The sequence below is a fragment of the Equus przewalskii genome, chromosome 11 (genome assembly GCF_037783145.1).
Source record: "Equus przewalskii isolate Varuska chromosome 11, EquPr2, whole genome shotgun sequence".
In the NCBI taxonomy this organism is placed as follows: domain Eukaryota; kingdom Metazoa; phylum Chordata; class Mammalia; order Perissodactyla; family Equidae; genus Equus; species Equus przewalskii.
The window spans coordinates 24,192,876-24,435,997 of NC_091841.1; the positions used below are offsets into that span (position 1 = coordinate 24,192,876).

Sequence of the window (243,122 nt, forward strand, 5' to 3'; positions counted from 1 at the left end):
AGATACTCCTCAGTTGACATTCTGTAAGTAAAATCAATACCTCCAAATGGTGAAGAATGTAAACAAGACAGAAAGGCAGAAAAATAAACAGTAAACACCTCCTCCCCTGCCTCGTCCCTCTCCCCAAAGATACCTCCAACAGTTTACCAAAGGATTTTCAACTGTATAAAATGAATCATTTGGTTCCTTGAAAGTGCAGGTTTCCCCAGTGCATATTAAAATGGGAGTTGATTTACATCTAGGTTCTCAGAAAAAGCTATGATGTGACACAAGCCGCAAGACATAAGGTTTCTGCAAACCGAGCTATGGGAGTTTGGAGGGAGGAGCTGGGGCAGGAAAAAAGAGCATGGAGGGTGTGGATGTTGTGTCCTCACCTCAGCGTGGGCTCCGTCAGCCCCCCAGAAAGAGCAGAGGCTAGTGGCCTGGGCTCAGAGCCAACTTATCTGCTGCTTTTGTTTGTTCTGGCCAACCTCTTGGTCAACAGGGAAGAAGGCGGGAGAGGCTGGGTTTGGGAGCAGCCAAAGAGCAGGGATTACTGCCAGGTCCTTCATTCAGGGGTAGGAGAGTCAAGATACCTGGTAGGGGCCATCCTGGGGACCGGCTTCTGCCCCATTCCAGGCTAGGAGGGTAGAGAAGGGGTAAGCTGACACTGCCTCCTAAAAAACCATGATCGTACCTGCTGGAACCAAAGCCTAGGTCAGCCTCCTCAGCCCAGGGGAAGGGAATGTTTTCAGGGTGTCATTGGAGACACACACTTTTAGAAATTTCCGTCAACCTTTCTCCTTCTGTCTGCTGCCATGGGCCCCCCACCCCTCACCCGCCAAAGCTCCCTTAATGGTGATGGTGTCTGACACCGCAGCAGGCTCTTTCATGGGTTAGCTCCTTTAATCTTCACGTGCTCTGGGAGGAAATGGTCTCAGAGAGGGTTCGTGATTTACCTAAAGTCACACAACCCTCGGAAGCAGAAGTCAAAGCTCCCACTAGCATCGAAGCTCCATGAGAGCAGGGATTTTTTGTTCTCTGCTCAATGCCTAGTGCCTAGAGAAGGGGCTGGCACATAGCATCACTCAAGAACATTTTGTGGAATGAATGAATGAATGAACTACAGGTATAACTGGCCCCAACGCCCTTGTTCTTTTCACAACAGCATCCTGTACCCTACTCTTCCCATGGGGGGATGTCAGAGCTTCCCCTGGCTCTCAGCCCCCAGGGAGCAATGCCCCCATTGGAGGTCTCTCATGCAGCTGCACCAGCATTCAGTGTGTGTCTGACACTAGGCTGGGGGCTTATGGTGGTGGTGGTGGTGCAGGTAATAGAGAACTCGACAAGATGGAGTCCCCGCCCTCAAGGAGCTCAGTCCAGAAGGAAATGTACTTTGATCTCCCCTTACCTTGTACTCTGAGTTCCTTGCATGTCCTATGCTTTGGGAAAATTGGACATTATCTTTTCTACCAGGTGTTGCACACAGCTCCTTCACCCCCCCACCCCCGACACACACGGACACACACTATTTTGGGGTTATAAAGAGTCCCCTCCATGCCAATGTTGCTAAGAAAACCTCTGTCTTCTTCAAGATTTCAGAGTCCTCTGTCAAAACATGAGGGCTACCAGGGATCAGGGAGGACTTCAGCTCTCCCGCTGGCACTGCACACCCTTCGGAGGCATCCCACACCACAGTGCTCCAGGCTCACTGGCAGAGGGAGGTGAGCTCTAGGACTCGTCATCACTGGGATACCCCAGCTTCCCCAGAAGTGACGCTCCCTCCCTGGGGGTTCCCTGATCTGTACCCTGTTGTAATGTGTGTTTGATGAACCTTGGGCTCTTCTGTTGCCAAGCAACATGCCTCTGTTTTGTTTCTATTATGCCTGTTTCCATAGTAACCACAAAGGGGAGCTCTGTGGGCAGGCCCCTTGCCAGGGGATTCCCCTTCCCCTCCCTTCTCTGAAATCAGTGTATTACAGGGAAGAAAAGACGCACGGACTGCTCAAAGAATAATCATGACTTTTAAACCCCCATCCCAGAAGGGAAGTGAAGTGTGCAGTGAAGTGTTGGCAGTCTCTTCGAAAGCAGATTTTTCCCCCATCGAGGGCCTGTTGGCACATCGGCCTTAGAAGCAGAAAAACGACTGCTATCCCTTCTTTGGGCCATCTGGGACCTCCCAGACCCCACCTCCAGCCCATACACACATCAGCCCAGGCATTAGCATCCCTGCCAAACAGCAGGCCCTTCTCCATTCACTTTCATTGCTTCCTAATCTGTCCTCTTCCCCAGGGGAAGAGCAAACCTAAAGGGTGATTCCGGGATCCAAACATTATTTCCTCAGCAATTCTCAAACCTCAAAGTCCTAACCCAAACTTAAAATATGAAGCTGAGTAAAATCATCCACTTCCAGCTCAATTCAAATCCCAGCCTGTATTTAAACCTCACGCTTCGCATGAGTTCCTGAATTACTCAGATCAGACGGCCGTGGTACCGGAAACCCTCCCATTACACTCAGTCCTAATTGAAATCTTCAGGCCCAAGCAGAACCCAAGGTAAAGCTGATTAGAGAACAAGAGACGAGACGCAGGGCTCTGAGTACAGACCCTGGGAGGAAAGAAGGCAAAAAAGGACTGGCCAGGCAAGAGGAAGGGAACGGAGGTGGGCAGGCAGAGGGGGGCAAGTGGACATACTGGGCACGGGTGGATCCCGAGAGCCGTGGTGAGAGATGGCTTAGAGGCCAGTGAGTTGGGGGCTTGGGGATGCTGCGGGAGCAGGAGGATAATAGGAAATGTGGTCTCGAGACTAAGGAAAAGAAGTGGCAAAACACAACTGAATGAGGCTGTGAAGGAAGGAGGGAGGGAGGAAGAGAGAAAAGAAGAGCTCAGAACTGAGCTGTGGACTGGGCGGGCTGAGTTGTAAACAGGAGCCGAGGGAGGGAGCTGGAATGAACGGAGCAGCCAACGCCCCAGCCAGCTCCCCTCCCCAGCAGGGAGTGGGGAGCAGGGAGGGAGGGGCCGGGGAGAGGGGAGCAACAGCCTCCTCTCCCCTTGTTTGGAATCTGCCTTTCTCCCATCCTTTCCAACTTCCTCCGCCTTTACCTCAGCTCTCAGGGAAAAGGGAACTGAGCCCGGGTTTCCCTCCCTCCTCAGCTTACATTTCCCAAGTCCAGTTTAAGGAGATCAGGCTGAGCTGGGAAGGAAGGGCCTATGCTGCCCAGAGCCTGAGTCACCACATAGTTGAGGTTCCTGTCACTTGAAGTCCCGCCTCTGCTACACCCTGTGCCCTCTGCCCGCCCCAGGACTTGGATCGCTAGGGCTGACCCTGCCCCAGGACTTGCTCCATTTCTCTGCTTCTTACCCTAGTCAGGGCTGCCATACTCTGGCTGCCACAGCCTTAGATACCACCCTCTCCCGCCTCCAAAACCTAGTGTGCTTTGTCCACCGTACTTATCCCTCAACTTTTGAGGGACGTGCCCTCCTGCTCCTCTTAGGAGCAAAAGTGACTGAGTGGCTGCAAGAACTGTGGACAAACTAGCATGCACCCTCGATAAGTCACTTCCCCTCTCTGGACTCCCACTTCCTTATGGGTAAAATAAAGGGACTGCTTGATGTGGTCACCCCCGGCAATCCCCCCACAGGAGGCACATCCTGTGAGTCTGAGTCAAAGAGATGGACAGTTGCTACTGAGGAGAGTGGGATAAAAGCGGTGTTCACTGACCCATGTCCTAACAGGAGTGGGTGAGGTAGGGCACAGGCACTGCCACCATAGGGCAGCCAAGACCCTGGGCAACTCGGTGAGTCAGGTCCCACAGAAAGGCAGACTGGCAGGAAAGCACCCCGTGGCTTCCCTGTGAGTCAGGGGAAATGCGGATCTCCCTGAAGAACGACTGGCCAGGGTCCCGCTATAACCAACTCTCGCTTGCGCCTAGAAAGCTTCCAGTCCTAGTGCAGCCCCCACTTCCTTTGATGGGCGCCCTAACCTCATCATACTGCCTCCCTGGCCTGCTCAGCTGCTTCCGCCCCTCCTACCAGGCCTTGGCAAGCCCTCTTGTCTCAGCCCTCAACACCATAGCCCTTGCCACCTTCCAACCACTCCCCCTGCCCTGGGTGTCCCCTCGTTTACCCCTTGGCTCTGCCCATCCTCACTATCCACCCCCATCCTGGCAGAGCCAGCCAGATGATTGCAAAAGGGCTGAGCCAGCGGGAGAGGCCCTCACATGACAGCTGTTCCTGCTGCGGAGGGGAGGGGGCAGCTGGAAGTAGAGGGAGGCACATTCCACGGGAGATCCGATCAGAAATAGCCCCAAACCCTGACTAACCATCCAGTCCCTGCTCTGCCCATTGTGTAAACAAGGTAAGGTTAACAGGCTCCCTTTGGAATCCTGAGGAAATCAGGAAAACAAAGAGGGGTGGGGGCTACAAGAATGAAAAGAGCCTAGGCACGTCTAGAGGTCCAGGGTCACCAGGGCATCTTTGCCATTGAGCCAGCCCCACCTGCCCAAGAAATTCTCCCTCTTAGAAGAGGTTCAAGTGACTGAAGAGCTACTTTCCAGCAAGCACCATGATCTTCCATTCCACCCATCCCTTGGGTGCTGAAACACCGGGACACCTCAGTAATTCCCCTGGAGTAAAACACAGCCTCCCCCAGGAGCCGTGCCAGCCTGACCAGAGCAAACAGACAGGAGCAGGTGGCATAGTTTCTCTAACCTTTCAGGAGCGCCAGTATTTTAGCTCCACAGCATTTGGGGAAGAGGAGAGATGAGGGTGGGTACCCTAGAATTACATTCAAACCCAGAGAGCACCAAAGCAAGTGGGGAAGCGACACTGCCCTATAGGGACCGCTGGCGGGGTGGGCCAAGGAAGCCACAGCCACCCAGGAAAACCCATCTGATGTGCGGAGGGAAAGTTCTGGGTTCCAAGGACAAAGAGTGCTGGTTGCCATGAAAACCACAGTATTAATTTCAGAAATGACTGGGCGGAGCCTCCGAAGCACTTCATTCCTCTCCTTCAACATTCTAGACCCTTCCCCCACCTTTCAAAAGGGGAAGTGGCACATTTGGGGCATGTGGGCAGCTGGTGGGATGGGTCTGACCTGGTGTGAGCTGCAGCTGTCCGGCTCCAGCTCAAAGCAGGACGTGAAAAAACAGAAGACAATCTAGGTCCTTCTCAGAAGAACTTTAACGCTTTTGACTTTTTAATAAGTGACTTAAGCAGAAGCGCCAACAAAGCTAAAACAAACAGCAGTTTATAACCACTATCTCCTGGTTTATCTACAAGCTAAACGAAGTCTTACCCCTTCCCATTCACACTGCAGTCTCTGTAAAGATTTTATCTGTAGTCAAATACATCTCTGAACCCCGACCCCCTCTCCAGTTTCTCAACCTCCCTTTCTAGAGGCTCTGAGATTTTGTCCACTAAGTGGATAAAACAGCTTCCTCCTTGCCCTATCCTCCTACCTGTTCTCAGGCCCCAACCCACGCACAGCATCCTCCCTTCCCTTTCCGCCCTGAGACCCCAGCCCCAGCCCTGCCCTGCCCTGCCATGCATGCATGTGCTGCATGGTCTTCAGGGGATGCCAGCTCTAGGTGGCGTGCAGGTGGCAAGAGCCTCCCTCACATCAGGGAACCGGCCCAGCAACTGGAGATGTCCCCCAGGAGCAGGCTCTCACTGGCTCTCTTACTGGCTTCCCATGGCAAGCCGGACTGGGCCAGGAGCAACCCCGCCCAGGACCGGGAGAAGTGGGGAAAGGCTGGGCTCTGCAAGCCACGCGGGGCCCCAGCAGGGATCAGGGAGGGCGCAAGTCCCCAGCCTGCAGAGGTGGGGTGACTCAGGCCTCCCCAGGGCTGGGCGGGGAACCAACTCCAGATGTACTTCTCCTCTTTCCCTCCCCACATCTGCCGCTAGAAACTCCCTCTGTGAACTTTTCTTGGGCACCGCAGCAGGGAAGAGGCGCCCCCATCCCACCCCACTTTGGAGGCCAACAGGAGCCTTCCTGAGGCCACAATCCCTCCCCTCAGGCCTCCCACCCCACCTCCAGCTTGTGGGTACTGGCCCTCCCCCAAGTGCAGGCCTGGCCTCATCCAACAACCTGGCCACCCTCCTCTGTATCAAACCGCCAGAGCTAGAGGCACAGGACGCAGGACGTGTGGATGAGTCACTCTTCCTGCAGTCTCAGAGGGAGGTGAGGAGGCGGGGTTCCGCCCCCCACCCCAGGCCAGACCCGCCCAGTCCATATGGGCTGCCAGGCCTGCTGCTGCCCAAGCTCTGGCCCACCTAGCAGGAGCCCCACCTATTTCACAGTTGGGCCCCACTCCTGAGCCTCTCAGGCCTGCCTCCTCAAACCTACTTGCACAACATGGTCTCTCCTGCCTAAATCCTGAGCCACGGGGAAGGTTACGGGTACCAGGGAGGTAGTGAAGATTACACAAGCAAAGGAGCAGGTGGTGTGCTGGGAGACAGAATTTGGGAGGGGAGTCTGACAGGTTTGGTGAGGCCCCAGCAACCCGCTCAGGGCACACCCCAGCCAGCACCTAGCACTTTTAGATCCTATCCAAGAAGGGCCCAGACTGCTCAGAAGCAAGACAGGTAGCAAGTTTGGATCCAACTCAAGACGAGCTGCCAGGGGGCAGACTCTGAGCAAGAACCAACCCATCAATGCTCAGCTGGATTCCAAACCACAACTCTCCTCTGCCCATTCGTCCACAGAACCCCAACTGCAGCTGCAGGGACCCAGCTAACTTACGGCCCTAGTGCCCCTCACAAGCTACCAGCCCCGTCTGTATCCGGGAAAAGCACCTTCCTACCCTCCCAAGCCAAAAGCCTCCCTCTGTGCATAGACTAAGAGGGTGGGAGAAAGGAACCACACATAAAACCATAACCTGGAGACCAAAGGCAGAGTCAGGACTGTTTCTGCATGTGTCTCAAAAAGTGAATCAAATTAGAGGTTTCCAGTTTCACCTGAGCCCTTAAATTTACAGGGAGATCTTTAATGGTCTTCAGAAAAGACAGAGCAGAGGCAAGAATCTGTGAAAAGGGTATCATAAAAAGTAAACTCAAAAGAAAAAAGAGTAATCACTGGTCTGAGCAAGCTTATTAGATCATATTCAGGACTGAGCTACAATTCAGGAAGTAATAGGCTTCAGGGACACCCACGGGGTTCAAAGTCCTGCCTCTAGCACTTACGATGTGTGATCACGGGCAAGTTACTTTTATCTCTGAACCCTACTTCCTTGTTAACAAGTAGGGCTATCCCAGAGGATCCACAGCCAGGTTAGGGCCAACGGGCCAGCGTCTGTTCCGAGTAGCCTGTGCCTGGCCTTCCTGCTTGTTGTAAGTATTTAAACTATGACCCTTGGATACCACCGCCTTCCTCCCTCACAGGGCAGTTGTGGGAAACCGTAAAGTTCCTCTGCTTGCTGTGCCCATCGTATGGTAGCTCTGACATCATTAACTGGTGTTCTCTCCCTTCACTGGGGAAGGTCTGGAATCTGATCCTTAGGAATTAGGTCATTACAAAGCCCCATGTCACCACCCACCCTAACAGCATCCAAAATCTCCCAGATAGAAGACAGTCCCATCACAGTAGGAGGCAGGGTCATAAAAATCAAAACTGAGGCGAGGCCTCTCTCCCTGCTCTTCTGAAGATTTCTCTCCTGCCAAGGGAGGTACACCAGGCATAGAAAACACCCTGCTTCCATACAGCTACTCCCTCTTGAAGCCATCACTCACAAAGAAGGCAGGACAGGAAAGGGTTCAATGTTCAGTTTCCTTTAATGACCCCCGTCTCCCTGAAGGGCAGGTGCAGGCAGCTGGGCGGTGGCAAGAGATGTTCACTTGAAGATCTTGCCCTGATTGAAGGCTTTGCCCACATGCTGGAAGGCCCCCTCCCAGGAAAAGTACTCTCGAACCAGCGTCTGGGCCTCCTCGCTGCCAGGATCCAGTTTCCGCCATGTATATGACTCGTAGTCCACCTGCCAATCTGGACTCAGCTGGAGAGAAAAAGCCAGGTAAGAAGGATGTGGTCAGGTTATCCGATACTGTCTCACACCTGTTACTTCCAGCTCAGACAGATGTCATCAGAGCCGAGGATTCGTGTGAACATGAACTCCTTTCTGTACACATCCCTTGGACTCTCCTGAATGCTCGTCAGTCCAGGAATAAAGGAGTGTGCTTCTCGTAGCCTTGTCCCACCCTCAAGACACACACTCATACCCTACACCTTCCTCACCGGAAAGGCGAGCTCCTGGCCTCGGAAGACCCAGACTCCAGAAATGGAGCTGCTATTGTTGGTTCCAAAGAGGATGACGCTGGCAAAGGCATTCTTCCTCAGCTTGTCCAATCGCTGGAACATTCCTGAAGGGACAAGGGAGAACATTCAGCCTTGGGAATCACATCACCCACTACCTTGCCCTCTCTCCCTCTTCCCAGACCCACCCACTTCTCACCAGTGATGAGGTTGCAACTCATGAAGGTCTGGGTGAGCTCTTCAGGGAAGCGGTACTCAGAGTACCACAGGGACCAGCCATCCTTGTCAAAGTGCTCCCAAAAATACGGCAGCGCCACAGAGAGTGTGTCCTCATTGGAGTACTTGCGCTTAAATTCATCCAACACAAAGGTACTGAATGGAGGAAAAAACCAAGGAGGTCAATGTGGAAAAGGTCCTACACTAAGGCAACAAAGGGTTGCCATGCCAAAAGAACCTAAGGGCCTTTTCGCTTAAAACGTACTGGTTTAAAGGAAGAGTCTGGCAGATGTGTATAACCTAATGAGGCCTGTGAGCTGAAGGGCATGAACAGGGGCCTAAGGTACTCCCTCGCTCCCTACCCCCAGACTGAGTATGCTAGACACTTAGAGGTGGGGCTCAAAGGAGACCTGCCCCAGGAAAGGCACGGCGAACTGCTGCCCCCTGGTGGAGACGCAGGGTGAGGAGGCCTCCTCTTTTTTTCCTGGGCAGCCCCTCCCCGGGCTCTTTTCCATGAGTCACATTCAGTTACTGACTCACCCAAGTCTCTTTCCCCCACCACAGGCCTCTTCGGGTTACACACACTATGATATGACAGCAATGTAAGCAGTGAACATTTTCAAAGGGCCTCCACCCCAAATCTTACACCCATATCCTTTAGTCATTTTGCCCAGAAACAAGTTCAGATGCTGAATAACCCTTGGGTTTCAGTATCTTTGAAGCAATCTGACACGATGAGCCAAGAATGCCAGCAACAATATAGGAGAGGTCCTTCCCCTCATGGTAGGCGTTCTATTTCTTCCTTTCCAATTATAAAAATACATGCTAACTGAAGAAAATCACCTGCAATGCCAGCAAACAAGATAATTTATTTCTCACTGGTGAGTTTGCAAAGATAACGTAGTTTTGTGCCTTACACAATTTGTTCATTTAATACCATGTCATGCTATTGAGAATTCTTTGCAAATGTCCCATACACCTATTAACCCCCCTTACTGAACGTTTAATTGGCTCAATTATTCATTAGCATAAATAATACCAACAAATCCTAGAGTTAGAGACAGTTACCTCCCCTCCCTTTACAGGCAGGTTAAGTGGTGTGGCTTGCCCACAATCACAATGTAGCAGAGAATCTGCCCTTCAAATCTAGGTCCTAGGTTCCTTCCCTAATGCACAGCAGAGACCCCATCTGAGGAGCTTTAATACCTCGACCACCCAAAAAGGACTACGGATTTTTTATTCACACCCTCCGAAACTGTTCCAACTTTATTATTCATGATCGTGGATCCATTTTTTTTAAGTAACCATAAGCTCTGAATAGCTCCTGAAACAAGTTTAGCTAAAAGGCCTTAAAAGGACTAGAATTAACTCTGGACAAATCACAGCCTTGGTCTTTGAAGGCATGACCTTCGTGACATTAAAAATCCCAGGGAAAATCATCTTGCAGGCCAGCAGAGCACCATGGTGATGCACTACCAATAGGTATTAATAAACATTCCCCAGGGGCCAGGCAGGTGGCAGAGTGGTTAAGATCGTGCACTCCGCTTTGGTGGCCCAGGGTTTCACCAGTTCGGATCCTGGGTGCGAACATGGCACCGCTTGTGGGGGCATGCTGAGGCAACGTCCCACGTGCCACAACTGGAAGGACCCACAACTAAAAATAGACAACTGTGTACCAGGGGCACTTTGGGGAGAAAAAGGAAAAATAAAATCTTAAAAAAAAATCCACAAAGGATATAAGAAATGCAAAGTTTATTTAAGATTTTTTTACTGCCTGATTTATTTTCTGCCCAGAGTATAGAGACCTAATAAATGTGAAAATCTCTAGCTAATAATTAACAATACCCATGTTACAACAGCATATGTAATTTGGGTTAGTTATCACAGCTTATTTACACACACCAAAAATTCTGCTCCCTCTTGACCTGCCCCTGTGCTAGGCTCAAAGTAAATCACTTTAGCTCAAAACGAAATATATCTAAGCAGCTGCGTCCAGAGCCGTCTTGGTCTTGTACGAAGTGCCCAGAAGTAACAGCTCTCAGCTACACTCCAAGTTGCTCCCCAGAAGGGGAAGTAGCAGTTCCTAAAGGTGACTGTCCAGCACTGTGATTTTTTGCGTGTTTTTGTTTTAAAGATTGGCACCTGAGCTAACACCTGTTGCCAATCTTTTCTCTTTTTTTGCCTTCTCCTCCTCAAAGCCCCAGTACATAGTTGTATATTCTAGTTGTAGGTGCTTCTGGTTGTGCTGTGGGACGCCAACTCAGCATGGCTTGATGAGCAGTGCTGGGTCGGCACCCAGGATCGAACCTGGTGAAACCCTGGGCCACCGAAGCAGAGCGCACAAACTTAACCACTAGGCCACAGGGCCAGCCCCACTATGATGTTTTTAAGTTACAATCTTAAGCACAGCTATTATGCCCACCACCAGTGTGAGCTCCTTCACACTGGTTTATCCCATATCACGAACATTACAAAACGAGGGAGGTGAAACCCTGTTGAACCCTAACAGACCAAACTAGTGAAAGGCCGGATGGCTTTGGAAAGGTAGAATGAGAGGGTGAGCAAAGTAGAGAGAAAAAAGAACAAAGTGACCACAGAAAAGACATTCTTCATATTTCCTGAAATTCTCAGGACTTGGGGCAGTGACTGAAGAAAGATTTGATGGAAGAGAACTGGGCAAGGACTGGGTGTCGCACCTTTGTCAGACCAAAAATCTCCCTTATACTGTATTCTTTCTTCCAAGGACCCCTACATTTACTGAAAAGAGGATACAGACGACCACCCCATCTAGCTCCTTCTCCTTGAGGGGTTTAATGCCCCCAGTTTTGCAAACAATGAACCAGACAGGCACTGTGTAGACATGGCCATCGTCCTTTCTGTTAGTAAGCAATTTTTATACAACCTGGTTCATCAAAACAGCAAAAACATAAGCAAACCATTCTGACGTGGTGTCACTGCTGCTTCAGCAAAGCCAGCCCAGCAGAGCTGACACAAGGCTCCCTGCACCTTCTTGCAGCTCTCACTCTGTTAATTCAGAGGGATTTCAAATCTTAGCGAGCAGGAAAAGACCAATTTAATTCCACATCGATTTCTGTACCTGCCTACTTTCTCTGCTAGAAAGGAAGTTCCAATCTTTCCAAATACTAAATGTGTTTGGAACTTGCTTTTTACTTTTGAAATTTACCCAATTCTTGATGATAAATTCAGGAAGTTGCTGTTTTTGCAACTAAAACACGCCTTTCAATTTTGTATACACAACCTAAAATTCTGGGCCGTAGCTGTGTGTGAGGGGGACACACACACAGGCGAAAACAGGCCTTCTTGGGTCCATGTCCCCTCCAATACCCTTACCTCTTGGGCAGGTGAGCAAAGGGGTCCTTGGCTTTTGGCTCAGCAGCCAGCGCCTGCTCACATTCATCCATCTCCTCCTCAGGAGCAGGAGCAGCCGCCTTTTTCTCCTCTTTCCGCTCAGCCTGTGGCTTCTGCTTCTCCTCCCGAGAACCCTTCTCTTTCCTTGGGGTGTCCTTTTTAGGCTGGCTCTCTGCAAATTTTTTAGCTGGTGCAGAGGAAAGCAGAAGTGTCAGTGTCCTGCCTCTTTCCACATCCCTCCAAAACCAGGCAGCAAACAGGATAATGGAGGAAAGCTGGGCGAATTAAGGGATCTAGGCTCTCAGCACCCTGCCACCAGCTCACTGGACATCTCCGAGAAAGAACACAACTCTCAGCAACAAATATGCGTGCGTCGTAATTACATATAACACAAATTAACACAAATGAGAGCACATGTGCGTATAAAACAAGTTTCACAAACTAGTTACTGCATGTGATACCCTACATTCCGTGGGTCCATATGACCCAAAGGCTGGAAAGGAAATCCAAGGGTTGAGACCGAGCAAACCAGCCCAACCCTGGCAGCACAAACCAGCCCAACCCTGGCCGTACGCTCCTCAACCTCCTCAGACTTACCATCAAACTGGGCCATCTTCTCACAGAGCTTCACCTCCCCCAAGACAGCCCGGAACTGGGGCTGGTTAATGCAGGTGAGGAACCAGCGGTTGGTATTGGGGAAGGCCTGGCGGAAAGAAGGCTCCAGGACCTGCCAGGATGAAGGGTGGAAACAGAGTCAGTGAGGGAAACGTCCTGAAGAGTTTCAAGCCAGAGGCCGAGAGACCCTTGTTTTTTCCTACACCAAAGCACCACCTTCCTCTCAACCTCCCAGACAGCAGCTCCCCAGAACACCATCTTACCTTGGAGGGCTACTTCCCATTTACCTCCTCATCTCTTTTTGCCAGTCCAGTCCCATTTAATGGATGCTTGATCCCACCCTCCATTTAGTAGGAATCTACTTGGTAGCAATAATATTTATATGGTGCCTTGCTCCTTCTACAAATCTATTTCACACTTGGTTTCCAATCTTTTGAACTTCACACGTCAATAAAATTTTTTTTAAAAAAAGGTTGGGACCAACAGAGGGCTATCAATTACTCATTTTACCAAATAATAAAAACTATCTACATTAACTACACAACATATATATATACACCTACACACACACACATTACCATCAACCTTCAGAAAACCAAGAACATTCAACAGCAAAAAGCCTAACTATTATTCCAGAACGAACAGTCCTTCAAATTAAACTCAGCTTCATGAAAAACTCATTTACCTTTTTCTAGTTTGCCAAGATCAGAGGAAAAATAACGTTGTCGTGGAGACAGAACATCGCAGTCATCTCTGCTGGTTCTGCAGTACTTGGGTTCAAACTCTACTCCACCACTTACTAGCTACATGCCCTTGGGCAGGCTCCATTTTTCCTCGCCCACACACAGGCAGACTCACTGAGATGATCCCAGTAAGGCCCCTGGCACAGGGTCTGGCACGAAGTAGGTGCTTTTCTCTTTGCTATCACCTTACTATTCTGGACCTGAACCAGTCCAAGAGCTGCTATTTAGGAACCAGCAACATGTCATCTTTTTTGACCCAATAACCTCTACAACTGATTATTACTACCCTGGTTTTATAGTTTACAGATGACAAAAACAGGACTTAAGGAACTCACACACACACAGACATACACAGCCTTCTACCTCCAACTAGTAAGTTATGAAGCCAAGAAGAGAATCTAGTTCTGCCTCCAAAAGCTCCTGATGCTGAAGCTGCCATCCCTACCTCTGTCTTCACAGTTCAGCACAACTGGGCTTTCCAAGAAATATGGGAGCAAACCAAGCACCTTAGTTGCCAAACAAAAACTAAGGGCAAGAGAACGTTCCCAAACTTCTCAGGAGGAGGAGGAGGAGAAGCCATAGTGCTCAATCTTGGGATTCCCAGACACGAGCTGTCATCTCAGACTCCCTCCCGTCCAAGTCCTCAGCAGGACACACAGTAACCTGAGAGACTTGTCACTTGGTTTTTAACCCCCACCTACCCTCTGCCAACCTGATTCTTTATAAACTTCACCTGTTTGTAGAGCCACAACAGGGTGCAGACAACTGTGATGTCAGCCAGCGTAACTCGTTCGCCCACCAGAAAAGTCCTCGTCTTCAAGTGAGCATCCAGCAGCCCCAGAATTCGCCTCACCTCCTCCTTTGCGTTCTCTGTGGCCTAGTGATTTAATATGATCCAACTTATCACTCAGAAACTAAAGAACATTCAAGAGCAAGAGTGTCACAATTTCAGAATGGACAGTCCTTTAAATTAAACTCAGCTTCATGAAAAACTCGTTTACTGTTTTTTAGTGTGCCAAGATCAGAGGGAAAATAATCCCCTTCCCTCCCCTTCTCCCCCTAATAACACAACTAAGGTAGCTTTCCAGTTACTGAGTCCCAGCTCATCCCCCTGGTTTCACTGGAGTCAGATCCTACAATCACTGCAAATGTATCACGAAGGAAGCTCTCTCAGCACTAAATTTCTTCATGGTGCAGTCTGGCTTCATTCCCATTGCAACAATCATAGTCCTCTATCTTCAGATCCTAGACGGAATCGTATAGGTCATCGGCTCTAACCACTCGCCCACCATTTGGCCGGTATAACCTTCCTACAGCAGAAATCTCTCCTCTGACAGTGCATGATGTAGACACCACGTCCACAGAGTCTGACAAGGAACCCAGATGCTATCAGGAGCGCAGTGCTCCCAAATTTCACCCCGAAGATTAGGTCTTCTCATTACACACACATTCTTGGCATCTTTCTCAACCTATTTTCTTATTCCCCGACACTCAGGAGTGGATGTAATCCCTGCCCTTGACTTCTCCCCACATTCCAAGGCTCACCTGCTTGTTGTGGTGCATGATGCCCAAGGTGGGGAACACCCAGGTACTGGCTGGGGGCACTATGTCACTATCAGCAAAGCTCACCCACTGGACCACCTGGGCTGCTGCCTCTGGAGTACTTCCCCGCAGTTCTTCATTGCTCACTGCAGAGGCAGAACAAAAGGTCAGAACGTTGGAGTCATGCCAACACCAATCCAGGTCCCTGAAAAGTCCTCTCCCTGTTCACTGCGGCTCCCCCTCACCCGCGCATAGACCCCTCACCTCCAGACCCTCCCATTTCCACATTCGCTGCAAATTACCATAGTAAGCAATGGCATTGCTCTCAAACACACAGAACCCATCATCACCCTCAAATGCTGGAACCTGGGGACAAAGCAGACAAAACATAAGTAAAATACATAGTCATCTCTCACTAACCAATCCTGGGAACTGCATTGTTTTGGATACAAATTTTTATATAAGGCTGACAACTCTTGCTAACCAAACTCTTGATACTGTCTGGAACTCAGGAACCAAAAATACTTGAATAACTTGGTACCCCTTACAATCTGAATTCACATAAGAAACCCAAAAGACTTACCTATTATCAGATATTTGTATAAAACTCCTCAATCAAATAAGCAAACGGCCAGAAGCCTAGTCTTCTATCGCTATCTACAATATTCAAAGCATTACAGCATTCCTCACACTATACTTGATCTCTTCTACTCTTAGCATGGTGACCTATCTCTGTAAGCCTCTTGGGACAAGAATTCTGCTCATAGTAGGTACTTGATTTACTTGCACTGAAACAGCCAAAACTCATTCTCTCACGTAAATACAAAGTAAAAGTCTGTGAATTTTATAAAAAGTCACTGAATAGCTCTCTATTATTTCTAACTACATCTGAATCTACAATTACCTCAAAATAAAGGTTTTTTTAAAAAAAATCACTGAAACGTGGAAAAGAAAACATGGAAAGCTCCCTTTTAAAGATGGAGGCCATCTTCAGGGTGACAGACCCTTAACAACTCCTCGGGTTCTCAGGACCAAAGGCCCCTCTCCACTTCCTACTTACCTTGCCGGCAGGAAATTTACGGAGAAACTCAGGGGTGCGGTTGGTTTGGCCAAAGTGGAAGTGGGGTGGTGCGGAGAGCACGCGGACCTGAGCCCCGCTGTACTGGGCGGCGATGAGAGCCTTGAAGGCCCTCCAGTTTTCAGGATATGTGTACAGGGTCTGTGCCAGAAAGAGGAGAGGAAAAAAAAATTAGCATGAGTTGAAGAGTCCCAGTCCTAAATGTCACCTCCCAGAAGGACTTCCCTGAGTGACCCCAATCTGTTCAACTCACTCCTTTACTCCCCCTGGTGAACCACATTCCTTAGTACCTGTCATGTGTAATCAGAGTCCTCCAAAATACCAGAGGACAGAACAACACACCAACTGCTAAATAAAGCTTGTTGACAGATCTGACCTTCCATAAGGACATCTCGAGAAGCATGCTCTTCTCCTCGAATCTATCTCTAAGAAATCCAGAACTCCTAGGTCCCTCGGACTCCATCTGCCGCCAAGCATCCGCCCCTCCCTTCCCTGAGCCAGGGTTTCATTCATTGATGGTTACCGGGTGCCTGCTACTCCACTGCTGAGCCGCTCACTCCTTCCCGAGCATCTCTCTCGTCTCTAAGACACAAACCCCGACCAAGACATTCCCAGGTTCCCCTCAAAATAGCCACCGAGATCTAGAACGGCATCTCCTCTTCCTAAATCAACTCGGTCTCCCTAAAAAGCCTTTCCTGTCACGCGCAGCATCCTCCGATCCCGTCCCGCAGTGAGTTCCCTGATGTTGCCTTCACTTCTCCTATTAACCTGACCAGGGGGGTCCGACTGGTCTGACTCCACCGTCCGGAGGTTCCTCTCGCTCCCGAACTCCCCTGATGGATGACCCTCAGCCGAGGCCAGCCGTCCTTGCCCACAAAGACCCTCCTCTTCACCCTGTCCCTACTGTTGTCCCACAAAACGGTCGCAAAAGTTCTGTCAACCTGCCCAGATCCCACGTCTCGAGGCGGCAATGAACCCGAACCCCTTTCCCCGGCCCCAGACAGTCAGGACCCGGCATCTTTTTTCTCCTCTGCCCCAGACCCTTCCACCTCTTTGGCCTCCGAGAGCCCCAGCCTCAGTTCCCCTCCGGGGCCTGGAAGCCCTGCTCTCCAACAGTACGGTCTCTAGATCCTAGGTCAGCTCCCCATTCGGCTCCAGAACTCCTCTGACGCCAGCTCACCCAACTCGGGCAGAGGATGGCGTCGGATAGGGTGACCTGGCTCGCCAGAGCCGGCAAACTTACCCCAGCCGCCATGGTGATTCCGCAGAGAAAGGGGGTGGGGCTCTCGGCGCTGCCGCAAAGTAAGCCGTCAGGGAGGGAAGGGAGGGGGGAAGGGAGAGACGTGGAGAGACAGCAGCCGGAAAGCGAGGACGGCACAGACGGCATACGCACGACAGTTCGGTGTCCCGCGGCGACAGAATTGGAAAGGGAAGGGGGTGGGGTCTGCTGGCCTACGCGGAAAAGGATCGCGCCTGCGCAATGGGGCTCCGGACTAGCCCTCCCCTCAGGTACCACCAATCGGAGTCCCGAGGTGGAGATACTGGGCGCGGAGGGAGGGGAAACTGTGAGAACTAGCTGGAAAGTCGCCCCTTGGCGGCTACGTGGCACAGCTGCCAACCCGGTGCGGCGCCGCGTCCCCGAGTCGGCATTCCCCTGCGGCTTGCGGGGCCCACAGTGTAAGTGAGGCCCAGGGACGAGTGACTTGATGGGAGGTCCTGCCAAGCCCCTAACACCGTGATTGTGACGCTCAGGAGCGGAAACAACTCCTGCGGAGGTGGCGACTTGCCAAATTCCTTTTGTTCCCGCTCTGGCTTTCTAGAGCAGAGCACGTGTATCTAACCGGAGCCCAGGTCTGAAACCCTCTAAAAGTGGGATTTCCTCCCATAAACCGCCTTGCAGCCCTGGGATGCTGTTCCTACTGCGAAAAGAAAGGGGACTTAGTCCTGGAGCCTGCGACAGGGGAGGAGCCTAAGGGAGAACCCAGCCATACCCCTTCCACCTCCCGTCACTCAAGGGGGCTCACAGTTTCAGACAAATTCTGATGGGTTGCCCTTTGCCCGTGTTCAGGTCTGAAAATCTCTTACCCAATTTACCAGAGAACAGGATGAATTCCCCTAAGTGAGAGAATGAAGACCCCTGAACCCAAATTTCAGGCCCTGTCACCATTCATAAATCTGGGCAGCAAGGTCAATGTGGAGGCTAACTTGCTTCCTCTCACAGATCCTGCTCAACCCACCCACCCAGCATGTCATCGTTCAAGAACTGAGTGGGCTCCAGGGGCCAGACCAACACGTCCTGGGCACTCCCTGCAGCTGCGATAAACGGTAGGAAGGAACGAAACAGGCTGCTGCGGTGGAGGAACAGGGAGACCTCGAAGTGGCCAAAAAAGCCCTCTGAGAAGGCTGCATTATGGTCTGGGGAGAGGAAGTACTGGGTAGGGGCAGGATTATTACCAAGTGGAAATCAGAGGAAAACTGTAGTGTTTGTTAAACTAGCAGCTTTATTGCCCTTTAGGGCCCTGTCTTCACTTGAGGAGATTTCGAAGTGCTTGAGGGAGGAAAACCTGTAAGAAATGATAGAGATCAGGGAACAGGCCTTGAGCATCCTGGAGTGGGGTCACAGTGAGAGTGTGGTCAGCCTGGGAGGCAGCCGCCACAAACGTCAGAAGTGGCTCAGCCTCTGGCCTCTGTTCAGCACTGCTCAGTCCTCTCAGCTCCTGGGTCACCCGAGCCTCAGTCGCCAGCCACTCTGCTCCTGTGCCAGCACCACCTCCACCTCCTTGCTTGGTTTGATGCTGCAGGCGTCGCCGTGCACGCCTCCGCCCCTGCCACACTCGGTGCCACAAGGCACAGCGCCAGCTCACTGAGGAGAGCAACGCTCCCTTCCCTGTCTCACTCTGGGACCCTTCTCTGGCTGCCTCACGTCCTTTGGGCCCCTGTTCTGCCAGCGCTGCATGGCTTGACGGCCCTTCTTCTCCAGCAACTACATGCTTTCTGGTCATCAGGGGCGGCTCCCCTGGCTGCACAGGGCTCCACATGGCCCAGTCCTGCCCTGTCTCTCCAACCTCTATAACCATTTCTTCTACACCATCTTCGCCGTGGTCCCCTGCACATCCCTGCTGCTCCTCCTTCCCCTCCTCACAGCTTTTGTTCTGTCCATCTAGTTTCAATCTTTTGCTTGTCCCCCCCTGGGGAGACTCCCCAGTTCCACCTCCCTCTGACCGTAATCTCTTGGTGCCCTGTTCTATATGACACCCCAATGCTTCCCTTAACACCTGGACCAGGGCAGCAGTGAGCTGGGTGAAGGGAGCAGGGGGTAAGGGGATGGGTGTTGCAGACAGCAGGGAGCTAGGGGAACTGGGCTGCAGGAGGGGGAGCAGCCCCCAGTCCCGACCCCGGGAGGAACGACGCTGGTACTGGAGGCTTCGGCAGTAATTGGCTGCCGCTCGACAGCAGTTCTGTAGCCGCCCGGCCACCCGGCTGGTCACATTGGCTGCCACATTGTGACTCAGGTCAAAAGGATCCTGGAGATTCATAGGGCCGAGGCGCAGACCCTCCCAGAGATTAGAGGGCAGGCCCCCTGCCACAGGCAGTGCCTGACCCTCTCGCAGGGACAGCAGTGAGCCACGAAGATCCCAGCAAGAGACACAGGAGAAGAACTGGGCTAGCAGGGAACCTGGAGCAAGAGGAAGACCAGGGAAAAGGGGTTACCTGAAGGCCAGAGCTGAGACAAGCCCTGCACCCGGGCCATTCCCTCTGGAAGACTTTCCTTTTCCTTTCCAAGGGGTTCAGAGGAGTACCCAGAAGCCAGGCTCCTCTGATCCCTATACACAAGAAGTCAAACCTCTCTCCCCATGCCCCCAGCAGTGTCCTGCCCCAGATGCTGCTCCTTCCCCTTGCTAACAGTGTAACCTTGGGCAAGCCACTTAATTACTCCAAGCCGTGGTTTCTTCATCCGTAAAATGGCAGTAACAATATTAGCTATTGCATGAGGTTGCTGTGAGAACCATGCCTGGCACACAGTGACTGTGTGAGGTATGTTTCCTACTATTGTGATTAACATCATTTATTAGTCCTCTACCGGGCTCCCCAGACTCACTCAGGGGCTCCTTATTGGTGCTGGGCTCCAGTCTCGAGGCATCCCTGGGGAAGCTACAGTCCCAGCCATCAACCTCCACCTGTTCACCCTCACCTGTGAAAGTAAAAAAGGTGAGGGTCAGCCTGAAAGCAGGAATACGGGGGTGGAAATAGGGGTGACGACAGAGAGATCTGATTCCCAGGGTAGCTAGTGTGTCTAAGTGAGATGAAGAAGAGAGATGAAGCTAACAAGATTGAACGGGTGGACGCTGGGCTGCCGTACCTGCCTTCTGGGTGAGCTGGGCCACAGTGGGCAACACAGGAGGGTCCCTGGTCTGAAGGAAATAGATCACGAGCAAGGTCAGGGCGTAGTTATTGAGAAGGGGGCCACTCCCTGGGTAAATAATCAATAATGCCAATTAGAACAGAGGTGCCTCCAATCCCCTCCTTGGTGGTTTTCTCAACCCTGGTTCCTGTACCTGCCCATCCTTCTCTCCCTGAATCCCTGCCTTTGCCTCAACACCAACCCAGCCCCAAGTGTGTCCTGATTCATTCTCACCTGACAGCCCTCGACCCTGAGCCCAGCAGCGGAGGGTGTACACAAGGGGCCGTACTCGTCCATCCAGCTCAGAGCAGAGACTCAGGAAGCGGGAGTTATGCAGGGCCAGCCTGGGACAAAGGGAGACGGGTGTCAGGGCTTGGGAACCCTCTGAACCTATCACCCCCAGCTCTCATTCCAGACTGGCGTGCTGGGGACCAGCTGGAATAAGGCCAAAAGAGGGTTTCCAAAGTGTGTGCTGACACATTGGTCTTATGAGAGGGTGTACAAACCATCAAACATGTTTGGGAAACACTACATTCTAAAAATGTCTTGGACATTCACAGAGCATGGTATTATAAGGCTACTCAGAGCCTTTAGTGTGCAAAGAAACAGACAGAAAGGGACGGAGACAGGGAAGACAGGAGAAAGAGAGGGAAGGTGGCAGTGGAGGAGAGGCAGGGAAGGGAGAAACCTGTGTGTTTAATTTAGCATTTCCCAAACATATTCAACCATGTAACTCTTTTCTAAATCTCTTAAAAATAATATTCCGAGAAACACACTTTACGAACACTGACATGGAAGCCAGACAGGAGGTGAGTGGCAGAAAGAGGGACGGGACCAAACAAGGATACCCTCGAGGCCCAGCAGGTGTGGGACGGTTCCACACCAGGGCTCCCTCCTCAGCCACCTCTGAATGCTCAGCTGGCCTTCCCCGACCACCCCGCTAAACAAAGGTACCGGTTACTGAGGGAGACGTCACCATGGAGACCTGAAGGCCGATGGCAGAACTTGACTACAGGACGTCGGGCAGAGGGCACAGTTTGGACTCGGTACACTCCAGGGACACAGCCCCGAAGAATGGATCCTACCAGCTCCAGCATGGCTACACCCTCTGTCTTCTCCCCATTCGGGGCCTCTGCTAGTTCCAGAGACTTCCCTGGGTCCCCCTCGCCCCGGTCCTCCTGCAGTGGTGAGGCTGGAGGCAGGGACTGGGGAGAGGCGAGGGTCTCAGAGGCCAAAGCAGAGTCCGGAGTCCGGGGTGCCAGGGAGGAGGATGGGATTTCAAAGTCCAGGGCTTCCGAGTCTTGAGGAGAAGCTGGAGGCTGCGAGTCTGGAGGGGAGGCTGGGGTGCCAGCCAGGGCTTGAGGATCCAGTGGGGATGCAAGGGCCGAGTCCAAGGACGGAGACTCAGGAGCCTTTGGGGCTGGCTGGGGATAGAAATGAGCTGAGTGAGTGCCTCCCCTGCTGTCCCCCAACCCAGGAACATTCCCATCCCCAAGAGATATCTGTTACTTACTGCTTATGTGCCAGGCCCTATTCTTAGGGCTTTATATATATTAACTCATTTAATCCTCACAGTTTTTTTAAATTAAAAATAACCTTTTAATGCCATAAAATCAATGGTCTGTATTCTGCAAAAATGCCATTGTCACCAAGGAGAAAAAAGGTAGAGGAACTGTTCCAGATTAAAGAAGACTAAAGAGACAACACAACAGTTCATTGGCAGGGTAGCTGACCCGGTTGGAGAACGCATTGTAGATTAAAGTCTGGTAAAGCTGTACACTTGTACCAGTGGAGCACTTCCTCAACTTGACAATCATGCTGTGGTTGTACACTAGAACACCTTGGTTCTTAGGTGCTACACACTGCAATAGAAAGGCGTAAAGAAGCATGATGGATGCAACCTACTCTCGATGATTCAGAAAATATAAATGGTGTGTAGACAGAATGATAAAAGAAATTTTATTTTAAACATAACCCCTTTTGTGGGGCAGAAAGTATCAGGAACTCTACTTTCTGCTCAATTTTGCTGTGAAACTAAAACTGTTCTAAAAAATAAAGGCTTTTAAAAAAATAATAACCCTTTCCCATTCCACAAACAGAATCTGTACATTAAATGTTAGAAAATACAGAGAAGCAAAAACTTAACCCGAAAATTGCCTTACTGTATGTCCTTTTATATATATTTTTTCCAAAATAAGATAAGATACACACCATTTTGAAATCTGGTGTTTTCCTGTTATAAATGCCATCTATCCCATGTCAATTCATTTTTATCCTATTGAATACCCAGCCACATTCACAATTCTCTAATTACAATAACCCTTTCAGGTGGGTCCCCTTGTCCCTATTTTACAGATAAGGAACTGAGGCCTGAGAGGTAACTGTTTGCCCAGAGTCACATGACCATTCCCACTGACTCTTCCCAACTGCCTCCCTGGTCACTCACCTGGGGCTCTTCCAAGTCACCCAGATCCAGGAAGAGGTCAAGATCACAGCCATGGACATCAAAGCTGTTTATGGAAGAGCCAAAAGGATGGACCACACAGCCTGTGTGCCGAGCAGAGAATAAAGGTCAACAGACATTAGGGAAAAGTAGAGGGCAGAAGAACATAATGGGGCGTGAAGGTGGAGGAGCAACCGAACAAACACCACTAGCTGAGGGGGGACTGGGGTGCAGACACTGGGGAGGGAAGGACAGGAAGGGCACAGATACAGCTGAGGGAGGCGACTCACCAGGGAAGAACTCTGTGAAGACCTCCTGCATCAGGGCCACCACCAGGCTCCGAAGCTGCCGCTCAGCCTCGGACAACTCCCTCAGCCCCACGAGCTTTACCATTTGTGCCCCAACGTCTGGGGCCTCAGCGAGTGCTTTGGCCAGCTGGTGACTGTCAGGGGCCGCCCCTTTGGGGGATTTGGAGGCAGGGCTCTGGAACTCTTTCTGCTCCCGTGGCCGGACCCGCAGGCGATGTCCTCCCAGGCTGTGCTGGGGCTGTGACAGGACAGCTTCCCGGGCACCCACGTCCCCCATCTCCACGATGGCAAACACTCCCTGGCAAACCACAACAGGGGCAGGGATGATGGTTTTAGAACCAAGAATCCAAACACACAGTCTCACAGTGGGTGAGAATCTTTGAAGTGGGGACCACCCTATAAATTGAGAATATTTGCTTAATGTTTCTCTAACAGGGAGCATATTTAGAAAAGCAATTCTCTCCCTCACTTCTATCCCACACATTTTACTCTCACCCCAGCCTGCCTCTGAAAATCTCATTTGACCTGTTTCACTGTCCCCTCCTCTTCCCAGTGATGTGATTTCACTGTTAGACCATGACTCATAAACCCCCAACTTTTCCTGCTTTAATTAGACTCTTTTGTTTTTTAAAGACTTTTTTTAAACGATTTTATTTTTCCTTTTTCTCCCAAAGCCCCCCGGTACATAGTTGTGTATTTTTAGTTGTGGATCCTTCTAGTTGTGGCACGTGGGATGCTGCCTCAGCATGGCCCGAAGAGCGGTGTCATGTCCGCACCCAGGATTCAAACTGGCAGGACCCTGGGCCACCGAGGAAGAGTGCAAGAACCCAACCACTTGGCCATGGGGCCGGCCCATAGACTCTTAACATTAAGAATCCATGTAATGAGCACTGTGCCAGACATAAATATAAACACATAAACCCTATCTTTGACAAATTTACCATCTAGGAATAACAGCGATATGACAGCATGCTGCTATGATTTGGCTGAGTTCACTTATTTACTGTTTTTTGGGGTTTTTTGTGGGTTTTTTTTAAGGAAGATTGGCCCTGAGCTAACATCTGCTGCCAATCCTCCTCTTTTTGCTGAGGAAGATTGGCCCTGAGCTAACATCCGTGCCCATATCCCTCTATTTTATATGTGGAACGCCTGCCACAGTGTGGCTTGATGAGTGGTGCATAGGTCCGAGCCAGGGATCTGAACTGGTGAACGCCTAACCGCCGAAGCAGAGTGAGCGAACTTAACCACTATGCCACCAGGCCGGCCCCTGATTTGGCTGAGTTCAATGAAATTCTTTAGGCCATTTTTTTTTAAAAGGTAAAATGTTAGCAGGAGCAGGAAAAAATATGACTGCTTTGTGGCAAAAGTTCACTATTCTTTTATATTCTCTTCAGTGGTAAAGCTCGAGCCTCATCCTGCTTATAAAAAGGTACCCTCAGGGCTGGCCCCATGACTGAGTGGTTAAGTTCATGTGCTCCACTTCAGTGGCCCAGGGTTTCACCAGTTTGGATCCTGGGCACGAACATGGCACCACTCATCAGGCCATGCTGAGGTGGCGTCCCACATAGCACAACCAGAAGGACCCACAACTAGAAGATACAGCTGTGTACTTGGGGGCTTTGGGGAGAAGAAGAAAAAAGAAAGAAAGAAGACTGGCATCAGATGTTAGCTCAGGTGCCAATCTTTAAAAAGAAAAGATACCCTCTACAGTAATCAAGACATTGTAGTACTGGCAATAAGACAGGCATTCCAATGAAGGGAATGTTGTTGAGGCTCCAGAAATAAACCCGTATATCTATCATCAACTGTTTTCAACAAAGGTGCCAAGACCATTCAATGGCAAAAGAATAGTCTTCTCAACACATGGTGCTGGGACACTGGATAGCCAGATGCAAAAGAATAATGTTAGACCCCTACATCACACCATATAAAAAATTAACTGGCGGGGGGGCGGCGGCCAGCCACATGGCTGAGTGGTTAAGTTTGCGCACTCCACTTCAGCGGCCCAGGGTTTCGCCAGTTTGAATCCTGGGTGCAGACATGGAACCGCTCAAGCCATGCTGAGGCAGAATCACACATGTCACAACTAGAAGGACCTACAACTAAAAATACACAACTATGTACCAGGGGAGCTTTGGGAGAAAAAGGAAAAAAAATAAAATCTTAAAAAAAAAATTAACTGGGGGGACGGCTTCCCCAGCACACAGGCCTGAATTATGGATGGGGAAAGAGTGATAATGAGTATGCAGTTTCTTTTTGGGGTGATGAAACATTCTGGAATTATACAGTAGTGATCGTTGCAGAACTTTGTAAATATACTCACAACCACTGAAATGTATACTTTAAAAGGATGAATTTTATGCTGTGTGATATCACACATGTGCCCTTCCTACCCTCACTTCTACTTTTATGCCAAAGAGAGCAAAGAACCAAAGTGAAACCAAGGAGAAAGGCAACCACTTGGACCTGCCCAGGCCAATCTTCTGACTCCGAGGAATCACGCGGCTCACCAGGCTGCAGTTCAACTCCAAGTGTGCAACCAAAGCCCCAGCTAGAAATTAGGTGTCTCTATGCCTGGCCTTGTCTCTGTGTACATATTCCTCTCAGGAAGCACACGGAAGGCATTAGGGAGGGAGGGATTAGCAGATTCAGAAGCCTGTATCCTGGACATTCATCTCGTCTCAATAGCAGCATCCCCAGCTAGTCACCATTTAATGAGGGCTTATTATAAACCAAGCTGTTCGTAGAAGCTATTTCTAAGTCTCATAAGACCCCTAAAAAGTATGTATTATTATTCCCATTTTAAAAATTAAGAAAATAAAACTCAGAGAGCTTAAGTAACTTGTAACTGCCTCCCAAGTAGGGGCTCAAACCCCCAAATCTCCAACTTTCCAGCGATGATCTCCCTCAAGGAAATGTCGTGGAGATTAAATGAGATATTGTATATAAAGTACTTAGCACTAATTTGTACATAGTAATTGCTCAATAAAAATTTTAATCATTATTGTTATAATAATTAAAAGCCTCAGAAACTTTAAGTTCAGGAAAAGACCATTCTTTACAACTGAAATAAATATGACCAAAAATGGGGACATGGAGCTTTCTGAAGAAGTAACCTGAGGCAGACACTGCCAACTGCCCACCAATACACATTCTCCCTTTCTTCCTTACTAACAGAACCCCAATTTTTGTTCAGAAGGGAAAAGTGCCCAGCTAAAAAAAAGCTACATTTCCCAGGCTTGCCTGTAGCTAGGGGTAACTATGCAATAGAGTTCTGACCAATGAGATATAAGCAGAAGTCTACTGAAGAGGCCTCTGGAAAAGGTATCCTTCCGGGAAATAAAGAAAAGGGAGGAGGGTTCAGCTCAGCTGACCATACCTTTTATACTCTGCCCTTCAACTTATCCCTTCTTCTTGCCATAGGATGTGGAAGCAGCATTATTACAATTCTGAAGTGAGAGCCACGTACCAATAATGACAGAGCAGGAAAACAGGAAAACCCTGCACAGCTCAGGTCTGGACTTCTTGTTCCAAGAGAACAATTAAACCCCTTTTATTGAAGCCATTGTGGGTCAGCTGCTGACTGCAATCTCTTAAGAAAAACAGACCCCACTCTATCCTAAGAGAAGACCTGGGCTGCTAAGGAGATTTGGGATCACCTGAGCCACCCCTTCAGAACTAGAGGGCAGTCTCAGAATACAGTATAACCACAGAACACAGCACCACAACAGTGAACTTTTTCCAAGAGACTACAGAGAAACTGACAAAAGGTCTGCATGGAAGCAAGACAAAAAGGACCACCAAGAACAAGCTTGTTTGTCTAGCACTGTCCAGAGGACAGGGTGTTCTGACCAGATAATCAGTACCTCTCAGTATAAGTTACTAAACTGCTAACTGGGCTATCAACCAGTCTCTTGGAGGGTTAGGAGACAACTCCCAAAGTTGTGGTCACTGTAATTACTCACTGAATGTCTACTTTCTCCACTAAACTGTAAGCTCTGTGCAAGGAGGGGGCGCATATATCCTATCACTACTCAGAATGCAGCTCTAGGGGCCGGCCTGGTGGTGTAGTGGTTAAGTTCGCACGCTCCACTTCAGCAGCCTGGGGTTTGTGAGTTTGGATCCTTGGCACGGACCTATACACCACTTGTCAAGCCATGCTGTGGTGGTGTCCCACATACAAAATAGAGGAAGACTGGCAAAGAGGTTAGCTCAGGGCCAATCTTCCTCACAAAAAATAAAATAAGAATGCAGCTCTAAGCACAGTGCCTGTTACAAAGTTAGCAGTTAGTAAATATTTCGCAAATAAAAGACTGATGGAAGAAATAAATGATGAACAAGTCCCCCAATGACTAAATCTGGTGAACTGATAAAATCCAAGCAGGGGCTGGGTTGGGGAGGGGCTCACAACGCTGGATTAGCCCAAGTACTGAAGAAGAGTCCACCGAGAAGCCACACTAGACACCAGCTCAAACAGGCTGCTGGCTTCTCTCTCTTGTTTCTTTCGATATGCAGCACACCTGACTCATTCTTTACACGGAGAGCCATTCACTCTACCTTGTCCTTGTCCATGACAACACTGGCCACAGATCCAAATGCTTGGAAGTACTCAGAGAGCTGAGCAGAATCCACATCCCGGGGAAAGCCACTGACAAACACACTTCGAAGTCCCTGGGCCTTTCGGGCAGCTCTTAGTTCTACCAGGTGCCGGTGCTTCCGGCCTCCCAGGTGGGCATGTAGGCTGGGTCCTGCAAAGACAAATGTGAGACAAAAACATCTGAATTACTCTTCAGTGTACCTACTCCCTGACTCTTCTCTGCGTGCCTAAATCCTACTGATCCTTCAAAGCCAGAGAAAGTGTGACCTTTGAATACACAAAGTTCTGACTCCTCTCACCTTCCTCTCTTGTCCATTTGTCTTTATAGGGTATTCCCTCTAAGTAGTTCCCAGGAGAAATGGCTACACTACAAGAATTTCTTAAACCATCTGTAAGTGCTAGGTAGAGGAGTATCTGCAAATTGTAAAGAAATGAACAGGTAACTTATCCAGGTCATACAAAGAACTAAATAAATCAGGACCCTAGACTATTCCCCATGGATCATCTCTGGGTATGGTGTAGAGATTCCAAGTGCAGGATCTGAAGTCACATTGCCCAAGTTCAAACCCCAGCTTTGTCAAACTGTGTGAGATCTTGGGGAAGTTACTTAACCTCTCTCTGCATCAGTTTCCTCAGATACAAAAGGGAGATAATAGGGTCCGGCCCTGCGGCACAGTGGTTAAGTGCGCATGTTCCGATTTGGCGGCCCGGGGTTCACTCGTTTGGATCCCGGGTGGGGGACACGGCACCGCTTGGCACACCATGCTGTGGCAGGCGTCCCACGTATAAAGTAGAGGAAGATGGGCATGGATGTTAGCTCAGGGCCAGTCTTCCTCAGGAAAAAGAGGATTGGCAGTAATTAGCTCAGGGCTAATCTTCCTCAAAAAGGAAAAAAAGGGAGATAATAATCGTACCTACTACATATGTATTATTCACATATAGCACATGGCAGAGAGTCTGGTACATGGTGAATGTGGGAAAAACTTGCTGCTATTATGATTTTTATTATATTTTGAGTCAGCTGCTTGATGTCACCAATGTAGATGTGGGGCCAAGGAAGACTATCTTGGAGTTCTGGCTTGCCCTTCAGGACAAATAGTGCCATTTACAAAGAAAAAGAACAGAAGATCCTGTTTATGGAAGATCAGGATTTCAAACTTCAAAAGTGGAATCTGAGGTTTCATTGAGCCCCTTGCGCAGTCACACAAGGACTTCGTTTACTTTTCCAAACCCACCGTTCAGGCGTGCAAGCCATGCTACTTCACCCATCTCTGCCTTTGGGTAGCTCCTCTGTAGGGCCTCCCTGACTTACTACCTTCTCTGTGATGCCACAGCTCTCCAAACATATCTGTAGAGCACTGAAATTGTCTCCATCTCTAGATGGAGAGCTCCTTCATCTCTGAATACCCTCTCCCCACCCTAGAGCCTGGCAGGCACAAAGGGAATGTTCAATAGATGACGGTTAAAGCGGGAATAAAATAACGAGGCTTTCGTCGTGGAGATTTCGGACACCGGGAAGGAGCGGAGTAAGGTGGTGGGACTTTGCTCACTCTCTAATCCCTTCGGACGGGCGGAGTGAAAACGGAGGTGAGTGACCCTACCAACTGACTTGACAAGAACTATGATCTATAACCGTAACTTTCGCTAAGACCCAGAGACGAAGCCCACAGCCACCCCCCTCTCTAGCCACCGCTTACGGTTGGCTGTAGTCACGTGGCAGAGGCAGCAGCGGAAACCCCCACGCGGCAGCGATTCGACATCCGAATCCACCGCTGCCATCGCGACTCTCCGGTACCAACAAAATGCAACCACTCCTGCCACCACAGGAATCGACTCCTACAAACCGTAACGCGCTCGGAAGCAACTTCCGCCAGTTCAATAGGAAGTGACGTAGCACCGGCCAATCGCGCGGGCACACTCCTCCGGAAACCAAGCTTCTTCGACTCAGGGTTCCGTTTCCAGACTGTGTTAACCTAACTGGCTTTAGGAAAAGCGGCCCATCTACGATGCTTATCTGCATGCGGTAAGCCGATTGGTGTGCTCTGGACTGTTCAGGCGTTGATTGGCCGAAAGAATCGTGAATATTCATAACAGAAGCCACAAAGGCAGGCGCCGGTTTGCGGTCGGGGCCAGCTTCTTGACAGCCGGCCGCTTCCTCGCTGGGTGGTCGTGGCCAGGCTGTGCCCTCCTTCAGGCGACAGGAGAGCCCTGCGCGGCTGTATCCTCAACCCTATATTACCTAGCGAATAAAGGCGGAGGATGAGCAGCCTCTACGAAGCCCAGGGCTGCCCCTGGATTCTCGAACTCCTCAGGGCGTTACTCTTTCCCTCTGCCCTCGATCCTCCCCCGAAACGGGTGTTCTGCGACCCCTTCCTAGCCTTGGTTGGGGAGCTAGACCCCCACCGGGCATCTTGCGGACTCCATCTTGGGGGGCCACAGCCAGATCGCTGCAGTCCTGGTGAGCCGGGCTTTCCTTCCGCAATAGTGGGTTGCACGGAGGGTCCTCAGGAGGCGCCAGAGCCACGGGCCCACTTCGAGGCATGCGATGGAACCTACTACGGTGGCCACCATATAAGTGAAGACATTGGACGATGCTGCTTTGCCCCACACTGGGATAGTGGTCAGCTTCTCCCGACATCACTGAGGTGTTGGCTCAGGACGGGGAGAGAGTAAGGGAACTGGGGAGGCCCTAGGGACAGAGACCATGAGATGGAGGAGACTATCTGATGGGCTAAGCAGCTCTTGCTGTTGATCAGCCCACAACTTTGGACTGTGGAAAGAGGAGTGGACCTGAGGCAGTCATCTCAAGGTCTGTAACCTTGAGCAAGTCACAACTGCAAGGTTGTTCCCCATCTCCAAAGAGCATGTAGTAGGCTTAACTTCTTGTTCTCTCTCCTAAGGTGCTCCTCCTGTTGGGCCCAGCTCAGTCATATGTTTCCCAAACCTAAAAAGGCAGGAAACAGCACTAGCATGGGCCCTGACATCAAGACAGTTGCTGAGGCTGGCCTTGGGGATCCTTGAAGCAGTATTCTGTGCAAATACAACACGGAGCCAGGTGTTGTATCCTAGAGATCCTGGAGTATCCCACAAGGTGGACTACATCCTGCCCTGGCCTCTAGCAATTCCCAGAATTCCCTCAGTAAAAGGGAGAGGGAAGTTAAGAGTTGGGAAAACACAGCAAGAAGAACCTTCACACACCCACCCCCAAGGGATGCCACCAGCTTTGCAGAGAACCACCTCATCCCAACTGCTTTGAATGAATCTGGGCCAAGATGGTGCTTGGGGTCCAGCACCACAAGGAGCCGGGAGCAGTTTGGGTCCCACAAGAGAGAGCGCTACAGCAAGCTGCCTGTCAAGGCTGCAAATGTCATAGAGCTGTTCCCAGGGCAAGCCCCATCTGTACCTCTCTTATAGTCCTTTGTCCTTTCTTTTCCCAAAGACACACACCGCCAACACACACACACATACATGGCAGAGAACAGCTGAGCCAGGAAGAGCTGAAGAAAACAGCTTTTTATTTGTTACTATAAGAACCAATTACAGAATCCAAGGTTAAAAAAACGGACAAAAGATCTTTATTTCTGAGAATTGGCGTACAAAAGGCGGAGGGGACGAGGGGAGGGAAGGAAAGAGCGAGCATGGGCTGGGGTTGATGCCAGCTTAGGGGCCTCAAACTCCAATTAGGAAAGTCCAGACACCGGACAGGAAGAGAAACTCCCAATTAGAAAAAAAAAAAAAACAGACAGACATGGCAGTAATGGCAGTGCACGTCCCCCTCCCCAAACCAGGTACAACCACCTGATATCTGTTTACTCTTCCCCTCCTCCATCCCCTTTCACAAGGGGAGGCAAAATTTTTCAAAAATTAAAAAACCCTCCCCCCAAAACTGTCCAAGACAACTGTGGGTCCTACCCCCCAAAATAGGCTAGGTTCCCACAATGGGCCAAGTTCCTGCAGTCTGCCCTCCATCACCAGGCATGGAGAAGCACTGGAGGGGACAAGCCTCGTAGTAGTAACACCAGAGGGCGCCCAATCCCTCCAAGGACACACACTCACTTGCTCCCTCCCTCCCTCCCTCCTCACTCCCTTCGATACTAGAGGGAAGGGAGGTTAGGTGCCCTGGGCACCCACTCTCTAGCTTTCAGCCCACCTCCCTTCCCCACAGATGCTCAATCCTCCAGGACAATGGGCTCATTGGTGCTGGCAGGATGCGAGGGTGCAGGCAGAGGAACTGGGGGCCGCACTGCAATCAGTGGTGGCTTCACCTTCAGGGGCAAGTTGGGCCTACGCGCAGCTCGCCGCATTTCCAGGTGGGTCAGAGCCTTCCGCAGGGCCCTGGCCAAAAAGAGAAGAGAGGAGTCAGGAAGGCTAAGACCCTCAAGGTGAAACCCCACATTCTGCACTGCAGTTCTTTCAGGTAATTCTTTTCTGGCATCCCTACCCTGCACCCACAGTCTTCCTGGAGCTGGTCTTGCTCAGATATTCCTATTTCCCATACCCACCAAGGTAGGTTGTCAACCTCTCAGCCCCTCCCAAGGTGGGCTCCCTACCTGGTATCTTTTGTGGCCACAAACACCACAGGATTGGGGGCATCAGCTGGGTTTAGTTTCTGACGCTTGGCTGCTGGCTGTGAGCTTGAGCGAATCCCTGAGGCCAGAGGCCTTCCATTGGCAGAGAAGGGGACCCCTGCCCCCGCCATCTGGAAAAGGGTGGGGCAGCACAATGAGAGGGGACTCTCTCAGACTCCTATCAAAAATAAAAGCCCACTCAACTCAGCTTGGCCCATTCCAACCTGTCAACTCACAGTCTCATAGGGCCGCTTCACCATAATGCCCCCTAGTCCCCGGTTCTGGGTCAGCTGGTTTCTGTTGATGGGTGTCTTGGTACCCCGAGGTGTTTTTGGTTTCAGAGGTGCCTGGGCCACTGCCAGGAAAAAAAACAAAAGAAAACTTAGAGAGAACTTTCATCCTTTCTCTTCTCTCTGCAGTTTCCCTGGGCATCCCCAAAAGTAGTGATGGGGAGGGGTCTGGCAAACAATTACCAGTATTTCAAAAATCACATGTGAGTGTGACCTTGTCAAATCAGTAGAGTAATACTGGATAGCTTAGGAAAACACATTACTAACCTACAAAAGTACAGTTTGTTAGACTAAATCTCTTAGGATTCAACGGGAAAGAACAAAGCAGGGAGAGAGAAGGTTCTTGATAGGAAAAGGACTGAGAGCTTAACACCACCCTAACTGGTTCCCTGTCCGACACCCGCCCTGTATCCACAGTCTGGCTCCCCATCCCATACCCAGATCTTTGACGATAGTTGCCAGGGGCAGTCGCACCAGAGGGTGAATCTTCAATGGAGTCTTGGCGGCCTTAGGAAGTCGAATGGAGCCTGGAGAGAAAAGAGGAAAGCTTTTTGAAAAGGCTTCACGATTCAGGCCCTCTTCTAGGGAGGAGCCACATCTAATCTCCTAACAAACCCTTGCAGCCTACTATACCTACTGTCACTAGACATCCAGAGAAACACCCAGTCTCTGGCCAGGGCGACCCTGAACCCACCAGGAGCCCCACCACTCCTGCCCTTACACTCAGCCTTGATGGCATTGGCATTGATAGGGGCGTAGGGTCGTCGGGCAGCCCTCCTTGGCTGTAACAAGTCCCTGCACATGCGTCTGGCAAGACGGGTCAGCTTCGTGGTTTGGAGCAGGAATGTTTGCCTGTTCTTCGCCAGCAGCTTGGCCCGGTTGGCGCTGGTCGTATATGGGGAAAGACTTTGGGCTTCAGGTCTGGACAAATGACTCCGCGAATGTGGCTCCTAGAAGGAGAACACAGGAAAAAGGAAGGACACAGAAGGACACTGAGGCTCCCTTCTTCCTTCCATTCTCTGCAGAGAGCACTTTATTCCTGCCTGATCTCTTTACCGTGATCCAGACCTCCCTGGCTCCCCAACCACTATCAAGCACCCACACACACATCAAACCATCACCACATAAGGAGTTCGGTGTTCTGGCCTTTGCCTAAAGCTCTCATCAATATGCTTACTCCTCTCCCCTGCCTGTCCCCCATGAGTCCTTACTGTGGTGCCCCGAGCAGCCCCCTCAAGCTGGGTTGGGGTCTTCAGTCCCCCGTACTTCTTCCAGTAGATCCAACAGGAAGCACAGAGGCGGCACTGCATGTTGGGTGGGCCCCAGGCGTACCACTGGGCAGACTGTGTGGCTGTAGGAGCCCAGAAAGAAGAAGGAGGTCAGAGGGGAAACATGCCACTGAGCCCTTCAGGTTCACGGGCCAGAGCAGACTTCCTGCCCAGCCCCAGCATCCCTGCCCCTCCCTGGAACTCACTGTGGCAGCTCTCGCAGGTCAAGCCCTTCTGGAATCCAGCCCCATTCATGCCAGGTTTTGAGCCCACAGAGACAATCTGGTTAGGATTTGGCTTCGTGCTAATGGGGGCAGCAGGGGAGAAACCACGAACTGGTCAAGGAAAAGAATCCATTTCTTACTTACAACAAGAATATACAACTATGTACTGGGGCTTTGGGAGTAGGACAAAAAAAAAAGAGACAATGGAAGATTGGCAACAGATGTTAGCTCAGGACGAATCTTTTCTGGGGGGGGGGATTAAAAAAAAAAAGGAATCTATTTCCACCTTGTCTCTATATTCGGTTTGTTTGGTTTGGTTTGTTTTTTTGTGAGGAAGGTTGGCCCTTAGCTAACATCTATTGCCAATCTTCCTCTTTTTGCTTGAGGATGATTGTCACTGAACTAACATCTGTGCCAGTCTTCCTCTATTTTATGTGGGATGCTGCCACAGCGTGGCCTGACGAGCAGTGTTAGGTCTGCGCCCAGGATCTGAACCTGCGAACCCTGGGCCACCAAAGCGGAGCAGGCAAACTCACCCACTATGCCACCGGGCCGGCCCCTCTATAATATTTGACCCTGCCTCCTGCCCACCTCCAAATCACTGAGGAAAGCACATGTTAGGGGCAGAGAAGGAAAATATGCCCATCTCCCCACCCGTCACACTTACTAAGTGGGGATGTACACCTGTTTCAGTTTGCTGTCTGCTTCAGCAGCTTTCAATCTTTTCTGCGGGAAGGGAAAAAGAAAGAAAGAGAAGGATGAGAGCATCTCAGCAGGAGGATGTCATAACTTCAAAGGCAGGGGTGAGCAGGAGGCCTCTGGTCCAACTTCCCTAGCCCAGACCATACCTGCTGAATATAGCGGTCTGTGGTTTTCCACATGTAATAAAACTGGACTATGCTGGCAAGTGACTTCCAGGGTAGCTAAGGAGGGCAGAGGGAAGAAGGATGAGCTGGCTCTGGCCCGGGCCTGGTCCTCTCACTTGTCGCCTCTTCCACCTCTCCTCCCAGCCCCTTCCACTTACAAAGTCCTGGCGGATATCGTTGAAGTCCTTCCCGTACTTCTCCAAGGCCTCCTCAAACAGCATGGCCTCTGAGGCAGACCATTCCTCCATCTCATCTCTACACAACACGGGGCCCCCCTGGGGCACCAGGGTCGACATGGCCTTAGCCAGGTCGTAGCCGTTCCGTTGCAACGTATCCATTGCATGAAACTACAGGGAAGGCAGGGAACAGTACTGATGACCTGAAACCCTCAGCACCACTCCTCTGCTGCCCTTTAATCCCCCCCACTCCCTCAGAGACATGCTCCTTTCCTGTCCTCAGGCTCTACAGGTCCCCACAAAGCCCAGCCTGCCCAACTACCCACCAACGTCTGCTCACCAGGGTGATATCTCGGGAGGCAGCGGCTGCACTCATGTGCAGGCTTGGCTGCCGAATGGAGCTGCTGCAATCTAGGGCTCTCGCGAAGGTCCCCACAGCTCTAAGGGAGAGATTGAGAAGTCAGGAGAGAAAGAGGAAAGCATGAGTGGGCTGAGGAACTAAGGCAGATCAGAAAAAAGGAAAGCACCCATGCCAAATAAATAAATAAAGTCCATCTCTAAGAATGGGACACAGCACTATGTCCACCTCTCCCCCAGCCCATCTTCCCCATCCACCCACCCCTCACCGGGCCACCACGAGAAATTGATCAATCTGCCGGTCTGTGAGAGGGTTGTCTGGGTCCCACACCTTCATCTCCATCTTCTGCTGGTTCCGATTATCAGATTCTCCTGGGGAACAGAGAAATGGCATCATCAGGGAAAGGAAGGGAGAATAATCCATGTCTTGACACTCACAACAGCACCTCGTTCCTCCTTGTCTCCTGCCTGGATTCTATCAGCCACCTCAACCCTCAGACTTTTCTGCCCAACTGTGCCCACTTGCCCCTGGCAGGTTCCTAAGGTCCCAATCTGTCAGGGTCACAGCACAAGAGCCATGCAGACTATGCACTGTACAACTCCAGGGCACACCATTCACAGAGACTGTGATGTTAAATAACCCAGTGGCCAGATGATCTGTCCTGTTGCATACCCTCTGCCAGGCGATCTGGGATCTCAGCTTGGTATTTGCAACCAACTCGGATCTCCCCCTGATCAGCCAGAAGTGTCTTCTGCACAGGGTCAAACACCAGTGAGTAAAAAAAGCAGTCCTGGAGATGGGAAGAGAGAAGGTTAGCAGGGCAGCAGTCCTCACAGGCAGGGGGCTGTTTCCAGAATTCCCAAGACAGGTAGTCTGTCAACCTGTACCTCATCAGTACTACTTTCCTCTTGCCTTTTAGGGCAAAACCCACTCCCCTCCCTCTTCTCCCAATACCTCTTTCTCACCTCCTTTTCCAGGTACTGGCTCAAGATATCTGTCTCATTCAAGAGGGTCACACTGCATTTCCCCCTACAGGAAAGAGGTGAGCAAGCCCCAGGTGAGCTCCTCATTCCCTTTCCACACCATCTCCAATCCACCACCCCCTCCTCTCCACCTTCTAAATAAGTGCATGAGGCCACAGTGGCCCTGACGGTCCTATACCGTATGTGGGTGGCTGGTAACGATTCAAATTGCCGAGAAAGAAAAAGCTCCCGGTGCTTCAGTTGATGTCGCTGCTGCTCTGACACCCCTGGCTGCTTCGATTCCTCCTCAAACTCCCCTGGGAGATCAAGGAAGAAGAAACCAAGTCAGAAACTAATCCAGAAAGAAGCCACCTTGGAAACTCTAGCCCAGGGAAGACATTTCCTGTCTCAGCTGTTTTTCTTATATTCCCCGGGGTACCTATCTTCCACACCCTTAGGCCACCAGCTTTTCCTCTTAACCCTCTCTCCCATTACAAATGCTCCCAACTCTCCATCACCAATGCTCTTAGGCAAGAGGTGCTGAGAGTACAAAGAAGGCCACAGAAATACATCCCAAACCCAGGTGCCAAAGCTCAGACACCACTCATAAAGCACAAATCAGCCCACACCAGGCCCAGCAAGAATATCACACTTGTCTCTTTCTTGCTAAACCAGCCTGAGGTCCAGAAACTCAATAAGATGAAAAAACATCACACAAGATTGTGTTTACCAGTTCTTCTTTTCAGATTTCAGAAGGCTCTTTGATCTTAAACATCACATGCAATCCTAACTATCCCTCACTTTCTACTTGGCTAATAATAGTTTATTTGTGGGGCTTTCAAGGACAGTATCTCTCAAGCCAGTGCCAACACCTTCCTACCCAAGGAGCTGCAGCTTGCCCTGAAACCTCAGTGAAAAGGGTTAACCTGGCTGGGCGCCAACCAAAGCGGGAGGGGGCAGAAGAACCACAGGCCCAGGCTCATTGGTGCATTGTTCCCAACCTCAGGGAGAAGGGGGGTGTGCGGCAGGCTCCGCCCCTCACTGTATGCTCCGGAAACCCTGTGCTAAGGCACGGGGGACCACACCCCCCACACCCCTTCTGATTGGACAAGGCCAAGGTCAGCCCTTGCCAGATGGGGATGGAAACCCCAGAGGGCCAGAGAACTTGGTAGGCCCAGCTCCTCATTAACCCCTTCATGCCCAAAGCAGCCTGAAATAAGGAAAATAATTTAGGAAGGCGAAACAAGAGAAAGGGGAAAGAAAAAGCTAAGGGAAACTGAAGGAGAAAAAATTTTTAACAGAAGATGAAAGCATAATGAGAAGAAAGCACAAAAGGAAAATAGAAAGAGGTAAAATGGAGTGGAAGGGAACAGGAGAGATGAGAAAGAGGGAAAAGTGCAAGAAAACTTTCCTAGCTTCCTCTTCTCTCCCTTCAATGCATTCTCACCATCTCCTGATCACAAAATAAGCCTGCTTCCCTGTTATTCAGGCTTCTAAGTACAATCTCTTCCTCTTCACCTTGACCTCCACAGCCACCACCCACTGTTCCAACATACCCAAAACTTTCCTCCAAGGGTCCTGCTTCTCCAAAGCTCTTCCTCAGCCCCTATTTAAATACTATCATCCCTTTTACTCACACCATTCACATATACAAACTCACACACAAGCCATATTCTGGCTTTCCTTATCATGGTCTCTCCACCCTGCTTCCAACACCAACATGTAAAAACAGGCCTCTCTCCAAAGACCAGGCATTTCCCACCCCCAAACTCACGCCCCTGCCTTGGGCATGTTAACCAGGGGAAACACCTGCAGCAACATGCCCTGGCCTCAGATCATGGGGAGGGGGAGAAAGGGGAGCCAGGGGTGGGGTGGGGGTACCAAGACACTCACTGGCATTACTATCAGCCAGGCTGTTGAGGCTACTAGAAATGTCCCTTCGCCGGAAAAGGCACACAACCTTTGCCTCCACATTTCCATTTGCAGTCTAAGGGGGGAAAAAAATGGCAGTGAAAACTGGTCATTTGACAACGAAAATGCATAAAGAAGAGACTAACAACAACGAATAAGTTTCTAAGGGATATACGTAGAAAAACCCAAGAAATTATGAATAAAGAAACTTACATTTAAGATGAGACTTCCAAATCCCTTTCCTTAGGCCCCAAGAAATAGAATAGTAAAGTTCCCACTAAGCTCTCAATAGCCTTTCCTGAATACATCGAATGAATGAATGAATGAATATGAATGAGTACTTAGGATAGGGGCCTCTCTCTCTCTCTCTCTCTCTTTCTCTTCCACTTGCAGTTAGAGACCTCAGAAGAAAGAGACCACTTGCGGGGCAGGACGGGACTCTGCTCCACTCACCTTGTTGAGCTCCTCAATCCGTCTAACCAGGTAAGGATTGCTGGAGGAGTTCTCAAAATAGACGTAATCTGTAGGAGGGGGTGGGGAAGAACCGGGAAGATCAGAGGTGGAGATGGAAGAGCCAGAGCACCGGAGAAGGGGCGGAGAAAGTAGATCTGAGTGGACCAAAAGACGATAAGGGTCCACGTAGAGAGGACGCTGAAATGTGGAAGCGGAGAGACTAAAAGAAAATAAGCCATGTCCCACCCCACCCCCCACCCCGACTACCTAGTTCTAAAATCAGATCCTTCACTCAAAAGTGAGCCTTAAGGAACAGACAGGAAGCAGGGGGTTCCCCTGCAGTCCCCAAAACCCGGCTATGGAGCTGCACCCCAGTCTCGGCGAAACGAGCAATTGTTCCCTCTCTTGCAGGGCCCCCACCTTTGCGACCGAGGCGCACAATAACGCCTGGGGAGAGGAAACCTCCCGGCGGCTCCCCCGCAGGTGGCAAAGCGGTCGCCCGGCCCTTCGCGCCCCTCGCCCGCCCTGTCAGCTCCTTCGGAACCACCTTCCCAGCCCCATGCCCCGACCCCGCGGCCCCAGGCGCGGCCCCGAGAGTGCCGTCGGGGCGGCCCCAGTCTCTCCGCGAGTCTCGGCGCCCGGCCGCGACGCCGTCCCCGCACCCCGGCTCCCCGCGCTCCCGGTTCCGGTTCCGGTCGGCGCTCGGGACCACGCCGCCGGGTGCCGAGCCTCTCCTGTGCTGCCCCCCAATCTCTCCCGCCCCGGTCCCGCAGCCCCTGCTCCCGGTACTCACCCCCCACCCGGTACATGTTGGCCGCCATGGCCGTTCCCGCCGCCGCCTCCGGCCGCACAAAGGGGTCCAGGCGGCTCGCGGGGACAGGGTTCGGCTCGAGGCGAAGCCCCGAGATCGGGGCTGGCGCTTCGCGGAAGTCTCGGTCGGACCCGCGCAGCCGGCACCTCCGCCGCCTCAGCCGTCGCGGTTCATCCCGGCCCGCGCTGTCGCCGCCGCCGCTACCGCCTCACGCCCCGGACGCCGAGGCCGGCGCCGGTCCGCTCGGCTTCTTCCGGAACGAGCTCGGCTCCCGCCGGACCGGAGCCAGGCCTCCGATCCCCCCGCCCTCGCCGAGCCCCACCAGACGTTGGGCTCTGCCGGCCGCGGGGAAGGCTTGCCCTGCCCGCCTCGGGGTTCGCCTCCTTCCGGAACACTTTCGGCCGAGCCGGAGAACAAGGCTGGGCGCTCGGCTCAGGTCGGAGAGCGAGACCCTACAGATCGGCTACTTCCGGAAGAGGTTCGGCTCCGTCCGGCGAACCGCGGCCCGGCGCTCGGTTATTTCCGTTGCGGCTGGGCCCCTCCTCCGAGGGCGGGAGAGGAGTTGGGCTTAACTCTATGGTCGCTGGAGCCCTGCTGCTCCGCCCGCGACCCGAAAGACTCGCGCGCCTTTGCGCTTCGCCGGGCTATTTGCAAGCACCTTTGCTTGTTATTTGCATGAACGGTCTACGCTCCCTTACCCTTTCCGCACTCCCCTTTTTCTTCACCCCCACCCCCTTGAGGCCCCAGAGGCGCCCAGCCGCGCCCCACAAAAGGACTGGGAGGTGACTTTGCTTTTGGTTTATTGCCCCTCAGCAGGCGGCGGGAGCCAGGGCCCTGGCTGGGGCTGCCTGGCTCAGCCAGCGCGTCTATACAGTGTGTGCAGGGGTGCCGTTCGCCCCCTCCGGGGAAATGCGCAGTCGGGAATGTCTCGAAGTCGAGGAAAGGGTCGGCTCCTGGTCCTGGGGTATTCGGGTGGAGTGGGGCCGCACCGCAGGGCCAGTGGGTCCCGTCGCGCAGCGGTCACACGTCGAGAGAGGAGGCGGGGGACAAGGATGGGGTTCGAGAGGGCGTGGCGGGCGCCGGCCCTGCGCCCCCGGCGCCCAGCACCCGCCACTGGAAGATGCTCGCGTCCTTGCCGCCCAGGGAGACGAGGTGCGAGTCGTCGTGCGTGAACCGGACACTGGTCACGTGGCTGCCGTGCCCGCCGTACACGAGGCTGGGCGCCTGGGCAGGAAGGAAAGTCGAGTTGCGGCGGCCGCGGAGCCCCGGGCCCGCCTGCCCGGCCCGGAGGCCCCGGGAGGCCTCACCTTGGCGCGTGCGCACGGGTACTGGAAGAGGTGTACTTTGCAGAAGTCGTCGGCCACGGCCACCACGCGCTCGTTGTGGGAGCGGCACAGGGAGTTGATGTCGGTGCCATCCGAGCCGTCCGGCCACACGCCTAGCACAGCGGCCGGCCTCAGCCCGGCCTCCTCCCCGCCGCCACCCACGGCCCAGAGCTGCACCGTTTCCGGAGCTCAGGCAGCCGCGAGGCCACCCACCGGCCGCGTTCCAGGCAATCCTTCCTGGTCCCTAGGGCCGAGGCCGGAGGGGCCTCCTGGGCTGGCTCTGCCGGTTTCTCGACGCCCACCCCTCGACACACGCCCAGCATTCCGAGCCTGGGGCGGGCTGCACCTTGTCCCCACGCCCCTCTCACAGGGTTCCGCGCCTTTGCACCCCTGCTCACCGTAGACATGGAAGCCCAGCACGCAGGTGTAAGTGGCCCACTCCCGGTCTCGGCTCTCATAGCGATTCCTCAGCAGCTTGCAGCCTCCAGCCACGTCCCCTGGGGAGAAGGAGCCCACCCAGCTCAGCTCTAACCCTGCCTCCAGTCGCGAAGATGCCCAGAAGGGAAGACTGGCTTGAGACGCTGGCATGTGATCTGGTCACCATGGTAGCCCCCAGCCCAGGGCAAACCCAGTGCTGTCTGAGTGCTTCCTGAATTCTCCTAACAGCTTCTCATCAGTTCCTCCTCCCCAGATAAGACAATCCCTCCACACCTGCCCTGAGAAACTTTTCCAAAACAATCTTTGCTTAGTGCATTTTTCAACTCCCTCAAGTCCTTGTGGGAACAAGACAGGGTATAAAACTGTATGTGTGGCTTTTTCTCCAAATCACAAAATTTCTCCTATGTGTATAATTCCAACTCCCCTTCCACCCCATCTTCACCTCCCTATCTGACAGACCCTCCACCTGGGGCTCCCCACATATTCTCCTTCATTCCTCCCAACCAGGAGCCCCTACAAACACAAATAAAACCCACCCTAATTACCCTCTCCCCCTGCCCTCCCCTACTGCCACTCACAGTAAAGGATCTCATAGTCCCCAGAATTGGACATGATGAAATTCCCATCCTTGGACCAGTCAAGGTGAGTGATGAAGCTGGAGTGACCCTGGGAGCAAGGGTCAAGAGTCTAAAAATGTAGCCACCATTTCCCATCCCTTGGCCCCCCTTGATACATTCGACCCCTTGGAGGAGTTGACCTGCTATGGTAATGCCCCACCCTCCACCCCAGCTTCCTCACCACACAGCGGCCAAAGCGGCTGGACTTGGCACCATCACTGGAAACACTATAGATGTAGATCATGTTGTCATGGGAACCGATGGCCAGGTACAACCCATCTACAAAGACAGTCACTCAGAGAGGGAAAGGCCAAGGACGGGTCTGGATCCAGGGTGGGGGTGGCTCCCACCTGGGCTGTACCGGACCACTGAGAGCTGCTCATTGCCATCAGTGACATCGGACACGATCTCTCTGGTCTCTGTGTCCAAAACCAGCCACCTGGTAGGGAGGGGGGCAGAAAGCAGGTGTGAGGATACCTGTCCCGGGTAGGGTGGGGGTTGGCAAGTTGGAAAGCCTCAGGGACACCCACCGAAAGGCTGTGATATTGACAGAGAGCTCACCACTGAATTCTTATGCTGGGAAATAGGATGGGGCTAAGGGCAGATAAAAGGTGAGGGGCTTCTCATACGTCAGTCTGGGAAAGGAGTACAGGAGCGCCAACAACAAGGGCCTTATGGAGTCTACAAGCCTGTCACTTCCCTGTAAGCCTGTTTAGTCTCCCCTGTGCTCCTCCCATCCCTGCTGCTTCTCTATCCTGAGCTGCCACCTCCTCCACTCACAGGCTTGGAGGGGAGAGTGGCTGGGGGAGGGTGTGATGACAGTTGCCACAGGAGAGCAGGGGAGGCCCAGGCTGCAGGGAGAAGCACTGAGGAGCAGGAAGGTGCAGCTGGGGCACCTGAGCAGGCAGCAGTCACATTCCTCTACCCCACCATTACCAGAAACCCTTCCCATACCTCCTGCTTTCCCCTCCCAGGGGTCCTGGCTCCCTCTCACCTCCCCGTGTTCAGTCCTACGGCCACAACTGCCCCACTGGGATGGAAGTCAGCACAGAGACCAGTCTCCTGGGAAGGGGGGAGAAGGTGAATTCAAGAAGGTGCCTCTCTAGTGAGGAAACCAAGGTGGACACCTTGTCATCTTGGTAATGTGAAAGCCTCCTCCTCCCAAGGAGGAGACGGGAGGAGAGTGACAGCAGACCTGGGGTGGAGGAAGGCTGTCACTGGAGCCTAAACAGGGGGTGATACTCAAAATATTTAACAATCAGAACTGAGGCCCCCCCAGCTGTGCCGCATGTTACCCATTTGTTGCTGGATCAAAGGGAGGCCTGGAGGGTTGGAGGTGGGGGCAGTGCTCAGGGGGCACGGGAGGAATACAGCACGGAAGAGTGAATATTTTAGCCAGTACAGCCATACCAGTACAAACTGGATGCCTCTTGGGAGCAGAAGGTAAGGGGATGCAGGGAAGGAGTGCTGGCCACAGGAGTCAGGGTGGATGTGGCACTGGGGATCCAGGGAAACAGGGCTCTACCTTGAGGTCGATGCTCCAGGCCAGCGCATGGCCCTCACCATCCCATAAGCAGAGCTGCCGGTCATGGCCGCAGGTGAGGAAACGGTTCTGGAAGGGATGTGTGCAGAGCCCCCAGAGCTCATCCGTGTGACCCTGTAGCAGAGCATGGGCTGTCACCTCTGGCCGTCTCCACCAGCTCTTCCATCCCTCCTCTCCCACGCCCTTGGCCCCCCAACCTGGATTACAGGGGAGAAACCCTGGGCCAGATCTCCCCTCAGCAACGCATTCTTCGTGGTTCCCACTAGCAGCTCAGAGCCCAGCCCCTCAGCAATGGCCCGCACGGCTCCAAAGTGTTCAGGAATCTGCAGAGCAGTGGCAGAAATTCAGGCCCACTGGCCATTCCTCCTCCCCCTCCCTCCCTTGAACCCAGCCTAGCCCTCACCTCAGCCTCCTGGAGGGCCACCAACCCGGGCCCCCACTGTACCAGCCGGCGGTCCCGCCCGCCACCACTTAGCACCGTCCCGTCCCGCCGGAGACACAGGGCGAAGATGGAACCTTCGTGAGCGTGGGCCTGGGCCACAATCCCATACGTCTCTGTTGGCAAAGTCCTGGGTGGGTCATGCTCTTAGGGTGCAGGGAAATGGGGAACAGGAGCAGCCTAGGCTGTCACAATAGAGTAATAACTCCCAGCTGTTGAGTGCCTACTAAATACTGTCTCTGATCCTCAGCTTTTATTCTCCCATTAACAGACTGAACAAGCAAAGTTCAAACAAGTGAGATAACTTCCTAAAGGCCAGACAACCACTGGCAAAACTGGGATTTGAACCCAGGATCTGGCAGACTCCAAAGCCACAGCTCTTTCCCCTTTGCCATGCTGCCCCCTACCCTTCTCGAACGGCCCCCCAAAGGGCCCACACTGGGACCTACCGACAACTGTCAACTCTCTCGGTACCAAGATGGGAAGTCCTCTCCTCTGTTCCCACAGACCCTCTGAGGTGCTAGACTTCCCAGATGCCACCCTTCACCACATACCTTTGGCCCCGCCCCTGCCTGGGGTCCTGGAATCCGAGAGGCTCCGGCCCCAGGTGAGAATGTTCCCCTCTGAGTCCCCAGTGAGAATGTCTCCATCCGGGAGGAAGACAAAGCAAGGGATAAACTTGGGTTTCTTGTATTTCTAGGGGAGAGGCGAGCGGGGGGCAGAGGTCAAAGGGAAGGGTAAGGACTAAAAGTTACGGCACAGCTGGGAGTTGGGTAGTATTAGGGTCTACAGTCCTCAGACCAATACTTCCATCTGCATTCTGCCTCTCCCACCCCCCTGCACCCATCCACGCCTCACCCCAAAGACACCCTGTTTCCGAGTGAGGGTCCCATTCCCGGGAACCCCTACTCCACCACTCCAGTTCCAGAAGTGGACGTGGGACTTCCCGCTGGTGACAATGCAGCTGCTGTCACGAGGGCTGAAGCCAACGGCCAGGACTGAGTCATTTGTACTCTGAAGGGAAGATAAGAGATTCAGCCTCCCCGAGCCCTGAGCACCCTCATTCTACTTGACTCTCTTCAATTTGTATTCTAACAGGTGGTCTGCAGAAGCTGAGAATCCCCAGGACAGCGCATCCTTCCAGACCTTGGTCCCCTAAGAGCACTACTGTCGGTCATGACGATTAGTCACCCTATGTTAATGCCTAACACATCGTCCCTCATGAGGGGAGAACTTCTGCAGTCCCCATTTCACAGCCTCAGAGAGGCTAGGCAGCTTGCCCCAGGTGACCCAGCCGGAAAGGCAGTAAATGTATGCGTAAGTGTGGAGCTCTCTGCACTCCACCACCCCTACCTCCCCAACCTCAGGGTTCCTCCAGGCCACCTGGACTCCTCACCTTGATCTCAGCCAGCTTTGTGCCCCGGCTGCAGTCCCACACTGACAGCATGTGCTCATTGGAATCATCCACCACACACAAAAAAGCACCCTGATCCTGAGAATGGAGGACACATCGAAGGGGCTGAGTGAGGCTCAGAGGTCTAGGGTTCACGGTTATTAGGCAAGGGGGTCCCATCACAGGTTAAAAGGGCAGGAGAAATGGACTTATGTCTCCTTCTCAGGAGAAGCAGCCAGGTGGGGTTCAGGAAGGCCAAAACTTCTGAGGCTTCCCGGTAAAGTGCAAGAAGGGGGTTCCCAGACAAGGAAGATAGGGGTCTAGAGGCTTTGGGGCCAGCTCACCGCAACTGAAAAGGCCAGGGCCCCCACACCCCTCTCGAAGGCCCCCAGTCCAATCTCCTGCAGCTTCAGCAGCGTCTCTGAGTCCCAGACGTGAACCACAGGCTGCAGGGGCTGGTGGAGGAGGAGGGGTCAGGGGTGTGAAGGAAAGCTGGGCTGGAATCTCATCCTGTCTGCCTGGTGTCTCTTTGACCTTACCTTTCCATCCTTATCCACTCCAGCTGTCTGTCCTGAGGCTACACGGACACCATCAGGGTGAACAGCCAGGCTAAGTAGGGGAGGAGACACTCTAGGGAAGGGGGTCGGTCTCTCAAGACCACCCAGGACACCTTCTCTGTGCTCACGGAGCAGCAAAGCAACCCTTCTCTCCTGCTCCTCTACACCCGCCCAACCACTCTTCCTGCCAAGCCCACCACCCCTGTGCCCACCCCCAGGTCCCGGGACCCTCACCATCGAACGCAGTCCGTGTGCCCCCGGTAATGTCTCTGGCCGCCACCTCCAGGACCCCCTGGGCCTCCCCCAGGCCGGTACAGCACCACCACACAGGCAATAAAGTAAACCACCTCCCCAGAACGCAGCACAAACAGATTAGAGCGGGAGTCACGACCCCGGTACCCATAACTGGAGTGGAGGTCATGGTCAAGGAAAGGGTCAGATCAAGGGCAGGACGAGGAAGCGGGGAGAAGGACAAAGCTTCTGGCTGGCAGCATTGGCAGACGATGGTACGGGAGGATTCAGAGGGCTCCCTGACCCTGCAGACCCAGCAGGAAATCATAAAAAAGGGGCTGGGGGGGGGGGTCCCAAGATGGGAAAAGTGGTTCCCATGGGACTGGAGGGGGCAGGATACACCCAGTCAAGGCTGAGGGTCTCCGGGGGTGGGCCGCTGGGCAGCTCCTCAAGGCTGCGGATGCCAGATGGGATGTACATGGTAATGGGGCGGCCACGAAGGAACATCTTCACTGAGATGCCTTCTACAGAGAAAACAGGGGCGGGGGGAGGTTCGTGTCAACCAGCACCCTGCAGCCTCCCTTCCAGGAAAGCCAGAAGAGAACTCCACCCACCACACCTCACCAGTCCCCCAAAACAGCTCTTGGGGCTATAGCCCAAACCCTAACTCTGTCATCCAAGTTCTTCTAGAGCCCTCTCTACATACCCAAATTGTAATTGCTCCTCCGAGATCCAGGACCCCCAGGGCTGGAGAGGGGGTCTTTCCCTCCGCGGCTGTTGGGAAGAGAGAAAAGCATAGATTGGAGTCAGGTCCCAAGACCTAAGTGGGGAGGGAGAGGACACAAGACAGGAGGTTACTCCAGAGACCACATCACCTCTGCGGCTTTTAGTTTGCATTCTGAGTGTTCAGGGCCCGAGAGTAGATGGGGACTTTCGGCTCCATTTAAGAGATGAGAAGTTTGAGGCTAAAGGGGCTGAGCACACAGCACAAGGCCACAAAGCTTGTAAGAGGCAATGCTGGGTGACAGAGAGAAGAAGCCAGAAGCCCTTTCCTCCAGCCCGCCAGGCCTCTGGCTGTTGATTTCCCCATCTGTCAAGTGGGACAAAAGTAAACCCAGAATGTACAGGGATCTGGGAGGTAAGCCAGAAAGTCCTCCTCTCGCAAGAGGAAAGTGACAGGTGAATTCCAGAGATCACTGTCACAGATGATAATAAGGTAACACCTCTTCAGAGAATAAAGGAGAGACCAAAGATAGGGCAGAATGAACACTCAGGTGTCCTGGGACCTGTACAGACTCAGAGACAACTGTGCTCAGCCACGAGGATCTCTCCTTGGACTCTAGAAGCAAAGCCTAGCAGATTGGGGTGAGGAAGGTGGGCTGAAACTCTGAAAACAGTATTCCATGCAAATCATGGGAGCTTTTGGAAAAGCCTCTTGGAATCTTGGAAGGTATGCCATGATAAGGTGGAAAGGGCAGGGGAAGTGGAGTCTGGAAGAAGTGGGGTTGAATCCTGACTCTAGCTGTGTGACCCCAGGCAAATGACTTACCCTCTCTGAGCCTGCTTCCTCACCTGGACAATGAACAGCATGTGACCACCTACCCCCCAAGGATGTCGTGGGGACTGAATGAGATGGAGAAGGTCGAGGGTTTGGCACAGCGCCGGGTACACAGCAGGCGCCCCAGGAGTGCTTGTTCCTTTCTTCCTGTTGGGCAATGAGGTCCCCCCACCCCACCCAGGGAAGTGAGGTGAGGGATGTGGAAAGTCAAGAGCCTGAGCGTGGGGCGGGCAGGTTGGGGGGGAGCCTCGCCCACCTCTCTGTGCTCCCTGAACGCAATAACAGGTTGGCCGAGGAAGCTGCCTTCCGGGAGAGTTTCTGTCGAGGCCGCTCTGAAGGGGATGAGGAGGAGGAAGAATTTCTCCGTGGCCTGGCAAGAGCACAGTGAGCAGGTGAAGGTCAGTCCCTCTAATCAAGCTCGCCAACCCTCCCACCCTTCCCAGCCTCTGCCACAAGACACTTACGTATCAGCACGCTGTGGGGGCTGCACAAGCCTGAGGATCCCCGGGGGGCCAGGGGAGCCAGTGCCGCTGCTGCTACTGCCCCCTCCTTCAGACTGTGTCCCACTAGGCTCTTCACTGCCCCCCTGAGGGGCTGGGGGCCCGTTGCTCAGGCCAGGGGGTCCAGGGGATGGCTCCATCTGCACCTCCGTCTGGGTGCCTCGGCTCACCAAGGAGGGGCTGCATGTGGGTGGTAGTCCTGGGGGCGCTGCAGGGCTGCTGGGGAGACAATGAATCAAACCCGATGCCCCTACAGGCCCCAGGAAGAAGGAGGAAGAGGGTGTGGCGATATGCATACCTGTCCCTTGTAGGAGCTGGTATGCCAGCGTCCTGCAGGGAGGTGGGGGGGGCCTGCAGCCGCAGCAGGCGAAGGGCTTCCGCCAGGGCCGCCTTTACCAGCTCCATCTCCTTCTCCTGCACCTGAAGCCGCTGGCTCAAGGACCGCAGGACCTCCTGAGCAGGGCCCTCACCTGGGGAAGGGGCAAGAAGCACTCAGAATGTGCCCACCACCAGAGGAAAGGGCTGAGGACTTCTCTCCCCTCAACTTTGCATTTGTCCAATAGGACTGCCCCCTTCAAGCAGCCCCAGGCTTGGGGCTCGCCCAGAGGGGAGGAGATGGGTGGTAGAGGATCAAGAGCCTCCTTGTGGCAAGGCAGGCAAGGAACCTGGCAAAGCTCCCTTCCTGCTGCCATTCCAGCCTCCGCAAAGACAGGGAGTACCATGGAGTACCGGAGGAAATATGGAGTACTGCCGAAGAACGTGGGAACCACAGAGGGAGGTGCAGTCCTGGTGAGGGACGACAGGCCCAACCCAGAGCAAGCTCGGGTCTCCAGGGGAGGCAGAGAAACTGAGCAGGGGGCACGGGAGAGAACGGGGGACCCAAGAGTACAGTCGTCCTGAGGACTCAGTGGGCCAGGAGAGAACTAGAATGACAGGTATCAGTGGAGACAGAGTCACAGTGAAGGGCCCAAGGTGACAGAGGGAGTCAGAAGTAAAAAGACCCGAAATACCAGGAGAAAAGGCCCAGAAGAACATAGGAGGCAGGGAAACATCGAGGGGCAGGATGACGTTGGGGAAGTCCGAAGTGACGGTAGGGGAACCCAAGTAAGTAGGGGAAGCGACCTGAGAACAGTGGAGGATGCTCAGAGCCCCTGGGGCCGAGAGCACGCGGGGACGCCAGCAGACAGCCGTCGGGCACTGGCGGCGCCCGACCGGCCGGGCGCTCCGGGAAGGAGCACGCCGCCCGCCCCGCCCCGTACTCACCGGGCCCCCCGGCCCCGTCCATCCGGCCCCCCGGCTTGCTCCGAGCGGCGGCGGCGGAGGAGGCGTCTAAGCCGCTGGGGCCATGGCCAGGGAGAGGGGAAGGGGAAGCACCCCGGGGCGCGCGCGCAAGGGCGCCGTGCCACCCCCCGGGGGCGCTGTCGGGCGCGGGGAAAGGGCCTGGAGGGGGCGCTGTGGGGCGGGGGCCGCCGACTCCGGGGCCCACCGGGGCCTCGGACTCTCCCGGGGCCGCTCTCGGCTCCCGGGGGTGGGGTGACGGGGCCGTCCCGGGCCCCAGCGCCGCAGCACAAACAGGCGCCGGACGCGGAGCCGCCAGGAAGCGCAGGAGGGGGGGCGGGTCGGGGTGGGGGGGGCCGGGCCGCCTGGTAACCCCTCCCTGTCCGGGCCTCCCGGCTTAGCACGCGGGCGGGGCCAACCCGCTGACCCCCAGGCCGTCTCCAGGCCTCCGCCCTCCAGGCCCTTCCGGATCCCCGCCCCCGGATTCCCTGGGGACCTGGGAGACAGCGCGGTCCCGAGGTCTCCGCCCCCCAGCCCCTAGCCCCTAGGGCAGAGCCGACCAGCCCTCCCTCCCCACTTCCGCGAGGGGGCAGAGGCGGGGTCACGAAATAGGCCCTCTGCCTGGGGGAGGGACTTTTCCTAAGGGGCAAGGCCAAGGCATCCCGAATTGCGGCTGGCAGGGGACAAGGCGGCGAGTTATTAAGGCTGGGGATGGGAGGCTGCCCAGGGTATTGGGGTCAGGGTGGCATTAGCCCAGCTCAAGCCGAGCTGGGCTGACTCAGCATCCTGCCCCGGCCAATCCCCAGCCCTGACAGCTCTGCTCTCCCTTGGGTAGAGATGGGAGATGGCGCCGGTGTTGCCCCTGGTGCTGCCCCTCCAGCCCCGCATCCGTCTGGCACAGGGGCTCTGGCTCCTCTCCTGGCTTCTGGCGCTGGCTGGTGGCCTCACCCTCCTCTGTAGCGGGCATCTCCTGGTCCAGCTGTGGCACCTTGGCACCTTCCTGGCTCCCTCCTGCCCATTTGCTGCCCTGCCTCAGGTTGCCCTGGCAGCCGGTGCAGTGGCTCTGGGCACAGGACTGGTGGGTGCAGGAGCCAGCAGGGCCAGTCTGGATGCAGCTCAATACCCTCCCTGGCGAGGGGTCCTGGGCCCACTGCTGGTGGCTAGCACTGCTGGGGGCGGGGGGCTCCTGGTCCTTGCCCTGGGGCTAGCCCTGGCTCTACCTGGGAGTCTGGACATAGGGCTGGAGGAGGGCCTGGCGACTGCCTTGGCTCACTACAAGGACACAGAGGTGCCTGGACACTGTCATGCCAAACGGCTGTTGGATGAGCTGCAGCTCAGGTACCACTGCTGCGGACGCCATGGGTACAAGGATTGGTTTGGGATCCAGTGGGTCAGCAGCCGTTACCTGGATCCCAATGACCAGGACGTGGTTGAGTGAGTGATTTGCTTCTTCCCTCCTCCTCCTCCTCCCTTGAAACCCCTCACCTGGACAGGCCATAAATAGAGCATAGTGGTTGGGAGAATGGGTTACAGCTCTGTCATGTATTAGCTGTGTGACCCAGGGCATGTTACCAAACTGCTCTGGCTCCATTTCCTCACCTGTGAAATGGAGATGGTAATAGTACTTATCATAGGGAGTTTTGTGAAGATAAATGAATTATGCATGCCTAGCACCCAGTAAAGCAGTCAGTAAACATCTTACTTTTTTCCCTTCTCAACTCCTGTGCCCTGCAGCATCTCCCCAGGCCTCTTATCTCCAGACATCCTAACACCCTGGCCCTCCCTTTGCAGCCGGATCCAGAGCAATGTGGAAGGCCTATATCTGATTGACGGGGTCCCTTTCTCTTGCTGCAACCCCCACTCACCCAGGCCTTGCCTGCAAAGCCAGCTCTCAGACCCACATGCTCACCCCCTCTTCGATCCCCGACAACCCAACCTAAATCTCTGGGACCAAGGATGCCATGGTGTGCTGCTGGGGCAGCTGCAAGGGTTGGCAAGCACACTGGGCAGCATGCTGGCTGTCACCTTTGTGCTGCAGGTGAGTCAGCAACGTGTCTGAGGCCTCCCTCCATCTGGGCCTCCTCACTGCCTCACTGGGGCCCCTGGAACGGCCAACCCTCACTGACCTCTTTCCCTTGCTTTCCCCACAGACTCTGGTGCTCCTGGGCCTGCGGTACTTGCAAACAGCACTGGAGGGGCTTGGAGGAGTCATCAATGGGGAGGGAGAAACACAGGGCTATCTCTTTCCTAGTGGGCTGAAAGGCATGCTGAAAACAGCATGGCTAAAGGGAGGGGTTGCCCACAGGCCAGCACCTGAGGAGGCCCCATCACTAGAGGCCCCTCCTAAGGAGGGTCTACCTGAGGCCTAGTGGCCTAGAGCTTGGGGTGGGCATTGGGAGGGGGGGAAGGGGAGGGATGGACAAGACAGGAAACCTCACAACTCCTTACCAAGGCTCTCGGGGAGGGGGGGCCCTGGGATTAGAGGGGTTAAAGATAGTCAGTGAGCTGGACGGGGGTAGGAGAGAAAACCTGGTATCCTAGAGCCCAGCCCCTGTGGCCGAACCACCAGGGAACAGAGGAAAACAGGGCGATGACAAGGACTGGAGATTGCTTCTGGTGCACAGACTCAATAAAGCTTTTGGACTGAAGCCACCGATCTCTCTCTTCATCTGGGTTGGGGTCCCTGAGAGAACTGATTTCTGTCTGATAGAGAAGCCAGGATGACAAAGTTTGGACCGTGGTAAGGATCAGAGTGCAAGAACCAGACGTGGGAAGCGAAGGAAAACAGTGACCCCTCCAGGTTGAGATTTTTTATTCTGGAGGTAGGAAGGGGGTCAGCATGCTCAGGTGGGGAGGGTCCAGCCCAGCTCCTCCAGCCCCCCAGTGCATGCCCAGCCTCAATAAGTTACCCAGTTACTCAGGCGCCCTCCCTCCTGAGTCTTTCTGTCCTTTTGCTCCGCCCCAGACAGGGCCAATCTGGCTCAATACAAGGGCCGCTTGTCCCCAGCCTGTGGGCAGTGCCACATGGCAGGCTGGGGGAGGGGAGAAGCAGCTGGGCTACGCCCTGGGGCTGAAGGGGCAGAGGGGCCGCCCCTGGCTCTGAGGGGTCAGGACTTGGAAAACCACATCCTGGGCAGGCCAGAGGCTCAGTCCCCCAGCTCTGTGCCTGATGAGGTGGGGGGCGGGATGGGGCCGCCATCACACCTCAACGGCTGGATCTGAGCCTCGGCCCTGCCGCTGTAGCTGCTCCTCTTGCTTCATCTTGGGCTTCTCTGTCCGCGTATGCCACACCAGAACCTGTCCCGGGAGGGTTTCGGTTAGAGCCAGGCCTGGCTGGAGCCAGGCCTCTGGGGCCCTCAGTGTAGAACAGATTCTCCAGCCCCTTTACAAACCAAGTGTTGGCTGCAAAGTGTGAAAGGGCAGGGTAGGGGGAGGCTTTAGTATTCCTTAAATGGGGCCTTACCCCTTCCCCTCTCTGCGCCACATGGGTACCCAGGACTTGGGGAGACACAGTGGCAGGAGACCACTTTCCTTCCTGGCTCCCAGCTTCCCCTTCAGTAGAGTAAGCAAGGTTGAATCTGGGCTCTGGAAGATCCCTCCTGGTTCAAACAGCCATCTTTTCGTCCTTCTCCCCAGGGCCTCACTCCCACTCTTCCCATCCCCCATCCATCCCAGAGCCAGGTTTCTGTGCCCACCTCCAGCCCCTTACCCGAGTGCAGTTGGCAGCCCGTGGCTCTAGGTCCTTGGGATCCACGAGGTGGCTCAGGAGACTGCTCTCCAGGTGGCCCCGGGGAGCAGCAGCATCAAACTGGGCATTGGGCTTAGCCAATAGCAAGGGCAGGGCAACAGCGAATCCCGCCATATCCAATGGGAAGGGCCTGTTGGGCTCCCATGCCGTGTGGAAGCCCACGACCCGACCATCTTGTACCCGAGGGCCCTCAAATCGCAGGCCGCCCACAAGCCCAACTGGCCACACTGAGACACCACGGGTCCAGCGCATCTAACAGAGGTCAGGAGAGAAGAAACGGGGTAACCCAGGGGATAGCGAGCATCAGGAAGGACCACTTGGGTCACTCTGCCCCATTGTTCCCCCCTCCTCATCCAGTAGCCTGGACCAACAGTGGTAACCAAGGCAACAGATGAAGCTGGCCCCACTTGGCCTCTTTCCCCATCCTTATCCCAGTGCTCACCTCCTCAAAGAGTTCCCGGCTGTAGGTGTTGTCATCGTCAGCAAAGTAAACAACTCCTCGGGTCCCCGGCGGGGGTGGGTCCTTCTCTCCCCCTACGGCACCCCCTCCACCTCGGAGCCAGTCCAGGGCCCTGTTCCGCTGCTCGACACCACGGGGCCGAACCCAGCCTGGCTCGCCCTCCCGGAGCCGCTGGGCCTTGGGGGTGAGAACAGCCAGGTGTGTGAAGAGGAGGCCAGAGGCAGCCAGCAGCCCAGAGACCAATGGGGTGGGGCTCTCAGCGTCCTCTACCAGTAGCCAATGCAGCCGGGGCACCAGGCTCAGTGTCTGGGACAGCCGCACCAGCTCCGCCTTCTGCACCAGCCTGCAAGGGGAGAGATGCAGCAGAAGGGAGAGGGGTAGGCACCATTTGCCCACTCCAGCCAGTATACATAGCTTCTCCTGGGCCACTTCTAGCATCCCACATGACCTTTCCCCGACCAATACCCAAATTCCCTTTCTTGCCTGTCAATGCTGACAACTGCCCTGTTTTTCCAGTCCATGTCTGTCACCCACCTCAACCCCAGGGCTCTGACTGTGGGGGGCTGTAAGTTAAGGACATAGGCTTTGGGGTCAGATCTGGGTTTGAATGCCAGCTTTGTAACTTATTAGGTGAGACATCCGGGGAAAATGGCTCAATCTCCCCAAGCCTCAGTTTCCTTGGCTATAAAATAAGAATAAAAGTACTTCATAACAATTTTGTTTTAAAGATTAAATAATGGCTTTCTAAGACGCCAGTAGGATGAGGTTCTCTTCCTCCTGTGTTTGGGTTTCCAGGTAGAAGAATTTAGAGGAGCCTCTTGGCTTATCCCTCTCTAGGAGAAGATGATTTATCTGAGTTTAGACAAGGAAGTGGGAAGGTCTGGCCCAGTCTCTTCTAGGCTTCTTCGTCCTCCAGATGGGCCTGCCTGCCCAGGGTTGATGGTGGGTGTGTACATGTGCAGGAGGAAAGGGTCTAAGAGCTGCCTCTGCCTAAATGGGTCAACATTTGATTCCAGGGTGCTGTTACGAGGCCCTTTGGCTACAGATCCAAAACCATATTCCCCAGTTGGTCCATATCAGTAACAAAGCTACATTTTAATTAAAAAAAAAAAAAAAGAGGAAAGCACTTATCACAGCGCCTAGCAGAGAATAAACACACTGCAATAACTGGCGTAACTATTTCTAGACCCTGGTATGACTGTAGGGCCAAGCGCTTTTCTACTTGAATTTAGTAAGGGGTTCTCAAACTTTCTCACCAAAGGATCCCTAAGGAGAGAGAGTGAACTCAGTGGCAAGCTCAAAATTTCTTTGCAACTTTATTATTCTATCTTAAAATTTCGCAGGAATTTTGTATTCTGCTTCACAGTACACCCCTGTCCATTTTAAGAGAACCACCACCATTTTCCCACAAGTCTTTGAGTAAAGATGTATTTCATTTATCATGTTGTTTGGCATGCCCTAGTTTGAGGAATATCCCCTGGCCTAGGGCTTCCTCAAACGCCTTATCATCCACCCCAGCTTCTTGGTCCATGCAGGCCTCTTGAGCGCACCAGAGCCCATACCTGGCATAGGTGGGGGTAACAACATAGATAGTAGGCAGGGCCTCAGGTTCAGGGGGCTGGGCAGGGGCAGGGGGTGGGCGACGGAGATCGGCTTGCAGCTGGGAAATCCTCAGATCCTTCTGCCGAAGCTGCTCTGCTGCGGCCCGCAGGGGAGGGAGGCAGTCACATGGCTGGCCTGGTCCCAGGAAGCAGGGTTGGAGGCAGAGAACCACAGCATGTTCAGCATCCCAAAGGGCCATACCTTCTCCTTCAACTCCTAACCAATGCAGGAATCTCCTCACAACTTTGATAACAGCATTTTCTACACCTCTGGTGGTGGGGAACTCACTGCCTCAGTTAGCAGCCCCTCTCAAACTTTAATAAATTCCATCCGTTACAATTTTCATTTGGACACTGAGCTGATTATCTGCCTCCATCCTTTCTACCCGCTGTTCCTAATTTTGCTTTCCGGAGCCATAAAGAACAAGTTGATCTCCTAAAACAGGACAGTCTTTCAAATACCTGAGGATCACGCAGTGGCTCTGTCTCTAAATCCCTGCATAAGAGGCAGGGTTGAATCTGTTCCCTCAGCTGTGTGACCAAGGACTCATTAAATTAATTGATTCCATCATTGGATAAATATTTATTGAATGCTCCTCCCGGGAGGCACTGCCTTAGGTGCTGGGGATGCAGCAGGGAACAAAACAGACACGGTTCCCTGCCCTCATGGAGCGTTGAGTTGAGTGAAGGAGGCAGACACTGAGCAAAGAAATTAATAAAACCATTACAAACTGTGCTAAGGGCCATGAAGGAAACAAATAGGATAGAGAAGACAATCCAGAAAAAGAAGAGTTATTTTTGCTAAAGTGGTCAGGGAAGGCCTCTCTGAGGCGGTGACATTTGAGCTGAGACCTGAAGGATGAGAAAGAGGCAGCTGGGAGAAAAGCATCGCAAGCAGAGGGAACAGGTTAAGAGCTGGAGAGAGCAATGAGCGAGGGTTTTCGAGAAACTGTCATGAAGCCGGTGTGGTTGGAGCAGAGAGAGAGAGACGGGGGAAGGAAATGGGGTTGGAGAGGCAGACGGCGGCAGGATCATGCGGGGCCTTGCAGGCTCTGGGAAGGAGTCTGGATTTCATCCGAGGTGCGGCGGGAGCCACGGCGCGTTCTAGAGGGGCGCGCGTCCGGCGGCCGCAGACGGCTGTCGGAGGGCCGAGCGGATGAATGGTGTCTGCACGGGGGTTCATCCCCAGGGCGGGATGCACGGCGGCGGGCGCCCTCCGGCCAGCCCGCCGCACCCCCGCCCCGCCCCGCTCACCGAGCTGCACCAGCGCGTAGAGGAGGCCGGCGATCGACACCAGGAAGTAGGCGAGAAACACGTTCTTCAGCTTCAGCTTCATGGCCGTGCCGCCGCCGGCGCCGGGGCAGGCGGGGTCCGGCAGGGAGGAGGGGTCCCCGCCCCCCTCCCGCCAGCCTGCAGACCCCGCCCCTGCAGCGGCCCCGCCTCGTGCCCCGCCTTCCTCGCGCTCTTCTCTACTGGCTCCCGGGACCGGGGCTGGCGGAGCCGTGGCCCACTTCCGGTCACCCTGCACACCCCCAGGTTAACTTCCGGTCCCACAGCTTGGTTCTGGGAACCACGGGAGTGGGTGACGTCACATCCGGCGTGCCAAGCGCGCGAGGCCGGCGGTCAGAAGCCCGGTGAGAGCACGTGGGAAAGACTGAGACCTTCCACTTGACCTCCAGGCCCTGTCAGTTTTCTCCTTATATTCATTCATTCACCCGTCAGTCACAGTACGGAGTAACAGTAGCTCAATAAATACTTGTTACACTAATGAATGAAGTCTAGGGCCTATCACGTGCCAGGGTGCTGGGTGTCATAATCCTCACCATAAACTTTTGATGGATGGTACTGTCCCAATTTTAAAGATGAAGGTTGATAAAAAAAAAAAAAAAAAAACTATGTAATTGCCATTGTGCAATTTTCTCCTGTGTCCTTTCTACATACCTAACTCTGGGATCTGTACTGTTTCCTCTAGCCCACATTTCTTCAACAGACAACAAAGGGGCAGGGGCAGGGATGGGGTGCCAAGGCAGGAGGCTATCTCCCCAGGAAAGCGACTGGAAATATTTCTTGGACTGAGGAATTCCATGAACACATCCCCTACCTCCTCACAGGCACAAGTCATCCTGAGCAGTCATTTTTCCTAAAACAAACTTGTTTCTTATAACATAGTCACTAAGACTTGTGGTCAGTCTACAAAATGAAGAAAACTATTTCCCGTCACTAAAAGAATGGGAAATTTTTTTTTTCTTGAGGAAGATTAGCCCTGAGCTAATGTCTGCTGCCAATCCTCCTCTTTTTGCTGAGGAAGACTGGCCCTGAGCTAACATCCATACCCATCTTCCTCTACTTTATATGTGGAACGCCTTCCACAAGCATGGCTTGTCAAGCAGAGCATAGGTCTGCACCCGGGGTTCTGAACGCGTGAACCCCAGGCTGCCGGAGCAGAACATGCAAACTTAACTGATGTGCCACCGGGCCAGCCCCAACAATGGGAAATTTTTTAAGTGCTGTTAGCTAAAAGGAAGCAACTTTTAGTGTGAGAACATCTGACCATATAGCTATTTCTACTTAAGAGGGACCCCATCAGCTCTGGTCACCACCATTAACTAGGCCTACTAAAATCTGATAACCTTGAGGCCAACCCCATGGCCAAGTGGTTGAGTTCACGGGCGTTCCACTTCAGCAGCCTGGGGTTTCCCCGGTTTGGATCCTGGGCGCAGACCTATGCATCACTCATCAGGCCATGCTCAGGTGGCATCCCGCTTGACACAGCTAGAGGGACCTACAATTAGAATATACAACTATGTACTGGGGGACTTTGGGGAGAAGGAAGAAAAATAAAATCTTTAAAAAAAAAATCTGGGGCTGGCCTGGTGGCACAGTGGTTAAGTTCACACGTTTCACTTCGGCCGCCTGAGGTCCGCTGGTTCGGATCCCAGGTGTGGACATGGCACCACTCATCAAGCCATGATATGGCAGGCATGCCACATATAAACTGGAGGAAGACGGGCATAGACGTTAGCTCAGGACCAGTCTTCCTCAGCAAAAAGAGGAGGATTGGCAGCAGATGTTAGCTCAGGGCTGATCTTCCTCAATAAATGAATGAATGCATAAATAAATAATCTGATAACCTTGCTGGGCTCCTCTATTCCATATTGGCATGTAGCAAGCTGAGGAAAGCTTGCACTCACTTTGCTGAACTGATGAGGCTTATGCTGAAGGTACATGAAAATGTCAGGCCCATAGGCTTCTAGGGTCTGTGACTCAGGACAGAACCAGAATCCAGACACTGACAGTTATTTATTTATCTTTATTGTTTCTCCTTTTATCAAAACCTTTCACAGCTGGGGGCCAAGAGGAAGTAAAAAAATTCCCAGGAATATTCCCCCTGGTTGCCAGTTAATCTCCCCCCCACCCCCCGCCCCCCACCCAGGGCTTCAAGCCAACCCTGGGCACACATGATCATCTCCCCCACCCTCAGCCTTCTCCCAGCAATAAATACAGGTGACCGTGATTCGATGAAACCACAACTGATTTCTCCATCTTGAATGCCCCTCAAGGGGACAAAAAGGGGGCAAAAGAAGTTTAATGCCTATCCCCTCTTAAGGAGGAATGGAAACTTCTTTCCCCCAAGGGACACGGGAGGTAGAAGTGCCCCTGTCAGAACTGCAGCAGCTCTAGAAGGAAGTGAGGAGAGGAAAGGTTGGGACAAGAGGGAAGAGGCTGTTCTCCAGCAACCTCCATGGATAAGGGATCCATTCATCCCTTATCAGGTAAGGGGTGGTCCCAGTGTATCAGTGGGGTGTAAAAAGGGGAGGGTTGACAGAGAAGAGCCAGGAGGAAGAAATGAAAGAGCAGTTTGGTGGGGAGGGAAGGGCAAGAGAAAAAAGAGCCCTAAAGCTCACTGCCCTCATCTTCTTCCAAGAAATGACATCAGCATACAAGAGGCATTAAGTGGAAAAGATCTGGAGGAGACTCAGGGCCCCTAAAAGAAGGGAGAAGGGAAAGCAAGGGCCCTGTGGTCTGCAGGTCTTCACAGGCGGATGTGCTCCAGTTAGAGCAACAGTGTTGGTGGATGAACGGAGACTTGGTGTCAAAGGGGTGGGAGAGGTCAGGAGATCACGGAGGAATTCAGAGCTCAGGGACAGCCCTCTCATCCTGCCCAGATGTTGACAGAATCTGAGTCTTGGGATGGGAAAGGTGAAGTCTCGGGGGGTCAAACTCCAAGGCAGAAGGAAGAGTAACTCTCATCATCACCATAGCACCTCCCACCCCCACAACATCCCTTGGGTTATTGCAGGTGAATACTCCAGTCGGATGCTACGTTGACACCAGGCTTGCGCAGGATCAACACAGAGGTCTCAGGGTCATGCTGGAAGGACAGCCGGGTTTCAGGAGATCCTGGTGGAAGAAGAAGAAAGAGTGCAAGTCATAGCAACATGCTATCTAGCATAACAACTACTTTCCTACAGGCAAGGTATCCCCAGCTCTGCCCCAGGGTGGGGGCCAGATCACTCACTCACCTTTTGTCTGGAGTACCACGGCTGCTGGCTTTCCAGCCCCTATTATCACCACCCGCTCAATCCAGATTGGTGTCTCAAAGTGGCCTTTGGGGTCTGCTGAGCTGGAAGAAGCAAAAATTGATGCCCATCAGGGAGAAAGATGTCAGAGCAGAGGGAAGGAGACCCAGAGCAAGGTACTGATTCAAGAAAAGAGAACAGTGAGCTATGAGCATCCCGGAGGCCAAGGCTCCTCCAGAGGCTGCCAAGGAAGAATGGGCACCTCATTACCTGGAGACAAGGGTGTTGCCAGAGAATGAGAATCGACGCAGCAGGAACTCATTGTGAGTCTGATAGCTGAACGTGTGCCCATCATCTAGAAAGAGCTCTCCTTGGGCCGTACCCTGAGTAGGAAGTGAGATAGGTGAGAGCCTGAGCCCAAGAGGGAGTGAGGGGCACATCCCCAAGGGACAGAACCCTAGGAAAGTAGGCAGATGGTTGAGGAGGCTTCCTACCTATGCACTCACCTGTGGGCTGAGTGCAACAAAAAGAGTGATGGGGTCATCCTTCATACATTCTGAAGAACGCCGTACTCGCATCCATCGAGGCACAATTGTCCCTCCACGCTGGAACACGGGGATCTGGGGCAAGAGCAGTGCTGGGATGAAGTTGCCCCACTATCCAACCTTGGGTCCTGCAGCATCTTTCACTCTTGCCCATCTGTGCCCACTTAGGTACTGGACCCCAAATCACACTCTCCCTCCCCTTCTGGAAACCTACAGGCAGATGAAGTTGGCAGCTGGGCCAGGCATACTCACAGTGCTTAGAGTTACAGGCAGGTATAGGGTCTGGGGACCATGATGCTTCTGGTAGCTCTCAATGTCATACCACACCTGTGAGTGGTAGGAGATATACTCATTCACTACACAGGGCCCCAATTCCATTTCTCTTCTTTGGCCTCCACCATCTTTCCCCACCATGCCCTTCCTTAACTCACCTCCCCTTCGCCAGGCAAATAGACCTGAACACCACGAGCCCCAGCGTCTGATACAGGGTGAACCAGCAACGCATCCCCTGAAACACACCAGAATCAACTCTGAACTGAGGAGATCAGTTTCCAGACAGGGAGCACCAGAGCACCCACTCCCCTTGTACTGCCAGCCTCACTCACTCCTCCCACAAGTGCTTACTTCTTCTCAGCCCTATCCCAACCCGCCACCAACTGTCCTCCCCATTTCTCACCAAGCAGAAACTGATCATCTATACTGAAGGTGGTCACATCCTGAGGAAAATTCACCCACAAGGGCCTAGGAAGGAAGCAAGACAAGAAAAGACGACACTTGCTGTATTGGCAAAAGTCAAAGATGCTAACCCCAGGAACTGGCAATAAGAATAACACAGGGGTAGAACCCAGGAGCTTACAGCCCAGTGGGGGCGGGCTTCAGGCCTCGGCTATGCAACCTAAACTTGGTCTAGTCGTTTAACTTCGTAACCCAACTTCCTGCCTCGTCCTCCCGTGCCCCTCTTGAAACTTTTCCTGCACAGCAGCCTTCCAGTGGCCACTTCAGTACCCTGGCCTGAAAGGCCCTCCAGGATCAGGTGGTATTTTCCTCTCCCACCTCATCTCCTACCTCTCCCTCTGGTTCCTTACCCCAAAGACACACTGTTTTTTTCTATTCCTGGAACACGACAAACTCATTTCCACTTTTGAATTTTTGTACTTGCAGTCTCCTCTGCTTCGAACATTCTTCCGCTAGATCACAAGTCTCTCTTACTTATCAGTCAGCCTCATCTCACATGGCCTTCTTCTCAAAAAGGCTGCTCGTGGAACCTAATTCTATGACCCTCTTCTGTTTTTTTCAAGGAGCTTGTCAATGTTATCAATTTTCTTATTTATATATTTGTTTACATGTCCGACTTCCTCCTAAGAATGTAAGTTCCACAAGGGTAAGACATTTGTCTGCCTTGTTTGAGGCTCTGGGGACAGTGATGAACAATGCCTGGCATGTCATAAGGCCTCGATCGTGTTTACTCTTATTCATTTCCATTAGTCTCTTCTTACTTTGACCTTGAAATCAGATTTCCCTCCTTTACAAGGCTCTGTTGAGTGAAAAAGAGGCCCAGAGATAGAGCCCATTCCCTTCTGTCCCTCAGCCACCTCAGCCCACTCTAATGATAGGAATCTATCATTAGAATGCCTCACCTCATGACAGGAATCCCTTCACGATGGGCCTGATAGAAGAGAGTGTACCAGAAGGGCAGCAAGGAATACCGCTGGTTCAAGGCATCTCGGACCATGTCATGGTACTGAGAGGGTAAAAGCCATGGCTCTCGCCGCCCAGTGTCCAAGTGGGCATGTGCCCGGTAGAATGGCTGGTAGGCACCCATCTGGTACCAGCGCACAAGCAACTCTGGCTCTGGATTTTTGAAGAAGCCACCCACATCCGCTGGGAGAGGAGAAGGAGGAAACAGGTTGGAAAAGAGAGTGAAGGAGGGCAGCTGCCTAAGGAGCTCCCCAAGGCCCCACCCTGGACTCTCAGCTCTTTTTCTTCATGCCCACGTCCTGTGCCCTCTACCTTGCCCCCTCTCACCAAACCAAGATTCCTCCCCCTCTCACCCCCACAGAAGGAAAGTCCCACCAGCCCCAAGCTGAGACACATAGGGATAGAGATCTTCAAATGGTCCCATTCAGCAGTGTTGTCCCCGGTCCACACGGCTCCTGAGGAAGACAAGAGGGGAGGAGCTTGCAAACAGTAAAAGGGCTCAGCCTTTTACATAACTGACCTCTCTGACCTGCCACATCTGCTCTGGGGCCCCCAAGGTGCTGCCAAAGATGAGAGAGTTCATAAGAGCACTTGAAGAGACCTCCCACTCCCTGGCTCCCCTTAGAGTGCACAGCTGGGAGGATGCAGCTGTGGCTCTAAGAGGATGGCTGTGTGAAGAGAATTTTCCAAGAACCAGGCCCAGGTCCACGGCTCATCTGATCTGGCCTTCACACCCTCTGCCACAGCTCTATTCTCCAAATCTTACCAAAGCGCTGGGAACCAGCGAAGAAAGCCCTGCTCAGGACAAAGGGGCGTTCTATGCCCCCGGAGCGCTGCACCAGCCCATCAGCAGTCGCCATGTGCTGGGTGGGGAGAGGAGAGAAGAGGGGTAGTGAGGAGCAAAAGCCAGCCATCATCTGGTAAAAGATCCCCAGCCCTCAGTCTCTCCTCTCTCAGCCCCTTACCACATAGAAGCCATAGATGTTATGCACGTCCCGGTGTTCCCAGCCCCCGTAATGCTGGGCATCTTTGAGCATGGTGACCTCAGGACCATTGAACACAGACGGTTCATTCATGTCATTCCAGACATAAAGGTTGGGAGCTGAGCCCTGAGAACACAAGGCAGAAAATGCAGACAGAAGACAGAGGGGAGGAACACAACAAATGCAGACAAAGGACAGAAGAAAGGAAGAAAGCAAACAGTGTCAGAGCAGAGAGCTCCTAGCAATCCAGAAAAACAAATTTCTCAAGGCCTTCCCAGAATTATCAAGGCATCAAGGCCCCGTGATACATTACAGGCAACCAACCATGGCAGGGTTGGCAGGCAGAGAATGATTGAATCAAGGAGCAGGGTGGGAAAAGATAGATATGGGTTGGGGGAGGGGCTGCAATACCTCATAATTCTCAAAGCTGAACATGTTAGCCCACCAGGCCCTCATGGTGGGATCGGTGAAGTCAGGGTAACCGGCTGCGCCTAGGAGAAGTTACGGGTGGCTTTCAACCCCCAATGGGCAAAACAGCCACCATTCTACCTCCCTGGTCTCTGAATAGCCTCTCCCTCAATTCTGGGCCAACCTACCTGGCCAGCACCAGCCCTCGTAGTCAGAGCCATCCCGGGTTTTAACGTATAGACCCTGGTTCTGCAACTCTTCATGTACGCGGTAGCCAGAGACCACCTTGATGTGGGGGTCCACAATTGCCACCAGCTGGGGGCAAGAAATACGGGTGGTCAGAGGTCTCCAGGGCTAGGACGCCCGAGAAGACTAATGATGGCTGCAGTCCTCTTACCTTCCGCCTCTTGGAGGCCAAGTGCTCAAGCATGGTGAGGGGCTGGGGGAAACGGCTGGGGTCCCACGTGAAGTAGCGCTTGCCATCCGCGTGCTCGATGTCTAGCCAGATGACATCGCAGGGCATGTTGTGATCGTCGAAGCCCTGATCGACTTCCAGCACATCGGCCTCATCTCGGTAGTTCCAGCGGCTCTGGTGGTAGCCGAGGGAGAAGAGCGGGGGCAATGCCTGGGTCCCTGTAGGTGCAGTGACGGACGGGGGTCACAATGGGGTGAGGCCCAACCTGAGGCAAATGAGGATGCCCAGAAATCAAGGGAGGCTTATAAACTAGAGGGAGGCTGAAGGGTACACGGCTAGAGAACAGGCCGAGGCCCAGACTTCTGAAAATGCAGTCACCCCTCTCTCAAGACAAGGGCCAGAAAAGGAGGCTGCTGGCCGACAGAGTCGGGACGCCATGTACCTGTGAGACTTGCATACTGCCGGAAGACATCAAAGACGGAGGGCCCAAGCAACAGGAAGACATCAATGATGCCACTCTCCGACATCCAGCGAACATCTGTCTGTGGGGTCTCCCCAGAGCCCTGCAGGTAGTCTAGCATCTTCCCAAACAGGGTCTGGAGAGAAAACCGGACAGAGGTCTGACGGCCACCCTCTCATTCTCCAATCCAAATACAAAGCAGCAGTGTTCTCCTCAGAGTCCTCAGACAGCTGGCTCCCAATGAATCACTCTCGGCTGAGACTAAATGTCACCTCTTCAGTGAGGCTTTCCCAGCCCCCACATCAGAAGCAACACTGCCTCCATCCCCACTGTGTGACCGTGGCACTTCTTTCTTAGCCCTTATCACGGAACTCATCTTGCCTACCTATTTAACGTCTGTCTTCCTCCCTGAGAATGAAGACCTTTCCTACTCAATGAGCAATATATCCCCAGCACCTAGAAAAAGCATCTAGCATATAATGCATACTCAATAACAAATATAATGATAATGCAGAAAGGGCTATACCTTCCCCATGAGTTTGTCTTCTGAGAGTGACTGGGGAACTCAAATGCTGCTCACAAGGCCCAGGGCCCCTTCTCTCATGTCGTCCCTAAACAGGTTATCCAAATAGGCTACCCCAGCAGCCTGAATTTTCAAGGCTAAGGTCCCTAGCACACCCATTTGTCTCCAGGCCTGACGACTCACTCCCTTATTGCTCCATGCCTATGCTCTCACCTTCCCCGCAGTGTTGGAGGATATGTCAACCCAGGTCTCTGCGACGTTGAGCCAGAAGATGCCCAGGTCCCGATGAGGGCTGTGTGCCAGGAGCACAGGCACAGACCCGTACAGGGCCATAGGGTTGTACAGCTCGTACTGGAACACATCCAAATTGTAGAGGCGATACGGCTCCCCACCCCTGCAGGCAGACAGACAAACTGGCCCCAGGCTGTGGCACACACAACCTCCATCCCACAGACACAGGTAAGGGAGAAGAATGGACCCCTCTGCCCTTTTTCAAAGAAGAATTTTCCAATCACCAACAGTGACCTGAGCACAGAAAGTAATCCATGCACATCTCCCCACAGCCCTGGCTTCCGACCCCTTTCCCCCTATATCCTGATGTCACCATGGGACTCACTCAGTGACCTTCAGCCTCAGGCTGTCTGCATGCTCAGGGATCCCATACACATGCTCCATGCCAGGCAGAGAGAAGTCCAAACCCACAGACATGGGGCCTGGAAGGAAAGCAAAAGATGAGCTCCAGAGTTTCTGCTTGGCCAGCACTCCTGCGCCCCTGCCCAAGGCTCGCTCGTCACTCACCATATGGCTTGCTATCAGAGTGAGTTTTGAATGTCTCTTCCCAGGCTCCTGGCTCATCTTTGTCTGCCCTTCCCTGGGTCTCCTCTGGCTGCAAGGAGGAATGCAGACCAGTACCCAATCACACACCAGTTCTCCCTCTTCCCCAGCCCCTTTTCTAAATCCCATCCCTGATGGCGAGACTAAGCTCAAGTTTCTTGTGGGCCTTTCCCCTCCAACCTCCCAGGCAGCTCTGTGCTCCACCACCCAGCCCCACCAACTTGCCTTGTCACCATCCCCAGGTGTTTCCTCGGGCTGGGCCCCATCGCCCTCAGCTGGGTCTTTTGATCCTTGCCTGGAAGGTAGGAGAGCTGTCTGCTCCAATCCAGAGGGGGCAGGGACGAGGGGCTAGTGGAAGGAGGGGTGAGGGAATAGAGAGCCAAGGGTCCAAAGGAACGAAGGCATTGGAGGAAGGGACTGAATGTTAAAGCTTGGAGAGTGACCCCAGTGAGCAGATAAGTGTGCAAAGGATGGGGAGAGAAATGAGAAAGGGAAATGAGCAATAAATGCCACCAGGAGGTGCCTTCCATACACAGGCCCAAATCACCAGCCTCTGCCAGCATTCCAGAAGAGACAGGCAGGTTCAAGGGCCTAGGTTCAGAATGTCACGCCTGGCTCTCTGCGGCCTCCACCAAGAGACTCTGGCCCCAACTGCCCTCACTGGGCCTCAGCCTCTTGGCCTGACACAGGGTTTTGCAAAGGCAAGTGGGTCATAGCACGGTCAAGCTTCTACAGATATGCGAGGACTCAAACAAGAGGTTCTGCCAAAGAATGCTTTCAAGAGCAGCTGGCAAACAGCTCTGCCCAAAGCCTCAGTGCACCCCAGCTGAGAGCCAAGAACCCCGGCAATAGGCAGCATCTCTCCACCCCTTGGCAAAGCAAGAAGCTCCCTACATTCCTTAAGGACTTCCAACATTTCATCTTCCTTCTCCCAGGGGTCTCCCAGCCAAAGGAACAAGGAACAGGGACCAGATACCACGTAGCTGGGGAAAGAGTGGTGAGTGAAGCACGGGGCCTGGAAGGGTCTGGGGCATCTTCCCCTGGGGGCCAGAATGAAGGGGGGCAAAGGAACAGATACAGTACCAGTGGCCATGGATTTACCTAGAGAAAAGGTTCTTGATCTTATCCCATATGCTACCGAGCGTGAGACTAACTTTATCCGAGAAACTGGGGCAGGAGGAGATGGGTAGGGAAGGGGAAAAGGAGGCACAAAACCAACACAAAAACAGAAACATAAAAGTGAGTTTCAGTCGACAAACTTCCAGAGATGGGGGAGAAAAGAAATTTAAAAAAAAAAAGGAAGAAAATAAATCTGGGAAATGTGATGGTATGAGAACGGGAAGAGGGAAAGGCAGACCCAGGCAGGCCTCCCCGAGGAGGTGCCCAGGGTACAGCTCAGGGACAAAAGTAACTGCCTCCTGGTCTGTACAGGAAATGGAGAAAACTGCAACCTGGGTCTGCTTCCTACCCTCTCTGATAAACAGCTTCTCCCAGCCCCTAGCCCCTAGCTGGCTGTCCTGCCTCCCTGTCTCCTCCCAGGAACCCAGTGCCAGACCCAACACCCATAGGCTCTTTCACACTAGGTTCCCTTCAGTCCTGACCCCAGTACTCACGAGACCCTGGGGGCCCTCTGGTGCTCAAAATGTAAGAGTCCTCGGGCATTGACACTGAGGAGAAGGCTGCGGTCCTCTAACAGGTCAAGGCGGAATGGCCGCGCCGTCAAGATGATTTTATAGGGTCCCTCAGCCACAGTTAGCTCCACACTGTTGTCGTCACGGCCAGAGATGGAAAGCCTGGGAAAGAGATCGAAAGGGATATAAGGAAGAGCAAAGAACCAAAAGCAGTCACGACACTTCAGAAGAAAAGGGGACCTGCTTAGAACTACACGTAGTGTGCTAATAGTGCAGGGACAGAGAAACTGACCAAAGGAACCAAATAAAGAGCCTGGAGACAGAGCCAAGCACACTTAGAAATTTGCAATGTAACAGAGGTGGCACAGCAGTTCAGTGAGGTCAAGAAGACCATTCGTTCATGGAGAGGAAAAACAGAGTTTTAGGAAAATAATAGTATCATATTCCTTCCTCATATCAGATACAAATGTCAACTCCAGACAGATTATGCCTTAAAATTTAAAAGTAAAATCTTTAGAGGACAATACAAACAACTGTTTTTCTGACCTTGAGGTAGAGAAGGATTATCTAAACACAACTTAGAAAATGCTAGGGGGCTGGCCAGGTGGCACAGTGGTTAAGTGCGCACGTTCTGTTTCGGCAGCCTGGGGTTCGCTGGTTCAGATGCCATGTGTGGACATGGCACTGCTTGGCAAGCCATACTGTGGTAGGCGTCCCACATATAAAGTAGAGGAAGATGGGCATGGATGTTAGCTCAGGGCCAGTCTTCCTCAGCAAAAAGAGGAGGATTGGCAGCAGATGCTAGCTCAGGGCTAATCTTCCTCAAAAAAAAAAAAAGAAAAGAAAAGAAAACGCTAACACCAGAAAGTAAAAAACTGATACATTGGAAAACATGAAAATTCAGAATTTCTATTTATTGAAAGACATCTTTAGGGTCATCAAAAACAGGAAAAGTCCAAGAAACTGTCCCAGTCTAGAGGAGCCTAAGGAGACAAGACAACTAAACATAATATGGTGTCCTGGATGGGATCTTGGACAGAAAAAGAACATTAGGTAAAAACTAAGGCAATCTGAATAACGCATGGACTCCAGTTAATAATAACGGTATCAACTCATCAGGTATGACAAACGTACCACAGTCATGTTAACAACAGGGGAAAACAGGAGTGCAGGGTATACAAGAATTCTCATAATATTCTTGCAACTTTCCTGTAAGACTAAAACTATTCTAAAGCAAAAAGTTTTTTTCTTTATTTTTTTGAGGAAGATTAGCTTTGAGCTAATATCTGCCAATCCTCCTCTTTTTGCTTAGGAAGACTGGCCCTGAGCTAACATCCGTAACCATCTTCCTCTACTTCATATGTGGGACGCCTACCACAGCATGGCTTGCTAAGCGATGCCATGTCCGCACCCGGGATCTGAACCAGCGAACCCCATGCTGCCAAAACGGAACGTGCGAACTTAACCACTGCACCACCAGGCTGGCCCCCAAAAAGTCTTTTTTTCAAGGCATCTTTTGAAAATAAAGAGATAAGCTACAACCTGTGAAAAGATAACTGCAATACCTACACATGATAAAGGATTAGTATCAAGACTAATGAATTTCTACAAACCAATAAGGACAAACAACATAAAAGGAAAAAGGAAAACGAGCATAGCTGTGAACTACCATTTCACAGAAGAGTAAGCCAGAATGACAATAACCCTATGAAGAGATGCTCAATCTCATTAATAACTGGGGAAAGGCAGCCAAGCCAAGACTACCACATGGTATCATTCTACACCCATCCTACTGACAAAAATTAGGTCCAAGAGTACTGAGAATTGGGGAGGATGTGGATCAATGAGGCCTCTTATACACTGCTGGTGGAGCGTTAACTGGTAAAACACTTTGGCTTTATCCTGGGACATTGATAATTCCCACATTCTACAACTCTGCAGTTCCTCTCCCAGGTAGATCCCAAAGATGAACTCCTGCACATGGACACAGGAGCCAGGGACAAGAATGTTGATGTCAATAGTTTGAACAGAAAAACACTGGAAACAACACAAATGCTAATCAACACACAAATGAATAAGTTGGGATATATTCATACAGCATTATATACCAACAAAAATGAATTACTAGAGTTACATGTGACAGTTAAACTGATGGGAAAAAAGGAAATCCCAGAAGACATCCACTGAGATACTTTCCCTATAAAGCTCAAAAACAAATAAAACCACATAATTTACTGCTTAGGCACGTATGTATGTGTTTATATACATATACACACGATACAACTATAAGAACAAAAACCCAAGGGAATGACAAACTTTAAAATAACAACCATTTCTGGGGGAGTCAGTGGTACAGGACAGTGAGAAGTATATGGTTGGGGTGAGTGGAAGGTTTATGTTTTTTCTAAATTAAGTACTTAATACAGAGCCATGCATGGAAGAAGGATGACAGTGTGTCATAACCTAAGAATTTGAATAATCCCACCCTGAATATCTGAGGAAAAAGAAAAGGAAGGAAGGAAGGCAGAAAAAAATAAAAGTCAAGGGGAAGGGAGGGAGGAAGGAACCAACCACAGAGACACTATATTCCTGGAGGGCAAGGTCTGTGCCTTGTTTATGTCCTCTTGTATTGCTAGCACCCAGACCAGGCCTGGCACAGAAGAGAAAGCAGTATCTGCTGAATGAATGAAAATAAAGGGGGAAAGAGAAAATAAGTGAAACAGAGGAAGAGATGGGAAGAGGTTGAAGAGAGTGGCGAGGTGCTAGTCAGCCATTATTCTAATGTGGGAAAGAAAGGCAGCTGCCAAATAAAGGCTTTTCAGGAAGGAGAAAAGGGCCATAGAGATGGATACGTTTCTCAGGAAAAATTTACCGAGCTGTGGGGGGATCAGCCACCAACACGTCTGGCACACGGTATCGGGGCCGCCGGGGCTCCAGTTCATCAATCCTGATCCGAGTCATGTTCTTTTGAAGCCCCTGAAGCTCCAGCACCAGCAATACCTGTGAGGGCAGAGGTTTGGATCTGGAGAAAGCAGAGGGCTACACCATGGAATGCCCTCAGAACCCATTCCCTCCTGAAGTGTCTACTCCTTCTAGCCCTTTGCCTAAGGGGCCTGATATCTGAATTCCTCACAAATTAAAAGTCCTCAGATTAGGCTAGGACACGCTGCCCGTTCCCCCTTCGCAATTATCCCTTAGCCATGTCCCCACCCCCACCAGATTCTTCCTTTTCTCCCCTGACCTTGGTGACCTCGTTCATCAGATGGACTGTAAGGGCATCAGGACCAAGCTGCAGAGAGTCCAGCAAAGCTCGATATGGTGAGAGGCCTGGTCGTACGCTTCGCTGTCGCCTGCCAAATGAAATGGTTATGAAGGGTCCCTAGGTCCCATCAGCTTCAGTGTTCCGGGCCAGCCCAGCCGCCACAGACACCTCCCCCATTACCCTATTTTCCATCCTACTCTCTTAGAAATATCATACTTGCAAAAGGAACTCTCTTCACAGGTCTTAAAGTTGCTTCTATCCACAGCAAGGCTAATTCCCAGGAGAACCCCTAAACAAGCCAGTACCAAACCTGTCCAAGACCTAAGGAGAAAAAGGACAAAGAAGGAACAATCAGCACTTGGGGCTAGAAAGGGCCCCCCTTCTGAGGTAAAGGCCTCTTCCTGCCATAACCCTAAATGACAGCTCAGGAAAGAGGGGAGAAAGATGGAGTTCCATTAAATTTAAAAAAGACAGAGTGGACATGGAGTGAAATGTCAGGTCTGAGGAGTTGGCTCATTCACACTTTCCCTTCAAAAGGCAGAGGAAATGGACAAAGGATCTTTCGCCTTCAGAGGCCCTGGTATTGACTCTGGTTACATCAGCCTCTCAGAGGAAAGGAGCAGTAACAGCTAGTCCCAGGAGAAGTAGTGGTACCGTGTGTGGAACAGAGAAACAAAGTAAGCCATGCGTTTCCAGGGGCAAGGCACTGGGTGGAGCTACAGCGAAAAAGTTCAAGAGGTACCCTCACAGCCAGTCTACGCGTCACAGTTCCTCAGGTCCTAACATCTCTAGCACCATAGACACCCTGCTCCTCTGATGTCCACTCCTGTATCTCCAAAATAAGTCACCACTATCACCACCTAAGCCTGAAAACAATAACAATAGCTAACATTTATTGAGTCCTAATGAACCCCCGGGGCCTGGCTAACTGTTTTAGATCCCTGGTTTTCAAGTCTGCCTGCAATTTTCTAAAGTGTCAATGCCCAGGTCTCACCTTCAGATTCTGATCTAATTGGGCTAAAGCGCAGCCTGTGCATCAGAGTTTTTTCAAAAGCTCCCTAAAAAACTCTAATGGGCAACGATGATTCAGAGCCATTTCTTTATACTCACTACCTCTTTTCCCTGTCTTTCATTGTTTTCTGGGTGAATGTAGGGTTGGCGTTTTCCCCAGATGGGAAAATTGACACAGAAAAGGTTCAATAATTCATCCAAGACTGAACAGCTGGTAAGGGGGGAAACTGGGATTGAACTCAGCTCTGCCCGTGTACTTCATGATGCACAATACAGCACACTACCACCAGCAGGGCCTGCCTCACTGAGGACCATCACCTCAAAGTTACCACAAACTGTAACTGCCCCAAAGTGCTATCAAATGACAGACAAGGGGCTAACAGGCTTATTTCAACAATTAGTTTAAAGGACGTATTCATCCATTCTGAGTAAACCCTAAACAGCGGTTTTCAATCTCTAGTGTCTGTTAAGAATCACCTGCGGTGCTTATTAAATGAAGATTCCTGAGCTTCAGGAAATCTGCATTTTAAACATGCTCTCCCACTGACTGACATAGGTGGTCCAGACCCACACTGAGAAAGTGTTCCAAATAGCAGAGAAAAAAAACAAAAACACAAGATTCTTCTAAGCAGTAAAACTTAGCAAACTGCTAATACAGTGACTAAACAATAGGGCCTACTATACACATTATATCCAACATTAGCCTCAGTATCTGCATGAAAGCTAAAGGTAAAGAAAGTCACCGGAAAGATGAGAGAACACAGTTAAGCCCTCCAGTTCCAGAAAAATGTGCAAAGCAAGCCAGGCCAGACAGGAAGGCTAGGAAAACACCAGGCATCGTGGTTTAATACGCCAAGCAGAAATAAGCAGCAACAGAACAAGCAGCAGAAATGCTATTAGAAAACTCAGCACCAAGTTATGTAGCCCAGGTCCTGAGGAGTGACTGCAGAAGGCACCCTGAACCACTGACCCCATATCCACCTGCCCAAAGCAGTAGTAAACAGTGAGTTAAATACCCTACGGAGTCCTATTTGCACAATCTATAAAATGGGTTTGGAGAGATGCCAATGGGGGATAGAATTTCTAAAAGATCTTTCAGATGTGACCTGTCGAAAGGTCCTAGGAACCCAGGGATGCCTTGAACGCCCCTGAGCAAGAAGTGGTCATAAACCAAAATCGAGAATGAGCCGCAGAGCAAGTTGTACCCATTTATTGTTTCAGATCACAGGCTTCCAGAGTTGAGTTTACGATCCACGCCTTTTTCACTGCTGCTGACTGTACATGCCTCTCCCACCCCAGTACATCCGTTAGGTCCCGGTACTAAACGCATTGTGGCGCCAGAGATTGTTTCGAAGCGTTTTTTCGGTAATATAAACTCGAGAGCGCAGACCAAACCATTCGACTACATGTGGTGTTTCAGCAACATCATCAAGGCAGGCTGTGAACTTACTGGATCCTGCCCCAGCCGTGCCCGGCGACCGTGAACACCGAACAAGCCCGGGCCGGTGTCCACGTGAAGACAAGGGCAGGGCAGGGCAGGGTCCGGGACTCTCGGGGGAAGACAAGAAGGGCAGTGCAGGCGGGACTGCGGGCCGTGGAGCTTCCAGCCCGGCCGAGGGGCCGCAGGGCAGGAGGCTCGTGGAGGCCGGGCCGCCTCTCGTCCCCCACCCCGACGGCCCCGCGCACTGCAGGAAGGAGGCGGCAGCGTTAACAGCCGCGAGCCGCCAGGGGAGGGCGGCGGCTGAGCGGCCAAGGCCAACAAGAGCGCACCGCTGCGGCCTTCTTGAGCCACCGGGCCGCAGCGGGAAACCCCAGAGGCAAGGTCCCCCAACGCCGCGCGGATGTATCGCGAGGAGGCTGTGGGCGCCTGAGGCCGCCTCCAGAGACACAAAGGGTTCTCACGAGGCCGCGGGTGGCAGAGTCTCGGGAGGACATACAAGGATGAGCGATATGGGGTTTGGGGGCTCTGGGGGCGTCCCGGGAGCGACCCCGGGTTCCGGGCTCCTCACCGCCTCCTACGCGCCGCCACTGCCGCTACCGCCGCCATCTTGTGCCGGGTTTGCTCCTTGACCCCGAGCCTCCCCTCCCCCCGCGCGCGTTGAGCCACGTATCTTAGCGCCCGCCCCTTCCGGCCTTCTGATTGGCCTGGGCCGGGAGCGGCCGGACGGCAGCCCCATTGGCTGAGCGCGCGCTCTAAATACTTGCAGGGGGCGGGCCCGGGGCCGGAGGCGGGGCCTGAAGCCGGGGTTGGGCTTGGCCAGAGCCAGGCGCTGTCCGATTTTGCCGGCTCTAAGCATCAGACGGAGGCACTGTACTCTGTTTTTCTCAACTCGGCAAATTTTATTTAGAAAAAAAGGTGGAGGAGGAAGAAAGTGACAGCGCTCTTTAGGCCAAGGTCTTAGAAGAGAAACCTCCACCTTTCTGCAACACCTTAGCCCCCTATTCACTGGGAGCCGCCAGGGCTCTCTCGCGGCTCAACCTCCATCGGCTTCTGGAGCATGCAAAAGGCTATGTCCCCTGCCGGAGGAGAGTGGACGGTGAAGGTGCCTGGAAACGGCCAGAGAAAAGGCCCAGGCGGTCAATGTTGCGGTGGAGGACGCTGTGCAGCACAGCCAGATGGGGTCCACCCTCACCCCCACCCTCCCTGGAGAAGTCCCGGATGAAGCGGCCGCGCTCTGACTGGAAGATGAACTTCTGGGGCAAGGGCCCGTGCTCCCGGAGAAAACCCCAGACACTGAGCAGCAGCAGACGCACTTCAAAAGGTGCCAGTTGGCTAAATACCTCGTGCATATTACCCAAGGCTGGTGGCAGGAGGCTTCCCTCAGCCATGACAGCCACCAGAGTGCAGGATGCCTCCAGGTGCCAGGGGGAGTGGGCCGTGTCAGGGTGGCGAGAGGCTTCCCAATGGCCCAAGAGGGCGGCCAGCAGCCCCCGGAGCAGCACAGAGCAGTAGCACAGGGCTGGGGGAGCAGCTGCTACCAGCTTTAACAGCTCAAAAAGCAGGGGCTGTTCCCGGAAGCGCCGGCCAATGCGGAGATCCCGCTCCACGGTGGCCCGGGCGTGCTCCTCAGGGGGCCACGCTAGCTCAGCCCCAGCTGCATCAGGACACACACTCTCCACCAAGGTCACTGCCACTGCTTTAGCTGCCTCTGGGCTCAGGGTGGGAGCCCCCCAGCTTCCCCCACATTCAGTGCCCCCAAGGGCACTGCAGCAGTGCACCAGGAGGCTGAGGAGGCTCTGGGTGTTATAGATTACTTCCTGCTGATTGCGTGACTGGACAAACTTGGGTGGCTTTAGGCCACGGCCGATGACTCCAGCGTGGAAAACAGACCAAATCCCTCCAGGACCTGGGACAGCTGCAGTGTGCCGCCGGTTTGTGTCCAACAGGGAAGCCGAGGCAAAAGGAGCAGAGACAACTGAAAGAGTTTCGTTGTCCCCATCCACTTCCCCTCCAAACAGTTCTGTGTTGCCCCGATGTAAGGCTCCCTCTACTAGCAGCTGCAGGACAGCCTTGAGCCCAGCTGGGGAGGTCTGAGAGAGGCGAGTAAGAAGCTGGGAGGCCGAAGCCACACCTGGGGGGCCATGCAGCCTCAGAGAGGCAAAGAAGCGATGCACTCCAGCTCTCACCAGTCCCAGGAGTTGGGAGGGGGACAGGGCTTCTGGAGGAAAGGGACAAATGGCCAGGAGGGAGGCAGCAGCTTCGGCTACTTCCTCCTCAGGATGTAGCAGGAGAGGAGCCAAGTCAGACAGATGAGCTGAGGCAGACTCCCCAAACCGGGCCCCTAGGGCTGCAGGGCCCTCACCACCCTGCTGTTCCCACCCCACTAGCAGTGTCAAGTTGCGCAGGAACCGGGCTGTGAAGGGAGGCTGCAAAGTCCCTGCATGCACCCGAGCCAGGCAGCTTCGGAAGGCCAAGGGCAGGAGGCCAGAGAGACTGACCACCAGCCCTGCATACAATTGGGTGGCCAGACTCAACTCTTCAGGGCTTCGGGCCCGGCTCAGGAGATGGCCCAAGGCCTCAGGTCCACAGCTAGGCCGGGTATAGACAGAGAGCAGGCCCAGGAGCTGATGTTGCCAGAGGAAGCGCTTCCGTTCCAATCGTAATGTCTCTCCACACAGCTCTCCAACATGGTTTCTTAGCGCATCTAGAAAGGGCACAGGGCGAGGGGGTGGGGGTGGGCCCAGGACCCCTTCCCCAGGAGACCCTCCGCGGTGATGAACCAGTTTTTGCAGGTGCAGCAGCAGCAGCTGGATCAGCCGGTCACAGGCCTCACGCACAGTGTCTGGCACAGCCAGGCCCTGGGTGGTAATGACTGAGGCAGGCATGGCTGTGTCCACCAGGAACTGCAACAGGCGGTAGGCACCTGCCCCGGAGGCCTGGCTCACCAGATGCACAGCCAGGTTCAGCATGTTGTCCAGCTCCTCTCGGGGGAATCCCTGAAGGTGTTGCTGCAGCTGGCTCAGCACAGCTGGGGGCTTAAGGCAGTCCACCAGCTCCCCAGAGACTGTGCCCAGCAAAGCCGGTGACATGACCGCCAACTGCAGCAGGAAGGGCACTGTGGCCTGAAGGGAGGGATCCCCACTCCGGCCCCCAGTGCCACCTGCTAGGCTATCATGGAACATTCGCAGGAGCTCCCGTCGGATGCTGTCTCCATGGCGGGAGGCCAGGTGTCCTAGGATGCCTACAACTGAGGCAATCTTGGGCACCCGTTTCTCCCCAGGGATAGCAGGAGATCCAGGGAAGGGGTCTGTAGAGGAGGTTTGAGAAGAGCTTCCACCACTGCCACCAGCTCCACCTCCAGCCCCACCATGGACACAGAAGTCCTTAAGGCCACAGGAGAGAACTCGGGAGATGATGGTGCCAGGAAAAGAGGAGCCAATATGGGCCACAACCCAGTCGAAGTGTGGGGAATGCTGCACAGAGGTATCCAGCAAGGCATCCACGCAGGCATCTGGGCAACTACCAATGAGAGCTGAGAGGCACTGAACGTAGATGTCCATTAACGTGCGTGTGGCCCGACAGCCCATCCACAGCTGCAGCAATTCATTGAGAGAGCCAGTGGCATGGGGCACACGCTGGTGCTGGCCTGAGTATGTGCTGCTCAGTTGACCCATGAGGTCTATGGACCATGCACTAATCACAGGAGCCCAGGCCTTCGGGTTGGCCCGGATGAACTCAGACAGCACCTGCTGCACTTCCTGCACCACATCCTCTAGACCAGGTCCCCCAGCAGGGACATGGGAGGGTGGGGGTGGGCGGAGGTGAGGTGGACCAGCCACAGGGCTTTCATCCAAGGCAGCCAGGTGGGCCCGGACACTCTCATCAAAGACGCCTCGCAAGTGGTCAAGCACAGCAGCGCGAGCAGGTGGCAGAGAGCGGAGCAGGAGAAGACCACAGCGAGCATGTTCCCGGGCTGAGAGCTGGTGGCCCAGAATAGGGTCTACGCCAGTCAGAAAAGCCTTGATTTCCTGGGACAGCTCCTGAGCACTGTAAGGAAGCAAGAAAAGCAGACTTAGAGTGTTGGGAGATGTTGGGCAAGCCATATTCCCTCTTTGAGCTTCAGTTTCTTTTTAAGTAAAATAGGAATGACTGTACCTGCCTCATAAGAATGTTCATAAAGCATTCAAGCACCATATCTAGTTCATACTAATCACTCAATAAATGCTATTTTCAACAATAACAATAATATCTATATTAGATAACTCTTAGAACATGTCAGGTACTCTTTTAAGTACTTTACGTGTAATATTTCAATCCAGACAACAGTTCAATAAGGTAGATACTATTATGATCTCAATGTACAGATAAGGAAACCAAGGTTAAGTAATCCAACTATAAGCTCCAAGAAGGTAGTAAACATTTCTGTGCTCTTTAAAACTGAATCCCTTCTATTGAGGTGCCTAGTATATGGGAAACACTCAATAAATATTTGCTCAATAAGTATACTTTTGTTCTTATAACATCTGCTTTAAAAATACCATTCCAGCTTTACTGCATCCCTCCTGCCCCCAACACAGGCACCCTGGGATTTTACTCCTAATGGAAAGAAGATCCTAAGTGCAAACTCACCCTTACTAAGGACTCTTCCTCCAAATACCTGTTTCTTCCCATATTTTGCAAGCATCCTAACCACCCACCACTTGTACTCCACCACATCAACAACCACCACCTTCCCAGCACCCTCAGTGTGCCTAGGAATCAGGGTGTCCCAGGGCACAGACAAGGGAATGCCTTTCAACCCCTCCCCTCCCGAAACATATGGGTCCAGTCTTAAGAGGTTCAGAAGCCAGTGTTATGGGAAAAGGCAAAATCCTCTTCCTCTGATTGCCTTTTCTGCCAAAGACAGCATCCTCTAGGGGCTGACAGGGCTCTGACTGTGCCATTCCTCTCGGGTTCCTCCAAAGAAAAGCAAACTATCCTAAGGTGAGGGGAGTGTCTCCGTTGGAGGGCAAGGGAAAGGCTGGAAGGAAGCAATCTGTGGGTTTCTGGGCCTGGGTTCCCAGGGAGTTTCCATGATGTCGGGGGACCCTGGGCGCCCTCGGGTCTAAAAGGGGCAGGGCAGCTGGGTTCCCAAGAATTCTGATATCCCCAACTCTTGGGAGAGCAAGGCTGGGATCTGGGGTAACTAGGCATTGGGGTTTAGAGGGAGGCAGTCCCAAGACCTTGGGAGTGTGGGCACTGGAGCCCAGAGTTTTGGTGAGGTCCCTGAGTTCTGGGAAGACCCGACCAGGAACCTCTGAGAACCCTGACGCGAGTTCTCGAGGTAGGATCCGGGTTTCTGCCGAGAAGGCTGGGGATCGGCGCGGGGCCGGGCGGTGGGGGAAGATGCCAGGGGCTCTGACTACCTGAGCGGCGCGGGACCGTGGGTGGCCGGGGCAGGCCCGGGAGGCCCTGGGGCCCCGGGAGGGTCGCACAACGCGGACATCCCGGAGCCCGAGCCGGAGCCCGAGGCGGGAGCAGCGGAGTGCAGGCAGCGCATGCGCGCTGACGGGAAACCCGAAAGGAACCAGCAACAAGGCCTCACAGGAAAACCAGTCCGGCAACGTCTGCCACCCTCATACATAGGTTCCGCCCCGTGTCGCGGGGGGCGGGGGGTGTTGGAGGTCCCCAAGCAGGACTGCGACGATGACAGCGGAAAGTCGACCCGCCCTCAACGCAACCATTTTTTTCCCCAAAGGACCGTTAACACGGAGCTAGCTGCGGTCACTGACAGTTGGATTTATTTTTCCTGCAGCCAAAACTACAGAATGTTCAGTTCACGAGGTTTTAAAAAATGAATCACTAGGAAACATTTCAATCAAGAAAGTGATAATGTAAAAAGCAGTTAAAGGAGAGAAAGGAAGGGAGAAAATGAAAAAGAGACAGAAAGAAAGGAGAGAAAATTCGTAAGAGCAGATGAAGAGGAGAAAAGGAAAGAGAGGAAGGGACAGGAAGCCCGAAATAAATTGGGGTGGCTGGGCTGAAGGTGTCCTTCCACTCGTATGTTGGCACTATCATCCTTCTATCAGTCTCCATGGTTTAGGCTTTGCTCTCTCCCCAACCTCCCGGCGCAGGGACCTTGGTCTACCTCACGTCCCCACACCTGCAGGAAGGGAGCTTGGTAACTATGTGCGAAGCTAGTACACCTGTTCAGGACCCTCCTCTCCAGCCAGTCTATCTAGATCGAGTTCCAGCTATTCTCTTTACTGGCTGTGTACTTCCCTGAACCTCTCTATGCCTGTTTCCTCTGCTGGAAATGAGGACGGTCATAGTACAACTACCTCAAAGGATTGTTGTGAAAACCAACACCAGATAATCTGTTCACTGTACAGCACTTAGTGCCTGCAATGGTAAGTGAGCACTATATAAGCATTAGCTATTTTTATTGTATTTGCTCAATGAACTCCAGAAAATAAACTCTTTGACAAGAGTAGCAGGTTCTTAGTAAAAAGTTGGTTGAATGAATGAAAAGGAAAGTAGGTTCTGAGGCCTGTGTTAACCAGAGGGTGTACTGCTCTCAATGAAAGTGTGGGTCAAAATAACACCACACAGTAGGTCCTAAAGATACTTTTGAAGTGATTGTGTTTTAAAAGCTAAATGACTATAGTTATTTGTTTTTAAATTTTAGAAGTTCAATCACTTATAAAGTGTATATACTACCTACTAGCAAAACTGTTCTAGGACAGTAAATGTGAAACAATTTCTGCTCCTAGCTCTGCCTCAGTCTTGGATCCAACACTTCCCTTCTCTGGACTTCAACTTTTGATCTGTAAAAGGAGGCTTTTGAACCAGATAAGTTCTTCTAGCTATGAGACTATTATGTGGTCCTTGCCCTTAAGGGTTGCACAATCTAAGGGTGCTCGTTTTGGATTTGGACAGATATGGATTCACTGCTGCTATTTATTAGCAATGTAACCCTGAGCAAGTGACCCAACAGTTTGGAGCTCATTTCCTTATCTATAAAATGGGCATGATGCCTCCTATCTCAGACTTTTGGCAAAGATGTTTATGTAAAGGACTTAGCATAATACTAGATATGGAAACTCTTCTTTTTGGAACACAACAAGCTCCTTGCCACCTTAGGCACAGAGTGGTAGGGGGAGGAGGGTTCAGAACAAAATTATGAAGGATGGGTGTACGAAAATGTTGAAAATGTCTTTCCTTCTCCCTGCTATCACCTCCTCTCCTCTGCTTACTGCATCTGCATACAATTCAGTTTCAAACAAATACTTTCCTTTCCTGTGTTCAAAACTGGACACAATGCTGTTTCCCTGGAAAAAATGGCTGATTCCAAGTTTTAGGCCAGGGAAAGTAGCAGGTGAGCCTGGAACGTATCATTGTGCCAGAAAGCAAAAAAATGCTCAAATACTGATGGTGTTGTGTCAAAAGGACACAGGGACCACCTTGAAAAGGCTCCTGCTAGCCAAATTTGGTATGATTTTGAGCATGAAAAAGTGATAGTAATGGATTATGACACATTGAGAAACAATCTAAATCCATGGTGATATTAAAAAGGAGGGAGTTTACAGAATATGTCAAACAAGTATGAATGAACGAATGATAGAATTAGAAAATCACTATTTTGCTGCAGTAACTAATTCTGGTAAAGATCATCATGGTTGCTAAAACCACTGGATGTAAGGTCATTGGAGGATAGGATATTCATACCATCTTAAAGTATCACTCCATAGATTACTCACTAATTACAAAGGGTGGAGAAATCTGACAGGCACCCACTTAACCAACTTTTTACACGTAGAATCACCAATAATGAGACAAACTGATATTATACTTCCTGATGTAAGCAATGGGAAGTACACAATATCATCTATGTAGAATTTTTCCCCAAAATGCTTAACCTAAATCCACTTATGAGAAAACGTACAGAAACACTCTGACAAACCAGGCTGTGGGATAGTCTTAAATAAATAAACAAATAAAAATAAATAAAATTAGGCTGGACTCTTCAAAAATGTCAAATTATCTAAGACACGGTAGGGATACCGTTCTGGATTGAAAGAGGCTAAAGAGGGGACCAGCCTGGTGGAGCAGTGGTTAAGTGTGCACATTCTGCTTCGGTGGCCCAGGGTTCACCGGTTCAGATGCCAGGTGCGGACATGGCACCGTTTGGCAAGCCATGCTGTGGTAGGCGTCCCACATATAAAGTAGAGGAAGATGGGCATAGATGTTAGCTCAGGGCCAGTCTTCCTCAGCAAAAAGAGGAAGATTGGCAGTAGTTAGCTCAGGGCTAATCTTCCTCAAAAAAAAAAAGAAAAAGGCTAAAGAGACGTGACAATTAAATACAACATGTGATCCTTGACTGGCTCCCAGATTGAGGTGGGGAAAAAGAGCTATGAAAGATATTAATGGAACAACTAAGGAAATTTGAATGTGAAAAACTGAATGTTCGCTATTTTACCAATGTTAAATGTCTTAAGTGTTATAATAGTATTTTGGCTATAGAAGAATGTCCTTGGGGATAAAATCTCATCTGCAATTGACTTTCAAATAAGTCTGCAAAGATATATACTCACACACATACATATTTGCAAGTGTGTGGAAAGAGATAAAACAAGTGTAGAAAAATGTTAGAATTGATAAATCTAGGTAGAGTGCATATAGAAGGGTTCACTATACTAATCTCTTAATGTTACTGAAGGCTTGAAATTGTTCAAAATATAAAGTTGGGGAGAGGGGTGCAACACCAGGCCCAAAGCCTCCCTCTTCCAGGAAGCCTGTCCTGATTAAATAGAGCAGGCAGAATATGCTTTTTCCCCTGTTGAACACACCTCCACACTGGCAGCTATTTTTTTTTTTTAAAGATTGGCACCTGAGCTAACAACTGTTGCCAATCTTCCTTTTTTTTTCCCCTCCTTTATCTTCCCAAACCACCCCCGTACATAGCTGTATATCTTAGTTGCAGGTCCTTCTAGTTGTGGGATGTGGGACGGCGCCTCAACGTGGCCTGACGAGCAGTGCCATGTCCGCGCCCAGGATCCGAACCCTGGGCCGCTACAGCAGAGCACGCAAACTTAACCACTCAGCCACGGAGCCGGCCCCATCAGCTTTTCACTTTAATTAAACGCCCCAGCCCTGGCTTCCAACAAGCAGAATTTCTGAACATTAGAAAGGAAAAATAATGTTTCATCTTCACTTTATTAAAAATATAACCCAGCAAAGGAAGCAGAGATAAATATGAGGTATAGTGACCAGCCCACCCCGGTCACACAGAGGCAGTGGCAGGACTGGTATCAGGACCTTTACCTCCGCTGCTATTTCCAAAATAATCTAGATTTTTGTCAGAAATGGAAAGCTGGAGTGTCACTCACTAGGGAGAGAGGGTCCTCACAGAGGCTGGTTTCTTGTTGCCTTTGCTCAAGTAAGCTCTGTGGGCCCTGTTTCCCAATTGTCTTGTTTCCACACTCACAGACCCCTTTTCACGGCCCATCCCCATTTCCTATGTTTAATCACACACATCTCAGTGAGAACTCTAGGGCTTTATTATGAGTGGAGTTGACTGTTAAGGAGCCCCCTCTCCAAACTGTTTGCCCCACCCTCTTCCTCTCAACACATCCCTCCAGGGCAAGCCACTGGGTCATTATGCAAGAGGAATCTGGAAGAGTCTAAAGGAGCAATGCTTTCTCTGCAGTCCTCTGAAACAACCACTGAGTCCTCCTGGCTCCCGTTGACAATCTTCTGGCAGAAGAGGCGAGAGATTTAGCTCTTATCTTCAAGGTCCTCCATGTCTACATCCTGGGGGGCTTTTGTCTTCTTTTTTGATTTAGGCTGTGCTTCATTAGTCCTGGCTGGCTTTTGGGGGGCTTCCACTGAGCAAAGGAAAAGAGGAAGCATTAAAGAACCTAAATGAATTCTGGTTGCCCTCTCACCCCACCTTTGTGCCCCAGCCTCACCTTCCATGGCTGCTTTCTCTTTCTGGGCAAGCCGGATCTGCTGGAGGAGTTTTCGGCGCTTCTTCCCAGACAGAGTAATGTTGGCACGTGCACTGGACCTGAAGGGTTGGTAAGAGCACAGATATCCAGGTTAACCTGAACCAACGTAGGCCACACAAGTGGTTCTGGCTATTGAAAAGGTCTTCAAATCCAAGGCAAAGAATGTTTGAAAATCTGGGCTCTAAGGTAGTGAGTTAAATCTCTCCAGCACTTAGACATTAACATACTTTGCATAATACTTATCTCAATGCGTACCTAAAGTACTTAACATTAAATGTTAAAATTTAATATATAGTAGAAACTTGTAAGGGCAAACTCTATTTTTTTCCTCTATTCTCGATATTTCTGACACCAGATGTGTGGAGGTTATTCCCACATGAAGCAATTCTCCAATTCTCAGTGGGCATTAACTGAGTGTCCTACGATTTTCACTCAATTCTGACAACATCTACCTGGAGACAGCATCAGATACCATAGGTAAGGGCTCAGTCCCACAAGACTTCCCCCACTTCAGACGTCAATCACGTGTCCAGATTGTCACCTGTACTCCTGATTGACCAGCTATAAATCGGGGTCCTCATGATACCCTTCTGAGACTTGATAATTTGCTAGAACAGCTCATAGAACTTAGAAAGATTTACTTGTATTTACTGATGTATTATAAAAGGATACAAGTCAGGAACAGCCAGATGGAAGAGACCAGGAGTTCCCATGCCCTTCCCAGGTGCGCCAACCTTCCAGCACCTCCACCTGTTCACCAACCAGGAAGCTCACCAAATCTCCCTTGAACAACAGTTTTCAAAGAGCCTAATCTCCAGCCCTCCCAGCCTTCCCAGAGGTCGGTGGGTTGGGCTTAAATTTCCAATCCTCTAATCCCTTGATCTTTCTGGTGAGCAGTCCAACCCTAAGTCACCCATTAGCACAAACTTTGGTGTGCTCGAGAGGGATTCCTTATGAAATAAAAGACACTCCTGTCACTCAGGAAATTTCCAAGGGTTTTAGGAGCTGTGTGCCAGGAACCAGGGATAAAAACCAAATACATTTCTTTTTTTTTTTCCTCCCCAAATCCCCCCAGTACATAGTTGTATATTTTAGTTGTGGGTCCTACCAAATACATTTCTTATACCATAAAACTCTGTAAACATTTACAGTGAAGAAGTCAATTAAAAGGTGGGATGGGAACGCTTCCCCCAAGACTCAGGGGGCCTTGAAACTTACATACAAAATCCCACATGTGCCTTGTGAAAATTCATCGAGTTATTCGCACGCTTACGTGTGCGCTTTTAAATTTACTTATAAAAATCTATGTGAATGTATGATGTTACTTGGGGAGGTGGGGGATTCGATAGCTCTCCTTAGATTCTCAATGGGGTCGAAGACCCAAAGAAAGGTTGTTACCTAGCGGTGTCGTGAGAGGGTAGCAGAGTTTAGACACAAAACACAACCAACAAACGTTCCTTGCATAAACGTGAGTGCAAAAGGAAAGCAGAGAGGTGTTAGCTTCTCCGGAGCTCAGCAGGGAAGGAAGGAGACTCGGTGGGGAGCATCGAGGGGAAGAGGGTTTGGCACTCACGCCCGCTTCTTGAGGTGGTGCCGCGTGATCAGCCCTTCGTCTATGACAGCCCCAACCACCCGGTGCTTCAGTCGCCGCTGCCGGTTCAATACCCGCCGTCGCTTGAACAGCTTCTTCTTCAGCTCCTGCGAGGGAGGAAGATGCTAATCAGACGGAGGCCACGCACCGCGAACCAGGATCCCCGCACCGGGAGACTGGCCCACCGAGCTCATCTCGGGCGAGATGACAGGGGCTCTGGGGCGCTTGGGCAGTCAGGGCTCCCACACAGTCACCGTTCGGGGCCGGTTGATCTTTCCCCCAGGAGCTCCCATGGCCGCGCTGCGATCCCGGCTCCGGGTCGACGTTTCCGCCTAACGCAGGGTCCGGGTGAGCCCCGCCCCTCAGCACTCCGCAAGCCAATGGCAGCGCGGGGGCGGGGCCTGGGCTATATAAAGGATCTTGGCCAGGCTTCGGGCCTTTCCCGCCGCGGAGACGGAACTACTGGAGGTGTGCGTGGAGGCCGGGTGGGGGTTTTGGGTGGGGCCTACGGACCCTCCTTTTCTTGGCGGGGATCAGGCGTGCGGTCCCGGTCCCCGTAATGTACGGAGGAAGAGGGAAAGGGCTGCAGCCCTCTCGGCGTCATGTCTTCGGTGCCGGTGGCTTCCAGTCCGCCGGTTCTATCCTCAAGCGCCGGGACACGGAGCTCCAAGGAGGAGGGCAGCACCGAGGTGCAGCGGGCTCTTCTTCCCTGGGATGCTCACGCCTTCTTCGATTTCAGGTCTGTGGAGACGCCCCAGGAGCCGGACCTGCCGTATCGCCTCGTCTCCACTTGCCGTTGCAACCAATAAAGGCCTTTCGCACCGTGGTAGGTGTGTGTCCGCGTTCTTTTCCCGGAGGCTGCAGAGTTAGGCTACACGCGTGATTCCGCAAAGCGGATTTTTCAGGTATCTGGCCTGCCTTGTCATCACCTCCAGATGGTCGCGCTGCGCCGAACCTTCCACGTGGTGACCCTGGCGGCGGGGGCGCGCCGTGCGTTGACGGGTAGGGAAGGTGGACAGAGTGGGCGGGCAAGGTGGGTTCTCGGTGAGTCGGGAATCTAGTCCCTGCAAATGTGGCCCTTAAAACCCCAGGGTACATTGCACCATTTTTGTAGCCGTCTGATAGTACTCAGGCGCCGGGTGACACGTGTCCTCCACTCGTGTCCACAGGCTCCCTGGCTGGTAGCTGCCTGGCAGACCGCTGCCTCTGGGATAAGCTCCATGCCCAGCCCCGTCTGGGCAGCGACCCCACCTTCGACTGGTTCTTTGGATACGAGGAAGCCCAGGGGCTCCTACTGCCGCTGCTGCAGGAGGCACGGGCTGCCTGTCCACTTCGGGTGTTGGATGTGGGCTGTGGGACCTCAAGCCTGTGTACAGGCCTCTACACCAAGTGCCCGCACCCCGTGGATGTGCTTGGGGTGGACTTCTCTCCTGTGGCTGTGGCCCACATGAACAGCCTCCTGGAATGTGGCCAAGGCCAAACACCCCTGTGCCCTGGGCACCCTGCCTCCCGCCTCCACTTCATGCAGGCTGACGCCCAGAACCTAGAGCCAGTGGCTTCCTCAGGCTCCTTCCAGCTAGTGCTAGACAAGGGCACCTGGGATGCTGTTGCCCGGGGTGGTCTGCCTGGAGCTTACCAGCTGTTGTCAGAATGCCTGAGGATCCTGAGCCCCCAGGGGACTCTGATTCAGTTCTCAGATGAGGACCCTGAGGTGCGGCTGCCCTGCCTGGAGCAACGGTCCCAAGGCCGGACTGTGACTGTGCAGGAGCTAGGCCCTTTCAGGGGCATCACCTACTTTGCTTACTTGGTTCAAGCCTCTGATTAAAGACTTTAGTCCTGACCTTAGTGCTTCTGTTGGAGAAAGAGAGAGGGTTGGAGAGAGCTTTGTCCTTGCAAGATGGCTGGAAGATGAGGATTTGAGTCCTGGCTTCCACACTTACTACCTGGGTGCACATAGTATTGAATGTTTCTGTGCCCCAGTTTACTCATCTGCAAGGTGGGAAAAATACCTGGAGTTCTGGGGATTACACACAAGGACAGGAGGAACATTCAGCAGTGCCAGGCACAAGACGAGTGCTAGAGAAGGTACAAGTGGATGGTTCCCCACCCCCAACGAACTGGAACTCCTAAAAGCACAGATGGGAATTCTCGATCCAAATCCCAGCATTGACGAACTTGTGTGACCCAGTTGCCTAACCTCTGTGTCATTTTTCTCACCTGTAAAAGGGAAAGACTGTTAAAGGATAGGTAGAAGGGTTTCATAAACAAACCTGGGTGAAATGTTCGAGGGAGAGATACTCACCCTCAAAGCTCCTGGGAGGCAAGAGATGGGAATATTCCACAAAGCGGCTTCTATAGGCACGGGAGCCTGTGGCTGGGTCCCAGAGAGGACAGGGACTGGAGGCTTCCTGACACTCTGTGTCCTCAGGACTCCAGGAGGCATCTTGTTCTACCTGTTCCTGCCCCCAGCTGAGTTCTGGGTTAAAGCTTCTTAAGGGAGATCTGGGGTCCAGTGGGCTCCAAGTCCAGCCTAGGGGGGAGGCAAGTTAAAGAGCTGATTAACGGCCAGCCTGTGGCTGAGTGGTTAAGTTCGAGCGCTCTGCTTCGGCGGCCCAGGGTTTCGCCGGTTCGAATCCTGGGCGCAGACATGGCACTGTTCATCAAGCTGTGCTGAGGTGGCGTCCCACATGCCACAACTAGAAGGACCTACAACTAAAACTATACAACTATGTACCGGGGGGCTTTGGGGAGAAAAAGGAAAAATAAAATCTTTAAGGAAAAGAAAAGAGCTCATTAACAATGAAAAATATTTCAGATATATTGTGGAATTTTTTAGAGATAAAATGAATTTGTGCAATTTTTTTCCTTATAAAAAGGTAATACAGTGGGCTGGCCCGGTGGTGCAGTGGTTAAGTTTGCACGTTCTGCTTCGGTGGCCCAGAGTTTGCCAGTTCGGATCCTGGGTAAGGACATGGCACCGCTGGGCAAGCCATGCTGTGGTAGGCGTCCCGCATATAAAGTAGAGGAAGATGGGCATGGATGTTAGCTTAGGGCCAGTCTTCCTCAGCAAAAAGAGGAGGAGTGGCAGATGTTAGCTCAGGGCTAATCTTCCTCAAAAATAAATAAATAAAAATAAGAAGGTAATACAGCAATTATAATGAAGAGCCTAACTTCACAGCCTCAATTTCCTCATGAGGGGGAAAATATCTCCCTCATTTCATTCTGAAAATTATGAGGTAAAAGTGTTTAGCACAGTACCTGGGACATAGTAAAAACTCAAAAAAAAAAAAAGCTATAACAATAAACAGACATGGGGAAAAGTCTGGAAGAGAAGACATCTGAAATGTTAACTGTCACTGGGTAGTCAGATTTGAGGTAATTTTATTATCTCCCCCCCACAATAATGTAAATATTTTAAAATATTAAAAATACATATTAAAAGCTGTCACCCATCCGACATCAGAACTGCTCTGAATTTTATCAACTTTGCCAAGCCCCTTAACCTTTCTCTCCCACCCGTACATTTTTCTTCATTATGTTTCCTGAGCACCTGCTGTGAGCCCGATACTGCTTAATGCAGGGGACACAGCTGAGTTTTCCATCTTGGTCGTGGCCAGAACATCCAGCTCACAATGGCCCCACTGAACTAGCCACCTCCCTCACCTGGCTCTTCACTTTGGTCCTGGAAGAAGACCTCCGCCTCCTCTTCCTCATCATCGGTGAGCAGCAGCAGCTTCTCATGAGGCCACCGGAGCTCCCCACTCTCTTCACTCACCTCACAGGCTTCCACCACAATGGAGGGCCGGCGGGTCTTTTGAGAGACAACCTGAATGGGGACAGCAGGGAGCTTGGGCCAAATCGGAGGACGAGCCAGCAGGAGGACACAGGGTGGAGAAATACTAACCTGAACATGCTCGTGACCTTCAACCCTGCCAATTTCTCCTCTGTCGTTCCAGAGAGGGTTGGTCAGCCTAGGACTTTCTGGATGCTGGGAGGAGCCTGGGCTGTCTCTAGGCCAACGCCCATCCTCACTGCTCCCTGGCACAAGGGCCATAGGTGCTGATTCTTAAGCGTGCAGGGTGGTTGAGCTCAGAGTGGAGTACCCCTGCCGAGTGTACCCCACAGACTGCTCCTTTAATCTTCTTTGGAGCCTGGCCCCGTAATCACTTCTGAAGAGAGGAGGATGACGTGCTAGGAGATTATGGGCCTTCCAGGGGAGGGGAAAATCCCAAGAGGTAGGATAGGAGCTTTATTTCTACTCGCTCCCTGGTGACACTGGGAAAGGCAGGAGGAGTAAGAGTCAACAAGGGCACCTGGATTAAAGCCCTGTGAGTGAAGAGATTTGATAACAAACTTGCAATTTCCCGGGGCCGGCCCGGTGGGCCAGGTGGCGCAGCCATTAAGTGTGCATGGTCCACTTCGGCGGCCCGGGGTTCACGGGTTCGGATCCCCGGTGCGGACATGGCACGGGCTTGGCAAAAGCCATGCTGTGCTAGGCATCCCACGTATAAAATAGAGGAAGATGGGCACAGATGTTGGCTCAGGGCCAGTCTTCCTCAGCAAAAAGAGGAGGAGTGGCAGTAGTTAGCTCAGGGCTAATCTTCCTCAAAAAAAGAAAAAAAACCTTGGGATTTCCTGATTCCTTTGCTTCCTCCGTCTCCCTAGTTGAAACGTTTCTTTGTATCTTATTTAATGAATATTTATATGGTGTTTACTATTTGCCAGGAACTATTTTAAATGCTTTACATACAAACTTTTAATTATCCTAAAACGATGAGATAGATACTATTATTTAGCCTCATTTTCCCATGCAGAAACTAGGGCACAAAGAACTTAAATGACCAGCCCAGAGTCACACTTCCCCAAGCTACAATTCGGTATGTTACACAAAAACCAGAGTCTTCACGGCAGAAAAAAAAAAAAAAAAAAAAGCGAAGGGTATATACCATTACGAGAAAAGTAACGTTTACTTTTAGCAAGTTTATTTAACAAGTAAAATAAAGAAAAAGTATATAAATACACCCTTTTCCCCACCAAGTACACTTGGCTTTGAGTTTCTGTTCAGGAGTTGAAGGGATTGAAGGGGGTCGATAGGCTGATGTGTATAAATATCTGGATGTCCACTATGTGCTGTATTGAAGGAGCACAAATTGTCGTAGGAAACCACATGGCAAAGTCCTAGCCCTCTATTGATCAGGAAATTTCCGAACCTGGCAATTGTAAAACCCACAACAACCATGAAGACACACACTCTCCCCTTAGCAATGCCACTCCAGTTTTCACAATGGGCACCGCTATCGGCCCTCAGTGTCAACACTTCTTGACAGGCTCAACCTTCTCACCTTAAAACTAGTCTTAAAAGAGGCCGGCCCCGCAAGACCGAGTGGTTAAATTTGCGTGCTCCGCTTCCGCCGCCCAGGGCTTCGTCAGTTTGGATCCTGGGCACGGACATGGCACCGCTCATCAGGTCACGTTGAGGGGGCGTTCTACACAGCATAACCAGAGGCGCTCACAACTAGAATATACAACTGTGGAGGGTGGGGCTCTGGGGAGAAGGAGATGGGCAACAGATGGTAGCGCAGGTGCCAATCTTTAAACAACAACTAGTCTTAAAACCCAGCAGCTCCAGAGTCTAAAACGTTTCGCAGGTGAGGCCCTCTCTAGCCCGGCCCCTTCTCTATGGTTTTCTCTGTGGGTCGCTCTAGCCCGCGCACGGGGCAGCGAGACGGCTGGGCTACCTTTCTAGGCTGCGGAGGACTCCGGAGGGCGCCTCGCTGGTGGCGGGGTCGGTCATGGGGACCGTGCGCAAAGCGCTGATCGTGGGCGCAGTGCTGGGCGCTGGGGCTGGTGTGGGCTCCGCGCTCTTTGTCCTCGTGACCCCGGGAGAGCAGCAGAAGCAGGCGATGCTGAAGGTGGGAGCAATTGGGAGTGCGAGGTGGGGTGGGCGGACGGAGAGCTCCGGGCTGGGGGCCTGGACTATGAACCTCCCTCATTGCCCGCAGGAGATGCCGGAGCAGGACCCTCGGCGCAGGGATGAGGCGGCCAGGACCAAACAGTTAGTGTTCGCCACTCTGCAGGAGGCAGCGACCACGCAGGAGAACGTGGCCTGGAGAAAGAACTGGAATGACGGCGGCGGCGGGAGGTCAGGGTGACCCGGAACTTGCCCCCGTGGGCGCTGGGACCCCCTCTCCGGCGCAGGAGTCCGAGGCGGTCCTTCACTTCCGTGGGCCTGGCGGGGAGTCCGGACCCGGGATGCCACGCGGGGTCGGGGTGCTGCCGCCGGGTGAGCACTTCCCCCCGGCAACCTTGCACTGACTGCGCTTTAACGCCCACATCGCGGGCCGGGGCGTCGGATGTGGCGAACTGAAGGAACCAATAAATCACGTTCTTCTGTCAAGTCAGCCCCGCGGTCGGACGCCTATAAATGCCTAGAGTTTTCTGGGGGTCGGTGCTGCGGGCGGGGATTACCGTGGCTCCCACCTGTCCGGCCTCGGAAGCTGAAGCCCAATAGGCATAGCGACCACGTTTTCAAAACACAGGTCACGTGGTCTGTTTGAAGGTACTTCAGGGGATAACCAAGCGACATTCTTGAAATCGAAACTATCCTGGAAAGTCTTGTAGCAATAGATGCCCTTAGAGAACACTTCTGGTTCCCGTCTTCGACTGAGGTTAGAGAGGGGCTTCTAGCACTTAACATGTGCCACTATGCCTCCTGGGGCCGTTATTCAACCTTTGGAAGCCCACTTGCTAGGAGTAGTAATGAAAGGAACGTGCTTTGCGTCAGACAGATCTTGATTCAACTCCTGCATGTTACAAAACCTCTCTGAGCCTCAGTCCTGTTCTACAAAAGGTGATAATTATCTTGATGGTTGTTGTAAAAAGATTAATTTAGAAATGTCAAGTGCAGTGCCTGGGACAGAGCAACCTGGCAGTAAATATAGTGGAGTTTTTCCTCAACGTTTGGTCTGCAGTCTTTTCAATCTCTGAATCCAGTCAGAGGATCTACTGGAGATGCACTGAAGGGATGAGAAAAAGCTGTCACTGGGGTCACAGACCCACAACCAGGTCAACCAATTCACTTCCCTTTTGTCTATTTTATATCCTGTGGTTCCAAGCAAGATTGTAATGGGAAAAAAAAAAAGGCTGTTTTTATTAAAGCCAGAACACTAAATAAAGCTGGTAACACTGAGGTGTATACTCAGATATGAGCATTGGTGCCGCTTTCAGCTGCTGAATGGTGAAGTCATAAGCTGAATACATGTGTCAAGTGTGAGCTTTACACTTTCACTGTGGCTTTTCCTAGCCAGGGAATGAGAGGAAGGTCATCAACTCTTCCAGGGAGCACTAGGGAGAGTGATCAGCAGCGGGGAGAGGGGCTACCATGAAGGAACTGGGTGGTTCAGAGTCTGACCCCTAGAGTTGGGCTCCCCAGGTGTGTGTCCAGGTTCTACTACTTACTGCCTGTGTGGGTTTGGGTAAGTCATGTATTTCAGTGTCCCCATCACTAAAATGGGATAATTGTACCTATCCCTAGATAATGCCTTCATATCTCAGTTAATATTCTTAGCACAGAAAGTCACTGTAATGCTGTCAATGTTTGTGAATGGCCACGTATAAATATAACCCTTTTAGTAGCTGATACTTATTGGGAACTTACTAGGCGCCAGGCACTGTGCTAAAGCACCTTGTATCAGCATTATGTAATCCCCACAACAACCCCAATTAACAGGAATTATCATCTCTATTTTACTAAAGAAGAAATGAGGCTTAAGCTAAGGCACATAGCTAGTGAGGATTTCAGGCTTATGCAACACCTTCCATAGGAGGAAAAGGTGCATAAGTACCCCCGCACCTTTCCCCCTTCAACCTCTCAAGCAACTAATCAGACCTAGAGATCAGAAAAAAGTCTCTTGTTGGAAACTTAAGATGAAGAATAGGGTCTACTCTAAAAGCTTTCCCTGAGGCCCGGCCCTGTGGCCAGGTGGTTAAGTTCGCATGCTCTGCTTTGGTGGCCTGGGGTTTGCCGGTTCAGATCCTGGGTGCAGATCTGTACATGGCTCAAGCCATGCTGTGGTGGCATCTCACACAGAAGAACTAGAATAACCTGCAACTAGGATATACAACTATGTACTGGGGCTTTGGGAAGGGGGGTTGTGGGGAAGAGGAAGATTGGCAACAGATGTTAGCTCGGGGCCAATCTTCCTCACCAAAAAAAAAAAAAAAAAAAGCCTACTTAAAAAAATTTAAATAAATAAAAAGCCTTCCCTTTAGCTTCTTCCTCTGCCTCAGTTTTGACCCTCCCAGCCATGCAGGAAGGAGTCAGGGACATACAGAACTCAGAAGGTCTATTTATTAGGAAGGAGATGTCAGTGCTTTATCAAAGATGACGAGGTCAGAGAGGGACGGTGAGATGAAGGCCTCTCAGCTGGGACATTTCTTGGCCACAATGAGGACAGCAGAAGGCACAAGTCCTGAAGATGGAAGAAAACAGGTTTGAACCACCACAATACTTGCTTTTTGCTCCCCAAATTCCTGGCCTCACACTATCTCCACAAAGTCCCTTCTCTTTGCATCCCTTCCTTTCTCAGGCATGCCTCCTATCCCCCACTAAGTCCTCTTTCAGGTCCCACATGTCGTACCCAGCTCCTGCAAAGGTCTTTCCATGTCAGCCTCTGAGAAGGCCCGTCGGGGGAAACCACTGAGCAACTGGACTGGGTCCTGGCCCCCTCCAGGCTCCTCCCCACGGTGGAGCTCCACATAGAGCCTCACGGCTGCCAGCTGTTCCCGTGCCCGGAAGGTCTGGGTCAGCGAGGTCCCATCTGGCAGCCTGACCTGGAGGGCAAGGGAGAGATACAGTATTGTGAACGTCAAAACTGAATGAAGTGCCCAAGTAAGGAAAGAAGAAGAGCAAAGTTGGCTCCTTCCTCTTCGACAGACTGAACAAGCATAATTACTATTTAAAGTCTTAATGAACAACCACTTATGCTTTGCTTTACTAAGCACTGAAGAGAGTCTCTTGGATCCCTCACAATTTAAGAAAGACAAGGACACGATTATACAAAAATATCTGGATAAATAACGCATCATGCAAATAGGTGTGTGACAAACCAAATAAAAACATTATGAACAAGTAAAAAGGTAAATGCTGAGTAAGAGGAAAGTATGGATTTAAGTGACTGGGCAAGTGAAATTTGATATCCTCCCCAAGAGTAGAGGAGATAGGATTTCAAAAGTCATTTACAAAAAAGGGAGAGGTTTGGCAAAGGGAACATAACTGAAAAAAGCTCTGGGCTGCGTGCCTTCCAGGCCAACAAAGGGTTCCAGGAATCAGAATCAGTACCTGTATGCGACACTGGTCATATTCCCGCTTGGTGGGAGGCTCCTGGCTGGGAGAGGAGGGAACAGGACCTGGCTCTGTTGCTGGTGGCTGAGAACCCACACCACCACCATACTGAAGGACAAGGTAAAAAACTGGATCAGGCACTCAGCCACCCTCAGGAGAAACACTGGATAAGCCCATCCCTTCCCTCTAAAGCTAGAAAACAGGATTTACTAGCAGCCCACCTGTTTCGGCACTCTCTGTCTTCCCAATCACCTACCTTCTTGGCTCTTTCTGCTTTGTCCCTTTCGATCTTCTCTCGGACTCTTTGTCTGGAATGCAGACAGGAAAAAAGTAGGTCAGACTTGACAAAGCAAATCTTGATTACTTTCTCATCTCTTATCCGACAACCCCAGCACCCAGACCTGGCTGCTAACTCTTCAGCCTTTTCCCTCCTCCGCTCCTCGGCAGCCCTGCGCATCTCATCTTCCTGTAGCCGCTGCCGGGCGGCTGACAATTCTTGCCCTTGTCTCCTGCGCTGCCGTTCCCGTTCCAATGCCTCCCGTTCCTCTCTTTCTTCACGTTCCCGCTGCTTCTGAGCCACCAGCTCCAACATCCTGTGTTGCAGAAAGGAAAGAGCTCAAGAAAAATGGACATGGATTGGGAAAGTGAGTTTATAACAAGGGACTCAGAAAACAAAATCAGGGAACGTGTGTCCCAAGACAGATGAAAGAAACAAAAAGGAAAAGGCCAAGAGAGGACAGAGGCAATGTGGAAAGTTCAGAGTTCTGTGACCAGACTTGCGTCCTGGGGAGAGGTGGAAAGTGACTCTCAGAAATGTAGGTTCCTTATTATACCTCTTGGTCTGTTCCTGTCTTTCCTCTTCACTCAAAGTGGGTTTGCCTTCTCCCGCAGCAGACCCGGGTCCTATAAACACGGAATCAGTATTACTACCCGTTCAGAGCGTCCTCGGACCCTCCGAAATAATCACCCCGTGTCCCTCAGTCAGGACCTTCAGGGCCACCCTGCTCCGAGGGGGTGGGTTCCCGTCCCAGGATATGTCCAACGGGGGCCGCCAGCGGTTCGTCCACATCGGGGTCGTCTTCGTGCTCCATCAACCTGGCAGGGAAAGTCGGGAGGGAGGTTAACACTGAGGCTGCCCCTCCCAGCAGTCCCCAGTCCCCTGCCGCCCGGTCTGAGCGCTCACCAGTCCATCGCAGCCTCGATGCCCTGGTTCCCTGTGAGGGCCAGAGCCTTCTCCCTGGGGGCAGAAACACCGTGAATAGCGCCCACGAGTCATGGCGATGGTCGGGCTGGGGCGCAGAGCAGGGCCAGGCCGGGATAAAGGCCCGGACAGGTCCGTGACCCCCGCGGGCCGGGGTTAGGGGGCTCCCTTACGCGCGTCCCTTGGGGAAGCCCATCTCTATGAGACTCTCCAGAGCCGTCAGCTCCGCCATGGCGCCGCCACCACCGCTTCCGCGGGGACCTGGGGGGGCGGGGCGAGAAGGAGGGCGGAGGGGATCAGCACGGGGCGCCCCCGGCCCGCGCACAACCCAGCCCCGACGGCCCCGGCCGGGCGCTCGTTCACTCACCCGGCAATGGACCCACCACGGCCACGGCCGAGAAGAAAGCCGAGGGAAAGCGGAAGTGCCCGAATCTGTTTGGGTCACGTGGAGGCGGACGTGGACGGGTGCAGCCGAGGTCCAAAAATGTGCAGGTCCGGCCCTGCTGGCGAGACCCGCGAGGGCGGGGATTTTGCAATCCCGGGCGCCCCGCGGCGGTGGAACAGCGTGTTGTAATTCTGAACGCCATGGACAACATCAAGCCAGCTCCGGGAGATGGTTGGTCCCTTAGCGCAACCAATTGGAAAGTTATTTGGCAATGTTTACCAGGGGCGATGGAAATGTGCATACTCTTTGACCCGCTCAGCCTCCTCGGGGAATTGAGCCATCCTCGCCCGCCTGCCAAAGGAATCTTTGCAAAACATGACATCTGATCCTGTCATCACCTCCCTGCTTAAAAATTCTTCCTGACACCCCGGTCACCCAGGATGAAACCTAAATGCTGGCAGTCTGGCTCCCTTCTGCCCCTTTGTTTGTTAGAGCCCCTTTTGTAAAGTGAAAATAACCATAGCACCTACCTGTCGACGAAAATAATCCATAAATGAAAATTGGGGTGAGTTTATTCTGAGCTAAAATGTGAGGACCATGGCCCAGAGCCTTTCTTCCCCAAGGAAGAAAGGGCACCAAAGAAGTGGGGTGCACAGAGTGGTTATATACCCCGAAAGAGGATGTTTCACATATGATTGAAATGTCCCTTTTACAATAGCCACAGGACTGCTCTGTCGGCACAGCGATTGATGGACACAGCAGGTAGGTCTGCTGTCTTGGTGGACACAGCAGGGCGGCAGGTCTGTTGTCTCGAGCTGGGTGGTCACAGGTGAGCTGGGTGGTCAAAAGTGAGCACAGCAATCAGTTCCTAGCCTAAGGAAAGATGCTTATCCTTGAGGAAATGCCAATGTGGGGGGAAGTTGCACCTTTATCTTAAGGGCATTTGTTCTTGCCATAGTAAATGGTTAAAGCAGATATACAGTGCATGCCCCATGGCCACGTCAGGCCCTTTTGGAAAAAGAAAGTCAGACCCAATTAGGTTTACACCAAATGGCTTCTTCATATGCTCCAATATATCCTATTGCTTGCCATTTCTGTTTGTCATAGCTTAGGTGCCTGGCAAGACTGTACTGTGTAAATGTTGGCAGTACTCAGTTTCATCTCCCACCACTGGAGGGTAACGTGCATATTGCAAAACAGGCCCTCTCCCTTCTCCAGGTCTTTCCAGCAACCAGTCCCTCTACCTGAGATGTCCTTCTTCTTTTGTGGGCTTGGTTAACTCCCAGTCATTTTTCAGACTGGGCTTTAGGTTTGCTTTTTAAGGGAAAACTGCTTTGACCACCCGCTCTCCACTTCCCGGCTCCAGTATTTCCCAGCTCCAGTATTCACCCGGTTAAGCACTTATCCCTCTACTGTGTAGTCATTGTTGACTATTTAGCCCTCCACCACCACATAGGCTGTTAGATTGCTAAAGGTAAAGCTCACTTTATTTATTTTTAGTTTTTGTTTTTCTTTTGAGGAAGATTAGCGCTGAGCTAACATCTCCCACCAAGCCTCCTCCTTTTTTTTTTTTTTTTTTTTTTTGCTGAGGAAGACTGGTCTTGAGCTAGGATCCGTGCCCATCTTCCTCTACTTTATATGTGGGACACCTGCCACAGCATGGCTTGACAAGCAGTGTGCAGGTCCCCACGCACCTGGGATCCGAAACTGCAAACCCCGGGCCGCGAAAGTGGAAGGTGGGAACTTAACTGCTATGCCACCGGGCTGGCCCCCTAAAGCTCACTTTAAATGTTTATTAGGAGGTAAGTAATAATAAGGTATTGATATTGATAATATATGTGCTAGAGACTTTTATATGATTAATGCATATTTAATCATCACAATAATCCATATGATATAGATACTATTATTAGTCACAGGAAACAGACACAGAAAAATGAGATAATTTACCTCAAGTTAGAAAGCTGGGGGGCCGGCCCGGTGGCGCAGTGGTTAAGTGCGCATGTTCCACTTCTGCAGCCCAGGGTTCTCGGGTTCGGATCCCGGGTGCAGACACGGCACTGCTTGGCTAAGCCATGCTGTGGCAGGCGTCCCACATATAAAGTAGAGGAAGATGGGCATGGATGTTAGCTCAGGGCCAGTCTTCCTCAGCAAAAAGAGGAGGATTAGCGGCAGTTAGCTCAGGGCTAATCTTCCTCAAAAGAAAAAAAAGAAAGAAAGAAAGCTGGTAAGTGGCAGAGCTGGGATTGAAACCCATGAGCTGTGCATTCATTAAACCTCTCTGCTGTGTTACCTCTCCACGGTGGAGTGAAGAGCGTCAGCCTGGAGTTGGGCAGCTTGGGTCCAAATCCTAACCCAGCTCCTTGCTCGTAGCTTCAAACCATTTAGAACCTTAAATTTCTCATCTTGTCTTTAGTAAGGAGACAATAGAGCCAGCCCTGGTGGTCTAGTGGTTAAGATTCAGCACTCTCAGCACCACAGCCCATTTCCGGATTGTGGAATCACACCGCCCTCTCTCAAGTCATTCTATTGTGGCGGCCCGCATGGAGAGCTCAACTAACAACTAGGATACACAACCACGCACTGAAGCTTTTAAAAAAAAGATGAGATAGTAGGCCCTCATTATTTGTAAATGAATAAATGCTGGGGAAATACAGGGATCCAGTAAAAAAGGCACAAAGTATTCACTACAGTGTGATAAGTATATTATAGACAACCAATGTATTCTGAATTTATTCTAGAGGTCCGATCATAAAAGAATGATTAAATTGTATAGTCCTGCCTCTTTCACCTACTTCCAGGTAAGTACCTATAGAAATACAGAAAGATACACAAACAAGCAAGGATGTCCATAGCAAATGCCAGAGGCAACTTAAATGTTCTGTTGTATATTGTTTTTTTTTTTTAAGGTTTTATTTTATCTTTTTTCTCCCCAAAGCCCCCCCCGCCCCGTACATAGTTGTATATACTTCGTTGTGGGTCCTTCTAATTGTGGTATGTGGGACGCTGCCTCAGCGTGGTCTGATGAGCAGTGCCATGTCCGCGCCCAGGACTCGAACCAACGAAACACTGGGCCACCTGCAGCGGAGCGCGCGAACTTAACCACTCGGCCACAGGGCCAGCCCCCCTGTATATTGGTTTGATATGTTTTCAAATCCATTTGCTTATGAGAAAGACAAAAAAAATTTGTTTTGATATAAGAATGAAGTAAGTTGTGTCAAGATGTCATCAACTCATCTGTTGTCATTGTTAAGAACTTAGTAGCCCAGCTGCCGAGGGGCCTTGCTGAGGGCTTATGATAAGAACATACGGAGAATCAACTATGGCAAGGGGACATTTAGACTATTACTACCCAGAGGGTGAGGAATATCTGAGAGTTTTTGTCTGGGCATGACCTAAATTGTTTTTCCGAATTTTCATCTCTGCTTGCCTGGACCTGAGTTTTTGTCAGGTCATGACTTTGCTGACCTGAATAAACTCTCCAAAGATCTTGGGGTATTAGCTCCTACTGTGGTAGGGGTGACTCTCTTAGTGGTAGTGGTGACAAACCTCTCAGCAAACAAGTGAAGGAGATCAACCTGCCCACCAACACCAGCACTGTCATTCCCTGGCAATGTGCTCTATCAACAGGGGCTTGTCATGTCTCCCAAGTGCCAGAGTATAAAAAGGTACGCCTCAAACTCAATTTGGACTTTATTCCTTTCATCTCTGCTTCCCTGGAACAATAGCGTGGTTAATCTTTCATTGGTTTGGAGTATGTTATGTTATTTCTTTATTGGCTTCTTATGAGACATTATCCTGTGTGCTATTGGCTTGTGAAACTATTATAAATCCCACAGTGAACCTGTGTTAAATAAAAAATTGGCAAAGACAGCCTCAGTCTCTGAGCAGGATTTTTGCTCCCCAAAACGAAACATGTTCCAATAAAGAGCAAGGGCTACTGTCAGTTACAGAGCATCCTCCTAATGGAAAGTTATGCAGCCTTCGACATAACTAAGGAGGCTCTGCAACATGGAACACTCCCCATAATATATTGAATGCAAAAAGAAAACAGGTGCAGGACCGGCCTGGTAGCGCAGCAGTTAATTTCGTACGTTTCGCTCTGGTGGCCCCGGTTCGCCGGTTTGGATCCCGGGTGCGGACATGGCACCACTTGGCAAGCCACGCTGTGGTAGGTGTCCCACATATAATGTAGAGGAAGATGGGCATGGATGTTAGCTCAGGGCCAGTCTTCCTCAGCAAAAAGAGGAGGATTGGCAGCAGATGTTAGCTCAGGACTAATCTTTTTCCAAAAAAAAAAAAAAAAATTGCATTGCATAGAGAAAGATCTGCTCTGCTACAGGCAATGACCTCTTGAGGAGGAGGGGAACTTTCACTTCATACTCTTCAGTATTACTTAACATTTGTGTAAGTGTTACTTTTATAATTTTTTAAAAAGTTATAAGACCAGTAGAAGTGAGGATTATACCCTGTAGCAACTTAGACTTTTCTTTTCTTTCTTTCTTTCTTTCTTCTTTTTTTTTTTTTTGCTGAGGAAGATTCACCCTGAACCAACATCCATGCCAATCATCCTCCATTTTTTAGTATGTGAGCTGCCAGCACAGCATGGCCACTAACAAAGTGGTGTAGGTCTGCACCTGGGATCAGAACCTGGGCTGGTGAAGTAGAGCACACTGAATTTAACCCCTAGACCACCGGAGCTAGCCCATCTTAGACTTTTCTACATTTATTTAATTTAAAAATAAATTCAAAACTATGTATACTACTCTGAAAAATAGGTGTGTGGACAGGGAATTGAAAAGAATCATGAAAAATGAAAATGTCTTTTATGTTTCCTTTAATGTGACAGTGGATATACAATAAACACACATGGAGGTAAAGTGGGGGAAATCCCTCAGTATTATTGTATTATTATCATTTTTTCACCAGCAAAAATGCAAGCTTGTCCCAGACAGCAGCTTGGGCAATCCCTCTCTTCTCCACCCCACATCAGTCATTTATTTCTACCTGCCTCAGACACAGGTGGATTTTGACTCAGGGGTGCCCCTCCTCAATATCTGAACAAAAGGCAGGAGAAGGAGTGGTTTCTGGCTTCAAGCTCTCATCCTGCTGTGGCTTATTCTCAGACTCCCACTGAAGACCCCCCCGCAGTGGCTGAGCCCTTTTGAGTGTGTATGACAGGGGTCAGCTAACTATAGCCAACCCCTTCTGGGCCTGATTTCTAAGGCCCGTGAGCTAAGAATGTTTTTTGCATTTTTAAAAGGTTACATGCTTATAGAAGTACCTCCATAATATCTTCCATGTTATCCTCTGGAACGCAAAGCCTAAATTAGTTACTGTCTGGTTTCTTCAAACAGCTGCCGACCCTCTCTCCTTCCTAAACCTCAGCCTGGGGCAGAGCGGAAAGTCTGGACCTCCACGAGCTCTCAGATCGAGCAAGAGACTCAGTTCTGCTCCCGTCCAGGCTGCGCGGGGCAGCAGCGGGCCGCCACCTCCTCCTGAACCTGGACTGGCTTGGATTGGCCGGAGATGCCCCGAGGCAGTTCAGAGCCCCGTGGCGGGTCGGGTGGCCGTGCGGCGGGGACAGCCCCAGCGCTGGCGCAGGAAGAAGTGCCAGACCAGGGCGGCGCAGCTCATCAGGGCCAGCGCCGTGCCCACGCCCACGGCCGCGTGGACCAGGGTCTGGGGCCTGGGGGGCACGGTCAGCCGGCCGCAGGGCCCGAAGGCTGGGCCGTCGGCACCCTCGATGCCCTTGCCATCCGCCCAGGGCACACTGCTCTCTCCGGCCGCGTTAGCAGCCACCACGCAAACGACATAAGCGCCCCCAGGCTTCAGTCCCTTCAGTTCTGCCCTGCGGACGGTCGAGTTGAGGGAGGGCCCCTTCTGCGGAGCCCCGCTGCCTTCCCAAAGCAGCAGCCAGTACTCGTGCACCGGGGAAGAAGGGGCACACCAGTGCACCACCGCGAGGCCGGCCTCGGCCACCACGCGCACTTCGCCCAGGCGCGGCTGCTCTGGCCGCAGGGCCGGGCTGGAGAGGCCGGGGCACAGGCAGGGCGTCGGGCTGGCCCTCTGCAGCTCTTGGCAAGGCAGCTGCAGGTGCCGGCAACGGTCGTAGTCACAGAGGACAGCTGGGAAAGGTGGCCACGCTGTCTCATCTTCCTCCTCTTCCTCAAAGTCTTGAGGGGTCAAGGGCTCCGCTGTGGGCACCAAGGAGGTGACAGCCAGGAGCCACAGAAGGCAGGGAGAACCCAGCATGGAGTCTGGAAGGGAAGGAGGCATATAGACTGTTACTGATCAGCCCCCAGGCCTTCCAGCCCCGGACCCTTAACAAAACCCCTTGGGGCCAGGGAAACAAGTGGGGACCAGGAGGAGGAGAGAGGAGGGAATGAGACAGACGCACTCACTTGTCAACGCACTTCTAAACAGCCTACGTGCTTTGTTTTTGGCAAAAAAGAGTAAAATCTGGTTTGAGGTGAGAGAGACAGAGTGTGACCAGCAATGTGTGAAACACTAGAAAGAGTTAATGAATAAACAAAGTGCTGGGAGAGAGAAGAGGAGGAAATGATTTACTCCACTTAGGGAAGAAAGGTGGAATAATTCCCAGCTGCCACCCAGAGAAAAGAACTGAGTAAAACAAGTATCAGTCAGCGACACACAGAAAAACCCAGAAAGGAGGCATTAGTGAGAAAGAAGAGAGGAACAGAAGAGGGAAGTAAGGAGCCTGAATTCTCACTCCCCACCTGTGGATGGAGTCCTGGTCCCTCCAGCCTGTCCCACCTCCCTCCGCTCCTCTCTGGCCCTCTCTGGCCCGACGACGCAGCCCCTCACCAGTGGTAGGCCTTGTTGCCGCAGGAATCTACGACGAGACGTCTGTGGTTATCAGGCTGAAGGGTCCCCAGGAGCACAGGCTGCGCAGTCAGGTTTTGTCAGTATCTTCAATTTCAATTCTGTTTTGGCTCGAAGCATTTATACCCTTTCAACCGTGATGTCACCACCTAGCCCCCCTCCCTCTGCCCCCTCTTCCCCGTGAATGCCAAGAACAGGGCTGCTCCCTACAGATGGCCTGAGTCACAGGGCCAGGGATGCGGGAAGCCACATGCAGCGGTTTCAGCTGGAGGCCAGGATGCCTGGGTTCTGAAAGGGGAGTGGAATGTGGACAGCAGCCAGGAGCTGAGAATCAATCCAAAGGCTAGAGTCATGTGAAGGGATGAGGAGGGGAGCAGAGGGGAGAGCCACCTGGCTGGTGTCAGAGAGGAAAACAGCTGTGGACAGCATGGGGCCTGGGCTACAAAATGCTGTTTCAGTACAAATCATACCACATCCATGGCAGTCATTTCCTGTCTCCTGCCTCCTCATGGACAGAGAACGGGAGGGGTGCAGAGGCCAGAATGATGTAGCGCAGCTCTCCGGACCCGCCCTACACTAACCCCCTCCCCAGAGGGAGATGAGAGTCACGTGGATGGAGTAGGCACGATAGGTTTTCTCTCCTTGGACTTCCAAGACTTATGAATGGAAACAGCTGTGCCTAAAATAGTCCAGGGGCTGGAGGCCTTCCCCAGGGGCAGCCCCTAGCAAGACAACCTCCTCCAATCGGGGGCGGGGGGTGCCTGGGGAAAACAAGGTTTTCAAATGGCCCTGAATCCATTTAGACGAGTCAGGGAAGCTGCTGGCACAAAAATAGTTTATTGGGGGGAGCCAGAGGAAAGGGGGCAGGTGGGAAAGGGCTGGATGTGGGGACTCTGCCGTGTTCTCTTCAGGAACTAGAGCAAGTGGAGCGCTGTCGCAAAGTGCCCACGGAGGGTTCAGAGCTGCCCAGAGTCTCTGGGGCGAGGGCAGGGGCAGGAGCAGGCAGGCTGGCCTCCGTCAGCAGAGCTGCATCTTCCCAGGAGCCTGAACCTGGCCCAGGGGAGGGAAAAACAGAATCCCAAATGGGAAATTAGATAACCAGCGCCCCCCACCCCAACCTCATGTGGCCTCCTCCCTACCCACAGGCCACACCCATCCCACCCGGTCCTGGTGCGGGGTGTCCCTCACCATCACTGGCCTCCGGCTCTAGCTCCTCCTCTCCACTCAGGGGCTGCTGATCTGCTCTCTCCTCCTCAGACAGCTGGCCCTCTGCAGCCACAGGGGGAATGCAGAGGTCAGACTGGAAGAGGCTGGAGGGGAGAGCTAGGAGGAGTCAGAAGGGAGCGAAGGCTGCAGCACCATACCTGTCCCTGCTGGATCTTCAGGGCTCTCACCGTCCTCTCTAACATCTGACAGCTGGGTTGACTCCTCCTGGCCTTGGGACCCTGTGCCTCCAAATGGGTAGAAGACAGGACAGGGCTGGGGTGGCTGTGCCGGACAGCAGTGCCAACTCCACCTCCTCTAGCCTTTCCTTTGACTCAGCTCAGGGTGTGAGTGCCTTAAGCCTCATACTGGAGACGCAGGAGCCGCCTCTCACCCAGCCCTCAACCATCACCTTTACCTGGCTGACGGGCAGAGATCCTTCGCTGGACTTTCTTTCGGGAACCATCTCTCTTTCGGATGTTTACCTGTGGAGGAGACACTACTGAGCGGTGAGGACTGACCTCCTTCACCAGTGTTCAGGGCCCTTACACCCAAGTCCCCAACATGCCCAGGCCAAAGAAGGATCTACAGTCAAAGAAGGATCACGAAGGGGAGGGCGTCCTTTTCAACCTGCAAAGAGAAGCGATGTCGGGGCCAGATGCCTCCCCACACCCACTGCATGTAGCTGAAGAGCACGATGACGCTGAGGAAGGTGAAGTTGCTGGCGATACCTATGAAGGCGCAGGTCATCGGGAAGTTGTACAGCAGGTACCTGAGGCAGGAAGTAGGGACAGGAAGGAAGTAGAAGTTACTGGAGAGCCCCAGCCTTCTCATTTCCCAGAAGTAATTTCTAGGGCAATTCGAATGAGTTTGGCTAGAGTCGGCCTCCACCTCCTCTGCCTCCCACTCGCTGAGCCAATGGTTCAAGACAATAGTTCTCAATGGACTGCTCATCAGCCTTCCCCAGGGTGCTTTTAAAAAGTCTGATGACGAGATACGAACATAACAAATTCTGGTTCAGTTGGGCTAGGGCTAGGGCCCAGGCATTTGTATTTTTTAAAAGTTAACCAGAGAACTGATATGCTGATGTGCAGCCAGGGTTGAGAACCTGTGGCCTGTGTGAAACCTGTTCCCTCTGCTTAGGACCCTCTTCATTAAGGACCCATGAGACCTACTGAGGCCCACTTCAGGGGTTCCTCACCTGAGCCCAGTGAAGTGGGCATGGATGCGGAGGTAGGCTCCATACAACTGGATGCGCTTGCTGTGGATCTCAATAATCACGCCGGTGGTCGGCACATACTGCAGGGGTGGGGTAGGGTGGTAGCAGTGTCAGGCCAGGATCCTGCTGCTGTCACTCTTACTTGCCCAATCTGAGGTCCGCTTCCAGCCTCTGTTGCTGTCCCTCCTGACCTAGCCCAGAGGCTGCTTGGGTAGCATTCTGGGCTTTGGGGAGGGCTGTCTCCCAGTCCTCCATCACCCCCTTACCGAGTTCTCTCTGTATTCTGGGTAGAGCTCCACCTCCAGGAGCTGCTTCTGCTCTGAAAAGCCAAACAGCAGGAGGCTAGAGAAGACTAGCGTGTCAAGGATCTGGAGCAGGTTTGAGCGGTAATGCAGCATCACCTGCCAGGGCCGGGAGGGAGAAGTTGGGGACCCTTAGGTTCCTATGGTCCAACTCACCCCTGCAGTCTATGAAGGCTCCTTCTTCCTCAAGTCCCCTGCCCCCTCACTTTCACTTCCTACCACGCCCTCCCCCCCAAGTCTTGACCCAACCATTCCAATGCTTGAGTGACATCTCCATTCTGCCCTGCCTGACCACATGTCTCTGTTCCAGGACAACAAAGCCCTCTCTTCTAGAAACCTTCCTCAGTTAAGCCCAACACTGTCTCTGATCTACCTTTCCCCCAAATAATTCTATAATCCAGAAGAGACTAAGTCCCAGTATACCATCTGAAGCTTTCTTCCTCATGTAGACATTTAGGAATTTGCTTCATGATTTTTTTTCTTGGTTCTGTTGACAATTAATAATTGAGTCTAACATATACTGAACACCTACTATGTGCTAATAAGCCTCTTTTTTTTTTTTTGGTGAGGAAGATTGGCCCTGAGCTCACATCTGTTGCCAATCTTCCTTTTTGCTTGAGGAAGATTATTGCTGACCTAATATCTGTGCCAATCCTCCTCTATTTTGTATGTGGGGTGCCACCCCAGCAAGACCTGATAAGTGGTTTGTAAGTCCACGCCTGGGATCTGAACCTGCGCTAACCCCAGGCCACAAAAGCAGAGTGCATGAACTTAACCACTACGCCTCACTGAACCCCATGTTTCCTCATTGAACCCCAACTAGTCTTGTTATGAGGAGTTTCTATTACTCCCATTTTAATACTTTGTAACCAAGGGGTTAAGTAAGTTCTTCCTTAGCTAGTATGTTTATGGGTGAGGATTCGAGCCCAGGTCTGTCTGGCTCCAAAGAAGCCCCTTTCTTCAGAGCGGCTCCATGCTTCCTATTTTACCCCAAAACTGGACATACTCATCAGATATCTGGAGGTGTTTGTCTGGCTTGGTAAACTGACTCCTCATCCCTATCCTGATGTGTCTGTGACCACAGAGCTAGGATGTCTTCTCCTGAAGCCCTACCCAGATAGTCTGACATCCATCATCATTCTCCACACCCTCCCAGACAGGCCATGAATACTTACAGAGCGTGAAGAAGTGGAGATGATTCGACCGCCTCTGGTGTAGCATGAAATGGTGACCAAGAACATGCCCAGGTCTTGATTGACAGGGGACTCTGGCAGCTCAAGCTCTAAGGTAACGCGGTACGGCTGTCCATACATCAGCACCTGTCCAAGGAAGCCCCTATCTCTTTTCAAAAACAACATTTTTAATTGTACTGTCCCTGGTCCACCTCCCCCTCCCCCTCCAAATACTCTGCATCAGCCCCCTTGGTTAGCACAGCTGGCCTCTCAATCACTCCCATCCTGAGAAGATGCTGCCCCCTTCTGGTGGATGCATCCCTCCCACGTTTGATCTTCGGTCTCCTGTTGGCTCTTCTGAATCAGACTCTCTACCCGGTTCCAAGAAAGGCTGTGTACGTTTTCCAAAAGTGAACCATCATGTTGTCAACTAGGCCATCTGTGACTCAGGCCTGTCCCTGTGAGGCCATCTCCTAGGGCCCAGCCTGCCTTCACTTATATTACTGTTATTATTTTGAAAGATTTTATTTTTCCTTTTTCTCCCCAAAGCCCTGTGGTACATAATTGTATATTTTAGTTGTGGGTCCTTCTAGTTGTGGCATGTGGGACGCCGCCTCAACGTGGCCTGATGAGTAGTACCATGTCCGCACCCAGGATCCGAACCAGCGAAACCCTGGGCTGCTGCAGCAGAACGCGCGAACTTAACCACTTGGCCACGGGGCTGGTCCCACTTATATTATTAGTTAAACAAGTGCCAGAAGTGCTCACCATCTCCCTAGCCAGCTCTTGCACAGTCATTGTCGCTCCAGATCATCTTTATGTCATTCTGGGCCCCTTATCTTGGTTCTGTTTGTGGAACCCTGAGACTCAGAGTGGAAAGGCTTCTTCACTGGGATTAACCTCAAAAGATTAAAGATTTGCCGCCAAACATACTGTAGTTTTTCCTGATCATTCCTATATTCCTCTAATACTATATTCAGCTATTCTTATCCTGTAGCATGACCCTCTCAGGGTGGTATATGAGAATCACAGGGGTGATGGTAAAGCTTTTGCTTTTAACCAAAGAGGGAATGGAATAAAAAAAAGAGGTGAAAAATATTGCCCTAGCCCATAGTGAATCAGCTCCAAAATCTGGATATGGCTATGAGGGTGCTTTGGGCATTTTACCCCTAGGGTAAAAGGTAGAAAACCACTGATCGAAGACTTTCTTTGTACAGATTCTTATTTTCAGTCTGAATTACCTCTTGAAAAAAAAGGACTCCATGGGATTCCTAACCCCCTGTATAGGGCAGATGAATCTAAGCCAGTTGTTTCGCTGAATTCTTTGAAACATTAAAATAGGTAGTTTTTTCGGTGGGTTGGAGGGAAATGGGGAGCAACTGTTAACTAATGGGATTCTTTTTGGGGTGATTAAAATGTAAAACTGATTGTGGTGATGGTTGCCCAACTCTGTGAATATACTAAAAATGACTGAGCTGTACATTGTAAATGAGTGATTGTATGGTAGGTGAATTATATCTCAATAAAGCTGTTTTATATATGTGTATATACATATAAACATATGTGTATATCTATATACACACACACACATATATATATGTATTTTTTTTTAACTAGTAATTCTGTCTAAATAAATGTCATTTCCTCAAAGGGGATCCACGGAATCTAATACCAGAATCTTGTGAGTGACTCTGTGTCTTTGTTCACTTGTATCTGCCTGATGGGCAGGTTCTCTCCGTTCCCTCATTCCCATCTTAAAAGGTCCCCTTGGAGCCTCACCATCTCCACAGTCTCACACTGATCTCTCTAAATTCTTCACAAATTCTTCTGAAATGCAGAATCTGCATCTTATACTTCGCTACTTAACGCAATGTATAGATTTCTACCAATCCTCTGAGCTCCTTGAAAGCAGGAGCACCTCTTCTACTTCTAGCAAGGTGTTACACATGAAGTAGACACATTATTTCATCCATCTATTCATTCAAAGTGTTCACTGTAAATAAACGAAATGGTCAACTTGCTTTATTTATCAGGGACTTGGGCTGGATCTCCCCTCACCCTTCATCTTTCCCTTCCTTCCTCATCCCGCAGCCTCACACCTGATTGTTTTAGCTCCCTACAACACCATTATGATCCCTACAATGGGCAGCCACACAACTGTGTGTACCATCCCTGGTGCAGACGTACTGTGGCTTTGTTTCTAATCCTCTCTCAGTATATTCCACTTATTATTATTATTATGAGCTACAGAAGCGCATTGAGTCAATGTCTTCACAGAACATTCTATAATAATCTCCAACTTCCTTTCCTGAGTAGCAGGACTAGAATGACAAATCTGTGTTGCAATGCCCAACATCCCACATTTGATTACTTTGAAATGTTCCATTTGGGGCCTACTCATCTGACCTGGCAAGTTTTCTTGATAGGGTGTGGCTCCTGGTGGTAAATCGGAAGATGTCACAGGGTACACAGTCTCCCAAATGATTTGTACTGCCAAATAAGGCCGGTCTGCACACCAATCCCAAGGAACCCGACTCTACAGCTTACAGTCTTCCCTTCAGAATGACCATTTATTTCTATCCTGTGTTTTCTATGTTTAAGTCAGTGTCCTCCCAGGTACCACTTTTGAAAAATAATTTTCAAATGATTTTTAAATTCTTAGTAAGTCTGACCACTGATTCCTTCTAATCACATTGCTGACGGACAACTCAAAAAACTCTAGTGATCAGAAATGATGTTGTTGGGGGCCGACCCGGTGGCACAGTGGTTAAGTTCACACGTTCTGCTTTGGTGGCCCGGGGTTCATTGGTTCGGATCTCAGGTGCAGACATGGCACTGCTTGGCAAGCCATGCTGTGGTAGGCGTCCCACATGTAAAGTAGAGGAAGATGGGCATGGATGTTAGCTCAGGGCCAGTATTCCTCAGCAAAAACAGGAGGATTGGCAGCCAATATTAGCTCAGGGCTAATCTTCTTCTTCAAAAAAAGAAATGATGTTGATCTTCCAAGGTCCTTTTGAAGTGTTCAGGGATCCTACCCTTTCTCAGAGCCTCCACCAGCTTGCCTAATCTACAAGGATGGATTCCCTTTCTGCATTTCTCAGGGTTTCCAGGTTTGCTGAAGTCACACTGGCATCTGGCCAGTCCTCTGGCACATTACACTTTCTAATGACAGGTTACATATTACATATATTTATCAAGAGTTTCATAATTTTACATACAAGCTTTCAAAACTCTTGGGTAGAGTCCATCTGAGTCCAATGAAATAGCTGATTTGTTCATTTACATTCATTTAAGTTTAAAACACATCTCACTATTAGATATGGCCTGGCTGAAATCATTTGAGGAGAACATTACTTACATCTACTGCAGGAAAGAATCCACACAATCCATTTAGAATTTAATTTTCTTTAACCTCCCTTTCCTTAAGAGCCTTCCTCTTAGTCTCTATTACTCAATTCCTGCTCTACAGGTCTTTCTCAAGCCTTCTTATTTCAAGTCATCAAAGCTCTAACGAAACCTATCTTGAGCTCCCATACTTACCCGATCACGTCCACCCTTACCCAGCGAGACATTGGCAACAGGGAAGGAGCAGAGTAAGGAGGCAGAGGAATCGCAGTCAGTCCTAAAGGAGAATGGGGATGACACTCTGCTAAGCTTAGTCTGCTTACCTGTCCACATCCCTCACTGGCCCCCTAAGGCTCCTGCCTGTCCCCTATCCCTTCTCCCAGAACAGGCACCCTTCTCTCTGTTAGAGAGATGGAGAAGAAATGCAGGCAGGAGATTCAAGCCACCAGAATATTCCTTCCTTTCTCTTCCTGCTGCCTCAGCATATTTCCTCTCATCAGAGCAGACATTCTTAAACGGGAATATATGGACACTTAGTTGAACAGTTTCAGACTTAAGTGTTTCTAAAGACTCACTTGGGGAGCTTGATAAAAACGTAAATTCCCAGCTTCCACCCCTGGATTCTGATTCAGTAGTTCGGGTCTGGGGTCTAGTTTGAGAAAACTCCTCCAAAGGGATCCACAGATGGTTTTCAAGAGGCTCACTAACCTCCTCAAATTGTAAGCAAAATTGCACACAGGCATGTGTGTGCAGCATATGCGGCCAGGTTAGTTCCAAGATGACCTAAGGGACTGGGCTGGCTCAGAAGTCTACAGTGGCCCTGAGAGTGGTCTGATCCAACCTAAATAGAACCGACCCTCATAATGACAGTCTACGACAGGGATTATTTTTTTTCTCTTCTTTTTAACCAGATTTCAGTAACGGGAGGTAGAACTAGGACCCTAGAGCCCTACCAGCTCAGATCTGCCCCAGCCTTGGACTGTGAAAGGTAAGAAATCATATAAGCACACTGGGCTCAAGTTTCCCCCTCTGTAAACGAGGGTGGTGGAACTGAATAAGCTCTAAGGGTCCTTGCAGCGATTCTCTCACAGGATTCCTCTACTTCGATAGAAGACCCCTCTCACCTGTAGTAGAAATGCACGGGGCTGAGGTGGCTGACTGTCGGCATGTACGAATAGTAGAAGGAGCCATAGAGGAAGACAGACACCCAGAGCAGGAGAAGGAGGGTACACAAGAGCACCCCAAACTGCAGCAGCAGCTTGCGGGCACGGCCTGCCAAGCAGTGGCCAACCTCCTGGGCCCACAGTAAGGCAGGTACTGGTGGGTCATTGACCATGGTGGAGAGCGCAGGGGGTCTGGCCCCAGGTTCAGGCCTTGAGTTCCTAGCTGTCCTGCCACCTGGACGCCACCCCTGGCCATGGGATGAAGCAGCTGGTGGTTCCTGGGAAAAGACAGAGAAGGGGAAAGAATGGCTCCTTTCCCGGGGGAGGTAGGGACAATAAGGAGTTACTGGACTGGCTCTGAGGAACCAGAGATGGTAGGACATAGCAAAGTCTTTGTTTCATACAGCCTTTCTCCAAATGACTGTATTTCTCAGCCAATCATCCCTCTGCCCCCAGTGCCAGAGCTCCTCAGGTGAACTCGCCCTCCAGCATCCTGATTCTGGGACAGGCCATCTTGATACTCATTCATAGCAATATACAACATACAGAGGATGAGCACCTTCACATCCTTACAAGGCCCTTTTACACAGACGATGACACTGAATCCACACTGCACGGAGAGAATGCGCGACTTGTCTAAGGTCACAGAGACAGACTCAAAGCCAGCAGCCTAAGCGCTGTCACAAGTGCCTCCTCAGTTTCTCCTCTCCGCCTCGTGCTGCGCTCTCTCCCCGACCGGGAGAGCGTCCTGAAGCCAACGGCCGCTCCTGGCCAGCACCCTCCGGATCGGCGGTGGGCGCGGTGCCTGAAGCCCCACCTAACCCGCCACCATGGAAACCAGCCCGCCGCCGCCGGAGCTCGGCACACTCACCAGCCTCGCCGGCTGCCGGCGCAGCTGCGAGAAGGAACTTCCGCCTCCCGGGGAAGCCCCGCCCACTCCCGCCGCCAGCCTTGGGGGCGGGGCCTCGCCCGGGGGCGGGGTCCGGCGCAGGGGGCGGGGCCTGCCCGAGTGCCGAGCTTCCCACGTCCGCGCGCTCCGAGCTGTCCATCTCTGCGGTCCGTTAGCCTCCGGTTACCGTGACCAAAGGGGACAGGCGCGTCCCTCCAGGCCCCATGAGAAGCCCCAGGGCATGCTCCAAGTCAGTAGCATCCCCTAAGCCCACTCCTCGAGGCCGCAATCACAGCCCTCCGCCCCACACCGTCACCACTGGCCATTTAACCCCTGGAAACGGGGAGAGAGACAGGCATCAGCCAGCTCTGGTTTTTATCGGCCACGGCTCCTTCGACCTGTAGGCGTCCAACGCAGAGAGCATTCGCCCAGAGAACGCTGCAGTCTGCGGGACCCTGTGCATCTTTCGCGTTGCGCGGCGCACTGGCTGTTCCCTATTCACCAGAAGGGTAGCATTTCGGCTCCGTGTTCTAGCTCCATCTTTTACGATGAGTGATCGACTTCCTCTGACCCTAACTAGACTATCCCTCAGAGTCCCCACAGCGCATTACCTAGACTAGGTCTCGGCAGACGGCACCTCCTATTTTGTATGTCTATTCACCCCAAATAAAATCCCTCAGGGGGTAAGGGCAGTGTTGCGTACATCTTTGCATTCCCCACAGCACCAAGCACAACGCTGCAGGCGTGGGAGGTAATCTCAAACCAATATCCTCCACCCCCACCCAGGAAGCCCATCTATTTCCAGAAACCCACCCTGACTGTCCTCACAATGCCCCCTACCTCGTCTTTGTCCGATTCTTTGATCTGGTCTCCCCACGCCTCTTTTTCTCCAGCTTCTTCTTTTTCTCTTTGGTCTGTCATTTCTTTAGACATCTTCTTGACGTACCTCGCTGCCCCTGGATCTTCCGTCGAGTCACTTGTGGCTAGAACATGAAGTGGTGATCTAGCAGCTGATACCTGTGGCGCATCACATTTTCCTGGGTATGGGGAATGACGGGTCCCTGGGAGAGAAACGAAAATTCAGGTACTAAATGCTGTGTCAGAGTAGCGGGCGGGGGGTGGTGACTGCCCAGCTGATGTCAGATTTTCAAATGAGCAGGGTCCCCCGGCAGCCAGTACAGACTCCACTGCAGGGGCTGTCATAGGTCTGGACCACCTCATTTGAGGGGGGAATCTGCCTGGGCCTCAGCTCCTTCCAGCTCCTTTGAGGAGGGCTCTAGCCCGGACTCAGGATGCCTGCAATGAGGGAGGGGCAAGTGGTGAGACAGTTAACAGTGGGGGTGTGCACAGGGGCTGCAGGCAGCAGCCAGGCTCCCCCACTGGCCAGGCAGTTGGTATGCTCCAGGATGTTAGCAGCTCCTTCCAGCATCCTTCATCCTTCAGGTACCAGCCGTCTGGGCAGTGCTTGAGCTGCAGAAACTGGGACCAGCCCTCCACAGACCTCTGACCTGACCCTCCCGAGTGGCTTTCTCTGTATTAGCTGCTTCTGCTGCTGCGTCAGATATTTTCAGCTGCAACACCCTACAAGGTGGGACACCCATCTCAGGAGGTTTTGGTGCACCCCACTGACTCTACTCCCCAGGGCTGCTGCCGCCTGTGGCCTCAGGTGAGAAGGGAGCATCCTGCTTTTCTCCCATTGGGGCTCGAGGGGGCAGGTGGGGGTTATGTGCCCTCCTCATCAGGGTGGGGCTCATTCTGGTTGAGGCTTGCAGAGCTGGGAACACCCATGGCTTGAAGGGCTGAAAAGCCTTAAGTCTTTTGTATGTTTAATGATCTGTGGCCTCGCCCATGTGGGAGTTCGGGGAGCATCTCATCCCACCCTCTCCATTTCCTCAGCCGAGGAAGACAGGGATGGGAAAGGCCACTGGAGGATGAGGATGAGAGCGGAACAAAATATGGGGGCACATGACCACAGCCTTGTAAAGGTTGGTGAGGAGTGAGCACAGAGGGGGCCTTCAGCTGAGATCGTGCAGGCCCCCTATCATGCTCTGAGCTGTACCTCTCTTTTCTCCAGGATGAAAGGGGAGACCCCTGTGAACAGCACTATGAGTATTGGGCAAGCCCGCAAGATGGTGGAACAGCTTAAGATCGAAGCCAGCTTGTGCCGGATAAAGGTGGGTGGGACCCTGGAGCCCATTAGTTGGTCAGGCTGTGCTGTAGATTCTCAAACCTCAGGACAAAAGATGCTTTCTTTCCTTGACTCCCTGAGATCAGGGGAGGAGTCTCCGGCTCTGTAAGAAGGGCTGTCCTCAGGCCTCTGTGGCCGATGAGGGAAGAGAAGACTGTCTTAAGGAGCGGTCTTGAGAAGGCAAAAGATAACCCATTTGGGGAGGGAGGCTGCAGTCCCTTTCAGCGATTCTGGCTAACGGTTCCCCTCCTGGCTGTGCCCCAGGTGTCCAAGGCAGCAGCAGACCTGATGACTTACTGTGATGCCCACGCCTGTGAGGATCCCCTCATCACCCCTGTGCCCACTTCGGAGAACCCCTTCCGGGAGAAGAAGTTCTTCTGTGCCCTTCTCTGAGTTGCCCTGTTCTTCCTCACAACTCCTCATCTGTCCCTCTCCTGGGCCCTTCCTTAGGTCAGTAACTGTTCTGAACCCCTAAGGGTCCCTGCATCATATTCCTAGTCCTTGACGACCCCTGTGAGGTTATCTGAAGCACAAGGCCCTCCCTCACCTGTCTGTCCACCCCGTTTCCTCAACCACTATGGCGACTCCAAGCGCTCCTTGCCTCGGGGCACCCTTTGCTCCACCCAGAGAAGGGCCATCAGACTCCTGCCCCCTTCCCTCTGTGACCCCCTCAGACAATGGAGAGAGGGAAGGGCCGGGGGCTTGCTCTCAGTCTCACCTGGAGCTATGGGAAGGGTAAAGCCATTTGAAGAATAAAGTCATCCAGAGTCTCAGAGGACAGCTCCTGTGTTAGCGTTCTTGGGGGAGAGGATCATAGTCAATGGACTTAGGGGTGGCTGCGGCAGGGGAAAGGCTTGCCATACCCAGGGAACAGGGCCAGTCAAAGCAGGTTAGACATTGTCTAGGATCTGAGATCGGCGGGGTTGGGGGATGGCGGGCGCGAGAGAGCGTCTCAAGTGGAAGAATTGTTACAACAGACGCCCAGAGGCTGCGGAGAGCATTCACACACACACACACAAAGAAGAAGGCGATGAAGTGAAAATGAAAAACAGACCGAACAAGTTGGAGGTAGGGAGGGATCCCGGAGGGGAGTCGCAGACAGGAGGAACCCAGTAACGGAGGGGAGGAGCTCGACTCCAGTTCCTGCGAAGGGGCCGGTTTCACTTCTAAGATGGCCGCGCCCACGGCGGGTCCTGCCCAAGATGGCCGCCGCCAAGGGACGGCTCCAATATGGCGGCCCCACGTCACTGCGTTGTCCGTACAGGGCTTCTCAGCCAGCCCCCATTCTTAAAATGGCGGCCCCAGGCCTCCAGAGTTCTCAATATGGTCTCTCCCGTGCTCGTCTGGTCTCAAAATGGCTGCCCCTGTCCTCACCAACTTGATACCCACTCCCACCCCCCCTGGAATCTGGAAGTCGACGTTCCCCGATCCAGGTGAAGGCACACGGGCGGCTAGAGCCAAGGATCACGGGACAAGGGAATCCCAGCAAGCACTGCGTAGCAGGCGCTGGTCGCGTGCAGCTTGCGAGGGAATCTAGGTTTCTACAGCTTGCTAAATAGAGGATCCCTCTGGAGCGGAAACGTAAGCGTGCGGTCAATGACCGGCGCCGTCCGTCTCCGGGCGCCGTTCCTTAATCGCCTCCTGGTTTCCTAGGAGTTGGATAAACCCCAAATTATTCAATTTCGATTTCCTGGTAGAACTGGGGCTTGCTATGCTCCCATTTCCCCCTCAGGCCCATTCTGTCACATCCGCCAGAAGCAACGTCCCCGCCCCTAGCCTGCCTGCCACCCTTCGTAGTGGTCCAGCATGCTGCATGGCCAGAGGCCAAACCTAAGGTTTTGTCTCACGAGCGCCTCCCAGACTCAAACTTGGCAGTTTATAAGCCCCAGAATGCCTTTCTAGATGACTTTTCCTTCCGAGGGTGAACATACGAAGGAAGAACCAGGGCTAAGGCAAGGATAACAGTCCCAGGATATCTGCTCCTTATGGATTGTCAAGATCCCCCCCCAAACTCAGGGATACATCCTTCGGGTGGAGGGGCGGAGCTTAGACCAGCTCATGTTTTGTACCTGGATACCCTGGGGGGCGGGATTGCCCTGCAGTAGTAGAAGGGTGACCTGTATTAGGGATAGCCCACCACCCCCAGCTTCCCCACACCTTCACACAGGAAGTCAGCAAGGGGAGAAGAAACCAAGGGAATAAAGTGTTCCACACAGGCTACACAGGCTCCGGGGGTAGGCAGTGAACTTGGGGCACCTTCAGGAATAGCAGTTTTCCAGCTGTTGATGAACTTTGGAGCCCTAACAGGTCCTGGAGATCATCTAATTAATCCCCTCATCCTAGAGATGAAGAAACAGGGAAAGTAATCTGGCTGCCTTTAAGTGGGGACCTACCCCCATTCTGTTCAGGAGCTGGCTTGGGTCCTTCTTGGTGTTTGTGAAAACTCCTGGAAGGATCAAGTCTTTTAATCCCTGCATCTTGACAGTGTCTGGCACAGAGCAGGCATTCAAATACCTAAGGAATGGATCGCACTATACACACTTAAATGACAAGCAGTCACTTCTGAAGAACCTTTCCCTCTTCCTACTGCATCAGAGTGTTGGGCAAATTCCAGGGCACTAAGTGAAAATTTCCTTATCAGCTCAGACTTGCTAAAAATCCAGAAGCGCTCAATAAATGTAATCTTGATAGTTTTTTTTTTTTGTTTAAGCTCTGCTCAATTTTTCTGCACTCAATTTTTGTACTCATATATTAGGAGTAAATGGCTGCAATCCTAGTTGGGGGAAAAAAAGGGACTTGGAGGTTACTAGAGACCAAGGCATGACCTATAAACAAACATTTAAAATGACTGATTAGCTCTAACATTGAGTAACTGTAAACATCCTAGAGCATGGGCAAACACTGAAATTGAGGGTATAGCCTTTAGGGGACAAAGCTGTAAGCCCGTCTAAGTGTTTGAATCTGTGTTTCATACAGAGTGAGAGCAGTATCGCCATCTATATCACTACTCTGTCAAAAAACACTGGGTACCATGAACCTGTGGCACCCGAGCCTTAATAAGTCCCTGACCATTTAGGAGAAGTACAATTAGGATCAGTTTGGTGCTAATAAATGCAATAGTGATTTTGTTAAAGTTATCTTCTCGTTCTCTAAATTCAGTAGAAAATAACCCGCATCAAACATCTTCTGTTGAATGAGCAGGCTTTTCTTCCTAAGTGGTAGGTAATTACTTAGAAATAAACTTACTTGGCTCCTAAATGGAAACAGATTTAACTTCAAGCGTCCAACTGGTTTTAGGATTGGCCAGAAACACAGAGGTCATGAGTTATAATTTCCTTCTACTCCAACGGCTCAAGATCTTAGCATAAAAAAGCACTTAAATAGGCCAAGAACCACGGAGTGAAGGAATGGCTGGCTCCCAAGTGAAGGCATGGTAGACTAGGGAGGGAGGAACAGCCATGAAAGAGGAAAGCCATCCTTGGGTGGACCCAGTGCAACTTGAGGAAGCAGCATCTGAAATAAATAAATAAATCCCCCAATGACACACTCGGCCCCAGTCAGTGCAGCCACAGGAGAGAGAGTGAATTCAATCCAAATGGTTATTTATTCTAAAACTGGAAGCTACTGTGCCTACATTTTTGCCAGAATGTTGTAATGAGAACAGGGGAGGAAAAAGTTACAGATGTAAACAATGACACAGTTACATTTTTTTTTTAAATGGTAAAACCCTTTTTTACTGGCCACTTCCAAGAATGCTTTACAGGTTGTGCAAAAACATTTACAGGCTCCATGTGGTGTTTGTTTTTCTCACAAGCTTTTCCATCTATAACAACTACAAGAGACGTCTGATAAAACACTAAACAAGTCTTCTAAGGAAAACAAGGCTAGGGATCCCTCCTGTTAATCCACATTTCCCCCCTTAACATTGTTTTTTTCATAATAAAAAGACAGACAGAAACAAAACCCAGACATCCACTGTCATTGCAAGTGATCTCTTGGACTAAACCAAAAGGATGTGGCAGTTTCACTCTCCACCCACCTAGAAAAACAGCTTTTTAAAAAAAGATGACTTTCTAGTGTCAAAAATTAACAGCAAATACCTCCCCTAACCCTCCCTCCCCACAAAAAAACCCAAAGCAGCTTAAGCTTTGTCCCCCTGGCCCTGAGGGCCTAGCATCCCCAAACCACGTCATAGACAATAAAAAGATGCTATTCGCTGCAGGACTAAACATTTGCAAAGGGGTGGCAGCTTCTGCTTCAAGTTCAATTTCCTATTATAACATAATCTTGCCCTAAGGGAATTTCTTTGGGCTCCAGTTTTTACCTCCTTGTCCTGACACTACGAGCAAAGCTTTCTCAAACTCCCTTAATAATAAAAAGTTAGTGGGTTACAGAAAAGTTCATGCAATCACTTCACCCACTGCCACACACAAATCCATTTGATGGCACCAGAGGAAAGCAGGCGCCCAGAGAAAGGACATCATTGCGAGCAAGCAAATGTATTTCCTACCAGCCCCCTCATTCAAGCCTCGGGGTCAGAGGTACTTGTGGAGCAGAAGGGTGTGTCACAGACAGGGGCACTACAGGGCAAGAAGGAGGGCCTGCACCTAGAGAAGGGCTGCATGGCAGTTAACAGTGGGAGAGGGAGAGAAAGATCCAATCTCAGCACAAAATTTTAAACAGAGAACTGCCCAGGTGAGGAAATGGTAGTGAAGCATTTTGTAGTAGCACAACCCAGGGTTTTCCCTCTCTAGGAAGTGCTGGAGTACGTGGTGTCTGCTGAGTAAGCTCTTGGCTGACACAATGCTGAGCAGAAAGATGAATTAAAACTGAAGCTAAGTAATGAAAGAGCATTCCCATATCCCACCCATACTCTTGCACCCAGCAACCTGAAGCTGTTTGTCAAGAACTGGGAGGGTGTTGGTAAAGTTACAAACAAAAACTATCCCAACTGAAGTCTCTTGCCTAGAGGCCTCTCTGGGGACACACAGGGAAAGCACCCCCAGAGGAATCCCGTCTCCAGAAGTCGGGAAGGGGTGCTCCCTTTCATGTACGCATTACACACGCTCACACTCACGCTCTTCCTGTTTCAGCAGCCCCACTGAGCTGCCTCCCACCCCACCCTCCCCCTTTCTATTCACTCTCTACCTGTGTATCAAAAAAACCAGCAGGGCAGGGCCCTCCATACTGTATAAAATAGTTGCTATTCTCAGCACCTGGGCCTGGTAGCCCACACCACAGGATTCACCTATATACATAGCCTGCTGCAGTGAAAAGAATCCTGCTTCGTTTCTGTGTGAGCTGAAACCCTGAGAAACGTTCCTTCTCTCGCACAAAAGAGGACAGATACTCGAACAGAGATGATTTCAGAGATTTCCTGCCTGTCTCAACCTTGGAAGACGAGAGAGTAGAGACTGGCCAATCACAATCTTCAGGCTGAGGGCTGCAATCCCATTCTTCCCCAAGATTTTACGGAAATTCATTAATGGGTACATAGAGGGTGCAAGCTTTTCTGCTCTGTAATCAAGAACAATCCCCATGCTGCCTCGGCCTGGGAATCCTATATAATAGAACCACCCAATTGGTAGTCTCCATGCCTCAGCCAAACAGCACGAAGGCACAGGAAAGTGGAGATAGGGACACTTTGGCCTCCCAGCCCACCAGACCAGATATCCCAAGAGGGAAAGGTCGGTAAAGAAAATACAAACGGTTAGTTGGTGCAAGTGATTGATAAGAGCCAATCGTTTATTTTCACTGCCCCAGTCACAAGCTCTCCCTCTGTCCCCACTCCTGCCTGCTCTGGAGAGTGCCTTCACACGCTCCCCACCTCTCCGTACCACCTCGTCACTCTCCCTTACTTGGCTGCCAGTCCAGCTGCCTTAGAATGTCAGAAGGGTGACATTTTCGGTTCTTTTCCTGTCCAACTGCAGGGTATAGGACAGGCAGCCCTAAGTGCTGCTTTCTGCGCAAATGTTTTTTGATTACAAATATCTAACTAGGTTTGAAATGTTTTATAGAATAAGACAATATTCTTTTCAACAAACTTTAAAAAAAATGTACAGTTTTGTTGTTGGTTTCCACCTCCCCCCCTCCCCCACCCCTGCTTGCGCACCCTCCCCCCGACCGCCCCTCCCCGGCAGCTCAGCCCCACCCCGACAGCCCCTGTTTTCCTTGGTTGTGTTTTGGGGGGTGCCTGGCACCCCCAGATATTCAGCTTCATGGCTGACAGGCGACCATGGCAGGGGCTTCACCGATACCCTTGGTAACCGTAGTAGTTCCTGTAGTATCGGTCTCTGTCCTGGGGGTGGTGGTAGTAGTAATTCTGCCACTAGAAGAGAGGGGAAACCCCATCACTTGGAGCCACAACTGGCTGAGGACGGAGAGGCATGACACTCATTCCTCTGGTCCTGTCCCGCTTCACCCTCTCTCTAGCCCCAGAAGATACTTACATCCCGATTGTATTGTCTGTAATAGTCTCTGTATCTGTTGTACTCATAATCTCGCCCATAGAATCGATCGTAGTCTCCCCTGTATCGATCGTAGAAATTACGGTAACCCTGAGAAAGGAGAAAGAGGAGGAGTGAAGATTTATGCGTTTTCAGCATCATGATCCACTGCTATCCCCCATCTTAAGTGAGACAAATCTTAGCTTGATATTTTGAACAGGCTTAATCTTCCAGAGGAACACATTAAATGGGGAAAACCCTAAGCCCTGAGAAAACAGCCCAAACCACTCTGCTCCCCCAAGCCAATAGGAATGGCTATCACGGCCCAGAGGGAGGAGCAGAAGGAGAGCTGCACTCACCCCTCTGTTTCCAGACTGCCCCCAGTACTGCTGCCCGTAGGCCCGGTTGTCGTAGCCTCGGCGCTGCCCGCCCACTGGAAGAGAAATGGAGAGCGCGCTCAGACAGCTGGCGTGGGGTCCTGGCTCCACATCTGAGTGGAAATCAAAAAGTCGGAGCCAAAGGCAATTCTGGGGGAATAGGAGGCCTGCTTCTGTCAGGCTCACACAATGTTAATTAAAGCACCAGCCAGGATCTTTTTTTAAAAAGTCTGAGGGGGGAGGGCAGAGGAATAGAGACACAAGAAAATCAAGCCACCTTGCTTTTGAAGCTCCCCAATTCCTGCAAAACATTTAAGATGGCAAAGGGATACATTACATGGCAGAGTTAGAAACATGAGTAAAAACTGCCATTCATAGAATCACAGACTTTCAGCCCTGGAAGGGATCTCAGATATCATATAACCCAGACCCATCATTTTATACAAATGAGACAAAGTCTAAATAATAAGCTTTTCCAGGGCAGGAACTGTTGGTATTCCCAGTGCCTAACACAGCCGGCACTCAAAATTTTGACAACACACACACACACATTTTTAAAGGGCAGTGAATGCACACTAAGACATTAACTGACAAACCAGACTTTCAGGAGGGAAACTAATTCCACTAATAGCCTAACTCACTTTGTGACTCAAAAAATTACTGAATAACGTATTCACTTTTTGGTTTTTACAGTTGGGTTGATCCGAGAGACAAAGCAGCAAGAAAACTTAAAATGAGAATCTGATTTCACTGCAGAAATCCTTCAGATATGCTATAATAGTGAAGTGGGGAGTCCATATGTAAGAATGAAAACTAGACAAATGAGAAGGCGTAAGCATTGCTTTTCAAGGAAACATTTTTGTTCAAAGCTAACTACCTTTTGTTGAAGGCTTATGGAAAAAGCACAAGAAGCTGGGGGGTAAAAGATCCAAGAAGAAATAAGCTCCATAAAGAAGGTACTTCCTTATTGTTAGTGACCTGACTTGGTTTCCTCGTGGATCCTGCTGTACTCAGCACAAAGAACAGACAGACTGGGGGCTGGCGGGCCCCCAGGACTCACCATAGCCTTGGCCTCGGCTTCGGTTCTGCCGGTTACGCTTGTTTCGATTGTTTCGGCGGTTTGTCCGCTTCTCGGAGGGGGGCAGCAGCTTCCTGGCCTCCTCCTTGTACTTTGTGACGATGGGCTGAGCTTCCTCCTTCTCCAGCTCCCCGTATGTCACCTCATCCATATAGTCGCATTTCTCAGGCAGAGAGAAGTTGGCTGTAAGAGTAAGAGAGAAGCTTGTGGGCCTGAAAAGTGCAGAGATGGGTAAGATCTCATTACGAAAACTTGACTACAGGAAGAATAACATTTTCTCAGCCTCATCTTCTAATGCACAAAAAAGTGCTGGGTTCATATCCACTCACGTTTAAAGAAACGTTCCCTACCATAAAACATAAAATAAGTTTTCCCTAAATTGTAACAGCCCCAGGCAAAGGGCTCTCTGCAAACTGTAGATTTACAAGTTCTCAAGTGATCCATAATAAATTAAGAGTGAACCTGGTTAAGGTTTCTTATCAGGGCAGAAGCAGGCAGCCAGAGGCTAAAAGTAACTGAGAAAGTTTTCGTGTTGGTTAGATAAGATGCTAAGAAATCCACTTTTAAAAGAGACTCAATGAACAACTGACCCAAGCCTAAGAGCACTTACTCCTCTGTACAAGGGGTCTCATTTACCACCTGTGCATGATGGGCTGGCACATTCGCCAGTCTCCAGACATCAAGTTCAGAGGCTGAGTCCTGGTGGACTTCAGTTCAATGGTGACTCTCTTGATTCTTAAACCAATCCAGTTAGCCCTCACTTTGATAAAACTGAACTAAATTCCTCTGAGTGCCTGAGTATCAGTTATGGACTGGCATAGTTCATGCTGAGTAAACTTGGAGAATCCAGCTCTTAGACGGATAAGCAGCTCCTAAGCCTGGGTATTATCAGAAGTCGAAGAGCCAGTAGTTGATAGGACAGCTGGGATGCCAGGAGCGGAAGGTAGCAAGGGGAAAAGCACACCCTGAAGGGAGCAGGAAGCAGATCAATTAAGACAGTTAATTCTGCCTTACAGAGACTTTGCTATAAAGCTTTGCATTGCATTAAAGATTTCAGGCACATTACAAAACCCAAAACAAACAAACAAAAAACAAGCATATTGTGACACTAGAAATCAAGATACGCTGATGAAATCACTCACTCCAACCACCATATTTTAATTTGAACCGTAATAATCTCCTCCCTCTAAAATATAAATTCAATGAAGGGGGAGCATTTTTTTCATTCGCTATTTCTCTATGTCTAGTACAGTACCGAACAGATAGCAGACACCCTTTAAGCATCTACTAAATGAATAACTGACTCAATGAAGCCTCTGCCTTGAGTTTTTAATTATCCTGTGGCCCATTACTATTCCCTACCCCTCTGGGTTTTTTTCTATTTCCCTTTTTGTATCTTATCCAGAAGGAGTCAAGGGGCTACTCCTTCTTCATTCACTCTGTTCATTTATCTACAAGTGCTCACACCCATTTATTTACTCTTCAGATTTACACTTTGGATGCACAGAATCACTCCAGGCCCTACGAGGCCCTAGTAAGGTGTGCACTGACCAAGGACAGGATCCCTAACTTGTACAAGTTTAGCCCACCTTTCATCTCCAGCATTATAGACTCAGGCACGTCATCTCCCTCCACTTCCTTCCTCAACTCCAGCCTCTTCTTCCAATCTTCCTCATTAGGGACAACCACCACCACTTTCCGAGAGAAAGTCTTGAACAGCAAGAGCTTCCGCCGTTGGCCAGAGTTGTACACATTACACTAGGGATAGGAGGAGTTAACAGATGTTTTAGGAACAAAAATTATCACTCAAATTCAATCAAAACACTTAGTGAGCATCTCTGACACGGGAGGCACCAGATTAGGGGTCTTATACAAACAATCTTTAATTCTTCAAACTCTATGTGACAGATATTATCCAGTTTTGCACGAGGAAAACTGAGACTCAGAGAGGCCAAGACTTGTCCAAGGTCACAAAGCTGGTAGGTGGTGGAGCCAAGAATTCAAACGAGCTCCAATGCTCTTTCCATTGCCTCTATTATGTATTTTAGAGTCTGGGTCCATATATTCTTGGTAAAAACACTAATAAAAGGTATCCCTTTGAGCTCAAAAAACATTATGATTGTAACACACAACCACTGGTTCTCAATTAGGTAATCTGATTCTGCTCCTTAATCCAGTCTCTCTCTCTACATGTGCACCCCACTTCGACTCTAAGCAATTTTATCACATTGAATGGACGCCAAACTTTTCATCCTTGGACTTCCTGTAAAGTTGGATTTCTTTTGAATGTCTGAATACCTGATCAAGAATGAAGTTCCTTTTTGTCCGGGAAGCAATCTGGACCAGCTTACTAAGGCACTGGGAGGCTTGCTGAACTAAAAGGTCTCGACTTTTGGGGTCCATCTCTGGCTCCTCGAGCCCCTTCATCTGGTGTATTTGAGAGGAAGTGAACAGAAACACAAGAAGTTACGCAGTAAGTTAAAGCCCAAGAGCCACTGGTAAATGTCACTTCTTTAAATGCCACCAAAGCTACCACATCAGTTCACTCCTATTCCTCAGTGCTGTGAATGTTGTCCATTTCCTGTAGGAGTCATTTCCAGTCTCAATCTGGAAACAGTCTGGATTTTATCAGCTTTCAAAATGTGACAATATAGCAAAGGGGGAAAATCTACCTTAAACACATATGGAAAAGAACTCATTTCTCCATTTGTGGGACCCTTGTTCTCAGGCACTTGAAAGATTAACTCCAATGGGGAAAAGTTATGGGCATTTCTTGGTACCTCCAGAGCAAACACCACAGCTGACTAACCTCCCCCAGCTCACCCTCATTTGATTGAGCACAGTTTCAGCTCCCAGGACATTGTATCTTTTCTCAGGGTTTTCTTTAGCGTATTTCAGGGCCCACTGGGTCTTTCCAGATCCAGGCAGTCCCACCATCAGAATCACCTGCAAGTCAACAGAACCAGGAATGCAATGAAAAGGAAGTGAGCGTCATGTTTATAAAGCCCAATTTAAGAACACCCTCCCCGCCCCGGTTCAGTAAAGCTTTGAGAAGAAAAGCTACCTGCCCACCATTCCAAAGCGTGAGCACTAAGTTTTTGGAAACTGTTTGGCATACCTCACACTCCTCTATGGTCTTGGGAGGGGTTGCAGTGCGCACACGCTCCTCGACAGGCACAGCATGGATGAACACAAACTCTTCTGGTGGTGGGAAGAAGGGCTCCTCCTTCTGACCAAAGTTTAATTCCACAACACAATTTTTGCAGAGGACATGGGGTAGGAGGGCCCGGTCTGCCAGAGACTCCTTGTTGATCCGGAATGCCACACCTAGGTCTTCTCCATTCTTGGAAAAGGAAAGTTCTACTTCTTCCGTCTCAAAATTCTACAACCACAAAAGACAAGAGCATTATGGGTGTAGAGGCTTTGAGGTCGATTAAATCTTACTATTTAACCTTTTCTTTTTTATTCAGACTGCTGCACAACACAAGTGAGCAATGCACGAAAGACAGCAGCTGATGAAAAGCAAATTGAATTCCCAGTGCCCTCTATCCGCTCCTTGCTATGAATCCACAACTTTCAACAACACTTACAGCAAAGCAGCCAATAACATCATTCTCCCCAAAAGTCTGGCCAAATTCCTCAAACTGCCCATTCTCTGCTTTGAGTCCTCGTCCATCGAAACCATAAGAGAATTCATCCTCACCTGGAAGAGTCAACAAATAAGTTACCTACACCCAAACTTCCCACGGAGTAAGCAATATGGTAGCAAACACTAACAATTAAATCAAAGATAACTTTACCAAGCTGTGGACGGGAAAAATCAACAGACCATCCAACTCGAAGGAGAGAAACTTCCGTGCAGCCTTCTTTCATTGGGAGATTCTGGGTTACCTGGCCACGTAAGAAAAGGAACTCTGAGATACTCTGACCAGCTCAGGAGCAAAGCTTGAGTTAGAAAAACAAGATTTCTATACAAACTGAAAATGACGACTATCACAACTCCACATCAGAATAACAACTGTCAATGGACTTTAAAGCCATGGGGATCAATGTTTTGGTTACTGGAGCTACGGTTACTGTTAAAGCGCGGTGCCTTTTCTGCACTAATAAAACACTGGTAGGCAGGACACAGCAGTTGAGCGAACAGTTTAGCAAACGGGTGGCCTTCATGAGCTGCACAGACTACCTTGGCCTCAAAGCAGATCTTCCCCTTCGTCACTCCGTAAGTGCTCCTCGCCCCCGACCAAAGGGTGGGGAACTTCTCTGAGAAAAGGGGCTGCCCTCCATAGCGGTCTTTGCTCACTTGAAAATGGAGATCCGAGGTATCTGTTAAGAAGCAATCTGTTTACTCCAATGCCCAAGACTTGAAAGCCACCCAAAGAACACAAATATACCCAGTTGTCAAGAATGGATACAAAGTCTCCCATGTGCTAAATCTCTTAAAAGTTGCAGGGCACAAGTGTTAATCTCCAAAATCACTTGTGATTGGTTCAAACCCCAACCTGTCTGCCTTATACATACACGTGTCCAGGTTCACAAGAGTTTGATCCTCCTCCTCATCTTTTGCCTCTTCTTCAGGGGGTGGTGGAGACTTTGAGCTATACATGTGGGAGAAAAGCAAATACAATGTAACCAAAGCCCTCTTCTTTGACCGGGGTCTGCATGACATCATGTCTGTTTTAAACTACCAGCAAATATAAAATACCAGCAGACAGCTTCTTTCAACAAATGAGAAAAGGGCAAGAGGAGCTTTCAGGGTAGATTCAATCTAAACCTTATGCCTATAAAAACCTACTCCGTTTTCAATCCACCCCTCTTTCCAGACTCTCCAATCAACATCAGGTATACCAAAATCAGAGCAGACACTCCCTTCAATGAAAGGGACTGTTTCCCTCACCGGCTGTGGTAAGCCTCCTCTCGGAATTCATAGTAAGCTCGGCCATGTTCATCCTTCTCATCCCGCTGTCTCTTTACCCCCCGCCGCTCACCATCTGAGCCTGCTGGTTTTGACTTTTCACTATCTTGGTCATCTCCTACAAAAAGGAGGGAAAGAAAATCAGCAGTTTTCATACTAGAGTGTAGAATAAGCTCAGAACCAAAAGAAACTAACGGGGCATCTGAGTATCTGTCTAATAAGAGCCAGGTTATTCCTCCTGCATCTATGGAACATTTTATTTCCAAAGATCATCTTTCTGTCACTGGTTGGGATTTTACTTAAAAAAAAAAAAAAAGATTATGGACTAATTACAGTCAAGCAACAGATAAAAATTGGACAATTTTTGCATTCTAAATTTATCTGCTTAAATCAGGTCAATCTTGCAGATTTTCCCACCAATATGACATTTAAAAAAAACCTCTTAAGTCTTTAAAAAACTTCATAGGTTAATTTAATTTTGATTCTTGATCATCACACTGGATTTAACCTAGACAAGATATATTTTCCAACCCTGTTCCACAGTTTCATGATACAGAAGGCTCAATTTCTTTTTTTTAATAATTTGCCTTTCCAGCTTTAAAATGCACAGCCATCTACAGCTTCACTTATATAGGAAATGGACTCAGGTGCATGAGGTGTATTTTTATCAAGGATTCTTACTACAGAGCTGTATTTTTATCATGGATTCTTACTAAAAGTTGCAAAAGCATACCACTGAGTCACAAGAGGCCCATAAATAATACTGCATCTTTACTGCACAAAATTTGGGGCAGAAAGGTGTTGTCATACATTTAGCAACATTCTTTAAAAGAGGAGGAAAAACCCCCAATTTTTCGTTAAAGCTTTTGTAGTTTGCAACACTAAGATTTTTGATAATTTCTTTAAAGCAGTTCTTTACCACTCAACCTTTTTTATCTGCTATTTGGGATACCCGTTAAGTCAAAGGTTATGTAATGGGATTTCTGTTCCTGGACATAGGACAGACAATCTGCAAGTTGCATGTGACTGTCGGAGAATGGGTTCCAATTATACCATGATACTGAGTAGCAGGCTAAAAACTGTATTACAAAAAGAACGAAAGCAACCCACTTCATAGTAAGACATGGAAGTAGTTCTAGTTGTCTCTACTCTGACAGATAGTTAGGGATCAGCTCTAACAATCCAATCACTTCAAAGGAAGAAAGGTCACTAACTCCCCGAGGTGACTCTACACATTCTCTTCCACAAGGTTGCTCAATGGCCCCACCAACACCTCAATCACTTCAATTCAGGAAGCCAGGGACCCAAAATATAAAAGGTTACCTAAGTCTACGGAAATATGCCCATCCTTCGACTCAGCGGGAAGATTAAAATTTAATCATAAGAACACAGGCAAGGTAAAACCCCTACTAGCCAAGTATCGTTAACTAACTTATTCTAAACGCACTAGATTAAGGCTTTCTCTTCACTAGTTAACTATTAAACTCGACACCCTCACACCACAGGCTGTCCCCTGCTGTTAAAGCAGGAACAAGGTTAGATTTCCAGATTCCCTGCGTGGCTCAAGCTCTAGCAACATGCTTTTTGATGGACCGAACTTTGACGAACTTAGTTTATTGCTTAATATTTTTATGGCGAAAAAGTCAACAGTCAGGTAAACCCAAAGGCTGAAGCCTCCAGCAGCCTGTCTGGCTGTCCGTGTAATCGGCAAAACCTCAGCAGTCTCGGTTTAGGAAAAGACAAGCAGCACCGCGGGAGGCTGCTCCACAGGTCGCTCACGGAGCAGTTCGCGTGCAAAACCGCTCACTTCCATCCACCACCACCAAGAAAGCAAGTGAGGCAGCAACCTCCCGCCTGCGGAGAGTGGGGCCACCAGAGGCGGCCAAATCCCCTAGAAAGGTGGGTAGAGAATGAAAGCCACCTCCCCTGGGGAGTCCCACCAAATGGCGATGGGAATCTCACACTTTCAGGCAAGTGAGAACAAGGGATCGGACCCCGCGGTGCAGGGCTGGGTGCTGGGTCAGGGGCGCACCCGGCAGGTTGGAGCCAGGCTCCGCTGCCAGCTTCTCACCCTGTTCCTCCGCGGCCTTGTCACCAGGCGCCTCGGATCCCGGCGTCTCCTCCCCGCTCCGCTCCTCCGGCTCGTCTTCCTCCCCCTTGCCGGTGCCCTGCTCTTCGCCGCCGTTTACCCCACCTGACTCGGCCGTGGCTTCCTCCGCCGGCTGCTCGGAAGCATCAGGCTCGGCCGCGGCCTCCATGGCTGCCGCCTCCGGGGGCTCCGGCGGCGGCTGCGCGGCCTGGCCCGAGGCCTGGGCAGGGGGTGGCTCCTCGTCCTCGTCCTCAAGCAGCGCCTCCTCGTCCTCCTCCTCCTCCTCTTCGTCCTCCTCCTCGTCCCCGCCCGGGCCGCCGCCCGACGCGGCCACAGGCCGAGGCTCCGCCTTGCAGGCCCCGCCGGGCCCGGCCCCGCCACCGCCGGCCTCGTCCTCGAGCATCTCGGCGTCCAGCGCCTCCTGGAGCCGCTGCGCCAGATCCACCTTGAGGCCGCGCGAGTCCAGGCCCCGCCGCTGCAGCTCCGACCGCAGCTCGGTCACTTTCAGCCGCTTCACCTCCATCGCCGCCGCCGCCTCCTCCGCCTCCCGCCGCCTCCTCCCCTGCGAACCGTCGACCGAGCCCGACCGCGCAGGCGCCGCCGCCGCCCGCCTCCGCCTCACGCGCCAGCACGGAGCCCGCGCGAGAGAGCGCACGCACGTACGCACGCAGGCGGCGAGGGCCGCGCGCAGCCTCCGCTACGTAGGTTTGTTTCTCCCTCCCCGTGCCCTCCCTTCTTCGGCCCGCGGAGCCCAAAACAACGCCGCAGGGAGCTGCTTCCTTTCCTGCCCCCTCGGTTCCCCTGCGGCGGGCGGGCGCGCGCCGAGGACGGCGGACTTCCCTGCCTTTACCTCCCGCCCCCTCTCACCCCCTGGGCCAATCGCCGCCGGTGGTGTCACCGCGCAGCCGCACAGGAGCGGGAGCCGGAGCCGGGAAAGGCTGGCTTCGTTTCAAGTGCCTCGTAGCACGGAGGCGTGTGCGCTCCAGGCCGGCCGTACTTCCAGCCGGGGGCTTTGCGCAGCCGCCCGGAGCTCCCTCCCCCCTCCCACCCTGTCACCGCCGACTGCCGTCTGATTTCCGATTGCGCTGTCGTCTCGAGGCTTGCTCTCTAGTTTCTCTCCCCTACTGTTTATATGTGTAGCAGCTTCTTGAGAGTAAAGAAAAAAGCCAGAAGGGAAACTGTTGCAACATGAAAGCCTACTAGCAATTGTCTTTCTGGTTAGCAAACAAAAGGACTGTCCAACTCCAAGGAATACAGTTAACCCCCGGCTCTCCTTTTCCCCCGATCCCTCAACCTCTACCCAGCAACAGACGCCCTGACCTCGCCTTGTAGCTCTCTCATTGGCCAACTTGAATCGTCATCTGCAGTTCTGATTGGCCATCCTTGATCAGTCGGGTTTTTTTCAATTGGCGAAGCTGCCGCGGGCGGGGTGGGCGTGGGGGGCGGTTCTTCCGGGTCCACAGGGGAGGCTGGAGAGGCGGGGTGGTTTCTGCGGGATTAGTTTTCCGGGACCGCTTCTGATTGGGCGGCGTGGCGCAATGCGTGCGACACTTTGGACGCCAAACTGTCGGGAGACCGGACCCGGTCGTCTAGGTGCTCCCGCCGGTAAACCGAAGCCCTGGGGGAGCCTTCCGGGCTTGGGCATTTGCAGAGGGCGAGGGGCTGGCCGCGGGGCTTGGTGCACTTGTAACTGACCTGCCCTGCAGCCGCGTCAGTCTGTCTGTGGGTTGCGGTGCACGGACCGCATTCACCGCGGTTCCCCAGCTCCGGGCACAGACGTCAACAAATGCTTGTTGAATAAGTGCGAGAGTCAGGAGGGAGGAAAGCCCTCCAGACATCTTTTAGCAGTTGTCCCCGCCTTCTCCCTTCCACTTCCTGGTCAGGGAGGTGTGTCCAAAAGAAAAGGAGGAAGGCAATACTGCCGGCGTTCGCACGCCTGCTGCAATTCCTTGGTAGGGCCTTTGCTTTTTCCGGGAGTCCCCACCCTCGCAATTGCGTCTTTAGAAAATCACATAATTTCTGGCTTTACTATTCTCATATCCTCTCCTGTACTTCTAGAGATTGAAAAGTCCTGCAGAGAGGAGAGGAAGGGGCTGTGGTAGAAACAAGCAAAGCTCCTTCCCTGGGGGGGCCTCCTGGAGAAGAGTAATTTCCTGCCTTGTTAAATCGGCTACTAAAATCAGTTATTTTGCTCCCATCCCCAGAGCTTCAGTTGCTCTTTCCTTTCTCAATTCCGCAAGAGCACTGGGCGACCAAGAGTTATGGAGAAGCGCCTACAGGAGGCTCAGCTGTACAAGGAAAAAGGCAACCAGCGTTACCGGGAAGGGAAGTACCGAGATGCTGTGAGTAGGTACCATCGAGCTTTGCTTCAGCTGCGGGGTCTGGATCCAAGTCTGCCCTCCCCGATACCTAATCTAGGACCTCAGGGCCCGGCTCTCACACCTGAACAAGAAAACATACTGCACACCACCCAGACAGACTGCTACAACAATCTAGCTGGTAAGAACAGGGCTGAAGGGGGGTAGAGTGTCAAGGCAGGAAGGTGAAAATCTGTGAACTTTGGGGAAAACACTGACGTGCATTTCTGCTGTCATCTAGTTATATATATATTTCTGGGCTACGGGGTTCTAATTGAGTCTCGATAGGGTAGCGGGTCTCAAACTTCATCTGGAGACTTTCTTAAATACAACTTCCCGAGCTCCATCCCCAGACTATCCAATTTAATGTATCTGAGGTTGGGGCTTACCAATTTGCGTTTCTAACAGACTCCCAGGAGATGCTGATAGTTTTAGGGAATTTCGCACGCTATAGAGAAAATATTGAACTGATAGCACGTTGTTTCTTTAATATTTAAAATACAGGAAAGAAAGCACTTGCTTCAACTGAAGTAAGTTATCTGTATTAGATGTTTTGGGTAGCTTTTCCTCACTTTCCTCCTTCCTATAAATCAGGATGGTAAATTTGATAACAGCTATCTTCCATCTCCAGATGATCTTGGGTGAAGAGATGGATGCCAAGAATTAGTATCATTACGATTAATCTGCTAAAAGAAGGGAGACTTCTTAGGTCTGTTCTATTGCAAGCAGAATAACCACAGAGCTAATTAAATTATTTCAAAGTATATTAAAACATTCTAAGGGTCCAAGTTGAGGCATAGAAATTATTGAGTAGTTTTTACATTTCTAACGGCTGTTTAAAAGGGTTATTTTTTTTTTTTACTACAATACTGCTACCCAGCTCTGGTTTGGAGAAAATCTAGCTTTTTTACAGTGTGTGTCCAGTCCAGTGCCACTTTTTTCTTTTTGCTGAGGAGGATTCGCCCTGGGCTAACAGCTGTTGCCAATCCTCCTGTTTTTGTATGTGAGCTGCTGCCACAGCATGGTCACTAACAGGTGAGTGGTGTAGGTCTGGGCTGGGAACCAAACCTGGGCTGCCAAAGCAGAACACATCAAACTAACCACTAGGCCACCAGGGCTGGCCCTGTCAAGTGCTACTTTTAGATTCAAGTAATAATAATAGTAATCATAGTAGCTAATGTTTCCATTCAATAGTTATTTATTGGGTGCTGAGGATACAGAAGTATAATAACACAGATAAAGATCCCAGCTCTCATGGAACATGTATTCAGGTAAGGGAGATGGACAATTAATGGAAGAAGTAACATATAATATATTAAAGATAATAAGTACTGTGGAAAAGAAACAAAGCAGAAAATGGGGATAGTGCCACAGGCATGGGCATGTTCACTTTTAAAGGGAGTGGTCTGGGGGCCAGTCCCGTGGTGCAGTGGTTAAGTTTACACCTTCTGCTTTGGCGACCCGGGGTTCGCCGGTTCTGATCCCGGTTCGGATCCCTCCCTTACTACACACTGCTTGTGAAGCCATGCTGTGGCAGGCGTCCCACATATAAAGTAGAGGAAAGTGGCCATGGATGTTGGCTCATGGCCAGTTTCCTCAGCAGAAAGAGGGAGATTGACGGCAGATGTTAGCTCAGGGCTAATCTTCCTCAAAAAAAAAAAAAGAAAAGAAAGGGAAAAATAAAGAGAGTAGTCAGGGAGGGCTCATTGAGATGACATTTTGAAATGCCATGGGCAAGCACTGTTTAAGCCTCTTATACATATTAACCTGTTTAAGTGTCACAGCCATCCTTTGAGTAAAATTTAAGGAAACAAACAGCTAGTAAGTGATGGAGCTAAAATTAAAAACCTGGGCAATCCTTAACTCCAGAGCTTAAGTTCTCATTGCAGAATACTGTACATTATTAGAGAATAGAATATGTATTAGGGAATTGACCAGAAATTAAAGAAATAAGATGATTTGGAGATGGGTACTTGTTTTTTTTTTTTTTAAAGATTTTATTTTTTCCTTTTTCTCCCCAAAGCCCCCCGGTGCATAGTTGTATATTCTTCGTTGTGAGTCCTTCTAGTTGTGGCATGTGGGACGCTGCCTCAGTGTGGTTTGATGAGCAGTGCCATGTCCACGCCCAGGATTCGAACCAACAAAACACTGGGCCGCCTGCAGCGGGGCGCGCGAACTTAACCACTCAGCCACGGGGCCAGCCCCTGAGATGGGTACTTGTAAATATCATGACTCTCCAGGGGGACTTGAAGGCAGAGGCTATGGCTTAGCCATCCATAGAGCCTCTGCCTGCGGGTGCTTGGTAGATGCTCCCTGAAGACTCACTGAATTAGCAATTTTCACTTATTGAGTGCCTGTAACAGGTTGGGCAGTTTATTTTACAATATCTCTCATAGTCACAAAAATTCTGCAAGGTAGTTATATCTCCATTTTACGCATAAGGAAATCAGATCATGTCACTGCCTAAAACCCTCCAATGGCATCTCATTATACTTAAGAAAAAATCCAAACTCTGACTTTCACTTCCAGGGCCCAACATGGTCTGGCTCCTCCATACTCTGAATTTGCAAAGCACATCTCCACCTTCTAGCTTTGTAGGATCTCTTCTCTTGGGTTAGAATGCCCTGTCCCTTGAGTGACTCTTGTCATTCAGATCTTGGCTCAAAAGTCACTTTCTTAGGCCTTCTGTAATCAAACATCACTCTAAACTCATTCCCTCTATCTCAGCACAGTTCTGTTTCCCTCAAAGCACTTTAAAAAATTCATTTATTTGTTTATTGTGTGTTCCTCCTTCTTGGGGACTAGGATGCAAGCTCGATGTACTATCAAGATGTTTGTCTTGTTCCTCTTATCTCTTGCTCCTAGCTCTGCCTAGCACATAGTCAGCGTTCCATAACTAGTCGGCAAATGGATGAATAAAGCTACAGTGATGGATTAATTGACCGCTGGGGAAATGCCTAAGTATAAACTAGATGACCACTTGGTGGTGACGTTGTAGAAGAGATGCAGACGTCAGCCCAGACCCCTTAATGTCCTCATCAGCCCTAATTGTCCTTCCTTCTCAGCACCATGATTTAATAATACTATGTTTAATTTACACAGTTATGAAGTAGAGAACACATTTCCCTTCTTAATTGTAGAAAGGTTGAACATTGCCTCCTATTCAGATTTGTATTTTGAGGTCCCATGAAATAATCCAAGGGAAGAGTGAAGTAATGTAGCATCATTGAGAATGATGATGATTTTGGAATTGGGGTCTTTGGTTCACATTCCTTACTCATTCCACCTAAAAGCTCTGGGATCTTAGACAGGTTACTTTATCTCTCTGAGCCTTGATTTCTTCATCCATTAAATGGAGACAGTAACACTTGCCAATTTCATAGGGTGGATGAGAAGATTAAATGAGATAATGTTTGTCAAGCACGTAGCACAGTGCTCGCTATTTCCTCACACAATTAATGGCAACCATTGTTGTTAACAAAGCTGCAGTACAAGAACTGTGGTGAAGTGGGAGGTTCAAGACAGAAAGCCTTGGATAGAAGAGACATAACAAAGAAGAATTTTAAATAATTTTTGGGGTTTTTTTAAAGATTGGCACCTGAGCTAACATCTGTTGCCTATCTTATTTTCTTCTTCTTCTCCCTAAAGCCTGCTAGGACATAGTTGTATATTCTAGTTGTAGGTCCTTCTGGTTGTGCTATGTCGGATGCCACTTCAGCATGGTCTGAGGAGCGGTGCCATGACCGCACCCAGGATCCAAACCAGCGAAGCCTTGGGCCGCCGATGCAGAGCCCGCGAACTTAACCACTCGGCCACAGGGCCATCCCCTAAAGAAATTTTAAAGTGTATTCTTTATCAGTCTTGTAGCTGGGCCTAACCCAACACTAGGTACATAGTAGGCCTTTGGTAGATATTGAAGTAGATTGTAAGGTATGTAAAGCTTTTATTCACTGCTGTATCCTCAGTGCCTAGAAGAACATCTGGCACATGGAAGACACTTAAATATATTTGTTGGATCAATGAATGTTGTTGATATCATCCAATGCTTGGTACTGCCTTGAGTTGGCCAGTGCAACTTTGTGTAATAAGGCCCTCCTCCCTCTTCTCTCTTCCTTTCATTTGGCCCATTAGCCTGTCTCCTTCAGATGGAACCAGTAAACTACGAACGAGTGAAAGAATACAGTCAGAAAGTCCTGGAACGACAGCCTGATAATGCCAAGGCCTTGTATCGGGCTGGAGTGGCCTTTTTCCATCTGCAAGACTATGACCAGGCTCGGCACTACCTCCTGGCTGCTGTCAACAGGCAACCAAAAGGTGAGAGAGAAGAGGATTGAAATGGTAAGGACAAATAAAACTGAGATACTGAGGTGGTATCTGTGGAAGAGGGTTGTATTTTATTTTACTTTTTTTTCTGCTTTTTCTCCCCAAATCCCCCCACTATATAGTTGTATATTTTTTAACTGGGGGTCCTTTTAGTTGTGGCATGTGGGACGCCGCCTCAACATGGCCTGATGAGTTGTGCCATGTCCGCGCCCAAGATCTGAACCAGTGAAACCCTGGGCCGCCGAAGCTGGAGTGCGCAAACTTAACCACTCGGCCATGGGGCCAGCCCCTATTTTACTTTTTAAATTTATTGAGTTTTTTGAATAGGTAGTAATACATTCACATAGTTCAAATTTAAAAAGTATAAAAAGGTGTGTGATGAATAGGCCTTTTCCTACTCTTGTATCTTGCCTTCGCAGGAAATATCTTATGCTTAAACAGGCATGTATGTAATCTGCCCTCTGCCCTCCAGGGGAAGAGATTTTAAGGCATTGTTGTTCAAGTTTCAGTTCCTACATTGTGACTGAAATAGGATCTAGATTCCAATGAATAAACTTGATAATCCCCATTTCTGCCAGCTCTCCAGCTGGGATCTGGCTTTTGCTTTAACTCTCATTTTATCCTTTAGCTCAGCTAACCCCAGGTATGACCTAGAAAAAAAGGCAAGCCTACTGAGAGAGTATTTGAGACCTGGTACTTTGTTTCCAAGGCAAAAAAGGACCTTGTGAAGCAGATGACAGACTAATTCCGCTGAAAATTGTCTTCCTTTTTGCATTCTGGCTTAGAGCAGCTACTAGATGCTAGAAGCAGAGGGTCCCCAAACATATAACAATGCAGTAAAACCTTACTAAATGAATGGGAAAGCCAGTATGAATTGATAAAGATATAAAATGTGAGCCATTTGTTCATGTTTCTGACCTTCAGGTGCATAGATTCACTGCCACCCATGAATAGTATCTGTAGAGATTCTGCTATGACTATAGCTATTTCTCCAAACTGCTTTTCATTATTAAATTAGCAACCAGCCCAGTCCAGTAAAAATTCAAAGTACTATTAATGAATGAGATTTACCATTACATAGAATAGTTGTGATGTATTCAGACCTTAGAAAGATTTTTAAAAATGGAAGTGTGTTGTTAACACTTATTATCTTCTCCTGCACCGAGGTGCGATTACTGTCTAACTATCTCTACTTGCCTTCTTCACCCTATACTAAGACGCCAATGTCCGGCGGTACCTCCAGCTAACACAGTCGGAACTCAGCAGCTACCACCGGAAAGAGAAGCAGCTCTACCTGGGCATGTTTGGTTAACAGAGAAGAAAGATGCTTCTCCACGTGAACTTAGGTAAACCAGTAAAGAACCTGAGCCTCAGCAAGAGAAATTAATCCCATACCTCTGACCCAGGTGGATTTCTGTTTTATTTCTAATTCTGCACAAACTCTTTACCACTTACACAGTCTGTGTCTTTTTTTTTTTGTCCATCTGTGTATTTGTATAGCTTTCAGTAAGTGGTATGGGAGATATCTGCCTTGAGAAATACAACCAGAAAACATTTATCAGCTATGGGTGGAATTAATCATATTTATGACATAGATTTTAATGATAGATGTTGTTAGATGTCTTCATATACAGAGGAGAAGGCCAGCAGAGGATGAGATAATAAGGATAGACAGAAAGGAGTTTCTTCCTTTTTTTCCTCAGATGCCCAAAGCCAAAGCTGGACAGGCCACAAACTAGGAAATATATTTCTTTTGTGAAACTAGAGGATTATAAGTTGGGCCCGCATGGCTTAAAATGAAAGATTTGAGATTAACCATTTTTTTAATTAAATTAATTCCTTATTCTTCGTAATAGTCCACCTACATTCGGATTCTTTTTTTCCTACAAAAGTTTCTCTTGGTGATTTCTAGTCTTTGATGGTATTCATATTCAGATCATTAATATGCTTATTTTTTTCATTAAACTCTTCTATCTTAAAACGTCTGGAGTCAAGCATTTTAAGTATTTATTTAATAACCCTTCAGCTCTCATGCCAAAAACCACCCAAGTAAACATTTTAATATTTAATAGGTGTAAATCTATAGTATGCTCGTTTCTCTAAAAAACATAGGGAAAACAGATTGCCAAGCCTTCTAGAAGCAATACCATAAAAGAGCAGGATAAAAACATAAATCTTTTCTTTGCCTGTCTCCTTATATTTTGCAAGAGCTCAGTTCCTTATAGAGGAGGGAAATAATGAGGAAGTGTTCTACTTCCTTAGTGCCTTTTAAGCACCTGACAGAACTTTCTGGAAGCTTTGTTGGGCATGGGTGCAGGCTTCAGATCTGGTGCAGTTGTGGCTCAGTAGGAGGCTCCATCAATCAGGAGCTCCTTTGTTATTCTGGGTACTTGTTGTGAATAATGTCCACAGCGTATGAGTTCTACAGAGTAGATGAGACCATGAAGCACTGCCTCTACCTTTATGAATGGAGGTGATAAGAATGTGTCATTAGCCATCAGATAACCACAGACAGATTTCAGAAAAGAAAAACACCTTAGTCTTGCCAAGTGCACATGAATTCTTCTCCATTTGTCAGTAATGCCCCCCTCTCCCAATGAGCTAGACTCCTCTTTATTTCTCTGTACCCTTAAATAATACAACCAACAGCTTACAACAAAAAGTATTTCTGCCAAATAACCCTCTGAAGTCCAAGGACAGAACTAACAAAGTTGAATATTTTATTCCTCTTCCAAGCTTCTTGAATTTCTAAGCCTAGATTGTTGACAAAATTATGTCATGGTTGCATGTTTTGTTTGTTTGGGGCTGGCTTTGCTTTCTGATTTTCTTTTCTTTCAAAGACTTGATGTTATAGTAAGCTATCTTCTGCATCAATGAGTAAAAAATAAAACTGATATTTAGAAACATACTTTAGAAACTTATTGCACAAATCCTTTTATTAGTCCTGCTAAGAGACAAAGGCTTACATTTCAGTCTTAATTTTGAAGGCCAGCTCCTAATGGAGACGTTAATGAACAGGAAGGTGGACAAAGATAGGCAGTCAGATGTGGGTCTGGAGGAGGTCTGGCAAGCCCACATCCTGAAGGCATCAGCAGGATGCCTAAATCTCTGTACTCAGAAGTTGGTGGAGGGAGAGGCTGCTCACCTTATCAATCCTTAATGGTTTCCACACAGAATTTGAGGGTTTGATTGAAGAGAAAGCATTCATGGTGAATGTGAAGGTTCATACTTTGGCTCATAAGGGACAGTTTAGAAGAGTGTTTCCTGAACTCATACCCGCCATGTTTACAATTTTGCCAAAACCACATACTACCTATACTACTGTTTCATCAATGTTTTATTTAAATTTATATATATATATTTTAAAGATTGGCGCCTGAGCTAATATCTGTTGCCAATCTTCTTTTTTCTTTCTTCTTCTTCTGCCCAAAGCCACCCAGCACATAGTTGTATATTCTAGTTGTAGGTCCTTCTGGTTGTGCTATTTGGGACGCCACCTCAGCATGGCATGATGAGCGGTACCATGTCCACACCCAGAATTCTAACCGGCGAAACCCTGGGCCGCCGAAGCACAGGGCACAAACTTAACCACTTGGCCACCGGGCTGGCTCCTAAATTTATATATATATAATTTTTTAAATTATTATTTTTTAAGATTTTATTTTTCCTTTTTCTCCCCAAAGCCCCCTGGCACATAGTTGCATATCTTTAGTTGTGGGTCCTTCCAGCTGTGGCATGGAGATGCCACCTCAGCATGGCCTTATGAGCGGTGCCATGTCCGCACCCAGGATCCCAACTGGTGAAACCCTGGGCCGCTAAAGTGGAGCATGCGAACCTAACCACTTGGCCACGGGGCCAGCCCCTAAATTTATATTTTTAGAGGAACCTTTGGACAGAGGAACATGTTAAATGATACCATGGAGATGTAACCAACAAACTCGACTGTGAAACCATAAGACGAGTAACCCAATTTCTTCAATAAATAAGTTGAAAGGAAAAAGGGAGGGGAGCCTATAGATTAACAGAGGCTTAGGAGACATCAACCAAATAAATGTGACTCTATTTTAGATTCTGACTTGAGAAAAACAACTAAAAGTTTATGAGACAAGCAGGGAAATTTGAAAAGGAATTATTGTCAGTTTTCTTGAGTATGATAAAAGTATTTGGTCTTTTTTTTTCCCCCCAAGAGTTCTTTTAGTAGTGCATACTGAAATTGCTTAGGGATAAAATTGGGGAGGGGACTTTAGAGCACTTCGTTACCATTTGCCAAAAAGACCCATAAAAATAAATGTATTTTATGATAAAATAGTATTAGTATATGTCCAAGTAAATCATCTTTGGAAACACTGGCTTTGGAAAAATTAAAATTGAAATCCAGTGTGAAGGGCTGAAATGGTGAGTTCCGTGAAGCTAAGCTTCGTCAAATGTTTGGCAATTGAAGAGGTATTAGACGCCAAGTGAAGAATAGCCAATTAAGAAAAGAAATCCTAAACTAGAAATACATCTCTAGAGCTGAGAGCAGGGGCCCACCCGATGGCCAAGTGGTTAAGTTTGGTGCTCCACTTCGGTGGCCCAGGGTTTCGCCTTTGGTGATAAAAAGGAAAAATAAAATCTTTAAATCACCAATCCCTAAATCTACCCTCTTTCTAAAAAAATAAAAATAAAAAAGCTGAGAGCAAAGGGTGGTTGTCTGAAAACTAAGTCAACTTATAGCTCAAAAGCAAATAAGCTCTCAGGGTGAAATTCTTGGCCCATGCCCCCCATATAGGGAGACCGATTTTGGCTCAGTCGAAGGAAGCGTTAGCCAACACTTAGGGCCGTCCAACAAGAGAACAGGTTGCCTTTGGGGGTAGTAAGTTCTCTTTCAAGCAGAGGTTTAACAACTGGCAAAAGGAGGATTCAGTGCTGGACTAGAAGTTAGATGAACTGACCTGTGGTTCCTTGAATCCCTGGATGGGACCACCAAGAGCAGCGGAAACTAGAGAAAATTCTCTATTGATCACGCTTGTACAGACTGGCATAAACTGTTCCTGGTGTCCAGCAGATAAAGTGAGGCAACTGTGGCCTTAGTTGTGTTGGCTGCTGCTGCTTTTTTTTTTTTTTTTTCCCCAAAGATTTTATTTTTTTCCTTTTTCTCCCCAAAGCCCCCCAGTACATAGTTGTGCATTCTTCGTTGTGGGTCCTTCTAGTTGTGGCATGTGGGACACTGCCTCAGCGTGGTTTGATGAGCAGTGCCATGTCCGCGCCCAGGATTCGAACCAACGAAACACTGGGCCGCCTGCAGCGGAGCGTGAGAACTTAACCACTTGGCCACGGCCACGGCCACGGCCACGGGGCCAGCCCCTGGCTGCTTCTTTAAACATCTTGCAAATTCCTAACTGCCACGTCCACTGAAGAATGCATCTCCTGCTGGGAACTGAAAGCAAATGTTTGCCACTCTTCAGGAGAATCTCACCAAGTAACAGATCCTCTTCAGTTAGTAATGGCATGTGGCCCAGACAAACAATGGTTATCATGTTCTCCAGACTGTCTAAAGAAATTATATACATTATATATACATTTAGACACAGATATGATGCCTTGCTTTAAGGAACTGATGTTCTGAGGCAACTGATTTCTTTTTTTCCTTTATCTTTTTTTTGTTTATATATATAATCCACATACCATAAAATTCACCCTTTTAAAGGCAACCAATTCTTTTTTGACATTTTCTTTCTTCTCCCCAAAGCCCCCCAGTACATAGTTGTATATTCTAGTTGTGAGTGCCTCTGGTTGTGCTATGTGGGACGTCGCCTCAGCATGGCCTGATGAGTGGTGTCATGTCCATGCCCAGGATCCGAACTGGCAAAACCCTGGGCCACCAAAGCAGAGTCTGTGGACGTAACCACTTGGCCACGGGGCTGGCCCCTAGGCATTTTGATTTGATATTTACTCTAGGAAGCCTTTGGAAAAGTGCTCCACTCAGCTAGAATAGCTCTTATTGGATGTAGGTATATCTTGCCTTGTTTTACCAAGGAGTTAAGGCAGTAATGTATTTGCATAAATAAAATTAGCCACATGAAAGATAAACTAAAAGGTTATTCCAACACAAGGAAAGTGAAAGCCATAAAAGTCACTCTTTCAGCCATGAAAATGTTAAGCATCAATCTTAGCTTCCCATAATGCCCCAGGTAAGCTTTCTTTGGCCAATTTTTCGATGCTCAGCTCTGTCTCCTTTGTATAACTCAAAAACAGTAAAAGTAACAGCTAGTACAAGTTAACAGTGCTGAATATAACAGACAAATCCAAAAGGAAGAGAAATTCAGAAACTCATATTTTCACCTTTTTCTGTATTTTCCTTCCTGAGTTTTTTGTACTCAGTTCCTATGTGCCAAAAAGAGAAGGGTTTGTAGGGAGCTTTCTAGTCCATTCTACAGCACTACTCCTTTTCCCCAGACTGGGCCAGACCCCTCTCATACATTCCTGGAACTCCTTTTATCCCCCATCCCACATCAACACCCCAAACTCCCATTTCTCTGCTACCTCTAGTTAATAACCGCCTGTGTGACTGTAGAGAAGTAATTTGACCTCTCTAGGCTGTCGTCACACTTTTTAAGGGAGGGAGTTGGACTAGATGAACTATAAGATTCTCTCGTCTTGAGTTTCTTGCTCTGGTTTTCCCAAGCACCCATCATTTCCACACCACTGGCCCTCAACCCACCCCACAAACCGACCACCAGGAACTTAGTATTTTCTGCCTTTCAATTCCTCCTCTTCAGAGACCTCAATTCATATTTATGACATGTAGGCAAAAATTTCAAATCGTCAAGATGGTATCTGTTGTTGAAATAGTCAACCAAAGGTCTTTCTACATGGAAAGCAGAGGTAAAGGGGTCAGAGAGCAAAGCCCAACACCCAGAGGACGAAAAAGGAAACACCTTCTAGTCCTTGGTTAACCAGCTTTAACAATGTTTTAAACCAGCATAACACACACGGTGTTTGGAGTCACAAGCTATGGTTCAAATTCTGGCTTGCCCCTTGACTAGCTCTGTGACCTAGAACGAGTTAACTTTTTGAGTCTAACAAGTTGATTTTTGAGTCTCAAGTTTCCTTGTCAGTGGGGAAAAAAGGGGAGGGGGCTAATACATCATAAGGTTCTTAAGGATTAAATGAGTATTTATATGAAGTTCCCAATACAGCCCAGTACAATAAGCCATAATTGTGTAAGATTCCCTAATTTGTATACTTTTCCTCAGTAAAATCTACATGGCCTTCTGCCTATCTCACTTTTCCCCTCATAAGCACCCTGACCCACCCCTACCCCAAGCACAGATGTCAGATTCCTAAAAGATCTGGAGGAGGGGTATGAAAGAATCAGGAGGTCTGAAGGTTTGCGGAAGAAACCAGCCAACACCAGTTCAAAGAGAGAACTTTCACTGCTGGCTTTATGGTGCAGAATGAGGGATGAGAAGCAACTACACCTCAGGAAAATTCCCAGTGCCCTTGGAGAGATGCTGACTGAGATGCTCTACCCCATAAAGTCCTGCTATCTGGCCGGATAAAGAAAAGGGTAGGAACCTTCAGCAGGGGCAGAATCTTCATTCTGTTGCCCAGCAGGGGAAACGAGATGCTTCCAGCCTTCTGTGCTGCCCCCTATCGATGGGAAGAGCAGGCCTAGCATCAGCTCATGCTCCCCCAGATGTTAGTTTTTGGGGCAAAGCAGAAAATCTTTTGGTGGCCCTCTATCACTGCTGTTCTGTCTGACTGCTGTAGGGGGGCCAGGGAGGGGCTGCACTCCTAGCAGGGGCTGGCCTCTGGATCCGGTTTGCTGCGTTTGGCCAGGTCCTCATTGTGAGCCTTGCGGATGTGGCGGTACAGGTCCCCTGACTGCGTGTAGCTGCGCAGGCAGTAGCGGCACTCATAGGGTCGCTCACGTGTGTGCACTGTGGCATGTCGCCGTAGCGTGTAAGAGCATGAGAATGTCTTCCCACATGTCTTACAAGTGGGAACGTCTTCAATAGAAATGCCAAAGCTTCCTGGGGCTGCTTCATACTCAGAAGGCAGGTAAACTGGCTCATGCAGGGCCGGGGGAGCAGGCAGAGGTGAGGTCACCAGTCCTCGATGATACTGCCCTAGACCTGGCAGCAAATGGTAGGGCAGGTGAGGATCTGAGGGCAGGAAGTGGTCACTTGGCCCCACCTCCTCCAGTCCTGCTGCCCTTGGCTCCTCAAAAGCCTCTGGCTGGGGGGGCTGTCCACCATACATTGCTCCTGCAGGTGGGAACGGTCCTTCGGGACCCTGAGGCTGTTCCTCTGACACATCAGTCTCCTCGTCGGAAATCACAATAGCTTCCACTTTCACCTGGACCAGCTCAGCTTCCGCTGGGGCTGGGCCTGGGGCTGCAGCCGAAGTTGCAGGATAGAAGGCTTGCAATGGTCCTCCAGTACCCCTCGGTTCCACCACCCTCAGACCCTCAGAACCCACATCAAGGGGAGCCAGTGGATCCACTGAAATTGTTGGGAGGCCAGAAGAAAAGTAGTTTGCAGGTATAGTCTCTGTGGAGCTACTGGGGCTAGCGAGAGAGACAGCAGCCACTGGTGGAGGCGGCGCCCGTAGATGAGGTGAATCAACCTCCACACCAGGCTGTGTAGTGTCTGCCCCACCGGGGACTGGTGGCTCATCTGGAGGACAGACAGTAGGTGAGGGAGCAGCAGGGCCTTTCCATTCCCCTTTGCCCCAAGGGCCTGATGTCTCAGGAGATGCCAGCGAAGGGTGGGGCCCACGGGAAATGGTGGAGAAAAACTCCAAACTAGGGGGCTGTGAGTTGGTTTCCTCCTCCTTCTTGGTACTGTCCGCTTCTGCTAGGGCCCGGGCTTGCAGCCGCCGCTTGCACACCTTGACGATGTCGTTCATATGCAAGTAGCTGGCAGCTGCCAGCACATCCTCCACAGGGGTATCCTCCCTCAGGACCAGCTGGCCAGCGTACATAAAGTCCAGAAGCAAGCCAAAAGCTGGGGCCGTGACAATCTCATTGTGGATACACACCAGATCCCTCTTGTCTAGTTCCCGCTCCTTGTAGAAAAGCTGGAAGAATGGGCTGCAGGAGGCCAACACAGCCCGATGGGCCAAGAACTGGGTGTTACCCACCATCACAGTACAGTCACAAAGGAAACCCTGGGACCGCTGCTCGCGGAGGCTCTGCAACAGCTGCTGGCTGTGCTCTGGAAACTCCATAGCACCCCACGAGGGGACCTAGAAAGGTCCCCACCAATGGCTCCCTGAGAAGAGAGGACAGTGAGTTAGGGCAGGTAACCTCCCCAGCAACCTTAATGTCAGCCCTGAGTTATCACTTGCCACCCCAAAGCCTCTGGCAACACCATCCCGACCTCAAGACGCTAGGTTAAATCACTATCCTTCGTTCTCCTAGGTCACACCCAGCGGTCTCCTTTTAGATCCGCCCCTCGCCCTAACCTTAGCAGTAGGCCCCGCCCATACGGCGAAGCCCTGCCCCCGGAAGTCCCGCCCCCTAGCCAGCCTCCGCTTCCTCGATGCCCACCGGATAGCTCCTAGCAGCTCCTCCAACTAGAAGTCTCTTTCGCTCCCAGGCCTTCCCGAGCGATACCTCTACGCCCTATTCCGGGAACTCCCTAAGCCTCTGTCTCTCGCATTCCAGGGGCTAAGAAGCCCCAGGGTGGGAACTAGCAGAGAAAGCTGATCCTTACCCACCACCGATCAGCCACCAAGCGAGCTCCGCCCCTTCCCACCTTCTCAGTTTTAATTGGTTCAAGTTTGCCGTCCCCCGTCCCGGATTGGTCCACTGCCCAGTAATCATCCCCCGCGCTCTGAGCGGCGTCCCCAGTGGGTGCTCGTGGCCGTCGCTCAGGCAGCTAGGCGTCGGATTGGTTGGCACTCCTGTCCTAAACTTTTCCTCCTCGTCCCGCCTTCTTTGCCTCAGAGCCCTGTGGATTGGCTGAGATTCTCCATCTACCCGGGGCCGGTTGTAGGGCGGGGACAGGCTCTAGGGAGCAGAGCGCGAGGTCCGCCAGCGCTCACAGTGTGTGCCTCGAATGATAGCACGTCGCCTTGGCTGCAGGGTAACCGGGAAAAGGAAAACCAAAGAAGTGATGTGGTACCCAGGAGGCTCAGGTCCTAGACCGGGCTCTGCACTGTCCGTGAGCAATAGCCACAACTCTCTCAACTGCGGTTCTCTTTAAGGTCCCTTCCTTCCTCAAAAATTCCAGGATTCCCTACTGCTTCACTCTCCCCAGTCTGATGGTTCCGGGGTCCTGCTCAGTAATGGTGGTGTCAGAAACTAGCTGCAGCCCCAATGCTGTGTAGTGTCTGTGCACTGAAATAAAGAGTCTAGGGGCCCGCCCCGTGGCGGAGTGGGTAAGTTCCCGCACCCCTCTTGGGTGGCCTGGGGTTTCGCTGGTGCGGATCCTGGGTGCGGACATGGCACCCCTCATCAGGCCATGCTGAGGCGGTGTCCCACATAGCACAACCAGAAGGACCTACAACTAGAATATACAACTATGTACTGGAGGGCTTTGGGGAGAAGAAGAAGATTGCCAACAGATGTTAGCTCAGGCGCCTATCTTAAAAAAAAAAAAAAAAAAAAAAAGAGTCTAGGTAATGTTAGTGAAGGAGTTTGTTCACTAATCAGCGTGAGACGTTCAAACCCCTGGGATACAATTCAACAAAGTGCTCTGATGAAACTTCTCCAAGGTGTGTGAGTTTAAGTGCAGTTTATCTCTCTTTCACAAAACAGTGTAGGTACAGGGAAGAGGAAAAGAAAAAAACTTACAACTAGATTTCATATGTGTCAAAAAAGAAGGGATAGAGTACATCTGGTCTTTTCTCTAGATTATACACTGAAGGTAACGTAAACAAAAATTTCTTGGTTCTACATCAAACAAGTTCAGAGATGCCCAGGTTATCTATGTGTGGAGGGAGGCAAGGACCAGGATGGAGAATGATTCCCTCAATCTCTAAGAAATGCAGCTGAGAAATATGGGAGCGAGCCACTCTTTATCTTTTCCTATTGTGGATCTATCCAGCTGGTGTCTTCAATCATGAGGTATGGGATTGCAAGGTCATTTTGACACAGGCTGAAGATTGCCTGCATGGCTGCCTCACAGCACAGCATGGATTTTATTGTACTGACTTAACGCCTATGCAGTTTGCTTGTTAGATTCTCCTGTTAGGCCAGGCAGAGGGATCCCAAAAATCTGTCTACATGTCCTTAGCCTGAACCCTATTGTCAACTTCTATGTCTGGAGCATACTGGGCACGTGCTGATAGGAAGGGAGGGGATGGGATCAAGGGCCTCAAGTATGCTAGAACAGGAAAGTAAAGAGTGTGGCTACTGCTGAAGAAATCTTTGAGAGTCCCTAGGCAACCAGAGGAAAGGGCTATAAAGTGGGAGTCAGTGATAGCTGCCTCTTACCTGATCTGGGCAATGTGTCGACAGGGTTGCCAGAGGAGTAACTCAGTGCCCAGTTATTCACCCCTTCGCCCACCACCACACTAAGCATCTCCTCTTGTTCTGCAGTGAAGCCCACCAGTCAGACCTAACCAGAACCAGGGACAGTTTATCTACCTTCCATCCTTACCCTAGAGACATGCAGGCCACACTGGCCTCAGCTTGAAGGCGCCTACATCTTCAAGATAGTCTTCCAAGCCATACAATATTTATGGTATAGAAATTAAAACTAATTTAAATAACATTTTCATATTTTATTAAAAATAACTGTATTTTCCCAAGAAAGTGTAGTGAAAATAGTGGCATTGTTTTACTTTTTTTCCTTAATATCTGGCTTAGTAGAAGACAGCTGGATTCTCGCCTCTTCTGTTTTCAAGTTATTATGATACATTGCTTTGATTATGTGAAGACAGTCTGGCCTCACACAGGTGAGTAGGCGTGGAATCCATTGGCCATGGTGAGGAGTTTGTATTTTATTCTAAGTGTAATGGGAAGCCATTTAAGCAGGGGAGTGTTCTGATATGATTCTTGTTTTTAAAGATTTTATTTTTTTTTCTTTTTCTCCCCAAAGCCCCCCAGTACATAGTTGTATATTCTTCGTGTGGGTCCTTCTAGTTGTGGCATGTGGGACGCTGCCTCAGTGTGGTTTGACGAGCAGTGCCGTGTTCGCGCCCAGGATTCGAACCAACGAAACACTGGGCTGCCTGCAGCGGAGCGCACAAACTTAACCACTCAGCCATGGGGCCAGACCCTGATTCTTGTTTTTAAAGGCTTATCATGGCTACTCTGTGGAGAAGGGACAGTGGGGATCAAAGTGGGAGCAGGGAGGAGGGTATGGAAATGTTCCAGCAAGATATGATGGTGGCTAGACAAGGGTAGTGGTGGTGGAGCTGGAGAGAAGTGCTGGGTCAACAGAATTTGCTAAAATTCAGGTAGGAGATGAGGGAAAGAGAAACAAGAAGTCAAAGATGGCCAGAATTTTAGCATGAGCAATGGTGTGGCTGACAGAGCCATTTTCTGAGATGTGGACAATGGGGAGGAAAATTGAGAGTTCTGTTTCTGACCCTTTAAGTGGAGCTTCTCCTCAGCCCGTTAGACTTGTGAGCCTGAAGATCAGCAAACGCTGGGGCTAGAGATATCATCAGCGCATAGATTATGTTTAAAGCTAAGGAACTGGAAGGAAAACCACCTGTAGGAGAGAAGGCTGCTGGAGTTGCTAAGCAGTAAGGAGCATAGGCTGTTTGGGAAGCTTAAGCAATTCTGTTTCTACAGGTTCAGAAGAGATCAGAATGAAGATGAGTCTGAGTTTGGGCACGAAGACTATGTGTGTGGCACACTCTGGGATGGCCGTGCAAAATTGACCTAGACTTTTTCAATTACAGTTCTTTTAACCTCTGTGCAAGTGTGAAAAAGGTGTCCTTTCTGGTCAGTGCAGCCTAGTAGCCACAAGAGCTTAATAAGCCAAGGATGTGCCAGATTTCAGCCTCTCGAAACGTTCAGCTTCTTGAAACTGGGGTACACATACGCCTACCCTGGGGTATACAGACTACAGGATACCAGGACACATCTTTCTAGAGCATCATCCAGATTGTTGTTTTGGGGTTTTTTTGTTTGTTTGTTTTTTCTCCCCAAATCCCCCCAGTACATAGTTGTATACTCTAGTTGTGGGTCCTTCTAGCTGTGGCATGTGGGATGCCGCCTCAGCCTGGCCTGATGAGTGGTGCCATGTCCGTGCCCAGGATCTGAACCGGCGAAACCCCGGGCTGCTCAAGCCGAGTGCATGAACTTAACCACTCAGCCACGGGGCCGGCCCCCAAATTGTTTCGATAAAAGCTTTTATTTGGGGAATATGCTAGCGTTAAACTAGCACAGATAGATTATGGCACGTGAAAAAAATGTAGGTGAAATTTAAAGCTAAAACAAAAGTAATTTTGCACTTACAGCAGTAACTTTCCCTCAAGGAAAAAAATTGAAAGCTTTGCTTCTTAGCCTATTTATTTATTTATTTATTTATTTATTATGTTTTTGCTGAGGAAGACTCACTCTGAGCTAACATCTATTGCCAATCTTCCTCTTTTTTTTTTTTTGAGGAAGATTAGCCCTGAGTTCACATCCGCTGCCAATCCTTCTCTTTTTGCTGAGGAGGATTGACCCAGAGCTAACATCTATGCCCATCTTCCTCTATTTTATATGTGGGACACCTGCCACAGCATAGCTTGGTAAGTGGTGCGTAGGTCCATTCCTGGGATCTGATCCTGTGAACCCCGGGCTGCTGAAGCAGAGCATGCGAACCTGACTGCTATACTACCAGGCTGGCTCCAGTCTTCCTCTTTTTTTTTTTTTGCTTGAGGAACATTAGCCCTGAGCTAAGATCTGTGCCAATCTTCCTCCACTTTATATGTAGGTCACTGCCTCGGCATGGCTGATGAGTGGTGTAGGTCCATGCCCAGGATCCAAACCCATGAACCTAGGCCACCAAAGTGGAGTGCCCCAAACTTAACCACTACACCATAGGGCCAGTCCCTGAAAAGCTTTGCTTCTGTGTATCTGTGTATTAGTAGAAGTTAGAAAAATATCTACCATTTATTTAGCATTTGCTAAGTGCTAGCAATATGCTAAAGATATAGCCTCCAATTCCATAATAGCCTTTCTTAACCCCATTACACAGAAGAGACTGAGTTCAGCTTGGTTAAGTAACTTGGCCAAGGTCATACAGCTAATAAAAAGCAGAGCTGAGATAGAATCTAGGTCTGTCTATCTTCAAAGCCACACCCCTAGCCACTGTGTAGATCTGTCTTCCCAGAGTGGCCCCAGGGTGGCCCTTAGGCTTGTTGTAGGACCCGTGGCTAGAGCAGGATTATCCTACCTGATGGAAGAGCTGATGGCACAGAAGGAGAAGCCCAGAATCAGGAAGAGGGGCAGCTGGGATGGATGATCCTTGCTCAGAGATTGCCCTCCAGGGAGTGGACCTCCTGCTTGTGTATGAATCTTTGGGAGACAAGTGGCAGATATTACACAGGGCTCCTCTCTATTATATGTTGGCAAGACTATATTCTTGTGGCAGTGTTTTCTTTTCTTTTCTTTTTTTTTGAGGAAGATTAGCCCTGAGCTAACTGCTGCGAATCCTCCTCTTTTTGCTGAGGAAGACTGGCCCTGAGCTAACATCTATGCCCATCTTCCTCTACTTTATATGTGGAACGCCAACCACAGCATGGCATGCCAAGCGGTGCCATGTCCGCACCCAGGATCGGAACTGGCGAACCCCAGGCCGCTGAAGCGGAACGTGCACACTTAGCTGCTGCACCACTGGGCCAGCCCCTTGTGGCAGTATTTTCCAAGATGGCCTTCACAACCTTTCCCCTCCCACATACTCATCTTACAATATGACACTGATGCTTCTCCATCAGTGTCGACAAAAATAATCCATAACCAATCTATAAATGAAAATTTGGGTGAGTTTATTCTGAGCTGAAATCTGAGGATTATAACCCGGGAGAGTCTTTCCACAAAGGAACAGAGCACTCCAAAGAAGTGGGGGTATACAGGGTGGTTATACACCCTCAAAGAGTATGTTTCACGTATGATTGAAATGTCCCTTTTACAATAGTCATGAGGCTGCTCTGTCAGCACAGCGGTTGATGGAAACGGCAGATAGGTCTGCTGTCTCAGTGAACGCCGCTGGGTGGCAGGTATGTTGCCCCGGGCTGGGGGGTCACAGATGAGCGCTGCAATCGGTTCCCAGCCTAAAGAAAGATGCTTAATCTTTAAGGAGATGCCAAGGTTGGGAGGGGGAGAGAAGTTGCACCTTTATCTCAAGGGCCTTTGCTCTTGCCATAGGGAATCTCTAAAGCAGATATACAATGCATGCTTAACAGCCTCGGTGAGGCCCTTTTGGAAAGACAAGGTCAGGTCGAATTAGGTTTACGCAAAATGGCTTCCTCATATACTCCAATATATCCCATTGCTTGCCATTTTTATCTGTCAATCAGGTAAAGTCTCTCTCCTCGAGTCTGGGAGGGATTGTGACCCCCAGGGGGATGTGATGCTATGTGACTTTCCAGGCTGTCATAAAAAGGGATGTAGCTTCCACGTGGTCTTCTTGGGATGCTTGCTCTTAGAACCCAGCCACTCTGCTGTGAAGACACCCAGGCCACATGAAGAGGCCATGTGTAAAGCTTCCAGCCACAGCCACCTCTGGAGTTCCAGCTAACAGCCAACTTGCCAGCCCTGTGACTGAGCCGTCTTGGAAGTGGATCCCGTAGTCCCCAGTTGAGCTGCCCCAGCTGATGCTGCATGGAGCTGGAATGAGCCTTCCCCACCGAGCTTTGCCCAAATTGTAGATTTGTGAGCTATATAAATTATCTTGGTTGTCTTAAGCTGCTAAGTTTTGGGATGGTTTATTATGCAGCCCAAGATAACAGAAGCAATCCTCTGATAAACTTTCTTTGCACTCTAAGTCTCAATAGATTATTCTCCATTGCTATTTTCTCTTTCTGTTCTAGCTTGTCTCCAATCCTGAAGCTTTGGAAGCAAGGGGATCAGGTCTTGGGGAGAATTTATCATGGCCAACCCATGCCTGGGGAGCTCGAAGAGATCATAATAGGTTCATTAGGAGACTGAAGTTCAATGGACCCACACTTGTTAAACTCCATCATTTGCTGAGCACTCTAATTAAGTGCGAGAGATTCCTTCACTGATGCAAATAGATACTGAGCATCTCTTGTGTGTGAGGGACTATTCTAGGCGTTGGGGATACAGAAGAACACAACAGACAAGAATCCCTGCTTTCCTTGATGGGACACAGGCAATGTACACATATGTAAATTAATAAGATGATTCCAAATAGGCCTAAGTTCTATGAGGAACATAAAACAAGGCAATGCAATAGCGAAGGGACTGGGGTGTGGCTACTTGAGCCAGGGTAGTTCATGGAAGGCCTCTGAGGTGGTGATATTGAGCTTATACCTGAAGGATGAGAAGGAGCCCACTAGGTGTGGATCAGAGCCAAGAGCATTTTTAGGCACCAGAAACAGCAAGTACATAGGTCTTGAGGTGGGAGAGGAGGCCAGTGTGGCTGGAGTGGAGAAAGCAAGAGGAAGAGAGGTGGAAGATGGAATTGGCTGGATCTGTCCCCTGCCTGGTAGGCCAGGGTGATGACTTTATTCTAGTGCCCCGGGAAGCTATTGGGTTCTTTTTTTTTTTTCTTAAAAGATTGGGGGGCCAGCACTGTGGCCGAGTGGTTAAGATTGCGCACTCCGCTTCGGCGGCCTAGGGTTTTGCCCCTTCAGATCCTGGGCATAGACATGGCACCACTCATCAAGCCATGCTGCGGCAGCGTCCCACATGCCACAACTAGAAGGACCCCCAACTAAAATATACAACCGGGGCTGGCCCTGTGGCTGAGTGGTTAAATTCTCGCGCTCCACTCTGGCGGCCCAGCGTTTCATCGGTTCGAATCCTGGGCGTGGACATGGCACCGCTCATCAAGCCATGCTGAGGTGGCACCCCACATGCCACAACTAGAAGGACCCACAACAAAGAATATACAACTATGTACCGGGGGGCTTTGGGGAGAAAAAGGAAAAAAATAAAATCTTTAAAAAATAATAATAATTAAAATAAAATAAAATATACAACCATGTACTGGGGGGATTTGGGGGGGAAAAGCAGAAAATAAATAAATAAATAAAGATTGGCACCTGAGCTAACATCTGTTGCCAATTTTTTTCTTCTTCTTCTCCCCAAAGCCCCCCAGTACGTAGTCGTATATTCTAATCATAGGTCCTTCTAGTTCTCCTTTGTGGGACACCACCTCAGTGTAGCTTGATGAGCGGTACTAGGTCTGCACCCAGGATCCGAACCAGCAAAACCTTGGGCCTCTGAAGCTGAGAGTGCAAACTTAACCACTCAGCCACGGGGCTGGCCCCAGCTACTGGGTTCTAAGTAGGGGAGTGACATGATTTGACTTCAGTTTTGAAAAGATCACTCTTGGCAAATAAGCACATGAAAAGATGTTCAACATCATTAGTCATTAGGGAAATGAAAAATTAAAACCTGGGGCTGGCCCCATGACCGAGTGGTTAAGTTCGTGCACTCCGCTGCAGGTGGCCCAGTGTTTCGTTGGTTCGAATCCTGGGCGCGGACACGGCACTGCTCATCAAGCCACGCTGACGCGGCGTCCCACATGCCACAACTAGAAGGACCCACAAAGAAGAATATACAACTATGTACCGGGGGGCTTTGGGGGAAAAAAAATAAAATCTAAAAAAAAAAAAATTAAAACCATAATGAGAGGGGCCAGCCCAGTGGAACAGCAGTTGAGTTCGCACGTTCTGCTTCCACTTCAGCGGCCTGGGGTTCACTGGTTCAGATCCCGGGTGCGGACATGGCACCACTTGGCAAGCCATGCTGTGGTAGGTGTCCCACATATAAAAAAAGTAGAGAAAGATGGGCACGGATGTCAGCTCAGGGCCAGTCTTCCTCAGCAAAGAGAGGAGGATTGGCGGCAGATGTTAGCTCAGGGCTAATCTTCCTCTAAAAATAAATAAATGAATAAAACAAAATAAAATTTATTTTGTTTTGTTAGCTATTCTAATAGCCATGTAGTAGTATCTCATTGTGGTTTTGTTTGTTTTTTTTTTTTGAGGAAGACTGGCCCTGAGCTAACATCCGTGCCCATCTTCCTCTACTTTTTTTATATATGGGACACCTACCACAACATAGCATGCTCCCCAAATTTCCACGTGCTCACCAACCCAAAAGTTCTCCAAATCTTACCCTTTTGGGTTTTTATAGAGACTTCATTATGTAGGCATGATTGATTAAATCATTGCCTATTGACCAGCGATTCAACCTCTGGCCCCTCTCTCCTCCCTGGAGGTCGGGGTGGGGGCGAGACTGAAAGTTCCAATCACACACTGTTGGTCCCCTGGCAACCAGCCCCCATCCTAAGGTTCTTAGCAAAAGTCACCTCTTTAACATAAACTCAGGTATGGTTGAAAGGGGTTTGTTATGAATATCAAGACATCTTTATTGCTCTTATCACTGTTGACTCGAAAAGCCTCAAAACAAATCTATTCAGCAATAGCTAAAAGAATTGCAATTTGGGAAGTGCATGCTATGGCAAACCATAGGCAAATCCAACAGAGGGCGGGCCCCATGGCCAAGTGGTTAAGTTTGCAAGCTCTGCTTCCGCAGCCCAGGGTTTCACCAGTTGGGATCCTGGGCGCAGACCTAGCGCTGCTCATCAGGCCATGCTGAGATGGCTGTCCCACATAGCACAACCAGAAGGACCTACAACTAGAATATACAACTATGTACTGGGGGGCTTTGGGGAGAAGAAAAAAAAAGAGGAAGATTGGCAACAGATGTTAGCTCAGAGACAATCTTTGTTTTTTTAGATTGGCCCTGAGCTAACATCTGTTGCCAATCTTTTTTATTTTCCCTTTTCTTCTTCTTCTTCTCCCCAAAGCCCTCCAGTGCATAGTTGTATATTCTAGTTGTAGGTCCTTCTGGTTGTGCTATGTGGGACAGCCATCTCAGCATGGCCTGATGAGCGGTGCCATGTCGTGCCTGGGATCTGGACCAGGGAAATTCCAGGCCGCCCAAGCAAAGAGCATGAACTTAATCACTCAGCCACGTGGTGGTCCCAGGGCCAACCTGTAAGAAAAAAAAAAGGAATCCAACCCAGAGGAGCAGCCTTTATAGAGAAAAAGGGAGTAGGGAGGGGCTATTCCAAAGAAAAGTCCATTGGGGGAAAGAAACAGCTCAGGGCAGCAAGGGCTTCTCAGTGGCTCTTCTAATTGGCATTTCTCATTGGCTGAGCAGCAGCATTTCTCTTTTGAGGGTTGTTGCTGGGTAGGGAGAGAAATCTCCCTTCAGTAGTAAGGTAGTTTTACTTCCTGTCTGTCTTTTCCTGCTTGGTGTCTCTGAGATGTGCGATAGGGTGTGAGAGCTCCCCCTACAGGCCTTCCTGACTCCAATTTAGTTAAGGTTTCTTTCGTTTCTTTCCTTCCACATCTTGTGGAAATTAATGTCACTTAGGAAATTCCAAGGATTTCCTAAATTTTTCCTAAATTTCAGGAGCTCTGTGCCAGGAACAGAGACAAAGACCAAATATATGTTTCTTATTATAAATCACAATATCGCAATTACCTTTGTTTTCTCCCAGCTTTTTATTATGAACAATTTCAAACACACAAAAGTAGAAGGAAAAGTGTAATAAACCACCATTATCCATCATCTGGCTTCAACAATTATCAGTATATTGCCAAACTTGTTTCGTTTATATCTCTTTGTTTTTTCATATAATTCACTTCATTGTAAGTTAAAATAATTACAATTTTAATAATGGCTGTGTTTAACCACTGCCTTGCAAAATTCCTGAAATATTAACAATGGGTTCTCGTAGTCAGCTCCAGCACACTACTGTCAGCAGGTAAGGTTGCCCTTGCGGGGACACTGACTGGAAAAGAGGGGAGCAGGTAGTCAGGGGTATTGAGGCCCACTCATCTTCTTCCTTGCCTGGTCATGGGCAGAGGGGATCCTGATGGGGTCTGAGCCACTGAATGATGGCCTCAACCACTCTAGGAGACGGGCAGCATCAATGGGAGCTGGAGAGTGTCAGCTCTGAGGAAGCATGAGGTCTCTGTTCTTGCAGGAGGGGAGGACAGGCTCTTTTACTTACAACATGCAAAAACTTACTCAGGCAACAAGGAGTTTGCTCAAGGCCACATAGACTGCCCTGGCTCTAGAATCAGCTGCTCTTCCCGAGCCTTTCTCACAGGTCTGTGTCTCATGGTGTTTCTGCCTCTCTCTGCACGGCCCTTTTATAAGTCAGAGTCTCAGGCAGGAACAGTTGCATACTCTTGTTAATTGAGGTGAGTTTAATAAAGGGACTATCTACAAAAATGTGGGCAGAGTTGAAGGAATAAACAAGGGCTTACAGGTTCTCTAGATCCCTTGTGTGTGTGTGTGTGTGTGACAGGGGGCCTGGGAGGAGGAGGAGCAGCACAGTGACGTGGTTCTCACACGGGGAGGGAGCACTACCCTCTGGGCTCTGACTTTGGCTGCTTCATCTCCAAACTACCAGCGCCTGACAAGGAATGGATGCTAAATAAATGTTTGTTGAACAAATTAGTGCATGCATAGTATCTGGTGATGGGGTCCAGGCAGGCCACCCCAAGATGCGCCACTGTGGTATGCGGATTATTTCGAGCTGAAGACAATAAAGGCTCAGACTCAGCAAGAACATTCGACCTTCCCCTCCTAACTGCCTAAAATAAATTTAAAATAAAGGCCTGTCTCCAGGGCAGGCCGTCACTATAGATAACTCCGGGTTTTGGTAGACTGGGAGGATCCTTGCTAAGGCCACTGTTATCAAAGTTCTATTTACCAAACATTTGCTTTTCCCTTTCCAGTCGGTTGCCTTCCTCCCCTTTGAAGCCCCAAATCACTACCCCAAATGTCCTCCTTCTCTGTAGCTGAAGATACTTAAACAGGCAGCCTCAGCCAGTTGGCTGAGTTACTCAGTGTCCCCTGAGTTTCTTCCATGTATACACGCTATTAAACTTTGTTTGATTTTCTCCTGCTAACCTGCTTTTTAAATTGTTTGACCAGCCATAAGAACCTTAAGGAAAAGGTGGGGGGAATTCTCCCGCTTCCCTGGCACCGGAATGCCTGAGTATGCAAGAGTCTTGGAGTTAGACATCCTGAATTTGAATCCCGGCCCTGAGTGACCTCAGCCCTCTGACGCAGCGCGCGACCTCCTGTGTAAATGGGAATAACAGTAAAGCCTGCCTCATGAAGTTGCTGGATGGACTAAAGGAGGTAAGAGCGGCTACTTACTATTCTTACTATGTGAAAGCAGTCTGCAAATATTTGCTGAATGAATGCACTGTGCTAAAGCGCTTTACTTATGCCAGCTCCCATTAATTAACTAATTCTGTTTGAAAGTATCTACTGAGCATCTATTCTAGGGCGGGCACTGTTAATTTATGGGAGTTGGGCTCTTCGACCGCGGGTGGGCGGGGAGAAGGGGGCAGGGCTTCGTGGATTCCCCGCCCACGACAGCGAGGCCCAATTGCGTCCGCAGAGGGGGCAGACCCGGAAGTGGGGATGGGGAGGCTGCGTGTGTTTCCGGTTGGTCTGGAGGCCTCGCTGCCGCGGCAGTTACAGGCGCTGCTGCTTTCCCGCCTTGTCCGGGAAGATGTTCTACCACGTGAGCAGGGCGCGGGGTGGCGGCGAGGGCAGGGTCGAGGGGAGGAGCGAGTCGGGGCGCCGGGACGAGGGGCCACTTCTTGCCCCATATCCCTGCCGAGCCTGGCTTGGTCTCTATCCCCCTTTCCCCGCAGATCTCCTTGGAGCACGAGATCCTGTTGCACCCGCGCTACTTCGGCCCCAACCTGCTCAACACGGTGAAGCAGAAGCTCTTCACCGAGGTGGAGGGGACCTGCACCGGCAAGTAAGCGCGGCGCCCTCCGTGCCGCCTGATCACTGCGCACACGGAGCCCTATGCCTGCAGCCCCTCCCCAACTCCTACTCATCCTGCAAGGGCCTGCCACCTACTCTGGGGAACCCTCTCACCCTCCCAGGCGCCCCACGCAGTCAATTGCTTCCTTCTTTGGGTTCCCACTACGGCCTCTGCAAAGCTGGATTACAGGACGTCCTTCCCTCAGCTGAGATTGGTCATTCATTTACTCTGCAAACATTCCTAAAGCTCCTGCTGCGTGCCAGGTTTTGTGCTGGGCCCTGGGAACAGTGCAGCGAATAAGACAATGAGGCCAGCCCTCCTGGAGCTCACAGTCTAACACTGTTCCTGTGTTTGCTCTCTCTCTGTGATTCTGCTGATTTTCTCCATCCCCTACGCCAGGGACCTGGCATGGCAGTCTCTGGGCTCTGCGCAGAGGTGCCTCTGACACTGTGACGTGAGTGAGCTGCTATGAGCCCAGGGCTATGGAGTACTGGGCCTCCATCATCAGAATAACCTGGGGTGTTTCTTGAACATGCGGGTTCTTGAGCCTCATCTCACCCCTACAGAATTGAGACTGTCTGCCGACAGGCCTGGGAATCTGCATTTTATTAAGTTCCTGCCAGGTGATTCTGAGGCATCCCAAAGATTGTGGTCTCTTGGCTCGAGGACTGCCGCCTTCTTGTACATTTATCACGAAATTACTAGAGCAGCATTTGGCAGCATAGATACTGATCAGTGTCGGGTCTTCTGCCTCAGTCATCAAGCTCTCTGGGGGCAGGGGTACCACTACTTCCCTTTTGTGCTGTCTCCCAACCCTCAGGCTCACCGACTCTTGTTGTAGATGGTTTTAGAGGCTCTTCACACACAGTGCCTTTCTCTTTCTCATCCTTCTTGCAGGTATGGCTTTGTCATTGCTGTCACCACCATCGACAATATCGGTGCTGGTGTGATCCAACCAGGCCGAGGCTTTGTCCTTTATCCAGTGAAGTACAAGGCCATTGTTTTCCGGCCCTTTAAAGGGGAGGTTGTGGATGCTGTTGTCACTCAGGTCAACAAGGTGAGACCACACACAGGGGAGGCAGTGGGGTGGTCCCTCAGAAGATGTGGGATGGGACCCAACTGCACTTGCTAACTCTGTGTCCTTGGCCAAGTCACTTCTTTGGGCTTCAGTTTCCTCAACTGTCAAATGGTGTGGTAATCTCGCCCTGCCTCACTCAGGGGTATGTAAGTCAGTATTAATAGTCATAATGACAGTAACCTCCATTGCTTGAGTAGCTGCTGTGGGCCGAGTATTGTGCAAAGCTTCATAATGACTGTGAGGTGGTTGGTTTTATCCCTTTTTATAGATACTTAAGCTTAGAGAAATTAAGTCTACTGGCCAAGGTCATGTGACAATTTGTTCACATCCCAGACTGACAAGTGCCAGGCCTCAGCTCTTTACTACTACCCTGTATTTGTGTAATGTAAAGTGAAAGCTTGAAAAAAGAGAGAAATAAAACAAATGCTACAATTCAGAGTGGTTTAAAAACAGGAAGAATATTATTAGGAATCAGATAAAGATGGGAAGCTTAGAGGACTTTAGGGGCAAAGGAAAAAGCAAGGTCACTCATTTTCTTTTTTTATTTTATTTTATTTATTTATTTTTTTAAAGATTTTATTTTTTCCTTTTTCTCCCCAAAGCCTCCCGCTACATAGTTGTATGTTCTTTGTTGTGGGTCCTTCTAGTTGTGGCATGTGGGACGCTGCCTCAGCGTGGTTTGATGAGCAGTGCCATGTCAGCGCCCAGGATTCGAACCAACAAAACACTGGGCCGTCTGCAGCAGAGCGTGCGAACTTAACCACTCGGCCACGGGGCCAGCCCCTAGGTCACTCATTTTCCTTGCAGGTTGGACTCTTCACAGAAATTGGACCTATGTCCTGTTTTATCTCTCGACATGTAAGTCTGGACATGCTGGGTGGGGCCAAGGAGGAGAGACACCCATGCATGACCATCTGTGGAAGCATCTATTTAAAATGCTGACCCAGTCCCCCTTTCCTTTTAGTCTATCCCATCAGAAATGGAGTTTGATCCTAACTCCAACCCACCATGTTACAAGACAATGGATGAGGTGAGTGGGGAGGAAGAAGTCAGCGAGAGGGAGGAGGGAATGAGCCACTCTCGGGAGAGTATTGGCCTGGGGGTGTCTGACTACACTGTTCCCTCATCCCCAGGACATTGTGATTCAGCAGGATGATGAGATCCGCTTGAAGATTGTGGGGACACGTGTGGACAAGAATGACATTGTGAGTCTCTTGCCTGCCTCCCTGTCTGTACCAGGCAGAGCTGGGAGTTCCAGGAGGGTTTGTGCTCTTCTGCCAGGAAAAGGGGTTGGGTGGGCAGAAGGCCTAGGGCTGGGGGTTAGAGGATAGTTCTGTGCTTGCTTTGGCTTCATTTCCTTTTTACCTTCTCTTGTGCAGTTTGCTATTGGCTCCCTGATGGACGATTACTTGGGTGAGTGCCCAATCACATGTGCCAGGGTTGTTGCTTGGAAAAGGGCTTTGTTCGTGGCGGTGGGTGGATGTGGGCTTTAATACCTGAGTCACAGGTGAAAGAAACTCGCTGTCTGCTTGGAAGATCCAGGCCATGCGCCCCTTGGGATGGGAGGTACGTGGTTATGGCTGCCCCAAGCTCTGAGTCTAACTGATGTGCTTTTCCTGTTCTCACAGGGCTTGTGAGCTGAGCCCAGGGCCTCCGACCTTGTTTGGTCCTTATCTAGAAGATCTGACTGTCACACTTCCCATGTTGTCCAGAGGCCCCATGTCGCTGGTGTGGGGGAGACAAGGAAGGTTCCTTGTCCCCAGAAGACATCTGGCTTTTCTTGCAGCTTAGCAGCCACTGCCAGACTTTTGACTCTATGTCCTAACCATAAAAGGTCCTTGATTTTCATGGAAGTGTTAGCTCCTTTTTTCTTTGGTGAGAACAACTCTTTTTTTAAAAGGCTGGGGGCCAGGTGCTCACTAACTAGCCCCTCTTTTCTTGGCCTGATGCCTCAGCTAGCCACAGCCATCCACGGGTCTCACTAACCCTTTTGCCAACGTCTAAAGTTGACCTCATTGAACCAAAGGCACTAATGTTGGATCTTTGGCTTCTAGCAAATGATAACTATCATTGAGCCACTCTGAGGCCCAATCTTGTTTCAGAGTATTCGCCCTTCCCCCACCCTGAAAAATAACCAAGGGTACAGCTGGGAAAGAGGGGAGAGGAAACAGCAGATGGGAGAGGTGAACAAGGGGAGAGTAATGACACGATTTGTGGGGTCCCAACACAGTTCTTCCTAGGATGGGTATATAAACAACAGAGGCCTTTATTTGCTAATCAATCACTATACTAAGCTCAGCTGAAGATGTGAAAAGCTCATAATCTTGTGAAGGTAACACAACAAAAATACATAAAATGTCTACAAGATTGAACACACATTACTCTCCTCACACTATGCCTTCGCAGTACTATTTGTCTACCTTGGAATGCCCTTTCCCAGCCTGTGTGCTTCTGCCTAGCAATCTGTCACATCTCAGTCAATTCTTTTTTTTGTTGTTGCAGCTTTCCTGACTTCCTTGGGAAGCAGGGCTATGTAGTGGAAAGCATGGTATTTGGACTGATACAGAACTGGGTTTCAGTCCCAGCGGGGCGACCTTATGCTCCCTCATCTTAAAATGGGCATACAGCCCTCTTTGCATAGTTACTGCTGGGTTCAGATCCTTTTTTTTTTTAAGATTTTTTTATTTTTTCCTTTTTCTCCCCAAAGCCTCCCGGTATGTAGTTGTATGTTCTTCGTTGTGGGTCCTTCTAGTTGTGGCATGTGGGACGCTGCCTCAGTGTAGTTTGACCAGCAGTGCCATGTCCGCGCCCAGGATTCGAACCAACGAAACACTGGGCCGCCTGCAGCGGAGCGCGCGAACTTAACCACTCAGCCATGGGGCCAGCCCCTGGGTTCAGATCCTTATGTGCAAGTGGCTGGTATAGAACCTGGCCCATGCTAGACACTCAACTGTTAATTATAATCAGGTAATTTCTATAATGTATATAAAGCAGTGATTATCAACTAGTGGTGATTTTGGTCCCCTGGGGACATTTGGCACTGACATTTTTGGTTGTCACAACTGGGTGGCGGATGCTACTGCCTTCTCATGCGTAGAGATCAGGGATGCTGCTAAACATCCCACAGTGTCTAGCTCCCCACAACCAAGAATTATTTCGCCCCAAATGTCATTGTGCCGAGGTCCAGAAACCCCCATATGAAGCATCCAGAATAGTACCTGGAACATGGTAAGAAAAAGGCACTTGAGGGGCCAGCCTGGTGGTGCAGTGGTTAAGTTTGCACATTTAGCTTCTTGGTGGCCCGGGGTTCGCCGGCTCGGATCCCAGGTGCAGACATGGCACCGCTTGGCAAGCCATGCTGTGGTAGGCGTCCCACATGTAAAGTAGAGGAAGATGGGCATGGATGTTAGCTCAGGGCCAGTCTTCTTCAGCAAAAAAGGAGGATTGGCAGTAGTTCGCTTAGGGTTAATCTTCCTCAAAAAAAAAAAAAAAGGCACTTGAATGTGGTTCCTTTCTCCTCACTGTCACCACTCCTGGGCAGACATAGGCTCTTGCACTCATACCTCTAGAGTGTTTCACAAACATGCTATTTTGTTATTGTCCCTTTTGATTTTTTTATTATGTAGTTTCAATTATTTTATTGAGATAATTATAGATTCACATGCATCCCCTTTCACTTTTGTATCTCCAGCTCTCAGCACTGTGCCAGGTTTTCCAAATTTGTTGAATCCAGGAACAGTTTCTTTGCTGGATTTGCAATGAATTTTCCAATGGAAACAAAGTGTGATATCACTTCACCATACTGTGAGTTGATTAAATAGCTTGTAGGAATTTCCTTGAGGCCATAAACACCATGTGTTTCACCAAGAGTAAAACTTTTTCCAAGTTCTCAAATGGAACCACCCATCTGTAAATTATGTCAGGATAACCTGGAAGTAACACCAGGCCTAGAAGGCAGAGATGGATAGAGAAACAGCTCATGGAACAGCGTATGGATGCTGGTGAGGATGTAGAGTGTGGCACCCACTAAGAAGGCTGGCACTGGGGGCTGGCCCTGTGGCCTAGTGGTTAAGTTTGGTGCCCTCCTCTTTGGCGACCCAGGTTCAGTTCCTGGGCACGGACCTACATCACTCATCAGTGGCCGTGCTGTGGCAGCAACCCACATACAAAATAGAGGAAGATTGGCACAGATGTTAGCACACACACAGGGTGAATTTTCCTCAGGCAAAAAGAGGAAGACTGGCAACAGATGTTAGCTCAGCACCAATCTTCCTTAGCAAAAAAAAAGGCTGGCACTGAGTAGGGAAGGGCATAAGTAGGGATGGTCTGGAGATGGTCTCCAGGACTCTTCTGGTCTTTTAATGTTTGTGACTAGGGGAGTCTGAAAGTTACAGCCTCTTATTGGTCATAGGCCAACAGAAACTAGAATATCTGCCTGGTAACATGCTGAATCCTTTACACACTTTACTGAATTTTTACAACTGTCCCATGACATAGGTTCTGTTATCCCACTTTACTGTTGCTAAAACAGGTCAGAGAGAGGAACTAACAGGCCTGAGTTCACACAGCTAGTGAGTAGTGGAGCTTTGCCTTTTTTTTTTTTTTTTTTTTTAACTGTCACTTCGACTCCAAAGCCATCACAGCTCTTCTTGCCAGGTCCTGGGTGGCTGAGGAGTGACTGGGAACCACCTTTCTCCCACCTGTGGCCATGTGGGTCTCACTACCGCTTTCCCTGGCCCCTGTCTTCATTCAAGTTGGGGGCATATGAGCCGCAGACAGCTTGATGCAATTTCACTACATCCCATACAGCCCTGGGCCTGCCTTCATTGTCTCATGCCTCCGAGGTTGCCGACGGCTGTCCAGACCAATATTCACCTTAGCAAGGAGATCTGCCAGCGGCCCAGATCCTGCTGAGCTGGTCTCAGACTCAGGACCTTAGAAGAGCCCCTCGCCCCTTCCCTTCATGCATAGGTGGGCAGACACGCCAGTGTTCAAGCACAGTACTGAAACTGCTCCAAATGTCATCCTGATTATGAATGAAAGAGACTCTGCAGGGTCACAGTCTCCTTAGGTGGTGTTGCCATGGCAACCCCAGTCACAGCCATCTGGCTTTCCCAGCGCGGGTCTCAGAGGATCTTTTCTAGAGGCAGCAGCATCTCACCCCGAGAGGGAGGAAAGATGAGGATGTGTACTTATGCTCTCCTGCAGGAAGCTCCTTTCTGTAATGAATAGCCCATTGCAATCCACTCCATCCTGGATGAACATAAAGGAATTAATTCACCGCCTGCCTTGTGGTGTGTGAGTGAAAGGAAGTTCAGCCACCAACTCTGCCAAGTGCTTTCACAGACATTGTCTCATGTAACCTACTGTAACCTTGTGAGGTGGGTAATCTGACCCCATTTTGTAGATGGGGGAAAATGTGGTCAGGTAATTTGCCCAAAAGCATTGTTAGAATTTCAACCCAGGTTAGTCTGACTCCAAATACCATCCTTTACTCACTAAGCCCACTTGCTTCTCAGTTGAGAACTGCTCAAGTCTGGGAAAGTGTGCGTGTAAAACAGTCTCCGAGGCAGGTGAGGGCTCCTATTTGGCTTCTCGGACACAATGGGAAAGACATGAGGTAGGGTGACCAAATGAGTAGAGCCCTGGACTCTGGAGCTTGCACGTGGGTTTAGTCCAGTGAGAAGACCCTTTTACCCGCCTGGACCCCCATCCATCCTTCGGGAAGGGGAAGTGGCAGGTCATGTTGGAGAGGTAGGTTGAGCTTCACCAAGTGGGCAGGAGAAGTGAGCTAGACACCAAAGTCGAAAGCATCACTGCCCTCACGTAAATACAAGTGCTGGAAACTCAGGCACAAACAAGACCAAGGCAATGGGGACGCTTTCCTTGAGAACATGGCTATTAAAAAGCACACTTTGAGCCAGCCCTGATGGCTTAGTGGTTAAAGTTGGATGCGCTCTGCCTGGCAGCTCGGTTCCGGTCCCCGGTGCAGAACCAGACCACTCGTCTGTCAGTCGTTATGCTGAGCAACAGCTCACACAGAAAAACTAGAAGGACTTACAACTAGAACATACAACTATTTACTGGTTGCTAGGTAGGGGCTCATATAGAACTAGAAAAACAACTAGAATATACAACCATGTACTGGGACTTTGGGGAAGGAAAAAAAAGAGAGAGGGGAAGATTAGCAACAGATATTAGCTCAGGACGAATCTTTCACAGCAAAGCAAAGAAAAAAGGAATCATCTTTCTCCCTTTCCTTCTTGAAAAAGCAAAGCGAAGTACACCAAACCATGCACACCTGCTCGCAAAACTCCCAAGAGCTGCTGCTTTAAGAAGCCCGAGTCTGGCGTCACGTGACCCCTGCCGCCTTGGGTCTTTCCCTGCCCCTGCCCAGTGGCCAATCCCGTGGCGGGAAGCCTCCTCGGGGGCGGGAACTTCGCAAGGCGCCCTCCGATTCGCTGTGCTCGTGGAGGGCAGGGTCTGGGCGCCGAGAGAGGGAATTAGTGTGAGCGGGGTGAGTAGGCACTGTCGCCTCTGTCGCCGCCGCCCTCTCGGTAGCAGCCTTCGCCGCGCCAGAGCCCCCAGGTGAGCAGGCCCTCGTTGGGCCAAGGACTCCCCGTCCCGCTGCGGGCCGCGCACTCACCGGCCTCGGAGCCCGCTCGGCAGGGGGCCCGCCCCTTCGCTGCCCACGTGACCCAATTCGGTTACCCCTGACCTCCTCCACCCCCCCGCCCCCGGATCTGGGTTGAGCAAGACTGGGTGGGAGGATGCGCAGCACGGAGGCCCGTATAAGTCAGTTCCCACGCCTCCTTATCAGTGTGGCGTGTGGCTGGTGGCTGAGGATGTGGAGGAGAGGAGGTTGAGGAGCGGGGGACCTTGGTCAGAGCCCGGGCTGTGCGGGTCTGCGTGTGGGCACACGATAGGGCAACTCCCTCCGCGCCTTCCGCGGCAGGACTTCATCCGCCCATTTTACAGACGGGAAAACGGAAACTTAACAATTATCCTTTGGTGGGTCTCTAACGCCCAGGGTTCGGGCTGGGAATCCAGGCCTTCTTCCCCACACAGCCCACTGCTTCTGGTGGTTAGGAGCAAGAGTTTGACTCTGCTCCCTAGTTAGTGCCCGCTGGATGTTTTTGGACAAATCATTTAACATTTAACCTTTCTGACCTTTGATTTCCTTGGCTGTGAAATAGACATGATACTTACATAATACTTATTTCGTTGTTAATGAGGATAAAATGAGGAATAAGACATATAAAGCACTTAGCTCTGTGCCTCAGGCATAATGTGTGCTTAGAAAAGTAGCTATTGTTTATTGGTTTTTCCAGCAAGCGTTTATTGAGGGCGTATTATGTGCTGACACTGTGCGGGAGGCTGGGGATGCAAAGGTGGGCAAACAGGCATGATTCAGGCCAGCACGGAGCTTACAATCTAGTGGGGAGGTAGGTGCTGCTAACAAAGTTACACAAATATGTAATTATAAACTACGATAACTGCTCTGAAGGCAAAGTACTGGGACATTGTGGGGGTTTAAGAAGACTTCCCTGAGCAAGTGATATTTGAACTGAAATCTGAAGGAGAGACTGGGAGTTCACTAGACAAAGGGAGTGGGGATGGAAGAGGAGAGCATTTTGCTTAGAGGAAGCAGAATCTATAAACATCCTGGAATAAGGTGTTTTTGAGGAATTGAAAGGCGGCCACCGCCAGGAGTGCAGAACACGCGAGAGAACAGAAAGAGGTGTTGCAGAAGTAGGCACAAGTGCAGGGCCTTGGAGCCATGGTGGGGGTTGGTTCTTTATTCCAAAGGCAATAGGGAGCCATTGGGAGAAATGCTGCTGCGAGGCCAGGTAGGGTACCCATTGAATTAGGGACCTGGAGATCACTGGTGGCCCAGTGAGCCCTTCCAGAGAGGAGCGGTGGCGCTGTCTGGGTGAGTCACCATGGAACTGGGCTTGCTGCCCATGGTGCTGATGCCTCGCTTTGACCCCTGTGGGCCTACCTTCTAATGGTGGTGTGTGTTGTCGGAGGCAGTCATCAGCCGCTGCTTTTGTTGGGTTCGTATTTTGCCATATCCTGTGAATGGAAGAGCGGGTTCCTGCTTTTAGGCCTTGCAGCCAAACTGAGGAAGACCAGACACATGGGCAAAAAGTCCAATTACTAAAAGTCTGACAGTCCCAGATGGCATATAGGACAGGAAGACCTTGAAGGAGAGACTGGATTTGTCTTAGCAGAGAGGAGGGAGTGGGGGCCTGGAGCAGAAGGGGAGACGGAGCAGCCTGAGCGGTGGTGGTGTGGCACAAGGCAGGCTGGACGACACTGGGCAGGTCTTCCTAGGAGGATGGATCAGCTTGCACGGCTGTGGAGATTTGGGACCAAACACAGAATGTCAAGCCGGAGAGTTTAGACTTTCCTTTTATAAGCAGTGGGGAAGTACTGAAGATTTTTGAGCAAGGGAATGTCAGGATAAAAGTAGTGTTTTCATCAGGATTTAGTAGATAGTGGTTGTAGCAAGAATTAGAAGGAAGACGTAACATTTTTGTTTATAATTAATGATGGTAACATCTTCCATTTGTGTAGTGTTCTAGTCACTGATTTTCTCATACATCATTGCATTTTATCGTCATAGCAACCCTGTGAGTTGGGGAAGGCAGGGATTACTGCCTCTGTTTTTCAGTTTAGGATGTCAGGGCTCAGACTGATGAAAGTCTTGGCGAAATTCACATCAGAAGTGCTAGGGCAGGGCTGGGACCCAGAGCTGTGAACCCTAAAGCCAGCACTGTTTCTCAGGCGTCACTTTCATCTGCCCTCTGACCCAGCTGAAATCCGTTTCTTGCTCTGAGCCTCAGTTTCCTCATCTGGACACTCAGAGCCTTTGTGACTCATTCAGGGATTCCAGAACAAGAGGGGCAAGACAGGTTTAGAGGGCCTCCTGGGCTCTGAGGGAGACTGGGGCGGCTTTTCAAAGCTTCCCTCCCCACTCCCAGCTCCCTCGGGGCCATGTCAGAGCGAGAAGAGCGGCGGTTTGTGGAGATCCCTCGGGAGTCAGTCCGGCTCATGGCGGAGAGCACGGGCCTGGAGCTGAGCGATGAGGTGGCGGCCCTGCTTGCAGAGGATGTGTGCTATCGTCTCAGAGAGGCCACCCAGGTACACTCCCAGCAACCCCCCCCCCCCTCCGCCCGCAACGCTCCTAGTTCCTCCCTTTGACTCCCCCGCTCCCATAGGGATTTATTCAGCAAGTATGTATCAGGTGTCTACTCTGTGCTTCAAGGTAATATAGTGCAGGCAGTCCCTGCCCTTTCCAGAACTCCCCTTCTGGCCACCTGGACGTCTTCCCACGTGCTTCTCCCAGCAGCCCCACTGGACAGGCCAGACAGGTTCATATTCACGTTCTGCATGTGAGAAACTGAGGCACAGAGAGGGAGCATGACATTGAGGGGGTATTTGCATGAGAGCAGAGCTGGAATCCAGGCTTTCTGGCCGCTGGTCTGGTATCCTTTTTGCCTCCTCCCCAGGCTGCCTCTCTTCACTGGGGGTCCCCCACTCCCTGCTCCCTGTCTCCTGACTCTGTTCCTCCCCTCCCAGAATAGTTCTCAATTCATGAAACACACCAAACGGCGGAAGCTGACCGTCGAGGATTTCAACAGGGCCCTGAGGTGGAGCAGCGTGGAGGTGAGTGGGGAGCAAGCTGCAGAGGGCTCAGCTGACATGAGCCCACCTCTGTGCCCACTTCAGACCTGGCAATGTAGTGAGACATGAAGACCAAATACACACACGAGGGAAGTTTACAGCAACCGCGGGACAGGTGCTGGGCCCAGCCCACAAGGGCTGTGAGTTCAGAAAAGAGGGAGAGGAGGCCGCAGGGGCCAGGAGGTTAGGGAAGTCTTCTTGGAGAGATGGGATTTGAGTGGCGGCTTAAAGGGAGGCTTGGGTTAGACTAAGCAGAGAGGAACAGAGAGGGCATTCTGGGTGAGGGAGGGGTCTGAGCACAACTAGGGGTGTTAGAACGTCCTGCATAGTTGTTCTGGAGCAGGGGGTGGGGGGAAGAAAGTCGTGTTTAGAAGAGAGTGGTGTTTTCAAAGTTGGGTGAGTGTGAGGAGGAGGACCAACAGCCTGGGGGTAGGGCTCAGAGCCCCTACGGATCTGTGAGGAGGAGCCACATTCTGTTCCTTGACCCAGTGAACACTGGTTGCTCTGGCCAAGTTCCCAGCGATGGCTCTGAAGTTCCAGGCTTCCCTCGCTTTTCTCAGGACTTCTGGACTTCTCTCAAACGTGGGCTCCCTGCCCTCCTTGGTAGAGTGCCTCTTCCCTCCCTGGATTCAGCCTGCCCTCCGATCCTCTCTTTGCTCAGGCTGTGTGTGGTTACGGATCCCAGGAGGTGCTGCCCCTGCGCCCTGCCAGGGAGGGTGAGCTCTACTTCCCTGAGGATCGAGAGGTGAACCTGGTGGAGCTGGCCCTGGCCACCAACATCCCCAAAGGCTGTGCTGAGACGGCTGTGAGAGGTGACTGCCAAGGTCCTACATAGGGTGGGGACAGGAGCTGGGTTGTCAGAGGAGTGGTGATGGGCTGGCTGGTGGAAGGGGCTTAACTCAGAGGGTGGGTGGTGCTACAAGGGGCAAAACCCCAGACTGACCCATCGCTCTGCTCTGGTTCTAGTTCATGTGTCCTACCTAGATGGCAAAGGGAACCTGGCACCTCAAGGATCGGGTAAGGCGGAGTGTGGGAATGGGCCCTCTGGTTGGACTTTCCTCCCTGCTGGTGCCTCTCCACCTCTAAGTCTTTATCTGACAAGGATTTACTGATACCCTGTTCTGAGTGGACACTGGTCCCTGCCCAGAGGGCTCAGAGTTGGAGATGGGAGCCCAGACCTGTAACCAATCCTGATGCTGGGTGTTGGATGCTGGCACAGAAGTCTGGGCAGCATGCTTGGGTCCCTGAGGGGAGGTGTCTCACGTCCAGAGTCTGCTGACCAGAGCTTCCTAGAGCCTGAGGCTTGTGAACTTGGGGCTTGAGGACTGACTGAGCAGAAATCTGCCTGGCAGATGATGGGTGGGAGGCAGCGTGCAGAGCACAGAGGTTTGGAGAGCCTGCAGGTCAGGGCTGAGCAGGCTGCTGAGAGGGGTTGGCAGCTCTGTGCTCTGAGAGTCCTGTCCGATGGGCTCCTCGCGAGGGGTGTGGGGATGGTGGTTGTGGGGAGCAGGCTGGGGAAGCCAGGAGAGGGCCAGGCTTTCCACCCTGACCACCTCCTGCCCATCATCTCACAGTGCCCAGCGCTGTGTCTTCACTGACTGATGACCTTCTCAAGTACTACCAGCAAGTGACTCGGGCTGTGCTGGGGGATGACCCACAGCTGATGAAGGTGAGCAAGGGGGCCTGAAATGGGGCACAAAGTCCAACTTTGAAATGCCTGTGAAATTCGTTCAGATGCCTACTTCCTGTCCTCTCCACGCTGACTGACGCGGGTGGAAGGGTTCTCCGGGTGGGAGGGGGGTGCTCTGAGGCTGGCCTCTCCCAGCACTGACTCCCCTTCCTGCTCTAGTAAGAACCCTTGTTCCTTAGGGAATGAGCAGCTCAGTAGGGCCCTTTAGGGGGCTCGGGTGGTCAGTCTCCCGACACCTTAATTCCAGAGTCCACTCTTTGGGGTGTCTATTGACCTGGGGCCAAGTGGGGCATCCAGATCGCAGCCTTCGTTTGCCTGGACTTGGGAGGGAGAGGGGAAGAGGAAGTTGAGGGAGCCAGGGCAGGTTGAGGGTTTTACATCCTCCACGTCGGCTCCGGTCTGGGTGCTGCTGGGATTTCCCTTGCAAAATTAGGAATGTTACCACTACACATTCTCCCTTAGAAACTTGGCTCCTGTTCCCCAGGCACAGTGCCTGTGGCCAGGTCGGGGGCCTGGGAGCTGAGCTCCCTCCTCACTAGCCTGTTGTCTGCTTTCACTGCGCCTAAGCTTGGGGTCTTTATCCAGAGCAGCGTGGAGGGCACAGGTCGTGGAGCTTCAGGGCTGTGATGGTTTTACTCGTTTACTTACTCTATTTTTTCTGCTTATAAAAGTAATACCAGCCTATGTTTATTATACAAGTGCCGTAATACAAAAATATACAAAGTAGAAAGTGAAGGTGTCCTGTAAAACCACCCACTCCCCTTTTTCTTCTATGTATAAACTATGATTCCTCTATATAAACCAAGATGGTAGTATACTAAACATCTGGTTTTAGAACAACTGCTTTTCTCAGTTAAAAATATGTTGGACATTTAGTTTGTTTTCAATTTTTTAATATTAGAGACACTGCTATGTGTGAGTATGTGTGTGAGTGAATTTCTCACTATTTATTTATAGTAGATTAAATTTATAGAAGTGTAATTGCTGAATCAAACAGTATGAACATTTAAAATTTTATACGTAAGTGCGAAACTGTTTTAAAAACTGTCAGTTTAGGGGCCAGCTCAGTGGTGCTGTGGTTAAGTTCCCTCGCTCTGCCTTTGTGGCCTGGAGTTTGCAGGTTCGGATCCCCTGCTCGGACCTAGCACTGCTTGTCAAGCCATGCTGTGGTGGCATCCCACATAAAGAAGAGGGAGATTGGCACAGATGTTAGCTCAGGGCCCATCTTCCTCACAAAAAACAAAAAACACAAAAAAAAGTCAGTTTATACTTGGGGCTGCTGGGTCCAGTGCAGTTTGGCTCTTTCCTTTTCAGATTGCTCTCCAGGATCTGCAGACTAACTCCAAGATTGCAGCACTCCTGCCTTACTTTGTTTATGTGGTCAGTGGGGTAAGTGCCCAGGCTGGGGCAGGGAAGAATGTTTTGAGGGGAGGAGATGACCCAGCCGTGTGTAGGGCTCACGGCAGGTCCTATCAGAACGGCAGGCTCCTGCCTGCACCCTCATGTCCCCCTGAGATGCCCTCTTCTCCCAACAGGTGAAATCTGTGAGCCACGACCTAGAGCAACTGCATCGGCTCTTGCAAGTGGCACGTAGCCTGGTTCGGAACCCACACCTCTGCCTGGGGCCTTATGTCCGCTCCCTGGTGGGCAGTGTCCTCTACTGTGTCCTGGAGCCACTGGCTGCCTCCATCAACCCCCTGAATGACCACTGGACACTGCGGGATGGCGCTGCTCTCCTGCTCAGCCACATCTTCTGGTAGCCACCGGGCCTAGCGCTGAACAGGAGGTGGACTAGCCGCAGGGCTGAGTGGGCGGGTTGGGGTAGGGAGATGGAGTAGAACGTCTGGCTTTCAGGCCAGGGGAGCTCCTTTCCTCAGAGCTTCCCAGTTGTTGTGCTGTGGCACACTGGGGGCTACAAATGGATGACAAGTACACCAAGGGTTTGGTCCTTCTGCCCTCTGGTCCCAGGCCACTCTGCCCTAACCACCTCGTCACTTTCCCCAGTACGTCATACCAGGACTGTTTTCTCTTTGTGCTGCAACTTGAGTCCAGTTGGGCAGCGCTGTGCCTCTGACTGAATGTTGCTCCCACAGGACCCATGGGGACCTTGTAAGTGGCCTCTATCAGCAGATCCTGCTCTCCCTGCAGAAGGTCTTGGCAGACCCTGTGCGGCCTCTCTGCTCTCACTACGGGGCCGTGGTGGGGCTGCACGCCCTTGGCTGGAAGGTGAGGACCCTGGCCCCGCTCACAGACAGAGCCATAAGAGCTGCCATTTGTATTTAGAAAAATAGTATTTGTGTCTCTTTTATCTTAAAAATGGTATCTGCTTGCTGCTGCCATGTGTTAAATTCTTGCCTTCGGCCAGGCTCAGTGATAGCCTGACTTTCTGTATATAAACATCCTTTCAAAAGTCCTTCACCGCAAATATTAATATATCCCCATTTCACAAATTCTTGCCTGTTCTGGGGCCGGCCCGGTGGCGCAGCGGTTAAGTGCACACGTTCCACTTTGGCGGCCCGGGGTTCACCGGTTCAGATCCAGGGTGCGAACATGGCACCGTTTGGCACACCGTGTTGTGGTAGGTGTCCCACATATAAAGGAGGGGAAGATGCGCATGGATGTTAGCTCAGGGCCAGTCTTCCTCAGCAGAAAGAGGAGGATTGGCAGCAGTTAGCTCAGGGCTAGTCTTCCTCAAAAAAAAATTCTCGCCTGTTCTATTTTATCCTGTTAAGGACCTGTCTCTCAATTTCTCTTGTATTGAGTATTTTAAACATGAATAGATATTGAGCTTTGCCAAATATCTTTTTAGCATCTGTAGAGATGATCAAATGATTATGCACTTTGGTTCTGTTAATGTGACAGGTTATATGAATGGGTTTTTCTGCTGAACGCCTCTTGCCTACCCAGAGTAAATTCTGTTTGCTGCTGTTGAGATTTTTATTGGAATTACATTGACATTGTTAATGATATTAAGTCTCCTTGTCCACGAACATGTCATCTCTCTTCATTTTTTTACGATCTTTCACTGTCTTTCAGGATCCTTTCATAATTTTTCTTGAAAGGAACCTACACATACTTTATTAACTTTATACATAGATTCTTGCTATTCTTTTCTTTGTATTATTTTATTGCTAGGACCACTAATACCATTTTACATATGATGATAATAGGCATCCTTACTTCATTTTAATTTTAAAAGAAGTGCTAATAACCTTTTCCATTAGGCTGATGTTTACTTCCTGGGTTTATAGATACCCTTTCTCAAATTAAGAAAATTACTTTATGTTCTTAGTTTTATTAATTTATGTTGAACTTTTATCAAATGCTTTTTCTGTATCTTTTGACTTGATCCTAAGGTTTTTCTGCTTTTATCTGTTAATGTGATAAATTGAATATATAAATTTTCTAATAGTAAACTATCTTTACATTTCTAGCGTAAACTCACTTTGAATGGCCTTTGAAAAAAATCCAAAACTTTTATTGGAATATAATGCATTTTTATATAGTTTTATATATGCTAATTTATGTATACTGTTTATATATACTATTTTTTTGTACTGTTGGGTTTACTGAAGTTTTTAAGGATTTATCTGTGTTCATGAGTGGAATCAACCATAAGTTTCCTCTCGTGTACTGTCTTTGTATGGTTTTGGTATCAGGGTTATACTGGCCTCAGAGTGAGGGAGGATTTCTTTTTCATATTTGTTTTTATAACTGAGATACTCTTTTCCTTTAATGTCTGTGGACTGTCTTTGTAAATTTTGGCGTACTGCTTTATTTGTGGTTAGACTTTTAACTACTGTTTCAATCTTTCATAGTTACAAAATTATTCAAGCTTTCATATTTCTTCTTGAGTCAACAGTAAGATACATTTCTTTAGGAATTTGTCAGTTTTGTCAACATTTTCAAATCCTCAGGCTATGGATGACGAACTAAAGAACTCTTATCCATCAAAGCCTATCACAAATGTCACCTCCTCTGTGAAGTCTTAACTTCTTTCCCCCAAATTAGTCACAGGATGAAAAATTATATTGTCAGAGTCCAGGTCTCTCTGATCGTTTGTTTTTGTGTAGGTGGTTTGAACCGAGTCCCAGTTTACATCTAAGCGAGGACAGTACTTGCCTATTGACTGTATAGGGTAGCAGTGGGCAAACTTAATTTCTGTTAGCAATGGGCATTACGTACTTATAACCTCATAGCCCTTGGCACATGGCAGTGATGGTGCGGTCACTTTGTTTGTTTTTCTACCCAATCTTTATTCCTGGTGCTTAGTGAAGGTTTGGGTATACAGTAGGTTCCATAAACGTTGGCTGAATATGCCAATCAGGGAATTTATGACGATTGAGCCCTGTCCAGCATCAGAGATAAAAGTAAGTCTTTCTTGGGAAAGGGTACTTGAGAGGCAGTAAGCAACAAAGAGGTGCTTACTGCATACCTTCTCTCCCTTCCAGGCAGTAGAACGAGTCCTGTACCCACATCTGTCTACTTACTGGACAAATCTGCAAGCTGTGCTAGATGATTATTCAGTATCTAATGCCCAGGTTAAAGCAGACGGGCACAAAGTCTATGGAGCCATTCTGGTGAGTACCAGCCCCTTCCAGCCTCCCTTCCCTGCAGGAGCTCAGCAGCTCAGCTGGCTTCCTTTGGAATAGTTGATGGGCCCAGGGTCCTCCTAGTTCTTTGTTATCCTCGTCCGTCTGCTCTTACAGGTGGCCGTAGAGCGACTGCTGAAGATGAAGGCGCAGGCAGCAGAGCCCACCAAGGGTGGCCCAGGCGGCAGGGGGTGCCGGCGCTCGGACGACCTGCCTTGGGACAGCCTTCTCCTGCAGGAGTCTCCCTCCGGGGGCAGCGCAGAGCCAGGCTTTGGGTCTGGCCTCCCGCTGCCGCCAGGAGGCGCGGGGCCGGAGCATCCTTCCCCTTCAGTGACCTTGAGGGACATCTACCGGGAGCTCTATGCCTTCTTCGGTGACAGCCTGGCCACCCGCTTCGGCACAGGTCAGCCCGCGCCCACGGCCCCGCGGCCGCCCGGGGACAAGAAGGAGCCGGCGGCCGCCCCGGACTCGGTGCGGAAGATGCCGCAGCTGACGGCCAGCGCCGTGGTCAGCCCGCAGGGCGACGAGAGCCCCCGGGGCGGCGGCGCCCCATCGGCCTCTGCGCCCGCCGCCTCCGAGAGCAGGCCGCTGCCGCGCGTGCACCGGGCGCGGGGGGCGCCCCGGCAGCAGGGCCCCGGCGCCGGCACCCGCGACGTCTTCCAGAAGAGCCGTTTCGCCCCGCGCGGCGCCCCCCACTTCCGTTTCATCATCGCGGGACGGCAGGCCGGGAGGCGGTGCCGCGGGCGCCTCTTCCAGACCGCCTTCCCCGCGCCGTACGGGCCCAGCCCCGCCTCCCGCTACGTGCAGAAGCTGCCCATGATCGGCCGCACCGGCCGCCCGGCCCGCCGCTGGGCGCTCTCGGACTACTCCCTGTACCTGCCGCTCTGAGGTGGTGCCGGCCCCGCCCCCTGTGAATAAACCTGCGCCCGGAAGTGACGTCTCCGCGCTCGTCCGTCGCGCCGGAGGAGGCGGGGTCTGGGCGGTTGGTTCCCGCGGCGGCGGCGCTTCCTAGGGGCGAGGGCGCCATGGCGCTGCCCTGGCTGCAGCGCTTAGAGCTCGCGCTCTTCGCGGCCGCCTTCCTGTGCGGGGCCGTGGCGGCCGCGGCGCTGACCCGGACCCAGGTGCGGCTGCGGGGCGGGGCCGCCGCGGGGGCGGGCCGGGGCGAGCGGGTAGGCGGGGGGCAGCCGATCCCGACGCGGAGAGACCGCTGCTGTCCCGGCTCTCCGGGTCCCGGCGCCCTGCTCCTCGGAGCCGATGGGCCGGGTGAGGCCCGGTCTGCGGCCGAGGTGCATCGGCGCTAATCGCGCTCTGTGGCTCCGTCCGCCCAGGTGATACTTGGAAGTCATCCCCTCGCCAAAGGGAGGAGTCCTCAGGTGTGCCTTACGGCACCAGACACAGCCTGGCCTGGTGGCTCCCCCTGGTTCTGAAACAGAAGTCGGCCCAGGCCTGTCTTCCTCCTCGAAATCAGACACTGTTGTGCTGTGCTACGCCAAGACATAAAGCATAGTGTAGTGAAGATGATCAAGCTACTATATGATTGCAACACAGTGACAAAACAGCGACGTAGGAAACGCTTATGTAAACCAGAAGCCAATAATGAGTGTTTGCCCCAGCCACGCAGTCTTTTTAATAAATAGGCGTACTTAATCCCTATGAAGTAGACGCTCTTATGCCTGTTTTACAGATTAGAAAACACTTGAGATGATAGTTGTTGAAGGTTACAAGTTCTGGTTTTATCTAGGATTTCTGCACAGAGGGGAGACCAGAACTTGTGAGGCATCTCTGAAGCTCATTGTATTTTATAACCACCACCCATTTCCTGATCCTCCTGGGCACAGCAGGTTTGATTTCTGCAGCAGGCCCTCTCCGTCAATCTACTAGCCCAGAAACAGGAACTGACAGTGCACAAATAACTTCCTGGGATGGCCCTGGCCTAGGTTATCCTTAACACCTGCCACAAGCCTGCATCCAGAGGCGTTAACTTGAAGTCTAGGATTCAGCAGCTTCTCTTCACAGGCCTCCTTCAGCGGCAGCTGTCCCCTATATGGTGTGGCCACCAAGAATGGCTCCTCCCTGGCCTTATCCCGACCCTCGGCCCCATCCCTCTGCTACTTTGTAGCTGGGGCCTCTGGTCTCCTGGCCCTCTACTGTCTCCTGCTTCTGCTCTTCTGGGTCTACAGCAGCTGCATCGAGGACTCCCACAGGTGACTGCCCCGCTCTGAGGGCCAGGGGCTGAGGTGGGAGGAGTCCCGTCTTAACCACAAGTCTCCTCTCCTTCCTCATAGAGGGCCGGTAGGGCTCCGCATCGCACTGGCTGTCTCAGCTATAGCCATCTTCCTGGTCTTAGTGTCTGCCTGTATCCTTCGATTTGGCACCAGTTCTCTCTGCAAATCCATCATCTCCCTGAACGTAACAAATAGGTAATGGGAGAGGGAGGGACACCTGGCCAGAGCCAACTCCATCCCTCTGCAAAGAGGATCCTGTAATGCCCTTTTTATCCCCGTTAGTTCTTCTCATCTCAAAGGGCACCTGGGCACGGGGGTGTTTCAGCTATATTCCCCCTCCCTGCCCTTTCTCACAACTGTCTCTTTGACCTCACAGCTGCTCTGAAGCCCAGAAAATTCCTTGGACTCCCCCTGGAACCGCTCTTCAGTTTTACTCCAACCTACACAATGCTGAAGTGAGGTCCTGGGATATGAAAGACTGGGTAGAGATCCAGGGATACAGATTCGCATAAGCATCATAAGCATAAGGGAGCTCATCCGTGTACTCTGAGCTTGGCTCACCAGTGAGAGGCTGAGGAGCTGCAGGGCTTGTCAGCCTGACAGCAGTCCGAGTGGTATGTGGGTGGAATTGGATTTGAGATTGGCCCCACTCCTCACACTCCTGTTCCTGTCTCCCACAGACCTCTTCTTGGGTGAATCTGGCATTTTGGTGTGTGGTCTTGGTACTCCAGGTCGTGCAGTGTAAGTCGGAAGCTACCCCATACCGGCCTCTGGAGAGGGGGGACCCTGAGTGGAGCTCTGAGACAGATGCTCTCGTTGGGCCACGCCTCTCCCGTTCCTGAAGAGTTAACCAGAGTGCTTCTGTAGCCAAAGACTCCGCACCCAAGTGTCTGCGATCCTCTTGCCCCCACACGGCCCTGTTTATGCTGGGAGCCTGTTTTCCCTCCACGAGGGAAACATGATGACAGGCCCCCTCCACCTCTCTTCCTACAGCTGTTTTTGTACCAAAATATATTACTTTCTTCCTTCATCGTGGTACCGAGATCTTGGTGTTAAAGCACTGTAGGTAGGTGGATGGGAGGAGGAGTGAAGGCTAAACAGACATGGATCAAAACTTAAAGGTACTGTCAGGTACCTGCACTTGGGATGGCTGCCCTTTTATTTGCCGTTAATGAATCTAGGGCCACCTTGTGTGATGCTGGCTGTCACCCCATCCCTAAGGTTCAGTTTTTATTCCCCTCTGGGAGGAGTAAGTGACTCAAGGTGGTTTCTTCACAAACTACGGTAGGCACCTACAGTGTTGTCAAAGAGTTTGGTGTTGGGGAAATGTCCAGCTTTGTCCAAAAGGAAGTAGAAGCGCCGGCCTTTGACTTTCAGAGGCAACATGGCAGGGACTTCACCCCGGTGGGCCATGCAGGATACCTGCTTCAAGGGAACGGTGAAATGGGCCCCCAAACCAAAGGGGGCATGAGTGGTGAGGGTCACCTGCTTCCCTCCAGCCCGGAGTATCACTGAACGCACGGAGCGGAGGGAAAAGAGAAGACCAAAACCAAGTACCAGGGTACCTGCAGGAAGAGCAAAGATCGGGGTGAGGGATTTTCACTGTAGAGAAGCAGCAACCTTTCCAGTGCCCTAAATAAAAAATTGTGACGATAGTAACATTTATTGAGCTCCTCTTATACCCCAGAATCTTGTGGCAGTCATTTCTCTCAACAACCGTTAATAGATGTCCACGCCCATTTCAAACACGAGAAAACGGGTCCAGAGCTTAAGTGACTTGCTTAAGGTAGCAGAGTGAGAGGACCTCAGCCTAAGCCTGTCTGAGGGCCTGGCACCCGGGGGTGGGGATGGAAGAGGGGGGCTTCCCACTTCAGGGTGCCGCGCTCCTGTAGGGGCGGCCTGCCCACCCCTCCTCCTCATCCGGGAGGGTCGTGCCCAGCCTCCCACGTTCCCGCGGCGGGAAGCCAGCCCGCGCCTTACCGATGGCGCCGCAGCCGACAGCCAGGCCGTAGCGCCAGAGCGTGGAGCGCACGTCCGAGCGGCCGCGGGCTGGGAGCTCCGCGTCCGGGGGCCGTGCCGGGACCGGGGGCCGGGCCAAGGCTGCCACGGCCAGGGAGGCCCAGAAGACGCCCTGGCCCGCGCAGAACAGCCCGAGAACGGCGAAGAAGCGGCCCCGCTCGTGCTCGAAGAGCAGCACGTCCCGCGACGGGGCCGTATCCTGCAGGAGCCGGCGCTCGGGCAGGGCCCGCAGCGCGACGAGCAGCCGCACAGAATACCGCCGCCCAGGCACCGCCATGGCCCGCGCGGCGCCGCTTCCGGGGCGGGACTTCCTGCCGGCGGGCCCCGCCCCCTCGGAGCCCCTCCCCCCCGGGCTGGGAGGGGACCCCGGCGCCTGCCCCCGCCGAGAGCGCTGGGCGGCCTAGGGAAGGGGCCAGGCTAAACAATCCATTACGCACGACACAAAATACAATATCACTCTTTTATCTTAAAAAGTGGGGAGGATTCCGGGGTTAAGTACACAAAGCACCTAGGTCCTTCGAGTAGTTTAGTGTCAGTTCTACAAAGTAAGCTTTGGATTCCTGGCACCAGTGAGGCTCAATCTTCCAGAAGTCTTCCAGAACGCAGGTGAAGAGACGGAGCCAGCAGCCCTCCCTCCTCAGTCACAGTCACGGGGTGGCCTCGGGCCGGAGAGGAGGAGGTGACAACCATGACAAGGAGACATCAATATCCAAGGGCTATTTACAGGGGGCTTCTTCTGGGGCAGGACTCCGGATCACTTCATGAACGCCACTTCTGGGATCTCGCCCTTGGCCTTGGAGAAAAAGGAAAGGTCAGTGGAGCCAAGCAGCCTACACCCGACGCACCCATCCCACCCCCTGACCCCATCCCCCCATCTTACTTGACCCTTGTTTTTCTGTCTTTGGCAGGGAAAGAGTGACCCTGAGCTAACATCTGTTGCCAATTTTCCTTTTTTTCCCCTCCCCAAAGTGCCAGTACATAGTTGTATATTCTAGTTGTAAATCCCTCTAGTTCTATGCGAGCCGCTGCTACCGCGTGGGCTACTGACAGACGCGAGATGTGGCTCCACACCCAGGAACCCAACCCCAGCCGCGGGAGTGAAACATGCTGCACTTTAACCCCTAGGCCATAAGGGCTATCTCTATTTGACCCTCTTGAAGTCCCACAGATCCCCGTCTTTCTGCCACTGTATTCCTAAACCTCACCTTGAGATGAGTGAAGGCCTGGGCAGATCTGGTGTAGTCCCAGTTGTTGTCCTGAAGGCACCTGGAGTGGAGGAAGACAGGCAGTCCCATTAGAGCCAACACGCACTCATCCCGGCCACTAAATGCCACTTCAAAATCCATTCTGTAGAAACACTCGCCAGAGTTTGCCAACAACTGTATATACTCTTGCACTATTTATACAAGTAAAAACATCCAACTGTCTATCAATGGTCTACTGATTACAAATATTAAATAGTTATCAAGAAAACCAAGGTAATTTTTATACAAATAGGGAAAAACATTTATGGGATAAGTAATAAAAGTTGCAGAACAATATATAAAAAGGGATTTCATTTTGCCTTTAAATTTTGTTATGCTAATTTATGCAAAGTACAAATTTTTTTATGGACAATCTTTTTATTTAAGCAATAAAAAGAGTTTTGGCTTTTAAGATTTCAGGAGCACTCATCATTCACTACCAGCCCTACCTCAGTTTACCGCTATTCCTACACATGCCCAGCACTCACTTCTGGGACCACTCGAGGTTCATGCCAGACTGGGTCGAGAATGCCTGCAGCATTTCCTGCTGCTCTGGGGAGAGGGTGGGCACTGGGCTGGAGGAAGGTGTGGGTGCAGGCATGGCAAAGGCTCTTTGGATCTCCTCGGGGCTGGCATTCCGCACAAACAGCTCGTCGTTTACGATGCACAGCCTTGGGGACAAAAAGCACCTTAGACAGCTGGACAGACAGACCTCATACTTGACACACAGATTCTTTCAATACCCACCAAGTCCCCCTCCCGCTCTTAGCTATCACCTTTTATCATCTACCCCGTTTCCTGTGGACTCCAGGTATGGGGGTACCTACCAAACACACTAGAATTATACATTCTCCCCCAACTTATGGACAGTTCTTAGCCCCCGTTTATCTTCACAACAGACTGAGGAAATGAATAGTGTTATATCAGTTTTCAGATGGGGAAACTTGCCCTTAGCTAGAAGTGGTGGGGCCAGGATGAAAACCCAGACAGTCTGACTCCAGAGCCAAGCTCTTAGCTACTATGTGAGCCTGCCCCTCTGATTGCCTTGCCTTTCTAAAATGCTGAAAATACTCTGAAGACTGACTCCACCTCCCCCGACCCCAAATTCCTAGAGTGCTGGCCATGGATTGGGACTGGGACCCCATGTGGTAAGCCAAACACTTACCCTGAATTGCTGGCAGGAACAGCAACGAACGTCCGGGTGAAAGCTCGCAAAGAATCCCGAGACTTTCCATCCACTGCAGTGATAACAAGGGCAATGACCCCTTAGGGTTGCTCATGCTTTCTGTTTACAACCTGCTGCTCAGATCACGGTCTGATCTGATACAAGGAACCCTAAGTGGGCCAGACAGGGGTGATTATGTCTGTACAGGGGTGCAGGGGCGGAAGGAGTGTCAGAGTCAGGGAGGACAATGATAATTAACCGCCAGCACCCCACTGATAGACCATGTGTGTGCCACATCCTGTGCCAAGCACTGTATAAGTCGCTTCATTTACTCTCCATAGCACCACTACGAGACAGCTCTTATTAACCCCCTTCTACAAATACAGAATCTGAGGCTCAGAGATAATGTAAATTGCCCATAGACACAAAGGACCAAGGTTGGGGTGGCAGCTCAGACCTGTCTGACTCCAAAGTCTGTGTCCTAGCACTCAGGCTTTTCCTATGTCCCAGACAGGAAATCCATGTAGAGAGGGTAGGCCAAATGAAGGTGGCTTGGGGGCAGAACGGGAGGAAGTGGTCAGGGAAATAGAGGGAAGAGAAGGTAACTGAGAGTGTAGCTGAGGAAGACTCTAGCTGGGGGAGGGACCACTCTGTAAACTGAGGGCTCCAAAGATTCTCACCTTCCTTGAAGACCCCATTGACAGAAAAACACAGCAACGTGCTCTGAAAGAGAAGCAGCACCAGTTACCATGTAGGCTCCCAGTCAGACCCTGAGCCTCCCTTGTCTCTTAACCGCCCCTTCCCCACTTCCAGGCCTTTGTCAGTGAAGAAGTGCGTGCTTACTGTCTGAGCGCTTATGTCTACCACGAAAGAATTGACGTCATGCTGAGTTTTGGGCAACTCATTGAGGAAGGCAACAACGTTGAGACGTGTGTGTTTCAGCAGCCGGAACCGCAGGGCTGTAGTAGGTGAAGGAGAACCCAAGGTTAGGGGCTGCCGCAGACCCCTGACCCCTATGACTGATTCCTTGTCATCCCCTTCTTCCAGCCTGTTTTGCTCACGTCACACACTTACTAGGGTCTTTAAGCTTCTTCACATTCCTGCTGTCCTTGAAATACTCGGCCAAGTTGCTTCTGAGGGAACAGGAGGAAAGGAGGCAGTGGTCAGAGCAGTGTGGATGCCAGCAGGTGCTGGCCTGCATTTGCCGAGAAACTCTGGTCCTGGGCAGGCTCTGGGATGTGAGACTCACCGGGCAGGGTTCTGGGGGATGAAAGGAATGCTCAGGGAGCAGCAGGCTCCATCATGATAGGCATCCAGGAGCCGCTGCCGGTCTCCAGAGTCATAAATTGCATAGTACCTGTGGGGACAACAGAAAAGGTCTGAGCTCCATGGTCTGGATCCACAAAGGGACCCAAGAGCTCTCAAGAATGAGTCGTGCTGGGACTAACCCACCTCTCCCCAGCCTCAGGGGCCCTACAATACTTACTGCTGCAAGAAGTGCAGGACCAGATTTTTCAGGGTCTCTGTTCCAAAATAGCTTCCCTGGAATCAAACAGATATTAGGACCATGTAACCCACAGCCTCCTCCCAACACAAGTTCTAACTCTGGCCCCGCTTCTCACCTTGCAGGGTGGTAACATCGTGGGGGCTTCAACATCAAAGGCAATTGGCGGGGGTAACTCATGGCCATCCTGCAGAAAGGAAGTGAAAGGTGACAGTGTAAACCAGAGAAAAAAGGCTAAATGAATAATTAGATGGGAGAATTAGGAGTGAGGGGTCTGAGGTCAAGTGTAAAAGATTCCTGGCAAAGGTCCAGGAATTCTGAAAGATGCAATTGTGTCTACAGGCATTTTTCTGGAAAGAAGGATTATAGCATTTGTCAGATTCTCAAAGGCCTCCATGTCCCCAAACTAGTGGTCATACGAACACGTGTTAGGCAAGATCTTGGGGGTGGGAGACGCCATGCTCACCAGAAGAGAATGAAAAAAGTTATGGACTTACCAGACGTAGTAATTTGGGAAATCGTTCACGAATGGCGCTGTCAAGAACGGGACAGAAGTGAGTGACGCTTCAGAGCCACCGTGCCTCCTGGGCTGCTCTAGGAGCAAATACAACACCCGAGGGACAGCCCAGCCCATCCTGCTCATCCTCTCACTCCTTCCCAGCCTCTGAGCTCCGGGAAAAATGGCCCCACTCCCCACCTCACCCGGGGCACCCAAAAATGACTGCCTTGAAGGCTGACCCTCTCCTCTCTGCCTGACCCGAGCGCCACAGGAGCAGCGCTTCCAGCCCAGGCCTGAAGCCCAGGACCTCCTTCCCTCCCTGCCCCCCTTACCTTCTACCTACTCACCTGTGCAGCCCCGGGAGGAGGGAATGGGGTGGGAGCCCAGGGGCTCCGCTGCCTCAACAGGTATCCATCAGTTCTGCCAGGTCTGGCTGTGGCCAAGACCAGAACACACCACAGGGATGGCACAGGATGTTGGGGCAGGGAGATGAGCAAGGTGGGACTCAGGAAAAGCAAGGCAAAGGAATCAGAGAGGGAAGGAAGAGGAGAAGGGAAAGAAAGAAAAGGCAGGAAGGAGCAGAGGCAAGGGAGAGATTGGGGGGGCGATACAGGGGAGCAGAGAGAAAAAGGAAAGAGAAAGCAGAGAAAAAGTGGAAGAAATATGAGGCGAGGAGGCGTTCAGAAAAAAGAGGGAGAAAAGAGGGAAGAAGGCACCTGACATAGCCCTTTCCTTCCGCTGCCCCTTTCCCACTGGTCCAAGGTAGAAATGGAAATGAATTCTTGTTGCGGCAAGAGAGCAGATGCTGTTGGCCAGGTCTCTGTCTGCTACCTGGGTCCCGATCTGGGCTGGGCGTGGGAAAGCGAAGCAGCCATGGGGGCAGGAGACCTCCCTCGGAAGGGCTGAGGGTTCAGGCCCCTGCAAAGTTGGGGGGGTGAGGGTCTTTGCCCCACCTCTGTTGGCCCCCAAGTTCTCTCCTGATGGCCCCTCTGCGACTGTGCCTGTCTTAGGTTGTTCCTTCCCCGAGGAATCTTACCCGTCTCTGGCTAACCAGCCATCCTCCGGGGCCAAGCAGGGTGATGTGAGGTGTGCGAGTGAGCAAGGGGCAGTGCCCTCCGAGAGGGTCAATTCTCTGTCTCCTTGGTAGCCTTTGCCCCCGTGGCCTCCACGCCCAGCACCTGCCTTGGGATTCCCTCGCCTGCTGGCGGGGCCCCGGCTCTGGTCACATGTCTTGGGGAACCCAGGGTTCTTCTCCAGGGAGGGCCCAGTGCACAGCACTGGGCAAGAGAGACAGACTGCATGGCACCAGCCCCCAGGAGGCCTCAACCTCAGCATGGGCTGGAAAGTCCAGGCAACAGCCTTAGGCAAGTGGATCTTGAGAAAATCGTCCCTCTTGGCAAAAGGGCAAGAGGGCCCATCACAAGACAAAGGAGGGAAGGCCCATCAGCAGGAACTCCCAGAGAGGGAGGGCTTTCTCAGCCCAGGGATACCAGGCTCTTGGCCCAAAGCAACTCCACACATGGGGCACATATAAGATACCCCCTGGTCCTGGGGAGATGCCCTTCCTGGAACAGTAGGGTAGGGAGGTTCTAGAAAAGGCTGTGTTCAGGAACGAAGCAGAAAAGCCACAGAACCAGCAAGGTCAGGTGAGAAGGAAGGAAAGGAGAACTCAGGGCAAAGCTGGGAGAGACACGGACAGACAAAAGGGAAGAGCACGTGATCCTCCCAAAGGATAGGTGGTTCCAGCTCAGGGCTGCACATCTCCTGCAACGGCCACTGGTCAGGGTGCATTACCTCAGCCTCCCAGGGGGTGAAGGTCCCCAGGAGGGGAGACAGAGGCTACAACTGACCTGATATAAGTGGACTGGTCTCGGAAGGTGTCACACAGGGGGTTTCCGTCAAGCCACAGCTCTTCTAGCTTCAGGCCTTTTACCTTGTCCAACTCCCTCTCAGACTTCAACTGCAAAGGAGGGGGAGAAAAGACAAGAAGACGCCTTGGTAAAGAGAGCCAGCTAGATCCCCATACCCTTAACCCCTACCCTCATGTCTTCAATCCCCTCCCAAGCCCTCTCCACCCTTTGCCCACCCCATTCAACACATAAGTGGGCTCTCAAGTCTCACCTCATTTCCAGAGAGGTTTAGGATCTTTAGGTTGGGTGCTTTCTGCACAATGCTGGACAGGTCATCCAACCTGTATAGCTTATTGTTGCTCAAGTTCAGGGACAACAGCTGTGGGGAGAAAAAGTTTAGAGGAAGTACCAGGAGATCAGAGACAAACCTGCCTCCCAACCCCATCCAATCTATCCCACCCTGTTTCCTCCCAACTAATACCCGGACAAAGGCCTCACCTCGGGGATGTTCTCTTCAATGATTCGCAGGGTAGCCACCATGCAGCTTTTACGATTCAGGACAACATCAATGTTCTGGGCCACCAAATCTTTAGGAAGGAAAGGGAAGTCTGAGAGGGCTTGCCCAGGCTAGAGTTAGCACCAGACCACTCTCCAACTTTCCCTGCCTGACAGATGCCCCTGGGGCCCCAACTGTCTGAGAATTACTGCTGTCAGCCATACCTGGGTCTGAACGGAGGCCTTTGAGGTCAAGTGCTTGTTGGGAGCCATCGTATCGTTTGCTCATGATCAGCTACAGAGGAAGAAAAAGGGTTCAGTGGTCCCTAGGGTTGTGTGTGGGGTTGGGAGAGAGAAGTGGTGGGACTGGGGTGGAAATACACGTTACTTGAGCTTGCCTCACCTTTAGCTGCTCTACTTGTTCTGGTTTCAGCTCATTCTGCACAGAATGGGGCGGAACAGAGGCGTTGATGATGATAGATATCTGCAGGGCAGACACAAAGCACACAGTGAACTCTAGGGAAGCCCAAGCCCCAGGCCTGAGACCAGTCTGTGCCCTGAGCACCAATCCCCAGCCCTGCCAAGCCAGGCCCTTCACACACACCCTTCGGTTCTCCTGATCCAAAATCTTATAGTTGACAGCCTTCAATGCAGAGGCGGTACTGGCATCCTCAACGAAAAACTGGGCCCGTGTGTTTTCATAGTGAAACTGCAAGGAGAGGAAACAAGAGCATTAGACTTAGAACCCGGAGCCCCTGGTCTAGCTGGCCCCTCTGCCTTCCCTGGTGCCTAGGCAGCCACTCAGGCCTTATCTTACCTCAACAGGGGTGAAAGGGACACTGCACTTGCTCTGAATCACACTTAGGAGCCACGCCTTGTCATATTTTCTGCCATAAGGAATCTAGACGAGAGAAAGAGAAGGGAACAAATGTAACTAAGGCTGACCAGCAGGGCCAATCCAGTGCTCACCTGTACCTTCTACCAAGCTTTCAAAGATCTTCTAAGGAAAGGACCAGTTGAAGGTTTTCTACTTAAGCCAGACATGGATTCCTTAACCTCCTTTCTCTTCATTTAGACTTATTATTCCTCAAAAGAATCAAATCATCTGATATTATTTATTCTAAACAGTTCCAAGATATTATTTATACCTTGTCTGCTCCTCAGAGAACTTAAGGGGCCCCAACCCCCACATTTGGCTTGGTCAAATGGAGACATCAAAGGAATTCTCCCCTTCCCAACGCAGTTACCACGCTTCCCTTCAGATGGCCTCCCCATCCTGCCCCTCCTGCCTGTCCTCTTCTACTCCTTCTCTGCACCTGCTCATAGGTGTTCTAAGACACTGATTCTTAGGAGAAAGGATAGATCCTTGATTGTGGAGTGAATAGCTGAAAAGACTGATTCTTGTGGAGTGAAAAGTAAACCACCTTCCCTCTGAGCCCGGCCTCTTATCTCCCCTCCACCATCTATCTTCTAAGATACTCACTGTAATCTTAAACCAGTTCTTTGCCGTCCCATCCTGGCTGGTGCCAGCCCCTCCTCTTTCTTGAGGAGGTCTGTCTCTCCGCACAGTAATATGAATTCGGTCGCGATCATGCCAACCATCACCCCGACGGTTGGGTCGGGCAGCATAGGGGTTGCTGTGGGAAAGAAGAGAATAAAACGTCCACAGACATTAAGAATGTCTTCTCAAAGACCTTCCTAGACTGTTACCAGGACTACAACTAAGACTGTTCAACCATTAAGCCGGTCCTGGCATTTCTCAGTCTTCCAGGTGGGAAGAGAAATGACATGGAGAGTAAGCAGGCTGGTGTATAAACAAATGAGTCACTAAATTCAAACCAGATCAACTGGTCACTTACTATCTTACTCGGGGAACATCCTGGGCATCACTCATTGCCACATCTCTGTCATCATCCTCAAGGCGGGAAGACCGAATGCCAGAACCTCCTCTTCCAGACCTACGGTTCCCCTCACTAGACTTCCACCGGAAAGGACCCCGGCCTTTCTTTCTTCTTTGAGGGAAACTAACGCGGTCATCGTGCTCTGGGGTTGGAAACAGAACACAAATCAGAAAATACATCACTAGTCCAGCTACTCTGGTGTGCTAATCACAGTATCCAGCACCCTGCACTGTAGGATGAGATATACACTAACAATAGAGGCCACCTCCATGCAAACTCCTCTGCTTGTCCAGAGAAAGAACCCTCTCCATGAGATGGCAGCATCAGGGAAAAATTATTGGAAAACTGTGTACGGCTTTTGAAAAATGAAGCAGAATCTAGAACTACAGAAAAGAAAAGTAGAATGTGGAAGTGTGAGTGACGCAAAAGCGTAACTGGATACAACTCAGACACCCTGAAAGTCACCTAAAATCTACTTTCTCTTAGCCTCCCAAATCTACTTAACCCCGATCAAAATGTGGATGGTGACCTTTCTCACATCTCCTAAAACCAATCAACCACAATGACTATGTCAGCTTTCAGTAAACAATCCTTCTCTGGCCTATACAGTACAAACGTCAGGTACAAATATGACCAATTTAAGGGTTTCTTTAAAAGTCTTGTTCTCAAACTGCCACTCTGAAGTTTTGAGAGTGAGCTCTTCATTTCCTTGGCCAGAAATGCTTTTTAACTCAGGAGACAACACCTAGACTCAGGCTCTAGCGGCAACTAGGTAGGGTGCTTAACTGAGGGTCCTTGAATGCTCTCCAGGAACATGATCCTCTGAATCCTGGTGTGTAGCAATGGCTTCTTAAAAAAAAATCCATGACTCCCGAAAAAGGTCTGCCTAATGCCTAGTACTCTGCAATAAACCTGAAGAAATTACCCTAGAAAGAAAGAATAAATGAATAGAAGGCGCAGCTAACGTTCACTGAGAACTTTCTCCAGCAGGTACTATGCTCCAAGCACTTGATAGGAATGATGCCATTTTAACACACACACGGACACAAACTTAGGAGATAAGTACTGTTTCTACCTTCATTAAGGGGGTTTAAAATGAGGCCTGAGTAACTCACTCAAGCTTGTCGTAGCCAACTGAGGAGTGAAACCTTGGCTGTCATGTGCTCCTAACCACTACTCAGGACTAAAACCCTGTGTGTATTTGGTCTAGCACATCGAGTTGGTGTGTAGATCTAATATATTAAGCCAAAGCCAAAGTCGCAGGGGAGGTGGGGCAAGACCGACTGGACGCCGTAGAAAACAGGGCACGGGCAGCCCATGAGCAAGGAAGGAACTGACGCACATTAAAGGAAGAGTCTGGACGCCAAGCTGAATTGACAGGCACCAACCACAGTTCAAAGGAATCTCGTCCCCCCACCACCGAGACCCCCGCTCCGAGACCCAGGTCCTCCAAACGTCAGGATTCGGAGTCAACAAGTCGGGCGCCCGCCCTCGAGTCCAGTCGGGCCCCCGGGCTGCCTCGCCCCAGCCCGCGCCGCCGCCACTCACCGCGGACGCCGGGCCCCTCGCGGTCTCAGGCCCCGAGGCTGCGGCCTAGGCTGGCGCCACCCACTCGGGCCCCAGATCGCCCGCTCCCTTGCCCGGAGGCCGGCACTGACCGTTGTATGACTTCCCCTCGTCCGCCATGGTACAGCGAGACACACGGGCGAGCTCAGGCGCGGCCCGCGACGCCACCAAACGTCCGAAAGCCCAAGCGCTCCGGGCCGAAGCGCTCCTACGCCCGGCACCACCGCATTTATCCAGCCGAATACGTCGCGCGCAGCCGACGTCCCGGGCGGTAGGCGGTACCGCCGGAAGGGAGTGCGGCCCTCTGCGCGTGCGCACTCGGCGAGCAGCCGAGCGGGGGGCGGGGCCCGGCCGCGCTCGCCCCGCCCGGCCCCCGTGCCTCGCCACCTTCTTTCATCGTTCGTCGCTATGCTAGTCCTTCCAGGGTTAGCGCTGGACCAGAGAACGGGCAGCTGAAGCCCAGGACTCCTAGAGGAACCGGGAAGAGGCCACACGAAGGGCTTCCGAGGAGCGGGAGACCCAGGCCTCGGAGTGGAAGTGACCGCTCATAAGCCCCTGGCGAGGTCCAGCCAGTGTTTTAAGCCTCAGCTTGACCGTTTGCCAGCTGCGGACCTATGCCTCCCTTTCCTCGCCTGTAAAATGAATTATCAGGAAATAGAAAACTAGAACGTAAGCCTCAAGAGAGCAGGGACCTTGACTAATTCATGGCTTTTTTCTCCAACGCCTGGCTCAGTAGCATGCCTGGCACATAGCAGGAACTCAATAAATATTTGTGAAATAAATTAATTTCTGATGTATGCATCCCCCCACGAAGAGTTGCCGACTTAAATGAGAGACTGCATGTGTCAGGCTTTGGTGAGCAATTGTCTTCACAAACCTCCCCACCCACCACTGATGGGCTTTGCTAGGCTCACATAGTGTGTCAACTGGGCAGTGAAGGTGCCAGCAAGTCCACCTGCTGAACAGAGGTCAAGGAGAGAGGAAATATTAAAATGCCAGGGCTAAAAAAGACATGGGCTTTCCCAGACCCCTCAGAGTACTAGGGCCAGTCCAGTGTATGGTGATTGTTGTCTCTATAGTTTGAGCTTCCTTTGGGGTGTGAGATGGGGGGAACTGAGTGTCCTCAGAATGGAGTTGTGGGTCCTGGTCAGGAATGACCAAGAAGCATATTAACCTCCCCGGAGGGTGTGTATTCCAGGCGGCTCTCTTCCTCATTCTCCTGTGATTGGCTTGGATTTGGTGAAGTGCTTGCAGGGGACCAAGAATCTCAGCTGGAGCTGGGAACAAATTCTTCACTTTGCCTTTCGCTCCTGGCAGCAGGCAGAGCTCCTGCCTCATCCAACTCAAGGAAAAACTGGGACCAACTGGTTGGAGGATGCAGATGAAACAGGTCCAAATACTGCTGGAGATGGTCCTAGAAGTTGCCACCAGTCAGGGACCCACTCTGGGACCCTGCTCTCCGTTTTGAAGGGAAGATTCTATGCTGATGAAATGCTGCAGCACTTGGTTATCCCCTGCCTAGAGACAGCTGTGCGCGCAGAGCCCAAAGCCTGGCCCTCAAAGCCATCAGCCCAACCCTTTCAGGTCTGCTACTGGGCAGTGGGCTCACTCTGCTTGCCGCCTAGGCCCTTCGACGCTCCCACCCAGAAATGACGACATGGCTAGTGAGGCTGACAGTCTTGCTGTAATTGGGAGAAAACGGGCTGCAGCGCATTTGGCAGATTGAGAGTCACCAGCAGCCAGAGTTGGGGTTGTACAGGCAGCCGAGGGGCTCAGGGCCCCCTGCCTCACATGGTGAAGAGGAAGAAGAGGTCAAATTCTAACCCAGATGGGAAAGTTGGTCCCTGGGGCAGTTTCACTTCCTCTCCTTGCTCTGAGGAAGGTGGGGAAGGACATCATCTCCCCTTGCTGCCGAAGTTTCCTTTGGGAGAGGCTGGGGAGGGTTTATAAAAATCTCCTAGCGGAGACAACCTCCCCCACCGGCCCCCTAGTTGGCCTCTGCTCCCTTCCAGCCACTTCACAGCAGAGTCCAAATCCAGAACCATTTGTGTTTCATGGGCCTGAGGGTGGTGAGGGGAGGACAAGGTGGCCAGAGGCAAGGGGTGGGGGACCAGGGGCAGTGGCCATTCCTACCAGTTCCAGGGAAACAGGGCCTTTCTCCCAAGCACCCTGCACAGGCTCAGCGGCAGCACTGGCCACCTGCCCTCCCAAAGAGGGTTCCAAACCCCCACGGAGTGCCTCAGAGTGGAGAGGGTTCAGGCAAGGAAGACCACAAAGATGATGAAGAAAACAATGAGGATGAGGAAGATTTTGACCATGAGCCACCGGTTGGAAGTGACCGATTGGAAGTACTTGAGGATCTCTGAATGGGCGGCCTCAACATCCAGCTGTGCTCCCAGCACGTTCTCGTCGATCCTGGGGATAGAGCCGGAAGGAGAGGAAACAGAAGGACACCGGATTAAAAAGAACGCTGTCGAAGCGTATTTACTGACACGGAAAGATGGTCACAATATGTGGGAGTAAAAAGTGTTTACATACAATACGATCCCATCTGGGTGCATATATATTTGTGTACAGAAGAAGTTCTGGAAGGGTAATATAAACAAGTCATGGCTCTGGTTGGAAAATCAGCTCTGCCACTTATTAGTTTATCACCCTAAGCCAGTTATTTAACCTCAAGTCTCCTTTTCTTCAACTGCAGAGGAAGGGAAAATGAGGATAATACAAACCCTGCCTCTCTGATTGGTGTCAGTCTTAAATGAGTTAACAAACATAAAGTGCCCAACACATACTAAGAGCCCCCAAAATGTTAGCTATTATAATTTCTTGTTCATCGCTATTTACTGATTTTTATCTAACAAATAGTATTGCATTTGAAATAAGGGGAAAAAGTTCATACACCATTATAGTCAGGAACTCTTGGTTCCGAGTGAGCCAGGGAAAAAAATTTAATGATATGGACAGGAAGTCAGAGAATAAGAAGAGCCCTGAATTAGGAGAACAATGTCTCTCCAGGGTACAGAGAAGACTTCAGAGGAAGGGCAATCTCTTGATAGGTTGCTGAGGAAAATAAAGCATTTCCCAGCCAACCTGCATAGGCAATCCTAAAAATGAAACACAAACCCTGGTCTTTACAAACGGAGCCCCTGGGAGCAGAGATCTTTGCGAGCTCTGAGGATACAGAAGTAGGTGGAGGCTACCAATCCAGTTGGAAAGTGAGAGGAGGGGCTGGGCCATTGGCTGCAAGGCCAAGGTCCTGGAAGTTGGTCATGACGACTTCAAGATATCTCTGTCCAAATACAGAGAGCCTGGGTTGTACATGATTCCCTATTTATGTCAAAGAGGCTAACTAAAGTAACACGTTTCCCAGCTTTAGGCTGTAATTATATTTCTCGATGTAGGTGCATATGTCATCTCATACCCAATAAAGCTCATACTGGCTTTGTTTAACAAAAACAGAAAAAGCCATTTGAATTATGAATGGCTTTGCTTAACAAAAATGGAAAAACAATAATGCAAATCTGGCATATAAAAGACTCATGGGAGTCCATGAATGAAAACTGATAGAAGGGAACTCTGGTGGTGAAAAAATTAGGAAACAATCAGCTATTTTGAAGAAGTGCCAGGGGATTTAGAAAACAAAAATGAATGAGGCAGAAAAACATGGCTTGAGAAAGAAAGGAAACCGAAAATGGATGAGGCAGAAAAAAATGACTTGAGAGGGGCCAGCCCTGTGGCATAGTGGTTAAGTTCTCATGTTCTGCTTAGGTGGCCCAGGGTTCGCCAGTTTGCATCCTGGGTGCGGATATGGCACCGCTTGGCAAGTCATGCTGTGGCAGGCGTCCCACATATAAAGTACAGGAAGATAGGCAAAGATGTTAGCTCAGGGCCAGTCTTCCTCAGCAAAAAGAGGATTGGCAGCAGATGTTAGCTCAGGGCTAATCTTCCTCAAAAAAAAAAAAAAGGCTTGAAAAGGAGAGGAAAACCAAAAGGGGAAAAGTTTGCAATGGAAGGAGGGCAAAAGAATATCTGATGGAGAGGGGAAAAAAACAATTACAGAGGGAAGGAATCAAGCGATGAAAAGCTGGAGTCTGGCTGAACAGAAGGACAGACAATGAAATTGATGTGAGAGGCACAGAAACCAGAAGACTAGAAGGTGAGTCTAATTTGGGAACACCAAAAAAAATGCAGTTGAACCGAAGAAGACGGTCAGCCCAAGAAGTGGAAAGATTACTTGAACATGACTAGGAGATCTGGGATGTTAGTTTTCTGAGTTTCATTTTGCCCAAAACTTCATAATGATTGAGAGAAACTGAGTCATGTTCAGGATACAGAAACTGTCTTTAAGTAGCTCCATATGGCCAGATTAGGAAATCTGATTGTAATAAAGAATAACAATGGTAACGCACTATACTATATTGAATAAAAAAAAGAAATTACTATTATTCCATAGTAATATTAAAGAGAGAAATCTCCTTCTTTACAGGAGAATGTTAGCTAATGAATGTAGAAGGAATGAGAGCATTAGAAAATTACCATTTTGCCACACACAATCTCACAAATGAGTCAGGCCAGGATCATCAAAGGGCTGAGGAGCTGGCCATTCACGTGGACTCAAAGTATGACTCCACAGATGACTCAGTCTGATGTCACCACCTTCAATAAGCGACCAAACTTGGCATCACCAATAAAGGGGTAACTTCACCAAGTGCCAACTGATGGGATTACCTATGTAGCTGCCAAAAGAAATTCAACCTTAATCTAATCATGAGGAAACACTGGACACATTCACATGCAGGACTTTCTACAAGAAGCACTGGCCTCTTCAAAAAAAGACAACGTCACAAAAAACAAAACAGAAAGCAGACTAAAGAGACACAACAATCAAATGTTGTCTTAAATTGAAGGGAAAAAAAAGCTAACAGCATTTTTTTAGGACAGTTCGGGAAATCCAAATATGGACTGAGTCCTGGATAGTGCTGGAGAATTCTTAATTTTCTTAGGTATGATAACGGTATTGTGGCTGTTCAGCAGAATACCTGTTCTTGGGAGACACAGGCTGAAGTATTTAGGCATAAAAATGTCATGACATTTGCACTTACTTTCAAATGATTCAGGAAAAAAAGAGCAAGAGAAAGCAAATGTGATAAAATGTTAACAGTTTGGTCAATCTACATGAAAGGAATATATGTGTTCATTGTGCTATCCACCCAACTTTTCTACAGTTTGAGATTTTTTAATTTACAAATTGGGGGGAAAAGGAAAATGCCTCAGTAACATTAAATCAGCAGTTTTCATACCTTAGAAAAAATAAGAATCACCTTTTGAAGGTCCCCAAAATGAAAATTCCCAGGTCTCACATCCAGAGAATCTTGGGTGGGGCCTAGGAATTTACATACTGGAGAATTTTGGACTAACTCAGTGTTTCTAAAGAGGGAGCTCAAATCCAGATCCACTGGCATCCAGGAAACAAATGAAAGAAGGTCCACTTTTAAAATTTCATCCTTTCAAAATTTCAATTTCTTATGCATATGGTTGTTCACAAATTTTCTCTCTTTTGTTATCTCCCTTTTATGTTTCAATCTGCTGTAAAATTGCTTCTGAGCCATTCAACTGAAACTGCTGGCACTGGTCCAATTAATCCTAGCCCGGTGATCCAATTAACACCTCAGGATCCTTACCTCACACTTTCTTACTTCAGGGCACCGAGAAATAGCCACTCCTTTCTTCCTAAAAGCCCTTCCATCTCAGCTTCCAAGAGTACATCTCTCTGCACCTTCTTCCCTCCTCCTAACCCTTCCTTCTCAGTCTCTTGGTCAGAACATTCCCTTCTCTAGAGATCCCTGGAATCCACGGAGATCTGTCCTGTCCTTTTTCTCATTTTACCCAATGTCCCTGGATGGTCTCATCTATGCTTGTGGTTTCACCAAGAGGCCACTGACTCCCAAGTCCTTAGCTCTAGCTCAGCCCTCTCTTCTGAGCATCAGACCACGCATCAAATGCCACTTGGCTGTCCCATGGAGTCTGAAACTCTGCATGGCTGGAACAAACTTCATTCCCTTCACCCAGCATCAATCCATTTCCTCTGTGTTCTCTCCCTGAGAGCAAACTTCTTGCTGTGGCAAACAGGTCTTCTGTGATCTGGCCCTGCCTCTCTAGCCACTCCCCCAGCCACACGGAATACATCTGCATTCCTGGAATCCACCTGCATTCCTGGAATCTACTAAACTCTTTTTCATTTCTGACTTGCTTTTTCCCCACATGGAATGCCGCTTCCTTTCCCCTTCTCTGGCTGGCATTCCCCTGAAGTCTTAGCTTGGTATCACTTTCAGGAAGGCCCCCCCGCCCCCATCTAGGGGAGGTGCCTACTCTGAGTTTCCTCATTCTCCTCTGTCCCTGCCTTTATCATACTGAACTGTAATTGCTAGTGTATGTCTCTCCTACTAGACATTGAGCCCCTTGAGGGCCAGAACTGTCTTTTACCTTCCTATCCCCAGATCCAGCAGGACTAGCTCACACCAGCAACAACAAATGTTTGCTGAACCAAAGAACAAATGAATACTAACACTGAAAAATACTTAGGACACTTTCAATGCAGACTAGAATGTAAAGTTGCAAATACACTATAATGCTACAATTCTATTTAAAACACATATGCATTTGGGAAAGAACTCAAATATCTTTTACAATTCTGTTTCACTGAATCTATAATAACATTCTAATATTCAAAATACATCGTAGCCTGAGGAGCTGTAGTGTTTATGGCTTAACTTAGCAAGAGGTGCCTGAGGTCTCAGCTGAACCAGATAAACATCAGTCAATTCTCCCGATGCTAGGATCAAGACAGCTGTACTCACAGTACTTTATAAATGGCTGGTGCTTAATGCATAGCAGTTGAATAAATAAATAAACATCCTTTTAACCAGTAGTTCCCAAACCTGGATGGTCATCAGAACTCCCTATGAGCTTGTATAAAATGAAGGTTCCTGGTGGTCCACTCCACTCACCTCTATGTACTCAGAATCTCCAAGTATGAGGCCAGGAACCTATTTTCTTTACCTTGACCAGTTACATATGTGAGGCTGCATAAGGGATCAGTGTTGGGAAACCTGCTTTAGAAATGTGTGTGCTCACCCCCTTTCACTTGCTCAACAACCTAGGGGAAAAGCCCTCTGCTGGGTGCTGTAGGAAATAAAGATCAATCAGGATTGGACATGGCCTAAAGGCCCAGAGTGAGTGGGCTGGGCCTGCAGACCTGTGGATACCTCAAACCTCCCACTCCTCCTCTCTCCATTCCTTCCACTAATGGCCTTTCTTCTTCCTGAACTGAGAAGACTGCAGTAGTCTGAGGAAATGGGCAGGTAAAGAAAATAGGTTCCTGGCCTCGTATGTGGAGATTCTGATTCCACAGACGTGAGTGCAGTGGCCCTCCAGGAATCTTCATTTTTTTTTTTTTTTTTTTAATTATTATTTTTTTTTTTTTAAGATTTTATTTTTTCCTTTTTCTCCCCAAAGCCCCCCGGTACATAGTTGTATATTCTTTGTTGTGGGTCCTTCTAGTTGTGGCATGTGGGACGCTGCCTCAGCGTGGTCTGATGAGCAGTGTCATGTCCACGCCCAGGATTCGAACTAACGAAACACTGGGCCGCCTGCAGCGGAGTGCGCGAACTTAACCGCTCGGCCACGGGGCCAGCCCCAAGGAATCTTCATTTTTTGTAAGTTCCACAGAGGGTTCTGATGAGTATCCAGGTTTAGGAACCACTGGTTGAAGGATGTTTATTTATATATTCAACTACCATGTATTGAGCACCAGCATTTATAAGGTGCCATGAATATAGCTGTCTTGGTCCCCTGGCCCAGCATCTAGACATCATGCCCCACTTTTCCACCCATCACCAGCTCCTCTGAAAGCCAAGCCCACCCCTTACACACTGGATTCCACATCCTCTCACCATCTCAAGAACATAATTTTAAGAATTCTCTCCCCTTGCTCCTATATCAATTTTTATTTCTCTTTTGGATTATTCCTATCAGCACACAAACATATTTGTATTTTCTCCCATGCTTTTAAAAAATAAGAACAAAAACCTCTTGGCTCCCACTAGACAAATTGAAAACAATCTGAACATTGAAAATAATCATTATCTGGGGCTGGCCAGGTGGTGGAGTGGTTAAGTTCATGCACTATATTTTGGAGGCCTGGGTTTCACTGGTTTTCACCGGTTTGGATCCCAGGCATGGACCTATGTACCACGCTCATCAAGCCATGCTGTGGCAGGTGTCCCACATATAAAGTAGAGGAAGATGGGCACGGATGTTAGCTCAGGGTCAATCTTCCTCAGCAAAAAGAGGAGGATTGGCAGCAGATGTTAGCTCAGGGCTAATTTCCCTCAAAAAAAAAAAAAAGAAAAGAAAAGAATCCTTATCCTAACTGATTATAATTCAAAAAGTAAATAAAAACCTTAAGCCCATAATGATGCCCAAAAGAGAGGAAGAATTGAAAAAAATAATAATAAAAAGTCCTTGGCCACTACTTGTGGCAACTGCCATCAACTATTTACTCTGAAAATGTAGGAAAATAATTAAGGTTTTGTCCAGCCCAATTAAGAGGAACTTGAGCTCATGCAGTTACTAAGGGAAAGCTCTTCTTTACAGAAAAGTGTATCCCAATGAGATAAACTGACTCACCCAAGCATCATAAATGGATAGAAACATTAGGTAAAAGGTTCTAGGGGAATAGGATACCATAGGTATTCCATAAATTACTTGGTGACAGCAAAGAAGAAAATCTACTTTTAAAAAGAGAGACTATCTGTCACCATCTTAATCAAGTGATCATATTATTCTCACTGATCTAGGGACAATCTGACATTAAATATCTCCCAATGAGATGCAATGTGATATAAGTGTGTGTGCGTGTGTGTGTATAGAGATAATCCCCAGAAGGAAAGGATAGAAAAAATATTTGAAGAAATAATGCCCAAATATTTCCTAAAGTTTGTGAAAGACATAAATTTTCAGATTCAAGAAGCTCAGAGAACTCCCAGCAGGATAAATTCAAAGACAATCACATACAGATACATAGTTAACTGCTGGGGCTGGCTGGATAGTGTAGCAGTTAAGTTTGCATGTTCCGCTTCGGGAGCCCAGAGTTTCACTGGTTTGAATCCTGGGCGCAGACATGGCACCGCTCGTCAGACCATGCTGAGGTGGCATCCCACATGCCACAACTAGAAAGACCCACAACTAAAATATACAACTATATATAGTTGTAGGGAGATTTGGGGAGAAAAAGCAAAAAAAAAAAAAAAAAGATTGGCAACAGTTGTTAGCTCAGGTGCCAACCTTTAAAAAAACAAAAAAGAGTGAAAGTGAGGGCCAGCCGCAGTGGCCTAGTGGTTAAGGTTGGCATGCTCTGCTTCAGTGGCCCAGGTTCGTTCGGTTCCTGGGGCAGAGACCTACACCATTGTCTGTCAGTGGCCCTGCTGTGGCAGCGGCTCACATACCAAAAGAGGAAGATTGGCAGCAGATGTTAGCTCATGGAGAATCTCCCCGAGCGAAAAAAAAAAAAGAATGAGGGTTGGCCCCATGGCCAAGTGGTTAAGTTCATGTGCTCTGCTTTGGCAGCTCAGGGTTTTGCCAGTTCGGATCCTGGACGTGGACCTAGCACCACTCATCAAGCCATGCTGAGGCGGCATCCCACATAGCACAACTTGAAGGACTTACAACTAGAATATACAACCTTGGACGGGGGAGGCTTTGGAGAGAAAGGAAAAAAAAAGCTTGGCAACAGATGGTAGCTCAGGTGCCAATCTTTAAAAAAAAAAGACGAATGAAAGTGAAATAAACAAACTTTCAGATAAAAGGAAAGTAAAATAATTTGTCATCAGCAGATGTACTCTACAAAAAAATACTAAAGCAAGTTCTTCAGGGTAAAGGGCAGTGATACAAGATGGAAACTGGATATTCCAGAAGGAATGAGAAGCAATGGAAAGGGTAAACATATGAGTAAATACAAAACACTATTTTTTCCTCTTAATTTCTTTAAACTTTAAAGCAAAAATTATAATATGTACTGTGGGATTTATAAAGTATGTAGATGCAACAAATATGAGAACTAGAGCATAAAGGATGGAGGAGAGGGTTGCCAAGTTCTTACACTGTCTATGAAATAGACTGTGAAAAGTAAATGATGCATATTGTAATCCTTAGAGCAACCGCTAAAAAAAAAGACACATAGCTAAAATACCAACAGACAAATTTAAATGGAATTCTAAAAAGAATTTCAATCGTTCAAAAGAAGACAGGAAAGGAGGAACAGAGGAACAAAAGACAGAAGGGAAAACCAGAAAGCAAATAGTAAGATGGCAGGCCTACATCCCACCTTATCGAAAATTACATTAAATGTTAATGAACTGAACACTCCAATTAATTCCCAGCTCTCATCTTGCTTGGCCTAAAAGCAAACTTTGTTACAGCTGACCACTCTTTCCTTGACTCACTTTCTTCTCTTGGCTCCTAGGACAGCACATCCATTTATTTTTCTTTCCACCTCATCAGCTGTGCTCTGTTCAGTCTCTTCCTAGGACTGACTTGGGTTCAGAAATGGCCCCAAGACTCAGTGCTTGATCCTCCTCTTTACACACACTCCCTTACCCAGTTGCAAAGTCCAATTCTGCCCACCCTTGGCCCAGACTTGTCTTCCAAACTCCATATATCCATCTGCCTGTTCATTATTTCCACTTGGATGTCTAACAGACAACTGTCCACCTCCTGCTGGACAATGTGTCCAACACTGAACTCATTTTCCCCCTAAACCTACTCTACCCACAGTAACCAATTTCAAGCAAAGGCCATGAATCCCTTCCGCTGCTCACATCAGAAGCCTGGAATTATCATAAACTCCTCTTTTTCTCTCACATCCTACACTCAGTTCATCAAGGAATTGATTCTGGGGGCCGGCTCCGTGGCCAAGTGGTTAAGTTCGCGCGCTCCGCTGCGGTGGCCCAGGGTTCAGATCCTGGATGAGGACATGGCACCACTCGTCAGGCCACGATGAGGCGGCGTCCCACATCCCACAACTAGAAGGACATGCAACTAAGATATACAACTGTGTACGGGGGGGGGTTTGGGGAGATAAAGCAGAAAAAAAAAAAAAAAAGGAATTGATTCTGTTGATTCTACCTTCAAACCTTCAAATTACATTTAGAATCCAACTACTACTCACTACCTTGGTCCCAGCTACCATCACCTTTTTTTTTTAAGGAAGATTAGCCCTGAGCTAACATCTGCTGCCAGCTTTTTGCTGAGGAAGACTGGCCCTGAGCTAACATCCGTGCCCATCTTCCTCTACTTTATATGTGGGATGCCTACCACAGCATGGCATGCCAAGTGGTGCCATGTCGCACCTGGGGACTGAACCGGCAAACCCTGGACCGCCGAAGTGGAACGTGTGCGCACTTAACTGCTGTGCCACCAGGCCAGCCCCATACCATCACCTCCTGCCCAGATTACTGTACAGGCCTCTGCACCGATCTCCTTGCTTCTGTCCTAGGCCCCTACAATCTATTCTGACTACAGCAATCAAATGATGTTTTTAAAATAGAAGTCAAATAGAGGAACCTTTCATCAAAACCCTGCAACTGCTTTTCAGGTCACTCCGAGTAAAAGCCAAAGCCTCACATGACTTTAGAAGGCCCCACGTGATCTGGCCCCTCAGCTCCCTCTGACTTTACCCGGTACTACTCTCCTCCTCACTCTTCCCCAGTTGCAGTGGATTCTTTGCTGTCCTTTAACTCATCAGACACATTCCCGTGTGAAGGCCCTCACACTGGTTCTTCACTCTGCCTGGCAAACTTCCCCAGATCTCTACATGGCAAACTCCCTTATCTTCTCCCAAATCTTGGTCAGATGTCACCTTCTTAATAGGGTCCACCTTAACCATTCTATTTAAAATTACACGGGGCTGGCCCTGTGGCCAAATGGTTAGGTTCGTGCGCTCTGCCTCGGCAGCTCAGGGTTTCGCCAGTTCGAATCCTGGGCGCAGACATAGCACTGCTCATCAAGCCATGCTGAGGCAGCATCCCACATGCCACAACTGGAATGACCCACAACTAAAAATACACAACTATGTACTGGGGGGCTTTGGGAGAAAAAGGAAAAATAAAATCTTTAAAAAATAATAATAAAATAAAATAAAATTACAACTTGCTCCTCCAAATCTAGCATTCCTGATCAGTGTACTCTACTCTACCTTTATTTATAGTATTTATCAGTGAGCAAAAATATATACTGGACAATTTACTTATTATGTGTTTTTTTTTTTAAAGTTGGCACCTGAGCTAACAACTGTTGCCAATCTTCTTTTTTTTTCTCTTTCTTTTTCTCCCCAAAGCCCCCCAGTACATAGTTGTATATTTTAGTTGTGGGTCCTTCTAGTTGTGGCATGTGGGACTCTGCCTCAGCGTGGCCTCAGTGGCCATGTCTGCACCCAGGATCCAAACCAGTGAAACCCTGGGCTGCCAAAGCGGAGCGTAGGAACTTAACCACTCAGCCACAGGGCTGGCCCTATGTGTATTTTTAATAATCTATCTCCCCTACTAGGATGTAAGTTCCACGAGGGCAGGGATCTTTGTCCATGGCTGTATCTCCATAACTGGTTGCATGAACACTAACTGCCAAAGAAGAGGAGCAGATAAAATGCCTCTTGCAGGGGCCGGACCGGCTGGTGGTGCAGTGGTTAAGTTCGCACATTCCAATTCCGCGGCCCGGGGTTTCACCAGTTCGGATCCCAGGTGCGGACATGGCACTGCTTGGCATGCCATGCTGTGGTAGGCGTTCCACATATAAAGTAGAGGAAGATGGGCATGGATGTTAGCTCAGGGCTGGTCTTCCTCAGAAAAAAGAGGAGGATTGGCAGTAGTTAGCTCAGGGCTAATCTTCCTCAAAAGAAAAAAATTGCATAATAGCAAATATCACACACAAAAAATAAAATTGTTTAAAATAAATAAATAAATAAATAACATTTTAAAAAATAAAATAAAAAAGGTTAAAAAAAAAATAAAATGCCTCTTGCAGTGGCAGGTGGCGCCAGAAGAGCAGGTCTTCCCACCGCTGGGCTCTGCCCACCTCCCTCTAGTCTCATCTGCACCTCTGTTCCTGTCTCTCTTTGCATGGTTAGATACCTCTCATCATTCAGGTCTCTGCTTCAATGTCATGTCTTTTTCAGAACAGCCTTCCCTGCCACCCAATCTGATATTCCTACTCACTCATTCTCTTAACGCACCATGCTACTTTAATTTTCTTTATAGTCCTTATCGCTACCTGCAAATTTCTTGTCAATTCTTGTTAAAAGCTGTCCTTACCCACTCTATTTTTTTTCTTCTTCTCCCCAAAGCCGCCCAGTACATAGTTGTATATTCTAGCTGTAGGTCCTGTCCTTCTGGTTGTGTTATGTGGGACGCTGCCTCAGCATGGCTTGATGAGTGGTGCCATGTCCGTGCCCAGGATCCGAAACGGCAAAATCCTGGGCCGCCAGAGTGGAGTGGCAAACTTAACCACTTGGCCGCAGCACCAGCCCCTACCTGCTCTATTGAATTCCATACATACACTACAAAGTAAGCTGCATGAAATAGACTCTATTGTTCTACTCATCGCTGGATCCCCAACTCCAGGAACAGTGCCTGACGTGGAACAGGTGCTCAATAAACACTTGTTGAATGGATGGAGGCAGGTGAATTGGGCCCTGTGGGTGGGTAGGACTCACCCTACTCTGCCAAAGGGCATCAAGGTGTCCCTGGGGATCTTTAGGATGCCAACCCACAGGGAAGAGAAGGCTCCTCTGTTTGGGTGAGAGAGAAAAAGAGTCTCACCTCTGAATGGTTTCTTCCTGTTCCTTAACCATGTGCGCCAACTGCTGAAAGATGGAGCCGAGCTCAACAATTGTGGACTCGATGTTCTGCATGGTGTCTGCCCGACTCTGGATGTAGGAATCCTTCAGAGGAGAGAGAGCACATATGAGCACTGCGAGCTTCTGCAGGGTAGGGCCTGCCTCTTTAAGACCCTCCTAGGTTGCCATTCCACCCATGGCACATTCCAGACACTTGACTGTGGCCCACAGAAGAGGACAGAAGAGCAACCCCTCCCCAGTTCAGAGTCTGGGTACCTGCTCGTCAATGAGCTGCAGCTGCTGGCTGGTCCGAGAGTCTATCATGTCGATGGCCACATCCCCGGAGGCACGGGACTCTGCCCCCAAAACCACAGCACCACCCCCTGGGCGAAGAAAGAAGACATGGCACTTCTTAGTAGTTAAAAGGAGATTCAAAGCCCACATGCTCTGGATTTGAATCCCAGCCCTGGCACTTACTAGCCTTGTGACCCTGGACAAATCATTTAACCTCTCTGAGCCTCAGTTTCCTCACCTGTAAAATGGGGAATAATAATAGTTGCTTTCTCAAAGAGTGTTTGTGAAAATTAAATGAGAGAGTGTGAATAAAGTGAGTAACTGCACAGAAAATATTAGAAACTATCATTTTTCCAAACATGATTGAATTTACCCCCAACAGTAAGAATGTGGAAGACTATAAATGTGGATCATGAATCCCAGCAATTAGGTTTGACCTCTGAGAGATAAAGCCTAGCCACTTCCTTGCTCCTCCATTCTCCTAGCCACACCTGCCTTTAGAGGATGCTGTCACAACCAAAGTAACTAAGTTTACCCCTCAGGGCTCCCTGCATTGCCTGTAACTTACCCAGGTGGTTGGGGGCAAGGGGCAGGGCTGACACGGGTGCCCGGGAGAACTGCTCCCGCCGGCTCCTCTGCTGCTTCAGGTTCTGGGGTTGGGGAAGAAATGCAAAGGTCCTGAGGCCTCTGGAAAGCGGGCATGTTCAAGAGATCCTCCTGTCAGCCCATGACCCTGCTGCCCTCACCCTTCCACCTGTCCCTGTCCCATTTCCCTCTTGGGCCCTTACCCCCAGATTCCCATCCCTCCTACACAGATTCTTCTCACCTCTGTCCTCACTTCCAAAACTGATTTGAAGTCATTGGACATGGAGGCCAGTTTCGACTAGAAGAAAAGGAGAGTGGGTCAGCCAAAGAAGACAACACCTTCCTCCCTTTTGTCTCCCCCGTAGCCTCCCCCAGGTCCTACCTGCAGGGAGACCACGATAGTGTTGGAATGGGTTTGCAGGTGCCGGCCACTCTGGCTGCCCTTGGCCCTCACGAAATCCTGAAGTTGGGCAATTTGTTTATTGAGGCTATTGATATCCTGGTGGAAGAGCCAACAGAAAAAGGAGTGTCAACCAAGGAGTCCTCAGCAACCATCTATCTCTCCCACGTGGACAACTCCGGCAGGGACGTCCAGGAGGAAATTATTAGCAGGGGTGAGGGTATCTCAGACAGTCAGACCAGAGCGGCCTGCTGAGATTTCCCAAGCTCTGGCTCAGTCCCTACAGAGTAGAGCCAGAAAGAGGTGAAATATGGTTTCATCCATTTGTAAACAAATGACGTGTTTACCCTCTGCACCCCGCTGCCCTACTCCACCTTGTGAGGCCATGCTCATGGCCACAGAGCCCCTTAAAAGGCCAAAATCTTGAACCCAGGGCATGTTGACCAAAAAGCACCTGTGTAGCACTCAGGAAAAGGGAAGAGTCAAAGGCACACTGGTTTTCCAGAAGCATCAATGAAATGATTTTTACATACAGAATTCTGTGACTTGTCCAAGGTCATACACAATGAGTGAGTAGCACAGCCAGGCTTTCTACACCAGACCAATGCATCATCCACTCTCCAGTCCAGCCTGCCAAGGGCCACGTGAGACAAGGGAAATGAAGGAGGTGGCCAGGGGGTGGCAGAGAAAGCTTGCCCCTGGGCAGCCAGAGCCAGGGAGGGATCAGAGGAAGAGGAGAAGGGGGAATGGAATAGAGTCAAGAATAGTGACTTCAAGAAAAAGGATAGAAGAAAAACTAGATGAGACAACTTCTAGAGACCCTCCAATAGTCCCTTCAATCAGTATCCCAGCCCCAACCACTGAGATCCCTGGACGATGTCCACTGCTGACTGGTCTGTCCCTTTGGAGTTGAGGCAGCCTCCCCACAGCCCGGTGCAAAACTGCATTCCAGGTTTTTACCCCATAAAAATCTTCTCTCCCAAGTTTCTAGCTTAGAAGATGGCTCCACTTCCCACCTAGGCGCCCAAGCTAGAAGCTTCTAAGTCACATACTCACACCTCTTTAACCTACCTATATGCCACAACATAACCATAATCTACTGAGTGCTGACTGGGTACTCGGCCCCGTGTGAATACAACAGCAGCCTCGTATTTGTTTACCGTGTGCCACACAACATGCTAAGCAGCTTACAACTTCCCCTTTGCCCTTAAACTTCATATAGAAAACAACTCAATTTCCCCCCAGAAGTCATTCCTCCTTCTTCCTTCCTTTCCATTTTGATAAATGGCACCACCATTCATCAGTTGCTCAGACCAAAAACTTAAGAGCCATCCTCAATTCCTCTTTTCCCTTAATCCACATGGAACCTAAGCAGGAACTCACAAAGAACCTAGCTGATTGCAACATAGACTCTGAATCTGTCCACTCATCTCCTCCTCTTCTGAACACACCCTAGTCCAAAGAGTCATCTTCTCTCTCGCTCAAAAATCTCCAAGAGCCTCCTAAATGAGCTTCCTCTTAGAGCTTGCCCTCCTACAATCCACTTTCTACACAGCAACTAGAGTGATCTTTTAAACCAAAATGTCATCCTCCTGCTTAAAAATCTTCTAAGAGGTTCCACCAAATTTAGAATACAACCCAAATTCCTTACCTGGCTAACAGACTCCACAGGGTCTGGCCCCACCCATTCCTCTGACCTCATCCCCTGGCAGTCTCCTCACTTGCTATGCTGCAGCCACATTGGCCTCTTTTGTGTTCATCAAATGCATCAAGGGTGCCCACACTTCAGGACCCTTTGCTTTGCTATTCTCACTTTCTAGAAAGTGCTCCCACCAGATCTTTGGATGATTCACCATTCAGGTCTCAATGACCCTTCTTCAGCCAGGTCATCCTAGACCACCCCATCTACGGTGGGTCCCTACCCTAGTAACTCACTCCCTTTATTCCTTTAATAGGATTTACCACTATCTGAAACTGTCTTTTCTGTTTACTTGTGTAGGGTCTAGTCTACCCATTGAGAAAGGAAGTTCCCAAGGCCAGGGACCAGGCTGAATCCCTAGAACCAGGGAGCAAAAAGTCACTCAGAACATGAGTGATTGAATAAATAAACAGATGAATCTTCACAACAACCTTATGAGGTAGATACTGTTATCACCCTCTTATTATTTGTAAGGGAACTGAAGCTCAGAGTAGTTAAGCAGCATATCCAAGGTCACACCATAAGTGGTGGACATAGGATTTGAACTCAAGTCTGCCTGAATCCAGTCAGTGGTTCATTTTTTTTTTTCCTTTTTGAGGAAGATTAGCCCTGAGGTACCATCTGCTGCCAAACCTCCTCTTTCTGCTGAGGAAGACTGGTCCTGAGCTAACATCCATGCCCATCTTCCTCTACTTTATATGTGGGACGCCTACCACAGCATGGCATGCCAAGCAGTGCCATGTCTGCACCCGGGATCCGAACCTGCGAACCCTGGGCCACCAAAGCGTAACGTGCGCACTTAACCACTGTGCTACCAGGCCGGCCCAAGTCAGTGGTTCTTAAATGCCTATGCACTAACATCCCAAGAGTTCATGGAAACCTCCCTTTTCTATCCAGCGCAGCATCTCTTCAATGTGTCTGCCCTTTGGTCTCTGCCATAACCATCTTCATACTGAACAACTGTAGCAGCCTCCTCCTCAGCCTTTCTGCATATCTATGCTCCAGGAGTTTTTTTCCCCATGGTCATTCAATTTCACATTTTATTCTCATTACATTGTGAGGGAAAAGAAGGAATCACAACTGTATAGAACTGTGCCATACTGGTGTCTTTCAGACAGAACTGGGATCCAGGTTCTAACTGTCTCTGTAGCCTATGGCATACAGAGTGATTTCACACTCCTTAACAAGGACCACGATGACCTTCACAACCAGCCACCAATCTACCTTTCCAGCCTCATCTCCTGCCAATCACTTATTCAATCAACAAATATTGACTACCTACTATATGTCATACATCGTTACAGGATTTAGGATATATCTATGAACAAGCAGAAAGAAAAAACCCCAGCTCTTCTAGCACTTACATATGTGTGTGTATATATATATATTTTTTTTTGGAGGGGGACAATGTAGGTGGGAGAGAACAAGAGACAAACAAGAAACATAGTAAGTAAGTTAATTATAGAGAACGTTAGAATGTATCAAGTGCTATGAAAAAGGAAACATAGCAAGATAATGGAGATCAGAGTTTTGGGCAGTGGAATATTAAACAGCACGATCAGGATATGCCTTCCTGAGTAGGTAATACCTGAGCAAAGACTTGAACTTTCCCTTTTACAAGCCATGCCTCTGCACACGTTGTTTCCCCTATCTGGAATGTTCTTCCATTGCCTCTACACAGGCCTTGAAAGTAGCTCAGATTTCACCTCCTCTATAAAATCTTTCCCAGTGTTCCTGGACTGTCTCATTCATCTTTTTGTAAGATCTTTTCTGGACCATTTGCCTCCTACTCATAAGTATGAGTTTATGGGGCTGGATACCTATTCTAGATAATAAGCCCTTGAAGGCAGGAATTTTGCCTCCCGTTTGTGAGGCAAGGGCTCAGCACACCGCTCTCTATACAGTAGATGATCAATAAGTGTCCAGTGACCCAATGGATGAGCAGCATGTTTGGGGCTGGCTCTAGAAACTTGCTCTGGGCCTCTACGGCAATGGAAAATGATGGAAGCAATCCGATTGGAATGCTAGGCTCTATCGATAGCTAGTAGCTCACCTGTTTAATGATATAAGTTAGCTCCTCGATTTCCACTGCTTTATCATCAAACAGGGACTTGCGCTTTGCCACTGCAGAGACAAACAGGAAGCCACCACAGGTGAGGTCAGAGACAAGGCTCAGGGGATACGGTTCCTCGGCCCTCTTTGGTTCACTGCCCCACTTCTGAAAGACCCCAAGAACACTCACAAATTGTCAGCTTCTCCAGCTTGGCAAATGTGTTGCTGAGGTCTTTCCCGATGCGCCTGCAAATGAGCATGTGTGCGAATACCATGGGAAAGGGCAGGAGAGGGCCTATTCCCACACTAGCTCCAGCACCACCACTCATAGCCCTCACGGCCAAGGCCACCACAGGCAAGCCTACTTCTCAGCCACTGTATCACCCCAGCACCCCTGTATCTCTCAACTCACTTGGCCATGAGGGTGAATTCACTGCGCTGCCGGACAGCACGCAGAGCTGGCTTGTTTGTCTGGATTCCATTCTGAAAAGCAACATCAAAACATGAGACTTCAGCTCCCCCTCCTCATTTCCAGCTTTCACTGTTCCTAAGGCGTCCACTAAATTCTCTCTCTAGTACTAGTGGCATTCTCCACCAGGTGGTCTAGATAGCTTGACCCAGGTTCATATCTTGACTTCACCATTTACCAGCTGGGGGATTTGGGGGCAAGTTACTTAAACCATTCTGAATCTCTGTTTCCTCGTCTATGAAATGAAAACAATCCACACACCTCCTGTTGTTGTTGCTAAGATTAAATGACATAAGGGCCGTAAAGTATTCCAGCCAAATACTCAGTACACTGTAAGCCCTAAATAAATAGTAGCTGGTATTACCATTTTACTCCTTGAATCAGGGAATCAAACAGGATAACTGGAAAGCTCTTGGGGATCATATAGAAGAGCAGTTGTTAACAAGAGCTGAGCAGTAAAGATATTTTAAAATAGTCACTTAGGGGGCCAGCCTGGTGGTGCAGTGGTTAAGTTTGCACGTTCCGCTTCGGCGGCCCAGGGTTCGCTGGCTCGGATCCTGGGTGCGGACATGGCACTGCTTGGCACGCCATGCTGTGGCAGGTGTCCCACATATAAAGTAGAGGAAGATGGGCACGGATGTTAGCTCAGGGCCAGTCTTCCTCAGCAAAAAGAGGAGGATTGGCAACAGAAGTTAGCTCAAGGCTAATCTTCCTCAAAAAAAAAAAACAAAAACAAAAAGAAAAGAAAAATAGTCACTCAGGTCCCACTTAGAAGAAAGTCTGGACTGAGAGAAGGGAATCTAATTTTTTAAAAAGCACTCCAAAATGATTTTAGTAAAATTAAAATGATTTTAGTAAAAATTAATTATCTAGGCCTGGCCAGAACCACTATGTGCGTTCCACTTCAGCTGCCCAGAGTTCACAGGTTCGGATCCGGAGTTCGGATCCCGGGTGCGGACCTAGCACCACTCGTCAAGCCACACTGAGGCAGCATCCCACATAAAGTAGAGGAAGATTGGCACAGACTTTAGCTCAGCAACAATCTTCCTCAAGCAAAAAGAGGAAGATTTGCAACAGATGTTCGCTCAGGGCCAATCTTTCTCACGAAAAAAAAATTAATTCTCTAGGAAACTTCATTTTACAGATATAAAAACTGAGGCCCAACTACAATAACTTCCTGTGGTCACAAAGCAAACTTGTGGTAGAACTATATTCAAGAGAACTAGACTTCAAGGTGCATGTCTCTGAGCTAAAGGCTCTTTCTAGAACCTGTTTCTTATCCAAACCAAATATATAGCAGCCACCTCTCACTCTCAGGTATTCCTTCCAGAATAGCAACCCTAGCCTCCGTGGGATTCCTCCCCCCAAAAAGTCTAGATCCTTGCCCCTAGATAGCTAGCCTACCTCTTCTCTATTTCTTAGTAGATCCTACTGCCCCCTCCAAGACTGCTCAGTTCTCTATCTGGTTCCCCCAAGAATGACTTCAATCAGCAGTGCTGGAGCACAGCCTCTCCCAGATTTGAGTGAGGCTCACTCTTGCCTTTGCCTCTCCAGATCCTTACCTGACGGCTCTGCAGGGACTTGCAGGCGGACAGGAACTCCTGGGTCCGATCCCGGCAGGACATGGTGTCGGGAGGGGGAGGGGCCAGGGCCACTGGCGGGGGCAGAGGGGCGATGTCGCTGCTGCTACTGCCAGCAGTTGCAGGGGACAGGACCTGTGTCTTTGAGAGACCCAGGTAGACACCCTGATCCGTGTTCTTAGACCCGTAGCGTTTCCGCGGGATCATTGAGACGCATAACCTCGGACTGTTGTGGAGGGGAGAGTGTCATTCCCCAGGCAGGCTTCTTCCCCACAAATTCCCCCCCAACCAGCAAATCCTCGGGCCCCTTCTCTCTAGGCACGGACTTTCGCGCCCAAAGCCACCCGCAGATCCTGGGGCCGGCCCGCAGCGGGCAGGGCCCCGCTTCCTCTCCGGCGTCGGCCGTCCCCCTCCTCGACTCTTCTAACTTGGCCCTGGCGGCCAGAGCGCGGGCTGGGGGCCCTGAAGTGGAGCCAGGGCCAGAGCCACGTCCCGTGGCCCCGAGGCTCCAGCCCGGCCTGTGCAACTGCCCCAGGCCCTAATTGGGCCCTCACGTCTCCACGGGTTCCTTCGATTCCTTAGGGAGAAACGGTGACGGACCTCCTGAGGTGGACACACTTCGGTGGGCGGAGGGGGGAACCTCTAGGTGTTTATTTGAAACAGGAAGTCCCACCCCCGCCAAAATCCCGCCTTCTGGAGGATTGCAGCCGCTGATTAGCTAATGCTGACGTCTTTCTCAACAGGGGTCTTCCTGATTGGACAGCGAGGTATTCGCTCACCCCCGAGCTAGGCCGGCTGGACTTACCCGCTTGCCCCTGGTTCCCTTCCCCCCGCCCGTCGCCGCCCCCAGCAAGCCGCTGCTCAGAGCTGACACGGCCGCCAGACCCCTGTTGGAGCCAGTCCTACCTCCCCTCTGACGCCTGCCGCCGCCGCCACTGCCACAATCTCCCGGGTCGTCACCGCCTCCTCCCCGGGAGCCGAAGCCGCGGAAACCAGACCAAAGACTGGAAGCCGCCACGTCACCCACACGTAACCCCACCCCCGGTGACGACAGGGCAGTGACACGCCTATTCGAGCCCGGTGATCCAAGGGACACGCCCCCCACTCAAATGCAAGAGCGACTGCGCCCTCCCATTGGCTAGGCCGCCTCCGTCACCCCGCCCCCAAGGAACTAGAGCCGGAGACCCGGGGGCTGGATCAGCCTCGGAGGAGGAGCCTTAAAGAGCCCGCAGCCCCACTGGTGCCCAGGCCCAGTGCGCCCGGAGCCAGCAGCGGAGCAGTAGCGCTCGGGCAGGTACACGTTAGAAACTTTATTTTCTGGAGGCTGGGGTGGACTGAGAGTAAGGCTGGGGTCACCCCTTCTCTGGCTCCTCTGGGATCTCCTCGTTTTTGCCCTCCACGACCGCACACCCATGCTTTTGAGTTTGATTTGATAGCCTCTTGGTTGACCGCGCGGAGCCCCGACGACTGAACAGGGATAGCCGCCGCCACACCACGGTGATCAGAAGGCTTTCGTTCGACTTGCGATTCCGCTGCTGGTCCGGAGAGTCCACATCGACCCTTCCGCTGCCTGCGGGGATGACCAGGCCACTAAGCTCCGCTTTACCCTCCCCGGTCCAACCTCCTGGGCAGTCCCGTGGGGACAGTCCCCTCTCCCACTTTCTAGGCCCCCCTGGTGTTTTTCTCGTCCCACCTTCCTCGACTTCCTCCGATTCCTTGCCCTGCTCATCGGAGGTGTGAGAGTCCTTGTCTTGGCAACAGCCCATGGCCCTGCACGGCCCCCAGAGAGGCCCCGCACTACGTGCCACCCACGCCAGCCCTCCCGACTGCTGCCGGCTTTGTGACGTCAGATATCCCTCAGCCCCAGCTCTGGAGGCAGCTAGCCCTCTTTCCTTTCTCCCACCACAAAAGGCTGAGAGTCATAGGGGTGTTGAGCTTTTTATTTACAAAGTGAGCACAGGCTCTTCAGGGGCTAGTGGACCCAGGCCGCTTCTTCTTTCTCCGTTTGGTTTGGAGAACCCCTTGGGTCTGCTCCAAATCAGGGAGCCTCCGCTTGGCAGCTGCCTCCAAGGATGCCCAAAGTTCATCTGTCTCAGTGTCTTCTGGGGGCACCTTCTTGGGCTCTTGAGGCTCTTGGGGCTCATCCTGGTGAGCGAGAGAAAAGCTTAGGAGTCAGGGGCACAGCAACAGACTCAGGGAAGAAGGCTCTAGCTGGAAATAATCTCTCCAGGCACCACCCCTTTTATGTCCTGCTCCCAGAAACCATTCTCATCCATGCTCCTTGCTCACCCTTGGCAGTAACCCTGTCAGGATTATAACTATTAACACCCCTCAGAGAAATTAAGTAACTTGGCAGGTCGATGGACAGTTCCAGGTCTGTATTCCAACTGCTTCCTTTTTCTCTCCACAGGGAAATCCTCACATCTATGCCCTTGGGTCCCACATTCCCAGACCCAACTGCTTACCTCCCAGTTATCCCTGCCTGACAGGAGGAGGCAGTTCAGTTGAGACTTGAGATAAACCTGCAAAAGATGAGGGGTCTTAAGGAGCCAAGCATGCTGAAACAGAAAAATGAAAGGTGGGAACAGGAGGCAGCAGGCTCTCACCTTATGCTCCAGGCCCCGTGGGTTCCGGATCCTGTGTACCCTCAAGACTCTGTCCAAGCCACAGGAGGCTAGGAGGGGCTTTGAAGGGTGGCACTGCAACCCTCGGACACTGCCCGCCAGCCCCTTCAGACAGCCCAGTAGGCGCCCTGGAGAAGAGGGCAGACATCAGTGCTAGCTGACCAGCCAACGACCATTTATTGAGTGTTTACTATTCAATCACTTTATGTTTCAATATTTAATCCTCAACATAATGCTGAGAGAGGAGTTTTATGGAGGATATTAATGATATCTCCATTTTACGGGAGAAGGAACTAAGGCACAGGGAGATGCAGTAATTTGTCCAAGGTCAAAGCTTTTGGTGAAACCAAGATTTGAACCCAGGCAATCTGCACCTGAAGGAGGGCTCACCACTCCATTGCACCCTCTGAGAGTGAATCCTGCCCTTCCTCCCACCCCTTCCCCTCCCCCAAGGCTCCCTAGTCCACTCACCTTGCCGAAGGTCAATTTCTGCCAGCTGCCCATGAGTGTTCCCCACGATCACCGAACTGAGGAGGAGAGCAGAGGCAGGTGGGGTCAGCAGGAGCTTTCTGGAGTCCTTCCTGAGCCCCACTCTTCACCCTCTAAACACTCACTTGCCCCCAGGAGTGAGGGTCATCGCTGTCAGTGGGTACTCTCCATAGGTGGCTTCTAGGACTGGCCGGCGTTGGGGGGAAGCTGGATCATAGACACGGACCTGGAAGAAGACTGAGGCATCACAAGAGTGCCCTCACCCCACATACCCACCTCTGGCTTTTCCACATCTTCACACCTTCCTTCATACACTGCTTTCTTGTTATGACCCACTCTTAGAGAAACTTTCTCATTTGAAATGCATCCCTCTTCACTGAGTGTTGAGGGGTGGGGAGAGCTGCTGTCCATTCAGGGCTGAGGGGAGAGGTCTCCCAGGTTGGGGGGTGGCACATTCCTGTAGTCTGCATGTGTGAGCATTCCATTCCCCCATACTCCCATCTTGGGATGGAATTGCAAGTCCATCCCATTGTCAGGGTGCTACATTTCAAGCAGAGAAGTTTAGCCTCAACAAGGAAGGAGAGAGGAAGTCCGCACGTGTTTTGAGCAGAGGCACTGATCAGACTTCAATATGCAGGAGCAAAGGAAACAGAGCAAATAGTGACTCAGCCTTGTCTGGGTCTTAGGACTTCCAATGAGACCAGCTGTCAAGATCCCCAGTGGGGCTCCTCCTGTAAAGTGGAGGAGCTGAGGCCAGAGAGGGGAGCATCAGGCCTGGGTCCCAAAGCAAACCAGAGGCTACATCAGGACCAGAACAGTTCTCCTGACACCCAGTCCAACGTCGTCTCTTGACACCTGCACCATGTGATTCTACTGTGAAAGGAACACTCCCTTCTCCTTTCTTCCAGGTGGGAGGAAAAGGAACAGTCATAGCTCAGGAAACTCCATCCTAGAATGCAGTAAGAGAAGGTCACTGGCTCAGCCACAGGGTTGGAACGGATGTGGGAGTGCTCCCTCCTCTGAGAGCTCAGGGAGAGAAGGACGGTGAGAAAGGCAGCTGTGCCAAACGACGGGGGCTGAGCCCGCACAGAGAGGCTGTTTCTCTAGGAGGATGCTTAATACCAGGAGGAGAGAGGGGTAGGGCAGCGCCTCACCTGGTGGTACCCTGTACAGGTGACGAGCTTCTGTGACTCTGGGAGGAACTGTATGTCCTGGTCCCAGATGGGAACCCGCAGGTCGAGCCAGTCATTCCGCACCTGGGATAGGTGGAGGAGAGAGGTGTGAGGGGCTCATTGTGGCCCTTCCTTCGGCCTTCCATTATCGTCCCTTAAAGCCCACCTGGTCTCTGACTCATAGTCAGTGGCCTCAGGCTCCCTGGACCTCAGACCCAGCCCCTCCCCAATCCCATCACTCACATTCTTGGCCCTGAACACAGGCTCCTCAGACCCCTGTAGATCCCACACCTTCAAAGCATTCTCCTTCCCACCTGTGGCAACCACATGGGGATGTGCTGGGTCTTGGCGCATCCTGCACACCCCAGGGCCCACCCTCAGTTCCAGGAGCTGAAAAAAAAAAAAGGGAGATGAGAGTCAGTTCCAGAGTCCTTAATCCTCTTCCCCAAAGCCCTCATTTGGCTCCTATGCTGGCCCCTGCCTTCCCCAACCATCAGGATCAGGGAAGGGGAGCCTCACTGGGTCAGAGGATGCCTCTTTGTCATTGTCATGCCAGACTCGGAGAATCCCAGAATCCACACATGTGATGAGGGTGCTGCAGGCAGAAAGAATAGAGTTAGGTTAAAAAAAAAAAAAGTCTAAGAGTTTTCTAGGCCCCAGTCAACCCATCCCCAAATTCATATTAACTAGATTCCTTGTTCCTAAAGAAGACTCTAAGTGACAAACGTCTGGGCAGGGCTTGACAGCTCCCAGCTTCCCTGTCTGTTATCTCAATTTCCTCAACAGGGTGAGGGTTTACCAGTTTTATAAGTGATGAAACTGAAACTCTGAGAAATTAAAAAATTTGCTCACTCAGCTATAAATGCCAGAACCAGAGCTGGAAATCAAGCCTGTGACAGTGAAGAGCAGGACACCTTTGCTATTCCACAGCTACATCTGGGGACTCTGACCCTGCTAGTCTTTCTGAATCTTGAGTTGGTCACAAGGGGTCAGGATCAGTAGCTCTGAAAGTATTGAAATGGTACTGGTCTGGATTTAGGGTTTGGCCAAAGTAAATACCAGCTTCTTCTCTCGAGTTCCCTATTCTGGGTTCCAGACACTAAATATCACACTCTCAAAGTACCCCTCCCAGGGACGGCCCTACCTATGGTATAGTGGTTAAGTTTGGCCCCTTCCACTTTGGTGGCCTGGCTTCAGTGGCCCAGGTTCACAGGTTTGAATCCTGGGTGTGGACCTAGACCACTTGTCAGCCACACTGTCGTGGCAACACACATATAAAGTAGAGGAAGATTGGTACAGATGTTAGCTCAAGGCTAATCTTCCTCAGCAAAAAAAAAAGAAAGAAAGAAAGAAAGAAAGAAGAAGAAGTAGTACCCCTCCCTTAAAGCCCAAGCAAGTCTCTTCCCAGGATGGGTATGCCTGAGCCTATGCTCTTTCTCACATCTGCCCACCCTCCCCACCTTGGTTCAGGCTCAGTATCGCTTGCCTGGGCTGTGGCAACAGTCTCCCAGCTGCTCTCTCTCCAATCCATCCTCCACAGTCCCACAGGCTCACAGCTCTGACTATAGCACTTCCCACTCAAAATCCAATAACACCCCACCACCTACAAAGCAGAAGTGCAAATCTCTCAGCGTGCCACTTAAAGCCCTTTACATTTTTTTTAAAAAGATTGGCACCTGAGCTAACAACTATTGCCAATCTTTTTCTTTTTTTTCCTGCTTTTTTCTCCCCAAATCCCCCCAGTACATAGCTGTATATTCTAGTTGTAGCCTTCCAGTTGTGGCATGTGGGACACCGCCTCACCATGGCCTAAATGAGCAGTGCCATGTCCATGCCCAGGATCCGAACCAGTGAAACCCTGGGCCGCCAAAGCAGAGCGCGCTAACTTAACCACTGGGCCATGGGGCCGGCCCCAAAGCCCTTTACATTTAATCCCAACCTACTCTGCCCATCTTGTATTAAAATGCTGCCTTAGCTTCAACCCTCAAATGCTATTTATCTTCCCTGAAGTGTACCCTTTAGCCTGACACCAATCCTTGGCCTCTGCCCTTTCTAGAATGCCCTTACCCCTTTCTCCACCTGTCAAAATTCTACCCATCCTTTGAGGCCCAGTTCAAACATCTCACCCCCAAAGAGCCTTCTTCAGATGTGACCTGTCAGAATTAACACCACCAAACCTACACAGCCTGTTCACAGTCTTCTCTCTCCATCTTTAGAAGAAAACTAGGCCAGTAACCTAATCTCTCGCACTTTCCTATCCAACATTGGGAGCTTCAGCACCTTGGTGATTGTTAACTTTCCATCTAAAAACATATTCTAGGGACTGCCCCGGTGGCGCAGTGGTTAAGTTCACACATTCCACTTCGGAGGCCCAGAGTTCGCCAGTTCGGATCCTGGGTGCGGACATGGCACCGCTTGGCAAGCCATGCTGTGGTAAGCGTCCCACATATAAAGTAGAGGAAGATGAGCATGGATGTTAGCTCAGGGCCAGTCTTCCTCAGCAAAAAGAGGAGGATTGGCAGCAGATGTTAGCTCAGGGCTAATCTTCCTCAAAAAAAAAAAAAGATAAATAAAAATAAAAAGTAATTTTAAAAAGCATATTCTAAACTATTAAATGACTTGCTCAGGATCACCCAAAAGGTTATGGAGCCAGGAGAAAAACGCTGGAAGATGCAAACTCTAGGAAGGCTTGTACTATGGGTGTCTGGTTTACCTGTAGCCCTTGCATTTCGCCCAATGCCTATAACTCAGTAGGTGTTCAATAAATGTTTGTTATGAATGAAGGAAGGCAGGACACAAGTCCCTGTCACCCAGCCCAGGCCCGTCTCACCTAAGGGTTGATGGCTATTATTCGGCCGTCCTGCGGGAACCTCAACGTTCTCCCTACGACCTGAGCGTTCGGCGAGGGGCTCAGTCTTACCCGTCCACCTGGGCGAGCCCTCGGAACGTGCCCTCCCCTCCGGGACAGTGCCTCTGGCCCTGGAATCTGCCCTCTTCGATGCTGAAGTGCCTCACTGTCCTGTCGGCGCAGCCCACCAGGATCTGCGGGCAGAAGAAGGCAGGATGGCGAGGACAGCGAGGCCGCCGTGCCCCGACCCCCCAGCTCCGGCCCGGCCAGCGGCCGCTCACCTGAGTCTCGCCGCCGGCGCCCCAGCACAGGGCGCTCACCGCCTCCTCGCGCCGCGGCTGTCCCGTCGCCGTGAAGTTCGCCGCCTGTTTGCGCTGAAGGTTCACCCCTGCGGGTCGCAGGCGTCAGTCGCGTCGGGGACGCAAGCGGACGACCCCCCGCACTTCCCGACGCCCGGCCGCGCCACGCACCTTTCAGGATCCCAGTCTCAGTGCCGACCCACACATGGTTCCAGCGCGCCCCAGCAGCCGCCATCACGGAGCCAGAGGGCCGGCAGCGCGCACTTCCGGCGCAGCGTCTGCGTCACCGGAGCGCGCCGAGAGCCATCCTCGACGAACGCCGTTCCTGGGCGTTTAAAGAGCTGGAAGAGCGAAGATCCCTTGCCTGTTGCGGCTGGTTTTGCTTTACGAGAACGAAGTCTGGAGACGCTTGCAGATTGACAGTGGAGAGTTGAGGAGTAACCTGACCATTTCATACTTGAAGTGGAACGCCTCCTAACTGGACCGCGACGCCGGTCGAGCCAGGCCTAGTCCCTGTCCGTCCTCCAAAGCATCGCGGAAAACCTTTTCTGTGCAAGACAAGCGCCCCCTTCAGAAACGATTCAGATCACTCATGAGGCGCATGGCTTCAACCTCGAGTATAAAAGACACGGATGAAGAAAGACGGGGAGGGCATCGTTTTTATTTCCTCACATTGAAGTTTGGTGATGGTAAAAAATTAGCTCAAACTGAGAGTGAAAATCTTCAAAGGTAACAAAAACAATATTTCTCCCAAGCATAAGCTGCAACTTTAAAATGTAACGGGCCGGCCTGGTGGCGCAGCGGTTAAGTGCGCACGTTCTGCGTAGGTGGCCCTGGGTTTCCCCGTTCGGATCCCAGGTGCGGACATGGCACTGTGTGGCAAGCCATGCTGTGGTCGGTGTCCCACGTATAAAGCAGAGGAAGATGGGCACGGATGTTAGCTCAGTGCCAGTCTTGCTCAGCAAAAAGAGGAGGATTTGCAGCAGATGTTAGCTCAGGGCTAATCTTCCTTGAGAATAATTAATTAAAATGTCCTAACGGCCCCCTTCTTGAGTGAGTACTGTTTTCTTACTGAGAGGTTGTGTTCTCTGAAATCAGAGACTATCAGAAACTTCTTCATTTCAAATTATAGCCGTATGAATGAAGCATCCCACTCTTGCCTGGCGGATCTAAATCCTCCACGAAGCAGTAGCCTTGATTTCCAGCTCAGCTGCAGAGCTGCCGATAGGAGTTCTGAGCATAAACATTCCACATTCTCTAAATTTTGTATTACCAAGGAAACGGCACCCTCGCTCTACTTCGCAGTCCAGACCTGATGCTGACCTCTTTCCACACAGCCCTGCTTTGTGTTGAGCGTATCAACAAGCTATTTATTTTCTTTAAAAAAAAAAAAAAAATCTTTCTTATTTAACGTATCCCATCTTTTTTTTTTTTAAGATTTTATTTTTTTCCATTTTCTCCCCAAAGCCTCCTGCTACATAGTTATATATTCTTCCTTGTGGGTCCTTCTAGTTGTGGCAAGTGGGACGCGGCCTCAGCGGGGCTCGGTGAGCAGCACCATGTCCGCGCCCGGGATTCCAACAAACGAAACACTGGGCCGCCTGCAGCAGAGCGCGGGAACTTAACCACTCGGCCACGGGGCCAGCCCCTCAACAAGCTATTTAAATTAAACCTAAACTCTGTATTTCCCTTTATTTTTGAGACGTCCAACCATTCATTCCTCTGCTGGAAGGTCTACCCTTGTAAAGTTGGGAACACACCCGGGGTTCTAAGATTGATGCGGCGAGACCAATGGCCTCCCGTTTACTATTAGGGGAAAACTAAAAGCTGAAGAACGACAGAAGGACCAAGCACTTTCTTACATAAGACAAACAAGGACTTTAAAAAAGAGTGCACCCTTCCTAGAAGTATAGTAGTAATGCCAGTGGATGCACAGCCAGAAAAACCTAGCTGGCATTCGAGTTTCTTTTTCGAAAGCTTTCTTAGCAGACTATCCTGCAATAAAGAACGCACCAGGCACGCTGGAAAGTACGAACACTGACCTACCGCTTAAATATCTAGAACAACTTTCTTCCGTAGGTGAACACTTTCCCTACCATTTAATTACACTAACTACATTGTAGCATAACTTCACCCAGCGTTACTAGCAAATGCCCCAAAACCGAAAGTAACTTCCTTCATAAAGTGGAAACAGTTATCACTGACGATACTAAACTCAACGTCGTAACTAAATACATTATGGATGAAGTACCGCACTATCTAAAACTAGAACAGATTTTCGATTCTTACTTTGAAACCACAGTTACTCCCCTCGAAGGGGATGCACCGTTCCTGGAAGTACTGCAATACCAGGTCGATGCGTGGAGTGGACGGAGCAAGCTCCTATTCCATCTCCTAATTCCAAAAATCCATTTAATATATTGTCCTCGGATAGAGGACGTATCAGATATTAAACTGATAAGAACAGATACTACACTTGATCTTAGCCAAAAGGCCGAGAAGCGATACCAGTCATCGTGTCTCCCAGCCAGCCTTACCCTTACTTTAGCTTTCGCAGTTGTGGTGACTTTTAGGGCATAATGATTACATTACCTTTCAAAATGTATTCTTTCCTAAACTCATTTCCTCATTATTTTCCCTTCACCATAATAGCTAGATTTTGGGAAACAGACCTTAAATAGGGTTCTTTACCGCTTCGCCTGCCTGCTCACGTTCGGTGGCTTTGCATAAACCCGCCCCTCCACTTTTTTACATTCTCGGGATTGGTTCACACATATGCTGTGATTTCAGTGCCCGTGTGGTCTCTATTTCTCCCAGACTGTGGCGTTAGGCTTCCATCCTGAAGACTGGGACGCTCCTAGGGGCGGCTGGGCGGTGGTCTCCAATAAGCGATTGCAGGGGCGGCGGGGGGGCGGTGCCCCATCCGGGACATTTATTTGAAGAGGCCGCAGTTGCGAGCGCGAGCTTTGCAGTCCAAAGAACTGAGTTGGGATCCCGGCTCGCCAGTTCCTGAGTGGACGTGAGGCGTGTTGCCTGGGCTCCTCTCCCTTGTTAAGTGGGGGAAGGATAACACGCGTTTATGGAGTGGTTGTGAAAACCGAGGGCACCTTGTGCGCTGGGCCCAGAGCTGACGGCGAAGGTTGGCCTTTAGGACTGCGTTCCCCTCGCATCCTGGAGCTCCAGGCTCCCTTCTGCGCCTCCCCTTGACTTGTAACATCCCCCTCCCCACCCCACCCCCTCCCCACCCCACCCCACCCCCTCCCCACCCCACCCCCACCCCACCCCACCCCCCCACCCACCCCCTGTTGCATCTTGCCGTTTGCACCATCCGTCACTCACCCTTGGCACTTCACAAAGGGGAAAAGATGCACCAAGAAAAACGTTTTGGAGGCTCCTTCTTCCTAAATCCAAGATCCAAGCGGCGGGAGGGAGGGGGTGAGATCCGTGTAGGTAAAATGTAAATGAAGCAATTTTTTTTATAGGCTCAAAGCAAAGCCCGGCTGGATGAAAGGGATTAATATCCGGCCCTGGCTGAGAACGGATTTGAGGTCCTATTTCCTTGGAGACACTATTAATATAAATGTGGAAGATTCTGTTCGAAACCTCTTTAGCTGAAGCTCTACTCTGAGGCCGGAAATAGAGGCCACGTCTGTGTCAAAGCGCCTGCATTGTATGGAAAAAAAAAGAGGCGGGGGCGCGGCCAGGTGGCTAAATGGTTAAATTCCTGGGCTCCGCTTTGGAGGCCCAGGGTTTCGCCGGTTCCGATTCTGGGCGCGGACACGGCACCGCTCATTGGGCCATGCTGAGGCGGGGTCCCACATGCCACAACTAGAAGGACCCACAACTAAAATATACAACTATGTACTGGAGGGATTTGGGGAGAAAAAGCAGAAAAGAAAAAAAAAAGCGCTTGCAGAGGCATGGCTGAGGTCCTTTAGGCAAGAGTGGGGCCTTCCATTCTCATGGATATGATTTCAACTAGCAGAGTTTCTGGTAATCTATGATTTTAGAGAACAAAATTCTCAGCACCGTGTCCCTTATGTTAATAAACAGAAGCAGTTTCTACAGGTTCCTAAGTAAAACCGGAGGCTCCAGGGAGAGGCTGAATCAAGGGGGTGTGGTGGGCAGAATGATACCCCCACAAACATGCCCCTGTCCTAATTCTCAGAACCTCCGAAGGTGTTCCCTTCCCTGGGAAAGGCACTTTGCATTTACGGTTAAATTAAGGATTTGAGAAGGAGAGATCATCTTGGATTATCTGGTGGGCCCTGTATAATCACAAAGGTCCTTATTAGGGTAGGGAGTAGAGGGAGACAGGAGGCTCCGTCAGAGCATAGCGGCAGGAGAAAGATTTGATGCATCGTTGCTGGCTTTGAAGATAGAAGGGAGTCATCAGCCAAGGAGTGTGGGCGCCTCTAGAAGCTGGAAAAGGCAAGGCAATAGATTCTTTCTTAGACCCTCCAGAAAGGAATGCAGCCCTGCTGACACAGCTTGATTTTAGCCCAGTGAGACCCATTTTGGAGTTTTGACATCCAGAACTGTAAGATAATAAATTTGTTTCGTTTCCAGCCACTGAGTTTGTGGTAATTTTTTACGACAGCAGTAAAAAAACGAATACAGGGGCAAATGCAAAATTCGTTTTCTTTCTTTCTTTTTTTTGAGCAAGATTAGCCGTGAGCTAACATCTGTTGCCAATCCTCCTCTTTTTGCTGAGGAAGACTGGCCCTGAGCTAACATCCGTGCCCATCTTCCTCCACTTTATATGTGGGACGCCTACCACAGCATGGCTTGCCAAGCTGTGCCACGTCCGCACTCGGGATCCAAACCAGCGAACCCCAGGCCGCCAAAGTGGAACGTGTGAACTTAACCACTGCACCACTGGGCCGGCCCCTCAGTTTCTTTCAATCCCAATCTGCTCCAAATTCTGCGAGATCCAACCTGGGGAAGGCCCCAGCTGCCCAGCTGAGCAGGCTTCAGTCCTTCTGCCCAGGCTGCATCCAAGGGTCCTGGAGCACAGATCTCTTGGTGGGCAGCTCCCCAGTTGGGTCTCAGAGGTCAGCAGTAGCCCTGTTCCTCCTCTGAAGCAAAGGCAAGTGGGAGTGGCTCCCTCCCTCATTCTGCTATTATCCCTGCCTCTTGCTGTGTGGATACAGAAGGCTGGTAGTAAGGGTCCCACAAGAACTTGTGAATACATTTGCTCCTTGGGAGGCCATTTGTCTATTTGCTTATGCTTACTGAGCAGACACTCTACAACGATAAGCAAAATCAGACATGGACCTTGCCTTCATGATGTTTATAGTCTACTGGGGAAAACTGAGAGATGGCTCCCCTGATCCTCGCGGCAAGAGATGAAGGTGGCTGTGATGGCAGAGATGGAGAGAAGTGGAAGAGTTCACAGAGATTCACTGACCTTGATGACAGGCAAAGTGAGGCCAAGGGAAGAATATTCTTTCCATGTGGGTACATTTAAACTTTGTAACAATGTTTTATTTTCATGAAACTAATATAAACTGTCAAGTAGTGTGCAAAGGCTTATAACAACCTCCTCTCCAATTTACACCCCCCTTTTAACTCTTTAAACTTTTTTTAATGGTACTTCCCTCTATATTTATAAATCGATTAGACAATTTTAGACTTTCCTTTTTTTGGGCATTCTTGAGAGGAAGATGTTATAAACTTGAAAACCAACACGCTATGAAGCAGATCAAAGAAATGCATTGTCAACTTGAAGAGGTTTTTAATTTTTGTTGCATTCCCCAAATCTGTTGAGAATCTGTTGTAGGCTTTCCCCAAATAAACATGTCTGCCTTACATAATTTTGCGTACAATTTCCAGGGGGACTTGTAGAGCATTCACTAACCTAAAAGTTAACAACCACAGCCCTAAAAAAGACAGAAGAACCTGCCTGAAGGAGTCCAAACACCTGAAAAGAGGCCACATCAAGTGAAGGAAGAGGATCTGGAAGTCCTGGGGGCCCTTGTGGGCAGGCCTGTCCAAGGGCTGTCCGAGAGAGCCCTGGCTCCAGGACTTAAGAGTGGCTATCCTGGGCCCATTTTCTTTTCTTTTTTCTTTTTTTTTTAAAAATTTTTTTATTGAGTTAATGATAGGTTACAATCTTGTGAAATTTCAGTTGTATATTATTGTCTGTCAATCGTGTTGTAGGTGCACCCCTTCACCCTTTCTGCCCACCCCCTACCCCGCCTTTCCCCTGGTAGCCACTAATCTGTTCTCTTTGTCCACATGTTTAAACTCCTCATGTGAGTGGAGTCATACAGAGATTGTCCTTCTCTATCTGGCTTATTTCACTTAACATAATTCCCTCAAGGTCCATCCATGTTGTTGCAAATGGGACGATTTTGTTCTGTTTTACGGCTGAGTAGTATTCCATTGTATATACATACCTCATCTTCTTTATCCAATCATCTGTTGATGGGCACTTACGTTGCTTCCACATCTTGGCTATTGTAAATAATGCTGCAATAAACATTGGAGTGCATAGGACTTTTGGAATTGCTGACTTCAAGCTCTCTGGATAGATACCCAGTAGTGGAATAGCTGGATCATATGGCAGTTCTATTTTTAATTTTTTGAGGCATCTCCGTACTGGTACTGTTTTCCACAGTGGCTGCACCAGTTTGCATTCCCACCAGCAGTGTGTGAGGGTTCCTTTTTCTCCACAACCTCTACAATATTTGCTACTATTTGTTTTAGTTATTTTTGTCATTCTAATGGGTGTAAGGTGATATCTTAGTGTAGGTTTGATTTGCATTTCCCTGATGATCAGTGATGATGAACATCTTTTCATGTGCCGATTGGCCATCGTATATCTTCTTTGGAGAAATGTCTGTTCCTGGGCCCATTTTCCCTCACGGCAACTCTGACCTGGAGTTAGGCAGGTCCTGGAAAAGAGGCACCAACTCTCATCTTGGCCATCAACCCCACCCTCTTTGCCAATTTGTTTTGATTCCCTGGCTCTCTAGGAATTCAAATTTTCTACTCCTACTTACACTCTCTGCTGAAATGATCTCATCCAGTGCCTTGGGTTTCCCTCCCATCCATTCCCCGGTGACAACCTATTCCCTGTCTCCAGCCTGACTGGTCAGTGGTGCCCGGCACCCTTCCTGGTGCTTTACGTGTATTAACAACCTTAAAGGATAAGTGGGTATCATCATCTTCCCTCTTCTGCTGATGGGGAAATGGAGGTGCAGCAGGTGAGGTGACTTTCTTAAAGTCACATAGCTATTAAGTGGCAGAGACAGACTCCAAACCCAAGTGGCCTGGCTTTGGAGCCCACATTCCTAAACCCTATGCCATACCGTCCTCACTTGACTCTCTCCTTGGATGTCTGGGAGGTATCTCAAACTCAGTACAGTTGGCCCTCTGTATCTGTGGTTTTGGCATCTGCGGGTACAGAGGGCTAACTGTATTCATTGTACTACTACAATTTTATACACATAAGGGACTTGAGCATCCTTGGATTTTGATATCCGTGGGGGTTCCTGGAACAAGTCCCTGCAGATACTGAGGGACATACTGTATATCCAAAATGATTCCCTCCTCCTCCCACCAGGACATCCTTTATGCTCCCTTCGCCTCACCCCCACATCCACTCCATCAGCCAATCCTGTTGCTTCTACCTCCAAAATACATTCTGAATCACTCCATTTCATTCCATCTATTTCCTAGCCTGGACCCTTCTGCCTCCAGCTCTCCCCATCTTCTCTTTTAGGTTTCAGTTCAAATGCTACATCCTCAGAAATGCCTTCCCTGACCACCTTTCTTACCACATCACAGATTTGTGTTCTTTGCTGGCATTTATCATACATCTCAGGGTGTCTGAAACTCATCGCTGTTGACACTTGGGGCTGGGTAATTCATTGTTTGGGGAGTGGGAGAGAGGGAGCTGTGCTGTGCATTGCAGGGTGTTTGGCGGCATCTTTGGCCTCTACCCAGTAGATGCCAGTAGTGTACCCCCCCAACCCCCTAAAGTTGTGACAACCAAAAATGTCCCCAGACATTGCTAAATGTCCCCCAGGGGGCAAAATCACCCCTGGTTGAGAACCACTGTGCTATTTCAAATGATCTTATGTGTTGACTGTTTTATTTTGCCACTCCCTCTTCTTCTAGAATGTAACCAAAGAGCAGTCAACAAAGACAGGAGCAAGGCCTTGGTCTCCGGTGAGTATGTAAGTGAATTTAAGTGAGGTCGTCTTGTTACACTAAATGGCCCCAGCCCCTCCTCTGTGTGACTGCTTGCTGCTCTGCACGTACTCTAAAATAATTCACGTTTTCCTCATTTTTGGCCTCCACTTATGCACGTGCTCCTCCGTAGCTTGATAAATTAAAACTTTGTTCTATGAGTTTCTATCCAGGAACAGGCTGACCACGGTGGGAAACACACCTACAAAGTATCCATCACAGCTGACAGAAGAATGGAACCATGTGATACCTGGAGCCCATCATGCGGGAAGACTAACATCCCTGGAACACTCCCTCACTGCCCATTTTTCCTATATAGCTACCTCAAGAGTCTGTAAATTTTTTGTGTGTGTATGTGTGAGGAAGATTGGCCCTGAGCTAACATCGGTGCCAATCTTCCTCTATGTTGTATGTGGGATGCTGCCACAGCATGGCTTGAAGAGCACTGTGTATGTCCACACCCAGGATCCAAACCTATGAACCCTGGGCTGTTGAAGTGGAGTGTGTGAACTTAACCATGACACCAGTGGGCTGGCCCCAAGATTCTGCAATTTTTGAAGACTTTGAGATAGTAGTCTACTGTCTTCCTGACTATGCTGGCTAATTGAATTAAAACTTCCTTTCTGGATCCCTAACTCGGTGTGATTAATTGGCTCAGATGATGGTGAGCAGAGCAAGCCCATTGCTTCATATCAAGTACATTGCTATGTTTGGGATGGAGCAGGTTGTGGGCAGTGTTACCACTTAACGCGGTGGAGAGACTTGGGGAGGAGCGGACGTGAACAGGACAGGGAATCAAGGGTCTGAATCTGTGACTGGCTATCAGCTGGGGAGGTCAAGGGGTGGTTGGATGTACCAGGAACTCAGGGAAGAGGTCCAGGCTAAAGATATTGTAATGAGTCACTGGTGTACAGAAGGAATGTGAGGAGCTGGGGCTCACTCATTCTGGCACTCTCCCCCATTTCCCCATACAGTCCCACTCTCATTTCTTAGCCTAAATAGTCAATAACTCCAGGCTTAATTTGACTTCCTCATTTGCCAAATGGTGAGTATTGGGGGAATGCTTCATTCTCTACCAAACACTTCCAGTGCATCTTGCCTGGCCCCTTCGCCAGCCTCAGTCTAGCTTTGGTTCCATCACTTCCTTGCTGTTTCCCAGGTCTGGGTTACACTCACAGCGGCCTCCAGACTCCCAGAGCGAACAGCGTGGTCTGACGGTTAAGCCCCTGGGACTTTGGCAACTGATCTTCCCCTGCTATCCCAACTCTGACAGCGGGCAAGTTGCTTATCTTTTCTTTGCCTCAGTTTCTTCCTCCATCCAAGGATGCTTCTGGCACGTGCCTCCCAGGGTTGGAGAGAGGGCGAGATGACCTATTATTGCACATGGTGACCTGCTTGCAGTTACTTTCAGTTCCACGTGACCTTTTTTTTTTTGTGAGGAAGATCAGCCCTAAGCTAACTGCTGCCAATCTCCCTCTTTTTGCTGAGGAAGACTGGCCCTGAGCTAACATCCATGCCCATCTTCCTCTACTTTATATGTGGGACGCCTACCACAGCATGGCTTGCCAAGCAGTGCCATGTCCACATCCGGGATCAAACCAGTGAACCCTGGGCTGCTCAAGTGGAAGGTACCACTTAACCGCTGTGCTCCTGGGCCGGCCCTTCCATGTGACCTCTTTATGGCTTTAACACCGATTCATCTGGGGTGTGTGTGGGTGCTCTCGTCCCCGTTTCCAGATCAGCACTCTGCAGGTTCTCCCACTGCTTACAGTGCATTTCTGGGTTTCTCCTCTGCTGTTCCTCTAGCCTTTAAAATGCTGGTGCTGCCCCAGGGGCCTTGGGTGGGTCCTCTTGATCCCCGTTCGGTGCTGGCCTTCCCATTCTTGTGGCTGTGATTACTGTGTGGACAACTCTCAGATCCTTACGGCTACCATTTAATGAGCAGAAAATACATTTCCTTTACCTTGCCCTTATACTATAGTCCTGACACAAGAGGTCTGTTCTAAAATTTACATGTGGAAATGTAGAAATATGTGGGAAACCCTTAATTCATCACCATTTGGTATCCATTCTTTCAAATATTTTGAGAAATCTAAGGGTGGTCATTATCTGCAAACTTACATCAGAATTGTTGGGTGGGTTGGGGTGTGTATGGGGGTTAGGGTGCATGTTAACCATGTAGATTTGAGATTCCAAGTCTGAGAAACTACTTACCTGCTCTGAAGGTTGAATTATTAACCCATGCATACACATATACCCACCAATGGTGCCACTGCCTTTACCATACTTCATTTAACCCCAAGTCAAAGCCAGCTTGCCCAGAGCCAACTAAAACATTGCCTTGGGTATGTGTAGGGACAGGCCACCTGTTCACATGAAGACTAAATTTTCAAGTACCCTTTCATCTATCTTGTTTGAACTCCACTTCCTAAATTTATACTCAGATGTTTAATAGTACATGTAGATCAAGATGGATGTTCAATGCGAATTGTATTATTCACTCAACAAGTATTCACCTGAGTAGCCCTGCCACATGTTGTAGAAGGTGCACCTATCTAGCTGAACATGACATAAATCCATTTCCCATGGAAAGAACGGGCGGTAGGAGACAGACAAAAGCAGGCCCATTTCAATCAAGTTAGTTAATTTACACCAACAGCATACCTCGACTGATCAAGGTAGGCCTCTCAGGAGTGACTTCCAATGAATCACCTACATTGAAGAATCCAGGGAATTCCAGAGAGGGAAGAATAAATCTAGAGGCTCAGAGGCTTGTTAGAGAAACAGAAATGCAAGAGTAGCTTCAGTGAGGCTGAAGTGCAGAGCTGAAATTAAGGAGAGGCCAATCAGTAGTGGCCCACTTTACACTCAGTGACTGGGAAAAACATGGAGAAACCAGGTACCCAAATGGGTACTGCTACAGGACTTCTAACGTTCAGTTCTAGGCCTGATCTTAAAGAAGTGCAGTTCGATTTCACAGAAACCATGTTGGAGCTTCATGTACAGAAGTGGGACAATTAAAACACCAAATTTTGAGTCTAAAGGATCTTAACTGCCATGCCTCACTGGCTCCTAGTGCCTATACCCAAGTCTGCTGAAGTCGTTTTAAGGCACAGCTGGAAGATCACTCAAACTCCATCACCTTTTCATGCAGGACTGCTTCAGCAGAGCACATACAGGTGAAAAAAAACCCTTCAAGGTCTAATAGGGAGGCTTTCTGAATGCTTCCCTGGGCCAGACAAAGCAGCATCAGGCAAACTGCCAGGCTAAAGTGGGTAGGACAGTAACAGCAAATTCTCCAAGGTTAATTCCTTCTCGGCTAGACCCACTCAAACACACAAATCAGTGACGATTAAAAAAACCCTTTTTATTTAGAAAGGCTGAAATGTTCCTATATGCCAATTTGAATAGCTAGGTTGTACAAGAAACAACTTGAAAATTCCCTTTCTGATGTCCTCCAAGAGCTGGATTCCTGTAGAAAGAAAAAAGTGAGTTTTCTTACTGGATGGGAAAGAATATATGCACTATATGAATTTGTAAATTTACCACAGTCTATTAAATACTAAACACCAATATATGAACAGATACCTACCATTTTATGCGCTTTGATCTTTCTTCAGTCCTGAAAAAAATTATACAAATGATTTTTTAAGCAAGTGATTTATTCTTCCTTTCCCAATGTTTAGAAATCCTTATGATCCCTCAGACAGTTCCTTCTGGAACAAGCTTTCCTCTTTTCCCCCAACCAGCCCCAGTGGGTTCACCTTTACAGGCTCTGGGACTAGGACAGGAGGTAAGACGTGTGAAAGTTTCTTCACTGGGAAATTTTAACTTGGCCCACCTTGCATCTAAATTTACTTACCTCTAACTTCAGACTGGAGTTGAGCAGAAATATGGCATATGCTTTCGCTGCAAAAGAATGATTGGGAGCTAAGTGAGCATCCCCAAGAGGCCCTGCTGCTTGGAGAAAAGACACAACTATATCAGCTATGTAGGTTTCAACAGACATCTTACAGAAACTACCAGCTAGTCCAAAAAATTTCTTATTGGCTGCAAATTGTATTCAACTCACTTCTTTTTGTTGTCACTTTCCCCTCCAAGACAAGCTCACAGCTCAGAGAATACCTTTCAGTCACAGTAATCAGACTGGGGCGGTATTGAACTCATCACTGGTGAGTGGGAATTTGTCACAGGTGGTTCAGGAACGGCTAGACTTTGGGTTAAGCCAGTATGTCTGAAGAGCCATCCAGACCAAAGCACCACACACACAAAAACTGTGGCAAATTTTATATAGCAACCAGATAGTGCTGTGAAGGCATTTACCTCAAATCATTCTTGGGCTCCCGACAAGGTGCTGGACCTGAAAGAAAAGAGACTGAATCAGTAATGCTTATCTCCTGCATTAAAAGTTGTTCCCACCTAAGCCACTGTTCCTAGAAAATCAGATTTCCGAGTCTCAACAGCAAGTTATCAGCCGAACGAGATTCCATGTAAGTCATCACATATACAGGCCTAAAAAGGCGCTTTTTTCAACCCAGTATGCTACATGCACCAACATATGGTGATTTCTCACCTTCGAGCAAAAAAGCAGGTTACTGGTAACAGCACCTGGGGAAAGACAAAGCTGTGGGTGAAGGCACCTTACACATGGTACCCCACACTGTCTCCCCCGTTTCTCAGGTGTTCACTTGTTTTCATTCTAAGTCATAGTGAGCTAGTTTGCTTCATCACAGAAACTGTCTACTTGGGGGCACAAGACAGAGACATTTATCAACTAACCTTTCAATTCTGGAGGCTTTCCAGTAGTATACACAAACAAGGTGCTCCTGAATGAGAAAATCATGTAATTAGCAAAGCATCTACAACTGCCAAAGCTATTTATTCTACCTACAGTTAATGGAGGGGCCAAGAAAAGCTAAGCAAATGCTCTCGACAGGCACCTGCTGTACCTCGGACCGTTCCTTATGGAACAAGTTTTCATCCTCTCTCCCAGTTAGCCCCAGTGGGTTCACCATTACTGGCTCTGGGGCTAAACAGGGGTTAAGACAGGATGCTTGCTCTCCTCACTGGCACTGGACTCTGGGGCAAGCTACAACCAGCAAGGTCACAAGCACTCACCACTCTCCACTCTTTACAGGAGTCGACCTGGGGCAGATCACAGGGCATCTAGGAGAGGCACGAGATCAAGAAACATCACTACAAGGAATAAGAGGAACCAAAAAGCTATACGGGCCAGCCAGAGCTTTGGTAACAAAAAAAGAAACCCAGTGATAAGATTATCCCTTGGACGAGTTCACATATACGCTAATCTACCACAGTATTGGGAGAAGGAACTTACCGGAACACAGATGAATTTATAATCTGGACAACCTGTGAAAGGGAAGCACATGGTTATTAAAAAAATAAACGATGGAATAAATCTCTCCATTAACAGAAACTGCCATCAGAACTCTAACATGCTATTAACTGTCGTACCTCACGGAGGATCAGCATAGCAATTCAAATCATCTGACAGTGACATGTGGATGAGGGAAGAGCACACCCTCACAAGAACCAACTGTGCTGCCGGGTTGCTCTCTCTCCCCAGGAAAATCATTCCAAGAACAAGCTGGAAGGAGCAAAAAGGCAACACTGCTCCACTGACCATTTGCCCACCTGCTTGTGGGGAACACAGGAGATGACACCCCAACCTGCCATTTTAACAATTACCTGTATTCATCATCCTGGGAGGCAGCTGAATTCCTCAGAATTGGTGAGAAGATGCTGGAGAGAAAAGAAAGGCATTATATGTACCTAAGAGTAGCCATTCAAACACCCTTGAGTACTCCTGGCCCACTTCTCAGTAGGAAGATGACATCACTTTTGAGGTCAGTCATATGCTTGTCTTTTTACGTTCATCATGGAGTGGCCAATGCAAATTGTACGAGCAAGTCCCACAGAGACATTGTGCCCCTACCCATAGCTACATAAACCACGTGTACCCACCTGGAGCATCACTGCGGTGCTCGATTCGCACAGGAGTAGGTCTTGTCCCATCCTCCAACCCGCAATCTCTTTTGAGCTGAACCACCTCTGAAAACAACGTATTTTCATTTAGTTTTAACCTGGGACAATCTTACCATCCCATGATAGTGTCTCAACACCTTAGAGCTAAAAAACCCAAACCTCTGCTGCGGAGGGTGCTACTCAGAATTTTTACGTTTTCTCCACTAAGCCATCAGAAAGAGAGAGTTCAGTGCTTGAAATCATCCCCGTAGCACATCCCACAGGACATCCACACTCAACAATGGAAGAACAGTGGGGAAGGATGACCGGAACCACTTACTCTTAACAACAGGAGGGATCTTTTCGAGTCTTCAGCGTTCAATCGGGCGCCTGAACCCTGCAGACAAGACGACATTAGATCAGCGCTGGGTTTTTCGCTAAAGCCTCGTTTCCCGACTGCGTTGGACGTCGGCTGGGCACGGCCCGTCTCCTCAGAGTTTCTTATCCTCACGGAGCTCAGTACAGGTCTGTGAAAAGGCTCTCATCATGGAGACGGCCGCCGCCACGGCCCGCCAGCGCCATATTGTCTTTCACAAAGCCGGCTGCTGCTTCGAGACCTCGCCCAAGATCTCTTCCCCCTCTCCCACCAACCAAACAGGCGCAGCACAGAGGGAGGCCTAAGACGTGCCATGCTCACGCAGGCATTCCTCCCCTCTTTTCTAACTAAGCAGTAAACACATACCCACCCGGTACAGCAGGAAGAAAACGAGACCGAAGGTGCACAGCTAGACACTTAAATACCACCTCGCAGGGGCCCACGGGATTTTGGGGGCGGGACTATAGCGGGCGCACGCGCATAAGAAGAGGGAGCTCGGGCCTGGGGAGTTGTGGGTAGAGAAGGCGGGCGTGGAGTGCCCGCCCCCAGAAACTGTGGCGCGAAAAAGGTGCGCATGCGTATTAAGGAAATGCGCTGCAGCGGGGGTCTCTACCGCCGGTTTCCATTGAGGCTGGAGCATTGAGGCCCCGGTTTCGCGCCGATCCTGGACTGACGCTCTGTCTCGGTCACAGCCGCCTGTCCCCCACACTCTTCCCTGAGCCCCACTTGCCCACACACACCTTAAACTCGTGTGCGGGGTCCGCTTCCATGGATCCCGAACCTCCTGAACCCTCGACCGGCGTCGACTCGGTGCCGCGCCAGCCGCCCAGCGCGCACTCCGGGCCTGATGCTCAGGCTCCCAGCGCGGGGGGCGCCTCAGGTACTGGGCCCCGGGCTGAATGCGGGTGGGTCCTTTGCATGGAGCCGTTTCGAGAAAGTGAATCAGGACGTTGGTGCTCCGTTTGAGTCTTAGGACGGGTCTGATTTTTCCTGACCGGCCGCAGGTCCTGCTGTCTGGCCTGGTTTCGCTAGGAGCTTGGCTTGTAGTAGGGCTAACGTTGGCTGAGATTTGGAGCACCATTTTAAGTACGGTACATGAATCAATTACTTCGGTCCTTCCAAATCCCAAGAGGGGGTACAGTAACTACCCCTGTTTTATAGATGAGGGACCCTAGGTGTAAAGGGCTCTTGCAGAGCAGCCTACAACTCCGGCCTGATTGTCAGAGTGGTTCCAGGCACCTCTAGCTGTTGTTATTGAGACCAGCCAACATGAGTCCAGTCGTTTGTGGAAATCACCTAGTGCATGTGCACGTGGAGGAAGGTATTAGGTAATGTTCTAGAGGAGGAACCTGAGGCCTAGAGAGGTTAAGTAACTTGCTCGATGTTATCCAGCTAAGAAATATCAGAGCCAAGATGCAAATCTAGGCAGTCTGATTCCAGCCTGCTCTTTTGACCACTATCGTTTATTGCTGTCCTCACACACTGTTCTCAAGGTAGTCAGGGAGCAAGCAAATACACAGGGAACGAAGGGAATGATCCCTGGGTACTTTCTCTCGATCTTTTTTCATTGTTGTCTCCCCCTCCCCAGGAAGCTTAAAAAGACATTTTCCCCTCTAACACCCGCCCGTGAAATTTTAATACCGCTGATGGATTCTATATCTGCTTATATACTCTGGCCCTTTGGAGGGCCAGAGACCTTTTCAATATCTAAGATTTTTCTTCAGGAATTGTCATTTCAGTCTAACAGAGAGGGCCTCTCTGATAAGGGTGATGTTTGTGCGGAACTCTGATGGAGATGGAGGAGAGAGCCAGGTGGGGTAGATACCAGAGTTCCAAGTAGAAGGACCGGAGCACTGGACTGTGCTTACTGATTAGTAGGGAAAATCATTACAGGTGGTGGTTAGGATCTTAAAAACAAAATTGGGGAGGTTTTATGTGTGTTGAAGAGAGTTTGAAGTTTGGTGGAAATAATGCAAATTTCTTTATCCATGGAATAAATGAATGCTGAACATTTTTTCCTTTGAATAAGGTAGAAAGGGGATGTTCCACAAACGAAGAGTGTAATCGTCAAATTAAATGAAACGTGTATGCGTGCGTAAATATCTTTGCTTGACTGGTGAAGAAAAGCTGGGGTGTCAAGTAATGAGAAATGAGAAAAACAAGGTGAAACAATTGGTGGAAGGTGTTGAATGTTAATATGTTAACATCTTTTAAGTGCTTTCCCTGGCACTTTCCAGACACTGTGCTAAGTGCTTTATACATATTACTTCAATTCAAAAAATAGTTATTGTTACCATCCCCATTTCACAGATAAGAAAATTCAGTTATTACTTACCCAAGCATACATAACTAGTATGGCAGAGCTGTTATTCAAATCCAGTCTCTACTTTTGTCCCTATTAAGAAAATTATCTAAAACTTGGAGCTAGACACAAGTGATTACTAGGTGTCCTTTCGATGTAAACCAGGCCCACCCAGCTTCAGGATTATCTGATTTTCCAGGGAGTGTGTACCCTTGTTTGACATCCTATTATTGCTTGGGTATTTTACAACTCTCTTAGGTTGCCTTGTATGACATTAGCCCGTTTTTTTTTTTTTTTTGAGGAAGATTAGCCCTGAGCTAACTACTGCCAGTCCTCCTCTTTTTGCTGAGGAAGACTGGCCCTGAGCTAACATCGTGCCCATCTTCCTCTACTTTATGTGGGACGCCTACCACAGCATCGTGTGCCACGCGGTGCCATGTCTGCACCGGGATCCAAACCAGCGAACCCTGGGCCGCCGAGAAGCGGAATGTGTGAACTTAACCGCTGTGCCACTGGGCCGGCCCTGACATTAGCCAGTTTTATATCTACCTTTTAGCAAATTCATATCAGCATTCTTGACTGATGGACTCTACAATCCTTTCCTAAAATTCTCTTTTGGACCAGTCTTAAATCTTATTTGTTTTCTTATTAATTAATAGGTCGAATAAAATCTTTGACATGCGTTCATTTTACATTTTTATGAGTTGTGTTTTAATTTTTTTAAATATTACTTTAACAACCTCTGGGGTATGCTGCCTTTCGTTGGTCTGCTCATTTATTCATTCAAGAAATATTCATTGAGAGTGAGGATTTAAACTCAGGAAGTCTGACTCCAGAGTTGGAGCTTTTAGACAGCATGCTAGTCCTTTAACACCATGCCTCCTCCCAGCTAACATCATATCTTGCCTCTTCTTTCCAGCAAATGTTTTTAACTTTTAAAGTGCTGTCTACACCTGCATTGCTTGGGAGCCTGTTAAAAATGCTGAATCTTGGGTCTTTCCACAGAACAAATGAATTCGAATTTGTATTTTAACAGGATCCCAGGTTATTTGTATGCACACTAAAGTTTAAGAAACACTCCCTAGGGCCTGCCTGATGGCACAGCAGTTAAATCTTCGGCATCCCGGGGTTTGCTGGTTCAAATCCCGGGTGCAGACGTGGCACCGCTTGGCAAGCCATGCTGTGATAGGCGTCCCACATATAAAGTAGAAGAAGATGGGCACGGATGTTAGCTCAGGGCTAGTCTTTCTCAGCAAAAAAGAAGAGGATGGGCAGTAGTTAGCTCAGGGCTAGTCTTCCTCAAAAAAAAAAAAAAAAGAAAAGAAACACTCCTTTACACAATGCCGTCCACTTCTTTCTCAATACTTTTCAGTCATCCTACTTGATCTCTCAGCAGCACCTTACCCTGTTGACCCATTTCTTGTTTCTTAAAACATTCTGTTCCCACAGCGCTTAGGATACTCCTTTCCTAGTGTTCCTCTTATCTTCCTGATAACTTCTTAGTGATCCTTTGAGGTATATCTTCTGGCCATTCCTTAAATATTAGTGTTCCTCCAGTTGTGTGCTAGGCCGGCTTATTTCTCCCTCTGCTTGGACCACCTTATCCACTCCCATGATTGTCATGACCACCATTATGCCTGTAACTCCAGCACAGGATCTTTTTCCTGAGCCTCAGAGCTATACATCCAATTGCCTTCTGGATGAACATTATCACCTGGATGGTCCACAAACCTCAACTTTTCCAAAACGGAATTCAACCCACTCCTGTTTCTCCTGATTGTCCCAGCCCCCCATTGCCACTACTCTAATTCAGGCCATTGATGCTGAGGTTTTTGTAACAGACTTAATCTAGCTCCCTGGCTCTGGCTTCCTCCCTTCTAGTCCATTCTCACACCTTGTAGTGATCTTTGCAAATAAAAAATTCAAGTCTCACGTCTCCGCTCATAATCCTTCAGTGCCCCTCCATAGAATTGAGGCTAAAGTCCAGACCGTCAGTATAGTCGTTAGGACCCCTGCTTCCTTTGCCAGTTTTCTTACCACCACTCTCCCCAAGCCTGGTCCGCCCTGCCCGCCCACTGTAAAGTCCCTGACGTTCGAGATCATGTCTGTGTAAATCATCATTGTATCCCTATTGCCTAAGAGAGTATATGACACAAAGTAGGACTCAATATATATTAATTTATCTCTTTAAGTTTTTGAAGGATCTTTCTCCAGCCTCAGTTCATGGGCTACCCTACTCACCGAATGACCTGATTAGAGAGGTCTGGTGAGTTTGCTCAGGGAGCAACCCTGCCCCCACCTGGCAGCAAGAGGCATTGCCTCCCTTAATGGAGGAGCAGGCTGTGTAAATAACCAGTGCTTTGCCAGGACCTGGGAGAGAAGACAGTAACCTAAGTGGAGAACAAGACTCCGTTTTGTAACAGAATTTCCTGGATTGTGGAGAAGTATGATACTGGGGAAGATTATCCTCATCTCTGGGGAGATGAGGACGTTGAAGATTGTAAGGATGGGCTTAGAAGCTATATTTGTGGACCTGAGGGAGGAGGGTTTTGGGCAGGAAGGGATGGTGGGGAGTTGATACAGGGAATATCAATTCTCTGCCTTTTGGCTAAGACCAAGTGTAGCACCTGTTCTTATCAGTTTAACATCTGATATTTCCTCTATCTGAGGACAACATATTACGTTGATTTTTGGAACAGGGAGATAGTATAGGAGCTCTGTCTGCTCCACGAATCAACCTGGCATTGTGGTACTTCTAGGACTAGTGCACCCCTTTGGGGATAGTTAGTTGTTTAACAAGAGATTAAGAGAGAAATCTCTTGTAGGGTGTTAACCTTCCACACTCAGGTCCTGGCTCAAGTCAATGGGTTCTTATCCAGGGAGCATTTCCCTGGTCCCCAAGTGTTTAATGGGATTGATATACTTGGAGTTGGAGTCACCCCCACAATGACACCACAGTCCACAAACACCCCACAGTGGGTCTTTGGCCTAGGGAAAAGGCCTCTTACACTGGGAACGACAGGATCTCCTGAACTGCAGACGCTTGTATCTAACTGCCAGACGTCTTCACTGAGATGGCTCATAAACATCTCAGCTTAATTTGTCCAAAACTGAATTCATCATCTTTCCCCACAAATCCGTTCCTTCTCTACTGTGCCCTCTTTTACTCAATCGTCTAAGACACAGATGTGGTCATTATCCCACTGCTGCCATACTGTAAATGTCCTCCAGCCAAAGACTGCCAGGAACATATTTGTACTGGAGCACGGTGGGTTTACTACTTGTTACAGCAAGGAAGCACACACCGTGGGGAACCATGGATGTCTCAGTAAGAGGGGTTAGAAAGAACTTACAGGATTTGGGCTTGTGTTAGGTGATTTTGTGGAGGGTTTAAGCAAGTGGGGCTTTACTCTGGATGTTTTCAGGAAGTGGGATCATTTTATGATTGGATATCTTTTTTTTTTTTCAGTTTTTTTTTTAAAGATTTTTTTATTTTTTCCTTTTTCTCCCCAAAGCCCCCCGGTACATAGTTGTATATTCTTCGTTGTGGGTCCTTCCAGTTGTGGCATGTGGGACGCTGCCTCAGCGTGGTCTGATGAGTAGTGCCATGTCCGCGCCCAGGATTCGAACCAACGAAACCCCGGGCCGCCTGCAGCGGAGCGCGCGAACTTAACCACTCGGCCACGGGGCCAGCCCCTATGATTGGATATCTTAATAAGTCTTATCTAAAGGAGGGAAGACCAGAATGAGGCTAAAGCTATAACTGGTGAAGACACAGCAGTCCCTCCTATTAGCCAGGACAGGGAGATGTTAGGACTTTTGTGATTTGGATAACGTTCACACGTTTATCTGCGTTCACACATGATTATGGAATGGGCTTATGTTGCCTTGATCCTTCGTGATCAGAGTGGCCTGTCTGATGCTGATGTTGTGTGAAATTATGTTCAACGTGAGAACACCAAGGCCTGGCTGTGAGTGCCAGGCCAGCGTCTGGAGGTCAGCAGCTGCTCTTCTCGTCCTCGGTGCCTTAGTTCAAGCCATTCACCCCTGGATTCCTGCTGCAGGTCCTAACCTGGTTCCCTGGCACGGACTTTACCCCCTTGTAATCCATTCTCCACTTTGTAGTAAGAGTGGTCTTTCTGAATAAAAAATCTGATCTTCTCAGCTCAGAATCCTTAGTGCTCCTCCTTTGTGCATAGGTTAAAGTCTCTGCCTACCGAAAGAGCCAACATGGCCCAGTTTCCTTTTTCAGTTTCAATACCACCACTCTATTCCCTCCCCTGTAAACTCCCTGAGCTCAGAAATCTTGTCTGTATAATTTATTATTTTATCCCCATCCTGTAAAACAAGGCATATCACTATAATTCATTGATTTCTTGCTCTGTGCTATGAAGTAAGCTCCTGAAGAGATTGTTAGAAGAAACACTTTGCACTGTAGGCGGCTTCCTCTAACAGGAATCTCTGAGGATGGAAGCTGCATTCAGGCATTTTCTCAGGGAATAGCTCTGCCCTCTCCTGGCAGCAAGAGGCACTGCCTCGGTTCGTACAGGAGTTAGCATATGCAAATGAGCAGCACTCCGCTGGAAGCTGGGAGTAGGACGTTCACCACTACGGCAAAAATTCACTTTGAGCACAGAATTTCCTTATTTCCTGAACTGTGGAGGAATGTGCCATTCGGAAGCTCTCCCAGCGACGGATTAAACTGTTTTTTGGGAGAGTTGAAGATGTGGATTCTTTTTTTTGGAGGAAGATTAGCCCTGAGCTAACATCCACCGCCAATCCTCCTCTTTCTGCTGAGGAAGACTGGCCCTGAGCTAATATCCGTGCCTATCTTCCTCTACTTTATTTGTGGGATGCCTGCCACCTTTAGTTACTCAGTATCGAAAACATGATTTTATATTCTTTAATCACAACTTAATATTGAAAAAAGGAAGGGAGGGGCTCTCCTGAGTTTCATTTCCAGTCTGAATGCTGTTCTCTGCTAGGGGGTCTGATTAGTATAGAGTCGGCCCTCTCTATCCCTGGGCCCTAACCAACTGGGGATCGAAAGGCCTACGATGGTCGCGTCTGTACGGAACATGTGCAGACATTCTTTTCTTGTCATTATTCCCTAAACAATACAGTATAACAACTATTTACATAGCATTTCTGTTGTATTGGGTGTTGTAAATAATCAAGAGATGATTTAAAGTATATAGGAGGATATGCATAGGTTATATGCAAATATTACATCCTTTTATATAAGGGACTTGAGCATCCTCAGATTTGGGTATGGAGGGTGGTCCTGGAACCAGGATACAGAGGGACGACTGCATTTAGAAGTGAGATAAATACTCTGACAGAGAGGAATGGTCTACCTTTGGTGTGGTGGTGAGGGAAAGCTTACTGGGAGGGAGTGAGGCTTCCATTGTTTTCTCAAGGATGAACAGAAGCTGGGTTGAGGTGGAGGTGGTTTTGAGGGTGGGAGAAAAAGCAATCCAGAGAAGGACCAGCATACGTTGCAAGGACCCGATGGCTTGAGGGACAATTTCAAGGAACTAGAAGAAGGCTATTGTGTTGGGAGTGCAAAGCGAGGGTGAGAGTGAGGAAATGATGTTTGAAACATTGGGGTAGAAAGACCTCTCAGGACCTTGTTGATCATGTTAAGTCTATAAAAACAAAGAAAATCAACTGAAAGATTTTAAGAGCGGTGCCATGATCAGATTTTTTTTTTGAGGAAGATTAGCCCTGAGCTAACATCTGCTGCCAATCCTCTTCTTCTTCTTTTTTTTTTTTAAAGATTTAATTTTTTCCTTTTTCTCCCCAGACACCCCTGGTGCATAGTTGTATATTCTTCGTTGTGGGTCCTTCTAGTTGTGGCATGTGGGACGCTGCCTCAGCGTGGTCTGACGAGCAGTGCCATGTCCGCGCCCAGGATTTGAACCAAGGAAACCCTGGGCCGCCTGCAGCGGAGCGCGCGAACTTAACCACTCGGCCACGGGGCCAGCCCCCAATCCTCTTCTTTTTGCTGAGGAAGACTGGCCCTGAGCTAACATCCGTGCCCATTTTCCTCTCCTTTCTATTCGGGACGCCTACCACAGCATGGCTTGCCAAGTGGTGCCATGTCTGCACCCGGGATCTGAACCAGTGAACCCTGGGCCGCCGAAGCAGAACGTGCACACTTAACCACTGCGCCACCAGGCTGACCCCCATGATCAGATTTTTTTAGAAAGGATCACTTGAGCTGTGGTGTAGAGGATGACCGGAGAGGAACCAGTGGATGTGGTGGCACAGAAGGTGATGTCAAGTTCAGGCAAGATATGGGCAAGTCATATCAGTTGTATTTCTGATGTTCAAGAATATTTAACAGCTCTAACATATATGCTTTATGAATTAATATATTTGCCGTCTGCCCACTTTATAAAACAGGATTAGAGATCCTGAATGCAGGAGTAAGAACTGGAACATTTCTAGTCTGGGTCGAGACTTGGAACTGTTTCCAACTGGTTTAAAGAATTGTGTGATGGCAGGCAGTGGTAGTTTCTGTTTTTCTTTAAGTGGAGATACTCTAATTAAATTAACGAGGTTTATTAGAGTTTATATGAGCTCCTAACTGTATAGGGAGAGGTAAGAGCCAAGAAAATTGCCCATGTGCTTCTGGCCTAGAAAACTGGAAGAATGACACTGTCACTCTCTGCACTGTGATATCTGAGCAGGAGATTGGAGAGGAGAGGCTATAGGGGGTTGTAGGGATGGCATTGATGACAACATTAATTTTGGATAATTAGAAATAAAGAACTAAGTGAAGATGAACAATTGGGGTTGAGCACTTAGGTTTGGGGGTCATTTTAATAGATTTGAGAATAAATGGGCTCCTTGAGGGACTGAGAGCGTGTAGAGAAAAGCAAATGTGCAGTGCAGTAAAATAAGATAGACAGATTATAAGCATATAGTTTGGAAAGGAAAAAATAGAGCTGCCGTTTATTGTATATAACATAATCACTTATATAGGAACTCCCCTCCAAAGTCTACAGACAAATTCTTGGAAATAATAGAAGAGTTTAGCAAGATAGCTGGATATAAAATTTCATGTGCAAATGTCAGTTGCACTAGAAAACATATTAAAGAGAAGACATCATTTATAATAGTTTCACAAACTTGTAAGTCCCTAGATGGGGCAGGCCCTGTGGTGCAGCGGTTAAGTTCACACGTTCCGCTTTGCGGCCCGGGGTTCACCGGTTCGGATCCCGGGTGCGGACCTATGCACCACTTGTCAAGCCATGCTGCGGCAGGCATCCCACATAGAAAGTAGAGGAAGACGGGCATGGATGTTAGCTCAGGGCCAGTCTTCCTCAGCAAAAAGAGGAGGATTGGCGGTGGATGTTAGCTCAGGGCTAATCTTCCTCAAAAAAAAAAAAAAGATGTGCAGGCCTCCTGCAGGGAAAGTTGCAGAATATTAAGTGATATTAAAGAAGACCTAAATATGTGGAGAGATTATGCCACATACATGGTTCGAAAGACTTACTATCACAAGGTTGTCAGTTCTTCCCAAATTGATACATGATTCAATACAATTCCAAGAACAGTCCAAACAGGATTTTTCATGAACTTGTTAAGATATTTCTAAAACTCAAGGGAGAGTAAAAGGACAAAAATTAGCTGAGACACATCAGAGAAGAGCAAGGAGGGGAGACTTGCCCTGTTGGGTATGACTTGTTATGAAGCTCTGGTAATTAACATGGCATGGGATAAACAAAATTGAGCAATAGATTAGAATAGAAAGCCCAGAAAAATCCATGTACATATGGCATATGAAGTGGTGGCATGTCAGATCAATGGGAAAGGAAGGACTGTTGTTCAGTATATATAACCGGAAGAAATGGGTATCCTGAACTGTGTTTACTCACACTTCTGACACCAGATGTGTGGGTTTTTCCTTCACCCAACAACCAATCCTTCAGTTTTCCAGATCCCAACTGGGTGCCCTACAATTCAGTTCTGATGCTAACTACTCGGAATTAGCACAGACCCCACAGGTTAAGGACTCGGTCCCACAAGACTGCCCCCACTTCAGAAGCCAGTTGCAAGTCCCAGGTTGCCGCCTGTACTTCTGACCAACTGGCCAGAAATCAGGAGTTCCCACGACCTCCCTTCTCAGGTTCAGTAATTCCCTGGAAGGACTTACAGAACTCAGGGGAAAGTACCATGTAGGTATGATGGATTAAGTCGTTGCTGTTGGTGATTAACTCAGTCTCCAGCCCCTCTCCTCTTTGGAGCTGGGGAGTGGAACTGAAAGTTCCAACCCTCTAATTATGCCTTGGTCTTTCTGGTGACCAGCCCTCATCCTGAAGCTATTTAGAAGCCCACCACGATGGCCTCATTACAACAAAAGACATAACTATCACCCAGGAAATTACAAAGGATTTAGGAGCTCCCTGTCAGGAACCAGGGACAAAGACCACATATATATATGTTTTTTTTTTTTTTTAATCATATCACAGTTATCCATTTGGAAAAAAGATGAGATTGGCTCTTTACCTTATACCATAAATAAAAATCAGGTAAAGATGGATTACGGACTTTAATGGCAAAACCAAAACCTTACATTTTTGCATAGAAAATATTGATGAATATCTTTAAGGCCTTGAAGTAAAGAAATATTTTTTAAAATAAGACACCAAAAAAAAAAAAAAGAGAGCTATAAAAGACATTTTTTTTCCTTCTTCTTCCCAAAGCCCCCCAGTCCATGTTTGTATACTCTAGTTGTGAGTGCCTCTGGTTGTGCTATGTGGGACGCCACCTCAGCATGGCTTGATGAGCAGTGCCATGTCTGCGCCCAGAATCCAAACCGGTGAAACCCTGGGCCACCAAAGTAGGAGCACACAAACTCAACCACTTGGCCATGGGGTCGGCCCCAGAAAAGACATTTTTGATGGATACGTTTGTTCATCAAAAGACACCTGTGTCCATATCTTGGTTTCTCATCCATTCTCCAATAAAAGGAACCAGGGCTTCTTGGAGAAATGGCTGTTTCTAGGGCTGGGGCCCTAGTGAATATACAAGGTGAGCCTGGAGGATCGTGTAGTGCCAGAAAGTAAAGAAGTGCTTGGGGGGTGGGGGTGGGGGTGCGCGGTTGGGGAAGAGAGGAGCAGGCGAATGTATTAAA

The 243,122-nt window shown here is 50.0% G+C and overlaps 26 protein-coding genes, 5 long non-coding RNA genes and 11 other non-coding genes across 93 annotated transcripts; 14 read left to right on the forward strand and 28 right to left on the reverse strand.

Annotated features, from left to right (window-relative positions):
* Window positions 1–7,732: 7,732 nt before the first annotated feature.
* Window positions 7,733–17,283, reverse strand: EEF1G (eukaryotic translation elongation factor 1 gamma). Its single transcript, XM_008532157.2, has 10 exons — window positions 17,033–17,283; window positions 15,772–15,930; window positions 15,014–15,077; window positions 14,715–14,857; window positions 13,903–14,046; window positions 12,409–12,538; window positions 11,794–11,998; window positions 8,426–8,598; window positions 8,209–8,333; window positions 7,733–7,969 (listed from the first exon to the last, which is right to left on the reverse strand). The coding sequence occupies exons 1-10, from the start codon at window positions 17,174–17,176 to the stop codon at window positions 7,811–7,813; spliced, it is 1,446 nt and encodes a 481-aa protein (XP_008530379.1). The 5' UTR covers window positions 17,177–17,283; the 3' UTR covers window positions 7,733–7,810.
* Window positions 17,284–17,341: 58 nt separating this feature from the next.
* LOC139074472 (uncharacterized) lies at window positions 17,342–21,804 on the forward strand. The gene is made up of 2 exons (XR_011524107.1): window positions 17,342–17,466; window positions 18,011–21,804. It is a non-coding gene; the product is annotated as an uncharacterized lncRNA (long non-coding RNA).
* On the reverse strand, window positions 18,271–29,840 carry TUT1 (terminal uridylyl transferase 1, U6 snRNA-specific). Of its 3 annotated transcripts, none has more exons than XM_008532164.2 (9): window positions 29,237–29,840; window positions 27,500–27,690; window positions 22,925–23,240; window positions 22,638–22,738; window positions 21,146–21,615; window positions 20,426–20,535; window positions 20,150–20,260; window positions 19,889–19,981; window positions 18,271–19,465 (listed from the first exon to the last, which is right to left on the reverse strand). In XM_008532164.2, the coding sequence occupies exons 1-9, from the start codon at window positions 29,316–29,318 to the stop codon at window positions 18,315–18,317; spliced, it is 2,625 nt and encodes an 874-aa protein (XP_008530386.1). In that variant the 5' UTR covers window positions 29,319–29,840; the 3' UTR covers window positions 18,271–18,314. The 3 variants fall into 3 exon arrangements, with proteins under 3 accessions (XP_008530386.1, XP_070421269.1, XP_070421270.1); XM_070565168.1 differs by having other exon boundaries at window positions 28,775–29,257; XM_070565169.1 differs by having other exon boundaries at window positions 29,090–29,240.
* Window positions 29,841–31,037: 1,197 nt separating this feature from the next.
* MTA2 (metastasis associated 1 family member 2) lies at window positions 31,038–40,210 on the reverse strand. 2 transcript variants are annotated; one of them, XM_070565171.1, is made up of 18 exons: window positions 39,409–40,210; window positions 38,616–38,683; window positions 38,145–38,238; window positions 36,451–36,568; window positions 36,255–36,318; window positions 35,962–36,079; window positions 35,558–35,660; window positions 35,272–35,371; window positions 34,914–35,102; window positions 34,738–34,812; window positions 34,557–34,615; window positions 33,872–33,969; window positions 33,609–33,748; window positions 33,119–33,347; window positions 32,835–32,924; window positions 32,344–32,462; window positions 32,090–32,238; window positions 31,038–31,874 (listed from the first exon to the last, which is right to left on the reverse strand). In XM_070565171.1, exons 1-18 carry the CDS (start codon window positions 39,434–39,436, stop codon window positions 31,709–31,711), a joined length of 2,007 nt encoding a protein of 668 aa, XP_070421272.1. In that variant the 5' UTR covers window positions 39,437–40,210; the 3' UTR covers window positions 31,038–31,708. The 2 variants fall into 2 exon arrangements, with proteins under 2 accessions (XP_070421272.1, XP_008530430.2); XM_008532208.2 differs by lacking the exon at window positions 39,409–40,210 and adding an exon at window positions 39,036–39,291.
* On the reverse strand, window positions 40,210–49,625 carry EML3 (EMAP like 3). Of its 2 annotated transcripts, none has more exons than XM_070565166.1 (22): window positions 49,291–49,625; window positions 48,326–48,497; window positions 47,992–48,246; window positions 47,784–47,897; window positions 46,676–46,743; window positions 46,370–46,493; window positions 45,973–46,143; window positions 45,721–45,790; window positions 45,526–45,636; window positions 45,185–45,280; window positions 44,647–44,802; window positions 44,343–44,484; window positions 43,753–43,904; window positions 43,547–43,672; window positions 43,332–43,463; window positions 42,801–42,868; window positions 42,157–42,245; window positions 41,988–42,085; window positions 41,768–41,855; window positions 41,150–41,248; window positions 40,734–40,864; window positions 40,210–40,650 (listed from the first exon to the last, which is right to left on the reverse strand). In XM_070565166.1, the coding sequence occupies exons 1-22, from the start codon at window positions 49,310–49,312 to the stop codon at window positions 40,447–40,449; spliced, it is 2,688 nt and encodes an 895-aa protein (XP_070421267.1). In that variant the 5' UTR covers window positions 49,313–49,625; the 3' UTR covers window positions 40,210–40,446. The 2 variants fall into 2 exon arrangements, with proteins under 2 accessions (XP_070421267.1, XP_070421268.1); XM_070565167.1 differs by having other exon boundaries at window positions 47,992–48,243; window positions 49,291–49,623.
* Window positions 49,626–49,653: 28 nt separating this feature from the next.
* On the forward strand, window positions 49,654–51,953 carry ROM1 (retinal outer segment membrane protein 1). 3 transcript variants are annotated; one of them, XM_008532166.2, is made up of 3 exons: window positions 49,654–50,739; window positions 51,097–51,343; window positions 51,456–51,953. In XM_008532166.2, the coding sequence occupies exons 1-3, from the start codon at window positions 50,150–50,152 to the stop codon at window positions 51,672–51,674; spliced, it is 1,056 nt and encodes a 351-aa protein (XP_008530388.2). In that variant the 5' UTR covers window positions 49,654–50,149; the 3' UTR covers window positions 51,675–51,953. The 3 variants fall into 3 exon arrangements, with proteins under 3 accessions (XP_008530388.2, XP_070421274.1, XP_070421273.1); XM_070565173.1 differs by having other exon boundaries at window positions 49,773–50,643; XM_070565172.1 differs by having other exon boundaries at window positions 49,949–50,739; window positions 51,040–51,343.
* Window positions 51,954–52,100: 147 nt separating this feature from the next.
* On the reverse strand, window positions 52,101–56,668 carry B3GAT3 (beta-1,3-glucuronyltransferase 3). Of its 2 annotated transcripts, XM_070565175.1 has the most exons (6): window positions 56,369–56,592; window positions 55,076–55,250; window positions 53,784–53,856; window positions 53,496–53,690; window positions 53,015–53,305; window positions 52,101–52,602 (listed from the first exon to the last, which is right to left on the reverse strand). In XM_070565175.1, the coding sequence occupies exons 1-6, from the start codon at window positions 56,448–56,450 to the stop codon at window positions 52,504–52,506; spliced, it is 915 nt and encodes a 304-aa protein (XP_070421276.1). In that variant the 5' UTR covers window positions 56,451–56,592; the 3' UTR covers window positions 52,101–52,503. The 2 variants fall into 2 exon arrangements, with proteins under 2 accessions (XP_070421276.1, XP_070421275.1); XM_070565174.1 differs by having other exon boundaries at window positions 53,496–53,856; window positions 56,369–56,668.
* A 1,741-nt stretch (window positions 56,669–58,409) lies between these two features.
* Window positions 58,410–73,528, reverse strand: GANAB (glucosidase II alpha subunit). 4 transcript variants are annotated; one of them, XM_008532169.2, is made up of 25 exons: window positions 73,414–73,528; window positions 70,610–70,714; window positions 70,373–70,481; window positions 70,004–70,131; window positions 67,114–67,293; window positions 66,602–66,667; window positions 65,726–65,795; window positions 65,465–65,552; window positions 65,283–65,379; window positions 64,880–65,060; window positions 64,126–64,279; window positions 63,666–63,901; window positions 63,457–63,583; window positions 63,272–63,351; window positions 62,843–62,986; window positions 62,644–62,740; window positions 62,231–62,332; window positions 61,817–62,060; window positions 60,856–60,920; window positions 60,611–60,687; window positions 60,432–60,506; window positions 60,141–60,254; window positions 59,905–60,017; window positions 59,638–59,738; window positions 58,410–59,515 (listed from the first exon to the last, which is right to left on the reverse strand). In XM_008532169.2, the coding sequence occupies exons 1-25, from the start codon at window positions 73,449–73,451 to the stop codon at window positions 59,406–59,408; spliced, it is 2,901 nt and encodes a 966-aa protein (XP_008530391.1). In that variant the 5' UTR covers window positions 73,452–73,528; the 3' UTR covers window positions 58,410–59,405. The 4 variants fall into 4 exon arrangements, with proteins under 4 accessions (XP_008530391.1, XP_070421265.1, XP_008530392.1 ...); XM_070565164.1 differs by having other exon boundaries at window positions 72,610–73,456; XM_008532170.2 differs by lacking the exon at window positions 66,602–66,667.
* A 191-nt stretch (window positions 73,529–73,719) lies between these two features.
* Window positions 73,720–78,402, reverse strand: INTS5 (integrator complex subunit 5). The gene is made up of 2 exons (XM_008532171.2): window positions 78,251–78,402; window positions 73,720–76,892 (listed from the first exon to the last, which is right to left on the reverse strand). Exons 1-2 carry the CDS (start codon window positions 78,382–78,384, stop codon window positions 73,913–73,915), a joined length of 3,114 nt encoding a protein of 1,037 aa, XP_008530393.2. The 5' UTR covers window positions 78,385–78,402; the 3' UTR covers window positions 73,720–73,912.
* Window positions 78,403–82,362: 3,960 nt separating this feature from the next.
* On the reverse strand, window positions 82,363–84,780 carry C11H11orf98 (chromosome 11 C11orf98 homolog). Of its 2 annotated transcripts, none has more exons than XM_070565181.1 (4): window positions 84,680–84,780; window positions 84,408–84,532; window positions 82,796–82,893; window positions 82,363–82,711 (listed from the first exon to the last, which is right to left on the reverse strand). In XM_070565181.1, exons 1-4 carry the CDS (start codon window positions 84,716–84,718, stop codon window positions 82,602–82,604), a joined length of 372 nt encoding a protein of 123 aa, XP_070421282.1. In that variant the 5' UTR covers window positions 84,719–84,780; the 3' UTR covers window positions 82,363–82,601. The 2 variants fall into 2 exon arrangements, with proteins under 2 accessions (XP_070421282.1, XP_070421283.1); XM_070565182.1 differs by having other exon boundaries at window positions 84,611–84,775.
* On the forward strand, window positions 84,762–87,716 carry CSKMT (citrate synthase lysine methyltransferase). Of its 4 annotated transcripts, none has more exons than XM_008532175.2 (4): window positions 84,762–84,893; window positions 85,165–85,255; window positions 85,361–85,427; window positions 85,595–87,716. In XM_008532175.2, the coding sequence occupies exons 3-4, from the start codon at window positions 85,361–85,363 to the stop codon at window positions 86,248–86,250; spliced, it is 723 nt and encodes a 240-aa protein (XP_008530397.1). In that variant the 5' UTR covers window positions 84,762–84,893; window positions 85,165–85,255; the 3' UTR covers window positions 86,251–87,716. The 4 variants fall into 4 exon arrangements, 3 of the variants coding, with proteins under 3 accessions (XP_008530397.1, XP_008530398.1, XP_008530394.1); XM_008532176.2 differs by having other exon boundaries at window positions 84,791–84,895; window positions 85,165–85,251; XM_008532172.2 differs by lacking the exon at window positions 84,762–84,893 and having other exon boundaries at window positions 84,985–85,251.
* Window positions 84,939–85,087, forward strand: LOC139074660 (small nucleolar RNA SNORA57). The gene has a single exon (XR_011524294.1). It is a non-coding gene; the product is annotated as a small nucleolar RNA SNORA57 (small nucleolar RNA).
* On the reverse strand, window positions 86,684–90,058 carry LBHD1 (LBH domain containing 1). Of its 2 annotated transcripts, XM_070565179.1 has the most exons (3): window positions 88,330–90,058; window positions 88,089–88,251; window positions 86,684–86,955 (listed from the first exon to the last, which is right to left on the reverse strand). In XM_070565179.1, exons 1-3 carry the CDS (start codon window positions 88,477–88,479, stop codon window positions 86,684–86,686), a joined length of 585 nt encoding a protein of 194 aa, XP_070421280.1. In that variant the 5' UTR covers window positions 88,480–90,058. The 2 variants fall into 2 exon arrangements, with proteins under 2 accessions (XP_070421280.1, XP_070421279.1); XM_070565178.1 differs by having other exon boundaries at window positions 88,089–88,579.
* UQCC3 (ubiquinol-cytochrome c reductase complex assembly factor 3) lies at window positions 90,037–91,628 on the forward strand. The gene is made up of 2 exons (XM_008532179.2): window positions 90,037–90,337; window positions 90,428–91,628. Exons 1-2 carry the CDS (start codon window positions 90,218–90,220, stop codon window positions 90,575–90,577), a joined length of 270 nt encoding a protein of 89 aa, XP_008530401.1. The 5' UTR covers window positions 90,037–90,217; the 3' UTR covers window positions 90,578–91,628.
* Window positions 91,629–92,753: 1,125 nt separating this feature from the next.
* On the reverse strand, window positions 92,754–97,545 carry UBXN1 (UBX domain protein 1). Of its 2 annotated transcripts, XM_070565177.1 has the most exons (11): window positions 97,305–97,545; window positions 95,337–96,188; window positions 95,143–95,230; window positions 94,952–95,005; window positions 94,757–94,863; window positions 94,602–94,671; window positions 94,170–94,361; window positions 94,025–94,076; window positions 93,766–93,876; window positions 93,065–93,257; window positions 92,754–92,896 (listed from the first exon to the last, which is right to left on the reverse strand). In XM_070565177.1, exons 2-11 carry the CDS (start codon window positions 95,734–95,736, stop codon window positions 92,847–92,849), a joined length of 1,317 nt encoding a protein of 438 aa, XP_070421278.1. In that variant the 5' UTR covers window positions 95,737–96,188; window positions 97,305–97,545; the 3' UTR covers window positions 92,754–92,846. The 2 variants fall into 2 exon arrangements, with proteins under 2 accessions (XP_070421278.1, XP_008530402.2); XM_008532180.2 differs by lacking the exon at window positions 97,305–97,545 and having other exon boundaries at window positions 95,337–95,724.
* Window positions 97,546–100,174: 2,629 nt separating this feature from the next.
* On the reverse strand, window positions 100,175–102,799 carry LRRN4CL (LRRN4 C-terminal like). 2 transcript variants are annotated; one of them, XM_008532181.2, is made up of 3 exons: window positions 102,671–102,799; window positions 102,183–102,301; window positions 100,175–101,614 (listed from the first exon to the last, which is right to left on the reverse strand). In XM_008532181.2, the coding sequence occupies exon 3, from the start codon at window positions 101,607–101,609 to the stop codon at window positions 100,899–100,901; it is 711 nt and encodes a 236-aa protein (XP_008530403.1). In that variant the 5' UTR covers window positions 101,610–101,614; window positions 102,183–102,301; window positions 102,671–102,799; the 3' UTR covers window positions 100,175–100,898. The 2 variants fall into 2 exon arrangements, with proteins under 2 accessions (XP_008530403.1, XP_008530404.1); XM_008532182.2 differs by lacking the exon at window positions 102,671–102,799 and having other exon boundaries at window positions 102,095–102,297.
* A 219-nt stretch (window positions 102,800–103,018) lies between these two features.
* Window positions 103,019–112,473, reverse strand: BSCL2 (BSCL2 lipid droplet biogenesis associated, seipin). Of its 11 annotated transcripts, none has more exons than XM_070565188.1 (11): window positions 112,334–112,473; window positions 110,566–110,882; window positions 109,637–109,718; window positions 106,100–106,265; window positions 104,889–105,023; window positions 104,605–104,702; window positions 104,034–104,175; window positions 103,822–103,888; window positions 103,565–103,645; window positions 103,389–103,469; window positions 103,019–103,250 (listed from the first exon to the last, which is right to left on the reverse strand). In XM_070565188.1, exons 2-11 carry the CDS (start codon window positions 110,858–110,860, stop codon window positions 103,108–103,110), a joined length of 1,290 nt encoding a protein of 429 aa, XP_070421289.1. In that variant the 5' UTR covers window positions 110,861–110,882; window positions 112,334–112,473; the 3' UTR covers window positions 103,019–103,107. The 11 variants fall into 11 exon arrangements, with proteins under 11 accessions (XP_070421289.1, XP_070421294.1, XP_070421288.1 ...); XM_070565193.1 differs by having other exon boundaries at window positions 103,019–103,244; window positions 103,565–103,651; XM_070565187.1 differs by having other exon boundaries at window positions 103,565–103,651.
* On the forward strand, window positions 111,570–112,645 carry LOC139074474 (uncharacterized). The gene is made up of 2 exons (XR_011524110.1): window positions 111,570–112,002; window positions 112,423–112,645. It is a non-coding gene; the product is annotated as an uncharacterized lncRNA (long non-coding RNA).
* Window positions 112,646–113,018: 373 nt separating this feature from the next.
* Window positions 113,019–114,459, forward strand: GNG3 (G protein subunit gamma 3). 2 transcript variants are annotated; one of them, XM_008532185.2, is made up of 4 exons: window positions 113,019–113,159; window positions 113,390–113,478; window positions 113,568–113,667; window positions 113,946–114,459. In XM_008532185.2, exons 3-4 carry the CDS (start codon window positions 113,569–113,571, stop codon window positions 114,072–114,074), a joined length of 228 nt encoding a protein of 75 aa, XP_008530407.1. In that variant the 5' UTR covers window positions 113,019–113,159; window positions 113,390–113,478; window position 113,568; the 3' UTR covers window positions 114,075–114,459. The 2 variants fall into 2 exon arrangements, with proteins under 2 accessions (XP_008530407.1, XP_008530406.1); XM_008532184.2 differs by lacking the exon at window positions 113,390–113,478 and having other exon boundaries at window positions 113,027–113,159.
* Window positions 114,460–117,266: 2,807 nt separating this feature from the next.
* Window positions 117,267–129,109, reverse strand: HNRNPUL2 (heterogeneous nuclear ribonucleoprotein U like 2). Of its 2 annotated transcripts, XM_008532210.2 has the most exons (14): window positions 128,569–129,109; window positions 126,480–126,615; window positions 126,104–126,180; window positions 125,769–125,908; window positions 125,383–125,473; window positions 125,173–125,285; window positions 124,701–124,964; window positions 124,406–124,528; window positions 123,881–124,009; window positions 123,172–123,340; window positions 121,565–121,765; window positions 120,487–120,560; window positions 120,131–120,238; window positions 117,267–120,009 (listed from the first exon to the last, which is right to left on the reverse strand). In XM_008532210.2, the coding sequence occupies exons 1-14, from the start codon at window positions 129,107–129,109 to the stop codon at window positions 119,929–119,931; spliced, it is 2,247 nt and encodes a 748-aa protein (XP_008530432.2). In that variant the 3' UTR covers window positions 117,267–119,928. The 2 variants fall into 2 exon arrangements, 1 of the variants encoding a protein (XP_008530432.2); XR_011524109.1 differs by lacking the exon at window positions 120,487–120,560 and having other exon boundaries at window positions 119,392–120,009.
* On the forward strand, window positions 128,596–138,174 carry TTC9C (tetratricopeptide repeat domain 9C). 3 transcript variants are annotated; one of them, XM_070565195.1, is made up of 4 exons: window positions 128,596–129,291; window positions 130,791–131,085; window positions 135,075–135,257; window positions 136,484–138,174. In XM_070565195.1, the coding sequence occupies exons 2-4, from the start codon at window positions 130,848–130,850 to the stop codon at window positions 136,576–136,578; spliced, it is 516 nt and encodes a 171-aa protein (XP_070421296.1). In that variant the 5' UTR covers window positions 128,596–129,291; window positions 130,791–130,847; the 3' UTR covers window positions 136,579–138,174. The 3 variants fall into 3 exon arrangements, with proteins under 3 accessions (XP_070421296.1, XP_008530416.1, XP_008530417.1); XM_008532194.2 differs by lacking the exon at window positions 128,596–129,291 and adding an exon at window positions 129,319–130,191; XM_008532195.2 differs by lacking the exon at window positions 128,596–129,291 and adding an exon at window positions 130,129–130,538.
* Window positions 138,175–142,192: 4,018 nt separating this feature from the next.
* ZBTB3 (zinc finger and BTB domain containing 3) lies at window positions 142,193–145,445 on the reverse strand. Of its 2 annotated transcripts, none has more exons than XM_008532196.2 (2): window positions 144,968–145,445; window positions 142,193–144,523 (listed from the first exon to the last, which is right to left on the reverse strand). In XM_008532196.2, the coding sequence occupies exon 2, from the start codon at window positions 144,477–144,479 to the stop codon at window positions 143,043–143,045; it is 1,437 nt and encodes a 478-aa protein (XP_008530418.2). In that variant the 5' UTR covers window positions 144,480–144,523; window positions 144,968–145,445; the 3' UTR covers window positions 142,193–143,042. The 2 variants fall into 2 exon arrangements, with proteins under 2 accessions (XP_008530418.2, XP_070421284.1); XM_070565183.1 differs by lacking the exon at window positions 144,968–145,445 and adding an exon at window positions 144,632–144,725.
* Window positions 145,446–156,805: 11,360 nt separating this feature from the next.
* Window positions 156,806–160,124, forward strand: POLR2G (RNA polymerase II subunit G). Its single transcript, XM_008532197.2, has 8 exons — window positions 156,806–156,946; window positions 157,080–157,189; window positions 158,096–158,255; window positions 159,084–159,134; window positions 159,241–159,306; window positions 159,410–159,481; window positions 159,656–159,689; window positions 159,905–160,124. The coding sequence occupies exons 1-8, from the start codon at window positions 156,935–156,937 to the stop codon at window positions 159,916–159,918; spliced, it is 519 nt and encodes a 172-aa protein (XP_008530419.1). The 5' UTR covers window positions 156,806–156,934; the 3' UTR covers window positions 159,919–160,124.
* Window positions 160,125–164,708: 4,584 nt separating this feature from the next.
* Window positions 164,709–175,180, forward strand: TAF6L (TATA-box binding protein associated factor 6 like). 3 transcript variants are annotated; one of them, XM_008532211.2, is made up of 11 exons: window positions 164,709–164,864; window positions 167,264–167,423; window positions 167,862–167,948; window positions 168,628–168,778; window positions 168,933–168,983; window positions 169,541–169,635; window positions 170,971–171,045; window positions 171,192–171,412; window positions 171,750–171,882; window positions 174,108–174,236; window positions 174,366–175,180. In XM_008532211.2, exons 2-11 carry the CDS (start codon window positions 167,277–167,279, stop codon window positions 175,134–175,136), a joined length of 1,860 nt encoding a protein of 619 aa, XP_008530433.2. In that variant the 5' UTR covers window positions 164,709–164,864; window positions 167,264–167,276; the 3' UTR covers window positions 175,137–175,180. The 3 variants fall into 3 exon arrangements, with proteins under 3 accessions (XP_008530433.2, XP_070421299.1, XP_070421298.1); XM_070565198.1 differs by lacking the exon at window positions 164,709–164,864 and adding an exon at window positions 165,027–165,287; XM_070565197.1 differs by lacking the exon at window positions 164,709–164,864 and adding an exon at window positions 165,046–165,158.
* TMEM179B (transmembrane protein 179B) lies at window positions 174,554–177,501 on the forward strand. 2 transcript variants are annotated; one of them, XM_070565210.1, is made up of 5 exons: window positions 174,554–175,369; window positions 176,265–176,452; window positions 176,534–176,668; window positions 176,850–176,928; window positions 177,154–177,501. In XM_070565210.1, the coding sequence occupies exons 1-5, from the start codon at window positions 175,274–175,276 to the stop codon at window positions 177,313–177,315; spliced, it is 660 nt and encodes a 219-aa protein (XP_070421311.1). In that variant the 5' UTR covers window positions 174,554–175,273; the 3' UTR covers window positions 177,316–177,501. The 2 variants fall into 2 exon arrangements, with proteins under 2 accessions (XP_070421311.1, XP_070421310.1); XM_070565209.1 differs by having other exon boundaries at window positions 175,024–175,369; window positions 176,850–176,955.
* Window positions 177,502–177,581: 80 nt separating this feature from the next.
* TMEM223 (transmembrane protein 223) lies at window positions 177,582–178,824 on the reverse strand. Its single transcript, XM_070565211.1, has 2 exons — window positions 178,454–178,824; window positions 177,582–178,038 (listed from the first exon to the last, which is right to left on the reverse strand). The coding sequence occupies exons 1-2, from the start codon at window positions 178,767–178,769 to the stop codon at window positions 177,746–177,748; spliced, it is 609 nt and encodes a 202-aa protein (XP_070421312.1). The 5' UTR covers window positions 178,770–178,824; the 3' UTR covers window positions 177,582–177,745.
* Window positions 178,825–178,938: 114 nt separating this feature from the next.
* On the reverse strand, window positions 178,939–189,050 carry NXF1 (nuclear RNA export factor 1). Of its 2 annotated transcripts, none has more exons than XM_070565200.1 (21): window positions 188,809–189,050; window positions 187,109–187,292; window positions 186,733–186,886; window positions 186,067–186,150; window positions 185,854–185,958; window positions 185,653–185,733; window positions 185,475–185,544; window positions 185,253–185,341; window positions 185,026–185,133; window positions 184,755–184,864; window positions 182,903–182,939; window positions 182,524–182,592; window positions 182,388–182,443; window positions 182,151–182,258; window positions 181,976–182,034; window positions 181,745–181,860; window positions 181,582–181,624; window positions 180,902–180,974; window positions 180,225–180,407; window positions 179,698–179,758; window positions 178,939–179,285 (listed from the first exon to the last, which is right to left on the reverse strand). In XM_070565200.1, exons 1-21 carry the CDS (start codon window positions 188,834–188,836, stop codon window positions 179,247–179,249), a joined length of 1,857 nt encoding a protein of 618 aa, XP_070421301.1. In that variant the 5' UTR covers window positions 188,837–189,050; the 3' UTR covers window positions 178,939–179,246. The 2 variants fall into 2 exon arrangements, with proteins under 2 accessions (XP_070421301.1, XP_070421300.1); XM_070565199.1 differs by having other exon boundaries at window positions 188,699–188,993.
* Window positions 189,051–190,381: 1,331 nt separating this feature from the next.
* STX5 (syntaxin 5) lies at window positions 190,382–210,729 on the reverse strand. 5 transcript variants are annotated; one of them, XM_008532202.2, is made up of 11 exons: window positions 210,590–210,729; window positions 209,666–209,909; window positions 208,047–208,117; window positions 207,825–207,880; window positions 207,636–207,706; window positions 203,866–203,982; window positions 203,725–203,781; window positions 203,467–203,548; window positions 202,881–202,987; window positions 202,588–202,709; window positions 190,382–191,131 (listed from the first exon to the last, which is right to left on the reverse strand). In XM_008532202.2, the coding sequence occupies exons 2-11, from the start codon at window positions 209,888–209,890 to the stop codon at window positions 190,972–190,974; spliced, it is 1,068 nt and encodes a 355-aa protein (XP_008530424.1). In that variant the 5' UTR covers window positions 209,891–209,909; window positions 210,590–210,729; the 3' UTR covers window positions 190,382–190,971. The 5 variants fall into 5 exon arrangements, with proteins under 5 accessions (XP_008530424.1, XP_070421307.1, XP_008530425.1 ...); XM_070565206.1 differs by having other exon boundaries at window positions 209,666–209,824; window positions 210,590–210,723; XM_008532203.2 differs by having other exon boundaries at window positions 210,284–210,598.
* Window positions 210,730–210,744: 15 nt separating this feature from the next.
* LOC139074476 (uncharacterized) lies at window positions 210,745–212,553 on the forward strand. The gene is made up of 2 exons (XR_011524111.1): window positions 210,745–210,977; window positions 211,120–212,553. It is a non-coding gene; the product is annotated as an uncharacterized lncRNA (long non-coding RNA).
* On the reverse strand, window positions 211,606–217,421 carry WDR74 (WD repeat domain 74). 5 transcript variants are annotated; one of them, XM_070565201.1, is made up of 12 exons: window positions 217,287–217,380; window positions 217,098–217,204; window positions 216,889–217,010; window positions 215,455–215,571; window positions 214,488–214,563; window positions 214,212–214,358; window positions 213,951–214,052; window positions 212,922–213,022; window positions 212,779–212,834; window positions 212,290–212,435; window positions 212,149–212,205; window positions 211,606–211,828 (listed from the first exon to the last, which is right to left on the reverse strand). In XM_070565201.1, the coding sequence occupies exons 6-12, from the start codon at window positions 214,320–214,322 to the stop codon at window positions 211,649–211,651; spliced, it is 753 nt and encodes a 250-aa protein (XP_070421302.1). In that variant the 5' UTR covers window positions 214,323–214,358; window positions 214,488–214,563; window positions 215,455–215,571; window positions 216,889–217,010; window positions 217,098–217,204; window positions 217,287–217,380; the 3' UTR covers window positions 211,606–211,648. The 5 variants fall into 5 exon arrangements, with proteins under 5 accessions (XP_070421302.1, XP_070421303.1, XP_008530427.1 ...); XM_070565202.1 differs by having other exon boundaries at window positions 216,799–217,010; window positions 217,287–217,359; XM_008532205.2 differs by lacking the exon at window positions 215,455–215,571 and having other exon boundaries at window positions 217,287–217,421.
* Window positions 217,422–217,711: 290 nt separating this feature from the next.
* LOC103558952 (uncharacterized) lies at window positions 217,712–225,949 on the forward strand. Its single transcript, XR_011524112.1, has 4 exons — window positions 217,712–217,844; window positions 222,415–222,571; window positions 225,243–225,293; window positions 225,488–225,949. It is a non-coding gene; the product is annotated as an uncharacterized lncRNA (long non-coding RNA).
* On the reverse strand, window positions 219,431–219,621 carry LOC139074650 (U2 spliceosomal RNA). The gene has a single exon (XR_011524284.1). It is a non-coding gene; the product is annotated as a U2 spliceosomal RNA (small nuclear RNA).
* A 2,711-nt stretch (window positions 225,950–228,660) lies between the features above and the next one.
* On the reverse strand, window positions 228,661–232,166 carry LOC103558954 (uncharacterized). Of its 8 annotated transcripts, none has more exons than XR_546869.2 (13): window positions 232,046–232,166; window positions 231,640–231,696; window positions 231,300–231,386; window positions 231,024–231,077; window positions 230,790–230,922; window positions 230,653–230,684; window positions 230,433–230,480; window positions 230,094–230,140; window positions 229,888–229,922; window positions 229,638–229,674; window positions 229,177–229,223; window positions 228,907–228,936; window positions 228,661–228,786 (listed from the first exon to the last, which is right to left on the reverse strand). It is a non-coding gene; the product is annotated as an uncharacterized lncRNA (long non-coding RNA). The 8 variants fall into 8 exon arrangements; XR_546872.2 differs by having other exon boundaries at window positions 230,433–230,510; XR_011523932.1 differs by having other exon boundaries at window positions 230,433–230,510; window positions 232,042–232,126.
* Window positions 229,012–229,137, reverse strand: LOC139074658 (small nucleolar RNA SNORD22). The gene has a single exon (XR_011524292.1). It is a non-coding gene; the product is annotated as a small nucleolar RNA SNORD22 (small nucleolar RNA).
* Window positions 229,423–229,491, reverse strand: LOC139074657 (small nucleolar RNA SNORD31). The gene has a single exon (XR_011524291.1). It is a non-coding gene; the product is annotated as a small nucleolar RNA SNORD31 (small nucleolar RNA).
* On the reverse strand, window positions 229,751–229,820 carry LOC139074656 (small nucleolar RNA SNORD30). The gene has a single exon (XR_011524290.1). It is a non-coding gene; the product is annotated as a small nucleolar RNA SNORD30 (small nucleolar RNA).
* LOC139074652 (small nucleolar RNA SNORD29) lies at window positions 229,986–230,050 on the reverse strand. The gene has a single exon (XR_011524286.1). It is a non-coding gene; the product is annotated as a small nucleolar RNA SNORD29 (small nucleolar RNA).
* Window positions 230,260–230,386, reverse strand: LOC139074659 (small nucleolar RNA SNORD22). Its single transcript, XR_011524293.1, has one exon. It is a non-coding gene; the product is annotated as a small nucleolar RNA SNORD22 (small nucleolar RNA).
* Window positions 230,753–230,827, reverse strand: LOC139074653 (small nucleolar RNA SNORD28). Its single transcript, XR_011524287.1, has one exon. It is a non-coding gene; the product is annotated as a small nucleolar RNA SNORD28 (small nucleolar RNA).
* LOC139074654 (small nucleolar RNA SNORD27) lies at window positions 231,149–231,220 on the reverse strand. The gene has a single exon (XR_011524288.1). It is a non-coding gene; the product is annotated as a small nucleolar RNA SNORD27 (small nucleolar RNA).
* LOC139074655 (small nucleolar RNA SNORD26) lies at window positions 231,496–231,571 on the reverse strand. The gene has a single exon (XR_011524289.1). It is a non-coding gene; the product is annotated as a small nucleolar RNA SNORD26 (small nucleolar RNA).
* Window positions 232,167–236,565: 4,399 nt separating the features above from the next.
* On the forward strand, window positions 236,566–236,752 carry LOC139074661 (U2 spliceosomal RNA). The gene has a single exon (XR_011524295.1). It is a non-coding gene; the product is annotated as a U2 spliceosomal RNA (small nuclear RNA).
* The last annotated feature ends 6,370 nt before the right edge of the window (window positions 236,753–243,122 follow it).

Excerpts from the sequence above, each read along its gene's own strand:
- UBXN1 (XM_070565177.1), bottom strand. The coding sequence starts at position 95,736 with ATGTCATGTTTTGCAAAGATTCCTTTGGCAGGCGGGCGAGGATGGCTC. Across the intron at positions 95,006-95,142 it reads GGCTTCCCCAAGGGACGCGC|GGAGAAGGCTCTGGCCCTCA; the intron begins GTAAGGGAGCCC and ends TTCTGCCCCCAG. Across the intron at positions 94,864-94,951 it reads ATCGAGGCTGCGATGGACTG|GTTGATGGAGCACGAAGACG; the intron begins GTGAGCGCTCAG and ends TTTCCCTGCCAG.
- NXF1 (XM_070565200.1), bottom strand. The coding sequence starts at position 188,836 with ATGGCGGACGAGGGGAAGTCATACAACG. Across the intron at positions 186,151-186,732 it reads AGAACTGGTTTAAGATTACA|ATTCCTTATGGCAGAAAATA; the intron begins GTGAGTATCTTA and ends TCTCTCGTCTAG. Across the intron at positions 185,134-185,252 it reads TTGAAGAGAACATCCCCGAG|CTGTTGTCCCTGAACTTGAG; the intron begins GTGAGGCCTTTG and ends TTCTCCCCACAG.
- B3GAT3 (XM_070565174.1), bottom strand. The coding sequence starts at position 56,450 with ATGAAGCTGAAGCTGAAGAACGTGTTTCTCGCCTACTTCCTGGTGTCG. Across the intron at positions 55,251-56,368 it reads CTACGCGCTGGTGCAGCTCG|GCCAGCCATGTGACTGCCTC; the intron begins GTGAGCGGGGCG and ends TCCTGGGACCAG. Across the intron at positions 53,857-55,075 it reads GTTACCCCCACCTATGCCAG|GCTGGTGCAGAAGGCGGAGC; the intron begins GTATGGGCTCTG and ends CTCCCCTTGCAG.
- CSKMT (XM_008532172.2), top strand. The coding sequence starts at position 84,985 with ATGTACGGAGGAAGAGGGAAAGGGCTGCAGCCCTCTCGGCGTCATGTC. Across the intron at positions 85,252-85,360 it reads TAAAGGCCTTTCGCACCGTG|ATGGTCGCGCTGCGCCGAAC; the intron begins GTAGGTGTGTGT and ends CATCACCTCCAG. Across the intron at positions 85,428-85,594 it reads GGCGCGCCGTGCGTTGACGG|GCTCCCTGGCTGGTAGCTGC; the intron begins GTAGGGAAGGTG and ends TCGTGTCCACAG.
- BSCL2 (XM_008532188.2), bottom strand. The coding sequence starts at position 112,426 with ATGTCTAAAGAAATGACAGACCAAAGAGAAAAAGAAGAAGCTGGAGAA. Across the intron at positions 104,176-104,604 it reads GCCCACTTCACTGGGCTCAG|GTACCTGCTGTACAACTTCC; the intron begins GTGAGGAACCCC and ends TTCCTGCCTCAG. Across the intron at positions 103,889-104,033 it reads GACATCGCTTCTCTTTGCAG|GTAAACATCCGAAAGAGAGA; the intron begins GTTGAAAAGGAC and ends TCTCCTCCACAG.
- ROM1 (XM_070565172.1), top strand. The coding sequence starts at position 50,150 with ATGGCGCCGGTGTTGCCCCTGGTGCTGCCCCTCCAGCCCCGCATCCGT. Across the intron at positions 50,740-51,039 it reads AATGACCAGGACGTGGTTGA|CATCTCCCCAGGCCTCTTAT; the intron begins GTGAGTGATTTG and ends TGTGCCCTGCAG. Across the intron at positions 51,344-51,455 it reads CTGTCACCTTTGTGCTGCAG|ACTCTGGTGCTCCTGGGCCT; the intron begins GTGAGTCAGCAA and ends CTTTCCCCACAG.
- C11H11orf98 (XM_070565181.1), bottom strand. The coding sequence starts at position 84,718 with ATGGGAGCTCCTGGGGGAAAGATCAACCGGCCCCGAACG. Across the intron at positions 84,533-84,679 it reads AGATCAACCGGCCCCGAACG|GAGCTGAAGAAGAAGCTGTT; the intron begins GTGACTGTGTGG and ends CCTCCCTCGCAG. Across the intron at positions 82,712-82,795 it reads AGAGAAAGCAGCCATGGAAG|TGGAAGCCCCCCAAAAGCCA; the intron begins GTGAGGCTGGGG and ends TCCTTTGCTCAG.
- MTA2 (XM_070565171.1), bottom strand. The coding sequence starts at position 39,436 with ATGGCGGCCAACATGTACCGGGTGGGGG. Across the intron at positions 35,103-35,271 it reads CCTCCCGAGATATCACCCTG|TTTCATGCAATGGATACGTT; the intron begins GTGAGCAGACGT and ends CCTTCCCTGTAG. Across the intron at positions 33,749-33,871 it reads GACCTGCGAGAGCTGCCACA|CCACACAGTCTGCCCAGTGG; the intron begins GTGAGTTCCAGG and ends GGGCTCCTACAG.
- TMEM223 (XM_070565211.1), bottom strand. The coding sequence starts at position 178,769 with ATGGCGGTGCCTGGGCGGCGGTATTCTGTGCGGCTGCTCGTCGCGCTG. Across the intron at positions 178,039-178,453 it reads TGTCGGCTGCGGCGCCATCG|GTACCCTGGTACTTGGTTTT; the intron begins GTAAGGCGCGGG and ends CTCTTCCTGCAG.
- TTC9C (XM_070565195.1), top strand. The coding sequence starts at position 130,848 with ATGGAGAAGCGCCTACAGGAGGCTCAGCTGTACAAGGAAAAAGGCAAC. Across the intron at positions 131,086-135,074 it reads CTGCTACAACAATCTAGCTG|CCTGTCTCCTTCAGATGGAA; the intron begins GTAAGAACAGGG and ends TTGGCCCATTAG. Across the intron at positions 135,258-136,483 it reads TGTCAACAGGCAACCAAAAG|ACGCCAATGTCCGGCGGTAC; the intron begins GTGAGAGAGAAG and ends CCCTATACTAAG.
- HNRNPUL2 (XM_008532210.2), bottom strand. The coding sequence starts at position 129,109 with ATGGAGGTGAAGCGGCTGAAAGTGACCGAGCTGCGGTCGGAGCTGCAG. Across the intron at positions 124,965-125,172 it reads ATGTTATTGGCTGCTTTGCT|AATTTTGAGACGGAAGAAGT; the intron begins GTAAGTGTTGTT and ends TTGTGGTTGTAG. Across the intron at positions 124,010-124,405 it reads CTGTGCTCAATCAAATGAGG|ATGAAGGGGCTCGAGGAGCC; the intron begins GTGAGCTGGGGG and ends CAAATACACCAG.
- TMEM179B (XM_070565209.1), top strand. The coding sequence starts at position 175,274 with ATGGCGCTGCCCTGGCTGCAGCGCTTAGAGCTCGCGCTCTTCGCGGCC. Across the intron at positions 176,453-176,533 it reads TGCATCGAGGACTCCCACAG|AGGGCCGGTAGGGCTCCGCA; the intron begins GTGACTGCCCCG and ends CCTTCCTCATAG. Across the intron at positions 176,956-177,153 it reads CCTGGGATATGAAAGACTGG|ACCTCTTCTTGGGTGAATCT; the intron begins GTAGAGATCCAG and ends TGTCTCCCACAG.
- EML3 (XM_070565166.1), bottom strand. The coding sequence starts at position 49,312 with ATGGACGGGGCCGGGGGGCCCG. Across the intron at positions 43,673-43,752 it reads TGGCCCTCCAGGAGGCTGAG|ATTCCTGAACACTTTGGAGC; the intron begins GTGAGGGCTAGG and ends ACTGCTCTGCAG. Across the intron at positions 41,856-41,987 it reads GCCGCTTTGGCCGCTGTGTG|GGTCACTCCAGCTTCATCAC; the intron begins GTGAGGAAGCTG and ends CCTTGCTCCCAG.
- LRRN4CL (XM_008532181.2), bottom strand. The coding sequence starts at position 101,609 with ATGCTGGGTTCTCCCTGCCTTCTGTGGCTCCTGGCTGTCACCTCCTTG.
- GNG3 (XM_008532185.2), top strand. The coding sequence starts at position 113,569 with ATGAAAGGGGAGACCCCTGTGAACAGCACTATGAGTATTGGGCAAGCC. Across the intron at positions 113,668-113,945 it reads CCAGCTTGTGCCGGATAAAG|GTGTCCAAGGCAGCAGCAGA; the intron begins GTGGGTGGGACC and ends GCTGTGCCCCAG.
- GANAB (XM_008532169.2), bottom strand. The coding sequence starts at position 73,451 with ATGGCGGCGGTAGCGGCAGTGGCGGCGCGTAGGAGGCG. Across the intron at positions 63,902-64,125 it reads GCAGTATGCAAGTCTCACAG|GGACCCAGGCATTGCCCCCG; the intron begins GTACATGGCGTC and ends CTGCACCTACAG. Across the intron at positions 62,987-63,271 it reads TCAGCTTTGAGAATTATGAG|GGCTCAGCTCCCAACCTTTA; the intron begins GTATTGCAGCCC and ends TTGTGTTCTCAG.
- LBHD1 (XM_070565178.1), bottom strand. The coding sequence starts at position 88,479 with ATGGCCCTTGTGCCAGGGAGCAGTGAGGATGGGCGTTGGCCTAGAGAC. Across the intron at positions 86,956-88,088 it reads GGACCAAAGTGAAGAGCCAG|GCTGGACTTGGAGCCCACTG; the intron begins GTGAGGGAGGTG and ends CCTCCCCCCTAG.
- TAF6L (XM_008532211.2), top strand. The coding sequence starts at position 167,277 with ATGTCAGAGCGAGAAGAGCGGCGGTTTGTGGAGATCCCTCGGGAGTCA. Across the intron at positions 168,779-168,932 it reads TGCTGAGACGGCTGTGAGAG|TTCATGTGTCCTACCTAGAT; the intron begins GTGACTGCCAAG and ends CTCTGGTTCTAG. Across the intron at positions 171,883-174,107 it reads TGCACGCCCTTGGCTGGAAG|GCAGTAGAACGAGTCCTGTA; the intron begins GTGAGGACCCTG and ends TCTCCCTTCCAG.
- POLR2G (XM_008532197.2), top strand. Across the intron at positions 157,190-158,095 it reads GAGGGGACCTGCACCGGCAA|GTATGGCTTTGTCATTGCTG; the intron begins GTAAGCGCGGCG and ends TCCTTCTTGCAG. Across the intron at positions 158,256-159,083 it reads TTGTCACTCAGGTCAACAAG|GTTGGACTCTTCACAGAAAT; the intron begins GTGAGACCACAC and ends TTTTCCTTGCAG.
- STX5 (XM_008532202.2), bottom strand. The coding sequence starts at position 209,890 with ATGATCCCGCGGAAACGCTACGGGTCTAAGAACACGGATCAGGGTGTC. Across the intron at positions 208,118-209,665 it reads AGTCCCTGCAGAGCCGTCAG|AATGGAATCCAGACAAACAA; the intron begins GTAAGGATCTGG and ends GTTGCTTTTCAG. Across the intron at positions 202,988-203,466 it reads CCTTGCCCCCAACCACCTGG|GGGGTGGTGCTGTGGTTTTG; the intron begins GTAAGTTACAGG and ends TTCTTCGCCCAG.
- WDR74 (XM_008532205.2), bottom strand. The coding sequence starts at position 217,350 with ATGGCGGCTGCTGGGGCGCGCTGGAACCATGTGTGGGTCGGCACTGAG. Across the intron at positions 214,564-216,888 it reads GGGCTCGCCCAGGTGGACGG|CACCCTCATCACATGTGTGG; the intron begins GTAAGACTGAGC and ends TTCTGCCTGCAG. Across the intron at positions 213,023-213,950 it reads CCTGTACAGGGTACCACCAG|GTCCGTGTCTATGATCCAGC; the intron begins GTGAGGCGCTGC and ends GTCTTCTTCCAG.
- EEF1G (XM_008532157.2), bottom strand. The coding sequence starts at position 17,176 with ATGCCGTCTGTGCCGTCCTCGCTTTCCGGCTGCTGTCTCTCCACGTCT. Across the intron at positions 15,078-15,771 it reads GTAAATTTCCTGCCGGCAAG|GTTCCAGCATTTGAGGGTGA; the intron begins GTAAGTAGGAAG and ends CTTTGTCCCCAG. Across the intron at positions 11,999-12,408 it reads GAAGATGGCCCAGTTTGATG|CTAAAAAATTTGCAGAGAGC; the intron begins GTAAGTCTGAGG and ends CCTCTGCACCAG.
- ZBTB3 (XM_008532196.2), bottom strand. The coding sequence starts at position 144,479 with ATGGAGTTTCCAGAGCACAGCCAGCAGCTGTTGCAGAGCCTCCGCGAG.
- INTS5 (XM_008532171.2), bottom strand. The coding sequence starts at position 78,384 with ATGCGCTGCCTGCACTCCGCTGCTCCCGCCTCGGGCTCCGGCTCGGGC. Across the intron at positions 76,893-78,250 it reads CACGGTCCCGCGCCGCTCAG|TGCTCAGGAGCTGTCCCAGG; the intron begins GTAGTCAGAGCC and ends GCTTCCTTACAG.
- TUT1 (XM_008532164.2), bottom strand. The coding sequence starts at position 29,318 with ATGGCAGCGGTGGATTCGGATGTCGAATCGCTGCCGCGTGGGGGTTTC. Across the intron at positions 23,241-27,499 it reads TTGTCATGGACAAGGACAAG|GGAGTGTTTGCCATCGTGGA; the intron begins GTAGAGTGAATG and ends GTGGTTTGCCAG. Across the intron at positions 20,536-21,145 it reads GACGTCTCCCTCAGTAACCG|GCTGGCCCTGCATAACTCCC; the intron begins GTACCTTTGTTT and ends CCTTTGTCCCAG.
- UQCC3 (XM_008532179.2), top strand. The coding sequence starts at position 90,218 with ATGGGGACCGTGCGCAAAGCGCTGATCGTGGGCGCAGTGCTGGGCGCT. Across the intron at positions 90,338-90,427 it reads AGAAGCAGGCGATGCTGAAG|GAGATGCCGGAGCAGGACCC; the intron begins GTGGGAGCAATT and ends CATTGCCCGCAG.